The sequence below is a fragment of the Corythoichthys intestinalis genome, chromosome 1 (assembly GCF_030265065.1).
Source record: "Corythoichthys intestinalis isolate RoL2023-P3 chromosome 1, ASM3026506v1, whole genome shotgun sequence".
In the NCBI taxonomy this organism is placed as follows: domain Eukaryota; kingdom Metazoa; phylum Chordata; class Actinopteri; order Syngnathiformes; family Syngnathidae; genus Corythoichthys; species Corythoichthys intestinalis.
The window spans coordinates 75,072,932-75,340,735 of NC_080395.1; the positions used below are offsets into that span (position 1 = coordinate 75,072,932).

A 267,804-nucleotide genomic window follows, 5' to 3' on the forward strand; every position below is an offset into this window, starting at 1 on the left:
GGCTAAGTTAGGTGTTTCGGTAGCAGCTTTGGTTTTGAAAATATTTGAATTTGAAGTTTTTGAAAATAGGCCCCCTACGAATCAGCCCTGTTTCCCGTGTCATGTCAATAGGTTATGAAGTCTGTGGTTGAAACTAATTCACTTCTTTGTTTTGACGTGAAGAAAAAGCACAGAGGAATGAATTCTTATGTTCTGGTGGCCTGAAACGAATATACGTCAGCGGTCGCCATATTAGTGCGCCTAGTCCAGTACTTTTCAAATAGTGGGGCGCGCCCCCCTGGGGGGGCGCAGAGTAATTCCAGGGGTGGCGCGTGTGACTTTGGGGAACATGCTTTTTTTTTTTTTTTTTTTGCCATACTAGAATAAAGTGTACTTGCACATCCACTCAGTGGGTGGCAGTGGCACTCTCATTTTCAAAGTGCGCGCAGTATTTTTGAAGTAAGCAAGAGCCCACGGAAAAGACTCATGAAGAGCTGGAGACTGAGAGCTGTGCGCCGTTTTCGAAAGCCGTTTTCCGGCCGGACTCCCGCAGCGACCCACTGTCTTCTCCGGTTCTCACGTGTCCGCCCGAGAAGTGCCATTTTCGGCTTGGGATCGTCACGACGACCGCCCTCACCTACGGTTCTCCCTCGGCCGCCGAGAATGCGCTTTTTTCGGGCCGTTTGCCTTTTGGCTTTGACATTTAATACAGTGGTAGACGAGGAAAGACCACTGTTTACTGTCTCTAAAAATGATTATAGCGGACAGCCGGAAGTCAAATCAATTAAGACGCCACTTAAAGACATTATCCAAATCTTTTTTAATGGTTTTTCCATAACAAAGCAACATATAATAAACAATATAGAACAACATAGAATAAACAAAAACAGACTATTAATGCTATCCAAAAACTGACATGGAAGCAGCAATCAGTGCACACACTCAAACAACATAGACAAACCATACACAAGTACATAGTCTGGGATATCAGATACAGCTACTTAATTTGATGGTTCCACTCCAAAGATTCAGGGGGAGCACAGGCTCTATGGGTAGGTAGGAAGAACTGGGCAGCACCCGAGAGTATTTCATGGGGGGCACATAAATTCAGCATTATTTTCAAAACAATAAATGGGAATCTGAATACCTTGGAATATAACGCAGAGGGGAAGGGGACTTATAGAATGAGTAAACAAATAAAGGGGAAGCAAGGCTGTTACACATTGGATGGTCGCTAAAGCTAGGTTTTAAATTCAGTCTGAAAAAAGGTTATAAATGGATGCCATGTTTTTTCATAGGTCTGGAGAGAGCCATTAGAAACATGTCTTAAGTGTTCCAATTTTAGGTTGGCCATAACGTCTTCAATCAAGCTCTTAAAATATGGAGGCTCAGTTTTTTTCCAATTAAATAAAATCATGTGCCTAGCGAGTAAAGTAATAAAAGCTATTGCCCTGACCTGGTGAAATGAAACTAACATATTTGATGGGACAATCCCAAACAACGCTGTTGTACAGTTTGGCGCAATATCCTTGTTGCATAAGGAGGACAGTGCATTGAAAATCTCTCTCCAGAATGCATAAAGCTTGGGACACAACCAAAACATATGGCTCAAATTAGCTGGGGTAAAGCCACATCTTGGACATGCTGGATCGGCACCTGTATACAGTTTTGAAATTTTACTTGGTGGCCAGTGTAACCTATGAAGAATCTTGAACTGGATTAAACCATGTCTTATACATATAGATGGTGAATGGATTGACCTAATAGCAGCTTGCCAGGTGTTATCAGTAAACTGCTCGCCCAACTCTTCCTCCCATTTGAGTTTCAAATGATTTAATGATGGAGATGCCGCACTCTGAATCCTGTCGTAAAGGGCTGAGACACTTAAAGACATTAGACCCCAATCTCATTGATAAGCCGCTTGGTTGTTTTTCAGCAAAAACGTGCCGAATATTGCCAACAATCATCCCGCTTTGTCAGTGTTATATCAGTAAACCAGTGAGCACTGTTAGCATGCTCAGTGCAATATAACCCCATATCATTGCAAACTGGAGGTGATACTGGGAGCAGCGAAAAAAAAAAAAAAAACTGTCCTTCTGTCCAAAAACACTTTTTTTCTTCTATTCAGTATTGTTTTTTCGGTCAAATTTTTTTGGCATATTGTCCTCATGAGTTAATGTTTTTAATAAATTTGAATTCGTTATTATTTACTGATTTTATTTTTCAGTATCAAATGGTCAAAAATGTACCTTGAGTGTATTTTTACAGTTTGGATGTGAGTTTTTTTTTTTTTTTTATTCAGGCAAATTGATGCGCGTCAAGTCTTTTCTATTACAAACGAAACAATGTTAGTAAAGTTATATTTTATAAGTTGATCTCTGTTATTTTCTCTAATAGAAAACAAGAATACAATGTGAGGCAGAGGCGTACTTATAATAGCAATACTATAGACAAATGATACTATTTACAGTGGCGGCAGAGTTTGGGGGGGGGGGGCGCGAAACATTTACGTCCTTTTGGGGGGGCGTAACACAAAATAATTGAGAAGCACTGACTTAGTAGAAACATCAAAAATTCCACTTCCTGAGAGTACTCAAGAAGAAGGAACTTGACACCAACCTGCTGGTGACCTAATGCCCTGAGAGCCTGCTGACGGATGCTGTGCTCCTGTGGCACTCAAACTACACAGAAGCAGACAGGAGAAGACTACACAGGGTGATTAAAAAAAACACACACACAAAAGGTCATCAGCTGCCTCTTCCTCCCTTGTCCACCATCTACAACTCGGTCCATAAGAAAGGCAAGGAGCATCATAAAAGACTACAGTACACACCCCAGCTTCCACCCCTTCAGCCTGTTGCCCTCTGACAGGAGCAATAGGGCCATAACAGCCAAAACAAGCAGACTCAGAGACAGTTTCTTTCCAAGAGCTCAACTCATTTGCAGTGTAATATCACTCCCATTGCACTGCTAATGCAACAACATTGTCAAATGCATCTCACTAATACAGTATGTTCTCAGACATCTGCATCAATCTGGGTACTGTCTGCAACATGTGCAGTTACATAATAGCTAGGGTGACCAAACGTCCCCTTTTGCCCGGACATGTCGACCTTTCACATCGTGTCCTTGTCATCCGGCCGGGTTTCATAAATTCATGAAAATGTCCGGTTTTTATGATTTTTCACAGGACCAATTTGAAAAGAATCCCTCCGGCCGCTGGGGGGCAGCGCTTGCCTGCGTTGACGTGGGTCCTACTAGCAGGTGCGGGAGAGGAGTACAGTTAACCCCTCGTATTAAGGGGCATTACAACCATCTACTGGGTTGACGGTTTGGCAAGAGAACAGGCTGTAACAGACTACAATAAGGAGTAGTTCTAAGAGAAGTTTATAGTGCTCCGTACACCTTTCTGTAAGTGTATCTCCTGTTAATGTTGCTCATGTGGCTTCTGTTTTATATTGGGTTATATGTGTACAAAGACCAGCAGTATGTTGTATTAGTCTTGTATTAATTGTTCTGTGTTCTTGTATTTGGTTGAATGTTAGTATTATTTTCTAAATAGGAGCGCCTGCCCAGTTGTTAAGAGCTTTTTATGATAAAACATATAATGGTGATCTGTAAAATGCTGTTTGGTGTCGCATCGTTGCGCTGCAGATGATTGTAAACTTTTATAGCAAAGTTTGATTTTGCCTCGTCTCCCGGTACTCGCTAATAGGGTAGCTATCAGTGAGCTAAGCCGCGCTAGGCATTATGTGAAACTAGGGTGACCAAACGTTCTCTTTTGCCCGGACAAGTCCTACTTTCACGTAGTGTCCTCGTGGTCCGGGCGGGTTTTATAAATTCATAAAAATGTCCAGTTTTTATGATTTTTTAAAATGATTTTTCATGGGACCAATTTGAAGAGAATCCCTCCGACCGCTGGGTGGCAGCAGTTGACATGGCTCCTACGAGAATGGAGGGAAGTAGTAGTTCTTGTTTTTGTTGGCAGTTTACCCCTATCATGAGGCATTAGCGCCATCTACTGGGTTGACGATTTGGCCACAATGCCTGAAGTTTTTTTTATTTTTATTTTTTAATGATAAATACGTATATAATGGCAACTGTTGACTTCTGTCGGAGCTTTGACTGTAAAATCCTGTTTGGTGTCGCATCGGCGCGCTGCCGATGATTGTAAACTTTTATAGCAAAGTTTGATTTTTGCCTCAGCTAGCTATCAGTAAGCTAAACCGCGCTAGGCATTATGGGAAACGTAGTTTTGAACTGCTACTTTTGGAAACATGCTGATTGAATAGTTTGTCAGTTTATTTTGTTTTTTGTTTGTGTGCAATCTAGAACATTGAATGAGAACATCAATTGAATGGGAATAACAATTTGTCAAGGACAATTGTCGTGATATAGTTGGCACATAGCCTACTGTGTGTATGTGTATTGACTGGACTACATTTCTATGGGTCTGCATTTTATATATATATATATATATATATATATATGGGCTGTCAAACGATTAAAATTTTTAATCGAGTTAATTACAGCTTAAAAATTAATTAATCGTAATTAATCGCAATTCAAACCATCTATAAAATATCCCATATTTTTCTGTAAATTATTGTTAGAATGGAAAGATAAGACAAGATGGATATATACATTCAACATACGGTACATAAGGACTGTATTTGTTTATTAAAACAATAAATCAACAAGATGGCATTAACATTATTAACATTCTGTTAAAGTGATCCATGGATAGACTTGTAGTTCTTAAAAGATGAATATTAGTACAAGTTATAGAAATGTTATATTAAAACGCCTCTTAATGTTTTCGTTTGAATAAAATTTGTAAAATTTTCAATCAAAAAATAAACTAGTAGCCCTATTCTGTCCTCAATGTGTGTGAGTACACAAATTGACAGATAGCGAACATAAGTTCCAAAAAGAAATCAGACGGTGTGGCAAAGTTGCATGGGCTTTACTTAAGTCATCTCTTTTTGACAGGAGCACGTTTCTTGTATTTTTGTAAAACTGAAAATAACAATAGCTTGCCAATAGCTTGCATAAATCACAAAATAATATAAAATGTACACACACGTGTCCATTTGAGCAGTAGCACTAGCCAATTAGCTCACAAGCATCTTACAATGTAACTGCATTTCACCATATATCTGAACAAATTCAAATACACATCATCAATAACTATCTAATGCTCATGAATATAAACAAAGGAGGAATATAACTCACAAGCGATATATGTATTAGACACAAACAGTGTGATGGGGCTATGAGAACTGCCACTGAATACTGGATGCGGACGTTAGCTGGTCTGAATAGCACTGTCTATTGGTGTGAGTTCGCGTCGACATATAATCACGTCAGAAAACCGCGCCGAAACCCAAATAATCAGCTGCACTGAATCGCCAGCAGAGGGCGACATTACGCCACATAACATATGCAAGTCACACCCAAGCGCCAGCAGAGGGCGGAAAAACTCCATAAAACACAATTAACAAGTTGGCCTTTCACTGTACTGACATTTAAATCTGTCTGAGCGGGCCTAGTGCGTTAATTGCGTCAAATATTTTAACGTGATTAATTTAAAAAATTAATTAACGCCCGTTAACGCGATAATTTTGACAGCCCTAATATATATATATATATATATATATATATATATATATATATATATATATATATATATATATATATATATAAAATGCAGACCCATATATATATATATTTTTTTTTTTCAAACTGCATTTTTCCATCCAGAGTGAGGGGGCACACTTTAAATATATTAAAGTGATATAGGCATCTTTGAGTGAACTTCGAGTAAAATTCAAGTATCTTGAGGCTGGGCTGAGGCTGGGCTGAGTGTCCTCTTTTTTAGAAATCAAAATATGGTCACCCTATGTGAAACGTAGTTTTGAACTGCTGTGTTTCGAAACATGCTGGTTGAATAGTTTGTCAGTTTATATTGGTTATTGTTTGCGTGCAATCTACAACATTGAATGAGAACAAAAACTGAGTGTGACTAACAATTTCTCAACGAAAATTGTCGTGATAGTAACCTAACCCTGTGTGTCTGTATTGACTGTACTATATTTCCACGGGTCTGCATGATTTATTTGGTAATTATTTCATTCGGGTTTTTTTTGTGTTTTTATTGTTTATGTGTTAGTAAGAATAAAGCCTGTTAAGTAAAAACTTATTTCCATATAGTATATAATATATACTATATGGCAATATTTTTTTTTAAATAAAACTTAATTTTTCTGTCCATACGACACACGCATTTCACCGACAGCCAATCAGACCAAAGAGTACTCAAATTTGCCCCAGTCAGCTTTATACAGCATTTATGAGAAACCGTATGTATGCAGAAGAGCCCCAAAGGGCCGAATAAATTAGATTGAAAAAAACAATCCGGGCACTTACAATGAAAATTGTTGTGCAAACCGAGTACAAATGCATCCGAGGTTTAACATTTTTATTTAAAAAAGGCTAAAGAATACAACTTTAGTGGTCTTTAAAACTAATCAAAATGGTTTCTTCCGAAACAAATTTTGGCTAAAGATTTGTCAACCCACCTAATACATTTTCCCCTGCCTCAGGTGAAGAATTTAGCGTAAGATTTTGAGCTGTGGAACGAATTCATTGAATTATTATGTATTCTCATGAGTCTGGTGACCAAACTTCCTCTTTGGCCGGACATGTCCACTTTTTACTTACTGTCCGTATCGTCTGGCCGAGTTTTATAAATTCATTAAAATTGGTTTTCATGATTTTTCAAGGGAGCAATTTGAAGACAATCCCTTTGGCCGCTGGGGAGCAGCACCTGCCTGCGTTGACGTGCCTCCTAGTAGTAGGGGGAGAAGAAATAGTTCAAAGAGACGTTTATGCTACCGCCAACCCCCAAGGGGCCACTATTCTTTTTCAATATGACTGGCATTACAAATATAACACAGGAGAAGAAATTGGGTAGAGCAAAAAGAGAGAGAGAAGCAGGTGTTGAAGTGCTGAGTGGGAGTGTCCCACGCTGGTCCTGTTTTATTAATAAAAAATCTCCACTGAAAAAGCCATCCCAACGCGTCCATGTATTTTATACACTTCGCCATCTACTCGAAGGAAGAGCCGGATCTGTAAGTTTATCTCCTATTAATGTCGACCATGTGCCTTCTGTTGTATATTAGGTTATACTGTATGTACGGTGGCAGAGAGTTGTCAGGCGAAATTCAAAGACCAAACACTTTGCAAATTAAAAAAAAAAAAAAAAAAAAAAGGACAAACCCCAATTGCAAACACTTTGCAAAAGAAAAAAGCACGAATGCAAACTGCCACAACACAATCCCCAATTCCTAAAGCACGACTGCAAATTGGCAAAAGCACGAACCCCAATACACAACACGACAGCAAATTGCTCGCGACACGACAGCAAATGGCTGGCAGAACGAATGCAAAAGGCTCGCAGAACAACAGCAAAAACCCGCAGCACAACAGCAAAATCCCACTTTATTGAAATTAAAATGGATGGAGCAATTAAATCGTCTTGGTGGATGCTGTCAATGCATGACCGAATTATATATTTCTTTGCCATCGTGCTTATAGATCAAGAAAAGTAGCCCACCCTCTCTTCGGTCATGGTGACATAAACTAACTTGGATATCCTATCAGGGCTCTTTTAATCGGCATTACTAACTGTTGGCATTACATTGAAAACATCTTGCATGAAAATTAAAAATAGATATACCTTTTGTAGAGGACCTGTCGCTTGCCACTTAAAAGTTCTTTTGCTGCAGGTTCTCCAATGTTGGTCTTCTGGCACCCCGAAGGGGGGAGGCATTTTGTGCTAGTCAGTATTTTGATCTGGTTGCAGTGCCATTTTTAGCCATTAATCCTTCTTTGTTCTACTTAAAAAATCAGACACTGTCAGCAGTTACTTATTACTTGAGTATTCTTTTAACCAAATAAATTCCTACTTGTAGACTACTTTAGTAAACTTTTTGGATGACTACTTTGAGTAACTAATCGAGTACATTATTTGCTACTGCATCCACCTTTGTTTAGCGGCACAATAACGTACCGCACGAATGCTATTTTTAGACCGTGACGTTGCCATTGTAACGCGGAAGTGGGACATTATACACACGCCCTCGCATATAATCCATTAAGTTTCTGCTTGTTTTCGCCGGTAATCTTTCAAAAATAAACATGCCGATCAAACACTGCTGATATGGAATTTGTAGAAACGACTCTAGACATTACAACATATGAAGCATCTTTTCTTCATACGTTTCCCGAAACCAAAAAATGTGAAGAATGGATAAACTTGCACGGATGTCCAAAAGACCAGTTTAACGCCAGCAAGATCAAGCCATGTAAGTTTCATATGCAGTAAACATTTTGTTGGGAGCATGGTCTTTCAGAGGACAAAGAGGTAAGCCATTTTGATTATTTTTTTCTTATTTTTTTTGCATGGCGTTTTGCCGTGCTGCTTCTGTCTGACAATGAATGACCTGGGAAAAAAATGGTATCTGACTGTCGCTGTTACCTTTTCTGTTGTAAAAATAACAACTTTAGTAAGAGAGAAATGTGTAACTAAATTATAGAATTAAGATATGTTATTAATATACAAATTGAAAGTGTTCGTCGGCTATCACCGAGTAGCATTTGTGATCGCCACATAAAAATAGCAATGTAAATTGCCCCCAAGAATGGTCAGAGACTTAAGACAACCAGAGGATATAATACTAGTATATAAGAAAGACAGGGCATATGGTGGTAAAGGATAGATTGTTGAAACAGGAGAATATCATTGTCAGTGGTGTAAGGCAATGCACACAAGAAAAAGGTGTGGATAAAAAAGCTCTGGATCAGGTCGCCGCTTTTTCCGTCTTTTCCAGCCCTCGACACTCAAGTTATCTCTTTAACTGAACATCTGCATTTTCTTCCACATCTTCATCAGTTAATTTGGCACCAAGGACATCTTTTTCAGACAGAATTGGTAGGTTAGCTCAGAAAACATCTCGTTCGTACACGATTTCCATTCATTTATTATTGGGGACAAACGAGAGGTTGACCCACCTAGCCACAAATGCTAACGTCATTAATGTTAATGAGCAAAAGTGACGCGTTGCTTGCGGTACGCCATTAGGCAGGCATGTGGGGGGAGAGAATGTTTTTTCATTTTTTTCCCCCAAAGTAAAATAAAAAATAAAAGTTTATATATAAATTATTATATTAATAAATGTTTTTATAACCACGTCAAATGTAATAATTATTCTAGGGCTGTCAAATGATTAAAATTTTTAATCGAGTTAATTACAGCTTAAAAATAAATCGTAATTAATCGCAATTAATCGCAATTCAAACCATCTATGAAATATGCCATATTTTTCTGTAAATTATTGTTGGAATGGAAAGATAAGACACAAGATGGACATATACATTCAACATACCGTACAGAAGGACTGTATTTGTTTATTATAACAATAAATCAACAAGATGGCATTAACATTATTAACATTCCGTTAAAGCGATCCATGGATAGAAAGACTTGTAGTTCTTAAAAGATAAATGTTAGTACAAGTTATAGAAATTTTATATTAAAACCCCTCTTAATGTTTTCGTTTTAATAAAATTTGTAAAATTTTCAATCAAAAAATAAACTAGTAGCCCGCCATTGTTGATGTCAATAATTACTTACAACAATGCTCATGGGTGCTGGAGCCTAAAAAATCAGTCGCACCCAAGCACCAGCAGAGGGTGGCAAAACTCCATAAAACACAATTAACAAGTGAGCGTTTCACTGTACCGTCATTTAAATGTGTCTGAGCGGGGCATCTGCGTTAATTGCGTCAAATATTTTAACGTGATCAATTTAAAAAATTAACGCCCGTTAACGCGATAATTTTGACAGCCCTAAATTATTCATTCATTCAAGTTTAAAACATGTTACTGACCCACCGAATTATTTTTACACAAGAATATAGTAGTAGGCAAATGCTGGGCTTTATGAAATGCTTCATACTCAGTCTACTCCCCCTAGGGCAGTACTTCTCAAATAGTGGGGCGCGCTCCCCCAGGGGGGCGCAGAGCGATACCAGTGTTGGCGCATGTGACCTCGGGGAACTTTTTTTTTTTTTTGGCCGTACTAGAATAAAGTGTACTTGCACACCCATTCAGTGGGTGGTAGTGGCGCTCTCATTTTCAAAGTGCGCGCAGTATTTTTGAAGTAAGCAAGAGCACACAGAAGAGAGATATGAAGAGCTGTGTGCCGTTTTCCGACCGGACTCACGCAGCAACTCGCTGTCTTCTCCGGTTCTCACGTGTCCTCCGGAGAAGTGCCATTTTCGGCTTGGGATCGTCACGACGACCTCCCTCACCTGCGGTTCTCCCTCGGCCGCCGAGAATGCGCTTTTTTCGGGCCGTTTGCCTTTCACATTTAATACAGTGGTAGATGAGGAAAGACCACTGTTTACTCTGTCTAAAAATGATTATAGCGAACAGCCGGAAGCCAAATCAATTAAGACACCACTTAAAGACATTAGACCGCAAACTCATTGATAAGCCGCTTGGTTGTTTTTCAGCGAAAACGTGCCAAATATTGCCAACGGTTGTCCCGCTTTGACATCATTATATAAGTAAACCAGTGAGCACTGTTAGCATGCTCATTGCAAAATAACCCCACAACATTGTAAACTGGAGGTGATACTGTGAGCAGCGAAAATAAACTTTCCTTCTGTCCAAAGACACTTTTTTTTTTTTTCCTTCCTTCTATTCAGTTTAGTTTTTTCGGTCAAATTTTTTGGCATATTGTCGTCATGACTTAATGATTCTAATCAATTTGAATTTGTTATTATTTACTGATTTTATTTTTCAGTATCAAATGGTCAAAATTGTACCTTGAGTGTATTTTTACAGTTTGGATGTGACTTTTTTTTTTAATTCAGGCAAATTGATGCACGTTAAGTCTTTTCGGTTACAAAAAAAAAACAATGTCGATAAAGTTATACTTTAGAAGTTGATCTCTGTTATTTTCTCTAATAGATAAAAGACAATATGAGGCAGAGGCATACTTATAATAGTAATATTATAGACAAATTATACTATTTACAGTGGCGGCAGAGTTTGGGGGGGGCGCGAAACATTTACATCTTCCTTGGGGGGGGCGTAACAGAAAATAATTGAGAAGCACTGCCTTAGGGGGACGGGTTTCGATAAGCATCTGCTTTTCCCGTCTTTCTTTGTCTGTCTTCGTCTTTCCTTCGGGTAAAATTCCACACTCTGAAACTGTCAATGATTTTGATGATGATGACAATGACAATAAATTCATTCATTCATTCACTCAAGTCCTCTCAAGCTGCTCACTCAAACGATGATTGGCTTTTTCTATGATTGAATTTTTTTTCCTTGATTGAAGTCATTTTTCTTTGAAAATATTTTTTGTTGTTTGTTTGAAGCAAATTATATTTTGATTGAATAATAGACACAAATATCCTAGCCAAAATGTGGCCCAAATGCATAACATTACTTCAATCAAAAATATATATTTCAAAGAAAAATAGTTTTCAAATGCGTTTTTGTCTCAAATTTATTTTTGCATTCAAACACATTTTTTTTGATTGAAGTGACTTTTTTTTAATGAAAATATATATTTTGATTGAAGCATTTTCTTTTTGATTGAATAATAAAGACGCAAATCTACCTCCATAGTTATTGAGAAAAATTAAGAAAGCTTTAAAAACAAAACCACCGGGGAGTCTTGATTTTTTTAATTTAAGATTTATATTTCATGATGTAGACATGGCTTATAAGGAAAGGAGGTTGAGGGATTTAAAAAAAAAAAAAAAAAAAAAAAAAGAAAGTTGGATGAAGCTGGCAAAGGCAGTGGATCACTCATCAGCTGGGTGAATAGCACAATTGGTAAGAATAACACAGTTTGCAAAGGTAGGTATAAAGTACAACAATTATAAGATATTTTGGACCCCCTACATGCACGGCCATTTCGTCGCTTTCGTTGCAATGGCTGGCAGTCATCGCTCCAAGTTGGTAAGCCTTTTTTACATTATATTTGTGTTGCACAATTGAGTGTAAAGTGCGCCATGTTTTATGGCCAAATTGACCACGTGTGTGTACGGCGTACTTCCGGGTTGTGCGCGCGCATCCGGGCCTGCCCCCATCTTTGTGTTTATTGCACCGTGTAATTCATATGTGTGTTGTTGATTATCGTGCAGTCAGTTTGCATTGTTTTACATTGCCACTGATATGCTGTTAATCCTAACCCGAAGTTCAGAATTTTTTACATTAGGCTTAAGTGCTTAACACTTAGCTTAAGTGTTAGTTAGTGTCAGTTTAATTAGTCGGTGGAGTTGATTTCAACAAATTCCATGCAGTTTGTGTGTTATTTGTTAAGTTTCAGGGCTCCGGAGTGGCTAAGCTAGCGCGAGTCAATGGTGGTTGAAATCAACTCCATCGACTAATTAAACCTCCGCTAACTCGAAGATTAAGATTAGTAGATTAGAAGATTATGTCAAACATTCTGATACCTCCACTTTAAATTCAATTATCGGTAAGTCGATTCCATGCGATGACATTTTTCTGTTGACATTCTTAAAGTGAGAAATATTGGTAAAAAGTAACTAATAAATTACTTTTAAACTAACTTAGTTACTTTGATAGCGAAGAATTCTGTAAAGTAAGTAGATTACTTTTTCATGTAATCTGTGACAACACTGTTGGTTAAACTGTGTGTGCTGGGTCGGTTGGAATAAACCCTGCACCTACAGCGGCTATAGCTGATCAGTTTGCCAACCCCTGGCCTACACTAGATCCAGTCAGTACCTTGACTTTTGGGTCAATGTATGGTACATCTTTTGGTAAGTGTTTTGAGGAGGTAATTAATTTGAGGTAATAGAGGACTTTGTCACGTTATCAGTTTATTTTTGATGCCGGTGTAGGTTCACTATCCCGATCCCCTCACTATCCATTCGCGGTCCCCTCACTATCCATTCGCGGGGCCTGCGCTTGACAGTGACGTCACGCTATTCTCGCTATATGATTGGCCGATGAGTCGAAATGCTCTCCCGTGAAATGCCTGTTTAAAAACGAAACATCGGTCATCATCACAACAACGCTTGTTGCACGAACTATTGTGTTCTTTCTTTGTATAACCATGGACGACTTTTATGAGGAAATTTTCCACTACTTAAAGACAGGAGAATACAGCAGCGGGACTCGCTCATCAAAATGTCCCAAGGCCCGAAAGGCCCACATTCGTGGGGCATCCAAAAAATACTCAATCAAAAGTAAGTTTAACCAACAGTAAGAATTTGAAGTCATTTTTTTTCCAAGACACGAGGCACCTGTGTTTTTGAGATGCATGTGTTAACACGGGCACTTTAAGTTAATGTTGTGTTTTCATGTTACATAGATGAGCGGTTGTTTTACAACCATCAAGGGTCACAGGAGAGCATTTCGACTCATCGGCCAATCATATAGCGAGAATAGCGTGACGTCACTGTCAAGCGCAGGCCCCGCGAATGGATAGTGAGGGGATCGGGATAGTGAACCTACACCGGTGTAACGGCAGTCATCATCTGGCAGGCTGTTATGCCAGAGGTTCAAAGCTACGCTACCCTTTTCCTAGCTGAGGATCGAATGCCTTAACAGATTCACCAAAGTTCATCAGCAGCACCCACTTTTGAGAGGAACGTACATCTGTACTGTGCAAGATGGCATGTTACATGAACAAAAAGTGTGGTGTATGATACTATTTTATACTACTTCAAGTTATTTAAACAATTCTGTAATCATAAAGGGTATTTTAAACCTTTCCTCAATTACATGCACAATAACAAAGTAGTACAAAAGTAATGTAACAAATTAAAACATACACAAATGTAAATTAAAAACAACATCCCATCTCACGGCACATTAAACGTCAATGTTAAAATGTTGAGGCGCTGGTACTAAATTAGGACAAAGGTTAAGTCTGTGGGAGAATTTACAACGATTACAAGTAAAATGACGAACAGTTTACACTACTTCATAATGATATTCAACAGTGAACTGGCTGTACTCTGAATTCTGCTACACAGTAACATTGTGATGACAAGTGGTACAGAAATAGGACTGATGGAAATTCAAAGGTCTTTGAGTGATTTAACAGCTTTGATCAGATTGCTATAGAACTCTGTCATGCTGGAAGGGAAAAAGGAGTCGACCACAGAGCGAGGAAGTAACCCACCGAGGTCTGTCTGGAAGAAAGTGAAGACCTGGGTTTTGTTGGGCTCTCTGCAAACAGAAAGACGGAACAGAGGGTCTCTGCAGATTTCAACAAACCAAATTTAAGACTTTTTAAACTATAATAAACAATTTATGACCCATTTCACATCAACACCGGAGAAAAGTACAAAAGACTTGAAGGAAAACTGGAGGCCTGGAATAACTTTCAGAGTATAGGAATTTATTTATCTAATTTCTCTGTTGTGAATGAATACATCCAATGGCCATTTACCCATAAATGCAAGTACTGTACGGTAATTCCGTTCTGTTTAAAGCTTTCTCCGCTGTCAACACATAACTGCGCGTGCACACACTGCAAATTTATAACGACTAAAACAGATTATTTTTCTTCAATGTAGTCAGATCATTTTCTCCATCTCGTTTTGAATGTTAAGGACTAGTTAACAGATTATGGTGTAAGATTATTCCACTTAGATGAAATAAACATTACTATTTGTTCTTATTAAACCCATACATCTAAGTCATTTGTCATTCATTCATTCATTCATTTTCCATGCCGCTTATTCCTCACGAGGGTCGCGGAGGTGCTGGAGCCTATCCCAGCTAACTTCGGGCAGTAGGCAGGGGACACCCTGAATTGGTTGCCAGCCAATCGCAGGGCACAAGGAGACACACAACATTTGTCATTTTTTACCCAAATCAAGAAAACAATGATTCAAATAATGTTTTGAAAAATATCTATTCTTGAATTAAGAACATTTCTGACACTTCAAAGCTTTTTATTTTTTAAGTCTTGTCAAGAGTCAAGAATCTGTATTGGACAAGGTCGCTGGAAATTTGGTTTCGGTGCTGTTCCAGTGAGATTTATAAAGATGACTGCCTGAAGACAACATCAAAATTCCCTTATGGAGAGTACTTATATAGCGCTTTATCTACATTGCTACAATGCCCAAAGTGCTTTACATTAGCACACATTTACACTTTTGCGCACACATTCACACACCAATGGTGTTGCTGCCAAGTGCCAACCCATTGGGGGCAAGTTAGGGTTCAGTGCCTTGCCCAAGGACACTTCGACAGCCAGGAATTGAACCGCTGACCCTACGGTCCCAGAACAACTCAAGCTACCAACTGTGCCGCGGCCGCCTTAGTCCTTGATGATATGCGGCTGCATGTCAGGCAAAGGCACTGGGGAGATGGCTGTGGTTAAATCTTCAATAAATGCACAAGTTTACATTGAAATTTTACAAAGCTTTCTCATCCTTTCAATTGAAAATATGTTTGTCATTTTCCAAGATGACAGCATCATGCCAAAGAGTTAAAACTGTTAAAGCATTCCTTGGAGAAAGACTCATCCAGTCAATGTCATGGCCTGCAAATAGTCCAGATCTCAACCCTATTGAAAACCTGTGGTGGAAATTGAAAAAAAAAAAAAGGTCCACAGCAAGGCTGCCAACTACAAGGATGATCTGGCAACTGCAATCAGAGACTTGGCACCAAATTGATAAAGAATACTCATCAAGGCCATGCCTCAGAGACTGCAAGCTGTTATAAAAGCCAGAGGTGGTGCTACTATATATTAGAGATGTGTTTTGATTGTTATTTCTTTGTTTGTTTCTCATGATTCAATATTTTTTTCCTCAGAATGGAGGGATTCTATATATATTTCCCTGCACTTCCTCTATAAAAGTAACATTTACTGACCACCACAATGTTTTTTATTCATTTCTTTTAGTTTTTCTGAATGCTGAAGAGTTGCACTTTGAACTAATACATTATTTTTTCAAGCTTTTTATCTGAGATTGTTTTACATCATAAAATGTCTGAGTAAGTGGTCGTCCAAGAATGGTGATTTCATACTTTTTGCTAGGGGTTGTATTGTGCATTTGAGCAATTACGGTACTGTATTTTCTGCACTATAATGCACATCTGATTATAAGGCACACCTTTAATGAATGGCCTTTTTAAAAGTTAAAGTCATTTATAGGTCGCACCACATAATGAGGCACAGTAGTAGTAGTAGTAGTAGTAGTAGTCGTAGTAGTAGTCGTCGTGGTTGGGGTTGTGCTATGCATCCACTAGATGGAGCTGTGCTACAGTCTACTGTCACGCCATGATTAACCAATATATAAAGCACTTCGGATTATAAAGCGCACAGTTGGCTTTTGAGAAAATTGAAGGCCATAATACGGTAGTTGATAAATAAAATAATAGTGTCTACCGTTGACTTTTCAAACTCAAAACTATTTTGTACAAACCTTTTTGTTTCTAGGATGTAACAATCCTTTAAATTACTTCACTAATATTTAGTTGTATGACCATAGATTTTCACAACTGCTTCACAGCCGAGACTCTACTGCACCTAATTGCAACTTGTTTGCCATGGAAAAATAAAAAATATACTGAAAACCTGTATTCATCTGGTTAGTCACATTGGACTACTATTTTTTATAAAAACTACTGCATGTCCTGTTAATTGTTCACCTAAAACAAGTGATTAAAGTCCCATTTAAAGGGCCTGTTTTTCCTCCACCTTCATTCATGGCTTTCCGATAGGAGTACCTGACAGTATGGACCTTTTCAAATTGAAAGTCATAAATGTTGTATTGACAGCAACAGAAGTGAGACATTCATTTAGCAATTGTTCTAGCCTCTAACACAGTGAGAAGATGCGCAACACCTCTCCACACATTTCATGGTAAACAAGAGTGCAAGAGGAACAAAACAAGCACAACAAGTGGTTCAGGGTGCCGCAACTGACTCAACATCACAGATTCAGACCAGAAGTCATTTGAAAATCATTAATATTTTTTATATGTCGCGTATTGAAATGTAATTTATGTTAGAAAATGTTCGGGAAGAATGAGTATTTTTTTTCCCTCAAAGCAATTTGGTGCCCCCTCATTAGATAGCACCCTAGGTAACTGCCTAGCTAGCCTATGCTGAGTGCCAGCACTAACGTGTGCACACATTGTGTACATACGTATTAGGGCTGTCAAACGATAACATTTTTTAATTGAGTTAATTACAGCTTAAAAATTAATCGTAATTAATCGCAATTCAAACCATCTATGAAATATGCCATATTTTTCTGTAAATTATTGTTGGAATGAAAAGACACAAGATAGATATATACATTCAACATACGGTACATAAGTACTGTATTTGTTTATTATAACGATAAATCAACAAGAGGCCATAAACATTATGAACATTCTCTCAAAGCGATCCATGGATAGAAAAACTTGTAGTTCTTAAAAGATATATGTTAGTACAAGTTATATGAATTTTGTATTAAAACCCATCTCAATGTTTTCGTTTTATTAGAATTTGTCTAATTTTCAATAAAAAAAATAAACTACTAGCTCGCCATTGTTGATGTCATTACACCATGCTCACTCCCCAAACCCATAAAATCATTTGGACCCAAGCGCCAGCAGAGGGCGCCAAACAACAAAAAAAAGTAACAAGTAACAAGCGGACATTACACTGCTGTCATTTTAATCTGAGCGGGGCATGTGCATTAACTGCGTCAAATATTTTAAAGTGATTAATTTAAAAAATTAATTACCGCCCGTTAACGCGACAATTTTGACAGCCCTAATATATATATTAAGGGAGTAACAGTACAGTTTCTTTGTGTAGATTATATTTACTCCGTCTTCTCCACTATTACGTGGACCAACACTGTAGGACAGTATAACCCAGAAACATCAACCGTGCGAAAACATGGCTGCCGCGAGAACGCAGTGAAACGCGGGCGTGTAAGTCAATCAGCCAATGCACACCAGTCGCAGTGCAGCTGCGTGTTAGACGCGTTGCAGAAGCGGCTCAACACGACGCACGCGAAATGAACGGCAGAGTTTATTATTTGAAGCGAGATGCGACCCTCCTGCGTCAATACTACTACCGGTAGCTAGGATCGGGCAGACCGGAAGTCATTCGTGTAAAAATACGGTGGATCCGGTCGATTTTCAAACTAATATGCAATCGTAACCCATTTTTTGAGTCCATCAGATCTCTTGAGTGGTAGATCGGGGCACAGTTGACTTGTCTTTGTTGATTCACTGCTGTCTTCTCTGCTATAATAATAACCAACACGGGCCCGTGTTCAATACAAAACCCTTCTACCACAACAAAACAAGTAGGAACTAATATTCACATAGGAACTAAAGTTATACAACATAAAATATACAATATAAATGAATACTACTTCACATTTGTAAAATATAAACACATAATAACATAAATAATAGTCCATTTAAATAAAATTAATTGAAATGAGCTAAAACACCTGTAATTAAATAATAAGAATAATACAGAGATCCTGCTTACACAATTAAATTTATTAATTTCTGTGTGGCGCTTTAACGTGAGAAAATCCACCAATAAAGCTTTTGAAAACCGTTCATTAAAAAAAAAAAAAAAAAAAAAAAAAAATTGATTCATTGAGGCGTTTCATTTGTAAAATACATGTTAAAATCTTTGTCATTGGGATTGCTTTTCTCTTTAGCACAGAACTTCTTTTTTCGTCTTTCTTTCAGAAAGAAAGCTGACCAATACGCAGGGTCTGAAAGGCAAACTGTTGTTGGATTATCTTTAAATACTAGCTTTGTATAGGATAATGTTCCTATTGTTGAAAGCACAAAGGTGTGTAATAAACAACTAGCGTTTTCTTACTGTACCGAAAATGAACCAAACCTCAAAACCGAGGTATGTACCGAACTGAGATTTTTGTGTACCGTTACACCCCTAAAATACAAATGTGTATATACTGGGTGCCATAAAATGATACCGCAACGTTAAAAATGACTAGTTCGTACTAAATGCACTCACCCTGCTATGGGGACACAGATGCAGCCACAAGGATGGTTGAATCCCCTCACGTAACCAGACTGAATAGGGCAGCCCTGATGAATCACGTTAGTAGCTGGTTGGTAAGACACAGAACATATATACGGTAAGTGCTTGGACTTTATTGCAATGATATAGTGAACAACTGACTGAAATATTTCTGCATACCAATGCTAAAGGTGCTACCAACAGTTAGGGTGCTGATGCGTGTGTTCATTCCAACCATATGCTTGCACTGCCGTTGGCCACGTTGACCATTATGTATCAGGATTTAGATTTTTTTTATGAACATAACAAGTATATTACGTGTACTGTTGGAAATAGGAATAAACGTGGTGGTCATCACATGCCGAGGGCTAATCACCAGTTATTTCAAGCACTCGATTTCAGTTGTGTGTAGTACTGCAATGATTAATCGATTAACCCGAGTATCCAATTAGAAATAAAGATTCAAATTCAATTTTGCTGCTTCTAGTATTCGTTTAATTAAAGTGGTGTTGTAATGGTTTGTTTTGAAAATGTTTGCATTTAGTTTTATTGATTTGGGTGGATACATGGCCCTCTAGTCTACCTCATTTCATACGGCTGAATCAATCTGCTCCCTGTTAAGACCAACTTAAGCTAGTTTTTTTTTTTTTTTTTTAGCTATTTCTTTTAATTAATTGTAATTTAGTTTATAGGTATAGTTAGCCATTTTTTGTGGGAATATGTGTCTGAACCATCTGTTAAGAGCATAGTAAAAAATGTTAGCATTTTATAGCATTTAAGCTAGTGGACTTTTGCTATGTAAGTTAACCAACTGTTCTTTTGTTGTACATAGATCCTTATTTTTATTTATTTATTTTTTTAATACCATTTGAGGCTCAGCTCAGGTATTTAAATTTTGTATGTTCCTTATCCGATTAATCGATTATTGGAACTACATAGTTCATCACTTAATCGACTACTAAAATAATCGATAGCTGCAGCCCTAGTTGTTTGTGACGAGTGTCGCAAAATTAGGTATTAGGTTCTGGGGTAAAAGGTCCATGTAACATTCGGCCATTTATTTATTTTTTTCTTTTAATTTTAGATAAACAACAACAGAAAACGAGCATATGCCTTCTCTTTGTTTAATAAGGCATCAGTAAAAAAAAAGGGGGGGAATACATAGTCTGTTTTCTGTATGACTCTTAGTTGAAAAAGAAAATGCTGAAGTTCCGTTATGAGTTAATTCCACACAAGTTGGGAGATTCGTCCGTTGTCGTTTTTCCCTTGTATGCTTTGCCTGATCTTATTTGTCCTGGAAGTAGCTTCTGAAAAAGAGAGATTTTGTAAGGGCTCCAAAAACATAGGAAAGAAGAAGCATCTATTTTGATTTTGGGGGGAATTTGCTCCATGCAAAATGCAATGCAAAAACATTGTAACTGGGTTTAAAAAAAAAAAAAAAAAAAAAAAAAAGGCTTATGTGGAGTTATGAATGGAAAATAAACAATTTATAGACTGCATGTTGAATTTTCTTGGCTTGTAAGATAATAAAATTGGTCCATCTCAAACATTTAATTGGGGTCAATTCATAACACAATGTTATCAGAATCTTGTATACAAATTGGGGTCAATTCATAACTCTAATATGACTCTAACGTGATGAAAGGATTGCCAATTTACGTCTGACGAGAGACGACATGAAAATGTGCCATCGTACCACGTTCACATTGCGTGACATTTGATAGTTGTGCACGTAGGTTTTTTTTTGGTGCTGTCAGCCTGCTTTCCAGCCATCATCCACATGCTTTGCCCCATCCAACAAAATGATGGTCATTTAGTTAGCCTTCTTTTTTTTTCATGTCTCAAAAATAAACATATATTGGTATGTATGAACTTTTGTTGTTTAATTTTGCTTGTAGAAAGTTGGTATTTTTTATCCGTTTAAAATACTGTAAGGACAAACAACAAATGTTTACTATCGTATCGATTTCACGCTGTATCGAACCGTATCGTTCTTAAACTGTATCGAATCGCTCTGCCTTAAAAATGTATCGTTTTTTAATCGAATCGTAACCTGTGTACCTAGATACATATCGAATCGGCTTAATGCCAGATTCCCAACCCTATTGAAGAATGGTGAAAAAAAGTGTTTCGCAAACTTTTCTATTTAGCATTAGCACATGAGCTGTGTTTGTAATAGGAATAACGGTGTTGACTGTATATATTAAAGTTGCACCAATACCGATACCAGTATCGGCAGGGGGCGCCGATCCGGCCCGAATTGGTGGTATCTGTATCGACGAGTACCAACATTTAGGGCGCCGACACCATCTACTGGCATCACTTGAACGCAAATATACTGTCCTCCCAATGTGAGCTAACTTCCCAAATCATTACATCTGTATGTGTTTTTCTCCACACTGCCAAACGAAAATTACACCTTTGTCTTCAATATTACGGATGTACACTACAACGCATATCCGCGACGTTTCGCTGCTCATCAAACATGGCATTCATAAACGATTAGCATGCATAAGCTAACGCTTGCTATTGCAGCGCTGATGGGATCAGAAAGATTAAGACCGTGGGAGACTAAGCAAACTCATGGTTTCATGATGAACAGCGAGTGGCAAATTAAGAGCGCCGTACTTCAAACTCGTCCTGTTTATGAAAGTCGATTGTCATATGTTGTGCAGTAATGAGCAGAAGTGACTTCTGTGGCCAGAAAACACTCAAGCGGCGCAGCACGCACACTAGATATCATCAAATAGCAACCTAGATGTCCAATGTTATATCCCATGCTAACTCTCGCGCGCGCACACTAGATATCATCAAATAGCATCCTAGATGTGCACCATTAGATCCCATGCCATTAGCTGCGTGAGCCCAGAGCGACGCGTAGTCCATATAAAAGCCGCCGACGACGACATTGATGAAATAGAAACCGCCATGACTGAATGGAAGTTAAGCAGGCCAAATCAATCCATACCAGTGACTATAGATAATGCTGCAAATACTGTTAATTCAGTACATGTTACAGATGGACCCGGACCACAAATAGGATGTTTTACTTATATGGTAAATATAGCTGCTAAGAGAGCTGCAGCAATCAACAGTGTGCCCCACTTTACAAACAGTAAAGATTGTTCTCGGCACTTATATACAAAATTTCTTCAGATCAGTAAGAAGTAAGCACATAAATATTATGCACTAAAATGCTTGTTTATATGATGGCACTGTTATTTTTGCTTGTTAGCAAATAATAAAAAAAATAATAATAACAGTTATATTTTCTGTTTCAGAGCATTAAATGTATTGAATTGTATCGAAAATCGTACCGAACCATGACTTAACTGTATCATTGCATCCCTTATACAGTACGTACATACCAAAAAAAAAAAAAAACATATATATATGTTTTTTTTTTTTGTTTTTTTTTTTTGCTAACAGAGTGGTATCGGAATGGTATCGGTATCGGCCGATACTCCACAGCCAGGTAGCTGTATCGGTATCGGGCCCAAAAAATGGTATCGGTGCAACACCAGTATATATATATATATATATATATATATATATATATATTTATTTATTTTATTTATTTATTTATTTATTTATTTATTTTTTATTTTTTTTAATCAAAGTAGCCTATTACGTGTCTGTGTATTGTAGTTTTGCACTTTGGATAACGACCCTTCACATTTCGTGCAGGCTGTTTTTTTTTTTTTTTGCTTGGGGAGAAGGGTTACACAGTGCAATTCAATTTGGACTTGTTCTGAGTGGGCCAGGAGTTTGATATTACTTTTATGATGTTTTACAGTTTTCAGGGCTTGGCCCATTTTAATTTCCAAGCATGTTATGTAGGTATGTTTCCTTAACTTCTTTATAAATTGTAAGCTACATATGATATACATATGATATATACCTCCCTGCACAGCAGGAATATTATTTTACTGCATTCATTGTGTAAATCTCACCAAATAAAGCTAGTGTTGTGGAAAATAAGTGCTTACTTGACTGTCAATGTTCATTCGAAATTGTTGGAAACCTTTATTTTTTATTTTTTTACTAAAACTTTGTGTATCAGTCAACCAATACTAGTCTAAAATGTTTTCAGTTTTCAAAACTAGACTAAAACTTGTTTGAATATTCTTTGACTAAAACTATACTAAAACTAACACATTTTTAAATGACTAAAATATGACTAAGAATAATAAGCATTTTCGTCCAAAAGACTAAGACTACAATTAAAATGGCTGCCAAAAGCAACACCGTGCCCCACTATACCATATATCCACTTTTATCTTTATTTATCATGTTGAATGCCACAGGGAGCTGTATCCTTCCTATCCCAGGAAAGCAAAGCAAAACTCTCAGTGCTGCCCCTAGTTCATGCCAAAAGGTTTTTGTTTTTAAATACAAAACACATTTGAATGGTTGTTATTTCGCACCGTTTGATGAAATTGTGCCATCTTCATATTGTCGAACTAAAACGACATCCACAAAGTCTCGAGGAGCTATGATACCCAAAGCTGCTGAGGGCGTGACTGTTCGGCAGATTGAGATGTCCTAAAGAAGAATTGGAGACATGTCATTTGATAAAAGACCTGCTTTGGAACAAAAGTTTGCATTACTTCATGCATCACAGTTCACACACGTCAATCTGTACTGAACAAGACTATAAGGTACATCAAAATGAGTCCCATTGATTCATTTTACAAATTTTGTCATAAACACCACAATCTCAGCCTTACAATGACACATCAAACATTTTGCTATGGCGATGAATCTCCTAGAAATTGTATTGGATTTCAAAAATTTGAAAGAAAACAAAAAACATCTTTGGATTTTTTTTTTTTTAACAACAACTCTATTTGTCCTAAGCAACCAGCATATGACTGAAGCTGGACAAACACCCTTTTTGGCAAACTACAAATGCACTGAGGAACTATGAATCATACGTTTCAGCCATTAAATAATGACAAATCTATTTCGTTTCACTTTTTGACAAATTCCCAAATATTGTCATTGACCACCCTCAACAACCAGAGGTGTTGGTTATTGTCTCAACCTAAAGTGTGTTTTTAAGCCCCATTCATTTCTAATGGCAAAAACATTGAAATGTCAACATTATAAAACGAATCTTGCACTATTTTTTTTTTTTAAATCGGGTTTCCTCCAAGTAATTCAGAGATCAAAAAATAAGAAAATCAAGGTGTATACAAGTAGTTTTTACCAATAACGGAAGCCTCCACAAAAATTGTACAAACACATCCCCATATATTTCCAATGGTCGTATTCATTCCCAATGAAAAAATAAAGACCTGATATCAAGAGGATGTGTCATGGAAAAAAAGTCCTAAGATCAAGAAGAAGTGATCCAGAAATCCCAAACCCCAAAATCAACAAAACATGATCCAAAATGAACAGGAACATAATAGCCACAGAAAAAATACTTTTAAAATGTTTTTTATGTAAATACACACCTCATTAATCTGCTCCAAAAGTTCAAACTTTTTCACATTATTGTCCCACTTGACTCTGAGTCCTTTTGGTACAGGTTTCAGACATTCCCATACCTTTTCCAGGCTGCCATTTATAACACCATCCCCTTTGTAACTGCAGAGGAAGTCAAATCACAAAACACAGATTAGGGCAGGAGACACTTCATACTGTATACTGTAAAATATTGGTAAAATGTCAGCTGTATTTACCATATTTTCACGACTACAAGGCACACTTAAAAGTCTTTATTAAATTTTACCTTAACTTAAAATTTCTCCAAAAATCTCCCCTGATGATGTGGAGTGCCTTAGCTATGTGTGCACAGAGTTAAAAAATCTGTATACAACCCCTAGCAAAAAGTATGGAATTACTAGTCTCGGACGAGCACTCACTCAGACATTTTATTATGTAGAACAAACTCAGATAAAAAGCTTGAAAAAATAAGGAATTAGTTCAGAAGTGCAACTCTTTAGCATTCAGAAGCACGAAAAGAAATGAATAAAAAACATTGTGGTGGTCAGTAAATGTTACTTTTATAGAGCAAGTGCAGGGAAATATAGAATCACTCCATTCAGAGGAAAAAAATGGAATAAGGAGAAACAAACAAAGAAATAACAATCAAAACACATCTGTAGTATTTGGTAGCACCACCTCTGGCTTTTATGACAGCTTGCAGTCTCTGAGGCATGGACTTGATGAGTATTCTTCATCAATTTGGTGCCAACTATTTTTGATTGCAGTTGCCAGTTCATCCTTGCAGGGCGGAGCATTGCTGTGGACCATTTTTTTTCCCAATTTCCACCACAGGTTTACAATAGGGTTGAGATCTGGGCTATTTGCAGGCCATGACAATGACTGGATGAATCTTTCTCCAAGAAATGCTTTAACAGTTTTAACTCTTTGGCATGATGCTGTCATCTTGGAAAATGACAAACATATCTAAAATTTTAATGTAAACTTGTGCATTTATTGAAGATTTCACCACAGCCATCTCCCCAGTGCCTCTGCCTGACATGCAGCCTCATATCATCAAGGACTCAGGAAATTTTTATGTTTTCTTCAGGCAGTCATCTTTGTAAATCTCACTGGAACGGCACCAAACAAAAGTTCCTGCATCATCACCGTGTCCAATGCAGATTCTTTAATCATCACTGAAAATAACCTTTCAGTGATGAGTCATTCATTGTCCATGATTGCCTCTCTTTAGCCCTTTGCTGTCTTGTTCTTTTCTGTTGAAGTGTCAATGATGGTTTCCTTTTAGCTTTCCTGTATGAAAATCCCATTATCTTTTGGCGATTTTGCACAGTTCTGTCACATATTTTGACTCCAGCTTCCTCCCATTTCTTCTTCATTTGTCTAGTTGTGCATCTTCTGTTTTCAAGACATATGGCCTTTAGTTGTTTGTCATGACGTTTGGATGTCTTCCTCGGTCTACCAGTACGCTAAACTTTAACAACCTTGCCATGCTGTTTCTACTTGGTCCAGATTTTTGATACAGCTGACTATGAACAGCCCACATCTTTGGCAACCATACGTGTCGCATTACCTTCTTCAAGAAGTTTGATAATCCTCTCCTTGGTCTCTAGAGACATCTCTTTGGTTGGAGCCATGATTCTTTTGAATCCACTTGGTCCAGCAGCCCTCCAAGGTGTGATAACTGCACATTTTTTAACTGCGGACTAACGAGCAGATCTAATCTGAGGCAGGGCCCCAATTAAGGAAAGGAAATTGACTGGGTGTGTCTGTATTTTCTACTCAAAATGGAGATTCCATATTTTTTCTTCAGAATGGCGTAATTCTATTTCCCTGCACTTACTCTATAAAAGTAACATTTACTGACTGTTTACTTACTGACTACATTTACTGTTTTTTTTATTCATTTCTTTTAGTGTTTCTGATTGCTAAAGAGTTGCACTTTTGAACTAATTCATTATTTTTGCAAGCTTTTTATCTGAGTTTGTTCTACATAATAAAATGTCTGAGTGAGTGCTTGTCCGAGACTGGTGATTCCATACTTTTTGCTAAGGGTTGTAGATGTCACTGTGTGACTTCGATGAGCTGTCTGGCTGAACTGTTCATTTCGGATGCAGAAGATGAGGCAATGTTTCACCTACATATCACACGTCACAGGGCCACGCTGCCGTACTTCACAGTCACTCCAACTATGTAAGGTAGTGATTTAAATACACAACAAGGTGCCAATGGCGAGTTTTACATGAGTAAGACATCAAGCCAATGACTGAATTTTGTCTCTCAACTGACGCCGTAGCGCCTTGTTTTTTTTCTTTTAGACTGGGTCTATTGTGATTCACGCTCATTTGAGTGTTGTCTTCACAAGACTCCTGAAAATGGCTCCCAGCATCATAGTTTGTGTATAGACCCCAATCACGTGACGTCACAACTCCGCCCCCCTGACTGGTGCCGCCATATTGTCCGTCAGCTCATCATGTTTACATATTACCGCTACGTACATTCCTCCTATTACTGCGTGTTTTTCTGCTTGTCTAAGGAATTACCGCCTAGTAAACGAACCCAAAAACCTTCCTGACAATCGTTAACATTGATTAATCAAAATGGTGAAGGCATGTGTGGCGGTTGGTTGCAGTAACAGAGAAGAGAAACGGTCAGTTTAGTAGTTGCTGTGTGCCCATTGTTAAAAGGGCAAATCTCGAAAGCAGCACGGTTTGTTTATCTCGGTCCATGATGCGTTTCTGTCGACAGCTGTTCGACAGCGGCGAAAACATCAATATGATGCCAACACGATCGCAGACATCATCAGACGGAGACTACGAAGCTCGTCGCCACGGTCGCGCAGAAAGAAGGTGAGTGCAACAACAGACGTTGCGCCGAAAAATAGCCGCCCTGCATGAAATGTCCGCCCTGATGGGAGCGCCCACACGGAAACGACTTTCTTGTACCGGCAATATGTATTATTTTACTCTGCTTGAACTAATAAATGTCATACCTGTGTGATTGTCATTGGGATATGGTCGTGAAAACCTGTAGACCAATTCATTTCTGTTCCAAGATGGTTATGTGGCCCAGTCCATGATTTGTTACTAAAATACAGTACTAATATTTTTTGTAATTTAATTATTTAAAACTGATCTTACAGTCGTAAATCCATTACTGTAACGCGTCCATGAAAACATTTGATGTTTTCACGTCAATAAAGCGTTATAAATAAGCGCTCCCGTCAGAAGGAACATTTCACGCAGGGCAACCATTTTTCGGCACACACCGGCCCGTTGTCGATCCAAGTTTCATTTTAAAATCGTGACAACGGTGACGCTCAGCTGACCAAATGTCGGTTTATATTCGGGCCGGTGCCGATTTTGGGTACCCGACTCCTCATCGTGACATAAACTGGAGTATGATTGGAAATTTTGTGGTCTCAGGACGAGCTCTGACGCACGGGACGGGACCGGACGGGAGGAAACATCGGTTTGGGCATCAAATATGGATCTGGCAACTGGATCGACCGAAGCTTTTCCAAAAAACGTTTTTTATGCAATTCATCCAATGAGTTTACAGCGTCTGAAAGCACCGGGGCTTCCATAATTTGCAAGTGAATCCACCTTTAGAAACTACGATCAATGACAATACAGACACACAATGACGGACAATATGGCGGCACAATACAGCGATCACGTGATTGTGTGACGTTGGTGATTGGGGTCTATAGTGACTAAATATTGCCATTCAGTGTATTTTTTGAGCTAACAGAGTAGCTAAAATGTTTAAATATACAGCATATTCCAAAATGTTTGACCCCATTTCGTTGGCTAATAATTTTGACAATTTTCGTTGGAATTACCTCAAATTTTCACAGCTTGTGTAGAAACGTTTCAAGTTTTTGAGTTTACGTTTGGCATTTCTGTTTTTCAGGTTAAGAAATGCCGTTCATGTAAAAAGAAAAGGCATTTTCACAAGGCATTTTGCAGGCGGTGCTCATATTGAACATTTATGAAAATCTGTCAAAGAACTATCAAATATCTGTACTTTTCTTTGTAAATTTAACCAATAAAACTTATGACCTTCAACATAAAGTGCATTTAGTTTCATTAAGATCCATCAATTAGTTTCCGAGATATGGGCATTTAGAATGGGGTCAACCATTTTGGAACACCCTGTAGTTTGACCAATGTCTGAGTAAGTTTTATGTGTATTTTGCGTATCTATTTTGATTGTGAATGCCAGTTCTCTTTGCATTGTTGTGTTAATTGTGTGAGATAAGGGCCTCAGTAATACAGAATAAAGCACTGTTCTCCTTGGTGACATTTTTTGAGAGATATGAGTATTAGTTTTGTAGTATTTTCACCATATGATACTTCTGTGTGTTGTGAAAGAGTTGCCGAAGCTTACCGTAATTTCCCGAATATAACGCGCACTTTTTTTCCCCCAAAATCAACTTGTAAACTCATGGTGCGCATTATAAACGGGTACATGGATAGAGACAGAAATATATATGTATTACATATATATATAAACCGATCTTTTTTCATTGACACGGCCACGTTGTGTTGAAGAAACGTATGCGGCGACCCGTTGCCGACCATTACGGTACGTGACGTCACCATTTTGTTTCGGTAATACTTCACTCTAATCGGCCGAATGATTTCGTCTGTGTTAAATTCTGCTTTTTTCACTCTTCATAAAGCACAGAATTTAGTTTCTTGAACTCATTTGAGTCGACGTTTATTGCAGCTCCACAATTCGGACCATAACAAATCTAAACTATAAACTAACCTATACCTAAACTATATCGGTCCCTCGGGAAACTCAAACCCAACTAACAATAGTTCAGTAGTCTTACCGTATCAATCCATGGAAGAAACATTCATTCATCATGAGGAAACGAGCAAGTTATACAGCAGCCTTTAAAAGAAAAGTCACATCTGTTTTGTTTTCTCCTAGATTCTGGTAAGTTGGAGAAGTTGTCAAATCATATTATTACCGTAAATATTGTCAGTTTACGGTAATGTTTTGAACTACCAATGTGCTATGCTTGTGCTGTGTTTCACCAGTCAGTAAAATGACATCTCTGTATCTGTACACGAGCTCTGTTTTCTTGTATTCTTCTATTTATTGGTGCTAAAATTAGGGTGCGCGTTATAAACGGGTACAATTATTTTCCCCAGATTTTACAAGTAAATTTGGGGTGCGCATTATACACGGGTGCGCCTTATATTCGGGAAATTACGGTATTCCACTAAACGGCGACATCCCAGCGACGAATCTGAATGCCTGTGTCCACTCTCCTTTCTCTCTCCCACTGTGGAATAAAGAAACTACAGCGTCAGTCAAGGGAAAAAAACGCACTCGTTGGCTTGATCCCTAATTAACGTAAAACTCGCCATTGACACCTTGTGGCGTATTTAAATCACTACCTTACATAATTAAAGAGTGACACGGTTTTTTAAAAAATGTTTTTTAAGAGTGAGAGGTGGAATATTAGCAGCGTGGCCCTGTGACGTCAACAACAATGGCGACCTATTAGGTAAAATAATTTTACAAATTGTATAAAAACGAAAACATCAAGAGGGGTTTCAATCTCAAATTATAATAACTTGCACTAACAATTATCTTTTGACAACTACAAGTCTTTCTATCCGTAGATCCCTTTAAAAACACTCTCAACAAATATATAACGCCACCACTGTCATTATTTAAAATTGAAATTAAGTCACCTGATTTTAAAACCACTCCATCTACATGTGCATTTATGTCAGTACAATATGATGTGATTCTTCTGAGCAACGGGTCATTTTAGATCGTAGGTTACAGTTCTCATTATTCAAACTAACTAATTGATAGATTAATTGATTACTTAAATAACCTATTGCTGCAGCACTCATATTGAATTTCTCAGTTTTTACTCGCGACTGCCACCTCTGGTCTAAATGTTACTGCAGTCTGCCGCGGGGAGTGGTGTAGACATGCACAGGAGTGCGCTCAACTAGTGTGTTCCCCCCGAACACTCTATTGAAGGAAAAAGGGCTTTTTGGGGCAGTCTCAGGGCTCTGTGCACTCATGAGGGCATTGTTGGCGCATGCATGGAGTAGAAAAGTATTTTGAATTAACACTATAAATTCCATATAGTACCCTAAAGCTTTACAAATGGCTTTTTAACCCTTTTCAAAGTTACAGCTGTCACTTTTTTTGTAATTGCAAAAAGAAAAAAAAAATGATAGTGGCACTGTACAACGTTAGTGTTGTCTATTGTTATAATCCATTAACATAATGAGGCTGAGGTATCTCACACATTCCCAGGGAATTCAGATGAAGGTCGCCATGACACAACCACGTCATTCTGTGGAGGACAAGAAAAACATTTAATATGATAAAAAAACTGATACGATGTACGACACAAGGCCTACGATGACGATTATCTCACGATATGGCGATACAACAATTATTGAGACAGGAAATCCTTCTACGATGTTGTACAATACAACTAATAACCAGAAATACAAGCTCTTTTCAATCTTCTGCTGTGAACTGAAAAGGGTTTATCACTAGAAGACATCCAATCCATTTGAAGTGGGAGTGTGGCATCAGATGAACGCCATCCCTTCCACTTCAAATGGATTTGTTGTCTCTGACTGTCAATGACAGACAATTACTTCATTAAGGGTCATTTCTGGTCATTTCCTTCTCATTTTTAGTCACAATATTATTATTATAATTATTATTATATTATTATTATATTATATATTATATTCAGGGGTGCACATAAGTGGTCCGCATGCGCGCATGCGTACTGGACGTAGACAAATGCGTTGGCCCTCAACAGCTTCAATACGCTTTTGCGTACCGATGGCTGACCACTGTATTTGCGGCGGACACGAGAAAATCTATTCTCAAAATGTCAAAGAGGTAGGTCCCACTGAATAATTATTTCCGTGTTCCCCCACACCCGTCAAAAGACAGACAGACGACCAGTGTTGTTAATAACGGCGTTAGAATATAACGGCGTTACTAACGGCGTTATTTTTTTCAGTAATGAGTAATCTATTAATTGCTTTTCTTATCTTGGCAACGCCGTTACCGTTACTGAGGCGGGAAAGGCGTGCGTTACTATGCTACTAAGTTGGTTGAATAAAAAAAGTCTGAGAGAAACAGACTCACGGAGACGAGACAGCAGAGCAGGAGTGGGGAAGACGCCGTTGCAACCGCGATGCTAGGTGGCTCCAATAATACCTGACTGTAGCCATAGCCGACAAACTACGCCCACATGACACGGTAGATATCATATTATAGAACTAGATGCAATTGACAGACACAGCTGCATTGGCAACATGTTTTAATGACTACATGCGTTAGTAAACAGCCGCCATCTTAAAGCAGTAGACCTCTCAGGAAGGCTCTGATGTAGAGATCCTTCATAGCGATCCTAAGTAACTTTTTTTTTTTTTTTTTTTTTTTAATCTAAAATGCTCCTAAATCGACAAAATCTTAACTTAAATCTATCTTTAAATGATGAAACAGTTTTAAAACTTACACATGTTTAAAGTAGACTGAAGGGAACTAATGAAATAACGGGAGCAATTTTACCAACTTTAACGGTTGATTCACAACTTTAAATGACTTCCACACATAGCAAAGGTTACTATCTAGTTATCGCAATACCCTTGTGTCTAGTTAAGTGGAGGGTAAAGAATTGGGCTAGGGCCAATTGTCCCCCAAACCCTTTAAACAAACTAAACCTGTTTTTGTTTTGTTTTTTTTGAGAAAAAAAAAGAAAATTACCACTAGTTACTTTTCCAAGTAACTAATTACTCTAACATTCAGGTAAATGAGTTACTAACGCAATTACTTTTTGGGAGAAGTACTTTGTAACTGTAATTAATTACTTTTTTAAAGTAAAATTAACAACACTGCAGACGACAGAGACGTCACCAGAGCTACCAAAAAAAAAAGGACTTTTGCTGAAAAGTGGCTGCAGGAGGTACCATGGCTAGAAGCAAATGATGATCTCATGGAAATGTGGTGCTAAACTTGCCGTGAGAATCTCAATGTCGCTGATAAGAGCAGCGCATTTTATGTAGGGTCAAAGAATTTCAGCCATCCAAACTTTGAAAATCACGAAAAAAACAGTGAGCATGATGGCAATTAAGCAAACTATCGATGCCAGACAGGACCCTACTCGCCCTATGGACAAGTGGCGGAATAAAATTAATAAAGAACAGCGCCATGCACTGACAAACGTGTTTTTGCTCGCATTTCACAAAGCTAAACATGCACGTTCAATGAGCTCTTAAGAGGTGGACATCCCACTTTTACAATGGCTTGGAGTTAATGTGGGAGGCAAAAAAAAAATATGCGTACCCCTGTATATGTCTTTACATTTCACTTCAGAGTAATGGCAATTTTGTTGTGCCAGTTGATGTTAATCAAGTGTTAATTGTTAATAAAATTAATTTAAGGTAATTGGCTCCAAGTAAAGCTTGTCATAATTTTATCGCATCAGGCGGGTCGGCTCTCAAGCTCAATGAGGACCAAGTCGCATCTCCAGGTCCTCCTCTGAGAACCTGGGCAAAAAAGTTATGTGCACCCCTGATTATATTATTATATATTATTATTATTATTATTATTATATTATTCGCGGTCTTTTTTCCGTCGGAATGACTAAAAGTTGCTGTGTGGCGGGTTGTCACACATGGAAGAGTTTGGAGCCGCATTTGAAGTTCTTCATTCTTCCACGTGAGAAGAAAAGGAGAAACATATGGCTGAGAGCAATTAATCGAGGAACAGTTAAAAAAAAAGACGGTTCCGTGGACTATTTTCGCCTGTGGGAACCTAAATCCAAGCGCATTTACGTTTGCAGCCGACATTTTATTACTAGTGAGTAAATTTTAATTTTTGCCCCAATTAGCTGCTAGGTTTCAATAGACTAGGCAGTGGTTATTATTACCGTAACCGGCAACTCGCAAAGCGTTATTTTTCTTTTGCCATGAACAGCTCTGATTAGTCAATCGGTATATTATTGGCCTGGTGGGAATTGGTTATTTTGCCGTGACCTGCTCATGGCTAAATAACGCTTGGAGGTGAATTACCGGTTACGGCAGAAATAATCACTTCGTATATACTACCAATTTTCTCAGTTCCACACAGTACATTCATTTATTTCACGTAAATTATAAAGGTCAACTTACTGGGTGACTTTATGAGGTAGTTGTAGATGTTTCCGAACTCCACTGCAGGCCATTCCTTTGTTTATCCAGCTATCAGCTGCTACTTTGTATCGGCAGCTTTGTAAGCCAATAAACGCTAATCTTAAATTGCATCGCCTCCTCGCGTCTGTCGGCAGTGACTCGTGATAATGGTAAGCCACGTTTAAGACGTTTTTAGGAAAAAAGACGCAAAACACACCTGAAATATATGAATTTCAGACGTTTGTCTATGGAATGTTTAGCTGTGCGTTACCCCTTCACAAAATGGCGACATGTTGCTAAGCGAGGTGACGTCATCGTGACATCACGCCGACTTCCTCCATTGTTCAAGTCATACAAGCCATTATAAATGTTCATACTTGAATTCTCATTGTTTACAAGAAGTTTTTATATACTTAATGTTTAGACTGCATGTACAATTGTTAAATTGAAAGTTGGTAATTAAATCAACGAGAAACGGTTAATTCGTATTTCAAGCATTGATTCAGATTTTCAAATTATATAACAGTCCGCTTGGGCGAATTTATTGTCATTTATCATTATCGAGGTAAATCTGCTCAATTTACTGTGATATATACTTAAGACCATAGCGCCCAGCCCTATTTCAAACATATGTTTAACAAAACATACAGAGGATGAATTAATGCATTATTATACTACATGAAACTGACTTTAATAAAAATGGGCCATCTATCACATGATGAGACCTGCACTTTGGCCAGAACAGGACCCAATGGGTTATAAAGGGAGAAAATGTTTATGATTTTCTTTTTATGTGTGTGGTATTTTAGGTTGGTTCCACATTCGCAAGACTCCAGCAAAAGTTTGGAACCCACACAGTTGATAGATTTGCCCCCTCATTACAATGTAATTAAAATGTGAAGTTGCGTTATGAAATCATGTTACAGACGAAATCAGACAATCAAAAAGTTCAAGTACCACATTTTCTTGTAGTAAAAAAAGAGAAGTTTCCATTTTTATGGGCTTTTTAATATTCAATTTCGTTGTCATTTTCTGTAGTTCAATAATAAACAATATTAAGAGAGATGTCGGTGGATGTAAAGATTCATTTTAGCATCATAAACTTACCGATTTTTTGCAGACTTTCCAACCAGATTCGTCGTTCCTGTAGCTCCGCAAACATTCAGCCACCAAATTGGCTTTATGTTCATAATCCATGCTAGTTTAAACAAGTGAGGACGGTATATCATAATGCAGTAGTTTACCTTAATGCATTAACTTGCTATCTTTCATGACGAGCATTCTTTGTTGTCTGAATATAAAAATGTATATAACACTCCTCGATGTATTTTTGTGTATTGTGATTCCCTCAAAATCTGTTCAGTCGAGTACGTTTGACCAGTCACAAGCTAGCGTTAGCCACAATGAATGAAATGAGCTGTGCATCATTGACCTAGCATGTTGCTCATAAAATGAGACAGGAGTAAGCAACGACCACAAATTTCAATTCAGGCAACATCTGTCAGCTACTGAGACAATTAAACCGAGGGAAAAAGATCGCCGAACGCCACGTAAAAACACCCATGTCCACATCACGACCGTGTAATAAAACTTGAGTGTGAAATACGTGACAACCGACAGAGAAAGAAAATACTTCTTCCGGGGAACATTTTTCAAAATAAGTTCACAAAAAATGGTACTCAATATGCTGTACATACTAATACAATCACATACGTTCTCAGAAAAAAAGGTAATTTATTGCTGACACTGCGTTTCGGGGTTATGAACATGTTTAGGGTGACCATATTTTGATTTCTAAAAAAGAGGACACTCAGCCCAGCCTCAGCCCGGCCTCAAGATACTTGAATTTTACTCGAAGTTCACTCAAAGATGCCTATATCACTTTAATATATTTAAAGTGTGCCCCCTCACTCTGGATGGGAAAATGCAGCTTGAAAAAAAAATAAATAATGACTTTAAAAAAAAAAAAAAAAAATATATATATATATATATATATATATATATATATATATATATATATATATATATATATATATATATATGTGTGTGTGTATGTATGTATGTATGTATGTATGTATGTATATATATATATATATGTATGTATATATGTATTTATATATATATATATATATATATATAATGCAGACCCATAGAAATATAGTACAGTCAATACACATACACACAGTAGGCTATGCGCCAACTAAACATTTTTATAAATTACTATCACGACAATTGTCCTTGACAAATTGTTATTCCCATTCAATTGTTCTCATTCAATGTTCTAGATTGCACACAAACAAAAACCGAAATAAACTGACAAACTATTCAATCAGCATGTTTCCAAACGTAGCAGTTCAAAACTACGTTTCCCATAATGCCTAGCGTGGTTTAGCTTACTGATAGCTAGCTGAGGCAAAAATCAAACTTTGCTATAAAAGTTTACAATCATCGGCAGCGCGCCGATGCGACACCAAACGGGATTTTACAGTCAAAGCTCCGACAGAAGTCAACAGTTGCCATTATATACGTATTTATCATTAAAAAAAAAAAAAAAACTTCAGGCATTGTGGCCAAATCATCAACCCAGTAGATGGCGGTAATGCCTCATGATAGGGGTAAACTGCCAACAAAAACAAGAAGAACTACTACTTCCCTCCATTCTCGTAGGAGCCATGTCAACTGCTGCCACCCAGCGGTCGGAGGGATTCTCTTCAAACTGGTCCCGCGAAAATTTTTTATGAATTTATAAAACCCGCCCGGACCACGAGGACACTACGTGAAAGTAGGACTTGTCCGGGCAAAAGAGGACGTTTGGTCACCCTAAACATGTTGTGCCCCCCCTGCCTCGACAGTCAAACTCCACCTATGTATACTACTCATTTATGTACACTGCATAAGCGCCCAGTTGTGGTAGGCATACTGAAAACTGACTTTTGGAAATCGTATATGAACCTACTGTCATTATACCTACACAACAATATTATAAGTGGAGGAGAACAATAGATAAAAGAATAGGTAAAAGAATAAATATTAAGATTTTATTTGTTTCATAAATGCACTCTGTTAAAGAAGTAAACCCTAATCCAGATTTGATGATTGTGTTTTTAAGTCATATAACAAACACGTGAAAATATTGAGCAAAAGTTCATTTAAAAAGATTTGCGCATTTGAATCCTGTACTCTTGATGACAGTGCGGGAGAGAGAAGCTCCACGTCAAAGACACACAGGCAGAGGCGGGTCAAGTGGACTGGCAAGCCAGGCAGTCGCTTGTGGCCATGGCCAATTAGGCTCGAGCGTATGACGTGGCACTCGCGAGGTTTCCGCCGCTATCGCCATTTTGGAAGCGGGAAACATAAACAGTGAGGCATTTCAACACAGGTCGCTCTTTAAAAATGGTTAGAAATTATTGTGCGGTAAAGAATTACAACAACCGATCGAATAGAAAGGAGAATGTACAGCTCGACGGAACACCATTGAGTTTCTTTCAGATCCCTACATGGAGAAAAGGCGAGGGAAAGATCATATCTGAACTTACCAAACGTTGAAGAATGGCATGGGTGGCCTCGATCAGAAGGAAGGGCATAACGTTTGATTCTCCAGTTACACACAGAGTTTGCTCTATGCACTTCCACTCCGGTAAGTTAATTTCGTTTGTTTACGCAAATTGTAGTTGAATTGTATTTGCCGTTAAGTTTAAATGTCCCGTGATGCAGACGTGCTTCCGAAATGGCTGCGTTGTCGCAAATCTCGCATGATCCCGTGCTGCTGTGACGTAAACGCTCGAGCCTAATAGCGTACCACACGCTACACGTCACTTCCACTCATTAATATTCATGACGTTAGCAACTGTTGCTTGGGGCGGTCAAACTTGTGTTTGTCCCTGATACTAGATGCATGTAAATCAGACATGTCCAAAGTCCGGCCCGGGGGTCAAATTTCATCCGGCCCCCAGCCTCTGTCATAAAATCAATAACGCCTGGACAGACTTAAAAAAATTGTCAGCAGTATTGCTACCAGCATATGAAGTAGCTTACACACTAAATGCTGCTCCTCATTTACCACCTAAAAGGCAGCAGCCCTCCAAGCAACATTACCCCGTGTGACCCTTTACTTCCAATTTTCTAAAATGGCGACAATGTACAAAAAAAAGAAAGTTGACTGCGATGGCCGACGCTTCAAGGATAGGTGGAAATTGGACTATTTCTTCACTAAAATACGCAACTGTGTCTGCCTCATTTGCAAAGAGACAGTCACTGTTTTTAAAGAGTTCAATGTGAGGCGATATTACCGAACAAGACACGTTGACATGTACGACAAGATTACAGGGAAGATACACAGCGAGAAATTGAAGTAACTTGAAGCTAGTTTAATTTCACAGCAGCAGTATTTTTCAAGAGCCCGGGAGTCGAAAGACAACGCCACGAAGGCTAGTTGTGAGATTGTTGAAATTATTAATTAAAAAAAATAATGAAGCAAATGTGACACACAGAATGGCTTGCAAAAATTTGCTTAAATACAGTGGGGAGAACAAGTATTTGATACACTGCCGATTTTGCTGGTTTTCCCACTTGCAAAGCATGTGGAGGTCTGTAATTTGTATCATAAGTTTTCTTCAACTGTGAGGGGCGGAATCTAATACAAAAACCCAGAAAATCACGTTGTATGATTTTTAAATAATAAATTTGTATTTAATTGCATGAAATAAGTATTTGATACATCACAAAAATCGAACTTAATAGTTAATATAGAAACCTTTGTTTGCTTTTGCAGATACCAAAACGTTTTCTGTAGTCCTTGACAAGGTTTGCACACACTGCAGCAGAGATTTTGGCCCACTCCTCCATGCAGATCTTCTCCAGAGCCTTCAGGTTTCGGGGCTGCTGCCGGGCAACACGGACCTTCGGCTCCCTCCATAGATTTTCTATCGGGTTCAGATCTGGTGACTGGCTAGGCCACACCGGGACCTTAAGATGCTTCTTACGGAGCCACTCTTTAGTTGCCTTGGCTGTGTGCTTTGAGTCGTTGTCATGCTGGAAGACCCAGCCACGACCCATCTTCAGGGCTCTCACTGAGGTTGTCAGCCAAGATCTAGCGATACATAGCTCCATCCATCCTCCCCTCAACACGGTGCAGTCGTCCTGTACCCTTGGCAGAGAAGCAGCCCCAAAAAATAATGTTTCCTCCTCCATGTTTCACAGTTGGGATGGTGTTCTTGGGGTTGTACTCATCCTTTTTTTTCCTCCAAACACGACGAGCCAAGTTTAGACCAAAAAGTTCCATTTTGGTCTCATCCGACCACATGACCTTCTCCCATTGCTCCTCTGGATCATCCAGATGGTCAGTGGCAAACTTCAGATGTGTCTGGACGTGCACTGGCTTCAGCAGCGGGACCTTGCGTGTGCTGTTGGATTTTAATCCATGACGGCGTAATATGTTTCTGATGGTTTTCTTCGAGACTGTGGTTCCAGCTCTCTTCAGGTCATTGACCAGGTCCTGCCGTGTAGTTCTGAGCTGATCCCTCACCTTCCTCATGATCAGTGATGCCCCACGAGGTGAGTTCTTGCATGGAGCCCCAGAACGAGGCAGATTGACCGTCAACTTGAACTTCTTCCATTTTCTAATAATCGCTCCAACAGTTGTTACCTTCTCACGAAGCTGCTTGCTTATTTTCCTGTAGCCCATCCCAGCCTTGTGCAGGTCTATTATTTTATCCCTGATGTCCTTACACAGCTCTTTGGTCTTGGCCATTGTAGAGAGGTTGGAGTTTGTTTGTTTGAGCATGTGAACAGGTGTCTTTTATACAGGTAACAAGTTCAAACAGGTGCAGTTACTTCCGGTAATGAGTGGAGAAGAGGAGGGGTTCTTAAAAAAGAACTAAGAGCCGAAATATTTACTAGTTGGTAATCTATCAAATACTTATTTCATGCAGTTAAATACAAATTTATTATTTAAAAATTATACAATGTGATTTTCTGGATTTTTGTATTAGATTCTGTCCCTTACAGTTGAAGAGAACTTATGATACAAATTACAGACCTCTACATGGCTTGCAAGTGGGAAAACCAGCAAAATCGGCAGTGTATCAAATATCAAATACTTGTTCTCCCCACTGTATATTGTTCTACGTAAAGGATGTCAGCCAAGGTCGGCCCCCACATTTTTACCACACCAAATCTGGCCCCCTTTGCAAAAAGTTTGGACACCCCTGATGTAAATAGTGTACGAACAAGATTTTTACTGAGTTAAACCTACCAATTCTGTCTGAAAATGATGTCCCTGGTGCCAAATTCACTGGTAAAGATGTGGAAGAACATACAAATGTTCAGTTTAAAAGATGGCTTGAGTGTCGAGGGCTGAAAAAGAGCCGACCTGATCCACACTTTTGTCCTTACACCACTGACAATGACGTGTTCCTGTTTCAACAAGCTATACTTTACCACCATATGCCCTGTATTTCTTATATAATATATCCTCTGGTTATCTTACGTCTCTGAACGTTCTTGGGGGCAATTTACGTTGCTATTTTTGTGTAGCGATCGCAAATGCTACTCAGTGACAGACAACGATCACTATTAATGTTTTCATTAATAACAAATCTTAATTCTGTAATTTATTTACACTCCCCCCTTACTAAAGTTGTTTTTTTACAACAGAAAAGGTGACAACAGTGGCAGTCAGATACCATTTAAATTTTTTTCCAGGTCATTCAGTGTCAGACAGAAGCAGCACGGCAAAAAGCGACGCTAAAAAATAAGCAAAAATATCAAAATGGCTTACCTCTTCGTCCTCTGTAGGACCATGGCCCCCAACAAAATGTTTACTATATATGAAATGTGAATTGCTTCACCTTGCTGGCCTTAAACTGGTCTTTTGGACATCCGCGCAAGTTGATCCATTCTTCACATTTTTTCCTCCGAGGTTTGGTTTCGGGAAACGTATGAAGAAAACATCCTTCATATGTCGTAATGTCTAGAATCGTTTCTACAAGTCCAATAGCAGCAGTGTTTGATCAGCATGTTCTTTAGAACAAGATTACCGGAGAACAAGCAGTAATATAATGGATTGGATCACGGTCTAAAAATAGCAGTCGTGCGGTACGCTATTAAAGGGTCCCTGAGGGCTGCCAAAATGTACACCACAGACACGACAAGAATTGTCCATTTGAAATGACAATGCAAAGGCAACCTTCCCCCCTTGTGGGGCTCTACCCAATCTGCCGTAGCAAACTTCACTTGACACTCTCATTGGACCTGCGCGTTCCAGTAGAAGTCAAAGTATGTCTTTGTAATTGTGTAAGTTTATTTTATTTGACGTTACTTTTTTACAATGTGTAAATCGCGTAATTTTTTTCAGTAGTGAGTAATCTAATTAATTACTTTTCCCATCTTTGCAACGCCGTTACCATTACCGAGGATATGAAGGGGTGCGTTACTACAATACATAAACATTTAGCATGGTGAGCATCATCTTAAACACACAGGCAACTTTTTCTTACATACAGTACATAGCGTCCAGGTGGGTACAATTCATTGAAAATAATGTACTGTTTTCCTGTTGAGTGTACATTATCATCAACAAGTTGGCGTTGTCCTTGTAGATGCTACAATATAATAGAGCTGAAACGATTACTCGAATAATTCGAGTAACTCGATTTTAAAAATTGACCGAGAAATTTTCTCCGCCTTGAGGAATCGTTTAATTTTGTTAGTTCTAAGCATGACGCTTTGCCCGGAGTACTTTTAATGCGGCACAGAGCGCGAATGAGTAGTTGGATGAAACGTTTATGCTGTTGCATTGTATTATTCCTGCTCTACACATATTTCTATAAGTTTACTTTCTTTTAATGTCAGCTATGTGTCTCTTGTTGTATTTTGGTTTATACACATATAGAGAAATGTATTTTATTAGTCTTGTCATTACTTGTTGTTCTGTTTTATTTTATTTAGTCAAGTTAGTATGCTGTGGCTAAGTACTGTAGTTTTGTTTTGTTTTCTCAGCCCTCTTCGTGTTCCCGCCGAGAGATCGCTATCTTCAGCTTGGGCTCGTGCAGCCTCGCACTCCGACGTCAGCTGGTTTGTCCACCAAGAATGTGCCATTTTCGGGGACGAGCACTGCCTGCCTGCCAGGGCCACAGCAGTCGAACGACGAGCCGAAACTTGCTTGTTGCCAGCGGCTGGCCGATCGGTAAAGACAATCATCCTTGCGGCTGTGTGTGACATAAGTTTTGTGTGATTATTTGTGTTTGAAAGGTGAGGAAGAGACTTGGAAGAGCCACTCAGTTCGGGTTAGCATGTAGCCTAGCCCTCACGCTGCTCTTTTATTTACTCTTTCTTCCGTCTACAAGTCCCCGCTGGGAAATGACAAGAGTCGGACTAACGCCGGTGGCATAAAATACCGTTCAGGAGGTTTAAGAAGTCGGCAGTTTTTACGATTATGCAGTAATTTAGCCCTGAATAAATGCATTTTTTTGTATTTCATATTCCATTTAGCACAAGACTGTTATTTGTCATGACCATAAAATTTATTTAGCAATTGGGGTAATATACTTAGATCATAGAATATTCTGTGGGAATATTGGAGTAGAGAGGAAAAACAATAATGACATTTTACAGTATGCTCGAGTCATCAGCTTCGTGTTTGTTGTCGTTCTGAATCTTCCTCCTCCTCCAAATATGACCCAAACATATACAGTGGGGCAAATAAGTATTTAGTCTACCCCTAATTGTGCAAGTTCTCCCACTTGAAAATATTAGAGAGACCTGTAATTGTCAACATGGGTAAACCTCAACCATGAGAGACAGAATGTGGGAAAAAAAAACAGAAAATCACATTGTTTGATTTTTAAAGAATTCATTTGCAAATCATGGTGGAAAATAAGTATTTGGTCAATACCAAAAGTTCATCTCAATACTTTGTTATGTACCCTTTGTTGGCAATAACAGAGGCCAAACGTTTTCTGTAACTCTTCACAAGCTTTTCACCCACTGTTGCTGGTATTTTGGCCCATTCCTCCATGCCAATCTCCTCTAGAGCAGTGATGTTTTGGGGCTGTCGTTGGGCAACACGGACTTTCAACTCCCTCCTCACCCTGTTGCGTCAAAATGATAACAAGAACGGTGAGCAAAAATCCCAGAACCACAGGGGGGACCTAGTGAATGACCTACAGAGAGCTGGGACCACAGTAACAAAGGCTACTATCAGTAACACAATGCACCGTCAGGGACTCAAATCCTGCACTGCCAGACGTATCCCCCTGCCCGTTTGGGGTTCGCTAGAGAGCATTTGGATGATCCAGAAGAGGACTTGGAGAATGTGTTATGGTCAGATGAAAACAAAATAGATTTTTTTGGTAGAAATACAGGTTCTCGTCTTTGGAGGAAAAAGAATACTGAATTGCACCATACCCACTGTGAAGCATGGGGGTGGAAACATTATGCTTTGGGGCTGTTTTTCTGCAAAGGGACCAGGACGACTGATCTGTGTAAAGCAAAGAATGAATGGGGCCATGTATCGAGAGATTTTGATTAAAAATCTCCTTCCATCAGCAAGGGCATTGAAGATGAGACGTGGCTGGGTCTTTCAGCATTACAATGATCCCAAACACACAGCCGTGGCAACAAAGGAGTGGCTTCGTAAGAAGCATTTTAAGGTCCTGGAGTGTCCTAGCCAGTCTCCAGATTTCAACCCCATAGAAAATCTGTGGAGGGAGTTGAAAGTCCATGTTGCCCAACGACAGCCCAAAACATCATTGCTCTAGAGGCGATCTGCATGGAGGAATGGGCCAAAATACCGGCAACAGTGTGTGAAAACCTTGTGAAGACTTACATAAAATGTTTGGCCTCCGTTATTGCCAACAAAGGGTACATAACAAAGTATTGAGATGAACTTTTGGTATTGACCAAATACTTAATTTCCTGTTTCCTGATTTTCTGTTTTTTTTTTCCATATTCTGTCTCTCATGGTTGAGGTTTACCCATGTTGACAATTACGGGCCTCTCTAATATTTTCAAGTGGGAGAACTTGCACAATTAGTAGTTGACTAAATACTTATTTGCCCCACTGTATGGCTGCATAGGCTTCCTCTGGATCCACAATATCACTTGAAAGATCCACACTTGCTGAAAAATGCTTTCTCCTCTATTGGGCTGAATAATAAATCCTCTGAAATCGCTACTCCGCCCACGTCATCATCCAGATGGAGGCACCAGAGCGCTATAATGACAGGAGGAGCTAAACGGCAGATTAAAAGACTCATTTATCATCATCTGCACATCGCCAAATTGTTATGACTCCAAATGTCTGTCATTTTTAGCTTTAATTGCAGCACTCGGGTGGGACCCCGATAGCCAGCAGTCAGGCCGGCAGGTGAGGTTTCCCGTATTGAGTCAAAACAGCACGCTCTCGGATCGTAGAGGCGCGCCCCTCGGATCAAGCCAAATTTACCTCCATATGCCATTGCGTAATAGAAACCAATAAGTCAAAGGCAAGGATTCCGGGATAGTTCATATGACTCAATGAAAAACAGCAGTCGAGACTCGTTGACTCTATCGTGCAACCGGTCGGAATACGAAATTGAAAGTGTGTCCATAGACTTCATAATGGTATTGACGGGGCGCGGGGCCATTAATAGGGGGCCTGAATGAATGCATGGTACGAAAAATATAATAATTACCTTGAACCCTCGAACAAATCACTCCTGAGACAATCCTTCCTGTTTGCATGCGGTACAGCTTTCGTACTTTTATCCTAAATCTGGCGTTAGAACGCAGTGTGTGTTGCTGCGACCGACTGCGAATAACTGAGGCGGATTGTGGGATGGGCTTGATGGCGTTGCACAATGGCTGGCCGAATTGATCTGTCAATACAATTATGAAGTCCATACCTATCAAGTTGTATGGTTTCGGCATAATTTGTACAAGTTAGCTCTGATTTTTAAATGTGTATGCCGTACATTCAAAATCTGTATGTTTTTCGTGCATTACGTTTTTTTTTTCTCCGTTCGGATTTTGTCACCGTTTCGGCAACGAGACAATTTGCGTTACTATGCATTACTACGTTGGTTCAATGACACGAGAAAAGTCGAATGACACGAGAAAAGTCAGAGACACGGAGGAAGAAGAGTGTGTGTTGTGACGCTGTAGCAAACGTGATGCTAGGCTAGGTGGCTCCAATATTTCCTGACTGTAGCCGACAGCCTACAATCTACGCCTAGATATCACATGCATATAGAACTACATGCGAAATGACAGACTCGGCGGTGTTCGTAAACAGCCGCCGTTTTAAAGCAGTAGATTTCTCAGAAAGGCTCTGTCGTAGTGAAGTAACATTTTATCTAAAATACTCCCTAAATCGGCAAAATCTTGGCTTGAATCTATCTTTAAATGATGAAACAGTTTTAAAACTTTCACATGTCGAAAGTAGACAGAAGTGAACTAATGCAAAAACGGGAGCAATTTTAACAACTTTAACAGTTGATTCACAACATTAAATGATTTCCAAACATAGCAAAGTTTACTGTTTTTATTTTTTATTTTTGGGAAAAAATTCAACAACAACAACAACAACAACAACAAAAAAACATGAAAGTTAACAGCAGTTACTTTGCCAAGTAACTAAATACTCTTACATTCAGGTAACTGAGTTACTACCTCAATTACTTTTTTGGAGAAGTAATTTGTAACTGTAATTAATTCCTTTTTAAAAGTAAGCTTAACAACACTGGTGATAAAGATGACGTCTGCAGAATGAAAAGTGACTAGAATTAGCAAAAGAAATGGTCCCTGACTCAAAGATTGCATCGGTAAGTTAATTTTATCAATTGACATTTTTAATTTATAATTGGATACACTAACGAACTACCTTCTAGTCAAACTGAATTGCGAGCTGAAGTGCAGCCATCAAAAGACATGATTGAAATTGCTAAATACAATTGTGACAAATGTCACTGTTAAATTTAAGTAATCATGATGTAACTGAAGATATTGATTGTTCTTTGATTGCACCAGGGTATATGTTACAGTATTACCAATAAATTCATATTTTGTTAAATATTGAGTTTATTTTTGTTTCTTATTGCACGCTATATACAACGTTGTAAGATTAGTCACCAATTTGTAAGGACATACGTTACTATTTGTAAGATTGCCAACGGCCTCGGGTTGACAGGTATGGAAGTCTATCGTGTGTCAGAGGACGAAGTGAGTGAGATTTTAATTTTATTTTTTAGAGTCCAAACCTGAGGCAGAAATTCAGCATGACACGGTACGAGTGAGAAGGAGAGCAACGGCAGGGGGAGGGAGCCTCTCGACTCAACACACCAGCATGGAAAGCGGTTGAAAAACTAATAATTTATCATCTGAAAATATTAAAACTGGGATTTTTTTTTTTTTTACTCCCACATTTTGGGCGACACCGGAGCCAACAACATAAAAATACAACGTACATAAAACCTTGTTGTTTCATTCCAATGTCATTGATAGCAAAGCAGTCTCTTACCGGCATGCCAACTCTGTGTGCTCAAATCCCCTCAGCTCACTACTTGGTTGGACGGTAAAAAATAGAGGTTCAGCATGGCGGCTGTTGTAAACAAACCGGATTCAACATTTCATGGGCCGAATCAATTGCATTCATTGCCAATGGGGAAGGATTTTCTGAATGTTTGCTCTGTAGCAAGAAGTTGTCAAATCACAAAAGGAGTAATGTGCAAAGACATTTGCAGGGAAGGCATACTACTTTTGAAGCCGAGTACCCAGTAAGTGTGATTGCATTACTTCTGGAGAAATTGGAGGAGTGCAAAAATAGATTTAAAAAGTGGATTGTATCTCCAAACTCCACTACTGCTGCAAGTTTTGTTGCAACCCGGGATGCATAAAGCGTGTAAAACCGTTCAGATGGTGACTGGTAAATAAAGAAGTCATTCATCAACATATCAGAACACCTATTTGCAGACTTCAAAAACAAAACCGAGATAATACAGAAAATCAAATACATACAGTGTATTTGATACACTGCCAATGGGAAAACCCATTGGCAGTGTATCAAATACTTGTTCTCCCCACTGTACCTCTCGCACTAAGACAGTGAAGGAAAGGCCATAAAATGGCAGGCAACTTCACCAATTAGCAAATCAAGGACATTAATTCAGGGGCATCATACTCCGTGATGAGTCGCGTGATGTGATCGATATTGAACACCCAACGCTTTTATACAGGTACGTGAACTCCGATTATATACTTTACCTTTGAAAAGGGTGCTGTTTTATTTTTTTATAAATGCAGGCTGTGTGTTTGTTGCACTATGTTTGTTGCCCAGATAAGGGGGACGTTATGCACATTCTATGTTGTTGGTTTTTTTCTCGAATCTTCAAAATACAAATGACATCAAAATCCGGATTTTTTTTAATTGCATTTCTTTAATTTTATCAGAGCAATTAAATATAATTCATTAATATTGTAATGACGTTAAACTTGAGGCATTACCGGACAACAACAAGTAGTCACGTGGTGTGTCATTCTCTATAGAATGCTCTGCAAGGAAAATAAACATTTAATCATGAAGGCTCATTATGTACTGTATTTATAGCCAACTTAGTCATTGTGATAGTAGGCTAATATAGATACATACACCATGTGTTGCCTTCATTATAATGCTTGTATAAGGCTTTTAATTTTTTTGCGGCCCTTCTGGTGTGAGAACCCTATTAGATATGCAAAGGATTATTGTTTTTTTTTTTTTTCATTGCAAATGAAAACGGCCAATTCGGAGGCCTGAACATGCACGAAAACCCACCAAAATTTCCACATACATGCGGCTTGGCGTAAATTTCAATAATTTGCCAACGTTGTGAAAAAAATGTAACAAAATGTCTCAGTGGCGCCCCCTTGAATTTTTCAAAAAGGCCTCTCTTATTAGGTTTTTTCACCATAGAGCTACAAAATCTGGTGAGTCCATACCTTGTGCAAAACAACCCCAAAAAGTCTCTTGCACCCATGTTCGAAACCCAACAGGAAATTGGGTATTTTGGATTCGATGTGAAATTTATATTGGGTTAAAGGGTGCACTTCTGAGACATTGGCCCATAAGGAGTAAGTCTGATCCTCCTCAAAATTGGTAAGACAGTTCATGAGACATATGCGAGCTTAAGTTTTCAAAAATGGTGAGTTTTCATTCATGTGTCTGACCTGGGCTGGGTGCCAACGTCAGCCCCAAGCTGTGTTCGTGCTGTTAGCTCCATGTGTTAATAAAGAAAGTTGTCAGCACGTCGTGTGTTCAATACCTTTGTCAACAAAAAGCTCAAAACAAGACAATACGCACGGTCCGTTTAAGAGACTGTGAGAGCTGTGAGTAGTAGGAAGTGAGGGGGAGACGGGCGAGAAGCAAAAGTTCGCGGTCGAATGTGACGGCAGTTATTTTGTTTATTGTTTTCTTATTGTTGCCACAATAAAGTTGAGGAAGCCATCAACGACTCCTCTCCTTCTTTCCCCCCAACGTTTTTATATTATTACTATTATTTTCCATGCACGAGAGGTGCCGGATCTGCCCAAATAAGTCCCGGAACACAGGGAGGCCAAAAGGAAGAGGTGCCGAATCTTGTTCCAGCAAGATCCATCTCAAATTAACCCTAACCCAAAAATGTTTAAAATCAGCAATGTGAAGAAAACTGAAAAATTTCTGTTATTTTTTTCCACTTTAACTCTGTGCAGACAGAAGTTAGTTTCTACAGAATACCAACACTAATTCAGCGAAACATTTAGCTTTTATTGTCATTACAGATTGTTACATTACAAGAAAGCATTGCTAATATTAGAAGACCGCATTAGCAAAAAATAAAACCATGTATCAATTGCTTCATGTAATATATTTGCTCATTTCCTCATTTTCAAATTTCAGTAATATACAGACAATCATACGTTGGAGCAAACCAGATCATTTGACTCAAGGGAATTTAAATCTATGGTTTGCTTAAACCTCTTTTTGGGTAGTTTCACTTGCCTTGTATCAGACTTGAGATAACGCTCCTTGTTGTGGATGACCTGAATATATTGGTCTGTACCACTGTTCTGCTGATCACTACTTGAGGCCAGGGAGGTAGAGTCGGATTCAGTCAGAGGGGGCTCTAAGTTTGGTCCTGAATTTGATTTTACGTGGGCTTCTGTGTGCCTGATCCTGGTCGGGGACTGACCTTGTCTTGCTGGAGAATTTGCATAGCGCCTGGTTCGGACCAGTCGAGGCTCTGCTCCTCTTAAACTGTCCTGAGACCGGGAGTGTGAATTCAAACCGCTCCATCCGAGGTCACCTTCTTCATCGTCATCTTCATCCTGATCTCTGTACCACCCTCTACCTCCGTGTCTCTCTTTAGTAACGGACACGTGGCTCTCTACTCGATCGCCGATGTAGAACTGCGCCGGCCGATGGAGGTCAGAGAGAGAACAGGGTCGATGAGCCGTCTCTAACATCAGCCTTCTTCGCCGTTTTCCCTCGTTTTCCTCCTCCTCTTCGTTGAGATTCTGTTGGGACAGGTGTGATCTGTGCGGGTGCTGTTGGTGGTGTGGTGTACGAGTGGTAAGGCGTTTGATGTTGCATGGGTAGAGCTCCAAAATCTCTGATGGCTCTTCCATTAAATAATGACACGGGATACGAGTGGCAGAGCGAAGCAGCTTCTTCCTAGGTTCATGTTCATTGACAATCACGTAGCGGGTTGCGTGACCACGGCGACCCCCGTAGCTCTTTGCAGAAATGATCCCAGCTGGCTCAACAGGATGTATAGCGTGTACAGACTTCCTGTACAGGGGGTCAGAGTGAATGTTGTCAGAATTTCCAGCCGGGTGGTTGTATGCCTTCTTGTAGTAAGACTTAGAACGGCAGGAACCACTTGGGCCTCCTAGAAATGATGTATGCCTGGTATGAGGAAGGACAACACATAAGAATCAGTCATATATAATTTTCTTTGTTGCTATTATTAAGGTTGCCACTTTTCAGAAAACGAAATAAAGGACGCCCCCCTCCCGCCCAAAGCCGTAAAGGCAACGAAAAAAAAGGGACATCCCCAAACTCCGAAAATGCATAGAAATGTATCTATTTATATATGGCGGAAAAAAACAGACAAGGCTGAAAAAGCAGTTTCTGCTCTTGCACCCCTCTATAAAATAAACTGCTGTATTTTAAGCCAAAAGAACTGTTGTGTTTGATAGAACAATATGCCTATATGCTGCCAGAGCAGATTCATGGCGCATTAAGTCCCCGAACTATTTTTAATTTGTCCGTTTTACCCAGGAAACCCCTGTTTACAGATGGCGCGCAACCACTTTTGTCTCAACCTAGCCATAAAAAGAAGGTAAATAATCGTATTCATTATTCGAAATGTCCGTCATTTTGATCTTAGAATCTTTAATTGACGTCTAATATTTACTTAAAAAAAAAAAAGTCTTTAGAAGTTTTTCACTTGCATATACCTTTTAAACAAATTACGTCATGAAAAAATTAGCGTCTGTAAAAAAGTCACGGCTATCTACCTCATAACTATCACTTAACTGTATTTTTTTCGTTAAGGTCGCATTTTCCCCAATATTTTAGATGATAAATAATTGATCCAAAGGAAAAAAAAAACAAAAAAAAAGTTTAAAAGGGTAAATATATGAAAATGAAAATCTCGACCACTCCTTGATGTCTGTGATTTCTGCATCGCGACCCTTGTTATATTACCATGTTTCACACATAAAATCCCCCCAAAATCCAGCTGTGGCCATTCACAGCTGTATCTTAACACTCGGTGATACATGCTACATGGAGTTTTTGGATCAAAAAGAGGTATGTACGCGATTATATCTTGTTAAAATCATGGCCTCTTTAATTATGCTCTTGCGTGCTCTCACCTCCAGTTAGGGATTTGCTGTTTAATTATTTTTTTTTTCAAATATGCCCTCCTGTTTAAAAATTTTCTTCTCCAGAAAATTGAGATTTTAAGCTTTCCAATGATGTATCACATATGCATATCAGACAATTTTGAAATTTGGCCTAATTGGGGTTCTCGGATTCAGGAGGAGCAGTGTGGTTTTCGTCCCGGCCGTGGAACAGTGGACCAGCTCTACACCCTCAGCAGGGTCCTCGAGGGTGCATGGGAGTTCACCCAACCAGTCTACATGTGTTTTGTGGATTTGGAGAAGGCGTTCGACCGTGTGCCTAGGGGAATCCTGTGGAGGGTGCTCCGGGAGTACGGGGTACCGAGCCCCTTGGTAAAGGCTGTTCGGTCCCTGTACGACCGGTGTCAGAGTCTGGTCCGCATTGCCGGCAGTAAGTCGAATTCGTTCCCAGTGAGGGTTGGACTCCGCCAAGGCTGCCCTTTGTCACCGATTTTGTTCATAACTTTTATGGACAGAATTTCTAGGCGCAGCCGAAGCGTTGAGGGGGTCCGGTTTGGTGACCTCAGCATTGAATCTCTGCTTTTTGCAGATGATTTAGTGCTGTTGGCTTCATCAAGCCGTGACCTCCAACTCTCACTGGAGCGGTTCGCAGCTGAGTGTGAAGCGGTTGGGATGAAGATCAGCACCTCCAAATCCGAGACCATGGTCCTCAGTCGGAAAAGGGTGGAGTGCCCTCTCCGGGTCGGGGATGAGATCCTGCCCCAAGTGGAGGAGTTCAAGTATCTTGGGGTCTTGTTCACGAGTGACGGTAGGAGGGAGCGGGAGATCGACAGGCGAATCGGTGCGGCGTCTGCAGTAATGCGGACGCTGCACCGGTCCGTAGTGGTGAAGAAGGAGCTGAGCCGAAAGGCAAAGCTCTCGATTTACCAGTCGATCTACGTTCCTACCCTCACCTATGGTCACGAGCTTTGGGTCGTGACCGAAAGAACAAGATCCCGGATACAAGCGGCCGAAATGAGTTTCCTCCGCAGGGTGTCCGGGCTCTCCCTTAGAGATAGGGTGAGAAGCTCGGTCATCCGGGAGGGACTCGGCGTCGAGCCGCTACTCCTCCGCGTAGAGAGGAGCCAGCTGAGGTGGCTCGGGCATCTGGTTCGGATGCCTCCCGGACGCCTCCCTGGAGAGGTGTTCCGGGCATGTCCCACCGGCGGGAGGCCCCGGGGACGACCCAGGACACGCTGGAGAGACTATGTCTCTCGGCTGGCCTGGGAACGCCTTGGGATCCCGCCGGAGGAGCTGGTTGAAGTGGCTGGGGAGAGGGAAGTCTGGGCTTCCCTGTTAAAGCTGCTGCCCCCGCGACCCGACCCCGGAACAAGCGGAAGATAATGGATGGATGGATGGGGTTCTCAGAGCGGAACTTCAAGTCACCTGAGTGTTTTCCGCCATATATATCTTTTTAATTTTAAAAGAGAGTTAGGGTTAGCAAAGCAACCCCAAAACATCTCTGGTCAGATGAGAAAAAAGTATATCTTTTTGGGAATAGGCATCAACATAGCGTTTTCACGGAAAAAAATGAGGCCTTCAAAGAAAAGAACACGGCCCCCACAACCAAACATAGCGGCGGTTCCCTGATTTTTTGGGGTTGCTTTGCTGCACTGGACTGCTTGACCGTGTGCATGGCATTATGGAAGTCTGAAGACTACAAACAAATTTTGCAGCATAATGTAGGGCCTAGTGTGAGAAAGCTGGGTCTCCCTCAGAGGTCATGAGTCTTCCAGCAGGACAATGACCCAAAACACACTTCAAAAAGCACTAGAAAATGGTTTGAGAGAAAGAACTGGAGACTTCTAAAGTGGCCAGCAATCAGTCCAGACCTGAATCCTATAGAACACCTGTGTAGAGATCTGAAAATGGCAGTTTGGAGAAGGCACCCTTCAAATCTCAGAGACCTGGAGCAGTTGGCCAAAGAAGAATGGCCTGAAATTCCACCAGAGCATTGTAAGAAACTCATTGATGGATACCGGAAGCGGTTGTTCGCAGTTATTTTATCAAAAGGCTGTGCTACCTAGTACTAGGCTGTTGTATTGCTGTTGTGTTGCTGTATTGGCTGGTGCCAATACTTTTGTCTGGCACATTTTTGGAGTTCTGCGTAAAATGATAATGATTTCATTTTTCTTTTCATTATCTTTTGTGTTTTTTCATATCAAGCAGAATAAATGACTACCAAAGCATTTGTAATTGCAATCATTTTCTGGGAGAAATTGAGCATTATATGACAGAATTGCAGGGGTGCCAATACTTTTGGCCAGCAGTGTAATTATCAATGTTTCAGAAAGCTCTGGAGAACTCAAGTTTTTTGGGGGGCTAAAAGCTAAATTGGTGGATTTCCCAGAGTTAAAATTGGTTCAAATTCATTTTGATTGGCTTTTTACCACAATATCTATCTCTCTGACACCTGTTAGGTACATGGTCCAGCCTTTGTTTGGGGAGTGCAGCAGGACTTCTGGACGATCCGGCCACAGCTCTGTTTAGCTCTCCCTGAGATGCAGATTGAGCAATTGTACGAATGCTGTTATTTCGATGCCCGGGAGTAGGGAAATTTGTTACGCTGCCGTTCCGTTGTGGGGAGGGAGTTTGGATGGAGGGATCTTGGCTGGTGATGTCAGTCTCCTGCTCGTCTGGCTTTTGATTCCCATCTTCCTCTCCGGGTGCCTGAAGCCTTGCTAAGAAAGAGTTGAAACAATAATGTCAAATAATGAGAGTGTGCCAAATACAGTACATATTCGTAGGCGCAAAATTCTATAAGTAACCCTGTTGCACACCTGCAGCCATCTGGAAGACTTTCTTTTTATCATCAGTGCGCTCCTGAAAGGATTGAAAAGATAAATTATCTCATTCAAACATTTACTTAAGGAGCAATATGTAAGATCGGTGGCCTAAAATGGTACTGCAACCACGATAAAATTACTGAAGCACACAACATCCCTTTTCTTCCCCTTTAGGCTGCCAAATAAGTGTTCTGCAATGGAGAAATAAAGCTGCATTATCAGAGCGATTTTGCATTTCAGTCATAAAATAGAAATGTAATTTCGGGAGAAATTGTGCCGTTAACTTGACTGTGCTGGTTGGTATACTTGTAGTACAAGTACACGCAAGTACACGTTCTTGTAGTGCAAGTACATGCAAGTACACATACTTGCAGTACAATTACACGCAAGTACACACTCGTACACTCAAGTAAACATACTTGTAGTACTGGCACAGTGGTATGAAAAAACATCAGAACCTTTTGGAATTTCTCACATTTCTGCATAAAATCAATATCATGATTACCATCAATACCATCAAATGTGATCTTATTGTTTGTCAAAATCACAACAAACAGTGCTTCTACTAAAACCACCCAAACATTTATAGGTTTAACGAGGATAGTATGCAAACAATGACAGAAGGGGGAAAAATAAGTAAGTGAACCATCAAATTTAATATTTGGTGGCCCCCCTTTGGGGGCAATAACTTGAACCAGACACTTCCTGTAGCTGCAGATCAGTTCGGCACATCGATCAGGACTAATCTCGGCCCATTCTTCTCTACAAAACTGCTGTAGTTCAGTCAGATTCCTGGGATGTCTGGTATGAATCGCTGTATTTAGATCATGCCACAGCATCACGCAAGGGTTCAAGTCTGGACTTTGACTTGGCCACTCCAGAACGTGTATTTTGTTCTTCTGAAACCATTTTGAAGTTGATTTACTTCTGTGTTTTGGATCATTGCCTTGTTGCAACATCCATCCTCTTTTTAGCTTCAACTGTCTGACAGACGGCCTCAGGTTTTCTGCAAAACATCCTATGTAGCAATACAGCCCCAAATCATGATGCTCCTTCCACCATGCTTCATGGTGGGGATGAAGTGTTGATGTTTGTGAGCTGTTCCATTTTTCCTCCACACATGACTTTGTGTGTTACTCCCAAACAATTCAACTTTGGTGTCATCAGTCTTCCTCAGTGTTTTGGATCATTGTCTTGTTGCAGCATCCATCCTCTTATTAGCTTCAACTGTCTGATAGACAGACATAGGTTTTCCTGCAAAACATCCTGATAAACTTTTGAATTCATTCTTCCATTATTGATTATGATTGCAAGTTGTCCAGGCCCTGAGGCACCAAAACGGCCCCAAATCAGTTGCTTCCTCCGTGGAGTTCTCCCATGAACACTATTCCTGGCCATAGTTATACATATACAGTGGGGCAAGTAAGTATTTAGTCAACCACTAATTGTGCAAGTTCTCCCACTTGAAAATATTAGAGAGGCTTGTAATTGTCAACATGGAAAAAAAAAACATAAAATCACATTGTTTGATTTTTAAAGAATTTATTTGCAAATCATGGTGGACAATAAGTATTTGGTCAATACCAAAAGTTCATCTCAAAACTTTGTTATGTACCCTTTGTTGGCAATAACGGAGGCCAAACGTTTTCTGTAACTCTTCACAAGCTTTTCACACACTGTTGCTGGTATTTTGGCCCATTCCTCCATGCAGATCTCCTCTAGAGCTGTAGTGGCTGTCGTTGGGCAACACGGACTTTCAACTATAGACCAAATACTTATTTACCACCATGATTTGCAAATAAATTCTTTAAAAATCAAACAATGTGATTTTCTGTTTTTTTTTCCCACATTCTGTCTCTCATGGTTGAGGTTAACCCACGTTGACAATTACAGGCCTCTCTAATACTTTCAAGTGGGAAAACTTGCACAATTAGTGGTTGACTTAATACTTATTTGCCCCACTGAGGTTGATGTGTGCACAGGGATATTGGACTGTGCCAGTGATTTCTGTAAGTGTAAAACAGACAATCTAGGGTTTTTTTTTTTTCATCTTTGGTGGATGGTCACTCATTGGAAGGGAAGCAACAGAGCCAAACTGTCCATTTGTAGACAACTTTTCTGACTGTCGATTGTTGAACATCCAGACTTTTAGAGATGGTTTTCCAAGCTTTAAACAAATCAACAATCCTTGATCGCAGGTCTTCAGACGACTCTTTTGACCGAGCTTTGATGCACATCTGACGATGCTTCTCATCAAGACAATTCTTACCAGGTGTGTGCTTTATAGTGGGCAGGGCAGCTTTAAACCACTCATCAGTGATTGGGCAAACACCTGACTTAAATTGTTTGGTAAAATTGGTTTTAATTGCTCTTTAAGTCTCCTTAGGCAAAGGTTTCACTTAATTATTTTCTGGCTTCTGTCATTGTTTGCATGCTGTCCTCATTAAAATATGAAAACCTATAAATGATTGGGAGGTTTTATTTAAAGCAGACACTGTTTTTAAATCTGTCTGATTTTGACAAAGATCAGATCACATTTGATGGTGATTTTATGCAGAAATGTGAGGAATTCCAAAAGGGTCAGATACTTTTTCATATCATTGTACATAGTGCAGTACTGTGTATTCGTATTGTATATAGAATACATTGCAAAGTATTTAACTTATATTATTGTATTTTGGGGCACTGTATATTTATTTATGTAAATCTGCTTTAGCATTCACACAAGTACCGTGACCACAACAGATCGGCTTTTGCGCTTTGACAATATACTGTATTGCGCAACAGTTACACACCTAAATTAAATGGGTCACCCAATCAGGAGGCAAGCCCAAAAGTAAACAGCAAAAGGTGTGTACCAAGGCCATATATTAAGAGGGTTACGACACTCTTTGATCTCGCCGCGAGTGGTCACGTTGTTCATGTAGGGCGTGAGTTGTTCCAAGCATAAGAAGCGCTGCAGTAGTTTTCCATGGAATTGACAGCGGTAATTGCAACAATTATGGAAAAACTTGATAAAATCACGTATCTAAGAACTTGTTTGATTATGTCATTGCACTTTGACATACATGTAAATGCTACCGTAGTTTATCATTTGAAGTGGTAAGGCGACAACTGAAAACTCTATAAGCTGTTACGCAGAAGGGAACTTTCCCATGTTATGGAGTAAAGGTATCATGTTTCTGTTAACATGAGCACGGGAAATCGACTTTTACGTTGAAATATAAGATGATTTAGGTTTTGCTTTTTTCACAACTAGAATACTGTTTTTCCAGAGAATGTCTAGATTTCCTTAATTCACCTACCTGTGGTAGTATATTAAAGATGACACCATGTATAACATATATTGTTCCCAAGTTTTTCTTTTTTTCTTTTTTTTTAAGTTTGTTTTTGTTGCATTGACATATAAAAACACTTTTGTTTCCCAAAAAGTTTGGGTTTGAGGTCATGACTTTTAAATTCTATTTTCCACGTTATTTTACTGTTGGACTTCCTAGTGCTTACATATATGTGTGTGTACATTTTTATTTTATAGACTTAGTTTGACCTGAAACACAAGGAAATGACATTTAACAAATATTTCCTGCATAACTTAACTAAGTTTTGAATATGACCTCTAATTTTAGCAAAACCAAACCTGTACCTCTTTACAGGCATTTTTCATTTTGGACCCAAGCAACACGAAATGATTACAAGACAGGACCAACATTTTATGAGTTTCCTCAACATGGTGTAATGTATAACAATAACAACTTATTACCATTTGATAAAGAAAATCACATTTTTTTATTGAACAATTGGTGAAATTGGTGTCATGGTTCATTGTTTACACCTAACATTTTATACATCAGTTGCCTGTGATGGTTACTTGTGCAGCATGGTTTCCCCAAGGACCAAGAGCAGCAGAAAAAATGGATGGCAATGGTCAGTCGTCAAAAGATGAAATAAAAGGCTTTTTTTGTATGTTTGTTGCTATTTAAAAATGGGCTTAGTGCCCACAGCCAGCAGTCACCATCAGCAGCATGACATTAAATTAGTTTTTTTATTATAAATTTGTGTCTATTATTTGTTGACATCAATTTTTAATCTATACACATCTCTTAAATATAATAATTTTAAACATTTTGGTGTAAAGAATACAGGTGGCGGAAAACACAGACACGGCTGAAAAAGCAGTTTCTGCTCTTGCACTCCTTTTAAAAAGAAACTGCTGTATTTTAAGACAAAACAACTGTTGTGCTTGACAGAACAATATGTCTATATGCTACCATAGCAGATTCGTGGCGCATGAAGCCCACAAACTATTTTCAATTTGTCCGTTTCACCATGAAAACCCCCGTTTACAGACGTCGCGCAACCGCTTTTGTTTCAACCCAGCCATAAAACGAAAGTAATTAATCATATTTATTGTTCAAAATGTCTGTCATTTTTAGCTTAGAATCATTAATTGATGTCTAATATTTCGTTTAAAAAAAAAAAGATTTAAAAAAATTATTCACTCACATATTTTCAACTTTTAAACAAATTATGTCACAATGAAAAAAATGGCATCTGTAAAAAAGTCACAGATATCTACCTCATAACTATCGCTTATTTGTATTTTTTTTGTTAATGTCGCATTTTCTCCGATATGTTAGATGATAAATAATCGAGCCAAACAAAAAAAAAAAAAGAAAAATAACGTTAAAAAGGGTAAATATATGAAAAAGAATATCTCGACCACTCCTTGAGGTCTGCGATTTCCTTATCAGCACCCTTGTTATTTTACCATGTTTCACCCATAAAATCCCCCCAAAATCCAGCTGTGGCCATTCACAGCTGTGCCTTGACACTCAATGATACATGCTACATGGAATTTTTGGATCAAAACAAGGCGAGTAGGTTATAACATCTTGTTAAAGTCATGGCGTCTGTAATTCTGCTCTCGCGTGCTCTCGCCTCCAGATTGGGTTTTATTGTTTAAAAAAAAATTTTTTTTTCAAAATGCCCTCCTGCTCAAAATTTTTATTCCCCCCAAAAATTGAGATTTTAAGCTTTCCAATGATGTATCACACATGCATATCAGACAATTTTGAAAGTTGGCGAAACTGGGGGTCTCAGAGCGGAACTTCAAGTCACCCGTGTGTTTTCCGCCAGGTGTCATGCATTGACTTGGTACTCTTTCATGAGGGGCATACCTTAGTTCAAAGCTTACAAAATCGAGCTAATAAGCACATGAAAGCCGGTCATCTACCAATGCTCCCAAATACAGATGAGTGTGTATGTCACAAAGGGCCTCTGAAAGAGTTGACAATTTAAAAGAGGTAGTGACTTAATTAATTTATCCATGGCGACACATTCCGAGTTTGCAAACTCAGCTTAAAAAGTAGGAGAAAATCGCTTGTCAACCAAGATAAAATATATGTATAATTACATCACGCACGTACAAATAAAGCTTAACATATACTGTACGCCTCAGATAGAATACAGACTGTTGAAAATACAAAAGGGATCGTTTTTTTTTCATCAGCATACCTCCGAATATACAGTACTTTACAGCCAGCAATTCATATGACTGCGGTCCGCCCTCGTCGAAGCCATGTTTGGAACTACCCGAGGCTCCATAACCCGGAAGTAAAATCGTATAATGGAACCCTATGGGAGTGTCGTAACCCTCTTAATATATGGCCCTGGTGTGTACTATTGATTTAAAAAAAATATGATCAACTTTATGCTGCATATTGTCGATCACTTTGGCTTGTTAACGACTCACTGTCTGAAGTTGCATCATCAGCTGGTTGTTGGTGAATTTTAAAGATCTGGCAATGGCCTGGAGATAGTATATCAGCATGCTAAAATACAAAAAGGAGATGAAAATGATGGTACTGTTTCAGTATTTGTGCATTTGGGGGGTGTCGTGGTGTGTTTGGTCTTACAACAAAAGTAGTAGTGCTGGTAACACTACAACAGGGCTGGTGACATAACTCATCACTTTACTGAACCACTGGGGAAAGTCGCTGGCCACTGTTTCAGATATTATGTCATAGATTTTTTCTTGACCACTGTAACAAATGATCACAAAGTGAAAACATGGTGTCAGACACATAAGGCACATGTTGTATGAACAGAAATGTGTGTTATGAATTCAATCTATGTGATTAATGACTAGGGAAGGAATACTGTTTGTGAATGTCAATGTCAATGAAAACGTTATGTCTCACCTAAATGGTCCACAGTGCTGTGATGGTCGGTATCTTACAATGGCAAATATGGTGGGTAGCATACACAGAAAGAGCATAAAAAGCAGCATGGCCAAGTAGAAATTATTTGATCTGCAACAAACAGAAGGGAAAAAACTGAAGGTCATTATAAGTGTCCTAAAGGTGGTCCAACAAAAATATTTGATTATATTCTTCTTTGTGTTTTTGTAGTCTTTTTTTTTTTTTTTTTGTTTTTTAATTTTTATTTTGTCAGTGATCTACTGCCCATGCTTATCTGGGATTGACTCCAGCACCCCCCGCAACCCTCTCGGAAAAAGAATGAATAAAAGTATTTTAGGTTTTTTTTGTTTGTTTCTTTCTTTAATTTACATACAGTGGCATGAAAAAGTACCTGAACCATTTGGAATTTCTCACATTTCTAAATGAAATCACCATCAAATGTGATCTGATCTTTGTCAAAATCACACTGATGAAAATACATTGTCTGCTTTCACTAAAACCACCCAAACATAGGTTTTCATATTCTAATAAGGATAGCATGCAAACAATGACAGAAGGGGGAAAAATAAGTAAGTGAGCCTTCTGCCTAAGGAGACTTAAAGAGCAATTGAAACCAATTTTTACCAAACATTTTAAGTCAGGTGTGTTCCCAATCGCTGATGAGTGGTTTAAAGCTGCCCTACCCACTATAAAACACGCAACTGGTAAAAATGTCTTAATGACAAGCATTGTCTGTTGTGCATCATGGCTCGGTCAAAAGAGCTGTCAGAAGACTAGCGATCAAGGATTGTTGATTTGTATAAAGCTGGGAAACCATCTTTAAAAGTCTGGATGTTCATCAATCGACAGTCAGACAACTTGTCTACAAATGGAGAAAGTTTGACACTGTTGCTTCTCTCCCAAGGAGTGGCCATCCACCAAAGATGACGCCAAGAGTTCAGCGCAGGGTGGGTTCCATTCTCCCCTCGATGAACTCGTCTAAGTATCCTTGAGCAAGATACTGAACCCTGCATCACCAGTAGGTAGATGAGGAATGTAGTGTAAAGCGCCTTAAAAGGTGGAAAAGCGCTATACAAGTATAACAGCATTTACCATTTAGCTCACCTTGAAGATCTGCTAACAAAAAACGGTATACACTCTTGCTTCGTTGTCATTGAGACACACTTGGTGCAAGGTCCAAGATTAGTCTTGATCGATGTGCCAGACTGATCTGCAGCTACAGGAACCGTCTGGTTGAAGTTATTGCTGCTAAAAGGGGGGGGGGGGGGGGGGGGGCACAAAATATTTAAATGTAATGGTTCACTTACTTATTTGTCATTGTTTGCATACTATACTAATGAAAATATGAAAACCTATAAACTTTTGGGTGGTTTTTGTTAAAGCAGACAGTTTTTTCATCTGTGTGATTTTGACAAAGATCATATCACATTTGATGGTGATTTTATGCAGAAATGTGAAAAATTCCAAAAGGTTCAGATACTTTTTCATACCTCCATATAATATGCACATACAGTCTCTAAAAAACTTCTACAAATGATTATTATTCAGGTTAAAAGGGACAGAAAACAGCAATTTGTGCATTCTGGCGTTAATAATCTGTTATGAACTTGGGGACACAAAAAATGTCATGTTTCTGACAAAAAATGTAAATAATAGCCAGTATTTCCAGGAATTGACATATTATTTTACGGAAATTTTTGTCAATGCTGGTATTATTGAATGCAAGTCATTATGTCCCAGTCTTCCTTGTGACATATACCCATTGTCTCATGCCCTTGTTCTAGTCCATCAGTGTTTATGTTTATGGGTATAACTAACGTCAAGCAATGGCCGTACTTTTTAGTGTCATTTTTTTGTGTTCGAACATCATTTTCTTCATTATAAGAGGTCTAAGAAATTTTCGAACTGCATACTTACTATAAATACTTTGAGCTACGGTCTTCATGGGAAGGTCACTTACTATATACTGGGAATGGGCAGTCCATTTAAATGTGTTGTTTAAAAATAGTGCACAACATAACTGAATGCACCCTTTTTGGAAAGTACAGTAAGTTGTTATTTAACATCTCAATAAACAAACAGTTATTACAATTACAATATAACAGCTTTATACTATCATCCCTTGTAAAACAAACAAAAATTTCAGCACACATTCCGTATTAAAGTACGTATGACACCAAAAAGCATGTTTATTTCATATTTCACACAGTGTTTTATGCTCCTAAATGAAATGGACCGCTTGGATGTGTGTGGAAGCGATCGTTTTATACATTCAATTTTTGAATTCCGCGGCATGAAAATGAGTTACTTCCGGCTCCAGTATCGGGTTTAGGACGAATGTGAATGTGACGTCACCCGGGTCAACATCTCACAATACAGCAATGCTTTATTGCATACAGATGGACTGCGGATTCAGCTGATTTTACAGATTAATTTGTTTATTTTTTGTATCACGCCAGCCAAACGGCTGCAGAAAATTGTTGCTGCACCAGGGAGAGGCGTGTGAGCCTTTTTGGGGGTTTCAAAAGGTTCCCATTCACCGGTGGATAATGGCCAAAACTAGCCCTACTACTGTGGGACCATTGGACTTACGAGGAAGTGAGTAAACATTGTGTTTTTTATTATGTCAAACACTGACTGAAAAAAACTGAATAAATGCATTTTTTATATTTCATATTCCATTTAGTACAAGACTGTTATTTGTCATGACCATACCATTTATTTAGCAATTGGGGAAAAATACTTCGATAAAAAGAATATCCTGTCAAAATATTGGAGTAGCGAGATTGAAAGAATGGCATCTTGCGGCTCAATTCGTCACATTTTCGTTGTTATGAATATTTCCCCCTCAATGGGCTGAAGTCTAAATCAGATGAAACCATTCTCCTGCCGATGTCATCCTGTTGGGGACGCTAGAACCTTATAATGGTAGGCGTGGCTAAACCAGAGATAAAAAGACTCATTTTTAGTCATCTGCAAATTTGTCAATTTGTTGTATATACTAGTCGAATCGTCTCAAAATATGATTCTAATTCACATAGTAATGCTATTTAAGACTTTTTTTTTTAATCCTGTCGTACGCACTTTAAGCTAACGAGGGGTCGCGCTTTGTCTCAACAACCTCTGCTGGAACTGCATTCTTTAACAAGCAGCATCTAACAAGTCAGTTTGAGCCGAAAGAAGTGTTCATCGGGCCAATAGGAAGAATTTAAATTTTAATGGCTAGCTGCATGACATCATGGCTAGATGTTTGTGGAATGGCAAAACATTAGTGCTTATTATCCCAGTTAGGTTAAAAATAGAGGCTCTGGCTATGACTGGCGGGATTGTTGTGAATGTTATGAATTTTTATATAACTGATGGAAAACCTAATCTAAGTGTTAATACTGTATGTGATAATTCCGTTGTTAAAGATGGAGGAGCATGTATGAAAAACAGAGGGCAAAAAAGAAGTCATGTTTCACTCACCTGTGTGCCTTCATAGGTTTGGTTGTCACTTTAGTCTTTGTCCAAGTCTCTGTGTTGTGTTACTCTTAGTTCGCCATTTCTTTCTGTTACTTAGCCATGTTAGCATGTAATGTTGTTAATTTTACTTATGAAACTAATTAGTTACAGTTACAAATTATTTTCCCAAAAAGTAATTGAGTTAGTAACTCAGTTACCTCATTGTAGGAGTAATTAGTTACTCAGCTAAGTAACTGCCGTTACTTTTCATGTTCTACACGTTATTACATGATACATTCTACAAAATCTTTCACATCAACATTCTATAACATCTTTCACATCAAATAAGCTTGTATTAACTGATTGAATGGAACTGATTTTTTTCATTCCCACCCAAAAAACATTGGTCGCACTTTTTTTTTTTTTTTTTTAAATTTCACCTATGTATAAGAGTGTAGTGGTATACACACTTCAACTTGCAAATGCTGTGAAAACAATACCTTTTTGTTTTTTTCTGTTGTACTGAACCATGATTTGTGTGTATCGTCACACCCCTAATATATGTAGATACATACCGTAATTCTCGGACTATAAGCCGCTGCTTTTGTCTTTCATTTTTAATCTTGTAGGTAATAGTCCAGTGCGGCTTATTTGTTGATTTATTTGGGTTAATAGATAACGCATGCCTCCTAGGATACGTTGGAGCGCTACAGATGTAAATAAAATTCAAAATTCATGATCTGTTCAAATCATTTATTCAGTCACCGTTCCAGTTGTTTCATTAATTGCTAGTTATGGTAATTGGTAACATTTTATTTGATAGCGGCGTCATAAGACTGTCATGAGACCGTCATAATTTTGACAAGACACTATCATGGGTGTTACTCAAGGCTTATGACAGATGTCGTTGAGTGTCATTGTTGTCAGTGATAATGCAGACTCAACAAGAAAACATTACATTATTATTTTCAAAAATAATTGTACCTACCTGGAAGCTACGAACTGTATGCAAAAAAGAGTTGCCTGAGAGTTTAAAGCGATCCACGGATAAAAAGACATTTAGTTCTTAAAAGATAAATGTTAGTACGAGTAATAATAATTTGATATTAAAATCCCTCGTAATGTTTTCGTTTTAATACATTTTGTAAAGTTTTAAATCAAAAAATAAACTAGTAGCTCACCATTGTGTTGACGTTGCAGGGCGGTGACGTCTCAGGGCCACACTGCCGTACTTCACAGTCACTCTATGTAAGGTAGTGATTTAAATACCCCACAAGGTGTCAGTGGCGAGTTTTACATTAATAAGACATCAAGCCAATGAGTGTGTTAGGTCCCTCGACTGACGCCGCAGCTCTGTGTGTTTTTCTTTTAAGACTAGGTCAATTGTGATTCACGTTCATTTGAGTGTGGTCTTCACAAGACTCCTGAAAATGGCTCCCAGCATCATAGTTTGTGTAATGTGACTAAATCTTGCCATCCAGTGTATTTGTTGAGCTAAAGGAGTTGCTTAAATCTTTAAATATAGTTTGATCAAAGTCTGAGTAAGTTTTATGTGTATTTTGTGCATCTATTTTGATGGTGAATGCCAGTTCTCTTTGCATTATTGTGTTAACTTGTGAGAATAGGGTCTCAGTAATACAGATTGAAGCACTTTTCTTCTTACTGACATTTTTTGAGAGATATGGGTATTTTCACAATAAGATACTTATGTGTGTAGTGAAAGAAGCTTATGCCAAAAAACAGCGCGGTCCGAGCTACGAATCTGAATGCCTGTGTTCACTCTCTTTTCTCTCTCCCACTGTGGATTAAAGAAACTACAGCGTCAGTCAAGGGAAAAAACACACTCATTGGCTTGATGCCTAATTAATGTCGCCATTGACACCTTGTGGCGTATTTAAATCACGACCTTACATAATTAAAGAGGAACACGTTTTTTTTTTTTTTTTTTAAAAGAGTGACAGGTGGAATTCTGGCAGCGTGGCCCTGTGACGTCACCGCCTTGCGACGTCAACAACAATGGCGACCTACTAGTTAAAATAATCTTACAAATTGTATAAAAACGGAAACATGAAGAGGGGTTTCAATATCAAATTATAATAACTTGCACTCACATTTATCTTTTAAGAACTACAAGTCTTTCTATTCGTGGATCCCTTTAAGATGATGCTAGTCACGCTAACTGCTAATTAGGATGCCAATTCAATGCTAACGCTCCGAGCCACCTAGGATCACGTTTGCAACAGCGTCACCAACCCTTTCACCTCCTCCTCCCTCCCAGGCAGTTGTGACAAAATCAGACAATTCGTTGTAACGCCGCTAACGTGCCCCTTCACATCCTCAGTAACGGTAACAGTGTTGCAAAGATGGGAAAAGTAATTAATTCAATTCTTCACTACTGAAAAAAATAACGCCAATAGTAACACTGTTATACTCTAACGCCGTAATTAACAACACTGTTAGCGTGCTAGCTGTGTTTTTCCTGTTAAGCCGGCCTGTATTTCTTTTAAAGCCGAAATTTTTTTTTTTGCCATCATGTACGTAATTTTCGCTACTGTGCCGAAACACCGAATTTTAAGGCTCCCCTACCTAAGAAAATTCCACTTTAATAAAGTGCATATGACACCAAAAAGCATGTTTATTTCATATTTCACGCATTTTTTTATGCTCCTGAATGAAATGGACCGCTTGGAGGTGTGTGGAAGCAATCGTTTTATATATTTAATTTTTGAATCCCACGCCATGAAAATGAGTTGCGTCCGCCTCCAGTATCGGGTTTAGGACGAATGTGAATGTGACGTCACCCGGGTCAGCATCTCACAATACTGCATTGCTTTATAGCTTGCAGATGGACTGCGGATTCAGCTGATTTTGCAGATTAATTCGCTTTTTTTTGCATCACGCCAGCCAAACGGCTGCTGAAAATTGCACCAGTAAGAGGCGTGTGAGCCCTTTTTGGGTTTCAAAAGGTTCCCGTTCACCGCGGATATTGGCCCTATTACTGTGGGACCATTGGACTTACGAGGAAGTGAGTAAACATCGTATTTTGTATTTTGTCAAATACTGGGATAATGGCACACGTTTTAATACGGAGTTGGCTTGCATTTTGTGGCTGATTGTGCACCGAGAATGCCACTCAGCCGACGACCGGCGGCTTGTTTTCACAACCCCCTCTATACTCGGCCTATTGCCCTCTCTGTGTGCCTGGTGCTCTGTCCAATTTTTTAACCCCATTAGAAATTGCAACTTTGTGTTAAAAATGGTTGCGAATACAGTGATTACAAAGTAAACAGTACAAACTTTCTTTAAATAAAGGACTATTTACTTATATTTGATCATGGACAGACATGTAGAAGCGCTCTCCTCAGACACATTCTGCCATGTTAGCTGCACAACAACTGCACGCTGCTCTCTGTTTATTTTGTCGCTGTGTAGTAAAGCATTATTTTTCATCATATACGTGTTAACCATGTGGCAGCTACGCGTTCCTCAGACGTCATCCAGTTTGTACGGCGGTACTCTCCAGCTGCTTCCCCGGCAAGCTCTCCTGTCCGTAGTAGCAGGGGAACGAGCTGTAACTTGCTCACCACCGGGCGGTTTGCCGATCGACAAAGACAATCGACAACCCCGCCGCCCTGTGATATCCTCCAGTATAGTTTTGTGTGATTTTTCGCTTCAAAAAGCCATGTCGTACTGAATGAAAGCAATTTTTATTATTTCATATTCCATTTGGTCATGACAAACAACAAGACTGTTGTTTGTCATGACCATACCCTTTATTTAGCAATTGGGGAAAAATACTTGGATAAAAAGAATGTCCTGTAAAAATATTGGAGTAGAGAGACTGAAACAATGAGATTTTGCGGCTCTCTTCGTCGCATTTTCCTCGTTCTGAATAATTCCGGCTTAATGTGCTGAATTTTAAATCAGATGAAACCATTCGCCTGCCGACGTCATCCACCTGTTGGGGACGCTAGAACCCTATAATGGTAGGCGTGTCTGAACAGGGGATTAAAAAAACTCATTTCTCGTCATCTGTGCTTTGCCAAATTGTTGTACCGTATTGGCCCGAATATAAGACGATGTTTTTTGCATTGAAATAAGACTGAAAAAGTGGGGGTCGTCCTATATTCAGTGTCTAGACATTATACCCATTTACCACACTAGAGTCTTGATTCAGCTCAAGCTGTGTGCAGACGCACTCCTCCGAGCTCCCAAGAGCAACTTATCTCAAACGATAAGCGCTCAGGGCCAACTCAGGGCCAGCAAGCTTGACTCCCAGTATGGCTCCAAAGAATTTGAAATCTGGAGACTTGGATGAAATAAAATCCTCCATACAGAAATTGGAGGTCTCCTTGACTGGCTTGATTCAAAACCAGAATCAAGAAATCGTCAGAGAGCTCCAGTTAATGCGCGCTGAAAACGAGAAACTCAAGCAGGCCGTCGAGGAGAGAGATGTTCGCATCAAAAGGCTGGAAATTTTGGCTGACGATCTCGACCAGTGCCGACGCGCAAATGAGCTCATCATTTCGGGATTACAACTGACGCTAGTGTTGTATCGGTCGCGAACGATTCGTTCTTTTTGAACGAATTGTTTGGGTGAACGAGACCGAACTAATCACCATCTGCACTGATTCGTTCTATGAAGTTGGGGCTTGTTAGCTGCGTGGGAGGGCGTTGAGCAAGCGGCAGCGTCTTCTGACATCGCACACGACCAATCAGACGCCAGCCTCATTGTGGGCAGGGGAGGGAGCGGAAACAGAATCAGGGCGTCTGTCACTCACTTATACGTGTGGCCAATAAGCAGCCAGCGTGCAGGCAGGGGGGCAAGACTGAGTTGTGTCACTTCCTGTTCAGTGACTCGGTCCTGCGGTTCCTGACCTAGCTTTCTGCTAACTTGACTTTCCAGTAATGCGGTGAACGAGTCAAAAAATGAAAGGAAATGACTTTGTCACATATTTGTTAATGTGGAGCCTATCATATGCTGCTCAAACAGACAAAAACACCACACAAACCTAGCGAGCATCGTTTAGTGTACTACTTTTCTCAACAGACTCGGGACTACCTATGACGACATACTATCAAATTTACAGTAGTTTAAAACACGGGTAGCTACGAGGCAAGCAAAAGCTGAGCTGCGGTCGCGTGACGGCAGTGAAGGGGGCAGAGAACTGTCACTATATAGAGGCTTCATGGCAGCGATATTTACCTCATATGTGCACAGAAAAAAAAGAATATTTAGTATGATCACCATAATACTGATTTGCAATGAAACTGTATATACATGTCAATTTTTTCTGAGTGTTTTATTTTTTTCGTGTCAGAGCGTGGCGGGTGTTGGAAACAGAAAGGCGACATCGTAAAGAGCAAACAATTATTTCTCGTCAGCATTTGACGATCTGAGATGAGAGGACGACAGGGGAAATGACCGGATTATTTTATTTGTTAATACCAGTGCAAAAATTCAATACGATCATCTTAATACTGATTTGCAATTAAACTGACGAATATCAAAATGTAGTATTTTCATTTCAGAGCAGCACATTTGACAACTAGCTATTTACACTTTAGTTTTAACAATAGTGACCAAAATAATAGTAATGAGCATAAAAACAAAAATACAACAGAGCGAGAGGTAAATATGATGTGTTGGTCGTTCCATATTTAGAAATTAAACTTTCAATTTATTTTTATTTTCGTGACAGCAAGCATGCCGCGTTGGCTGGTAGCAGCAGCATGGTATATGTGATCAAGATCATGCTAAAGAAAGTCCGTGTGCCCCCGACCCCAAACCCCCCCCCCAATCAAAGGAAAATGTTTAACCGTGTCCTAAATCGAAATGCAAGCACGAGCCATGACTTTGATCCCATAGAAATTGGACAGACGACGCGGAAGTTCTCCCTCGCTTTTGCAGCAGCGGGAGGGAGACGAGGCTGTGAAAGGAGAATGATATCGCCCGTCACTCATTTCTGAAACTACGACGAGCGATCAATGAGGAGCCTGTGTGCAAGAGAGGGAGGGACCAAGCAATGTCACTTCCCGTTCAGTTATACTGCGAAGCGGTCTTTGGTGATTCGTTCGGCAACGTCACTTCCTGTTCACTAAATGAACGATTCATTTGGGCGGGGAGGGAGATGAGGGGGGCGAATGATTCGTTGAACGATTTGTTTGTGAGTCTTTTTACTGAACGAACTGAAATGGATTCGTTTCCTCAAGTGAATGACAGATCCCGTCACTAACTGACGCCTAGCTCAGGTGATACAGTGGCGCAACTGGCAATTGCTAAGCTGAAAGAGTATGGAATAAACATGGAACCACTGGACATCCGTCGCTGCTTTCCTCTCCCATCTGGGGGAAGAGGACTGGCGACGGTGCTCATTAGGCTGGCAGACCACAAGACCAAGACTGCCCTGCTTAACCAGCGCCACCACCTGAAAGTTGTCGAAGATTTTTTTGAATGACAACTTGACTCGCCGAAATGCCGAAACTGCAAGAAAAGCACGGCAACTCAAGAAAGCTGGGAAAATAGCCAACACCTGGGTCTCGGATTGCAGGATCCTTATCAAGATGCAAGATATGAAGATTAAAGCTACTAGGAGTCTTGACGAGCTGACCCCACTTGAAAATTAATGATGACATCTGAAACCACACTTCGATTAAAACTGGATGAACAGATTGAAGAGTGCCATGATGACCCAAATGAGTAACTTGATCTGGACCACAACTTCTACAATAGCTGGATAACTGTAAATACTACACAGCGGAGCAGTATAACAACTCTGTGGATGTGGACGGTAAGCTAAAACTTATCAACGGCAGGAGTCCCTACAAGAATTTTGAACACATTAAGGATTATCTACTAAAGATAACAAAGGCTCTGACTTTAATTTGTACGGATATAACATGGCACAAATGGGGGCGTTGCAATTATGATTGACAATCTCCTGGAATGTATTACAATTGAGCTCATTATCCCCAATTGTAAAAACATAATTATCTGCTGTATCAACCGAGGTCCTGATTCAAATGTCCAGCTTACTGAGTATATGGAAAAGATACTGTTTAAAACGAATAATAAGCATGTCTTTTGTTGTGGAGACATTAATCTTGGGATAAAATATGTACAACATGTTGTTTGATTTTCCTCATACATTCTTGTCTGATGAAACTGTTACAGTGATCTTTGTTTGCGCCAATTGTTGCCACCATGTACACCTTAGGAATGTACCCTTTAAAGAGACTTATAAGAAAAGCATTTTGAGTCGCTACTCACACCAGCTGTGATAACACATAATCACTTTTGCCACACACATAGCCACAACAAAATGTTCCCACAGCAAATAGATGCTAGAATGTCAGGGACATGACAAAGCCATAACCTTGTACGCCCTGAAATTCAGACCACTAATCTTGTGCAAGAGACTGCTGTGTCAACAACCGCAATCGAGCTGCTTGACTGGACGCTGAGTTATTGTAAACCCAGATTGTTGATTGTGTTATTGTACAGTTTGTGGCCATGTGATTTATGTAACTGTACCATGTCTGATTGTGCATCTTTAGCTGTATGGGGGGACGGGAAACTGATAAGCAATGCTTCCTCCCGTCTGCCTTTGTCTTCTTCTTCGGTTCCTTCCTTCGGGCAAATCATATCACATTTTGTAATTGTCAATGATTGTCAGTGATACCGATGATGATGACAATAAACATTTCATTCATTCATTCATTCATAGATGGCGCCAGATATCATTAAAGCGATGTTCTGTCATGGCAGATCTCAGCTGCTCTCAAGTTTAACCAGTTTGCATTATTTTATTGCAATCTTTTTCCTTATTCAGATTTGTTTCAAGACTACTGTTACAGTTCGACTTCACTTTGATGGTTAATGCAGTTATTGCAATTTAGTTGTTTTATCACAATAAATTGGTTTATTTACATTTCAAAAACCAGAAGCCATTCATTTACGAATGTGATTGCACTTTAGTTTACATATTTAAATGTTCAGATATTAAGATTTGAATGAGTCAAAATAACATGATTTTTCTCTCAAATATATTGTTATAATCATTTGTTTCAGATTTAATGTAATTATTTTCTGTATAAAAATTAATTTGGTGATCAAAAAGTATTTTTTCAAACTTGAGTCTTGAAAAAGAGGGGGTCGTCTTATAATCTGGGCCATCTCAAAATATGATTCTAATTCACATAATAATGCTAATTAATACTATTTTATCCTGTCGTATGCACTTTAACCACTGCCTTTACCCCCCAACTTGACAAATTGGCATACATTTTTAAATTCACGATCCTCGTCATCAGTAAAATGTGAGTCTTATTTCACATTTTAGGAGCAGCCATTCCAGAGACAAAATATTTGTGGGTAAATTAGAAAATCAATTTTCCATAATGGAAGCAGGCGCCAGGCTAGTAGACAGATTTTTGTTTGTTTGTTTGTTTTTAAAGAAACTATTGATGATGCTCTAAAATATGTCTCTTATTATAAAAGCAAATATCTGACCTGGATGCTTTGAAGACCTGTTGATGGGGAACATTACAAGTGAGAACAGCCCAGCTCCTGAGATACATCAGACCAATCAGCTTCAACACATTAAAGGCAGGAAGACAAGGGGAGAAAAAAGCTCCCATCCTGCAAGAAAGAAAGAGTTATTTATACTGGGTGACATCAGCAACAGACATTCGTTATCTTCATTGTTGTGAGGTGACAGTTCTGAAATTACATGACACAATCTGATGGGCCCAGGGCACAAAGGTGGAATTGAGACATAGAGGGCTTTTGCAGCAAGGTCATGGATACTGAGCAGCACTGGACAGACTGTTAACTTTGAAATGGGTCCTCCGTTGCAGGCAAGCTAGCATTAGAGTTTACCAATGTTTTGACTTACCAGATCATCCCTTGGTTATAAATCAAGTGCAGGACATTCTCTGCTATTTTGAATTCCCCGTATTCAGGCTGAAAATACAGAAGTATAAAAATCAGGTTTTAACGAAATCTTGACTGTTTCCAACAACAAACATGTAGCTAAATATTAAGGGTATGACTATGATTAGTTAATGAGTTGGGGGGAGGGGGGGTGCTGCTGCATTGTAATCTGCGGTTTGCATACCAAACAGAATCTTTGAATGTCCGGGGAAAGGCGGCGGACATTGAGGCTACATCTACACAAGGACGGTTAATGGCCTTAAATGTGTAGTTGGTTAGACTGTACAGCATTTCTGCTACACTAATGTACAGTGGTATGAAAAAGTATCTGAACCTTTTGGAATTTCTCACATTTTTGCATAAAATAGCCATTAAATGTGATCTGATCTTTGTCAAAATCATATAGATGAAAATACAGTGCCTGCTTTAACTAAAACCACCCAAACATTTATAGGTTCACATATTTTAATGAGGATAGCGTGCAAATAATGACAGAAGGGGAAAAATATTTACGTGAACCCTCTGCCTAAGGAGACTTAAAGAGCAATTGAAACCAATTTTTACTAGGGCTGTCAAACGATTAAAATTTTTAATCGAGTTAATTACAGCTTAAAAATTAATTAATCGTAATTAATCGCAATTAATCGCAATTCAAACCATCTATAAAATATGCCATATTTTTCTGTAAATTATTGTTGGAATGGAAAGATAAGACAAGATGGATATATACATTCAACATACGGTACATAAGGACTGTATTTGTTTATTATAACAATAAATCAACAAGATGGCATTACCATTATTAACATTCTGTTAAAGTGATCCATGGATAGAAAGACTTGTAGTTCTTAAAAGATGAATATTAGTACAAGTTATAGAAATGTTATATTAAAACGCCTCTTAATGTTTTCGTTTTAATAAAATTTGTAAAATTTTCAATCAAAAAATAAACTAGTATCCCTAGTCTGTCCTCAGTGTGTGTGAATACACAAATTGACAGATAGCGAACATAAGTTCCAAAAAGAAATCAGACGGTGTGGCAAAGTTGCATGGGCTTTACTGAAGTCATCTCTTTTTGACAGGAGCACGTTTCTTGTATTTTTGTAAAACTGAAAATAACAAGGCAATGTGTCAATAACTTAAATAACTTGTCATAAATCACAAAATAACATAAAATGTACACACACGTGTCCATTGGAGCAGCAGCACCAGCCAATTAGCTCACAAGCATCTAACAATGTAACTGCATTTCACCATATATGTGAACAAATTCAAATACACATCATCAATAACTATCTAATGCTCATGAATATAAACAAAGGAGGAATATAACTCACAAGCGATGCATGTATTAGACACAAACAGTGTGATGGGGCTATGAGAACTGGATTGATGAGAACTCCACTGAATACTGGATGCGGACGTTAGCTGGTCTGAATAGCACTGTCTATTAGTGTGAGTTCGCGTCGACATATAATCACGTCAGAAAAGCGCGCCGAAACCCTAATAATCAGCTGCACTGAATCGCCAGCAGAGGGCGACATTACGCCACATAACATATGCAAGTCACACCCAAGCGCCAGCAGAGGGCGGAAAAACTCCATAAAACACAATTAACAAGTTGGCCTTTCACTGTACTGACATTTAAATATGTCTGAGTGGGCCTAGTGCGTTAATTGCGTCAAATATTTTAACGTGATTAATTTAAAAAATTAATTAACGCCCGTTAACGCGATAATTTTGACAGCCCTAATTTTTACCAAACATTTTAGGCCTGGTGTGCGCCCAATCACTGATGAGTGGTTTAAAGCTGCTCTGCCCACTATAAAACACACACCTGGTAAGAAATGTCTTGATGAGAAGCATTGTCTGGTGTGCATCATGGCTCGGTCAAAAAAGCTGTCTGAAGACCTGCGATCAAGGATTGTTTATTTGTATAAAGCTGGGAAATGATACAAACCCATCTCTAAAAGCCTGGATGTTCGTCACTCAACAGTCAGACAAGTGGTCTAAAAATGGAGAGAGTTTGGCTTTGTTGCTTCTCTTCCAAGGAGTGGCAATCCACCAAAGTTGACGCCAAGATTTCAACGCAGAATACTCAGAGAGGTAAAAATAAACAACCCTAGGGTGTCTGCTAAAGACATAAAGAAATCACTGGCACAGTCCAATATCTCTGTGCAAACATTAACTATATGTTAAACTGGCCAAGAATGGTGTTCATGGGAAACCTCCATGGAGGAAGCCTTTCCTGTCTAAAAAAAACATTGTTGCTCATTTAATGTTCACAAAAAGGCACTTGGACACTCCAAGTTTTGGCAAAATATTTTGTGGACTGATGACACCAAAGTTAAATTGTTTGGGAGTAACACACAACGTCATGTGTGGAGGAAAAATGGAACAGCTCACAAACATCAACACTTCATCCCCACCATGAAGCATGGTGGAAGGAGCATCATGATTTGGGGCTGTATTGCTACATAGGATGTTTTGCAGAAAACCTGAGGCCGTCTGTCAGACAGTTGAAGCTAGAGGATGGATGCTGCAACAAGGCAATGATCCAAAACACAGAAGTAAATCAACTTCAGAATGATTTTAGAAGAACAAAATACACATTCTGGAGTGGCAAAGTCAAAGTCCAGACTTGAACCCCATTGAGATGCTGTGGCATGACCTAAAGACAGCGATTCATGCCAGACATCCCAGGAATCTGACTGAACTACAGCAGTTTTGTAGAGAAAAATGGGCCAAGATTAGTGCTGATCGATGTGCCAGACAGATCTGCAGCTAAAGGAAACGTCTGGTTGAGGGTATTGCTGCCAAAGGGGGGCCACAAAATATTAAATATGATGGTTCAGTTAATTATTTTCCTCCTTCTGTCATTGTTTACATACTATCCTCATTGAAATATGAAAACCTGTAAATGTTTGGGTGGTTTTTAGTGAAAGCCAACAGTTTTTTCATCTGTGTGATTTTGACAAAGATCGGCTCACATTTGATGGTGATTTTATGCAGAAATGTGAGAAATTCCAAAAGGTTGAGATACTTTTTCATACTACTGTACCTCTTTTCCATATAAGTTCTTGCACGGAGTAGGTAGCCATGTCATACTACCTGCTGCTTAAACAGATGTCTCCGTATAACAATCGGATGCAAAGGAAGTGACCACATGGAGTGTGCCATCACCATTTTTACATTATAAACAACGGAGGCGAATGATCAAGATGTGGCATTCCTATTCCTTTTCTTTTCCACAGCCATTGTTTACAATTCATCCTCTGGAGTCTAGAAGAGTGGTGGGTAACCTATGTCTTACAAGCCATATCTGACTCTTTCGATGTGTGCATCTGGCTCTCCGCCAACCCGTAATTTAAATGTGCAACCGGTCAGCTCGCTTGACCTGAATCAGCTGTGATGAGCTCATGGTGCATTCACATATTTTTCTAGAACCTTCAAACATACGTAGCAATAATATGCTTCAATTCAGTGTTCATTGTTGGTCTTCCTGTTGCGGATTTGCACGGACATGAGCATTATTACAGAGCTTGTCTCATGCGTTTCAGGTCAGCCAGCAGCGGGGTCGGAGTACAGTGATCTCTCGCTACTTCGCACTTCAAACGTCAATGTGTACCCTCAGTCCATCGCAGATTTTTTTCATTTAAAAAAAATAAAATACAGATGAGCTCTCCCAAGCCGATCGAGTAGTCTCACTCTCGCTCCCTCCCTCCCTCTCTCTGCTCTCTGTTGGTCAGGCAGTGAGTGCACTGGAGTTGTTTATTAAAGTTAGCGATGATTGACAGACATTTAATGTTTGAACTTGCCAGAGAAACAGACTTTAAACCACCACCTGCGCCAATCATTGTTTTACTTGTTAAAGAGTTGCTGTGGCAACTCATTGTGTGTAATTGAGCAGCTTGAGGGGATTTGAGTGGACTCACTTAATGAAGCATTTAATAAAGCCAAGCATTTTTCTGCTTTATTGTTGTTTAAAAATAATTCGGTGGGTCAAAAACATGTTTAAAACTTATCATAATTATTACATTTGAAGTGCTTAAAAACCATTTATTAAAATATATATAATGCATAAAAGATTTTTATTTAATTTTACTTTGGGGAAAAAAGTGAAAAAACATGTATACAGTATATATACACTACCGTTCAAAAGTTTGGGGACCCCAAACTTTTGAACCGTCGTCTAAAAAGTATAGTAATTTAGAAATTTCCTGCCGGTGAGTCATGAGCTTTCGGCTCAGAGATAAACCACGCGGATGATGACGTAAGACATGAGGCTGCTCCTTCCTGCACATGCGTAGTCTGCGCAAATGCAGGTGTACCTTGCAGACGCGGGGTGGGGGTTTAAACGCACCTTAAACCAGGGGTCCCCAACCTTTTTTGCACCACGGACCGGTGTGATTTGGGTCTTTATTTTCACGGACCGGTGTTTTGACAAATTTTTCAACCAATCAAAAACTGCAACTATGCGGTTCTGCGCATGGGCGTAACATTAAAAATGGCCAGGAATGCAGCGATTCCAAAGTAAACACTACAAACTTTCTTTAAAGAAAGGAATATTAACTTACATTTGATCGTGGATGGACATGTCGAAAGTTCTACTCAGACCCATCCTGCCATGTTAGCTGCACACCGCTCTCTCGCCGTTAACGCCTTCGCCTTGTTGTTAAGCATTAATTAAGAAGCCCGCTTCACAAAGATGCGATGTTGGAAATTGTAGCAAGGTTTTCAGTGTTCTCGTAGCGCTGTCAGGATATTCCGGAATGACTTTAATGTACGTTTAAGGTTGCTGTCATTTCCGATCTCTACAAGCTGATCCTCCCGTTGCACAGACATGCTCGAATCACTTGGTTTATTCACAAACGGGTCACGAATCCACTCCTTCGCAGTTCGTGGGTCTTCGAGGTTGTAGGCTCATCTTCTGACTCGTCAGGTGCCCTCTTTCGCCGTAAAAAATCGCTCTAAAGACATCTGTTTTTCAGTCATTTTCGCTCGTATGGAGAACCAAATGTGCCCGCTGCCTAATCATACGTTATTATGGAGGACAAGTGCACATGGATATATCATATATACAAAACAAGATGTACTGCTTGCAGTCCAATCAATGGATTTCTATGATGACATTCTAATCTATAGTGTAGTATTATATCTAGAGTAGACAGGGATATTGATGTGTTAAGCAGGGGCACAGGCCGAAGTTAATTCGGCCAGAATGCGGTCGTCAATAAAATATTATTTCTGTGCGGCCTGGTAGCAAATGCGCCACGGAACGGTACCGGTTTGTGGCCCAGCGGATGGGGACCTCTGCCTTAAACGTAGTGCGGACAGGTATAAAATAACCTGCAAAATAACTTGGAGAAAGTTATCCCTCCTAGTGTACACTTAGGTAAGAATCATCTATGATTCGGGTCTCTTGCCCGGGTGGCTGTATGGAACTGGGGCCATAAGGTTGTTGGTGTCTGTCGTGGTGGTAATTTCCGAACCCGTTGGTGGACACTAGCGGTAAGGGATAATGTCAAGCTGAAAAAGAAGTCTTATCAGGCTTTTTACCAGTGGGATACCAGGTGCATGTGACGGCCCCTGGCCGTTTAATGGTTAACTTCTGAGACTCTTCCAGTCAGCTGATCGCCGCCTCCACCAGCTGGCTGTTTCCCCTCCCACTGTGACGACAGCTGATCGACGCATGACGGACCGACGACGTCACCACCGCTGATTGGCCACGGAAGGAGGCGCCAAGCTTCATAAACCTGCCGCTGTCAACGTTCTAGGAGGTCGCAATTTGGCAGCATTCTGTCGCGTTCCTCCCCGCTAGCTATTTGCTCGCCATTCACGCTCGTTTGCACTTTGATCGCTAGTTTGATACACTCCCGCTTTTTCGGTGAGATCTTTTGTGTTTATTCGTTATTGGATCGTTTTTGTTCACCACTGTAAATAAGAGCACTGAAGCAAGTAAGGGTAAGTCGCCATTTCTGTTCAACCCGTTTTCTCCTGTTTTGTATAGAGTAGGCAGTTAGGTTAGACGCTGTCTTTTCTTTGTTCCTTTTACATGACCAGGGTTTAGTTAGCGGGTGGGGTTTAAGTGTAGTTCCTTCTGTTTGTTGTTTTGGCCTGGGCTTACCCTGAAGTCACGCTTCCTCGGCATTTTGTACATATTCATTGCGAGTTTGATTATTGTGTAAATAAATTTGTGTCCACTTGTACAGTTGTGTGGCTTGTTTTATGTTACGCCTTTCGCGAGCCATCTTTGGCACGTAACATAAAATTGGGGGCTCGTCCGGGAGTCGGACCCGGGACCTCTCGCAGTGATTGTACCCGTGCTCTTTTGGCCGTGGTGTTTTGTGTTCTTTTCGTTTGGGTCATTTTTGGATCCCTCGTATTGTGCGTTACCCGTGCTCTTTTGGCCGTGGTGTTTTGTGTTCGCTTTTTGTTTATTTTTTGACCTCGCAGTGTGCGATACCCGTGCTCGTTTGGCCGTGGTATTTTTTTTTTTTTTTTCGCTGCTTCCCGGTTGTGTAAGTCAGCTTCCACAGTATTATGTCCGCCACCTTCGACATGGACGAGTTTGCGCGTTTTCCGTCCATCGAGAAATTAGATCGTTGCAGTAAAGCCGACCTACTGTTGGTTGCAAACCTATTTGACGTTCCGGTACCATTAAACGCGCGCAAGAAAGAAATAAAGGCCTGTTTGTCGGAGCGTCTAGTGCACATGGGTGTGGCTACGCCTGTTGAGGGGGACGTGGGCGCGGCAGCTGCCGGCTCACGATCCCAAGCGGGCGCGGATGACTCCGCCGCAGCCCCGCCGCCAGCCGCCGATCCGGCGGCGTTACTCCAGGCAGGGGTGGACGGGGGAGACTTACAGCTGGCCCTTCAACTTCGTGAGGTGGAGCTCCAGATGAAGACCAGGGAGGGTGAGCTTATGCACCTACGCATCAGGGCCTTGGAGCTGGAGCGGACCCCATCCACATCCACCCCCTTAGCCCCGCATGCACCCATGATGCAGCCGAACCCAGTTGACGCAAGTAAGTTCATTGCTTTGGTTCCGACGTTTCGCGAGAGTGAGGTCGACTCGTATTTTAACGCCTTTGAGCGCATCGCCTCAGCTCTCGCTTGGCCGAAACATTTGTGGAGCATTTTGCTCCAATGTAAATTGGTAGGAAAGGCGCAGGAGGTGTGTTCGTGTCTCTCCATGGACGAAAGCATGGACTATGACACTGTGAAAGCTGCGATATTAAAGGCATATGAGCTTGTCCCTGAAGCATACCACCAGAAATTTCGGGAGTGTAAAAAGACGCCTACTCAAACGTTTGTAGAATTCGCTCGTGAGAAGGCTGTACTGTTAGATCATTGGTGTATGGCGAGCAAAGTTTGCACATTTGAGCAGCTGTGCGAATTAGTCCTTCTTGAGGAATTCAAATCGTGTCTGTCCGAAAATGTTGTTATGTATTTAAATGAACAAAAGGTAGATTCCGTGTCGAAGGCTGCCGTTATGGCAGATGAGTTCGTGTTAACGCATAGGGGTGTGTGGTCTGCTGATCGCCACGATAGAGTCTCTGTTAACTCCACTTTAAAAAGACAAAAAGTGCTGCCTAGTGGGTCGTCGCGGCCTAGTTCGTTGTCTCATTTTAATGGGGAGTGTTTTTACTGTCACTTAAGGGGTCATAGAATTGCTGCCTGCCCTGTCCTCAAAAGGAAAGAGCAACGGCGGACCCCTAGTCCGCCCAAAACCATGGGTTGTGTCCAACAAACCTCTGCACCATCCAAGCTAGCAGCAGAGGGGGTTAATATTGATAAGATTAGGGATTCGTATAGGCCATTCACTTTTGAAGGCCAAGTATCACTAATAGCTGATGGCAGTAACTCTGTGCAAGTAAAAATTCTGCGTGACACTGGTGCAAGCCAGTCCTTCGTCTTAGCCTCTGTGTTACCTTTTTCGGCTGTCTCGTCGTGTAAAACAGACACATTAGTTTTGGGAGTTGGAATGATTCCATTTCGGGCATCGTTACATAAACTATATTTGAATTGCCCGCTAGTCGTCGGCCCTGTAAAGGTCGCCGTGCGTAAGCAGTTACCTATTGACGGGGTTCAGTTAATTCTAGGAAACGATCTAGTGGGAGAAAAAGTTTTCCCACCTTCGAAAATTAGTGGTGGGGACCGTGCTAAGTTAATAAAGGCTCGGCATTGTAACCTAAATCAAATTTTGTGTTTGAAAGCTCCTGCCTTGCCGAAGCCCGATGGTTTGCTAACCAAATCAGTAAATAGATTAGTTTTGGGGCCTCGAAAACATGCTAACGCCAATGTGTGCGCCCAATTGGCTAAAAGAAGACCCTATCGTGATTGGCCCTCCGAAATTTGCAAGTGTACTTGGGGTCGAACCTGCTACCGCTGACTATTTCAGTTATGAAGGGGTATAGGTTTGTTTTTAAGGTGGGTGGTGTGACGGCCCCTGGCCGTTTAATGGTTAACTTCTGAGACTCTTCCAGTCAGCTGATCGCCGCCTCCACCAGCTGGCTGTTTCCCCTCCCACTGTGACGACAGCTGAGCGACGCAGGACGGACCGACGACGTCACCACCGCTGATTGGCCACGGAAGGAGGCGCCAAGCTTCATAAACCTGCCGCTGTCAACGTTCTAGGAGGTCGCAATTTGGCAGCATTCTGTCGCGTTCCTCCCCGCTAGCTATTTGCTCGCCATTCACGCTCGTTTGCACTTTGATCGCTAGTTTGATACACTCCCGCTTTTTCGGTGAGATCTTTTGTGTTTATTCGTTATTGGATCGTTTTTGTTCACCACTGTAAATAAGAGCACTGAAGCAAGTAAGGGTAAGTCGCCATTTCTGTTCAACCCGTTTTCTCCTGTTTTGTATAGAGTAGGCAGTTAGGTTAGACGCTGTCTTTTCTTTGTTCCTTTTACATGACCAGGGTTTAGTTAGCGGGTGGGGTTTAAGTGTAGTTCCTTCTGTTTGTTGTTTTGGCCTGGGCTTACCCTGAAGTCACGCTTCCTCGGCATTTTGTACATATTCATTGCGAGTTTGATTATTGTGTAAATAAATTTGTGTCCACTTGTACAGTTGTGTGGCTTGTTTTATGTTACGCCTTTCGCGAGCCATCTTTGGCACGTAACATGCAGCTGATGGGGACAAACTGACTACTCTCTCTGGTGGTTACTGAGGCAAAAAACACGGGATGGGAGGAGCTCAGTGAGGCCACGGAGAATGACTTCCAGATGGCTTCGAAGAAATTCTGGTCCATCCAGCATCTCGGGAGTGGAGAGCAGTGCACCATCAACACTGGTTATAGTGCATATGGGGCCCTGCTGACATTGATTCGGAATGTTGTGAGTCGGTGAACAGAATACATCGAAGACTTCAACTCCACCAACACACCTTTTTATAAGGAAGCAGAGCCTGGTACCTCTGAGGGGGGTCCTCCTGTCACTGGGGTTGAAGTCACTAAGGTGGTTCAAAAGCTCCCTGCTGGCAAGGCCCCAGGGGTGGATAAGATCCTCTTGGACTTTCTGAAGGCACTGGGCATTGTGGAGCTGTCTTGGTTGACACGGCTCTGCAACATTGCGACAAATTTTGAGGACAGTGCCTCTGGATTGGCAGAGCAGGGTGGGAGTCCACTGGAGGATATGTCCCATCTATAGGGGATTATACTCCTCAGCTCCCTTGGAAAGGGCTATTTAGGGGTACTGAAGAGGAGAGTCCATCAAGAAGTTGAATCTTGGACTCAGGAGGAGCAATCTGGTTTTTGTCCCAACAGTGGAACAGTGGTTCAGTTCTATACTTTCACCAGGGTTTTGAAGGGGGCATGTGATTTCACCCAACCAGTCAAAATGTGTTTTGTGGATTGCAAGAAGGCTTAGACTGTGTCCCCTCCTGTTATGGGCAATTCGGTCTCTGTACGACCCTGTATCAGAATTTGGTCTGTATAGCCGGCAGTAAATTGGATTCGTTTACAGTGGCAGTTGAATTTATTATTTAATTTACATCGTGTTCGATTCATAATGTATAAGAATTGAAGAAGGGAAATAGAATGATTATTTATGGCAATATGCAAAGAGATTCAGCAGAGATTTCACAAATGCATATGAAAATATTGGGCTTCAGGAGAAATTTTTAAACATTAGAACATGCATTTTTGCACTTTCAGGCTAACCCATTCAACAAGCAAAACCTTACACATATGTAAAAAAAAAAAATCTGTCCATTATTAATAAAAACATAAAATAACCACATAGTGTAAATCATTTTCTACTTACAAACTTGCTTTCCAAATCCCAGCAACAGCAGTCACTGAGGTAGCGAACAACCAAACCTCTGATGAAATCAATGAGCAGAATGCTGGCCACGGTAAAGATCATATCAATGATGGAAAGCTTCAGCATCTCCTGGATTTACAGCATATTATTTGAACATGAAATTAGAAATATTAGTAGCTAGACACATAACAAATGACAAACTCTTAACCACTATGTCATGTGAATAAAAAAATTAGGAGTTAATTTACAACTAAATCTTGATTTATAACTAAATCTAAGTCTTTTAAAGCAAACATTTATCTTCTATTATCATCATCATGTCCCAAGAGTTAGCTTCTGTAGCCGGGGGTCGGATCGCCAAGGCCCCCACCTTTGGCTGCTGCCCAAATCGCTACGCACCTGACCCCTTTGGCCGTTCCCACAGGTGGTGAGCCCATGGGAAGGCGGACCCACGTTGCCTTTTCGGGTTGTGCCTGGCTGGACCCCATGGGAAAAGGCCCGGCCACCAGACGCTCGCCTTCGTGCCCCACCCCAGGCCTGGCTCCAGAGGGGGGCCCCGGTAACCCACGTCCGGGCAAGGGAAACTTGAATCCTGTAGTATTTTTCATCATAAGGGGTCTTGTGAGCCATTCTTTGTCTCACCCCTCACCTAGGACCTGTTTGCCATGGCTGACCCTGCCAGGGGCTTAAAGCCCCCAGACAACATAGCTCCAAGGATCATTGGGACACGCAAACCCCTCCACCACAATAAGGTGATGACTCAAGGAGGGGAATGGAATGTCACCTCTCTGGCGGGGAAGGAGCCCGAGCTGGTATAGCTGATATAGTTGGACTCTCCTCCACACGCAGTTTGGGTTCTGGTACCAGTCCTCTTGAGAGGGGTTGGACCCTCTTCCACTCTGGAGTTGCCCCTGGTGAGAGGCGCCGAGCAGGTGTGGGCATACTTATTGCCCCCCGGCTTGGTGCCTGTACGCTGGGGTTTACCCCAGTAGACGAGAGGGTAGCCTCCCTCCGCCTTCGGGTGGGGGGACGGGTCCTGACTGTTGTTTGTGCTTATGCACCAAACGGCAGTTCAGAGTACCCACCTTTTTTGGAGTCCTTGGAGGATGTGCTGGAGAGCGCCCCCTCTGGGGACTCCCTCGTTCTGGTGGGGGACTTCAACGCTCATGTGGGTAATGACAGTGAAACCTGGAGGGGCGTGACTGGGAGGAATGGCCCCCCCGATCAGAACCCGAGCGGTGTTCTGATGTCTGGACGTCTGTGCTCGTCATGTATTGTCCATAACGAACACCATGTTCAAACATAAGGGTGTCCATATGTGCACTTGGCACCAGGACACCCTATGCCGCAGTTCGATGATCGACTTTGTAATCGTGTCAGACCGGGGTAGTGGTCCCCCTTTTTAAGAAGGGGGACCGGAGGGTGTGTTCCAATTATAGAGGGATCACACTCCTCAGCCTCCCCGGTAAAGTCTATTCAGGGGTGCTGGAGAGGAGGGTCCGTCAGGAAGTCGAATCTCGGATTCAGGAGGAGCAGTGTGGTTTTCGTCCCGGCCGTGGAACAGTGGACCAGCTCTACACCCTTGGCAGGATCTCCGAGGGGGCATGGGAGTTCGCTCAACCAGTCTACGTGTGTTTTGTGGATTTGGAGAAGGCGTTTGACTGTGTGCCTAGGGGAGTCCTGTGGAGGGTGCTCCAGGAGTATGGGGTACCAAGCCCCTTGGTAAGGGCTGTTCCGTCCCTGTACGACCGGTGTCAGGGTTTGGTCCGCATGTCCGGCAGTAAGTCGAATTCGTTCCCAGTGAGGGTTGGACTCCGCCAAGGCTGCCCTTTGTCACCGATTCAGTTCATAATTTTTATGGACAGATTTTCTAGGCGCAGCCAAAGCATGAGGGTGTCCGGTTTGGTGGCCTCAGCATTGCATCTCTGCTTTTTGGAGATGATGTGGTGCTGTTGGCTTCATCAAGCCGTGACCTCCGACTCTCACTGGGGCGGTTCGCAGCCGAGTGTGAAGCGGTTGGGATGAAGATCAGCGCCTCCAAATCCGAGACCAAGGTCCTCAGGTGGAAAAGGGTGGCATAACCTCTCCAGGTCAGGGATGAGATCCTGCCCCAAGTGGAGGAGTTCAAGTATCTTGGGGTCTTGTTCACGAGTGAGGGTAGGAGGGAGCGGGAGATTGACAGGCGGATCGCACAGCGTCTGCAGTGATGGCGACTCTGCACCGGTCCGTTGTGGTGAAGAAGGAGCTGAGCAAAAAGGCAAAGCTCTCGATTTACCGGTCGATCTACATTCCTACCCTCACCTATGGTCACAAGCTGTGGGTCGTGACCGAAAGAACAAGATCCTGGATACAAGCGGCTGAAATGAGTTTCCTCCGCAGGGTGTCCGGGCTCTCCCTTAGAGATAGGGTGAGAAGCCTGGTCATCCGGGAGGGGCTTGGTGTCGAGCCGCTACTCCTCCGCGTTGGGAGGAGCCAGTTGAGGTGGCTCGGGCATCTGGTTCGGATGCCTCCTGGACGCCTCCCTGGAGAGGTGTTCCGGGCATGTCCCACTGGCGGGAGGCCCCGGGGACGACCCAGGACACGCTGGAGAGACTATGTCACTCGGCTGGCCTGGGAACGCATTGGAATCCCGCCAGAGGAGCTGGCTGAAGTGGCTGGGGAGAGGGAAGTCTGGGCTTCCCTGCTAAAGCTGCTGCCCCCGCGACCCGACCCCGGACTAAGTGGAAGATAATGGATGGATGGATATCATCATCATCATCGATGCATCGACTATAGTAGAGAGTTGAACATAGGCACATCCTGTCTGAAAGGACCTAATCATTCTCTAGGGGAGGGATAGATTACATTGATTGAATTTTATCCGTACAGTAAACAACATTGGCTAAGAAGGCATAATAATTTTCTCATCAAGCGGACTTGTTTGCCAAAGTGCCTTTTTGTTTGTAACTTATTAACCGTTTTGTTTTGATAGGCTCCAAAGCTGTATTATTTAGCCGGACTGTATATTTTAAAAGGCCTAACAGCTGTTCAAATTTTCAGACATTTTATTTTTAGCACTTTACAGGATCAGTATACAGGAAGTCCTCGGGTTCTGATGTCCTCGAACTACAACAGTTAGATTTCACCACGTCCATGCCATTTAGTCCCCAGCACTATAGTCTGTGCTTAGTGCTTTTTCTGTGTTTGTGCACCGGGAGTATTGCCTTTTCACCCTTCTTTTTTCAAATTATGGCCCCAAAGAAGAAAGATGTGTCTTTTGGTTTCAGCCCAAAAAAAATAGCAATTACCAAGCCAAAAGTGCCTGTGACACAAAAAAGCATGTTTATTTCATATTACACGTGGTATTGTATGCTCCTGAATGAAATGGACCGCTTGGATGTGTGTGGAAGCGATCGATATATTTATTAAATTTTTTTTAATCCCGCGCCATGAATATGAGTGACTTCCGGCTCCAGTCTCGGCTATAGATGTCCCAATCGATCGGCATCCCGATCGATCGGGTCCGATCACGTTATTTTCAAAGTATCGGAATCCGCAAAAAAATATCGGACATGCCTTTTTTTAATATATATATATATTTTTTAATTAAATCGTTTTCTAAATGTATTTAACGTTACAGACATAATAAGGTACACTCATCCAGAGTCTTTAGTTTAGGCTTAAGGTAGGGTTATCAAATTTATCCCGATAATGGCGGTAATTAATTTTTTAAATAAAGTATCACGTTAAAATATCTAATGCAATTAATACATTCGCTGCACGACCCACTCATGCATTGTTGCGCTCAATCTGTAATGGCGCCGTTTTATCTATATAGAGAGCTAAAAGGCAGCGTAAAATGAGTAGAGTGAATTTTGGCAGCCTTAGGGGCCTTTTTTTAATTGGCTAAAGCCTTACAATCCCTCTCCCTACGATTAGAAAGTATAGTGGGAAGCAATGTGGGGAAGCAAGGTAGCAATTGATCTTTTTCTTAACACCCTATGTTATTTCCCAACGCAAAGAAGATATATCAATTGGTAGCACTACGCACAGTCATGGTTGCTAAAGGCGTGTTACATCCACCCATCATGCATTTGGGCATGGCTACAGTATCATTTACTGAAAGCTCAACAAATACACTAGGTGGCAATATTTAGTCACAATATACAAAGTCACAAGTCTTTCTATCTTTGGATCCCTCTCACAGAAAGAATGTTAATAAAGTAAATGCCATCTTGAGGATTTATTGTCATAATAAACAAATACAGTACTTATGTGAATGCATATATTCGTCCGAGTTTTATTCATTTTTTTCTTAATTCATTGCCAAAATGTATATGATCGGGAAAAATTATTAGGAATGATTGGAATTGAATCGCAAGCAAAAAAAAAAGCAATCGGATCGGGAAATATCGGGATCAGCAGATAATCAAACTAAAACGATTGGGATCGGATCGGGAGCAAAAAACCATGATCGGAACAACCCTAGTCTCGGGTTGAGGAAGAAGGCGAATGTGACATCAGCGGTAGAGATTATCTTCAAGAGACAACCATTACCATATAGCATCCGGAGGGACTGCCTGTTCATCTGATTTTCAACCATTAACATATAGCATGCAGAGGGACTGCCTGTTCATTTGATTTTGTGGATTAATTTGTTTATTTTTTGCATCACTCCAGTCTAATGTGCTGCAGGCTTTTGTTGCTACACTAGGAAGAGCGGTGTGAGTCTTTTTGCATTTCCAAAAGATCCTTGTTCACTGCGATGGTCGAAACAAGTTTGACAACCGAGGAACCATTGGACAGACAAGGACGTGAGTAAGCTTCGTGTTTTCTATTATGTCAAATACTGGGATCATGGCAAACGTTTTAATAAGTAGGTGCCTTGCATTTTTTGGGTGATAATACTACTCCTGTTTTTTTTTTGTATTTTCAGTGTTTTCCCTCCTCTCCCCGGCGACGAGCACTGCCTTCCCGCCGGGGCGCAACAGAATGACGAGCAGTAACTTGCTCGCCGCCGTGTATGACATGAGTTGGGTTTTTTTGTGTCATTTTTCGTTTTCGAAAGGCGAGAAAAAGAGTTTAGAAGCTGCTTGGTTCGGGTTAGCATGTCGGCTAGCTGTCACGCCTCCTATTTTGTTCACGCTCTTTCCTCCGTCTCCAAAGCCGGGGCAGGACAATGCAAAAGCCTGACCAACTCCGGTGGCATAAAATACCGTTCAGGAGATGCAAGAAGTCGACAGTTTTGACCATTATGCAGTAATTTAGCCCTGTCGTACTGAATTTGTACTGTTTTTCATATCCCATTTAGCACAAGACTGTTATTTGTCATGACCATACCATAGCAATTGTGGAAAAGTACTGAGATAAAAAGAATATCCTATAAAAATATTGGAGTAGAGAGAATGAAACAATGACATTTTGCTGTTATCTGTCGCAATTTCCTCATTCTGAATCTTCCCCCACAGTGGGCTGAATTTTAAATCAGCTGAAATCGTGACCCTGGCGACGTCATCCTCCAGCCGGGGACGTTCGAGCGCTATGATGCCAGGCGGGGCTACGCGACCGATTGAAAGACTAATTTCTCGTCATCTGCGATCTGCTAAATTGTTGTATATAGTTGAATCGTCTCAAAATATGATTTTAATTCACATAATATTGCTATTTAAGACTCTTATTAACCTGTCACAGGCACCTTAACATCATAAAAAGAACGGGAAAAAAGAGATGTCGACGAACATTGGTAAATACTTATCTAACATTCAGACCACATTGCTTGTACCTATATAAAAGCAGTTTTGTGATGACACAAACCTTGCATCACAAACAGTCAACATCCACGAAACCTCTATTACACGCAACGTAAAAATAAAGACAAACAAATCGGGTTGCGTGTGTGCTTCAGGTTGTAATGTTGATGTGTTGAGATTTATGTTTTCTGAGCTGTTCCTAAACGCACCGCGTGTCTGGCTGGATGAGAGAGGGTGGGCTGGCCGGAGCGAGAAGGATGTTCACAGTTGTCGTGTTCCGTGTTTTCAGTTGCAAATAAATAATAGAAAACCCTTACTCTCCATCCACGTGCCAGCCGTAATGGTAAGTATGGCATCATGTTTTTTAATTTTATTTTAATGTATTAATAAAAAAAAAAAAAAAAAAAACGTATACAAAGATTTTTGATGTAAGGTTTGACTTTAACAGTGAAATCCGACTTATGACCGGAACTCGGTCTTAACCCGAGGACTCCCTTTATTAGGAATTTTCAACATGCAGTACAGTATTTACTGTAACAAACAGTCACAATCATAACCTGCCCAACGTAGGTTTCCCAGCACTGGTCCTGCTGAGAGCGTGTGTTCTTTTCAAACTGAGCTGTCTGGTTGGAAAAGGTCTCAGAGCTTCCCCTGCTTCGGTTGGTCACGTCCATTACCGTGGCGATGGTGGCTACGGTACTGTTGCGATTCGAGATCTCTGACATCAGCGTAGAAAGACTCAATGCACCAGGTTGTGCTATAGTTGCCAAATAGGAGTTGGTGTCAGACCAGTTTGCTGGATTCACTGGAATCTGAGAAAAATCCAGATGCAGATTTTATCAGCTCAGCCTGTCTGTTTTTTAGTCATCTTTTTGAAAGTGTTATTGTATTTTCTTACCCTTGCATGAAAAAAAAAAAAAAAAAAAAAAAAACATCACTCGTATGAAAACAACCACGAAAAAGTGACTGAATCCGTTCTATTGCACTGATTCTATTGAAGGTATAAGGATGTTTAAACTTATTCCAAGTGGTGTATGGCAAAAGGCAAGCTAGAAACTCGGCTGGCTTGTACCATTCACAGGCAGATTCTCACCCTCATCAAGCGAGACCTCAACTCACCAGGGTTCATGGAAGCAAAGGAATTTAGGGCACGTTGAGGGGGAATGAAATGAAGAAAAAAAAAACTCTGTTTTCTTGGGACACTGCCAGTCATGGGAAATCATTATTATCACCTTTTACACCTTGGTTGCATAGAGGTCAGCCAAGTGAATAACCACACCATATTGTCTGATAAACTAATACATTTGATCTAAAATAGAATTTAGTGTCAGTGTTCACAAAAACAAAATGAATTGTTGAGGTAAAAATCTATTAATATTCTTTGAATGCTGCAAAAACAGCCAGGGCGGGATTTACAATATTAGTAGTAGAAGGTACAGTGTATCACAAAACTGAGTACACCCCTCGCATTTCTGCAGATATTTAAGTTGATCTTTTCATAGGAAAAATCGTACATCCCTAAATGTCCAAATTGAGTACTGCTTGTCATTTTCCCTCCAAAATGTGCTGTGACCCGTTACATGAGTGCTGTCAGCATTGCTGCAGAGATTGAAGAAGTGGGGGGTCAGCCTGTTGTGCATGGCTGTCACCCCAGGAGGAAGCCTCTTCTAAAGACAGTACACAAGCAAGCCCGCCCGTCTCATCAGACCATGGGACATGGTTCCAGTAATCCATGTGCTATGTGGACATGTCTTCAGCAAACTGTTTGCGGGCTTTCTTGAGTAACGTCTTCAGAAGAGGGAGGGAAAATGACAAGCAGTACTCAATTTGGACATTTAGGGATGTACGTTTTATCAAAGGGGTGTAATCACTTTTGTTGCCAGGGGTTTAGATATTAACTCATTTGCTCCTACAAACGTATAAATACGTTTTATTTTTAATTGTTTCAGTGTCCCACAGACGATTTTTTTTTTTTCAAAAGAGACATCTCTGGGCCCTGATTCAATTTAGCTCCAAAGCACAAAGGTGAAAATCCATTTTTCAGCAATAAAACTGGTCACTGGAGGTCAGTAGCGCATTTGGCAAGACCCGCAACCCTATTCAACGGCAACGAACGGCCAAGCAGCAAAGCCGGGGCGCCAGCGGAAGACGACTGAATGGATGCCAGGTGGCGGACGACCGAGCAGAACAACCGGTAGGACGCCCGGATTCCAGGCGCTGGACGACCGAGCAGAATGACCGGGACCACTAGATGCCTTGGAGTCCGTGCTGCTCGCTAGCAAAGCCCGCAGAGACTAGAAAAAATTCATCTTTTGAGACAGACGGCGATGAGGGAAAAGTTTAACCAGCTGTTGCGGCCACAATAGGGTCATGTTTCAGTTAGTCATGTGTAAATAAACTGTTACTTTGCTATCAAAAGCTCTATTTGTCTTGCTGTTTCTGTTATTTTGTAAAAGGAAAACATTATTCAGATGTTTGGGATGAACGAAAGCAAAAAATAGCTGTGTTAAAGTCAGTTATGTTTAAAATGTATGCTTTCACAAAAAGCTCAATTTCTCAGTTTTTTTCATCCGAAATTGGAAAATTGCTCGCAGTAAGCTATTTTCTAATGCTGATTTCTGAAGAATGGAAAAAGATATGAACTTACTTTTTTTTCTGCTGAAAGAAGAAAGTCTAATCTTTCTTTTGGTGGGTTCCATGTTTATATAGCGATAGAACAGAATTTTCTGTGGGCCTTGCAAAATCACTCAAAATCCAGTAAAATGGCCAGGAGCGATGGGCCTTGCTCCGGTGAAAATGGCTGGGAGTGAATGAGTTAATGGCTATATTTTGTGTTATTTTGAGGGGAAAATAAATTAACTCCATTATATAAGCTGCACACAGTCTACTTTTTATTGTGTCAAAGTGTCATTTTGTCAGTGTTGTCCCATGAAAAGATATACTTAAATATCTGCAGAAATGCGAGGGGTGCACTCACTTTTGTGATACACTGTATATATAGGGTGTTCCTAAATGGTTGACCCCATTGTAAATCCCCATAACTCAGAAATTACTTGATCGATCTTAATGAAACTAAATACACTTTATGTTGAAGGTAATACGTTTTATTGGTTAAAATTACATAGAAAAGTACAAATATTTGTTGGTTCTATGACAGATTTTTATAAATGTTCAATATGAGCGCCACCTGTGACTCTGCACACGTCGAGTCGATATTCAAGCTCGTGTCAAACTCGAAACTCAAACTTGATATTTTAGGTGCCAAGTCATAATTTGTTTTGTAGTGCCTTCTTTGCAAAATTTGTGAAAAAGGCACTCTGCACTGTCTTCGGTAACCGAGTACTCATACTCTAACATGCAAAATGCCTTTTCTTTTGAAGTGAACGGCATTTCTTAACCTGAAAAGATAGAAATGCCAAACGTTACACACAAAAACTTGAAACGTTTCTACATAAGCTGTGAAAATTTGGGCCATTCCAACGAAAATTGTCAAAATTATGGGCCTACAAAATGGGGCCAAAATATATTAATATAATATTAATATATTACAAATCCTGAGAGACGTTTAGAGCTGTTCCACTTCATCAAATGTCAAAATTGACAGATATTTTATAGAAGGCTGGAGTCATCATCCTTTCCGTTGCAGAGAAGCCAGTTAAAAGCCTCGGAAAAACTTTGACTGTAGCCTCAAAGACTCTTGTCTGACATCCAGAGAATCAGCAAAGAACTCGTGGTCTGGCTCAGCCGGGTTAACAAAACTGGCCTTCTAGGCATGTTTAAGACCTGGACTTACCAGCATTCCATCCAGCCCCGGACCTGTGGCATAATAAAGTCTAAGTCTTTAACAGTAAAGATTATGGAAAGGAAGATCAGCTGCTTTCTGTGAAGATGACTTGGCCTACCAAGCAGCCTTAGCAATTATAGCTCTCTATGCTACCAGTAACATCTTGAAGCTCCCAATAAGTCATCTAACTGAAGAGTTCGTGGTGTCCAGAATACGGGAAGCTCTGCAGTACAAAGAATCCAGAGATCCAAAGATGGCAGCAGCTTGCATCCAGGTGCAAACAGTCAGGAACCAGAGTTTTGGCAATGCCCTGGAGGGGCCGAGTCTCGGTTGAGGCAGAAAGCTCTGGTAGGGTTCATAGCAACAGGACGTGCAGGCATTGACAACACGGAGTTCACTAGAACACCTCCTCAGTAGCTGCCCAGAAGCCCTTGAGGATGGGCACTCCTGCTGCCGTCACGACAAGGTGCTGCTTATGTTGGTCTTTACAGGGAGCAGCTGGATTCAGCCAAGTGAAATGAAAATCATATTCATTCTTGCCACTAGAGGGCATTGTATCCACTCAAATCAATACAACTAAATGCAAACACTTTCAAAACAAACCATCACAACGCCACATTATTGAAACGAATACTTGAAGCAGCAAAATTTAATATGAATCTTTTTTTCTAATCGAATTACTCAAGTTAATCAATTAATTGTTGCACCACTATTTCAAAATTCTTCTCATTTTGACAGCGTGTTTTATAAACGGGTGAAAATTTGAGACCACGCTGCCCATCTGTTGTATTCCCCCATACCAAGTGCGAGTCTACCTTCAACTGAGCAAACCAGTTCCTCCTCCCATCAGATCGAAGTTGAAGGGACCTTTCTCGCACACACCATATAATTGTTTGCATTACTCTAACACACGTAATATAATCAATCAGGCAATAGTATCATTTCTCATATTTACTGTAGGACTGTTTGTATTACTCTAACACACCTAATATAAAATAAATAGCACTCACACCATAGTTTAATGAAAAGAAGCAGATTAGAGGGCATAAAAGATACTCAACGCCATCTTATCACAGAAGCCCAACACGTCATGAGCAAGACTGACGCACCAACTCTTGCAATCAGTTCTCCCGGGCACTCCAGGACAAAGAGCAGGGCGCCCTGTCCTAAAACAAGTAGTATCAGAGAACACCCTCGCCCAACCAGGATAACAAGTTGATAGCACGGGCGCCTTGGACGTCAAGACTGCGTCTGTCGCCGTGGCAACCACGTCCCAGCCACGAAGGATGACGCACGAACTTCACCGCCCCAACCTGGCACAGAGGGATGATCCCAAGACGACACCCAGCCATGCCTTCGGCCCAACCCACTCCACCGCAGCTTTCAAAAAGAACTGAACATTTAGATAATCCGGCCGCTGCTGGGGAACATTTCTTTGGCCGTTTTTTTGCCGACCCTGGATCCAGCATTGTCCCTCCATTTTTTCCTTGTTTTTTGACCATTGTCGACGAATAAATTCTCAACCTGTTTTCAGTGAGCCTTTTTCAAACTTTTGGAACATGGAGTCAGTACAAAGGGTTAACATCGGAGTGAACGCGCGGAATTTTCGCCCCTCCGGCCGACTTGCAGGAGGTGTGCCAGCGGAACACCCATTTTGTTAGGCTGTCGCTGTCTCCGCGACTTGGCCGGGGGGTCGAATTCCTTCAAGGTCTAGCAGTTAAAAGAAAAGGATTAAGCCTGTATACTGGGATCAAACCAGTCCAAAACCTGGTTCAAAAAGCCACTTGGCCTAGATTTAATCAGCATACGAAAACAGGGCTCTGTGTTTCCTTACCTTCGCCAAACCCCTTAGACGTACTCACCGAACCCCTGGGGTTCGATCGAATCCAGGTTAAGAACCACTGCACTACGCACTGTTCTGTTGTACTTGACAGTATTTATTATCTTTTAATTTTGAGTGCTACAAGCTCATATGTCCTTTTAAAAAGGAGGTTTTTTAAATTTCTATTTGAATAATATTTCAGTAAAATGTTACACATTCTTGTCTATTTGCCACGGTTAACATCGAGGTTTTGGGACACTTTTGACCTCGCTGTGAGTTTGTAAGGCTGTGACTTCTGATTAAACAAACTAGAATCCAATCAAAATGTTTCCTCTTCTTCTCAAATTAGAATAGATAAGAGTATCGATAAAGAATCAAATTGTTAAGCAATATCGATAATGGAATGGGAATTGTAAAAATCCTATCAATTTCCATCCCTACTTGTAGTCCTTCTTTTTTTTATTTTTATTTCTTTGTTTGGACTTTTCTTGACTGGATGCTGAAGAAGCTGGCAACTGAAGTCATGTGAATGAGAAAATTCATAGTATGACATCGCGGGGCGATGCCTAACTTGTCAAATTGACGACATTCCACCACACCTGACGCGTGTCACAAGGCCACCTGTCACCTTTCACGTGCGATTACATTGACTTTGTATAGGCACCCGTCGTGAGACGATATTGCGGCGGATGTGAATGTAGCATTAGTACAATATCCTTTTCCACACTAGTTTCAGCCCAGTTTAAAACAGCCTTAAGAATGGAAAAAAAAAACAGTCAAAGTTGTGTTAAAAATGTGTTGTAAATATTGCATATGGTTTATATACTTACTGCGGAGCTCATACTGTTGACCTTATCTAGGAGGGCAATTATCAGACTGTAGAGATTCCCAAGATATAAGACAAGCACTCTGTGAACACACACTCATACACTTAATTGGCAGTAGGACAAGAGACCAATATTGTTGCAGACTTCTCAATAGAAATACCTTGCCAGTTGGAAACGCAGGGATGTTCTTGGATGGTACATCTCCAACTGAGCTACGAGCTCAAAGGCAGATGGAGCAATCATGGTGATGAGAGAAACCACAACACTCACCTCGGTGAAGGGAAAGAGAATGGGAACAGCTAGTTCAATTCCTTTGTTTTTTTTTTGTTGTATACTGAAGACATTTAATTCTCAGATGTAAAAAAAAAAGATAAAAAATAAAAATAAAAAATAAAAAAAAGAATATGACAGAAAAGTTCAGTTGATTTTCCCCTCATCTCTCAGCTTCAAAATGATTTTGTCCCATAGAGAGCTCTCCGCTCTTCATGTTTGTTACTATAAAAAACAGTTATTACAAATGAAATCAAAAACGAAAAACAGGAACTATTTAATGTCTCTGCAATCGATCTATAATGCAAGACCTGGGGAAATAGAAACACCCACCCATCAGTCACATGTTCTAATACTTTTCCTCACTTGAAAAGTGGGTCAATTATTGAAATTGGAGACCATAAACTGAGTGTTTGCACAAAAATCTGAATATAATCTGGCATTATATAATTAGACTGTTAAACTGCAAATCCAATTCCCAGCATTCATTCATTCATTCATTCATTCATTCATTCATTCATTCATTCATTCATTCATTCACTCTGTCTCTCTGTCTATCTTTTCATTCATTCATTCACTCACTCTCACTCTCTGTCTCTCTCTCTATCCATCCATCCACCCACCCACCAACCCATCCATCCATCCATCCATCCATCCATCCATCCATCCATCCATCTAGAGCGATGAGGTAAATTTGTAATGTTCAATTCTCATTACCCAATGTAAAATTTGCAATAAACGTCAACTGGAAATGACGGTCAATAAAAGGAATGTTTTCCCAGAAGAAATTATATTGTCTAATTGTATGAAAAATATAAATTTTCTGCTGTTTGATGAGGAGAAAAGGGTTAATTAAAGTCAATATATCAGGGGGGTAAGCAAAATTGCAGTGAGCAGCCATTTTTAAACGCAAACACAAATCTTTAATCATCTTCTAATGATCAAACATCACATTCATGTCTTACGTTTAGAGTGAAAAATAGGGGTGTGAGAAAATATCGAATTGGATACTTTGTATCCTAAAAGGTAACCAATATGCTCCTGCCAAGAACTAAAAAAACAGTGAGGAGCAGAACTATTTACACCTCTTGTGATTTTGCAAGTTCATCCACTTAGAAAATAGGTAGAGGTATGACATTTCAATCATTGATGCATTTCCACATATAGAGACATAATCTAAAAAAAAAAAATCCGGAACTCACATTGTATGATTTTTCATTTATTTGTGTGTTAATGGGGTTCATAAGTATTTGTACCTTTGAGAAAATCAGTGCTAATATTTAGTTCTGAAGCCTCTGTTTGTAATTCCAAAGCCTTATTAACCATTGGGGTTAGAAATAACTTTATCCACACTCGAGGTATTTTGACCATGTAATGTCCACGCCTTTGCGGTATTATACCTTTGTCATTTCCGATTTTTTGTTTTTTTACTTCCAATGACTCAAAATGTTCAGGGGGACCTTAGCTACGCGTACATATATGCATTTTTTTTTTTTTTTAATGCCCTGTATGGACAGTAACAGCTGTGCTATGATAGTAGCAAAGCTAACTATGCAGTATATATACAGTGGGGAGAACAAGTATTTGATACACTGCCAATGGGTTTTCCCATTGGCAGTGTATCAAATACTTGTTCTTCCCACTGTATATAAACAAATTGATTGGAATATTCCATATGGCATAATTAGACCACTGAATAAGTCAATAAGTCATAACAACATAATTTTTTTGAAGGTCCCTATTTTTTGATAATGGCAATTCTATATAATAAGTTACACTAGCAGTATTTTGACCATTGTATGTCCACGCCTTTGCGGTGTTATAACTTTGTCATTTCTGATTTTTAAATTTTTTTTTTTACTTCCAATGACTCAAAATGTTCAGGGGGACCTTAGCTATGCGTACATATATGGTTTATGTATATATGAATATATATATATATATATATATATATATATATATATATATATATATATATATACAGTGCCTTGCAAAAGTATTCGGCCCCCTTGAACCTTGCAACCTTTCGCCACATTTCAGGCTTCAAACATAAAGATATAAAATTTTAATTTTTTGTCAAGAATCAACAACAAGTGGGACACAATCGTGAAGTGGAACAAAATTTATTGGATAATTTAAACTTTTTTAACAAATACAAAACTGAAAAGTGGGGCGTGCAATATTATTCGGCCCCCTTGCGTTAATACTTTGTAGCGCCACCTTTTGCTCCAATTACAGCTGCAAGTCGCTTGGGGTATGTTTCTATCAGTTTTGCACATCGAGAGACTGACATTCTTGCCCATTCTTCCTTGCAAAACAGCTCGAGCTCAGTGAGGTTGGATGGAGAGTGTTTGTGAACAGCAGTCCTCAGCTCTTTTCACAGATTCTCGATTGGATTCAGGTCTGGACTTTGACTTGGCCATTCTAACACCTGGATACGTTTATTTTTTAACCATACCATTGTAGATTTGGCTTTATGTTTTGGATCATTGTCCTGTTGGAAGATAAATCTCCGTCCCAGTCTCAGGTCTTGTGCAGATACCAACAGGTTTTCTTCCAGAATGTTCCTGTATTTGGCTGCATCCATCTTCCCGTCAATTTTAACCATCATCCCTGTCCCTGCTGAAGAAAAGCAGGCCCAAACCATGATGCTGCCACCACCATGTATGACAGTGGGGATGGTGTGTTCAGGGTGATGAGCTGTGTTGCTTTTACGCCAAACATATCGTTTTGCATTGTGGCCAAAAAGTTCAATTTTGGTTTCATCTGACCAGAGCACATTCTTCCACATGTTTGGTGTGTCTCCCAGGTGGCTTGTGGCAAACTTTAAACGAGACTTTTTATGGATATCTTTGAGAAATGGTTTTCTTCTTGCCACTCTTCCATAAAGGCCAGATTTGTGCAGTGTACGACTGATTGTTGTCCTATGGACAGACTCTCCCACCTCAGCTGTAGATCTCTGCTGTTATGTTACAATATGGATCCAAACACAGACTTTGAAATTAGAAGTATTTATTACAAAAACGAGAACAAAGGGAGCACGCCAAAATAACGCGAGTAAGAAAATACAACTGAGAGAGCACGCTAAGTAACGCGGGTAAGAAAATACAACTGAGAGAGCACGCTAGAAAACGCGGGTCAGAAAATACAACTGAGAGAGCACGCCAAAATGGCGTGAATATAACAGCACAAAATTACAATTACAAAATCCCAATAAAACACAAAAGTAAATGAGATCAAACCAGAACACGATCGAAGAATGTCGGGAAGCACCAAGGGTGACGATGAGCACACAGCGGTAAGCAAAGCAGGTAACAAGCAAATGCAATAGTCCGACACTCGCAGACGGTGACAGGAGTCCTTAAATAATGAGCGCTCCAAATGTGCCACAGGTGTGCAGCACAGCCCCGCCCATCCAGCTGCATAATGTGCTGGAAAGGAAAGAAAAGAACTGAGAAGGCACATAAACATGACATCTGCAGTTCATCCAGAGTGATCATGGGCCTCTTGGCTGCATCTCTGATCAGTTTTCTCCTTGTTTGAGAAGAAAGTTTGGAAGGACGGCCGGGTCTTGGTAGATTTGCAGTGGTCTGATGCTCCTTCCATTTCAATATGATGGCTTGCACAGTGCTCCTTGAGATGTTTAAAGCTTGGGAAATCTTTTTGTATCCAAATCCGGCTTTAAACTTCTCCACAGCAGTATCTCGGACCTGCCTGGTGTGTTCCTTGGTTTTCATAATGCTCTCTGCACTTTAAACAGAACCCTGAGACTATCACAGAGCAGGTGCATTTATACGGAGACTTGATTACACACATTTGGATTCTATTTATCATCATCGGTCATTTAGGACAACATTGGATCATTCAGAGATCCTCCCTGAACTTCTGGAGTGAGTTTGCTGCACTGAAAGTAAAGGGGCCGAATAATATTGCACGCCCCACTTTTTAGTTTTTTATTTGTTAAAAAAGTTTAAATTATCCAATAAATGTTGTTCCACTTCACGATTGTGTCCCACTTGTTATTGATTCTTGACAAAAAAATTAAATTTCATATCTTTATGTTTGAAGCCTGAAATGTGGTGAAAGGTTGCAAGATTCAAGGGGGCCGAATACTTTTGCAAGGCACTGTATATATATATATATATACATATACATATATACACTCACCGGCCACTTTATTAGGTACACCTGTTGAACTGCTCATTAACACTTAATTTCTAATCAGCCAATCACATGGCGGCAACTCAGTGCATTTAGGCATGTAGACATGGTTTAAGACAATCTCCTGCAGTTCAAACCGAGCATCAGTATAGGGAAGAAAGGTGATTTGAGTGACTTTGAACGTGGCATGGTTGTTGGTGCCAGAAGGGTTGGTCTGAGTATTTCAGAAACTGCTGATCTACTGGGATTTTCACGCACAACGACCTCTAGGGTTTACAGAGAATGGTCCGAAAAAGAAAAAATATCCAGTAAGCGGCAGTTCTGTGGGCGGAAATGCCTTGTTGATGCCAGAGGTCAGAGGAGAATGGCCAGACTGGTTCGAGCTGATAGAAAGGCAACAGTGACTCAAATTACCACCCGTTACAACCAAGGTAGGCAGAAGAGCATCTCTGAACGCACAGTACATCGAACTTTGAGGCAGATAGGCTACAGCGGCAGAAGACCACGCCGGGTGCCACTCCTTTTAGCTAAGAACAGGAAACTGAGGCTAGAATTTGCACAAGATTCTCGAAATTGGACAATAGAAGATTGGAAAAACGTTGCCTGGTCTGATGAGTCTCGATTTCTGCTGCGACATTCGGATGGTAGGGTCAGAATTTGGCGTCAACAACATGAAAGCATGGCTCCATCCTGCTTTGTATCAACGGTTCAGGCTGGTGGTGGTGGTGTAATGGTGTGGGGAATATTTTCTTGGCACTCTTTGGGCCCCTTGGTCCCAAGTGAGCATCGTTTGAACGCCACAGCCTACCTGAGTATTGTTGCAGACCATGTCCATCCCTTTATGACCACAATGTACCCAACTTCTGATGGCTACTTTCAGCAGGATAATGTGCCATGTCATAAAGTTGGAATCATCTCAGACTGGTTTCTTGAACATGACAACGAGTTCACTGTAGTCAAAAGGCCTCCACAGTAACCAGATCTCAATCCAATAGAGCATCTTTGGGATGTGGTGGAACGGGAGATTCACATCATGGATGTGCAGCCGACAAATCTGCACCAACTGTGTGATGCCATCATGTCAATATGGACCAAACTCTCTGAGGAATGCTTCCAGCACCTTGTTGAATCTATGCCACTAAGAATTGAGGCAGTTCTGAAGGCAAAAGTGGGTCCAACCCGTTACTAGCATGGTGTACCTAATAAAGTGGCCGGTGAGTGTATATATATATATATATATATATATATATATATATATATTATGGACAGTAACAGCTGTAATAATAGCAATGCTAACTATGCTGTATATATACCGTATTGGCCCGAATATAAAACAGTGTTTTTTGCATTGAAATAAGACTGAAAAAGTGGGAGTCATCTTATATTCGAGGTCTAGACCTTATACCCATTCACAACGTTAGATGGCGGCAGATATCATTGAAGCGAATGCTGAACTTGAGGAGTAATGTTCTGTCATGACAGATCTCAGCTACTCTCAAGTTTAACCAGTTTACATTATTTAATGCAATGTTTTTCCTGATTCAGATTTGTTTCAAGACTACAGTTACAGTTAGACCTCACTTTGATGGTTAATGCAGTCATTGCAATTATGTTGTTTTATCACAATAGATTGGTTTATTTACATTTCAAAAACCAGAAGCCATTCATTTACAAATGTGATCACACTTTAGTTTACTTATTTAAATTTTCAGATATTAAGATTTGAATGAGGCAAAATAACATGCTTTTTCTCTCAAATACATTGTTATAATAATTTGTTTCAGATGTACTGTAATTATTTTCTGTATAAAAATTAATTTGGTGTTCAAAAAGTCTTTTTTAAAACTAGAATCTTGAAAAAGAAGGGGTCGTCTTATAAATAGGGCCGTCTTATATTCAGGCCAACACGGTATATTAAAAAAATTAAAATTGAAATATTTCATAAGGCATAATTAGAGCATTGAATAAGTCAATAACTAAAAACAGCACAATTTTTTTGAAGGTCCCTAATTTTTGATAATGGCAATTTTATATAAAAAGTTACACTAGCAGTATTTTGACCATTTAAATAAAATCAACAAGAACTGACCCAGAAATGACCCAAAATAAACAGGAAAAGACTGAAAATCAACAGCAAATGACCTGAAATGGCCCAAAATTAAACTCAATGGTTGCCACTGACCGCCTTAGACGTCCAATCCATTTGAAGTTCACTTCAAATGAATTAGACTTCTACTAGTGATAAACTCAATTCAATTGACAGCAAAAGGATGAAAAGAGCCTGTTTTTCTGTTTATTGCTTGTGTAGTAAAATATTGCAGAATTTTTCCTGACCCAAGTATAGTTAATTTTTATATAGCGATATTATGAGTTAATCGTTATCGTGAGCCTTGTATCGCAAATCACATTGTATTAGATATACCCAGAGGTTCCCACACCTAGTGACAACAGGTTAAGATTAATGTCTGTTGATGCGGGAATAAGATTAAATTAGATTTCACTGTCATGCCTTATCATTTAGCTCAGTGGTAGGTCTCCACTTTCACTGATTACTACATTGTATGTTGGATAATCTAATAATAATAATGTCTGCTCTTCCCTTCTGTACCTCATTCTTTTCCCACAGCGTCAGCTCCGGTTTCTCCTGCTCCAATTTTTGTGAACGGTCCACGACAAAGTAGATGATATAGATGCTGCCAGCTAGAGACATCAGCACTAGGATATTGGCTAATAAGCGCAGGCTAATCAGAACAGCCCTGAAGAATTACACAGAAAGACATGGTATTGTAAATCATTTCAAGAAGGCTTCATTTGGTAAAATTGAGCTCTAATTACTTTTGAGATACATGTGCATGCATAATGTTATTGTACTGTATGCATAAGTAGTTTTATAATTAATGTTTCAAAATAAAGTACAGCATATCCTGATCACATATTTGTGCACCCAAGTCATAAAAGTAATAAAAAGTCATCAAAACACTCAGGTGACTTGAAGTTCCGCTCTGAGACCCCCAATTTGTCCAACTTTCAAAATTGTCCGATATGCATGTGTGATACATCATTGGAAAGCTTAAAATCTCGACAGTGCGAAAATGCGACAGTAACAAAAAAATACAATTAAGCGATAATTATGAGGTAGATATCCGTGACTTTTTTACTGACACCATTTTTTTCATTGTGACGTAATTTGTTTAAAAGTTTAAAATATGCGAGTGAATAATTTATTAAAGTCAAAATATTACACATCAATTACTGATTCAAAGCTAAAAATGACAGACATTTTGAATAATAAATATAATTAATTACCTTCGTTTTATGGCTGGGTTGAAACAAAAATGTTTGTGCGACGTCTGTAAATGGGGGTTTCCAGGGTAAAATGGTCAAAATAAAAATAGTTCAGGGGCTTAATGCGCATGAATCTGCTATGGCAGCATATAGACATATTGTTCTGTCAAACACAACAGTTGTTTTGGCTTAAAATACAGCAGTTTCTTTTAAAGAGGAGTGCAAGAGCAGAAACTGTTTTTTCAGTCTTGTCTGTGTTTTCCGCCATATATATTTTTTGACAAAACTATCCTTGCATGTTATCTATAAAAAAGGGCTAGTGCAGAAGTGACTTAAACTAAGTGAAGAAATATACGGTACATACAGTGGTATGTGAAAGTTTGGGCACCCCTGATAATTTTTTAAAATTTTCCATTGTAAATCACTGATTGTTTGGAACAAACATTTCAATTAAATATATCATATAGCAGATGAACAGATTAATATTTGAGGATTGGAATTAAGTTAATAAGATAAACAGAAAATGCATAATAATTATTTAAACTAAAATAGGCCGGTGCATAAATTTGGGCACCCCTACAGAAAAACAATCAATATTTAGTAGAAGCCTCCTTTTGCTGAAATAACACCCTCTAAACGCTTCCTAAAGCTTTCAATGAGGGTCTGTATTTGGTTAAAAAGTTATTTTTTTTTACCAGTCTTTAGCAATTCACCTCCAGCTCAGTCAGGTTTGATAGCTGCCGAACATGAAGAGCCCGTTTCAAAGCAGACCACAGATTTTCAATAATATTCAGGTCTGGGGACTGAGATGGCCATTCTAGAGCGTAGCGCTTGTTTCTCTGCATGAATGCCTTAGTAGATTTAGAACAGTGTTTAGGGTCATTGTCTTGTCAAACTATTTAGCTTCTGCGCAACTTACACTTTGTCACTGACTCTGGAAGATTGTTTGCAAGAATCTCTTGATTGGCCGTGCTTGCGCTGGACACATAACCCCATAACATGATGGGACCACCGCCAAATTTCAGGGTGAGTAGCTAGTGTTTGTCTTGGAAGGCTGTGTTCTCCATATGCTATGCAAACTGCCATGCACTTTGTTTTATCAGCCCACAGAACCTTATTCCAAAAGCAGGCTGGTTTTTCCAAATGTGCTTTCCCATGTGCTCTCCCATATTTCCACTCTTCAGATAAGATGCAAAGAGGAGAACAATTTGCAATTTGCCGCCTAAAATACACTTTCTCACAATAGGCTTGTGAGAAATGTACTTGTACTTGTAGGTCAAGGTTAAGTCACCATTATCAAACAAATTTTGAGTTCCAAAAATTAGTACTAAAGATTTTCTAATCAATACAAACACAACGGTGCCCAAATTTATGCACCGCGCTATTTTTGTTTGAATAATTATTAGACTCTTTCTGTTTATCCTATAAAATTCATTTCACTTGTCAAATATTACTGTGTTAATCTACTATATGATATATTTTATTGACATATTTGTTCCCCCAAAAAATCAAAGATTTACTATCATGGGTGGCCAATCTTTTGCATACCACTGTATAAACTGTTGGGGAACTTGAGCAGCACAAAGATTGCAAACAAATTAGAGTTGAATATAGTGCCTGACATGAGTAAGTTTATATTTTAAAAAATAAATAAATAAATAAATAAAGGTGTTCATCCAATGCGATAAATTGAGCTATCTTGGCTGTGATCTTCTTAGCTTTTTCGTTGTTCATTTTCTCTTTGTACTGCAAAATTTATGACAGTATTTATATTGTTTGTTCTGTCCCATTTGGCCCTTATACAGATAGTCCATCGAAAACTGGATACATTATCGTTTTAATTTATGGCTTGCTCCCTGCTCTTTGCTCGTCAGGCGTGCACTGGAGTTGCTTATTAAAGTTAACACTGATTGAGCGCTGCATGTGTGAATCATCATTTAACTCTTTCCAATGCTAAATGTGACTAAATACATTGAACACACACACAAAAAAAACATTTTTTTGTTTTGTTTTTTTGGGGGGTGGGGTTACGCTACTTTGCGGTCCTTTACTTAGTGTGGCGGGTTCTGGGTTCAGGTACTGGCAAGTTTTCTTCCTGCTTGTTTTTACTTTCGCTGTTTTGTCTGTGTTGTAGTAGTGACCTTGCCTAGGATAAAAATCACATGTATCGATTTTTCTTGATTTTTTTTTCTTGCTTTGCACTCCTTTAATTTTTTTTTTTTAATCTTTTACATGCCAAATGTTTTCCACCTCGTTCTAACGTGCTGAAAATGACATGATCGTGTGATTAGTTTGGGGAAATCGCTACTCAAAATATAGAAGAATGGGCAAAGTGAACTAACTATTCAAGAAGGATTAAAGGGCAGTGCTATGAAATTACGACAGAAATTGACTTTAAAATGCTAGTAGAGCATATTTTTGACACAAATCCATCAAAAATGTGACAGAAAAGGCTTTTTAAAATGAAATAAGATACTAATTAGTCTTCCTTTCTCAGATGCCTTGGCCCGCCCAACAAAAGATGAATGAGGTCACACCAGAATGAGCTGCAAATTTTTGTAGTCTGATAGCATGCTAGCTGTCTATTCTTTTGATGACATGTGACCATTCTGTCAACATGTACTAGTTAGCGTAGCGCTAGAAAGCTAGACATGATCATGATTCTGGTTGTGATGCCACTGCTGATGCGGTTTTGGGTGGAATAACTAACAAAACGATAAAAACCATCCATATTTAATTGCCAAATCAGTTTTCTACATGCAGTTATTTTCATTTTTTGACGTGGTCACCATTTCATAGCACCATTGAACATAAAAAACGTAAACCTTAATTGATGACACAAGATGCAAAACCAGGATACCTACAGACTTGTATCTTTCTTCTTTTCCTGTTCTTCAACAATGGCTTCCTATAAGGAAAACACCGACTATGAATGTTTAAGAATAAAGGCAAAATGGAGTGTAATTTAATGAAATTAGATAAATTAAGTCCTAAAATATCTGTCAAATCATAGTGACCATTTTGCATCATTATTTCCTGAATATTAAAAGCAATTAGGGAATAGTCTGACCCTGATGTTGTTGACAATGGCCGCTCCTTTGCTCTCTGCAGCTTCTGGATTTCCAATCAAGTAATCCCAAGCACAAAACACTCTCCAGCAGAATGTGAAGTTCTCGTCCGAGGCACTGGCTAGACTTAGTCGTGAATTCTTGGCCATTCTGAATAAACACGATGACAGTTAAAAGAATCAAAAACGGGCAATAAAAAATCTTGTACATAAGATGTTGTATATCTCCTTCGCATTAGCATCAGGCTAGAAAATATAGTCAATCTGATTTGTTGATTGTCAGTGATACAACTGTAGCTGGAGTAAAATATAAAGAACAAGCTGTTGAGACACTTCTACACAGTTAGTCCGTAAATTTCATCTGGCCACTACTTTCCTTCGCTCCTTCCCTCAGGTTGTCACTATTGAGCTATCTGTACACTGAAACAGGCAACATTCTAACAGCTTTTTTCCTCTGGCTATTAACTTTTTAATCAGTTTACTTATGAGTTCATAATGGCGCTTTGCCGAAACGGTTGACAATTTTTACACGTTTGTGTTCTGGCTGTACTGTCGTTTATTCCTGTAACCCCGTTATTTATGTTGACATTACCCTGCTTACAGGTAGCTGGGATAGGCTCTAACAACCCGCGCAGCTCTCGTGAAGATTAAGTGGAAAGGGAAATGAATGAATAGATGTACATACAATGCAGATGAATAAGTATTTTAACACCCTGCTATTTTGCAAGTGCTCCCACTTAGAAATCATGGAGGGGCCTGAATTTTTTATCGTGGGTGCATGTCCACTGTGAGAGAGATAATCTAAAAAGAAAAATCCAGAAATCACAAAGTATGGTTTTGTAACAATTACTGTAATTTGTGTGATACAGCTGCAAATAAGTATTTGAACACCTGAGAAAACGAATGTAAACATTTGATACAGTAACCTTTGTTTGCAATTACAGAGGTCAAACGTTTACTGTCGTTTTCCACCAGGTTTGCACACATTGCAGGAAGGATGTTGGCCCACTCCTCCACACAGATCTTCTCTAGATCAGTCAAGTTTGATTTTGAGCTCCCTCCAAAGGTTTTCTATTAGGTTTAGGTCTGGAGACTGGCCAAGCCATGCTATAAGCTTGATATGCTTCTTATGGAGCCACTCCTTGGTTTTCCTGGCTGTGTGCTTTGGGTCACTGTCATGTTGGAAGGCCCAGCCATGACCCATCTTCAATGCTCTGACTAAGGGAAGGAGGCTGTTCCCCAAAATCTCACAATACAGGGCCCCAGTCATCCTCTCTTTAATAAATTGCACTCGTCCTGTCCTATGTGCAGAAAAAAAACAAAGCATGATGCTACCATGCTTCAAAGTAGGGATGGTGTATCATTCTTCTTCCCCCAAACACAGTTCGTGGAATTATTACCAAAAAGTCCTATTTTACTCACGTCTGACCACAAAACTTGCTCCCATGACTCATCTGCATCATCCTAATGGTCATAGGCAAACTTAAGACAGGCCTTGACATGTGCCGGTTTAAGCAGGGGAACCTTAAGCGCTATGCATAATTTCAAACCATGACATCTTATTGTATTACCAACAGTAACGTTTGGAAACAATGGTCCCAGCTCTTTTCAGGTCAACTCCTGTCATGTAGTTCTGGGCTGATTCCTCACATTTTCTATGATTATTGAGACCCCACAAGGTGATATCTCAAATGGGGCTCCACTCCGATTAAGATTGACTGTTGTGTTTAGCTTCTTCCATATTCTAATGATTGCTCCAACAGAGGACCTTTTTTCACCAAGCTGCTTTGCACTTGCTCTGTCTCTGGTGTTTTTGGACAGCTCTTTGGTCTTGGCCCTGTTACAAGTTTGAGTCTTACTGATTGTGTGGGGTGGACAGGTGTCTCTATGAGGCTATCAACCTCAAACAGGTGGATCTGATTCAGGATAATACATGGAGTTGAAGTGGACTTTTAATAGCCGGACTAACAGCTTTTTCAGGGTCCGAATTCTAGCTGATACACAGGCTTTTACATACTTATTTGCAGCTGTATCACATAAATAAATTGATATAAAAAAAACATGCATTGTGATTTCTGGATTTTTCTTTATAAATTATCTCTCACAGTGGAAATGCACCTATGATGAAAATTTCAGACTCCTACATGATTTCTAAGTGCAAAATAGCAGGGTGTTCAAATACTTATTTTCTTCACTGTACATAGTTTACATACCAGTGTTGTTTTTATTAACGATGATGCTACTGAAAATATTTCGTTGACAAAGTTTTTTCATGATGAAAATGGGCTAAAAGCCCCTCTTTGAGACTGCAACAAAATGAGAAGATCACCAGTTTTTCTCTAACGAGACGAAATTCAGACATACGCTGAACTCCGGTTAAATCCCAGGATTTAAATGGATAGCCCTTATGTCTGAGAGCAAGACTGACACGGACATTAATTATATAATTATATTATTCATTTAATTATATTATAATTATAAAATTATATTAACATTAACATTATACTAGGACGGGTTGCGTCCTAGTATAATGTTCCTGCACAGAGAGCCCCGAGTCACCAACATGGGACAAATCTGAAAGTGTCCAACCTGGAGAATTCCCAGTACATTTCCCAACGTCTAAAGGCCATTACATGTGTCATCTTTCACAGGTATTTAACGTGATATAAATCTAAAAGTGGCTAAAGTTTCTGTCATAATGGGTGATATTTGCTTGTTGTACATGTAGAGTGGTATAAAAAAGTACCTGAACCTTTTGGAATTCCTAAAATTTCCTTATAAAATCACCATCAAATGTGATCTGATCTTTGTCAAAATCACATAGATATAAAAACAGTGTATGCTTTAATTAAAACCACCCAAACACTTATAGGTTTTCATATTGTAGGCAACCAATGACAGAAGGGGGAAAATATGTAAGTGAACCATCACATTTAATATTTTGTGCCCCCCCCACCCCCCCATCCCTTTGGCAGCAATACCTTCAACCAGAAGCTTCCTGTAGCTGCAGATCAGTCTGGCACATCGATCAGGACAAATCTTGGCCCATTCTTTTCTACAAAACTGCTGTAGTTCAGTCAGATTCCTGGGATCTCTGGCATGAATCACTGACCCTAGGTAATGCCAAAACATCTCAATGGGGTTCAAGTCTGGACTTTGACTTTGCCACACCGGAAGGTGTATTTTGTTCTTCTGGGACCATTCTCCGTTGCAATTTGTTGTTGTGTCATCCTAGATTTAACAATAACCTTGCTTGACTCTTGATATGACTGCTTCAACATGTTAATTTCTTGCCTTCTAAATTCTTCAAAAGAGCTGTGCTCTTCAAAATAATGGAGTTTCAAATTTTCACTTTTTCTCAGCGCAACTGTCTTTAAACATATTAAGCACATAGGTTTGGTACTTTCAGTTGTTAAAATGGACGCATATTTGTCACTCCATTCCTCATTGAAACGGCGATTTTCGTTCTCCACATTTCTTCTCTTGGTCAACTTTGAGCATGCCATTTGTTAGATTCGGTTTTGATATTTGACTAAAAATGAAACAGAATTTAGCGATAGAATAGTAGCACATAGCGACAGATCGGCGAATCATACAAATAAGACATAGGTTTAAAAAAAAGTTTGGGTTTATTTATTTTATTTTTTATTTTTTTTCTTGAAACGTGCCATTTGGTCTGGGTCCGCAGAGAGGTGTGCCGTGGTCCTGCCGGGGACCGCGGTCCGCTAATTGAGGAGACTCCGGTCCTATAGGAACCACAATACCCCCGTCCTCCACAAACTGCACTGGCTTCCTATTTCATACAGGATACAGTTCAAAATCATCCTTTTCACTTACAAAGCACTCAATAACTTGGCCCCTCTCTATCTCACAGACCTTCTCTGTCCCCACACCCCCTCCCGTCACCTCCGCTCTTTAAATGGAAACATCCTCGTTCTGCCCCAACAAAGAACACACCGAACTTGGGTGGACAGAGCCTTCTCCGTTGCTGCCCCCTCCCTTTGGAACTCACTCCCTAAACCCATCCGTACCTGTTCAGACCTTCCCAAATTAAAAAAAACTGTTAAAAACTCACCTTTTTAAACTAGCTTTTAACTTATAATTATTTTCTTTATTGTTTTGTTCTGTTCACGTTGTTTGTTGTTTCAACTGTAAAGCATCTTTGAGCATTGGTAAAAGTGCTCAACAAATAAAATGTATTATTATTATACAATTATAAAGCATTTGCATTCCAAGGAATATGAAAATTACTTTCTCAACAGGATGATGAAACTGTAGGCGAAGACAGCCATCCCAACCAAAAAGTAAGCAAGGGGCAACCGGTATCCTGCGCTGCCAATTTTCCTCACCCTCCCGTAATAGCCGTAAAATAACACGGAGTATTGCAAGTAACCCTGTGGGGAATGAAAATACAAACACAAAGAACATTTGACAGTAACATTTTCTTGTATTCTAATAGCAGAGGTGGGTTTAGTGGCCAAAAAAATTTCCTCAAGTAAGAGTAGCATTACTTCAAAATAATATTACACAAGCAAAAGTAGTCATCACAAATGTTTACTCAAGTACAAGTAAAAAACTATTCAATGACAAGAATACTCAAGTAATTAGGTTTTTTTTTACACAATGGTGTATTTTTTTCAGCACGTCATCTACAGTGCCTTGCAAAAGTTTTCGGCCCCCTTGAATCTTGCAACCTTTCGCCACATTTCAGGCTTCAAACATAAAGATATGAAATTTAATTTTTTTGTCAAGAATCAACAACAAGTGGGACACAATCGTGAAGTGGAACAACATTTATTGGATGATTGAAACTTTTTTAACAAATAAAAAACTGAAAAGTGGGGCGTGCAATATTATTCGGCCCCTTTACTTTCAGTGCAGCAAACTCACTCCAGAAGTTCAGTGAGGATCTCTGAATGATCCAATGTTGTCCTAAATGACCGATGATGATAAATAGAATCCAAATGTGTGTAATCAAGTCTCCGTATAAATGCACCTGCTCTGTGATAGTCTCAGGGTTCTGTTTAAAGTGCAGAGAGCATTATGAAAACCAAGCAACACACCAGGCAGGTCCGAGATACTGTTGTGGAGAAGTTTAAAGCCGGATTTGGATACAAAAAGATTTCCCAAGCTTTAAACATCTCAAGGAGCACGGTGCAAGCCATCATATTGAAATGGAAGGAGCATCAGACCACTGCAAATCTACCAAGACCCGGCCGTCCTTCCAAACTTTCTTCTCAAACAAGGAGAAAACTGATCAGAGATGCAGCCAAGAGGCCCATGATCACTCTGGATGAACTGCAGAGATCTACAGCTGAGGTGGGAGAGTCTGTCCATAGGACAACAATCAGTCGTACACTGCACAAATCTGGCCTTTATGGAAGAGGGGCAAGAAGAAAGCCATTTCTCAAAGATATCCATAAAAAGTCTCGTTTAAAGTTTGCCACAAGCCACCTGGGAGACACACCAAACATGTGGAAGAAGGTGCTCTGGTCAGATGAAACCAAAATTGAACTTTTTGGCCACAAAGCAAAACGATATGTTTGGCGTAAAAGCAACACAGCTCATCACCCTGAACACACCATCCCCACTGTCAAACATGGTGGTGGCAGCATCATGGTTTGGGCCTGCTTTTCTTCAGCAGGGACAGGGAAGATGGTTAAAATTGACGGGAAGATGGATGCAGCCAAATACAGGAACATTCTGGAAGAAAACCTGTTGGTATCTGCACAAGACCTGAGACTGGGACGGAGATTTATCTTCCAACAGGACAATGATCCAAAACATAAAGCCAAATCTACAATGGTATGGTTCAAAAATAAACGTATCCAGGTGTTAGAATGGCCAAGTCAAAGTCCAGACCTGAATCCAATCGAGAATCTGTGGAAAGAGCTGAAGACTGCTGTTCACAAACACTGTCCATCCAACCTCACTGAGCTCGAGCTGTTTTGCAAGGAAGAATGTGCAAAACTGATAAAAACATACCCCAAGCGACTTGCAGCTGTAATTGGAGCAAAAGGTGGCGCTACAAAGTATTAACGCAAGGGGGCTGAATAATATTGCACGCCCCACTTTTCAGTTTTTTATTTGTTAAAAAAGTTTAAATTATCCAATAAATTTTGTTCCACTTCACGATTGTGTCCCACTTGTTGTTGATTCTTGACAAAAAATTAAAATTTTATATCTTTATGTTTGAAGCCTGAAATGTGGCGAAAGGTTGCAAGGTTCAAGGGGGCCGAATACTTTTGCAAGGCACTGTATTTTGGACTGTTATTATTACTTTTATTATATTGTACTGTAACCTATTACATGACCCTATGAGGCCAAAAAAATACACAAAAACTCATCAAATTCCAACTAGAAATTTACACATCAAACGTCCAAAGAGCATGAGTGCCCTCAAGTGCAGAAAAAAATTTCCTACTATGAAATTTAAAATATAACATCTTTGATATTCCGCAGTCTATCGGTGCCAAATAAGGACCTGGGAGACAGGTTGAAATCCGTGCTATCGATGTACGTTTAAGGCAGCACTGAATAGTGTGAAATACAGTGGTACGTCGATATACGATCGCATCAAAACGTAAAATTGGACTCGTCATTTGTCTCGACATATGTACCATTTATGAAAGTTCCATTTATGAGAGTGTTGCAAGATGGACGCAATGCGGAATTTTGTGAGAGAAGTCAACATGGGTCCCAAGGTTAGTGCAGGTGGTGAAAAAAGAAAAAGGTGACGCTTACCGTTGAAATTAAGCTGGAAAAGCTAAAACTGGTTAACTGGCTTGACAAAATGGCCGGAATATGTCTACGATCTTGACGGTCCTCCTCCTACTTCTGTTCGCCAGTCTTTATAAGTTAAGGTGACAATTATTATTGTGGTAACATCATCTAAGAAATCGCCAGCTTTGTCAGGTTTTTAATCATTTATTTCAGAACTTGTGCAACACAACATGGCCATTATCCGCCGTAGACGACGCCAACAACAACATGAAAAGAATAAGTAAAAACTCTACTGCACCTCTCTCACTCTCTCGTCAGTCACACCGTGCGTTCAGTAATAGCAAAACGCAACAGCCACATTACAACCCATTTTTTTACATTATAATTATTATTATAATTTATATTATTATTATGATTTATGTTTATCATTTATTTGTTTTGCTTTGAGTAATTGCGATTTGGTATTGTTCCAGCAGTATTTATTAAGGATTTAGCATTGGTTTTTGGGCTGTTGAATGAATTAATCAAATTATAATGTATTCTTATTGAAAAATCCTGGTCAAAATAGGACCATTTCTTCTTTCAAACCAAGTCCTGGAACGAATTAAAGTCGTATGTAGAGGTACCACTGAAGTTTTTTTTTTTTTTTTTTTTTTTTTTTCCAGCGCTTTAAAAACGTCATGTAATTGAACAGGCTGGTGTCATCATTAGATTTCCGACTGAAAGCTTGTGCGTTGTCATGTGACTGTATTGTTACATCTGATTGGTATAATGGAGTATCTGATTATTGTTGCAACGTCTCCTTGGTGAAATTGTTAGAGCATCTGTGCTGGCAAAATAATTCTAATCCAATTTGTAAATTATAGAGGAAAAATGTAACAACTTTAGTGTAGACCAAAGTAGCGCAGTAATGTTTCTTCTTTACAAATCTACTCCATAAAAAAAAGCTAAACTACTCTTAGAAGTACTTTTTTCTCTCAAAAAGTTACTCAAGTAAATTATGCAATAGAATCAAGGTGACGCGCTACTACCCACCTCTGACTAATAGAATTTAAGGGCGAGTTAAATTATCCTTGCTGTATGGTTGTACTAAATAACGCTTTACTAACACAGCATTCTGTCTGTATTAACATGGTTTAAAGATATTGATTGAACAGAAAGTCTTGCCCCAAGGGACCAGATGGTGTCCAGGTCTTGAGCAGAAGGCAAGTGCTCCTTGGGAATAGTTTTACTCCTCGTTGTTCCAAAAGGGGCTCCGGCAAGCAGCTAGCACAAGACAAATAACAGTATATCCAAACAATTACACAGATAATTCAGCAAAAAATGAAGTGTTTCTTTCCCGCGAGACAGATGCATGAATGTACAATGCAAAATTTATCATAGGACGAACTATGGTGTAAAACCGGTTAATCTAGGTTTATTCAGCAATATTACTTCTGGAAATTTGGGATGAACAGTTGCATCAATTCTTACTACAATGCATTGTGCACAATATGCGTCAACAATTTATTTATCCATAAATATGAATTTATCCATTTCCTTAACTCTTTCATTCATCTACCAAGCTGACAACAATAACCACCTTGAATATTTAATGCAACACCTAGCAAAAAGTATGGAATCACTAGTCTCACACGAGCACTCACTCAGACATTTTATCACGTAGAACAAACTCAGATAAAACCCTTGAAAAAATAATGAATTAGTTCAAAAGTGCAACTCTTTAGCATTCAGAAACACTAAAAGAAATTAATAAAAAACATTGTGGTGGTCAGTAAATATTACTTTAATAGACCAAGTGCAAGGAAATATATATGGAATCACTCCATTCTGAGAAAAAAATATAGAATCATGAGAAACAAACAAAGAAATAACAATCAAAACACGTCTCTGTCAGGGCCTCTGCTCCTCCTTCCTGAGCACTGGCCCACCTCTGGCAGGTGTGTGTGTTTTTATTCTGATTACAGAGTGGACGTCAGACGGGTGGAGCGGCCACAGGTGATGGCGATGATAATCAGCCCTCTTTAAAAGCAGTGGACGCCGCCACCTCGTCGCCCGATCAACGCGTCTGTTTGCTAAGTCAGTTGTATCTCGCATTCTTCACTTATTGCTCTGATCACCGGCTCACGACATTTTTTGCTCTCGTCCCAGGTCCTGTTTTTTGCGCGCCCCTTGTCGGATTTCATGCCTGCCTCCTTCCCGAGCTTTATCACCTCACGCCCACTCCACGACCCTGATCATCGACTTCCACTGTTTTTGTGTTGGACACAATAAAGCATTTTGGTTCATTGCCACACCGTGCCTGTGTCTGCATAAAGATCCCCTCCATTCCGGGAATCCTAACAATCTCTAGTATTTAGTAGCACCACCTCTGGCTTTTATGAAAGCTTGCAGTCTCTGAGGCATGGACTTGATGAGTATTCTTCATCACTTTGGTACCAACTCTCTTTCATTGCAGTTGCCAGATCATCCTTGCAGGTCGGAGTTTTGCTGTGGACCATTTTTTTCAATTTCCACGACAGGTTTTCAATAGGGTTGAGATCTGGGCTATTTGCAGGCCATAACAGTGACTGGATGAGTCTTTCTCCAAGGAATGCTTTAACAGTTTTAGCTCTGTGGCATCATGCATTGTCATCTTGGAAAATGAGAAAAGATTTAACCTGCACAGCCATCTCCCCAGTGCCTTTGCCTGACCATATCATCAAGGACTGAGAAAATTTTGATGTTTTCTTCTTCTAAATCTCACTAGGAAATGCACCAAACAAAAGTTCCAACATCATCACCTTGTCCAATGCAGATTCCTGATTCTTGACAAGGTGACGCTGCTAAATCTCACTGGAAATGCACCAAACAAAAGTTCCAACACCATCACCTTGTCCAATGCAGATTCCTGACTGTTGACAAGGTGATGATGCTGGAACTTTTTTTTGGTGCTGTTCCAGTGAGATTTACAAAGATGAGTGCCTGAAGAAAACATCAAAATTCCCTCTGTCCTTGATGATATGGGGCTGCATGTCAGGCAAAGGCACTGGGGAGATGGCTGCACAGGTTAAATCTTCAAAAAATGCTGAAGTTTACATTGAAATTTTAGACACCTTTCTTATCCCTTCAATTAAAAATATGTTTGGCATTTTGGCATCATAATTCGCAATATTTCCGTAAAATAAATGCTAATCGCACGTTTTTTTTTTTTTTTTTTTGCTTTTGACCAGGAATCGAGACTTTTCAATGTCCGTATCTATAAAGAATTCAGGGATTTAAACATTTATTCACAAGAATTTTCAACAGAAAAAGCCCTTTGTTTACATATGGCGGCTGCAAATTTGCTTACTGACTAGCAACATAGTTCGCAATATTTACGTAAATTAAATGCTAACTACGTTTTTTTTTTGTTTTTTTTTGCTTTTAACCAAAAATCGAGACTGTTTTACAGTACATCCGTATATATAAAGAATTCAGGAATCTAAGCATTTATTCACAAGAATTTTGTTTGAATCGTGTTTCCACTTGGTCAGCTTTGACGGAGATAGTCGCCCTATGAATTGGCCCCGTGTCCCATCAATACATTATGAAGTCTATGGCCTGCAGTGGCTGGGTCGTTGGAGTCACAAAGCTTGTCGACTTGGCAACCGTATCTAAGCAGGCTGGAGCTTTTGCAAAAAGTCAATTCACTCGATTGATAAAAAAATATATATGTCGCAAATTCATCGAGTACTGCAGCAATATGAACGTATTTATTTAAACACAAGCAGCGCGGTAGCATACATGCATTTTCAATGTATAGATCTAGTAACATACTTTTGAGTTGGAAAACTCTAACACCGAAGACTCTGGAGTTTTGGGAGTTTTTCCTTGCCGACATGGAGGGTCTAAGGATGGGGGAAACCCAGGACTTGAATTGATTTATTCATCTTTGTTGCTTCATTTGCTGTTTCTGATTGTGTATCATATTGCCTCTGCAAAGCCCTTTGAGACAATGTTGTTGTGATCTAGGGCTATACAAATAAAATTGAATTGAATTGAATTAACATAAGTGTCATCCATGTCTACGTCTACACTAAAATGTGTGTCGCTCGCCACTACAGTCGCATCGCACCCAGTTTGTTGGCTTTCAGCTCAACAGGGATGACTTTCGCATTTCGCCGTCCCCTCCCTTGTGTTTTGCCCCTTAGTTTCACTACAGGCAAGTTATTTGGTTAATGTTATTCAATACAGTCGAGGCTTGTTATCAAAAAGCAACTAGCTGTAGTTAGTGTAACCACTGCTAGGTGTGATGGACACAGAACCAGACACATTGACAGAAAGGCAAATTCAGTCTATTTAATTTTTATAAAACATAATAATAGGCCACCATTTGAAATATCTCAGAAACCTCTCCTTGGCTGCATTCTTTACAAAAAAAAGGAATGGAAATCACAAACTGACAGAGCATTTCGTAAAGGTTGATGTTGAATGATACGATTCAGTGGTGAGCTTTGTCAAGGATCTAGGCACAGAGCACATTCTGTCCCAGCCAACAGAGCAGCAAAACGGTGGCCCTTAGCAACCACAGAGAAGATAACTCATGTAAGGTAATCGCTTGTGTTTCTGTGTTAGTGATAATAATTTACACTGCCCTTCCTTAGTGTTTGTCATCGGCAGAGAGGTTTCTAATTCGTAAGACTAAATTTAAATCCACAAACACCAGGATAGTACTGCAAATAGATGAAAAATTATAGGACGCCCACAACAACAACAACAACTGCAGTGCAATTACGTCATGAGTCGTGGTTGTTGTTATATATTTACTTACAACATACTTGATGTGTCTGCTTTTGTGTTGTAGACCTACATTCACCAAACCTTACGTTTGAAGGCTGTGGCATCATGTACTCATTTAATTTTTGGTGTTTAATAGCGATAAGCTGTAGACAACACATGTCCATGTGATCATTGGTAATGTTAATGTGATATTTGTTAGCCATAGTCTTTTCTGATTGATGACAAACAACTAAAGGCCATATGTCTTGAAAACAGAATGTGTACAACAAGACAAATGAAGAAGAAATGGGAGGAAGCTGGAGTCAAGGTATGTGACAGAACTGTGCAAAATCGCCTAAAGGAAATGGGATTTTCATACAGGAAAGCTAAAAGGAAACCATCATTGACACTTAAACAGAAAAGAACAAGACTGCAATGGGCTAAGGAGAGGCAATCATGTATTATGAATGACTGGATGAAGGTTATTTTTCCAGTGATTAGTCAAAAATCTGCATTGGACAAGGTGATGATGCTGGAACTTTTGTTTGGTGCCGTTCCATTGTGATTTACAAAGATGACTACCTGAAGAAAACATCAAAATTCCCTCAGTCCTTGATGATATGGGCTGCATGTCAGGCAAAGGCACTGGGGAGATGGCTGTGCAGGTTAAATCTTTTCTCATTTTCCAAGATAACAATGCATCATGCCACAGAGCTAAAACTGTTAAAGCATTCCTTGGAGAAAGACTCATCCAGTCAATGTCATGGCCTGCAAATAGCCCAAATATCAACCCTATTGAAAACCTGTGGTGAATATTGAAAAAAATGGTCCACAGCAAGGCTCCGACTTGCAAGAATGATCTGGCAACTGCAATCAAAGAGAGTTGGCACAGAATTGATGAAGAATACTCATCAAGTTGGGGGGGGTCACAGTTCGGTGTGGGTTCAGTACCACAGGAAAAACAAAAAGGCGTTTTTTTCACAGAATTTAAAATTTACAGTTTGTTAACCGTTACACTCTTATAAAGGTGAAATTAAAAATATTAAATGTAAAAAGTGTGACTGATGTGTTTGTTTTATTTTGAATGAAAAAATCTGTTCGATACAATCAGTTAATATAAACATCTTTAATGTGAAAGATGTTACAGAATGTATAATACTGTGTATAACCTGAAAAGTAATGTCAGTTACTTTGCTGAGTATCTAATTACTCTTACAATGAGCTATGTAACTGTAATTAATTTGTAACTTAAATTACTTTTTAAAGTAATATTAACAACACTGGCCGTTTGTACAAACTAGAAGTCACAGTGGCAAATATTATTTGACTTGGGCTTGTTCAAATACTTGGATTCATCGGTTTCTAATGGTCCCACATGCATCTATGAACATTGTTGTGGCATGATATACATAGTTTTAGCTCTACTGTAATAGAAATTGTATTATTTTAGTTGTTAGAAAAACGTATTGTAAAAATACTGTGAAAATAATATTGTCACGCACTGTTGTTAAGTGTAATCATGATGTCCTTAAACATTAAACACAGCAATCAAAACATGCATTAAAAATGATATATAACACACAATACTAACCTCCGGTAACACAATAAACGCTCCAGTCATAATGGTGAGAACAATGTTGATCCCAAATAACCAGCGAAGGAATATGAAGTAGGAAGCCACACCTGATCCAAAATGACCTCAAAATTGAGGGAAAGAAAATACATCAAAATTTATGCAGCGAACATCAACATTTATGTCATGAGATAAAGTAGCCAATGGTAGAAAAACAAATAGCTTTCACATATACTGTAGGTCAAAATTCATGTGTGTGTAAATCTACAATGTATTTTAAATAGCAGTAGGAGTGAACATACTTTCAATTTTCTTAATCCTCACTTCCCATGGAATAAACACAACAACAATGTTATAAAGCACTCGGGATAATTTCTTCAGCATCTGCAGAATGAGAAAAACATGGTTGGAGAAACAGCTGCCTCCCTTCAAACCTTTAATTATACATTATCTACATGTTTATTAAGGGAAAATGCAAACACTGTAAGAAAAAAAACATGGAATACAAAAAAAGAACATGAAGTTTTATCTTGCAGCACACAATTTTTATTTCTGTGCATTTGGATGTCTAACGCTGAAAATGACTAGATGGGCTCGTTCATTTCATGACATCCGATCTCTTGCCAAAACAGTAAACTACTCTGTAATTGCTCACCCCCTATGACCACCTCAAGCGAAAATCAGGGAAATACATATTGGCTACCTTATTTAAATAGGGCAATTAGGGTTATAAATAGGGTATTGAGACCAAAAGTCCCAGTTACCTGACACTGTAAATGCTAATATACAACTTAACATGATAAGTGTGCCAAACTCATTTTTAATCAACCTGTTGTGAACACAATTTTTTAATAAAGTAATAATTTGGGGCTGGAAAACGTGCGTTACTTGATGTATCTCAGTTAGGTCAAATTAACAAAAATTATTTTTAAGTTTGTGCCTGTGTTTTTGGGTGTTCTTTTAGACACGTGTAGATCTACCTTGTCAATTTCACGCTTTTCTGACACCAAAACATTCCCGCACACGCCCACGGTGAACCGTGCAGTCAACCAGAGCCCTCTTCAGCACCTTCACTTACTTCACTTACTTCACATCGATTTGGTAAGTAAATATTTTACTCTTTCATTAACTGTTTTATTGCAAGTGTAAAATATTGTAGCGGCTGTTACTTATCTGTTCCACCGAAAGGGATGATGGGTAGTTGTGGCAACCACAACTGAGAGTCAGTGGTGGATGAAGTACTCACTTTTTTTAATTTTTTTATTTTTTTTTACTTACGTAGAACAACGGATTCAGGTGTAAAAAATTAAGTACAAGTATCTGAGAAAAAAAATTACTCAAATAAAAGTATTTGCTTTACAAATAAAAAATTAAAGTATTTTTTCCTGATGCAAAAATGTAATATACCTATATATTAGATACAGTGCTGGCCAAAAGTATTGGCACCCCTGCAATTCTGTCACGTAACGCTCAATTTCTCCCAGAAAATGATTGCAATTACAAATGCTTTGGTAGTCATTTATTTTGCTTGCAATGAAAAAACACAAAAGGGAATGAAATAAAAAATTTAAAAATCCTTTTACACCAAACTCCAAAAACGGGCCGGACAAAAGTATTGGCAAATCATGTGCCATTAACAGCACCTGTCTCTTACTTGTGGCACATTACAGGTGGTGGCAATACCTAAATCACACTTGCACAAGGGCGTAGGTTTGGTCTCAACAATGGTAGGGACACTATAACAGTGTAACCTCCATGTACACTTTTTGCTGGGGACGGGACATTAATAGGACGAAACAGATTGGGTGAACAGGGGGTCAGGGCTAAATTTCTCACAAAAATGCTGATGTGTTTCCAGAGGTGGGTAGTAACCTGTTACATTTACTCAGTTACATTTAGTTGAGTAACTTTTTGAGAAACATGTACTTCTTAAGCCATACTTTTTACTTTTGAGGAGATTTGTGAAGAAGAAACGCTAGTCTTACTATGCTACTTTGAGCGACAATAGTCTTTACGTTTTTCCTCTTTATTCTACATGTGTACATACGCGGAGAGGGAGGGCCATGCCCCCCCCCAGTGAACGGAAAGTGTCATTGCATGTAATTGACTTTCCTATATATGAATTTAAAATTAAGACTTTGCCGTTAAAATGTTGTCTCTAAAAGTTGTAAAGCAATAAAACAACCAAAATAAATTAAATGAACAAAAAAAATGTATATATATATATATATATATATATATATATATATATATATATATAAAATCCAAGGGTGTAACGGTACATGTAATAGTATTGGACCGTTTCAGTACGTGGTAGTCGATTCGGAACGGACGCGTACCGAACGAGTTTCTGACGTAATATAACCCTTACTTTTCGAGGCTGTGAGTCGATCGGGTTACAGTGTCTTTGTGTTGATTATATTTACTCCGTCTTCTCTACTATAATGAGGACCAACACGGTAGGACAGTCCAGAAACGTCAACGGTGCGACAACGTGGCCGCCACGAGAACGCAGTGAAACGCGGGCGTTAGAGTCAATAAGCCAATGCACATCAGTCGCAGTGCAGCCCCGTGTTAGATGTGTCCCAGATGCGGCTCAACGCGACGCACGCGAAAAGAACGGCAGAGTTTATTATTTGACGCGAGACGCGGCCCTCCTGCGTCAATACTTCTAGCTAGGATCGGGCCGGAAGTCACTCGTGTAATAATACGGTGGATCCGGTCGATATTCAAACTAATATGAAATCGTAACCTACTTTTTGAGTCCATCAGATCAAAAAGTGGTAGATCGGGGGACAGTTGACTTGTCTTTGTTCATTTGCTGCTGTCTTCTCTGCTATAATAATAACCAACACGGCCCCGTGTTCAATACAAAACACTCCTACCACAACATAACAAGTAGGAACTAATATTCACATAGGAACTAAAGATATACAACATAAAATATACAATATAAATGAATACTACATCACATTTGTAAAATATAAACACATAATAAAATAAATAATAGCCCATTTAAATAAAATAAATTGAAATGAGCTAAAAAACCTGTAATTAAATAATAAGAATAATACACACATCCTGCTTACACAATTAAATTTATTAATTTCTGAGTGGCGCTTTAACTTGAGAAAATCCACCAATAAAGCTTTTGAAAACTGTTCATAAGAAAAAAAATGTTTCATTGAGGCATTTCATTTGTAAACTACACGTTAAAATGTTTGTCATTGGGATTGCTTTTCTCTTTAGCACAGGACTTCTTTTTTCTTCTTTCTTTCAGAAAGAAAGCTGACCAATAAAAATTGTTGTTGCATTATCTTTAAATACCCGCTACTTTTTGAGCAGAATTCTAGCTTTGTATAGGCTAATGTTCCTATTGTTGAAAGCACAAAAGTGTGTAATAAACAACTAGCACATTTATATTTTGCTTTTTTTTTTTTTTTAAACTTCTTTTTACTGTACCGAAAATGAACTGAGCCGAGATTTTTGTGTACCATTACACCCCTAATATAATTGGTCAAAATTATTTTTAGAACAGATCATGTGACTAGCACCTTAGACGGTCATTTGCTTTGCTTAGCCAACACCACCTGAGGACAGGAGAGGCAAGATGGTTAATCGTAATTTTTATCAAACCTAAGCTTTCAAACGCAACAAGAACTACTGAGCAAGAACCAAGGATTGAAGATGTGGCCCATGAAATGCCTGAGAGCACCGCCAGCATGGTGAGCTGATGGTTGTATTTACGAGCATGGGCTATGCTACTAACCGAGCATTTATGTAAGTTAATTTTATTGCTGACACTGCATTTCGGGGTCATCAAAGTGTTTTGCCACCCCCTCCACAAAATTAACTACTCCTATACATATGTAGAATATATATATACACACGTGGCTCCTCCCGTTTTGTGCTTGCCATGGAACGCTCTTCACACTGTGCTGACACTAGTGTGAAAATACCTTATTAGTACAAAACACATATAGGAGGACACTCTCGAAGTAGCTTCCTACTCAAGTTTTGCAGGTTATCAAGTTCACAGTTTATTGTTATGTTAACTCTGATGTAGGTCAGACTTTCAGTAGCAAAATTAGTGGTAAAACATTGACATCTTTTTGCATTACTCACAGTGGCTGCTGCTGCTGCTGGCCAAAAAAAAAACCCTCTAAAAGCCTTTCTCTTCGAAGGGGGCGGAGGACGTGGCATGTTGACATGTATTTCTGTGTTTGTGTGTGTGTTGGTGGGGGGGGGCAGGGGGGGGGTGCAGTCAATAGCCAATCAAACGTGTGTTTGAGGGGAAAAAAAGGGACCAGCACATTCAGCAAGTGAAAAGGGATAATATCAGTCTGAACTTAATGAGAATCATTCACTTAATAATGGTAAAATCAATTCTATCCTTATAACATATGGGATGACAATCTATATTACCTATATAAATCATTATATAATGCAAATAAGGTTGCTTAAAAGTTGATAGGGACAATTTGAGCATTTTGAAAAGTTGATAGTGTTATGTCCCTACCGTCCCTATGCAAACCTACGCCCTTGCATTTGCAGCCAGTTAAAATGGATTAAAGTTGACTCAACCTTTGTCCTGTGTCCTTGTGTGTACCACATTGAGCATGGAGAAAAGAAAGAAGACCAAAGAACTGTCTGAGGCCTTGAGAAGCAAAATTGTTAGGAAGCATGGGCAATCTCAGGGCTACAAGTCCATCTCCAAAGACCTGAATGTTCCTGTTTCAACCATGCGCAGTGTCATCAATAAGTGTAAAGCCCATGGCACTGTGGCTAATCTCCCTAGATGTGGACGGAAAAGAAAAATTGATGAGAGATTTTAACGAAAGATTGTGTGGATGGTGGCTAAAGAACCTCGACTAACATTCAAACAAGTTCAAGCTGTCCTGCAGTCCAAGGCTACAACAGTGTCGACCAGTACTATCCGTCAGCGTCTGAATGAATGACTCTATGGCAGGATACCCATGAAGACCATACTTCTGACCCAGAGACATAAAAAAGCCAGGCTAGAGTTTGCCAAAACTTACCCAAGAAGGGCAAAAACGTTTTGGAAGAATGTTCTCTGGTCAGATGACAAAAATGTTTTTGGGAAAAAGCATCAACATAGGGTTTACAGGGGGAAAAAAAGAGGCCTTCAAAGAAAAGAACACGGTCCCCACAGTCAAACATGGCTGAGGTTCCCTGATGTTTTGGTGTTGCTTTGCTGCCTCTGGCACTGGACCGCTTGACCATGTGCATGGCATTATGAAGTCTGAAGACTACCAACAAATTTTGCAGCATAATGTAGGGCTCAATATGAGAAAGCTGGGTCCCCCTCAGAGGTCATGGGCACTGGAGACTTCTAAAGTGGCCAACAATGAGTTCAGACCTGAATCCCATAGAGATCTAAAAATGGCAGATTGGAGAATATCTTGTTCACCTGCCTAATCTTGTTTTGACTCGTGTTGCTGCCTCTAGTGCTCAGTTACGGTATAGATGCACAGGGCTTATCGATTGCGCCAGAGGCATGAAATTCACGATGAGAAAAAAGAAAACAAACAAAAGTAACGTGTAACGCAGGCGACAATTTGAAAAGTAGCGAAGTAAAAAGTACGGGTACCTGCTGTAAAATGTAGTGAAGTAAAGTAAAAAGTACCACTTCATATTTGTTCTCAAGTAAAGTACAGATACACAAAATGTACTTAATTAAAGTCACAAAGAACTTTTACATCGTTGAATTCCACCACTTGAAGAGAGCTCTGGTTATACTATCTAACAAGGTTCACTAAATCCGGACCTCGGAGCCACTTTTCCTGTTGTGTTTTCCATGTCTCCCTCCTCCAACACACCTGAATCAAATAATCAGGATCATTATCAGGCTTCTGGAGAGGTTGCTGATGACATAATCATTTGATTCAGGTGTGTTAGGGGAGAGAGACTTAGAAAACACGTCAGGATAGATGGCATCGAGGTCCAGATTTGAAGAACCCTGCTATATAAAGTTATTCTACTGATTGTTCATTTCACACCAAGCATTAACTTTCAGCAGCGTGTTAAGAGCCAATGTCTCTTGTGTCTTAAATGCATTGTTGAGCATTTTAAAATAGTTTAATTCCCCTGAGTTAACACATTGAATCTGGGGATAGGATCATTACTATTTCAAAATATGTTATTAATTAACTTAGCATGTGCCATTTATATTGTAGAATTATTTCTGGTAAAAAAAAACAAATAAAAATAAATAAATAAATAAATAAAAAATAAAAAAAAACATTGAAGTTCACCTGTATATGATGAATGAGCAGTATCACTTCAATACTGGAAGCTCACAATAAATACGTTTTTTTTTTCTTTTTCTCACTCTACCTACCACTCATTTTACTTTATTTCTATTTTCCAATGTTAATATCTAGTTGTCTAGTCTCTTCATCACTAGTCACCCGGTGTCCCCTTGCCCCCCTCCCCTCTGGGGAGGGTCTATTTTTCAGCTGCAGCCTCCTGACTGTCCGGACACCTGGCTGGATGGACCTCTTCATTGCTACCCCCGTCTCATCTGTCTAGATGGACCTCTTCTTGTTCCTTTACTCCACTGCATCTTTACGGACTGTAACTTCGCCTGCTAATTCCCATTAGCGGTCCTGGGGCTTCCTGTCTATCCGTCCTGGGAGTGGATCTCTTCTGACTGTGGTACTCCCCAAGGTTTCTCATTTTCTCCTAAAGACTCTGGAGTTTTTGGAGTTTTTCCTTGCCGACATGGAAGGTCTAAGGATGGGGGATACCCAGGACTTGATTTATTTATTCATCTCTGTTGCTTCATTTGCTGTTTCTGATTGTGTATCATATTGCCTCTGCAAAGCCCTTTGAGGCAACGTTGTTGTGATCCAGGGCTATATAAAAAATAATTGAATTGAATTGAATTGATTCTATGAATATATATATATATATATATATATATATATATATATATATATATATATATATATATATATATATATATATATATATATATATATATATATATACAGTGCCTTGCAAAAGTATTCGGCCCCCTTGAATCTTGCAACCTTTCGCCACATTTCAGGCTTCAAACATAAAGATATGAAATTTAATTTTTTTGTCAAGAATCAACAACAAGTGGGACACAATCTTGAAGTGGAACAACATTTATTGGATAATTTAAACTTTTTTAACAAATAAAAAACTGAAAAGTGGGGCGTGCAATATTATTCGGCCCCCTTGCGTTAATACTTTGTAGCGCCACCTTTTGCTCCAATTACAGCTGCAAGTCGCTTGGGGTATGTTTCTATCAGTTTTGCACATTGAGAGACTGACATTCTTGCCCATTCTTCCTTGCAAAACAGCTCGAGCTCAGTGAGGTTGGATGGAGAGTGTTTGTGAACAGAAGTCTTCAGCTCTTTCCACAGATTCTCGTTTGGATTCAGGTCTGGACTTTGACTTGGCCATTCTAACAACTGGATACGTTTATTTTTGAACCATTCCATTGTAGATTTGGCTTTATGTTTTGGATCATTGTCCTGTTGGAAGATAAATCTCTGTCCCAGTCTCAGGTCTTGTGCAGATACCAACAGGTTTTCTTCCAGAATGTTCCTGTATTTGGCTGCATCCATCTTCCCGTCAATTTTAACCATCTTCCCTGTCCCTGCTGAAGAAAAGCAGGCCCAAACCATGATGCTGCCACCACCATGTTTGACAGTGGGGATGGTGTGTTCAGGGTGATGAGCTGTGTTGCTTTTACGCCAAACATATCGTTTTGCATTGTGGCCAAAAAGTTCAATTTTGGTTTCATCTGACCAGAGCACCTTCTTCCACATGTTTGGTGTGTCTCCCAGGTGGCTTGTGGCAAACTTTAAACGAGACTTTTTATGGATATCTTTGAGAAATGGCTTTCTTATTGCCACTCTTCCATAAAGGCCAGATTTGTGCAGTGTACGACTGATTGTTGTCCTATGGACAGACTCTCCCACCTCAGCTGTAGATCTCTGCAGTTCATCCAGAGTGATCATGGGCCTCTTGGCTGCATCTCTGATCAGTTTTCTCCTTGTTTGAGAAGAAATCTTGGAAGGACGGCCGGGTCTTGGTAGATTTGCAGTGGTCTGATGCTCCTTCCATTTCAATATGATGGCTTGCACAGTGCTCCTTGAGATGTTTAAAGCTTGGGAAATATTTTTGTATCCAAATCCGGCTTTAAACTTTTCCACAATAGTATCTCGGACCTGCCTGGTGTGTTCCTTGGTTTTCATAATGCTCTCTGCACTTTAAACAGAACCCTGAGACTATCACAGAGCAGGTGCATTTATACGGAGACTTGATTACACACAGGTGGATTCTATTTATCATCATCGGTCATTTAGGACAACATTGGATCATTCAGAGATCCTCACTGAACTTCTGGAGTGAGTTTGCTGCACTGAAAGTAAAGGGGCCGAATAATATTGCACGCCCCACTTTTCAGTTTTTTATTTGTTATTTGTTTAAATTATCCAATAAATGTTGTTCCACTTCACAAAAAAATTAAATTTCATATCTTTATGTTTGAAGCCTGAAATGTGGCGAAAGGTTGCAAGATTCAAGGGGGCCGAATACTTTTGCAAGGCACTGTATATATATATATATATATATATATATATATAACTGCTTTTTCAGCCTTGTCTGTGTTTTCCGCCATATATATATATATATATTCATAATAAAATAGCATTAAAATCTGACATTTTAAGCAGTTACTCACAACGTTACTTATTACTTGAGTATTCTTTTCAACGAATTCTTTTTTACTTGTACTTGAGTACATTTTTGGATGACTACTTTTACTTTTGTCATATTATTTAGAAGTAATGCTACTCTTACTTGAGTAAAATTTACACACCTACCCACCTGAAGATTGCTTTGACCATGTGAAAAATGAAGTTAAAGAGTGACACTGTGAAGTATGGCAGCGTGGCCATGTGACGTCACCGGCGTGCGACGTCAACAACAATGGCGAGCTCCTAGTTGAAATAATTTTACTTTTTTTTTTTTTTTAAACAAAGACATTAAGAGGGGTTTTAATATTAATTTATTATAACTCATACTAACATTTATCTTTTAAAGAACTACATGTCTTTCTTTCAGTGGCACCCTTTAAAGTCCTTCTATGAATTGCTGCAAGGTGCATTTTGGACAGGTTTCACAAAAATTATGTAAGTCTGATGGATAATTGAGGCAAGTCCTATAAACTGGTGTCAAAGCAAGTCACCAAAGATCAACACGGGGGATTAAGTGCAAAGAGCTCACCCTGGGGCAGTTTTTTGTTGAACCATATGAAAAGATATTAAATGACTCACATGAACAATGCTAAATTCTAGACAGCCGTGTGACTTAAAATACAATTGTGAAACACATAAATTATACACATGACTACATCATGTGAAAATTAGGATTGAAGGTAAACTCAGATGCAGTGTTACGTTTTCAATCAACTAGAGTCCAAACAGCAAATGAACTATGCATAATCAGACTGCTCACTAAAAGACAATTTATTTTAATGGATCCTGTGCAGCCTTAACACTGTAATTATGCGGTCCTGTTACAATTGGTCATAAATTCACAGTGACTGCATTGCAAAACATAGCTTGCTCATGCACAACTTTATCTGAGTAAAACAGAAACAGTTTGTGTCGATCTAGATATTCTGAAACCTATGCAAAGGTCATCATTTTTCAAGAATTATTGCACAGAGCAGTGGAGTGGAAATGATTGGAAAACACCCTGTCTCAGCAAATGTTATGCTGCTGTGCAAGGCATATATTTACTTAAGAAGGTCTTCCCATACGCATTTAGATTAACCTGATGGTAAATTATGAAATATCAAAGACAACATAAAAATTATATATATATTATATATATATATATATATATATATATATATATATATATATATATATATATATATATATATATATATATATATATATATATATATATATATATATATATATATATAATATATATAATTTATATATATATTATTATATCGAAATGGTAATATATCGCGGTACATTGTAATCCAAAAGTTTATCGAAATGCTCCAGCCAAGAATCGTTAGATCGTTTTAAAAAGGGAAACAACAGGTGGCTACTAAAATCTTCCGCTAGAGTAGTGTCTGTGTTGGCCTTTTGGCTGCCAATGACGTTGCCAGATGTCCAATTCATTTTGACTGGGAGGGGGCAAATGAACGTTCCAGAGCAGTCACAGCCAGTCTTCTCGGTTTTGGGGCATTTACAGGTCACTTCCTGTTTATTTTAGGGCATTTACAAGTCACTTCCTGTTGATTTTGAATTATTGGTTGTACATTATTTGGGGACATTCCTGGGACATTTCTTGTTTAGTAATGTAAAATCAACAAGTAGTGATCCACAAATGCCCCAAAAGCAACACAAAGAGACAAGTGGGGTGGGGGCAGCAGGCACCACACACATTGCACACTCAACGGGGGAGGTGGGGGGGCTTCGGTGAGTGGAGCTCCGTGTGATGTGCGGCTGGAAAGAACTTCCATCTTGGGGTCCCACTACCCTCAGGCGGGCTCTCCTATTTCAGTGCATACACTGCACTACCCTCCCAGACAATCCCATCACGTCGGAGGGGTGTCGGTGGCTCTGGTCCCACGGCGGCTTCTCGGCACTTTCATGCTTCTGCCTTCAACTCTCTTTTCTACCCGGGTATCCTCCTTGGGCTGAGGTGCGAGTCAGTGGCTGAGTGTCAAGGGGTCGGCGGGGTGTCGCCAACTCCGGGTAGGGACCCTGTCCTGCCCCCTGCTGGGCCGAGGGGGTCCCGCGGTGTGCCGTTCAGTTGCGGTGTCGCAACAGAGATGGTGGGCCGGGTGGGCGGGCGGTGGTGGGGTGCGTCCCCTCATCCCTTTCCTGAAGGCTGGTTAATGGCGGCGTGGATGGTCTGGGGGACCACCCTGGATCCCAGCTCACTCCCTCTGATCGACTGGGGAGGGGCCGTAGCCCTGCGGCAGCCCCCTGCACTGCATTTCCACTTGTGACACGTCTGATGGGATTCAGGCAAGACACGCTCGGGTGGAGAAGCTGTCGGTGCCGGGATTGGCAATCAGGCAGCATAGGATGTCAAAATATCGACACTTACACTGCTGGCCAAAAGTATTGCCATCCCTGCAATTCTGTCAGATAATGCTCAATTTCTCCCAGAAAAAGATTGCAATTGCAAATGCTTTGGTAGTAATATCTTCATTTATTTTGCTTTCAATGAAAAAACAAAAAGAGAATGGGGAAAAAAATTAAATCATTTTACAAAAAACTCCAAAAATGGGCCAGACAAAAGTACTGGCACCCTTTGAAAAATCAAATCTTCCCTAATTTGTGTAATTAACAGCACCTGTTACTTACCTGTGGCACATAACAGGTGGTGGCAATAACCAAATCACACATGCAGCCAGTTAAAATGGATTAAAGTTGACTCAACCTTTGCCCTGTGTCCTGGTCTGTACCACATTGAGAAAAGAAAGAAGACCAAAGAACTGTCTGAGGACTTGAGAAGATAAATTGTAAGGAAGCATGGGCAATCTCAAGGCTACAAGTCCATCTCTAAAGACCTGAATGTTGTCCTGTGTCTACCATGCGCAGTGCCATCAATGAGTGTAAAGCCCATGGCATTGTGGCTAATCTCCCTAGATGTGGACGGAAAGGAAAAAATTGACGAGAGATTTCAACCTCGACTAACATCCAAACAAGTTCAAGCTGTCCTGCAGTCTGAGGGTACAACAGTGTCAACCCGTACTATCCGTCGGCGTCTGAATGAAAAGGGACTCAATGGCAGGATACCCAGGAAGACCCCACTTCTGACCAAGATATATACAAAAGCCTGGTTGGAGTTTGCCAAAACATTCTTCCAAAAAGGTTTTGGAAGAATGTTCTCTGGTCAGACGAGACAAAAGTAGGTTTTGGGAAAAGGCATCAACATAGAGTTTACAGGGGGGGAAAAAACGAGGCCTTTAAAGGAAAGAACACGGTCCCCACAGTCAAACGTGGCGGAGGTCCCCTGATGTTTTGGGGTTGCTTTGCTACCTCTGGCACTGGACTGCTTGACCGTGTGCATGGCATTATGAAGTCTGATGACTACCAACAAATTTTGCAGCATATTGTAGGGCTCAGTATGAGAAAGCTGGGTCTCCCTCAGAGGCCATGGGGTCTTCCAGCAGGACAATGACCCAAAACACACTTCAAAAAGCACTAGAAAATGGCAGCAGTGAGTCCAGACCTGAATCCCACAGAACACCTGTGGAGAGATCTGAAAATGGCAGTTTGGAGAAGGCACCCTTCAGATTGCATTGTAAGAAACTCATTGATGGATCCCGGAAGCGGTTGTTCGCAATTATTTTGTCCAAAGGTTGTGCTACAAAGTATTAGGCTGAGGGTGCCAATACTTTTGTCCGGCCCATTTTTGGAGTTTTGTGTAAAATGATAATGATTTTAGAAAAATTCATTCTCTTTTGTGTTTTTTCATTACAAGCAAAATAAATGACTACCAGAGCATTTCTAATTGCAATCATTTTCTGGGAGAAATTGAGGATTATCTGACAGAAATGCAGGGCTGCCAATACTTTTGGCCAGCAGTTTATTAGCGATTTGCATAACACTGTGTTCTACACCTCACATTGCTGATTTGTGTACGCTCCACCACACCTCATCACTTCTCTTTCTGAGTCTCCCTTCCTCATTTTTCTCCTTGGTCATCAGGCACCCCACATGGTGTCAACCAGATATACAATGAGCTAATGATAGCACTGCTGTATTCAGAGTTAGTGAAGGTGTTGAATGTATTCCTTGATGTGGTTTTTTTCTTCTCGTCTATCTCTCTTCTTTTCTATTTTCCTTTCTGTCCTCCAATAACCCCTTCCTGCTTGCTGCATAATGAATTAAAAACAATGAATAATCACAATGGGAGTATCATGTGATACATTAAAACTGTTCTGACCAATATGACACTCGGATTCCCATTCTTGATGTCAAGGACAGGTTAAAAAAAAAAGAAAGTGACCAAAAATAATCAGGAAATGACTTAAAATGACCCAAAATAAACTGCCATTGAATGTTATTGAAGTCAAATCCATTTGAAGTGGGAGGGGTGGCAGCCAATGAAGGAACGTTCATTCACTGACCTCCAACTTCAAACGGATTGGACCTCTACTAGTTAGAAACCTATATGAATTCACAGCAGAAGGATGAAAAGAGCTTGTTTTTCTGCTTTATTAGCTGTATTGTCGAATATCGTAGAATCATTTCTTGACCTCAATAATGGTTGCATCGCCATATCCTGAGATAATGGTTTTCGTGAGCCTTGTTTCACAAATTGTATTGTATCGTAAGGTACCCAGAGGTTCCCACCCATTGACTACTATGGAGCCCAATGGTAGTAACACTGCATCTGAGTCATTTTTAGCGATATTTTGTGTTGTGCAACTCAGGATTATCTGGTTGTCTTCTTGACACAAAACATAAAGGCCGGAATTACTGAAAACAAAATATGACATGGCTTATATATTACAATGACAATAATAATAACAGTGTATACATACATCAGCGCCTGCTGTTTGATAGCCTCTGGTTCTTGTTAGGCGTCCCTCATACTTGAGTACTATCTCCCTGGCATTTCTGCAAATGGAACACAATAGTCATCAAGCATTTTGAAACTCAAAGGCAGATTTAGCAGATGGCACAGGTTGCCAAAGCGTAAAAAACGCTGCATCTTTATTTTTGGAAAATATTATGGCTTACTTCACCGATATGGTAATTTGGCATTCCGCTCTATGCCAAGCTAGGTTTCGGACCTAGCGAGGGTCTGTAGTTGAAGTTAGACCTGACCGTGTGAAAATTTACTGGCACAAAGTAGTGCTTGGCTATATATGGTGGAGCTTCATTCTTCCAATATTTAGTTAAAACTCAATGTGGAAAAACGATGATGGAATTTACTTTGCATTCTACCGACAGTTTTCGTTGCTCCACGAGCCTTCTTTGCTAGCGCTTATCTTATAAAATCAGGTCACATTTATTTTAGGGATGCTTTGGTAAGCAAAGCTCTGCTTTTTTCAGCACAACGCCCAGCCTGATTGCTTTGACCCATTCTCTCCAACTTCGAAACATTCCCAAAATTCAAACGATGAAGGCTTGCTTTTGATTTAGCCCCACACGTTTACAGTTGCAGCAAAACACGGGTTTTTAACAATAACAACCACATTCATTTTTGATGGCAAAAACACTGAAATGTTCACATTTCAAAAGGTAATTCGTCGTACATTTTTTCAATCCAATACACATAATTGCACGTTAAAAGAAATTGACTATGTATATTAGTGCTGTCAAATTTATCGCGTTAACGTGTGGTAATTTGGTAACCCTAACTCTCACCTAACCCATTTTTTAAATTAATCACGTTAAAATATTTGACGTATTTAACGCATGCGCGGAATGACCCACTCATGCATTGCCTCAAACAGATTACAATGATGTGGTTTTTTTGCATATTGAGAGCTAAGAGGCAGAGAAATGCGAGTGGACACAGGCGTTCATTGGACCACGCCGGCATAAGCTTCGGCAACTCCTTCTCAACAAACATAAGTATCATTTAGTGAAAGCACAACAAAAATAATATTCCTATCCCTCAAAAAAAATAATGTTCACAAAAAGAAGTAGCTCCACAAAATACACATAAAACATACTCAGACTTTGGTCAAACTCTATTCAAACATTTCGTTTAGCTCAACAGATACACTGGATGGCAATATTTAGTCACAATATACAAACAATCAGAGGTCTCGTACGTTGTGAAGCCAGCACTCAAATGACCATGAAGTACCAGTAAACAGGGAACTACGGCGTCAGTCGAGGGACAAAAGAAACACACTCATTGGCTTGATTTCTAAGTAATTTAAAACTCGCCATTGACACTTTGTGGTGTATTTCAATCACTACCTTAGTAGTTAAAGACACTGTGGAAGAACGGCAGGGAACCCATGCGACGTCACTGCTCGACGACGTCAACAATGGCGAGCTACTTGTTAATTTTTTGATTGAAAATTTAACAAATTTTATTAAAACGAAAACTTTAAGAGGGGTTTTTTAAAGTTCTAACTTTTACTAGCATTTATCTTTTAAGAACTACAAGTCTTTCTATCCGTGGATCCCTTTAACAGAAAGAATGTTAATAATATTAATGCCATCTTGTGGATTTATTGTTATAATAAACAAATACAGTACTTATGTACAGCACGTAGAATGTATATATCCGTTTTGTGTCTTATCTTTTCATTCCAAAAATAATTTACAGAAAAATATGGCATATTTTAGATATTTTTACATACATATATATATATAAGAAAAATAGAATAAAAAATATAAAATTTTGAACAGGAGGGCATTTAAAAAAATTTTTTTTTTTTTTTTTTTAAACAGCAAAACCCTATCTGGAGGTGAGCGCACGCAAGAGCAGAATTACAGACGCCATGACTTTAACGAGATATTATCACGTACTTACCTTGTTTCGATCCAAAAACTCCATGTCGCATGTATCACTGAGTGTCAAGACACAGCTGTGAATGGCCACAGCTGGATATTTTTGGGGATATTATGGGTGAAACATGGTAATATAACAAGGGTCGCGATCCAGAAATCGCAGACATCAAGGAGTGGTTGAGATGTTCTTTTTCATATATTTATCCTTTTAAACCTTTTTTTTCCAAGTTTTCTTTGTTTGCATTGATTCTTTATCATCTAACATATCAGGAAAAATGCGACAGAAACAAACAAAAAATTAATTAAGCGATAGTTATGAGGTAAACATCCGGGACTTTTTTACACACGCCATCTTTTTCATTGTGACGTAATTTAGTTTAAAAATTTACAATATTCGAGTGAATAATTTTTTTAAGTCTTTTTTTTTTTTTTTTTTAAGCGAAATATTAGACATCAATTAATGATTATAAGCTAAAAATGACAGACATTTTGAATTATAAATATATTTCCAGTAATTACCTTCGTTTTATGGCTGGGTTGAAACAAAAGCGGTTGCGTGGCGTCTGTAAACGAGGGTTTTCAGGGTAAAACGGGCAAATTAAAAATAGTTCGGGGGCTTAATGCCCCATGAATCTGCTACGGCAGCATATAGACATATTGTTCAATGAAATACAACAGTTGTTTTGGCTTAAAATACAGCAGTTTCTTTTCAAGAGGAGTGCAAGAGCAGAAACTGCTTTTTCAGTCTTGTAGGTGTTTTCCGCCATATAGTATATATATATATATATATATATATATATATATATATATATATATATATATATATATATATATATATATATATATATATATATATATGTATATATATATATATATATATATATATATATATATGTATATATATATATATGACCATATATATGTATGATACAGTGCCTTGCAAAAGTATTCGGCCCCCTTGAACCTTGCAACCTGTCGCCACATTTCAGGCTTCAAACATAAAGATATCAAATTTTAATTTTTTGTCAAGAATCAACAACAAGTGGGACACAATCGTGAAGTGGAACAACATTTATTGGATAATTTAAACTTTTTTAACAAATAAAAAACTGAAAAGTGGGGCGTGCAATATTATTCGGCCCCCTTGCGTTAATACTTTGTAGCGCCACCTTTTGCTCCAGTTACAGCTGCAAGTCGCTTGGGGTATGTTTCTATCAGTTTTGCACATTGAGAGACTGACATTCTTGCCCATTCTTCCTTGCAAAACAGCTCGAGCTCAGTGAGGTTGGATGGAGAGTGTTTGTGAACAGCAGTCTTGAGCGCTTTCCACAGATTCTCGATTGGATTCAGGTCTGGACTTTGACTTGGCCATTCTAACACCTGGATACGTTTATTTTTGAACCATTCCATTGTAGATTTGGCTTTATGTTTTGGATCATTGTCCTGTTGGAAGATAAATCTCCGTCCCAGTCTCAGGTCTTGTGCAGATACCAACAGGTTTTCTTCCAGAATGTTCCTGTATTTGGCTGCATCCATCTTCCCGTCAATTTTAACCATCTTCCCTGTCCCTGCTGAAGAAAAGCAGGCCCAAACCATGATGCTGCCACCACCATGTTTGACAGTGGGGATGGTGTGTTCAGGGTGATGAGCTGTGTTGCTTTTACGCCAAACATATCGTTTTGCATTGTGGCCAAAAAGTTCAATTTTGGTTTCATCTGACCAGAGCACCTTCTTCCACATGTTTGGTGTGTCTCCCAGGTGGCTTGTGGCAAACTTTAAACAAAACTTTTTATGGATATCTTTGAGAAATGGCTTTCTTCTTGCCACTCTTCCATAAAGGCCAGATTTGTGCAGTGTACGACTGATTGTTGTCCTATGGACAGACTCTCCCACCTCAGCTGTAGATCTCTGCAGTTCATCCAGAGTGTTGAGATAATTATCGGGGTTTGATTTATTAAATGTTTGCCTGATTGGTTGATTGAATATTTGCTTATGCTCATATATACCATAAATAATACATACTGCCATATTCTTCTTACTTCTAATTACTTTATCTAATTACTAATTACTGTAAATAATATATTGCCATATTATTCATATTATTCATATATAACCAGATTGTAGTATAATGCTTAAGTGTTACAAAGTGTAGAAAGAGGGTCGGAGTGGCTTCATGGCCGCGCCGTTGCATAACTAGACCTTCCAGGCATCCTAGCACCTGGGGTTTTGGACTTTCGCCTAGCCCCTCGAGGACGATTTTCCATCCGAGGACATCTTCCAGGGCCACAGCGGTGCGCAACTGGAAGTGTTTGGACTATTCTGCTGATTGTTTAACGTTGCATAACTAAAAGTGTCTGCATTATTTTGACTGCTTATATATTATTTTGACTGTTTATATGATTGTTTTGATTGTTTACATAAGCTCTTGCTCCACACACGTGTATCACTTAAGTTCCACCTACATGCACACACATAGCCAATAAAAAACCACATGGGTGTCGCTAGCTTGCTTTCCCCTCCCTCAGTGCGACGCCCATTTTGTTCAGGGAAAACCCCTAAATAAAATACCAAGGAGGGTTTTTTTTTCCTTTAGATCAATCTTGGTGGCTACTGAGTCACATGTTTGACCTCCTTGGCCATGAAAACTGAGTGTCTTCTCTCCTTATTTTTGGGCAATTTTACAATGTCTACCTAAGGATCTAATTTTGAACTTGACATTTTTTTGGTCAATCGAGCCGGATTGCGACATACCTGACGTTTCCGGAAGCGGAGAGGATATCCATTCAAAGCGTGCACGTACTCGGTTTGCGAGGGGACTGGCCTCAACTCCGCTTCTGGAGGCGAAGGGTTGAAGCAAAACCGAAAGGATTGAAGACATCTCACGGTAGGATCAGCCAAATTGGATGATTGTATGGCTGTAACAATTTTTGCGGCTGGTAAATTTTAAGGGCGACGGTGTCCTGTACGTACTTAAACTCCGTGAAAAGTAGACGCACCTAGAAAGGAGGCGATACAATATTTCGCGTCCTTTTTGGGTGCACGTTCCGTGTCTGCTTTGAGTGGACGCACCCAGAAGGGGTGCGATACGAGATTTCGCATCTTTTCTGGGTGCACGTTCCGTCCGGCCAGATTTGTGCAGTGTACGACTGATTGTTGTCCTATGGACAGACTCTCCCACCTCAGCTGTAGATCTCTGCAGTTCATCCAGAGTGATCATGGGCCTCTTGGCTGCATCTCTGATCAGTTTTCTCCTTGTTTGAGAAGAAAGTTTGGAAGGACGGCCGGGTCTTGGTAGATTTGCAGTGGTCTGATGCTCCTTCCATTTCAATATGATGGCTTGCACAGTGCTCCTTGAGATGTTTAAAGCTTGGGAAATCTTTTTGTATCCAAATCCGGCTTTAAACTTCTCCACAACAGTATCTCGGACCTGCCTGGTGTGTTCCTTGGTTTTCATAATGCTCTCTGCACTTTAAACAGAACCCTGAGACTATGACAGAGCAGGTGCATTTATACGGAGACTTGATTACACACAGGTGGATTCTATTTATCATCATCAGTCATTTAGGACAACACTGGATCATTCAGAGATCCTCACTGAATTTCTGGAGTGAGTTTGCTGCACTGAAAGTAAAGGGGCCGAATAATATTGCACGCCCCACTTTTCAGTTTTTTATTTGTTAAAAAAGTTTAAATTATCCAATAAATGTTGTTCCACTTCACGATTGTGTCCCACTTGTTGTTGATTCTTGACAAAAAAATTAAATTTCATATCTTTATGTTTGAAGCCTGAAATGTGGCGAAAGGTTGCAAGATTCAAGGGGGCCGAATACTTTTGCAAGGCACTGTATATATATATATATATACACATACATATATTCCATATATATCATTCAACAGAAACAGCAGGTATGGGCGTAGGCGTTTTTGGATACTATATGCAATATATTATGGTCAAAAAACAGTCGGACAACTACCGGTATGCAAAATAGTGCAAAACAGTGAAAATATAACACAAAAATTGTCTGGTGGACGTTGTATGGTTGTATTGTTTTTGCATCTTCTATTTTCTCAGCCTTAAAATGGCATTCATGCTATCAAGTGTCTCTAACACACACATGCATCCAATACCTATGAATTGAATTCATTCCAGGACCTGTTTTGTAATTCTAAATGGTCCTATGTCTAGGGGGATTTTCTCATAAGAATACATTATACGGTAATTCAATTAATTCGTTTCACAGCCCAAACAAACCAAACTAAATCCTTGATGAATACTTCTGGTACAATTACAATAGCAATTACACATAGCAAAACAGATAAAGTATAAATACAAGTCAGAATAATAATAATATAACAATAATAATGTAACAAATCGGGTTCTAATGTGGCGGTTGTGTTTTGCATGCTGTTCCTCAACCCACCGTGTGATTGACGACGAAATAATAGAGGTGCTGAGGAGTGGGACGTTTTTACTTTGTATTTTCATATTGTTGTTGTGGTCAGCTACGGCGGACAGTAGCTGTGTTGTGTTGCAAAAGCTCTGTAATAAATGATTAAAAATCTGAACGAAGCGGGCGACTTCCTTACCAATGTTACAATAATGATAGCTTCCACCTGAAGCAATAAAGAATGGTGAATGGAGGTCCGAGGAGTACCGTTGAGATCGTAGCCGTATTTTGGTCGTATTGTCAAGCCAATTCACTGACGCGCAAACCAAACTCATATTTTCTATCAATGCAGGCTCCTGACTATAAGCTTTTAGTAGCTTCTTAAGGAGACCTGGCTCACACATAATCTTGGCTCAGCACTGATCTGATGTACACTTTGTAAATATTAATGTGTGTGTGAATAAATTGAATTGAAATTTCCATCTCAATTTCAATGGTAAGCATCACCTTTTCCCTTTTTTTCACCACCTACACTAACCTTCTTGGGACCCAGGTCGATTTCTCTCGCCTAAAAATCCGCCGTGCCTCCTTCTTGTGGGAAAACAATGAAATTGCGTCGCTATCATAAATCGTCGTATTATGAGCATGTCGTCATATGTCGAAACAAATGACGAGTCAAATTTTAAGTCGGATGTCGAAAGGATCGTATGTCAATGCGATCGTATGTCAAGGTACCACTGTATTTATTTATATGAAGATTATTACTCGTCCAAAGCACATGATACAGTGTAGAGTAATCCTCTTCATCAAGTTGTTAAAATGAATTAACATTCAGTTTACAGATCATCTGCAAATTGATTTACTTTTGTTGTGTCTGAAAATTGATAAATGTGAATTATTTGCCCTCTAAACATACACAGTAATTAAGTGATTTATCAAAGCTTAAAACACAAGTGGTAACAGTTCAATGCTACATTTCACTAAGTGTGGGCAGCAAGCTGAATAGCATAGAGCACGAAGAGAAGGACTTTCATAAGATAGAATGCTGCTCAGATGTGCTGAGTATGTGCCAGTGATAGGGGTTTTATATGGGCAGTTTGTTATTACGGCAGAGGTTTATTACCCCCATCAAGTATGGGAGGCAATTCTGAATTTTTACAACCCCTTTAATCTCACTCTGAATGTGTGGGATCACTTCCACTGCAATAATAGCTCATATATTATTCCACAAGTTGCAGATTCGAGCCCCATTTTCAGTGTTTTTAAATACGTTTCCTTTAAAATGTTCTTTAAACGCTAACCTACAGCCTTTGTCTTTTGCTAAGTAATCCTGTGGGAAATAATATTTGCAGAGATATATAAATATATATATATATATATATAGATGGATGTACAGGGTCCGCCGCTAACTATACAGTATAATTTCCATTGCATGCAATTTTGTTGATACTTATTTGATTTTTCTCTTTTATGTTATTTGAAGGATGAAATCTTATATTTTAATTACTTATTTCAGATATACCATTATATTAATGATGTCCAGCTGATTAACCCTTTAACACCGAACGTGTCGGCAGCGACGCGTTTACGCATATCGTCTTTGAAGCTTCGTTACGCTGTAATTACATCACCCATGTGCTGCTGGTTGGTCTCGTTTGAAAGTGCGGAAGTTGATGTCCACACCAGTTTTTATTTGAAGTCAATCGGCCAAGAAAAACGGGAGATAATGTCATTTGAGTTTTATAGTTTTATTGCACTCATAAATATGCATTAAAACGCTGCATGGACCATGTATCCATCTCCATATTGTCATCATTTCTTGTCCTTTTTCAAAAGCGAAAGCAGCACAAAGGACTACTTATCCCAAGAGTCGTTGTGATGTCAGGAAGGACGAACCGAATGTGATCATTTTTAATAAATTTCCGAGCGAGGCGCCAACTATTGAAAGGGAGGCATGCGAAGCAAGCAGCGGCCGGTGTCGTGCCGAAAAATGCACAACACCGGTTGGTTTGAGCGAGCGACTTTGAAACGTGCAGAATGAATCTAAAACTACATTTAGCACAAGCTAATGCATTATTTCATTAACTCAAGGAAAAAGATGAGTCGTATTTGTCGTTGTTTTCCTCTGATGAATCGGCGTCTCGGCGAGTAGAAATGATAGTAGAGCGCAAACGGCGAAAGAGTAGGCTGTGTGACGTTGTGTGTGACGCAGCTCCGTGACCTGTTCAAGAAGAAGCTTTGAGTGCGCAAAAAAAAACTTTATTGGGTCGCATGCCTGAAAAATCCAAGAAATTGAACTACTTGTCAATATTTTTTAAAATACTTTTTTTCAATGTTATATATATTTTTTCTTCACTATAATCTTTTCAATTTTTATGTAGATGTGTGTACGAGAAGCTTGATTGCATGTACGTGTATACTTTTGATAAGGTGATGGGTACAATACCTAACTTCACAAAGAGATATCTTCCAAACCCTTTTTGTGTTAGATGATATATATACATTCTTTTCTCACTATTTTGCAGACTATATAGCCTGTTTTGACCATAGTATGTGTAAAGGCCAAAAACGCCTATGACCATACCTGCTGTTTGTGTTGAATTGTCAAACATAAAACTATTCAATCTTATTTTTTTCTATTGAATGTTTATCCTAACAAGTTGAATAAATATTATCAAGCTTCAAAACGGTTGGTCGAGCATGTTTGGTTGTCAATGGGACGTCAACATTACAAATTTTGAAAAAAGATTTTGGGATTTTTTTGTCTTTTTGGGTCCAAAATGTGGATTATAATTGGTCAGTGAAGAAAACAACAGTTTAGACATGAAGTTCAAGGTGTCCTGAAAAAAGGGACCCAATTTGGCCATTGTAAACAATTTTTCTTTGAAATATAGAGGCAACATCAAATGCATGCAAATTTGGCCAAAATAGGCTTAGGTGTTAAAGGGTTAACATAGACCAAATGATTGCGGTTTTGAAAAAGTTCTGGAAAGCCGAGAGTGTGACATTCATCCAGCCCAAATTTTGAAGGCAAAAGCAATGAGGGAAGTGCATTGAGCTCCATGGAGAGCAAACAGAGCTTTAATAAACATGACATTTTATGTTGCAACAAAGAAATGATTTCAGCTTTCAAATGACATATTAATGAGAGAAAATTATTAAATAAAAAAATACAAGCAAGAGAAAAATATAGTTACCTATTTTCTACTCTTCATATACTATGTATATACAGTATATGGCGGAAAACACAGACAAGACTGAAAAAGCAGTTTCGGCTCTTGCACTCCTCTTTAAAAGAAACTGCTGTATTTTAAGCCAAAACAACTGTTGTGTTTGATAGAACAATATGTATATACAGTATATGTGTATATATATATGTGTGTGTGTGTGTATATATATATATATATATATATATATATATATATATATATACACATACATACATATATATACACATACATACATATATATATATATATATATATATATATATATATATATATATATATATATATATATATATATATATATATACACATATATATTAGGGCTGTCAAATGATTAAAATTTTTAATCGAGTTAATTACAGCTAAAAAATTAATTAATCGTAATTAATCGCAATTAAAGTTTGTACAAGTTATAGAAATTTTATTTTAAAACCCCTCTACATGTTTTCGTTTTAATAAAATTTGTTAAATTTTCAATCAAAAAATAAACTAGTAGCCCGCCATTGCTGATGTCAATAATTACACAATGCTCATGGGTGCTGAAGCCTATAAAATCAGTCGCACCCAAGCGCCAGTATGCATTTGGGCAGTTAAGAACAGTTAAGTCACTACAATATCATTTAGTGAAAGCGCAACAAAAACAATATTCCTATCTCTCAAAAAAAATGATGTTCACAAAAAGAAAAGCGCTCAGTGCAAAGAGAAATGGCATTCCCAATTTAAAATAGCTATGCAAAACAATACTCACTTTGGTCAAACTCTATTCAAACATTTCGTTTAGCTCAACAAATACTCTAGATGGCAATATTTAGTCACAATATATAAACTATCAAAATTACTATAACTTGTACTCACATTTATCGTTTAAGAATTACAAGTCTTTCTATCCGTAGAAAGACTTGATTTATTGTTATAATGAACAAATACAGTACTTATGTACAGTATGTTGAATGTATACATCTGTCTTATCTTTCATTCCAACAATAATTTACAGAAAAATATGGCATATTTTAGAGATGGTTCTAATTGAGATTAATTGCGATTAATTAATTTTTAAGCTGTGATTAATGTATATATATATATATATACAGTGGGGAGAACAAGTATTTGATACACTGTCAATGGGAAAACCCATTGGCAGTGTATCAAATACTTGTGTGTGTGTGTATGTATATATATATATATATTTTAATTATATACATATATATATATATATATATATATATATATATATATATATATATATATATATATATATATATATATATATATATATATATATATATATATACATATATATATATATATAGGTTTTTTTTTTTGTTTTTTTTTTGACCGAGCCATGATGCACATCAGACAATGCTTCTCACCAAGACATTTCTTAGCAGGTGTGTGTTTTATAGTTGGCAGGGCAGCTTTAAACCACTCATCAGTGATTGGGCACACACCTGACTTAAAATGTTTGCTAACAATGTTTGGTAACAATTGGGTTTCAATTGCTCTTTAATCCTCCATAGGTAAAGGGTTCATTTACTTATTTTTCCCCCTTCTGTCATTTTTTGCATGCTATCCTCATTGAAATATGAAAAGCTAAAAATGAGTGGTTTTAGTTAAAGCAGGCACTGTATTTTCATCTGTGTGATTTTGACAAAGAGCAGATCACATTTGATGTTGATTTCATGCAAAAATGTGCGAAATTCCCAAAGGTTCAGATGCTTTTTCTTACCACTATACATCTGTCAAAATCCTCAAAAACAGCTTTCTTTTTAAATGTCCAGCATAGAATGAGTTAAATAACCTTTACTAAAATAAACATCGTCAAGAAATACAGTAGATAAATAAATAAAAACAACATCAAACTTTTACTTCAAGACTTTGAGCTTGCGTCTCATTGGCCAGGGTCTTGTCCGAATATTGGCAATGATCTCTTTCTGGTACTGAATGTTCTGGAACATCTCCTCTGGGTCATCACTGTCCACCCTTTCATCCACTTTGTCTTCTTCATTAGAGGACCTGCAGAGTAAGATTAAATGATTTATTTATGTATTTAGTTTGATTGAGTGGCGTTACCCCCAGAACTTAGTCTTGTTAATGCAATTTCGATACAGTTCTTAGCAGGCAGGGACATTTTCCGATGGCCTGAGGTCTAAAATGACCTGGCCGCGTCGTTTAAAAACAAAATCTTCTAAATGAAATGAAGTTCTTCTTCCTAAAGCTTTCAAATGCCTTTAAATTTTTTACTCAATGTAGATATGTAAATATGCAAGATATTGTGAGCTAATATTTAGTATACTGTTAAAATTTGTGTGAAGATTTACCTGGCTCAAAATATGTCAATAAATCCTTACTTTTAGAAGTCATGGAATGATTGCGAATTAGAGAATACAAGTGCCCGCATCACATACTGTATAAAGCATGAACCATTGGGTTGGGTGTGGTGTGCGTGACCTGGATGGTTGAAATGCTCCCGACATGAAATCAGTCTGGCCCTTGTTTTTAGATGAAGCTTGACTACCAAACAGAAAGCAGTGTCTATATCATTCAGTGCCCTAGACGTCCATTCCCTTAAGTAACTGGGATGTGCTGGCACTGAATTATCACTGCCAACCAGGGGCGTTACTAGTCCTAATATACTGGGGCACAGCCAAGTTTCTGTAAAAAAGTGACTTTTGCTCTTTGTTTTGATATGGGGACCGCCACATTAGCTTACGGACTAGCAGCACATTCAATGTATTTACGTAAAATAAGTGCTAACTGCCCGTTTATTTTTGCTTTTAACCAAGATTCTGTAAAGGCTTCCGCTCCTCTCTCCTGAGGCCTGACCCAACTGGGGCTGGTGTACATGTTTTTAGCTCATTACAGGTTGGACGGGTGGAGCGGCAACAGCTGAGAGCAGTTAACATCAGCCAGCTTTTTCTTTTTTGTGAGTAAAAAAGATGGCGGCCTAAGACCCACCATTGACTTCAGAGGCCTGAACGAGATCACCATTAAAAACAAATACCCTCTTCCTCTTATGGATTCCGCTTTCACCCCCACCCCCCCCCCCCCCCCACGGGGCTACCATCTTTACTAAGCTAGACCTCCTTAACGCCTACCGCCTCGTCCGTATTAAGGAGGGTAACGAGTGGAACACGGCCTTTAACACGCCCCTGGGCCATTACGAGTATCTAGTGATGCCCTTTGGGCTCACTAACACCCCTGTGGTCTTTCAGAATGTGGTTAATGATGTCCTGGGCGATATGATTAACAGGTTCGTGGTGGTATATTTGGATGACATCCTGGTGTTCTCTAGCACGCCATCAGAACATGAGAGCCATATCCGTCAAGTGCTTCAGAGGCTCCTAGAGAACCGGCTGTACGTAAAAGCGGAGAAGTGTAAGTTCCATGTTCCGGAGACGGCTTTTCTTGAATACATCGTGGAAAAGGGGAAGCTACGCATGGACCCAGCAAAAGTAACGGCAGTGCTGGACTGGCCTCGCCCCTCCAACAGGAAGGAACTACAGCGCTTTCTCGGATTTGCCAACTTTTACCGAAGGTTCACTCGCAATTACAGCCGGATAGCAACACCCCTCACCGCCCTCACGTCCATCATCAAACCCTTCCTCTGGTCCAACGCCGCGGACGCCGCCTTCAGTGACCTTAAGAGCCATTTCACCTCTGCTCCGGTGCTGGTCCAGCCCATCGCTACAGTTCATTGTGGAGGTTGACGCCTCAGAAACGGGCATGGGCGAGGTGCTCTCCCAACGCCAGCCCACCGATGGCAAGGTCCACCAGTGTGCGTTTTTCCTCCCACAGGCTCTCACCCACGGAACAGAATTACAGCAAAGGGGTCCGAAAACTCCTTGCGGTCAAACTGGCTCTGGAAGAATGGCAAATCAATAAACAATTGCTCATCTCAACACTGTGTGTCCACTCTGGGATCCCCTCTTGCTCTCGCACCCTTAACAAGATTCGAGACGTTTTGCGTTCAAAGCTGTCACGTCATGGGGGAGTTGTGTCGTGACGTTTCCTGTTTTATTTTGAGGGCTTCACCCTCCTCGTGTCTGGACACTTGCCCTTCCTCTTGTCACTTAATCACCTATTGTTTCCACATGTTCCGCATTACCTCGTGTATATATTTTGCCTTAATTTCCCTTGCCTTGTGCAGAAGTGTCTTTCTTCTCAGGTCAGTCACGTCAGCTGCTCGCCATAGCTATCATAGTTATCCTGTATATTATCCTCCATTTGGAGCACTTTGTGTTTGAACCGTTTGATCCTAGTTATCTTGACTTTTTCCACCATTTGCAGTGTTTTATGTTTTTGCCTTTCCTCCCTTTTGGAGTGCTTTGTGTTTGAACTTTGGATCCTAGTCATCCTGACTCATTCCTCCGTTGGAACGCTTTATGTTTGTACGTTTCCTCATCCCCGCATGCCAGCGGAAGAACTTTTTTTTGCCTGTACTCCGCAACTGTGTCCGTCTCGTCACCACTGCCTGACAATATCTATAAAGAATTCAGGGATTCAAGCATTTATTCACAAGAATTTTCATTGTAAAAAGCTCTTTGTCTGTGTTTCTACTCGGTCAGCTTTGACGAAGATAGGCCCCTTATTAATGGGCCCCGCGCCCTGTCAATATATTATGAAGTCTATGCCTTGCCGCCGTAAAAAAAAAAAAAAAAAACCTTTCTAATATCCATTTGTTAGAGTACTGCTGTTTGAGTCAAATAGAAAAAAAAAGACATCTTGTTACAGATTACAGGGTCTGCAGTAAAAAAAAAAAAGTGCTTGTAAAACAGCTGGATATTACGATGAGCACACAAACAAAATTGGTTATATCCCAAAGATAGGCACTAAATTCATACAGATTGATTCTATTCATTTTGGTCATATAAACAAACAGCATCAGTATTGATACAGCTCAAATACCACATATCATATTAACCCAATATTAGACAAAGCTTTTGAGTGAGAGCCTCTCTCTCAAATCGCATTTAATTGTCATTGTATTTATAGCCGGTTAGCTATAAGACGGCAGCCAATCTGCTACTTCACTTTGCGACCAGAATAGTTTACCGCAGTTAAGTTCCTGAAACATAAAGTTGAAACATTTCAATTCACAATTCATGGTAATAGGCAATCAAACAAACATCAACACTGAGGTAAAAACGAGCAACAAGGATGGGCAGTTTATCTGGAATTAACCTGTAAAACAGGTGGGAATATGTCATATACACTGTCGACTGTATGATTGGAGTATGGCACTCGCACCGTAATATTAACGCTGCATTCATGTGTTGTTGGAGTCATCGAAAAAAATTCTATATTCTATATTACATGGTGTCCATAAAAAGCGCTAAACAGTCACTCAGCTTGTGATGTATCGTTGGAGCATTAAAATAGGCTGCCCTTCCTTGTAGCAACCAATCCCACATCATGACTTTACGACACATAAGAAAGATTGTCCAACTTAGGAACTTATCTCCCGATGCACATGAACGCAGCATATCTCTCGAAAGTTCTTCGCGAAATATCAACTCATATGCCTATCACAGCCAAAGTTTCGTTCATAGATGACCATATTAAGGAGCCATGTGCAGATTGTGTATACGGAGTGAATAGAGTAATATGACCATATTAAATAGGAGCATTCTGTGAATTATGCTATGTAAATTTAAAACTAAAAAGTATTTTTTTCTGCAGATCAATACTGGGGCACATGCCCCAGCGAAGTATGTCTGGCGACGCCCATGCTGCCAACCTACCTATCTGAAATGGATTGGACGTATATTGCCATCAATATCAGCCCATTAGTTACAATAATTGTTAACAAATATTAGCAAGGAATTAAAAAAGAAAGTCTACTGCTCCTGTTGAACAAATGACTTCACTTTTTATGAACTACCATTAATTACAGATAATAGATGGAGTCGTGCACAGGATTATGTAGATACTGCACTATACCTAAGCAAGTTTAAACAACAATCTGACCCTCTTTGTAAATACAAATGTATTATCAGAGGTGGGCAGAGTAGCCAAATATTTTACTCAAGTAAGAGTAGTGTTACTTCAAAATAATACTACTCAAGCAAAAGTCATCATCCACAAAAATTACTCAAATTCGAGTAAAAAGGTATATGGTGAAAGTAACTGCTTCCAGTGTCAGATTATTTTTTTTTTAAACAATGGTATATTTCTTTACTCAGCACAACTTAATGTAAATGAACTATTATTATAATGTACTATAATTTATTACATGACCATATTAAGCCCAGAAATAAATTTTAAAAAAATCGAATTCTGATTAGAATAATCCACAGAAATGAAACATCAACCGTTCAAAGACCATGAGTTCCCTCTCATGGTGAAAGCATATTTCCTACCATGAAATTAAAATGATAATATACCCAGTTTTCCATGGACTATCTGTATAGAGGACAAATTGGAACAGAATGATATATATAAATGCATCTTTAAATAAATACTTCAATGTGTCATTAATTAATTAAAGTTGAAATAAAATAAATACAAGTGCCATGAATTTTGTCATTATTTCATTAAAATATTAGCCCATTTAATGTACAAAAAACCCATAATTATTTCACTATTTAATTGTAATTATTTCATGGATATGTGTTGTAGCACTTCATGAATTTATTTTATCTGTCAAACTCACCCATCAAAGTCAGTGGGCGGCACTAATACCTGATTGGTTACCCAGCATTTCAAGCCAAGACGGGTCCATTTTAAATGAACGATCGACAGAGAGCCAGTGAACATATTCTGACACACTAGGTGACACTTCAACTACTCGGGTTAAACAAGTGGACGACGAGTGACAGTTTTGCTCATAAATTCATCAAGTGCTGCGACGAAGAGCCGAAATGACACCAACAACTTCAATTACCTCCATTGCTTTGCACACTACATGTTGTTGGTCAGCAGGTCCGGCTTCCACCTCATCAGCAAGGTCTGAAATATCTCCACCCAATTCCCAAGAAAGTTCCATAGGTTTCATGGTTTGAAAAGACTCCCATCACCTACAGGTCTGTGCCTTAGGTTACTGCCTCCTCCACAAGTATGTTCATGAGATATCCAACCACAAAGCATTAACTCTTGATGCAGTATGGCTGTCTGCTCACAATCATCTCTACACAGGGGTGAAAGTGAGCCGGGAACAAATGTATCTACAAGAAGAAACAATCTAATAATGTCAGTTTAACATTCTCAAGTCCAATTGTCCATTCAATTGGCTGGCATACTGACATTTGATCAGCATGGATAGTTAGCTCTGATTGGTTCACATGTTTCTGGGACAACCAAAAGAGAACAAGCTTGTTGAATGATTGCAATTAAAAAAGGGCAAAGCAACAGAAAATTGATCAGATATTTAAGGGAAAGGAAAGAATTGAAGAGGCTTTAATTTTTTTTAATTTTTTTTTTTGCTCTCATTGGGAGTTTCACAACATCTTCTACATTATTCCCATAATGCCTGACCCCAAAAATAATGAACAGAAAATTCATATATATATATATATATTTTTTTTAATTCTAAATAGGGCTGTCAAAATTATCGCGTTAACGGGCGTTAATTAATTTTTTAAATTAATCACGTTAAAATATTTGACGCAATTAACGCACCCGCTGGCATATTGCCTCAAACATTACAATGAGGCCGTTTATGGACATTAAGAGTGAAGAGAATGCCACCTGCCGCTTGGGGGCAGCGCCGTTCCATACTCATGTTATGTCTTCTTAACGTGGGAGAATTAGTAGTTGTGAGACGTTTATGCTGTATTCACAATGCAATGCAAATTGCTATTTGTGCTCCACACATATTTCGGTAAGTTTTCTTTCTTTTAGTGGCAATTAAGTGTCTCTTGTTTTATTTTGGGTAGGATATGTACAGATACAGTGGTGAGAACAAGTATTTGATACACTGCCAAAACCCATTGGCAGTGTATCAAATACTTGTTCTCCACACTGTATATGTTATACAGTAAAGGCGAGTGGACACAGGCGCGCCATTTATTGGCATAAGCTTCTCCTTCACAACAAACATAAGTATCGTTTAGTGAAAGCACAACAAAAATAATATTCCTATCGCTCAAAAAAAAATAATGTTCTCAATAAGAAAAGCACTTCAGTCTATAGTAATGAGGCCCTATTCTGACACACAGTGTCAATGCTAAATAAACTGGCATTCCATATCAATTTAGCTATGCAAAATACACGTAAAACTTTTCACTCTATTTTTATTCTTCTTATTATTATATTAACTGTACTTTTGATTGACAATTTTACAAATTTTATTAAAACGAAAACATGAAGAGGGGTTTTAATATAAAATTACTATAACTTGTAACTATAACATTTATCATTTAAGAACTACAAGTCTTTCTATCTGTGGATCACTTAAACAGAAAGAATGTTAATAATAATAATAATAATAATAATACATTTTATTTCTAGAGCGCTTTTCAGATACACAAAGACGCTTCACAAGAGGCATGGAATTACAGTACGATAAAAAGGTATTAAAAGGATTAAAAACTTAAAAGCACAATAAAAAGAGGTAAAAAAATATGACAGCTAGGGGTTATGGTGGGTAAGATAGAGTGAACAGGTGTGTTTTCAGTCGAGATTTGAAAAGTGATAGAGTAGATATGTTGCGGAGATCAGGGGGTAGGGAGTTCCAGAGCTGGGGGGCGCAATGACTAAAAGCTCTGGAACCAAAGGTGGAGAGGCGGACACGGGGGACGGAGAGGGGGGGAAAAGTGGTAGGGCGAAGTGAACGGGTTGGATTGTTTGGATGGAGAAGTTCGGAAAGGTAGGGAGCGGCCAAGGCATGGAGTATTTTGAAGGTGATGATGAGGATTTTGTAATTGATTCTTTGTTTGACGGGAAGCCAGTGAAGTTGACGGAGGATGGGGGTAATATGGTGTGTTGCGGGGGTTCGTGTGATGAGGCGTGCTGCTGAGTTCTGGAGGAGCTGCAGTTTCTGGAGGGACTTATTAGGGAGACCGAAGAGCAGTGAGTTACAATAATCGAGCCGGGTGGTTATTAGATTACAGACCAGGGTGGAAGCGGTATGGCGGGTGAGAGAAGGGAGGAGGTGAGAAATGTTGCGAAAGTGGAGATAGGCTGATCTGGTGATGCTGTTGATATGTGACCGGAAGGAAAGTGTGCTGTCGAGGATGACACCCAGACTCTTAACCTGAGATGAAGGAGAGATCGGTAAATTGTTGATTGTAATAGAGAACTTATGGACATTAGAGAGCGTTGCGGTGGTACCAACCAAGAGGACTTCTGTTTTGGAGCTGTTAAGTAAGAGGAAGTTGGAGGAGAACCAGGAGTTAATGTCATCTAAGCAGAGGGTGAGGGAGGAAGGTGGGAGGGAGGCGGTTGGTTTTGAGGATATGTAGAGCTGGGTGTCATCCGCGTAACAGTGAAAGTGAATGTTGTGTTTGCGGAAAATGGAACCGAGGGGTAGAATGTAGATGATGAAGAGAAGCGGCCCCAGGACCGAGCCCTGGGGCATGCCAGAGGAGACAGGGAGGGAACTGGATTGATGGGGGCCAAGTTTGACGAATTGTGTGCGGTTGGACAGGTAGGAAGTGAACCAGGAAAGGGGTGTGTGGGTGATACCAATGGAGGAGAGTCGGTCGAGAAGGATTGTATGGGAAATTGTGTCGAAGGCGGCAGTGAGGTCGAGGAAGACGAGAATTGATAATAAACCGGAGTTGGATGCTGTGAGGAGGTCGTTTGTAATTCTAAGTAGGGCTGTTTCGGTGCTATGGAGGGGGCGGAAACCGGATTGAAAGTGCTCGTAAATGTCATTGGTAATTAGGTGGTTATGAAGTTGGGATGCAACAGTTTTTTTCAATAATTTTGGAAATGAAAGGTAGGTTGGATATTGGGCGGAGGTTATTGAAATTGGTGGGATCCAGGTTAGGTTTCTTTAGAATGGGTGTGATGGAAGCAGTTTTGAGGGATGGAGGGACTACACCGGATGTAAGTGAAGAGTGAATGATGGTGGTGATGAGGGGGAATATTGAGGGAAGACAAGTTTTTATGAGGGCAGTGGGAAGAGGATCAAGGTGACAGGTAGTGGATTTGGTGATGATGTCAGAGATAGCCGGGATTGAAGGAAGGATAAATGAAGAGAGGGTGCTAATGAGGGGAACATGAAAGGGAACAGGGTCAGTCCCAGAAACTGCAGCTCCGGAGTGGGTCAGGGATTGGTGAATGTCAGTGATTTTCGTGGAGAAGAATGTCAGGATGGCTTCACAAAAATTAGCAGAAAATATGTGACGAGGGAGTGGATCGGGAGGCTTAGTGAGTTTGGCTAGAAGTGAGTACAGGCCTTTAGAGTTGTGTTGATTAGCTGAGATGAGACTGGAATAGTAAGTTGATTTGGCTGCATTGATTTGGTCCTTGTATAAACAGTACATTTCTTTGTGTATTGATAGTCCAGTTTTCTTGTACAGGCGTTCGAGCTGACGGTTTCGTGACTTAAACAGGCGGAGAGCAGGGGTGAACCAGGGCGCGGATTGGGTGAAAGAAACAGAACGGGTTTTTAGGGGGGCGTGGTAGTTCAGGAGTGAGTGGAGATGGGTATTGTAGTGGGACACTAAATCGGCAGGAGAAATGGTGGAGTTTGTGGGAGGGAGGTTGTCAATGTCACAAGAGAGTGCTTGGGTGTTAATGGTCTCGGTCTTGCGAAATGAAATTGATCTGGGGAGGATAATTTTTGAATAGGGGATCTTGAGACTGAAAGTAACTAGGGAGTGGTCAGAGTATAGTAATGGGTGGGGTGTGCAGTCAGAAGGGGTGGAGCCAGAGCAGCAAACCAAGTCCAAAATGTGTCCTTTGTTGTGAGTGGGAAAGTTGATGCATTGTGTTAAACCGAGGCTGTCAAGGCAAGAGATGAAATCTTTTGTGAAGGGATTATTTTGATTGTCAAGATGAATGTTGAAGTCGCCAAGGATGATAATAGTTTGACAGAGGGAAAAAAGATGGATGACCAGTTGTGAAAAATCAAGTAGAAAATCTTTGTTAGGTTTAGGCGGCCGGTATATAGTGGTAATTGTTGTGGGAGAACGACCAGGCAAAGAGTGAGGCGGAGTATTCAAAAGATGTGAGAATGGGGCTATCAGGTACAGGTAGCAACCTCCAGTTATCACGGTAGATGGATGCAATACCGCCACCACGACCAAAGTTACGTGGTTGACACGTGAAGGTGAATCCAGGTGGAGTAGACTGATTCAGTGGGGTGAAATCCTTGGGCTGCTGCCATGTTTCGGTTGGACAGAGAATATCCAGTTTATGGTCACTTATGAGGTCATGAATAAGATGGTCTTTATTTGAGAGAGAGCGAATGTTGAGCAAGCCGAATTTAATACTGGTATCAGTGTGCTTATGAGGAAGGATCGGAGGCATTAATTTAATATGGGATAGGTTGTTGATGTTTGCTCTTTTGCGGGTAGGATGGGCACGCGTGGGTCATACACTAATAATGGTTGGAATTGGAAAAACAATAGTGTGGGAGTGTAATGGCGAAAAGTTCCAGGTGGGGGAGCTAGGGCCAGTGGTATGCTGTGACGGTGCAGCGAAAGAGAGAGAGGGAGAATGCGAAGGCAATGGGGTCGGAAAGGGAGGGGCAGGGGCAGCAGCGCATTGAGAGGAGAGAGGAGGAGAGCGAGTGGGAGAAAAGCCGCAAAAATGGGTGGGGCAGTGGAGCGCACAGTTGGCCAATTGTCATGCATGGTCGGGATGGGATTTCTGATTAGCGGTCTGAACAAAGTAGTGAAAGTTAGCTGCGAGCACGCTGGTGCCCAGCGTACTCAAATGTAGGCCATCGGGAAGATAAAAAGAAGGGCGGTATTGAAATGTATTATAATTGTCAATAAAAATAAAGTCATAAAAAGTGCAAGCGGCTAGCAGCCATGAGTGCAGCTGTAAAAGACTGTTAAAACGCTGCACGCCGAGTCCAAGAGTGGGGATAGGTCCGCTAATATAGATAGATTTACCGCAGTTTTTAAGGTTATTGAACAGCTCGATAAAGTCATGCCGGAGCGAATCGAACGCGCCCCGAGCTGTGTCGTTGCTTCCGACGTGTAGGATGAGGCGACTGATGGATTGAGGGAGACTACAAATTAAATTTGGTATGACGTCGTTGATTTTTGCGATCTTTGCGCCGGGGTAGCAGTAAGTCGTGGAGTTTAGAAAACGGGTATGTTTGATAAGAGAGTCTCCAATGATAGCAGTGGTTGGCGGAAAAAGTGTGCGGGGTCGAGAGGGAAGCGAGCGCTGTTTCTCTAGGTGGGGTAGCCATCGTGGGGGCGAGGGGCGAGGAGATGTCGCGTCAGAGGACGTTATCAACTGAGTGTTGTGAGGGTTTGGAGGTTGGTAAGTAATGTTGGAAGTAGGAATTTCAGTGCGGCGTGGAGAACGGCAGATTGGAGTAATGGAAAGCGGGGGGAAATCGACGGAGCTGAGGATGTCGAATCTATTTTTTAGTTCAATCGTGGGTGCAGGTCGGTTTGGTTGGACTGGGGACCGAGATTTTTGGGAAGGGGTAGAACTTTTTGTGGTTTTATGGTTTGGGTTGCGGATAAGTGTGGGCTTCTTGGTCGCTCGTTTTGGCCTGGCCCCACGCACTAGCCAAAAGTCGTCGTCTGGGGGGTCGAGCGGAGCCGGGTGAGGCAAAGGTAGCCGAGAAGCAGTTGAGACGGATGGAGCAGTCAGGGGTTTAGGAGAAATGCAGGGCTGCTGGATCGGAGCTGGGGGGGAGGTGGGATGGATGGCGGAGATCACCGGGCCGGAGACGACGTATTGTTTTGCGGTCGCTGGTGGGGTTACATGGATGGTGGAGCTGACAGTAGAAAGGCGAGGCAGTGGGATCGTGGAGTTTAGGTCGACAGAAGATCCGGGGGGACCAGGGCCGAACGCGATCACCGAATCAAGGCGATCCTCTTCTTTCCTGATCCAGTGAAGATCGGAGATACGGCGTTCGAGTTCGGCGATCATCTTGGATTTCAGAAGACAGTTGCTGCAATCGGGAGGCGAGGTAAGCGGACCCATTGGAGAGATGAGATCTGAGGAGAGGGGAAAAACAGGCTCCGGCAGAAACGACGTAGAGGATGACGCAGAGTGACGTAAGCTAGCAGTGTGGTTGCTAGCTAAGTGGGAAGGGGCAAAACTTACGCGCGAGGACCCCAAACAAGGGGTCCGCGGCGCCGAGAGGGTGAACGTCGCTGGGGCTAACTCGGGTCGACAGGAGACAGCACTTACCGGCGCGGGCCCACAAAAGATGGACCCGATGAGATTGGAAAGGCGTCAGGAGGATTGATGCTAGCAGCCGGGTGGGCTAGCCGGGCAAGCTAGCAGCTTGGCTTAGCCGCAAGGGCTAGGGTTTGGATGAGTGTTTTTGGGCACAAAGGAGAAAACCACTTTGCCAGTTTAATGTTAAAAGTAGATTACGTCGGTAATGTATCACAGGTAGATGGGGATTTGGTTCGTGGGAGGGCGACTGGATAGAAATAAATAAAGTCAGGCGGGAGCAGCACGCAGCCAGATTTTCTAATAATGCCATTTGTGGATTTATTGTTACAATAAACAAATACAGTACTGATGTACAGTATGTTGTATGTATATATCCGTCATGTGTCTTATCTTTCCATTCCAACAATAATTTACATAAAAATATAGCATATTTTAGAGATGGTTTGAATTGCGATTAATTGCGATTAATTAATTTTTAAGCTGTAATTAACTCGATTAAAAATTTTAATCGTTTGACAGCCCTAATTTTAAAGCATTATGTGGTCCTTCATATAATAGAATAAAAAAATTTAACAATCTTTTAAAATTAATTTGTGTATATGTTCTCAAATGTGTCTCATGAAGGATACATTAATCATTACACACAGTTCTTATGATAAAACAAATATAACTAAAGTGAGATTGAACACAATAGGGTTTTATTTAAACATTTTTTTACTACAATGAGGTCCAGAAATGCTTGTCTGTTGAATGTAGTTAATGTGCATTGAAGAGAATAGTATCGTTTCTTGTATTTCTCTTACTGTAACACACTTAATATAATCCACCAGGGAATAGTATCTTTTCTCGTATTTACTGTTTGACTGTTTGTATTACTCTAACACACCCAATATATAATAAATAGTGCGTCATGCAACTGACTAAGTAAGATTGACGCTGTTGGACTTAATTTTGTTCATTTACCTATGTTAGGCAACTTATTTATTTTCTTATAATATAAAAAAGTCAATATTGTGTTATAATATTAATGTGTTATCTTCAAAATACTGTATATTCCATTTAACTGTGCATAATGTAAGTCATTTGTACTTATTTTTGTTCATGTATGTTACATTTTTTTTTTTTTTTTTTTAAATAAGATCTAAGTCAATGTTTACATTATCTACAATTTTAGTGTACTACGCATCATATGTTCTTAAGTACCACATTTTTCGGACTATAAGTCGCAGTTTTTTTCATAGTTTGGCTGGGGGTACGACTTATATTCAGGAGCGACTTATGTGTGAAATTATTAACACATTATGATATCATTTTACATGTTATTTTGGTGTTTTGGAGAGACACTGATGTTTTGGTAAACTTGTTTGCACATTCTTTATGCTATAGTTATTTGAATAACTCTTAATACAGTAGCTACGTTCGCATTCTGCCTTTGGCAATGTGTGTTCAATTGTATTATAGACTTTTTTATATTGAAATGCATGCTTTTAGTTTGTTTAGTTGTTCACGCCCACATGGGGGCGCACTCGCACTTGTTTACGCGAAGAAGAGCACTAACACGCCAGAAGAAGACAGACAGCTACGCAGCGTCTCTGAGCGAGTGGGCGAGAGAGAGAGTGAGAGACACGGCTGCGAACCTATGTTCATTGTTTATGCTTGTAAAATATCTCTACAGAGGCAATGCCTGTGTGTATCATCTTTTCTGTTGTTGTTGCGCGTCACCGGCGATTGGACACTTAGAACCAGTTGTGTGGTTGTTTGAACGATGTGCTAATGCTAGCGAACGCATGCTAACCGTTTGTGTCATTGCTGTAATAGCACCTAATTATCATTTATTTACGTTGATGCGAACCTGTTTGGTATCGAGGACGAAATTGATTCAGCAAATTATGCGGACGTCCAGCATCGTCATTTGGGAGTTTAGCTCGCTGTATAGCCAGGACCGAGCCATAGCGTCCTGGTGAGGACAGTATAGTCGCATTTCGTTGTTCATGCATCATGTAACATCATACTGTACACTTATTCAGCATGTTGTTCTCTATTTTATTTTTATATTAAATTGCCTTTCAAGATGACATGTCTCTCCTATGTGTTGGATTTTATCATGTAAATTTCCCCCAAAAACGCGACTTATACTCTGGTGCGACTTATGTATGTTTTTTTCCTCGTTGTTGGGCATTTTATGGCTGGTGCGACTTATACTCAGGTGCGACTTATAGGCCGCAAAATACGGTAGTTAAAATTGAAGTTTTGCATTTAGATGTGAAGAAATGAGGGAAAATAAAAATGAGATGAATGTTGTGGTTCCTGTATGGTGTTTTTGTTAACTGTTATTTTGCACATTATTGAAAAAAAAACAAAAAACAATTTCTAATGATAATTAGTTTCTCATGTATGCCTTGTTTCAGTAAACGTAACGCCCAATGCATGTATAAAACCAATTGTGTTTTATTGTGTATTATAAGTCTAACTGCCAAAAGCAGCTTTCTTTGCATTTTTGTGGTTTTAGGAGGTCTGCCCCCCACCCCAAAAAAATAAAAATAAATAAATAATATGGCTGTGGTCTTTATGTCAGGGAGTTCTGGCAAGAAATTCTAGTCACTTTCACCCCTGTCTGTACATCCAATTCTGCAAAACCTATAAGCTGTTATTGTTACAACAATGTTCATACCACAGACTTTATACCAAAGGCATAGGTTTGCATATGGATGGTAGGGACATAACACTACCAACTTTTCGGTATGCTCAAATTGTCCCCACCAACTTAAAAGCACCCTTACTTGCATTATATAATGCCTTCAGTTAAATAGGTAGATTGTCTTCCCATATGCTTTGAGGACAGAATTGACCCTACCATTATTAACTAAAGTATTTTAATTATGTTCAGACTTAGATTTATAATTATTATCATTTATTTACAGTGGGGCAAATAAGTATTTAGTCAACCACGAATTGTGCAAGTTCTCCCACTTGAAAATATTAGGGAGGCCTGTAATTGTCAACACCGGTAAACCTCACCCATGAGAGACACAATGTGGGGAAAAAAAACAGAAAACCACATTGTCTGATTTTTAAAGAATTTATTTTCAAATAATGGTGGAAAATAAGTATTTGGTCAATACCAAAAGTTCATCTCAATACTTTGTTATGTACCCTTTGTTGGCAATAACGGAGGCCAAATGTTTTCTGTAACTCTTCACAAGCTTTTCACACACTGTTGCTGGTATTTTGGCCCATTCCTCCTTGCAGATCTCCTCTAGAGAAGCTGTTTTGGGGCTGTCGTTGGGCAACACCGACTTTCAACTCCCTCCACAGATTTTCTATGGGGTTGAGATCTGGAGACTGGCTAGGGCACTCCAGGACCTTGAAATGCTTCTTACGAAGCCACTCCTTTGTTGCCCTGGCTGTGTGTTTGGGATCATTGTCATGCTGAAAGACCCAGCCACATCTCATCTTCAATACCCTTGCTGATGAAAGGAGATTTTCACTCAAAATCTCTCGATACATGGCCCCATTCATTCTTTGCTTTACACAGATCAGTCGTCCTGGTCCCTTTGCAGAAAAACAGCCCCAAAGCATGATATTTCCACCCCCATGCTTCACAGTGGGTAAGGTATTCTTCGGATGCAATTCAGTATTCTTTCTCCTCCAAACACGAGAACCTGTGTTTCTACCAAAAGGTTCAATTTTGGTTTCATCTGACCATAACACATTCTCCCACTCCTCTTCTGGATCATCCAAATGCTCTCTAGCGAACCGCAGACGGGCCTGGACGTGTACTGGCTTCAGCAGGGGGACACGTCTGGCAGTGCAGGATTCGATTCCCTGGCGGCGCATTGCGTTACTGATAGTAGCCTTTGTTACTGTAGTCCCAGCTCTCTGTAGGTCATTTACTAGGTCCCCCTGTGTGGTTCTGGGATTTTTGCTCACTGTTCTTGTTATCATTTTGACGCCACGGGGTGAGATCTTGCATGGAGCCCCAGATCGAGGGAGATTATCAGTGGTCTTGTATGTCTTCCATTTTCTAATAATTGCTCCCACAGTTGATTTCTTTACAGCAAGCGTTTTACCTTTTGCAGAGTCATTGTTTCCAGCCTGGTGTAGGTCTACAATTTTGTCTCTGGTAAGGATGGGAATCGAAATCCGATTCCAATTCCGAACCGGTTCCTAGTGTTTTGAGGCCTCGACATCACAATGAAAAAGCCTTAACGATCCCTTTAACGATTCCTAAAGGCGCATATTGCATCGTGACTGTGTTGTTGTCCAGACGCATCAAACTAACATGGGGCCAAGAACCACCCACTCCAAAGTCTGGCAACACTTCACCAGGAAAGAGGGTGAAAATGAAAGGTTACGATGGTTTAGCACGAGCATTGCAGCCGCAAACATAACAATGACAGCACGTAGGTTCAAACGCTCGAAAGTGTGTCTTCACTTCACGAGGAAAAAATACAACAAAACGACTTGCAATCATTGCAAGGTGGAGATAACTGCATCGGGAGGGAAGGTGGAGATAACTGCATTGGGAGGGAATAGACTGCACTGTCGTCACTGAGACGCTAAGGCTTAGTCCTGGCTATACAGCTAGCTAAACTCCGAAACGACGATACAGAAGACGTTGGTATAATTTGCTGACTTTATTCAACCATCACTTGAAGAGTGAAACTAAAAATAGAAATGAAACAAATCAATTTCGTCCCCAATAACAAACAGGTTTGCATCAACGTAAATCAGCGATGATTAGCTGCTAATACAGTAATAACAAAATGGTTAGCATGCATTCGCTAGCATTAGCACATCGTTCAAACCACTACACAACTGGATTTAAGTGTCCAATCGCGAGTGGAAACACACAACAACAACACAAAAGATGATACATACAGGCGTTGCCTCTGTAGATATTTTACAAACATTAACAAAGAACGTAGGGTCGTAGCAGCCTTTCCCTCTCTCACTAACTCGCTAACTCGCTTGGATGCGGCATTTCTTCTTCTTCGCGTGTAAGTGCGCTCTTCTTCACGTGAGCGCATTCTTCTTCGCGTGAGGAAGCGCAAGGGCGCCCCCACTTGAGCGTGACAGCACCATAAAAACTAAAAGGCATGCATTTCAATATACTGGTAAATAATACACTTTAACAGGGGTCCCCAAACTACGGCCTGCGGGCCGGATACGGCCCGTCCCGACATTTGGTCCGGCCCCCTGAACAATACCAGAGAGCATTTTGAAATTTTTTTTTTTTTCCTCTCAATAGTGTTATTTATTTTCTGGCCTTTTTCTGTGAAGAATTCAGAGAGGGTAATTTGGGTATTATCTATTTGATTAATAGTGTTATAATTATTTATTATTATTAAATTATTATTTTTATTTTATCTACTTTTGTTCCGTGAAGAATCCAGAAAGGGTTATTTGATTGTCGCATTCTGAAAAGCAATAATTGTTTACATTTAGGCACTCCTGCAATCGTCACCCTTTCTCTGTTACAAACTGACCCCAGCCCCTCATCAGAGAAGGGAAAAGTTATGCGGCCCTCACTGAAAAAGTTTGGGGACCCCTGCAAGTTTAAAACATATTGCTAACGGCAGACCAACGACCTATATGCCAATATATACCAATATTATTTATTTCTATTAGAAAAATGTTTCAGTAAAATGTTACACATTCTTGTGCATTTGCCACTTATTGCCACAGTTAATATTGAGGCTTTGGGCTTCTTATGACCTCATTGTGAGTTTGTAAGGTTGTGACTTCTGATTAAACAAACTCGACGCCAATCAAAACGTTTGTTCTTCTTTTTCCCCAAATTAGAATTGATAAGAGCATTAATAAAGAATCGAATCGTTAAGCAATATCGATAATGGAATCGGAATCGTAAAAATCCTATCAATTCCCATCCCTAGTCTCTGGTGTCCTTCGACAGATCTTTGGTCTTGGCCATAGTGGAGTTTGGGGTGTGACTGACTGAGAGGTTGTGGACAGGTGTCTTATATATCGATAATGGGTTAAAACAGTTGCCATTAATACAGGTAACGAGTGGAGCCTCGTTAGACCTCGTTAGAAGAAGTTAGACCTCCTCGACAGCCAGAAATCTTGCTTGTTTGTGGGTGACCAAATACTTATTTTCCACTTTAATTTGCAAAGAAATTCTTTAAAAATCAAACAATGTGATTTTCTTTTTTTTTTTCACATTCTGTCTCTCATGGTTGAGGTTTACCCATGCTGACAATTGCAGGCCTCTCTAATCTTTTCAAGTAGGAGAACTTGCACAATTGGTGGTTGACTAAATACTTATTTGCCCCACTGTATAATGTGCCAGTCCATTTTTTCCCCCTCAAAGGCACGTTGGATTGGCTGATGACTAGACTGCGCAACCCTCACCCCACACACACGCACACAACCCTGACAAAAATACATGTCAACATGCTGCCTCCGTGAGAGCATGAGAGAGCATAATTAAAGACGCCATGATTTTAACTAGATATTATCTAGTTACTTTGTTCCAATCCAAAAACTCCGTGAAACATGGATTATCAAGTGTCAAGACATAGCTGTGAATGGCCACAGCAGACTTTTTGGGGATTTTATGGGTGAACATGATAATATAACAAGGGTCACAATGCCGAAATCACAGACATCAAGGAGTAACCTTTTTAAAATATTTACCCATTTACACGTTTTATTTTTCTTCAATTTTTCTTTGTTTGGATTGATTATTTATCATCTAAAATATCCGTGAAAATGCGACAGAACAAAAAAAAAAAAAAAAATCAATTAAGCGATAGCTAGAGGTAGATATCCGTGACCTATTTACAGACACCTTTTTTTTTTTATTGTGACGTAATTTCTTTAAAAGTTTAAAATATGCGACTAAATAATTTTATAAAGTCATTTTTTTGTTTGTTTTTTAACTAAATAATGTTTCTAAGCCAAAAATGATGGATATATCGAATAATAAATATAATTACTTATCTTCTTTTTATGGCTGGGTTGAAACAAAAGCAGTTGTGTCTGTAAACAGGGGTCTCCAGGGTAAAACGGACAAATTAACAATAATTCAAGGGTTTAATGCGCCATGAAACTGCTATGGCAGCATATAGACATATTGTTCTATCAAACACAACAGTTCTTTTGGCTTCAAATACAGCAGTTTGTTTTAAAGAGGGGTGCGAGAGTAGAAACTGCTTTTTAAGCCTTTTCTGTGTTTTCTGCCAATATACTGCAAATTAAATTTCTTTTATATGAAGCAAAGGGAAGTTCCCCCATTTTGAAAAATGGCTTTCTCCCATGTAAATAACAATTTGACTTTTTTCCTTTTTATGTAGGAACCTCATCAGCATATTTGAGAGCAATGTACCCCTGACCCCCGTTCACCCAATCTGCTTGGTCTTATTAATGTCCCATCCGCAGCAAAATGTCTACATGCAGTTTGTGAGGTTAAAGCGTCCCTCCCAACGTTGAGACCAAAACTACGCCCTTGCATAATACCACAAACTTGACTTACTGTATTTTACACAAGAAAAGGGACAAATTAAGCATGAAACAGCCACCCAAAAGCATTGTTAAAGGGTGCAAAGCGGTAAGTGCCCCAGTTTACCCTTTTGTGACAAACGCAAACAATGACATAATGATATTTGGGAGCCTATTACAAGTGTGTGTGTTGGGGGGTGGGATCGGATTGTATTTATAAAAACTAAATGTTTTTGTACATGCATCTATGCCAATGGCAAGTAGTAAAAGACAGAATGAATAAATGTTCTTTCGTTAGATGAAAAAAAGTACAAATTTGCCTCTTCTATCAACATTTTATGACATTTTTTTAAGTGGTGAGTCATGAGATGAGAAATTTAATTCCGACATAAAAATTGTAAGCAGTATTTTGTTTGAGTGATTTTTACTTTCATAAATTAATGAACATAAATTTGTAAAATGATATGTACCCATTTTTATTCATATTATACTCATTTTAAAAGGCCAGTAAAACTGACAAACATAATTGCTATCCTTTTGAAACCATTATTTCAATGTTTTTATCGTTTATGAAAGACTTAATAATCGAACTAAATATGACTTTTTTCCCGTCATCTTTTTAAATAGTTTGATATTCATGTAATATTTATTTATGTATATACCCTCTATTTTCAGTTATTGAATATTATCATCTGTGTCTTTTCATTTCGAGATATAGAGCACAGAATGTAGTTGATTACAATAACAACAAAGACAGGGATCATGAATATCATAGAGGTTATAAAATCACTGCATGACCACTTGTAGTTTAGAACGCACCCCTTGTTGGTCTTAGTGGATACATTTTGTGGACTTATCTGCAGAGAATAATTATTGTTGCTGTTCACTCACCCCTGGTCATGATCCTGGAAGGCTGAATAAATCCTCCTGGAATTCTTCCTGACACCCTTGTGTCTTTTGGCTGCAGACAGAGATCGGCTACTTCCGACCAAAGATTCTGAAACTGTACTCATGTTATCTCCTCTCAGTATGACTGTGTGGAAGGAACTGATCTGTGTAGCCACCAAAGCATCCCTGCCTCAGCAGATGAATTGAATGCACTTAAACATCAGGCCAATCAGTGACGTTCTGTACACTTAAAGGGCCAGTAACTGTGCCTTAGGTTGTGTGGATTTTTTTATTTATTTATATATTTATTTATTTTTGTCCCTTATAATTGTGTTTTCAGTCACAGTCATGGAAGTGTACATTATGAAAGAGGAATTTTGTTGCCAATTGAGTAGTAGGGGTGTGTTACATTTTCAATTGAATAGATCTTTTTAAAGTACATGAATTTTGTAAGTCTTTTAGCAAGTCTTTCTTTAAATCATCCAATGGGTGGCACAGCTATATCAGACCCTCAAAAAATCCAAGTGTCCACTTCATATTCTTAAAACGCTCTAAATACTCTAGTACAGAGGTCCCTGACATTTTTTGCACCATGGACCGGTGTGATGTGGGCCTCTTTTGCCCTTCACAATACACTGAATCATTTGGAAGCCTGACCTTAATTGTTTCGTTGAGACGGGTTTGTCCCATGTACAGTGTTGGCCGAAAGTATTGGCACCCCTGCAATTCTGTCAGATACTGCTCAATTTCTCCCAGAAAATAATAGCAAATACAAATGCTTTGGTAGTAATATCTTCATTTATTTTGCTTGCAATGAAAAAACACAAACGTGAATGAAAAAAAAAAATTCAATCATTATCATTTTACACAGGAAGACCCAACTTCTGACCCAGAGACATAAAAAAACCAGGCTGTAGTTTGCCAAAACTTACCTGAGAAAGCCAAAAACATTTGGAAGAATGTTCTCTGGTCGGATGAGAAAAAAGAAGAGCTTTTTTGGAAAAGGTATCAACATGGAGTTTAAAGGAAATAAAATGAGGCCTTCAAAAAAACAACAACACGGTCCCCACAGTCAAACATGGCGGAGGTTCCCTGATGTTTTGGGGTTGCTTTGCTACCTCTAGCACTGGACTGCTTGACCGTGTGCATGGCATTATGAAGTCTGAAGACTACCAACAAATTTTGCAGCATAATGTAGGGGCCCAGTGTGAGAAAGCTGGGTCTCCTTCAGAGGTCATGGGTCTTACAGCAGGACAATGACCCAAAACACACTTCAAAAAGCACTAGAACATGGTTTGAGAGAAAGTACTGGAGACTTCTAAAGTGGCCAGCAATGAGTCCAGACCTGAATCCCATAGAACACCTGTGGAGAGGTCAAAAAATGGCAGTTTTGAGAAGGCACCCTTCAAATCTCAGAGATCTGGAGCAGTTGGCCAAAGAAGAATGGTCAAAAATTCCAGGAGAACATTGTAAGAATCTCATTGATGGATACCGGAAGCAGTTGTTCGCAGTTATTTTGTCTAAAGGCTACCAAGTATTAGGCTCAGGGGTGAAAGTGGGCCAGAACGGTCAGGAACGCAGTATAAGATTCAGGGCCAGAACGCAGTTCCGGTATACAATTCAGGGCCGGAATGCTGTTCCGGTACACGGTGATTGGATTATGAAAATACGACTGCAACTGTCAAAACGCTATGTAAAAAAAAAAAAAAATAAGCTAAGCTGCCACACTTGCATTTCATCTCCAAGAAGAAAACAATCTACCAACATCAGATTTACATACACAAGTGTTAACAACAAGCATAATAAAGTGCTTGTATAGCGTAAACCGTTTCCACCAATATTCATTATTGTTTTTATTCCACGGAGGGCAAGGAGGTTTCCCCAGCTGCTGCAGTTATCCGAGTCTGACGATGATGAGTCACGTCAATGTGCGAATGCACGCAGCAAAGCAAAACGCCTGGACTCATTTATCCAATCAATTGGCTGACATACTGACATGTGATCAGCAGAGATAGCTCCGATTGGTTCAAATGTGCATGTTTGCTGGAACAGCATAAAAAAAAAAAATTTTTTTAAGTTGAATTGATGCGACAAAAAAAGGGCAATGAAAGAGTTGAGGAGGCTTATTTATCATATTTTGTTTTATTTGATCTAAAGGGCAGGTTCAGAGCATCTTGGCTTTCAATGTGCACTTTGGACTTTTATGTGTTCATTTATGTTAGGCTACTTATTCATTTCCTAATGATTTAAAAAAGTCAATGTTTGCGCGATCTTCAAAATATATTCCATTTCACTCTGCATTATCTAAGTCATTTGTACTTATTTTTCTGAGTGTATGTTACCAAGATTTTTATTCTTAAAAAAAATGTAAATGTTTAAACTAACTTTAATTTTAATATACATCCTATGTTCTTAAGTAGTTAAAATTGAGATTTGGCATTTAGTATGTGAGGAAATGAGGGAAAATAAAAATTAGGAGATGGAGGTTGGGGTTATTGCTCTTTTTGTTAACTTTTATTTTGCAAATCATTGAAAAAATACAATCATTAATGAAAATCAGTGTTTGTATGTGTTATATAAATAACTGTGCTAAAACAGTTTTCTTTGCATTTCATTAGTTTAAGAGGCTTGAGCCCCCCCCCCAAAAAAAAGAAAGAAAAAAATGAATAAAATTTCTGGCTCCGTGGCGACCTTCACGTCAGGGAGTTCCGGCAAGAAATTCTAGCCACTTTCACCCCTGATTAGGCTGAGGGTGCCAATACTTTTGTCCAGCCCATTTTTTGAGTTTTGTGTAAAATGATAATTATTTAATTTTTTTTCATTCTCTTTTGTGTTTTTTCATTGCAAGCAAAATAAATGAAGATATTACTGCCAAAGCATTTGTAATTGCAATCATTTTCTGGAAGAAATTGAGCAATATCTGACAATTGCAGGGGTGCCAATACTTTTGGCCAGCAGTCTATATATCTATATATGAACACTTACACAGGCGAACTGGCATACGGGGATACCGGAGATGTCCCCGGTGGGCAGAATTGCAGAGGTGCCAATACTTTTGGTCAGCACTGTAACCTATTACATGACCATATTAGGCCAAAAATCTACACAAAAAAGAGCAGCAGTGCCCTCTAGTGGTGTAAAAGAATTTCCTACCATGAAATTAAAATGATCATATCTCCGGTTTTCCGTGGTCCATTGCTGCCAAATAAAATTGGGAGAGAAGTAAAAATTCATGCTTTCGAATAATTTTGACGGCAGAGCTTTATGTCAAATGTGATTGAATAGACCGAACTGAGAGCTTGCGTTTGGTCATGTGACTGTATTGTTATGTCTGATTGGCATGATGGATTCATGTGATTAATGTTGCGACGTAGCATTGGTGAAACAGGTAGAGCCACTGTGACAAAAATAAAGTCAAATCTAAAATGTACAATAAAGAGAAAAAAATCTAAGGACTCCACGCACTTAAGTAAAAGTAAAAAGTATGGCATGGCAAAACTACACTTAGAATAATTTTTTCCTCAAAAAGTTACCAAAGTAAATGTAGCAGGGTAAAAGTTACTCATTTTCTACCAACCTCTGGTTGTGACCACTCCCACATCGAGTGGCAGAGCCTTCCCTTTCACCTGCTCTCATATGCAGAATTACCAACATGGATCAATTGGTTTGAGCACAGTGACTATGCCACACAGCATGCAGGACTGATCACAATCAAGAGGATAGAGCTCTAAATGTAACTGGTTTAAAGTTTTTTTTTTTGGAGTGTACAATATTTTTGTGTCTTTCTTTGCTAGTCTTGAACTCATTTTTTGGCATTTTTCTTTTTTTCCCAAGGTGGCATTTCCATTATTGTCTTAACAAAACGCTGAGGCTGTTGGATTGTGCTGATGCGTAGGAGTGTGTCCAACAGTGCAAAGCAAATGATCTTACACTGATTGGTATTTATTTCATGGGCGGGGCGGTTTCTTAAAAATCCAATAGACGTAAAAGATGAGGTCAGAGGGTGACTCTGACTTTTTTTTAACAGTTCATTTGACTAATTAATTATTACCGTTTTACACAAATACGAGAAAAAGTTCGTTTGTTTGTTTTTGTTTTTGTTTTTTAATGCAAACTACGCTTTGAAGTCTCCATGGTTGAATTATGGTGGATAATTTCAATTGCAAAAGAGGAAGTCAAATCTACAAAGAGGGTGCATGTTTGAACCAACGTGGTACACACACAGTAAGTGTGTTAAGATTGACAGAGAATATAGACAATGCCAGTTTTAAACATCTGTAAATTTATTTATGAATCCGATAAAAGTATTTTACAAAAAATATGCATTTTTTTCTATTCAGACTGAAATTAATTGTGTGAGTCCATGACATTTAAAAGTGAATGGGAAAAAAAAAAAAACATGTGGCAGTTTTTAAATGAACTGTGCCTTACTTTACCGTAGTGCAGTTTCAGCCCTCAGCATAGACGAGCTAGGCGTTTGCCCAGGGCATCATCTAGTAGAGAAGGCTCCAAATTGCTTTAGAGAGGGAAAAAAAGTAGGGTGGGTGCTCAGGCCTATGCCAACCAGAGCCACGTAGAAAGAGAGTTGCGACACTCCCATCCATTTTATGATTTTACTTCCGGGTAAAGGAGCCTCGAATAGTTCCAAACATCACTTCAACGAGGGCCGACCCCATTCATTTGAATAGCTGGCTGTCAAGTATATTCAGAGGTAAGAAAAAAACGACCTCTTTTGAATTTTTAACTGTCTGTATTTTATCAGAGGTGCTTTATAATGTACATGTTGAGCTTTTTTGTATGTGCATGCCGTAAATATATATCTTTTTTTTTTTCAATCTTGGTTCAAAAGCGGTTTTCTCCTACTTTTTAAGCTGACTGCTAACTGGGAAGGCATCGCCAGGGATAAATTGATTCAGTCACTACGTCTTTTAAATTGTCAACTCTTTCAGAGGCGTTTTGTGACCAGTAAACTTATCTGTATTTTTTGGTAGACGACTGGCTTTCATGTGCTTGTTAGCTCGATTCTGTCCAGAGTGTCGCAATTCTCTACATAGCTCTGATCCCAGCTAACTAAAGGCAGTAGGCAGGGTACAGTCTGAATTGGTTTCCAGGCAATCGCAGGGCAGAAAGTGTGACATAACCATTAAAGGGGAAGTTCAGATTTTTTGAAATCAGGCTTATTCTTCGAGTTAGGGGGGGTTAAATGGTCAGTGGAGTTGATTTCAAAATATTCCGTATCGTTTGTTAGTCTTCTATTATTCTTCAGGGCTCCGGAGTGATTATGCTAATGCAAGTCAATATGGCCAATTAGCATGCTAATAAAAAACGATATTCACAGATCTAACATTGTCAAATAAATTCAAAACGCAGCTCGATGTTCAAAAACCCCCTGCAGCCAAAACAATGTCTCACCAAACTGCCGTAATTCATTTAATTCTGCGGGACTATTTTTCCATATGCGTAATGGCACCACAACAGAGGAGTGCTATGGCCACTCGTCTTCACCTCGGTCTGCTATGCAGAGTGTTCACGGAAGGATGTCAACATGGTGAAATGTGCTTTTAGAAGCTGTGGAAACATACAGAAGAAATGGACAAAGGAAAGTTTCCACTGCTTGCCTGTGATGAACGAGGAACTATATAAAAAGGGGTTACTCTGCTGGATATGACATATACACACCGGTGGGAAAAGTACTGCTTTGGAGTATTTGCAGTGCGCATTTTCATCGGTATCATCTCCTGATACCGCTGTGCCTTCGACTGTCCAAACGTCTTCAAGAGCTTCTGATAAACAGGTAAAAAATATATTTTCATATATGAAAGTATATCGCATGCACACCTCAATATCGCAGCTCGCGTTAGTGGGGCTTGTAACTAACACCATGCATATTTATGGTTCGCGTTTTTAAATTGGAAACAATGGCCAATGTTCTGGCCAATATCTCACGAAGTGCATTTTTCCTTCCTGCTATTATTTTAAAAGCCGTTTGACAGGAAGGAAGTACTGCGGCGGCCATTTTTGTAGTATTTTCGTCAGTCCGTCGCTTGGTGAGCGCTAGTTGTGTTGTTTGCACTTTCGAAGGCATCGTCTTTTCACACTGATTCATTTTTGGATGCGACAGTGCAGCACAACAAAGCACCTGGAGCTCGGACTCTACCATCCGACAGTGGAGTTGTGTTCACTAGCACACACAAGGGGAACAGTACAGTCAACTTCCAGATCACCATCCCGAATGCAGTAAATCATTCCACTTGGGGTTGGATTCCGTTTACGAATGGTTCGTAGGTTATGTGCGTGAGCAACTGCCGTTTTTTGCACAACCCCACACACAGACACGTACTCTGACGCTTCCTCATTGGGACTAGTAGTCGGTAGTATGTAAATAAGTAATATGTCAATCATACGATATTTTTTTATCCTTCACTATTTGCCCCAGACACCTCACGCAATCAGTTATTGAAGGGTTATTTATAGTAAGGATTGTGAGTGAACTGGGGGATATTGGAATACTTTATCACTTTCATGAAAAATTGAGAAGAAAACTTTAGAGCGTACGCTGAGTGATAACTGTTACGTTTCTATGTCCTTAGATAAGTGACACCTACCTAGCTTGTAATAAATAAAGGAATAAACTAAGAAGTAATCTCCGGGTTGGTCTTCAGGAAAGCATTGAACAATGCTCCTAAATACGAATTACCAAATCAATAAATTCTAAAACTTTTTTGCTGAGCATGACAATCCTGGATAAGTTTTTTAGATATTAGGGTTTACCTTATTCCGTGGTGCGATTGTGTCTACAACACAGGCATATTATCATGACAAATCTAACAAGCGACTTTTTACTGTGATCTCTAGGCGACCTGGAGAGGCTGAAGGTACACCCAGAAGAGGCTCCACTTTGTTTTCAACTCCATGAAGGCAAGGGCGCCAGCATGGGAGGAATGCTGATGGTAGGCTCTATCAACATTTGTCCCATTAACAATTGCACTCTACCCTTCTTATGTGTACATATTTCAATCAAATTTACTCTATTAGGGACTTTGAGATACAGCTTGGAGTTTCCAAAGCAAACAAAAAGATGGGTTGCCTGGAGGAGTTACGAGCCAACAACGCAGACAGTCTGACAGAATTTGGTGGCGCATGTCCTGGAAAGACAGCAGGATTCATCAGTGAAGTTTGCCGATCCAGACTTTTATTTCAAGCCTCCAACTACAATTCCCCAAAGCATCGCAGGCATCAAAAGGCCTGATAAAGAAAAAGTCATTTTACATGTCAGTAGATTTAAAAAATAAGTAGGCTGACATTTTCCTTTTTTTTTAATAGATATTTTTGAATGTACTATAATTAAAAAAAAAAAAAAAACACATATTGTCTTATTTGTGAAATGTGAAGGTTTAAAAGATCAAAGGTTTCTGGGTATGTAGGAGTTGTATTTAGAACAATTGCAGAGCATCTTCAGTTTCTCTAAAACCATTGTAGTTTACATTGACAGAAGTGCACTTGTCACGGATACAGGAGACGACACACGATGGAAGAACACGTCGCTGGCCTCTTCCCAGATGTTTGCCTTTCAACGCCCACTCAAGAACAACCCTATATGCCACCAATCGGAGTTGCCTAAAACAAGAAAACCATAATACAGGGTGATTAAAAAAAGAAAGTGCCAAAATCATCATGTGATAGATCAAAAAATTATATATATTATTTAAAAAAAGTTACAGAACTCAAGCTTGGACACATGTTCAATATTCCCAACAAATAAGCAGCACTCTACTATATGCAGCAGGATTCAAAATGAGGGGGGGAAAGTAGCGGCTTATAGTCTGCAAATTACGTAACTTCAAGTTTTTAAATAAAGTGCTCTAAGGTGACAATCACCGGCAATTGAAATACATGAAGTAATACTTGAAGTTATGTTCAACACATTTGCCTATGTCAGTTTTATAATGTTTTTAATTTTTGACATATTGCGTGATGATTTAGGCACATTCTTGTAAATAATTGCCATACTGCTACAGCTTTTTATATTGACATGCTTTTACTCTCACAATGCATTACTGTTGAGATGATATAGCTGCTTTCCTGAAGTAGAACTAAGCTTAGAGTATACGAATATTCGCCCAGCGACAAAATAAAGCATGCAGGAATCCAATTACCTCATTGATAGCTGCCCGTTTTTTTCCAGTTGGTCTTATCTATGAAGAAAAAAGTTGCAAGAACACCTTTGTTGAGAAGTGGTAAAAAGTCTTGGTGTTCACTTGCAACCATTTGTTGAGTTCTGAAAACTGTTCAGCTCCAATTCTTCCCTGCATTTTGGGGGCAGGAAGTCGCTTCGTTGCCACAAAAAAAAAAAAAAAAAAAAGCGGTGAAAAGACCAATGTGATATCCCTCCGCGCAGCCAGCTTGTTCTCTTCTCTGCAAGGCAACTGAATTACTAATGTTGCTGTTCTTACTGCAGTTATTGACATGCAATGGTAAGTTTTAACAACTTTATCCTGAAAACATAGCCAACACTATTGATTGCATGCGTCATCAGTGATTCTCCTACGTGCATATGTTGTTTTCTTGAGCATGCTAATTGGCCATATTGATTTGCATTAGCATAGCCACTCCGGAGCCCTGAAGAATAATAGAAGACTAACAAACGATACGGAATATTTTGAAATCAACTCCACTGACTATTTAACCCCCCCCTAACTCGAACAATAAGCCTGATGTAAAAAAAAATCTGAACTTCCCCTTTAAAGCACACACTCGGGACAATTTGGATTGTTCAAAGAGCCTAAAATGCATGTTGTAAGGATGTTGGAGGAAACCGGTGTACCCGGGGAAAACCCACGCAACTATCGGGACAACTCCACACAGAATACAATACAACAGGGTTCACCAAATCCAGATTTCGATGCCAAATATCCTGTCGTGTTATCCATGTCTCTCTCCCCTAACAAATATGAATCAAATGAGTATGTCATCAGCAAGCTCTCCAGGAGCTTGATAATGTTCCTGATTATTTAATTCAAGGCTGTTGGAGGAGGAAGACATGGAAAACATGACAGGAAAAGTGGCTCCGAGGTCCAGATTTGGTGAACCCTGCAATACAGTATACAATGTAATTCTATATATTTTGTGTGGAATACTTGGTGCGGGTTAGACGCACTCATCTCTATTATATACTGTATTTGTAATTCATGCAGCATAAATTAATTTAATATTATATACATTTTTTTCCCCAATTTGTATACAGTTCCTAATTTGTCTCATCATCTCTTCACAGGCAGCTGATAAAGTTTCCCTACTCATTTTATTTCTCACATGTGTTTCATGTGCCTTTGTTCTAATGATGTTTTTATAATGAGGGACAGAAGGATTATTGGGCTACAATGAGACAGTGGAGGCTGGACAGATGTCCTTTATTTAATTGTTGACTGGATGATTGAGCTCAGTGGAGCACTTACTGACGCTGAGGACGGGAATGATGTAAAACTTCCAATTAAATGCTGCCTATGTGAATAGGGGGATGCAACAGAGGATTCTACTACAGTATTACTGTATATGGAAAAGCTTTAATAATGACAACAATTTTGGAGACGTTTGAGGCCACTGTGTATGGAAACAGTTTGCGACTTACTGTACTGCATGTTTTATGCTGCCTTTATGTGGTGTTGTAATTATGGTAAATACCACCTGTCGATTTGAAAATTGCACATGAACGCCCCCACGAAGTCATATTTTCTCCTGGAGAACTGGGATTTTATTAGTGTCAGAGATGGATGACCTTTCAAAACGGCAGCGAACGGACGAGAAGTTGTGGATTGTAAGAAAGTTTTTTAAGATATATCATCAATGTGCGCATTTTTTTGACGCTAGCATAATAACACGGTGTACACATTTTAAATTTTTTTTTTTTTTTTTTTAACCAAGTGTTTGCCAAAATGTACAGTTACAAACAAAAACTTAGTGTTTGCAGTTTTATGCATTCTCTTCTTGTTCTAGTAGATGAACTAATATGTCTAAATAGGTTTTACCCACGCACCAAAACAAAATGAAGTGTTTTTTTTTTTTTTTTTGCTAAGACAACAAAGTCACATGAACAGCACATACTCGCAATTATCATCTTTCCCAGACCATATGACGGTAGCATTAGTACGCGAACAAAGTCGTATTATTGCATACGGGTAATGTAGCTGAATTAGCTGCTGCGTACTTTATGTAAGTCACCTTACCTTAAGTGGGAGCTACGATGTAATATAAATCCTTTTTTTTTTTAAATTATTATTATAATTTGATGGAGATGAGCCACAATATAAGTTCTTTATTTACGAAATAAATTCGCAAATATAAATTTCCGAGGGGCACACAACTGTTTCAATTAACTATTACTAAAACTATTAACTACACATGTTAGCTTATTTTAGCAGGGGGCAACAATGAAGTAGTAGTATAAATCCGTTTATTGATTAAAATTTGATGGAAATGAGCCAAAAGAATAAGAGTTTCCCTATGTGTGAAACCTATTGTAAAACAGCCTCACAAGATACTCTCAGTAATTTTTATATTAACAGCGTCGTCGCTACAAAAAGTGCGTTATTGGTAATTTGGCTACATTAGCCATACTTAATAAGACTACTTTGCTCATGTACTAATAGTACGACTTTGGGCCCCAATACGCCGTTGTAATCACTGCAGCTACAACCAGAGGTGGGTAGTAAACGCTTTACATTTACAGTGGTATGAAAAAGTACCCGAACCTTTTGGAATTTCTCACATTTCTGCATAAAATCACCATCAAATGTGATCTGATCTTTGTCAAAATCACACAGATGAAAAAACTGTCTACTTCAACTAAAGCCACCCAACCATTTATGGGTTTTCATATTTTAATAAGGATAGTATGCAAACAATAGCAGAAGGGGGAAAACAAGTAAGTGAACCATCACATTTCATATTTTGTGCTTCAACCAGACACTTCCTGTAGCTGCAGATCAGTCTGGCACATCGATCGGGACTAATCTTGGCCCATTCTTTTCTACAAAACTGCTGTAGTGGGATTTCTGGCATATATCGCTGTCTTTAGGTCATGCCACAGCATCTCAATGGGGTTCAAGTCTGGACTTTCACTTGGCCACTCCAGAACGTGTATATTGTTCTTCTGAAACCATTCTGAAGTTGATTTACTTCTGTGTTTGGATCATTGTCTTGTTGCAGCATCCATCCTCTTTATAGCTTCAACTGTCTGACAGAAGGCCTCAGGTTTTCCTGAAAAACATCCTGATAAACTTTTGAATTCATTCTTCCATTAATGATTGCAAGTTGTCCAGGCATTGAGGCAGCAAAGCAGCCCCAAATCATGATGCTCCCTCCACAATGCATCACAGTGGGGATGAGGTGTTGAAGTTGGTGAGCTGTTCCATTTTTCCTCCACACATGACGTGTGTTACTCCCAAACAATTCAACTTTGGTTTCATCAGTCCATATAATATTTTGCCAAAACTTCTGTGGAGTGTCCAAGTGTCTTTTTGCGAACATTAAACGAGCAACAATGTTTTTTTAGACAGTTGTGGCTTCCTCCATGGAGTCCTCCCATGAACACCATTCTTGGCCATAGTTTTACAAATAGTTGATGTTTGCACAGAGATATTGTGTCACGGATTTCCGCATATCTTTAGCAGACACTCTAGGGTTCTTTTATACCTCTATGAGTATTCTGAGCTGAACTCTTGTTGTCATCTTTGGTGAATGGCCACTCCTTGGGAGAGAAGCAACAGTGCCAAACTCTCTCCATTTGTAGACAACTTCTCTGACTGTCGAGTGAGTAACATGCAGACTTTTATCCAAAGCATCCAGGTTTTGTATCCTTTCCTAGCTTTATACAAATCAACAATCCTTGATCGCAGGTCTTCAGACAGCTCTTTTGAGTGAGCCATGATGCACATCAGACAATGCTTCTCATCAAAATATTTCTTACCAGGTGTGAATTTTATAGTGTCCCTAACCACTTATCAGTGATTGGGCACACACCTGACTTAAAATGTTGGTAAAACTTGGTTTCACTTGCTCTTTAAGTCTCCTTAGGCAGAGGGTTCACTTATTTTCCCCCTTGTGTCATTGTTTGCATGCTATCCTCATTGAAATATGAAAATCTATAAATGTTTGGTTAGCACAATGGTTTTACTTAAAGCAGGCATTGTATTTTCACCTGTGTGATTTTGACAAAGATCAGATCATATTTGATGGTGATTTTATGCAGAAATGTGAAAAATTCCAAAAGATTCAGATACTTTTCATACCACTGTACTTCTTAATGTATTTCTTAGAGTAGTTTTTACTTTTACTTGAATAGATTTGTGAAGAAGAAATACTACTCTTACTCCGCTACTTTGGGCTACACTGGAGTACATTTTTCCTTTCTATTCTACATAATGACATTATTTTTTTGCCAGCGATGCCGACAGTCGTGCTGCCTGTTTCACCAATGATCTCAACAATCAAACAACTCCATTATACCATTCAGCGGTAACAATGTTTTTTATCCACTAGAGGGCACTCATGCTCTTTGCACAGGTAATGGGACATAGTGTTCTGGTCTGAATTTGATTATTTTTGTCCTATGTATTAGGCAAAATATAGTTATTTTACTACATATGGCAGCTCAGCAACTCAGCAGGGACCCCAACCATCGGGCCGAGGACCGGTACCAGTCCGTAGCACATTTGCTACAGGGCCGCAGAGAAATAATAAATCATTTGTTAACGACCACAGTCTGGCCTGTGTCTCATAACTAATCTGAGTGTAGATTAACGTACGTCGTCCTCTAGTGGTTGGCCACCACTACTGGGGTGTTTGCTTACCTATAACAGCCCAGCGTCAGTCAATGTAAACAGTAACGTTAGCTGCTAGTTCCAGGAGAGGCCCCTGTTAAAAAAGTTGATTCAGCATATGGTGGGTTACATTTACCCTGCACTTAATGTTCATTTTTTTTAAGTCTAGAATGTTCATTTTTTTTAGGTCGCGAGTAGGTCTTTATTGTCATTGTCAACAACGGAACATTGTGAACAACGGAATTGGACGTGGCACTCCAGTATAAATATATGTATTTAAAGGGAACCACAAATAAAAAGACATGCAGTTCTTAAAACATAAATGTTAGTATGAGTAATATTAATTTGATATTAACCCTTGAGAGCCGAAGGACGCGCCGGCGCGTCCTCAGCGCACGTCGTCTTTGAAGCGCCCTCACGTTTTAATTACGTCATCCACATGCCGTTGGTTGGCCTCGTTTTAAAGTGCGGAAGTTGCGGTTTACTCTCGTTATTATTTGAAGTCAATCGACCAACTAAAACGTGAGATATTGTCATTTAAGTTTTATAGTTTTATTGTCCACTCAAAAAAACATTAAAACGCTGCATGGATCATTTGTTTATGTCTATATTTCCATCATTTCTTGTCCTTTTTCAAAACAGAAGCTCCATGAAAAAAACGCAAATCAAACGAACCCTTTCGAAGTCACAGTGGAAGCACAAAATGCGTTTTTTTTATAATATAACTGCCGTGCGAGGTTCCACCGAACGAGAAGGAGGAGTGTTCTGAAGCAGCGAGGTGGCGAGCGACGGCCGTTTGGATGAGCGAGCGATTTTGTGTGACTTTGAGAATGAACGGAAAACTAAATTTAGCGCAAGCAAATGTGCTTTTTGATCAACTTGAGGAAGAGGATGGTCCAAATTCGTCATCATCGTCTTCTTCGGAAGAGTCCTCGAGTGAAGATAGTGACGGATTTGAACACGTGGGTGACGCCATCGACGAGCAGAGGTAAGCCAACTCACTTTTTTTTTTTTTTTATGGTAAATGGTAAATGATGTGCTGAAAAACTTTTGAAAGTTTCTTTTGATATTTCAAGACAAAGTTAAGTTTGATGCAATATAAGTGTGTGTTTATGTATATAATAATAAAATGTGCATATCAGATCAAAGTCGTACGTGCACTGTGTGTATCCCAGGCAGGAATTTATAATTTGTGGTGTTCTTCTTTCTATATGAAGATTAGGGATGTAGCACATATTCAGCTATGGTATTCTTTCTATTGTCATACATATAGATTTCCATTATTATTTATTGCTGTATATATTTTTATTTTATACTTTATTATTTTCATAAATACTGACTTTTTTTTTCATGTACATTTATAGTGACAATGAAAAATCTACATTCACTGCCCGAATGGAAAGAGGACGAGGGAGAAGGGGTCATCACGGTAGAGCGATGAGATGTCAGCGGAGGAGAGGCTGGAGAAGTCAGCGCGGCAGAAGCCGATCACCACTGGCTCAGCCTGCACCTGTGCCATGGAGCACAGAACAAGACCCAGACACTGCCCCACAGTGCAGCCGGTTCACACCCCGGAGACCACCAGGACCTCAGGTGAATCGTGACCATGCATACACCCCAAAAGAACTTTTTGACCTGTTCTTCACCTCATCGACAATGATGAATATGTGCAAACACACAAACCAGTATGGCAGAGTCCGAAAAGAGATTGGGAAAAAGTTTGTGTGGACAGACACTACAGTGGAGGAGCTTGAAAAATTTATTGGACTCCTCTTGTACATGCCTTTGGTTTCACTTCCAATTGTGCAAGATCATTGGAAGGCAAGGAATTGCAGGACGAAACTGCTTTTTGGAGTGGCATGCCTGAAAAAAATTTTACTTGTTTATTGTAAATATTTTTGAAAATACTTATTTTCCCAATGTTATATAAATATTTTTCCCCCCACAATCAGTCTTCTCAATTTGTGTATATAAATGTGTGTTCAAGAAGCTTGATTGTGTGTACATAGTTTTCATCAGGTGATGGGCCGCAATACCTAAACTCATAAAGAGATGGCCTCTAAACACTTTTTGTGTTAGATGGTATATTTTTTTCACTGTTCTTCACTGTTTGGTCTGCTGTATATAACCTGTTTTGACTAGAGCATGTATCAAGGCAAAAAACGCCTATGGCTATACCTGTTGTTTATGTTCAACTGTCAAATATAAGACTATTTATTCTAATTTTTTTTGGTTGAATGTTCATCCTAACATGTTGAATAAATATTACAAAGTTTCAAAACGGTTCGTTATGCATGTTTGGTTGTCAATTGGACATCAATATTAAAAATTTTGACAAAACGATTTTGGAATTTTTGGTCTTTTTGGGCCCAAAATGATGATTTATAATTGGTCAGTGAAGGAAACAACAGTTTGGACATGAAATTCAAGGTGTCACAAAAAAAGGGACCAAACCAGGCCATCGTAAACATTCTTTCTTTGAAATATAAAGGCAACTTCAAAGGCATGCAAAATCAGACAAAATAGGCCCAGACCTTAAAGGGTTAAAACCCCTTTTAATGTTTTCGTTTTAATAAACTTTGTAAAATTTTAAATAAAAAAATAAACTAGTACCTCGCCATTGTTGTTGACAGCGCAGCTCGGTGATGTCCCGGCCACGCTGCCGTACTTCACAGTCACTCTAACTATGTAAGGTAGTGATTTAAATACACCACAAGGTGTCAATGGCAAGTTTTACATTAATAAGACATCAAGCCAATGAGTGTGTTTTGTCCCTTGACTGATGCCGTAGTTCCCTGTTTTTTTTTTTTGTTCAGACTGGGTCTATTATGATTTACGTTCATTTGAGTGTTGTCTTCACAAGACTCCTGAAAATGGCTCCCTGCATCATAGTTTGTGTATTGTGACTAAATATTGCCATCCAGTGTATCTTTTGAGCTAAAGGAGTTGCTAAAATGTTTAAATATAGTTTGACCAAAGTCTGAATAAGTTTTATGCGTATTTTGCGCATCTATTTTGATTGTGAATGCCATTTGTCTTTGCATTGTTATGTTAACTGTGCGAGAATAGGGCCTCAGTAATACAGATTGAAGCACTTTTCTTCTTGGTGACATGTTTTGACAGATATGAGTATTAGTGTTGTAGTTATTTCACTATATGATACTTACAGTATGTGTATTGTGAAAGAGTTGCCAAAGCTTATGCCAATAAACGGCGCGGTCCGAGCTGCGAATCTGAATCCCTGTGGCCACTCTCCGTTCTCTTTCCCACTGTGGGTTAAAGAAACTACAGCATCAGTCAAGGGAAAAAACGCACTCATTGGCTTGATCCCTAATTAATGTAAAACTCGCCATTGAAACATTGTGGCGTATTTAAATCACTACCTTGCATAATTAAAGAGTGACGTTTTTTCTTTTATTTTTTATTTTTTTATTCTTTTTTAAGAGTGAAAGGTGGAATTCTGGCAGCGTGACGTCACCACCCTGCGACGTCAACAACAATGGTGACCTACTGGTTAAAATAATTTTACAAATTGTATAAAAACAAAAACATCAAGAGGGGTTTCAATATCAAATTATAATAACTTGTACTGACATTTATCTTTTAAGAACTACAAGTCTTTCTATATGTGGGTCCCTTTAATAAAATAGAATAAAACATTGCTTTTAAGCATAAGAAAATTAAAACCAATCACCTTAGAAAATAAAACCGCAAGAGCGTTGCCTCTTCCAGAGTGGCCGCTAGACAAGATCATAACTATTCACATTTGCCGTCACTCCTTTTTGCCCGCCTTCAAGCTACAAACATTGCAAAACATTTGAAACAGGAAATATACCAAAATATAAGGCAAAATATGGCAAATTACAAAATAAAATACATTCGGTAGACAGAAAAATTAGGCTTTGGTTATTTACACCCCCACCAAAATTATGCATACTAGTTACATCAAACAAATTAATAATTTTCAACAATGAAATAACTGTATTTCAGTTAGCTTTTGAACATTCCAAGACAAGAATTAGCTTTTGTACACAACGCTCTACAATAGAAGGCTTACTAGTGCACTGCCCTTTGTAATTCAGTCTTTTATCACCAAAGGATATTCCATCCTTGCCGTTGAAAGTTTCAAGGACTCTGGCAAGTTTCCATTAACCTCTGGGTAACTATTCATCAATGTCCTCAACTTCCAGGTTCCTCCTAGGTGTGTGCCAAACGCTGCCTGGCAATAATGTTATGCAGATACTCGCGTCTCCACCTGATCCAGAACTGCTCAGCCAAAACTGCATGCGATGCCATGTCTTTGTTCTGTAGAAGTCCTCCTTTTGGAAAGAGCCGGGTGGTGGCTCTAGGTTAACCAAAACACGTTGCGAGCTCTCTCACCTTGGTATTATTGTTTCTGGAAGGCGGTCATCCCAATTAAATAAATAGAAAAATATATGCTCAAGAGCTATGTGCATTTTCTGCCACACATTGCAGTCCGTGAAAAAAAAGCCCATATCACCCTGGTTCGTAGGGATGGGAATTGATACGATTTTTATGATTCCAATTCCATTATCGATATTGCTTCACGATTCCATTCTTTATCGATTCTCTTATTGATTCTAATTTGGACTAATGGACTGTATGAGGTTCTGGGTTCAATATGTTTTATGGTTCATTCGCCTCGGGGTGTCGGTTAAAACCCAAGGAGCGGGGAATGGAGTTGGTCTCTGGCACTTTTAATCCCACTTGGCAACAGGCACACCTATATACGGGCAATGGCACTTGATATGAGAATCACTCAATGAGTATATGAGAGCATGCGTGGAAAGATGTTGACGTAGTATATTTGTATGTGTGTGGAAGAAGACTGGAATGTGTGGGTATATGTGTGCTTCTGAAAGGAAAGAAAATGACATCATATTAGTGCTGATGCAATAAACAATGCAAATTGACTGTAAAGCAGTCAATAACACACATACATGACTCGCACAGTATAATGAACACAAAGCCGTGCAGTCATCTTGGCCATAAAAGTGGCGAAAACTAAGCACTTTACACTCATATGGATGTACAACATCATCTTAAGATGCTAAACTAACACATTCCATCTTAACACAAATGTGCAACATGAATATAACGTAAACAACGCTCTCCTCGACGCAGCGAGGACGAGCGGGAGACACAGTGAGGGCGAGCGGGAGCAACCAGCCGAAGAAACAGTAAAAACAAGAAACGGTCGCGCTGAAAACAGCTCTAACTTATCATAAGAACTTTATGACATCAAGAGGAAAGACTTCGCACTCTGTTCGAAATGCGCACCTTACCCCTATTCTTGGTCCCAGAATATGCAGCGCTTGTGACGAAGGACAATAACAGGTAATAACAACAGACAATAACAAGAAACTGACTGGTTGCCGTGGCAACGAACGCATGCACAGGAACCCCTTTTAACAGGAGTATTAAAATTGCAAATAAAATCATTTAGGATCATTTTAGATGCATATATGTTATATTTTTCATATTGAGTATTCAACGAGGAATACGATAGACCCATTAATGGACTTTTTTTGGGAAAAATCACCATTTCTTTAAGTAGTCTCATGAATAATGACATAGCCTGTGAAACTCAATGCAAAATCACTCGGCAACGACTCTCCAGATAATACTTAAGGAGTGATCCTTCTTTGACTAATCATGTAGTCTTGCTTGCTGAATCGAATGTGAGTAACATGCGTGATTTACGTGACATAAATCGTGCTGGTTGGGATCGATAAGAGAATTGTTAGATAAACTGTCAAACGATTCCATGGAATTGAAACACATGGAACCTGTTCTCTATAGGAACCGGTTCTCGATTCCCATCCATACTAGTCCGTGGTGCAAAAAAGGTTCATGATCACTGGGCACAATACAGTACAATAATAACATATAGATGAAATTGTGCTGAGAAAAAAATATACCATAATTTTTAACATATCAGACATTGTAAGCAGTTACTCCCAATGTTACTCATCACTTGAATATTATTTTCAATGATTACTTTTTTACTTGTACTTGAGTAAACTTTTGGATGACTACTTTTACTTGAGTAATATTATTTAGAAGTAATGCTACTCTTAATTGAGTAAAACCTCTGGTTACAACCTGCATAGAAAACAATGACTACGGATACAAATAGAGCGAGACAGAGCAGGAAGACCGCTGGGTCAGCCATAAGACACGCCTTGGGAGGAACTGGGTGGACTATGGAAAATAACCTCAGCACATAATTTATTATTTCATTATAACTTTAATATTGCATAAAGTTGCGTTAACCTTCAGCTTTTTCCCCTTGTAATATTGCGTAAAATCACTTTATTCTTGTAGTATTACACAATGTAATATAACAGCGATAATCTTTTTTTTTTTTTTTCTGCACGTTACGTAAACATTCTGATACACTTAAAATAGAAGAATATTTAATTATTGTAAAAAGTCAAAAGTTGCGATTTTTTAAGTCACAGACTTATGCACATTTTAAGCAGGTGTCACAAATCTCTAAAAAAGATTGGGTTTTGGATTAAAAAAATAATAATAAAAAAAAGGAAGATTGACTGACTTTAATGCTGTAAATATAGAACAGTAAAACAATAGCAAGCACATTGAGGTTATGGTTCTAAAAACAGAAACACATTAACCCCTGTATAATTTTATCATGCATCACTTCAGTGAATCAATAATTTACCAAAGCACTCAGTAGAGAAACAAAATATCGCCATTTGACCATTATTATAGATTTTTTTTTAAGTACTGCCCAAAATATACAGTGAGGAGCAGAAGTATTTGCGCCCTTGTGATTTTCTAAGTTCATCCACTTAGAAAATAGATAGAGGTCTGAAATTTCAATCATAGATCCATTTCATTTTTTTTAACCTGTCCTGTTCAGCTGCTTGACACAGAGAAAAATAAGTTTTTACAACTTTTTTTTTTTTTTAACATGTTTACATCGTATCTAGTATATTCACAGTACAAGAACCTAAATAATCAGGATTCCATTCCCTCGTTTTTTTCGATACTTGGTGATTAAGTAATATGATTTTTATTCCCGTACTATTAATTCGACATTAATTCTTGTAGGAATAGTTCGACTTTTTTCTCGTACCATTACTACGAGAATAAAAGTCTCATTATCACGTTGGGCTAATGTAGCTGTAGCTATGTACTTTACCTAGCGCGTTGCCGCCGCCGTTAAAACCAACAATATTGAATTTTAAGGCATCTTGTGTTACATAATCTGTTTTACAAATAAGGAATTCCTAATATTTTTCCTTACCTACATCAAATTATGATCATTAGAAGGATTTACAATTTTGTCAGATAGTGCTCAATTTCTCCCGGGAAATGATTGCAATTAGAAATGCTTTGGTCGTAATATCTTCATTTATTGTGCTTGCAATGAAAAAACAAAAAACAGAATGGTAAAAAAAAATTAAATCATTATCATTTTTACATAAAACTCATGTGATGCTTCTCTAATTTGTGTAATTAACAGCACCTGTTACTTACCTGTGGCACACAGTGGTGGTGGCGGCAATAACTAAATCACACTTGCAGCCAGTTAAAATGGATTGAATTTGACTCTACCTCTGTCCTATATCCTTGTGTGTACCACATTGAGCATGGAGAAAAGAAAGAAGACCAAAACAACTGTCAGAGGACTTAAGAAGCAAAATTGTGAGGGAGCATGTGCAATTCGAGGCTACAAGTCCATCTCCAAAGACCTGAATGTTCCTGTCTGTACCGTGCGCAGAGTCCTCAATAAGTGTAAAGCACATGGCACGGCTAACCTACCTAGATGTGGACGGAAAAGATCAATTGATGAGAGATTTCAACGAAAGATTGTGCGGACGGTGGATAAAGACCCTCGACTAACATCCAAAGAAGTTCAAGCTGTCCTGCAGTCCAAGGGTACAACAGTGTCAACCCGTACCATCCATCGGCATCTGAATGAAAAGGGACTCTATGGTAGGATACCCAGGAAGACCCCACTTCAGACCCAGAGACATACAGTGGGGAGAACAAGTATTTGATACACTGCCAATGGGTTTTCCCATTGTTTTTAAAGAAAAGAACATGGTCCCCACTGTCAAACATGATCCCTGGTGTTTTGGCATTGCTTTGCTGCCTCTGGCACTGGACTGCTTGACCATTTATGAATGCTTGATCATTATGAAGTCTGAACACTACCAACAAATTTTGCATCATAATGTAGGGCCGAGTGTGAAAAAGCTGGGTCTCCCTCAGAGGTCATGAGTCATCCAACAGGACAATGGCCCAAAACACACTTCAAAAAGCACTAGAAAATGGTTTGAGAGAAAGCACTGGAGACTTCTAAAGTGGCCAGCAATGAGTCCAGACCCGAATCCCCTAGAACACCTGTGGAAGAATCTGAAAATGGCAGTTTGGAGAAGGCACCCTTCATATCTCAGAGACCTGGAACAGTTGGCCAAAGAAGAATGGTCTAAAATTCCAGCAGAGCATTGTAAGAAACTCATTGATGGAAACCGGAAGCGGTTGTTCACAGTTATTTTGTCTAAAGGTTGTGCAAAGTATTTGTAATTGCAATCATTTTCTGGGAGAAATCGAGCATCATCTGAAAGAATTGCAGTGGTGACGATACTTTTGGCCAGCAGTGTATACTAAGGGCCCAAATACACCAGATGCATCATCGTTCCAGTTCCGGTCTGGCTCCAGTAAAAAACCCGTTCCTATTATTTCCTATTGTTCAACGTATACTGACCGCGTCAGAGCTCTGGATTGACTGCGGACCATCTCTGGCATGCCGCAATATGGTATAGGCTATTTTTGTATATTTGTCGGACACACATCCGACAAAATGGGCGGAGCCTGGCCTAACGTCAACAGCTCAGTTGCTTTTTCACGGTTCAAACACCAGCGGACATGGACGAAGAACGTTTCATCGCGGAGGTGGAAAGTCACAAAGTGATTTACGATGCAGCAGATCGTTATTATAAGGACAGCATTAAAAAGAAAGCTGCAAGGTGTCCTATTTTATGTGTTTTTCTGGCAATGATATCCAACACACGACGTGCTGACAACTTTGTTTTTATCAACACACGGCGCTAACAATTCCTCAGCCATAGCAGAAGCTATGAGGATGGACATCGATTTTTATGCAAGTTATGTAATTTAAAAGACAAATTACATACAGAATGGTCGGGTGTCACAAACGAACACAACAAAACATTGCAGGCTGATGGGGTAGGCTACAGAATAGACGGACAAAAAGAGCGAAAAATGCAGCGTATCTGAAAGTGGTTCCGCTGCAGAAATTCTCGTGCCCGGCACACAGAGAGTCGAGGGGAAAAGTACGAAAGAGAATAGAGAGACACCTACAAGTTTCGACCTGGTGGTCTAATCAAGACGTCTCTCTTTTCTCTTTCCTACATTTTACTTGACATTTTGTAGAAAAACCAACAGTGTGCTCTGGGCACAGGAAACTGCAGTGATGAGACACCAATTCCAAGTCCAAGTCTAAGCAATCTTTTTGTTTTAAGTTTGTGTAGTATATAAATTGCTATCCATTTTATGAATATTACAGATTATATAACAGTTGTTTATAACAGCTCTGTGAGATGTTATTGCCATGAATTTTAAATGTGCACATATAAGCCCACCGACACAAACAAAGGCATAATAGGCTCCAAACCGACCGACACACACACACAGGGAGCCCCGATCTCAACAGGATGTAGTCTGGAGTGAAACATGACCCAGGAGAACAATTTCAGAGAGAATCACACTTGATAATGATAATGATAAATTCGGGGGGAAAAATGATCAGTTAAATCAAGTCCACCTCTCTCTCTCTGCTGATGAGTACAGACTCCGTGTGTTTGTCGTTTTTTAAAATGCCACATTATCGCGTGCGATCACACGAGAGCTCACGAGGGGACGGAGTTGGCGGACTGCAGCTGTGCGCAGCCGGTATTATTTGCCTGTTTTTGACGTACTGCGTGGCACACAGTCAACACAGAGCCGGACCGGACCCGGAACGATGATGCATCTGGTGTATTTGGGCCCTAATGCCTCCCGGCTAAGGTACATGTACATGAAGTGCATACAGATACATTACCCCTACGTAATAATATGACTTTTTTTCTCAGCAATAGTACGACTTTAATCTTGTAGTCATTTTTTTTCTCCTTTCTTTCTTTGGACCTAATACTCTGTCGTAGACCAAGGAACATTGCATCACGTCTGTTTTCTCTGTTAATGAGCACAGCAGAACCAACTACTGGGCAGGCTCTCAGAGAAAACATCACAGGGAGCACAGTACCGTAGAATTCTGTGCAAAGAGTCAGTCAATTTCCACACACACTAATTGGTCCCGTGAAAAAGAATGAAAACCGGACATTTTCGGTTGCCAACGGGCTTACACTCACAAAGGATTCACACGATTACTCGTTTATTGATCACAGAGCCGATTTGTGTACACTCCACCCCTCCCAATCATTTAACTTATAGACTCCCCCACCCCCCTCCCCTTCTTTACCTGGTCAACAGGCCCCGCACATGGTGTCAACCGGAAATATATCTAGCTAACGATAGCACAAACATATTCATAGTTAGTGTAGGCGTTCAATGCATTTATTGTTGTTTGTGCTTCTTCTGTCTCTCTCTCCTTCTTTTCTTCTGTTCCCCCGTAGCCCCTTCCTGTTTGCTGTTTTCTCCTGATAAACGAGGTGTATTGAATGAACACAATGGGAGTATGTCATACTCTCAATGTGAAACATTAAAACTGTTCAGACCATCCGGACAATTAGACTTCCATTCTCCGTGTCAAACAGCTGAACAGGACAGGTTTAAAAGAAAAAAAAAAGTAAACCGGACATTTTCATGAATTCATAAAACCCTGCCAGACGCCCCAGACAGAATGTAAAAAGTGGACATGTCTGTGCAAAAGAGGACTACTTGAGAGGGCACAATTCGACCGTGATAAGGGAGTATGTCAAACTCCCTCTTTTTCTCATGTCAAAGTATTGGAACAGGATAGGTTTTATATATTATATATATATATATATATATATATATATATATATATATATATAGGCTACAAGATAAGCAGCGCCAGGAGCCAGAAGGAGCCTCCATGGAAACGAAGGCTAGAGGCAAAAAGCGGAACAACACGGAGAGAAGTTAGCCTCCTAACAGAGCTGAGTAAAGGTGTGAAACCTAAGAAACAACTGCCCAAGAAATACAGCAAGCTGTCCACAGGTGAGGCACTGGAGACTGCTAAGCAAAGGCTCACAGCCCTAGCTAGCCGCCTAAAGAGGTACACAGAAGAAGTAGAGACCAGGAGAATAAACACTATGTTCTCCAATAATCCAGCTAAGGTCTACTCTCAGTGGCAGGGTACCAAGACCACAGCAGACCCACCCAGGGCTGAGACTGAACGATACTGGAAGAGTATCTGGGAAAAAGAGGCGTCTCACAACACTAATGCACAATGGCTGGCAGACCTGCAGTCAGAACATCGCAACATCCCACAACAAGACCCAGTAGTCATCACAACAGCAGACATCCAGACAAGACTGTCCAAAATGAAGAACTGGACAGCTCAGGGCCCGACAAGATTCATGACTACTGGTTTAAGAAGCTAACTGCACTCCATGAACGCCTAGCAGCACAAATGAACCAGCTGCTGAAGTCGGGGACCCACCCAGAGTGGCTAACCCAAGGTCGGACAGTCCTCATCATCAAGGACCGCCAGAAGGGAACAGTACCATCCAACTACCGGCCAATCACCTGCCTCAGCACCACATGGAAGCTCCTATCAGGCATCATTGCGGCTAAAATGAGCAGGCACATGGAGCAATACGTGCACAGGGCACAGAAAGAGATTGGCAATAACACCAGGGGAGCCAAGCACCAACTACTGGTGGAAAGGGCAGTCGCCAGAGACTGCAAGGCCAGGAGCACCAACCTGTGCACTTCCTGGATCGACTACAAGAAAGCCTATGACTCAATGCCACACACATGGATACTGGAATGCTTGAAGCTGTATAACATCAACAGGACAATAAGGACCTTCCTCCAGAACTCAATGGGGCTGTGGAAGACAACTCTAGAAGCCAACTCAAAGCCAGTTGCACATGTGAGCATCAAATGCGGTATCTACCAAGGAGATGCTCTGTCACTCCTGCTGTTCTGCATAGGCCTGAACCCCCTCAGCCGGATCATCACCAAGAGTGGTTTCAGGTACCGGTTCTGAAGTGGAATAACCATCAGTCACCTCCTCTACATGGATGATATCAAGCTGTATGCCAAGAACAAGCGTGACATCGACTCACCTCACGAGAATATACAGCAATGACATCGGGATGTTATTCGGACTAGAAAAGTGTGGGCGAATGGTATCCAGAAGAATGAAGGTGATCTCAACTGAAGGGGCTGAACTACCTGAAGGCAACATAACTGATGTGCAGGACAGCTACAAATACCTGGGGATCCTACAGGCAAATGGGAACCATGAGAAAGCAATTAGGAGGTCTGCCACAACCAAATATTTACAGAGGGTGAGGCAGGTCCTCAAGAGTCAGCTGAATGGGAAGAATAAGATCCAGGCCATTAACAGCTATGCCCTACCAGTAATCAGATACCCTGCTGGCATCGTATCCTGGCCACTGGCCAGGCACAGGCTACCGACATCAAGACAAGGAAGCTCCTTACAATGCACGGAGGGTTTCACCCTAAGTCCAGCATCCTGAGGCTCTATGCAAAGCAGAAAGAGGGAGGCTGAGGACTAGTGAGCATCAGAGCCACTATCCAGGAGGAAACTACATCCCTCCAAGAGTACATCATGAAGCTGGCCCCCAGTGATGATCTGCTCGGTGAATGCCTCAAGCAACAGAAACCCAGTCAGGAGGAGGACCCTGAGGAGATATCATGGAAGGACAAGCCCCTGCATGGTATGTACAACCGACAAATTGAGGGGGTAGCTGACATGGGAAAAACATAACAGTGGCTGGAAAAGGCCGGACTGAAAGACAGCACGGAGGCACTGATCATAGCAGCACAAGAACAGGCCCTAAACACAAGATCGATAGAGGCTGGGGTCTATCATACCAGACAGGACCCCAGGTGCAGGCTATGCAAAGAGGCCCCTGAGACAGTCCAGCACATCACAGCAGGGTGTAAGATGCTGGCAGGCAAGGCACACATAGAACGACATAACCAGGTAGCAGGCCTAGTGTACAGGAACATCTGTGCTGAGTACGGACTGGAGACACCTCCACAGGTGGTCAAGAACAACCGAGCCAAGATCCTGTGGGACTTCCAGATCCAGACAGACAAACTGATGATGGCCAACCAGCCGGACATAGTGGTGGTGGATAAACATCAGAAGACAGCAGTAGTGATAGATGTAGCAATTCCGAGCGATCGCAACATCAGGAAAAAAGAACACGAAAAGCTGGAGAACTATCAAGGGTTGAAGGAAGAGTTAGAGAAAATGTGGGGAGTGAAGGCAACAGTGGTGCCAGTAGTGATTGGGACACTAGGGGCAGTAACCCCCAAGCTGGGTGCATGGCTCCAACAAATACCAGGAACAACGTCCGACATCTCCGTTCATAAGAGCGCGTTGCGCCCACACGACAGGCGGATGCGCTGACCACCAAGCCATAAGCTTGGCTGGCAGCGCTCCCACTTGAAGGCATCGGGAGGGAGGTTTCCAAGCACCACACACGATGGACCTGTGTGTACCCATTACATATATTTGGTGGAAAACACTCAGGTGGCTTGAAGTTCCGCTCTGAGACCCTCGATTGGGCCGAATTTTAGAATTGTCCTATATGCATGTGTAATACATAATTGGAAAGCGTAAAATCTCTATTTTCTGGGGGAAGAAACATTTTGAGCAAGAGGGCATTTAAAAAAAAACATTTTAAACCCCTAAACCTTAACTCGAGGTGAGAGCATTAGACAGCATAATTACAGACATCATGATTTTAACGAGATATTATCGCGTACTCACCTTATTTCAAACCAGTTTTGGGGGATTTTATGAGTGGAACACGGTAATATAACAAGGGTTGCGATGCAGAAATTGCAGACATCAAGGAGTGGTAAAATTTTCTTTTTTAAATAGTTACCCTTTTAAAGTTTTTTTTTTTTCTTCTTTGTTTGGATCTTTGTTATTTATCATGTAAAATATGAGGTAAAATGCGACAGTAACAAAAAAAAAAAAAAATACAGTTATGCGATAGTTATGAGGTAGATATCCGTGACTTATTTACAGACACTATTTTTGTCATTATAACGTCATTTGTTTAAAAGTTTAAAATATGTGAGTGAAAAATTTTTCAGTTTTTTTCAACTAAATATTAGACATCAATTGATGATTCTAAGCCAAGCTAAAAATGATAGATATTTCAAATAATAAATATAATTCCCTATTTTTATGGCTGGGTTGAAACAAAAGCAGTTGCACGGCGTCTGTTTTCCTTTTTCTTTTTCTTCTTTTTTTCAGCATAGAACCTGAGGTCCACCTTGTTTCATCATATAGTTGTTGTCTGAGTAAGTATGTATTTGGATTAACTCTGTGCCTATAAATAAAATGAAAACAAAGCTGTGTTTTCTAGTGTACTGTTCATCAATGTATGATTAGCCAGTGTCATATCCACCTATGGCCAGGCTTGTATTTGCAGTGCTTTGACTCTCTCTAGTGGTGCTTTAGTGTATTTTGTTATATTCCTGCTTGTTCCGATACAGACTAAAATAAAAAACTATGGGTTCATTCTTTGGGAAAAAATATTACTTCAAAAAGAAGTAAATAATTTTCTCAATAAGGTTGTTGGTTTTTTGTTATTTTTTTTCTAACATTTAAAAAAATCTGGCATGGAACAAGTAAAGGTTTCTTAAAATAAGACATCTATTTGAGATTACAAACAAACTCTTGGAACTAGCTATATTTTACTAGTTTTAGGAACTCCTCAGTCTTATAACAAGCATGTAATGTTAAAAATGAGTAATACAGAATTGTTATGAGACTCACAATGAGTTTGTGATTATTATTATTTTACATACTTCAACATTCTGATGTTGATTCCAGACCTCTTTACTCAGACAAAGCTCACTACTTACGACGCATTGTCAGAATGACTCACAAGATTTTCTGATCATCAATGTAATTAATTATTTTAATTATCTTTTTTTTCCCACGGGAATGAGCAATGTCTCTTCTTTCTCTGCGGTGTCCATTTTGTGCTGAGGGATTGAGCTCCACTGATGAACGATTTCTCATGCTGTGACTCCCGTGACAAAAAGAACGCCACGAGGTATCAAGGTTGCAGCATTTGAGAGAGGTGTTGGATGGACCAGGCTATATAAAGTCATCAGCCTCAGTGGAGGAGTATTTTAAGATGCTCCAGTTTTCAAAATGGAATGGGGCAGTTATATAAGGAATAACAGTTAACTTGAAAAGAATTTGTACATACAGACTTAATTGAAGGAGCCATTGGCAGTTTCGCTGTTATGGCCATGTATACTTTGGCTTGCATGGCTTATTCCAGAAGATGATGAACAATTTGTCCCCCAAAAAATCTCTATATATTTTAAATTTAAACAGATTGTTCTGAATGACTGAATCAAATACACACAGGCACCAATGTTGTTAACGCTTCACAAATGGCGGAAAACACTCCGGTGACTTGAAGTTCCACTCTGAGACCCCCAATTTGGCCAAATTTCAAAATTGTCCTACACTGCTGGCCAAAAGTATTGGTACCCCTGCAATTCTGTCAGATAATGTTCAATTTCTCCCAGAAAATGATTGCAATTACAAATGCGTTGGTACTATATAATATCTTCATTTATTGTGCTTGCAATGAAAAAAAACACAAAAGAGAATGAAAAAAAAAAAAAATAATCATTATCATTTTACACAAAACTAAAAAAATGGGCCGGACAAAAGTATTGGGACCCTCAGCCTATTACTTGGTAGCACAACTTTTAGATTTCTCCCAGAAAATGATTGCAATTACAAATACTTTGCACAACCTTTAGACAAAATAACTCTAACAACCGCTTCCGGTATCCATCAATGAGTTTCTTACAATGCTCTGCTGGAACTTTAGACCACTCTTCTTTGGCCAACTGTTCCAGGTCTCTGAGATTTGAATGGTGCCTTCTCCAAACTGCCATTTTCAGATCTCTCCACAGGTATTTTATGAGATTCAGGGCTGGACTCATTGCTGGCCACTTTAGATGTCTCCAGTGCTTTCTCTCAAACCATTTTCTAGTGCTTTTTGAAGTGTGTTTTGGGTCATAGTCCTGCTGGAAGACCCATGACCTCTGAGGGAGAACCAGCTTTCTCACACTGTGCCCTACATTATGCTGTAAAATTTGTTTGGTAGTCATCAGACTTCATAATGCCATGCACACGGTCAAGCAGTCCAGTGCCAGAGGCAGCTAAACAACCCCAAAACAACAGGGAACGGCCGCCATGTACACTTATTGATGACACTGTGCACGGTAGAACAGTAGGAACATTCAGGTCTTTGGAGATGGACTTTAGATTGCCCATGCTTCCTCACAATTTTGCTTCTCAAGTCCCCAGACAGTTCTTCTTTCTTTTCTCCACGCTCAATGTGGTACACACCAGGACACAGGACAGAGGTTGAGTCAACTTTAATCCATTTTAACTGGCTGCAAGTGTGATTTAGTTATTGCCACCACCTGTTATGTGCCACGGGTAAGTAACAGGTGCTGTTAATTACACAAATTAGAAAAGCGTCACATGATTTTTCAAAGGGTGCCAATACTTTTGTCCGGCCCATTTTTGGAGTTTTGTGTAAAAAGATAATGATCAATTTATTATTATAAATATTCTTGTAAGTTAATTTTATTGCTGACACTGCGTTTCAGGGTCATCAACAAGTTGTGCCCTCCCACCCCCCACCTCAAAAGTCAAACTCCGCCTATGCATTTACAGGTCATTTCTTGTCACTGCTTATTTATTCCCGGGTCACTTTCTGTTCTGTAACCCAGAATCAACAGGAAGTGACCCTAAAATGCCCCAAAATCAACATGAAGTGACTGAAAATCAACAGGTAATACCTGAAATGGGCCAAAATGACCTGGCATTGGCTGGCACTAGAAGAGGGAGGGTTTGAAGAGGGAGAGGTTCATTCTCTGCCACCCTCCCACTTCAAATGGATTGGACGACTACTAGTGATAAAATTACAGCAGAAGGATAAAGATAGCTTGTTTTTCTGTTTATTAGTCGTTTTGTAGAATATCCTAGAAGGATTTCCTGACTAATGTACCAATAATCATTGTATCGCCATATCATGAGATCGTTATTGTGAGCTTTGTATCGAAAATCGTATCGTATCTCGAGGTACCAAGAGGTTCAGAATGTTAGTCCATGTCTACCAAAATGTACCTAAGTGAATAGAAGTGCAATTATTGAGTAGATTTGGTTTACATGTAACTAGCTTTTGTATGAGTATCAAGTGTTACTTCCCTTCCCCCGTAGCTCAAGCGCAGCATCTTGTCATGTCCTGTTGGAAATACTGACGCTTAACCACATAATCTGCAACATAGTAACTCTAACCTCTAATGACAGGTTTAAAATGGAAACATTCAGCGGAGGCCAGCAGAAACTGCCCCTATAAACCGTATTATTAGGAGGCAATCTTACAGCAAAAAGCTGACAAGTGCTTTTACCCAAGTGCAACACATTCTCCTTCTTTCAGCCAAAGAGTCTCAAAACAAACAAATAACATAAGCAGGGAGTGTAAATTAGGTTGCTATGTTTCAAGGGTTGGTCTCAATATTGGTAGGGACGATATAACAGCATAAGCTGCATGCAGGATAGATCTTTGTTATGATTCTTCTTGTAAAAAAATAAGATGTAAAAAAAAAAAAAAAAAAAAAAAATCTTATTTGTCATTAAGTGATAAACTTTTGCCGTGGCACTCTGTCCGACTCCTATTTAGCCTACCACCATCTCAGTTTCAAAAATTCAGAGGGGAAACACTGCCATTTAAATCCCGGGAATAATCAATAAAGCCAGAAAATTTGATCGAATCAAAGTTGTAAAGGTCTTACAGACAACAATTTTGACACGATTCAAACTGGCGATTCATCAAACACTCATAAATCTGGAAGAACTGCCACACCTCACATGTAAGATTTTTTTATTTGAAACACTTTGGGGGAAAAAAAGAAAAACCTGAAGTAGCACCATTATTTAACATTTATAACTTTAAATTCCATAAAAATAAAAACTCTTGAAACATTTTTAAAAAAAATCTTTTGTCAGGAAATATAAAATTAGTATTTGACAACGAGGTTCCAGGCCCTTTATCATAAAATAAATTTGTTCTTAAAATTAAGTACATGTATGCTCAAATAACTACAAATACATACAGAAGTGGTAAACAAATGTATCAAAATAGAAATAGTAAAACTATAGTGGTGCAACAGAACACTGCAATTCCCACCAAAATCTAATTAAAAAATTTCAAAAGGATAAAAGGTTTCCTTGAGTTCACCTTGCCAAAATTTGTACATGTCAATATTTCATACACATATACAGTAAAATATGCCTTATATCTCAGTACTAAATACAAAATATGATACGTGAAGAAGAATTTTTTTTTTTTTTTTTTTTTTTTTTTCTAAATGGCTGAACTTCTTATCATTTCATCCCAACGGAATACTGTCAAGTGACATACAAGGTTTGGGGTCTTGGTTCTTCCCCACACATGAATATGAATATAAAATGATATTGTAATTGATGCCATTTGGCAATTCTAAAATATAAACAAGCTTTAAACTCAGCTACAAAAGGTTCGCCGAACTCAAAATATTTGTAAACATCTTAGCAATAAGAAATATACTTTTTCAAGTCAAAAAAGGATAAAATACTTGAATCTGCAGTCATTTAAAATATAAAGAAAATTTATTTTATATACATACATGTGTAGGATATTCCTGCAAGCATCTTAATATGTCGGTTGTTCTGTTGTTGTTCTGTTCTATCGATAGGCTCTATTACATTCCTTAGGGCATTTCCTTAGGGGAGAAAATATATACTATACATAAATGTGTAGGGTACTTCGGCAATCAGGAACTACAGTGTATTCATGGCCATAAACCTTTTTTGTTCCCGAGCAACCATAAACTGTTTTATTACATTCCATTAGGAAACCTGAATGGCTCAGCCTGCAAAACAGCATGAAGTCTGACCCAGATGTCTGCCTCTTGACTCCAATGTGTCTAGTCACATAAATATTAGTTATAATTGATTAACAGCTATTGATTATAATTCTTTGAAATTTCTTACATGCACCTAGACACACAAATATTAGTACTGTCTTGAATCCAACATACAATAAAGAGCTTGCTCCTTTTCATAACGCAGCCTCTAAAATACAGGTAGTACTCGGGTTACTAACGACTTCCGTTCCTACACTGGAAACGTAGCCCAAATTTCCGCATAAATCGGAATTAACCCATTAAGTAACCCAAAATAACGATCCGAAAAGTCCAAAAGTATTGTATTTTGTTTAACAATGGAGGATACAATGCCCTCTGGTGGCAGCGTTGGGCCTGGCTGGACTGTCACTTTGTATGATTTAGCAGACTCAGGTGGAGAGACAGCGAGAACCAAAAGTGGTATTTGGATTTTGCCATGTGGCATTTTTTTTTTCCCCATGTTGCAAAATTGATTTTGCCATGTGGCAATTTTTGCCTTGTGGCAAAATGTATTTTGCCATGTGGCAAAATGTATTTTGACATGTGGGACTTTTTATTGGTATGTGTCTAAATTGATTCTGCCATGTGGCTTTTTTTTTTTTTTTTGCCCTGTGGTATTTTTTTGCCATGTGGCAAAATTGATTTGCCATGTGGCATTTTTTCTTTGCCAAGTGACATTTTTTTGCCATGTGGCATTTTTATTTTGCTATGTGGCAAAATTGATTTTGTTTTTTGCCATGGGGCATATTTTTTTGGGTATGTGGCCTTTTTTGGGGAATATGGGATTTTTGCAGGCCATGAACGTCCATGCCATTGACGGCTATGCATGTCCAAATTTTCCATTCAATTTAAATGGCAGAAAAAAACGTGTGGCTGAGATTTTTGACCATACACTTACCATGACAGCGCATTGACATTCAATTGGCACCCAAGTCAGGCTGTGCCATTGACGGCTGTGCACGTCCAAATGTTCCATTCATTGTGAATGGCAGAAAAACATGTGGTTGTGATTTTTGACCATACACTTTAAATTAAAGCACATCCATTTTTCCACATACCAAAAAATAAAATGCCACAAGGCAAAATACATTTTGCCACAAGGTAAAAAATGTGCCACATTGCAAAATCCATTTTGCCAGATGGCAAATACCACTTTTTCGTTCTCTGCCCTGCTGCTTAGAAGTCTGACACTGATAAAGGATAGCTGCGCACTGTTTTGACCCACATACAGTTTGCGGGGTTACGTGTGAGCAATTTGCTATGAGAATTGTAAATACGTTAGAATTCATAGCATTTAAGGTAGTAAACTTTCTTTGGACAAATTAAGATTATCTAATCTACTAATTTTACATATTTATCAGACTAAATAGACTTAAAATGTGTGTCGTTTTGAACATAAGAGTACATACGTATGTTACAGCTTTACAAATTGTCAAAAGTAAAGGAAGTAACAAGCTTCTAAAAGCACAATTGTCATCTTTGCTGTCAGTCAAGATGAAAAACTTCACGTTTAGTGAGGCCAGAACACGTCATATTATTAAAGTAAAATAAAAGGAATATACTGTGAGTTACAACAAGGTACTGTTTATGCGACAAAAAAAAAGAAAAGAAAAAGACACTGGCGACAAAATGGCGGACGAGACTCCGGCGTCGTAAAGTCGAAATGGCTTAAGTCAAGTATGTTGTAACCTGGGGACTATCTTTACATGAATGTTATCCTAAAGTAGGTACACATTTCTAACTGATAAAGATTGATTCAATTGACCTTTCTCAGCCTCCGCCCATCGACCAATCATTCACCAAAAAAAACTCTCAGATGCCACATTGTCTATTTGATTGGTTTGGTGGTTTTGAGATCGCCAACTGCCAAAAAACTTTAAGGAAGAAGACGAAAAGGCTTAACAAGTTGCAGAAATCCAAAATAGCGATACGCCTATTTCAGTGATCCCCAACCACCGGGCTGGGGACTGGTACCGGTCCATGGCGAATTTGTTACCGGGCCACAAAGAAATAATTTGTTAACGACCGCAATCTGGCCTGTGCCTCGCAACTAATCAGAGTAGAGATTTGCGTACGTCGCTCTCTAATGGTTGACCACCATTACCGGTGTGTTTTCACTACTATAGCAGTCCAGCGTCAGTCAATGTAAACAGTAATGTTATTGCGGACAGTGACGTCTTTGGACACCTTTTTCTACGGGGAAAAAGGCCACCTGCTGGGCCAGAGGAGGAGCCTACAACCAAGCCCATTCTACATAAAATGTGGTTAAAAGCTAACAAAAAAGGCAACAAAGGTGACTGCACTGACAGCATCATACCTCTTGGCGAACAGTATTGCTAAAGCCAAAAAACCTTTTTGGAGAAGAACTCATTATGTAGCAACCAAGGTTATTTCCTGATCTCCCATCACACCTAGATTCAGTGGCGCTTCTAGGATTTCTCTGAAGCAAGGGCCAATAAGGGTCCATGTGTGTCGATGCCAGTTTTAGGTGAGGCCGCTGTTAAAAATGGTTCATACAGCATATGGTGAGTTATGTTTTCCCAGCACTTCATGTTTGTTTTTAGCCCTGTAGTGTTTCTTTATATTTACTGCAATTTTCTGCCACATATTGCCGGTCCGTGGAAAAAAAGCCCACATTGTACCATTCCGTGGTGCAAAAAAGGTTGGGGACCACTGGCCTATGGGATATCTCCAAAAGAAACAAGCATTCAGACATGTTCTCTTAAAGATTAAGCTAACACCAGATGCTAACTAGTGAGCTTTGCAGCCTAAAATGCTTTAATAGAGACAAGATCATTCATAAAAATGGAAATTAAATTTGCATTTAATGTTATCGGATACTACAACCCCGAGCAAAAAGTATGGAATCACCAGTCTTGGACGAGCACTCACTCAGAAATTTTATCATGTAGAACAAACTCAGATAAAAAGCTTGAAAAAAATGAATTAGTTCAAATGTACAACGCTTTAACATTCAGAAACACTAAAAGAAATGAATAAAAACATTATGGTGGTCAGTAAATGTTACTTTTATGGTGCAAGTGCAAGGGAAATGTATATGGAATCACTCCATTCTGTGGGGAAAAAAATATGGAATCTTGAGAAACGAACAAAGAAATAACCAAAACACATCTATAGTATTTAGTAGCACCACCTCTGGCTTTTATGACAGCTCAGTCTCTGAGGCATGTACTTGATGAGTATTCTTCATCAATTTGGGGCCAACTCTCTTTGATTGCAGATGCCAGATCATTCTTGCAGGTCAGAGCCTTGCTGTGGACCATTTTTTTCAATTTCTATCACAGGTTTTCAATAGGGTTGAGATCTGGGCTATTTGCAGGCCATGCCATTGACTGGATGAGTCTTTCTCCAAGGAATGCTTTAACAGTTTTAGCTCTGTAGCATGATGCATTGTCACCTTGGAAAATGACAAACAGATTTTCAATTGAAGGGATGAGAAAGCTATCTAAAATTTCAATGTAAACTTGTGCATTTATCGAAGATTTAACCACAGCAGTCTTCCCAGTGCCTTTGGCAGCTCCATATCATCAAGGACTGAGGAAATTTTGATGTTTTCTTCAGGCAGTCTTCTTTGTAATTCTCAGTGGAACAGCACTAAACAAAAGTTCTAGCATCATCACATTGTCCAATACAGATTCTTGACTCTTGACAAGGTGATGATGCTAATCAAGTCCATGCCTCAGAGACTGCAAGCTGTCATAGAAGACAGAGGTGGTGCTACTAAATACTAGAGATGTGTTTTGTTATTTCTTTGTTAGTTTCTTATGATTCCATACTATTTTCCTCAGAACTGAGTGATTACATATGTATTTCCCTGCACTTGCTCTATAAAAGTAACATTTACTGACCACCACAACGTTTTTTATTCATTTCTTTTAGCGTTTCTGAATGCTAAAGAGTTGCACTTTTGAACTAATTCATTATTTTTTCAAGCTTTTTATCTGAGTTTGCTCTAAATAATAAAATGTCTGAGTGAGTGCTCGTCCGAGACTGGTGATTCCATACAGCTATTAGTATAGCTGTTTAATTAGCCAGTTGGTAAACTTCATGCCTTCGTTCGCAGTCCGTTCTATGTTTAAACTTTTTTACTCGCGACTGCCACTTCGGGCCTAAAGCGTAACTTTAGCTTGTGTTAAACTCATGCATGTCACGCATGCTTGTACAAGCATGAATATCAAGCAATGAGTGTTTGGCCCACCTAATTAGCACCAAAAATGTAAAAACACATGAGTAGCAAGTACTGAGTGGGTTAGAAAAGTGTCTTTGCCAAGTGGAGACTAGGCTGAGCCCAGTGAAACGGCGCTGCTGCCGCGGGGATGGGCACGGGCATGTAACATTTTGTGAACGGACATCATCCCAACCCTTTGCTTTGCTGTAAGTGTTCATCCTGTGTGCTTTTGCCTCGATTGTTTGCTACAATTTTTAAAATTTTCAGTACAACCCTCCACTGGATATTTTACAATGATCCCTCACTTATTGTTGTTAATTGGGACCAGAACTGACAGCATAAAGTGAAAAACTGCGAAGTAGTGTCACCCCACATTTTGTGTGTGTGTGTATATCATATCAATAAGTCTATATTAAACCCTGTAAATGCATTTTATAATTAGAACATTAAAGAATAATTTGCAACATGTAAATGATCTAAAAACATTTATAAAACAATGTATAAATTATACATATTGTACATTCATTCTCTAACGGCCAATCATCTTGCGAGATTAATGAGTCATGAGGGGGGGATGCTGGCCAGTGAAGCAGAGAGGTGGATTTTGAGTAGTGCACGCACTCCCTGCCTTCTGCTAGCGCACTGGCAACTTTCGCACCATATTTTCTCAATTTTTAATTTTTGATGAATAATTTTAAATAGATCTGCGATGCACAGTGGACGCCAGAGTTGAGCCATGACGTTATGAGGGATCACTGTATTACCTTTTGCCTGAATCGGGAGGCTGCTGCACTGGTATTGCTCCCAAAAAAATCCCTTGAAAGCAGCGGTGTAGGTTTGGCCTCAACATTGGTAGGGAGGATGTAACAGCATAACCTGCATGTGCCCTTTTTGTTGGGGGTATGACATTAATAAAACCAAACAGATTATGAACGGGTGACGTGCACGTCCCTTTTTAAAAAAAAAAAAAAAAAAAAAAGTGGGGACACTAGGGGACACTAGTTGCACCTTGTACGAGCACGAACATAAAGCAACCAGTGTTTGGCCCACCAAATCAGCAACAAGTTGCTACCAAAATCTTCCACCATAAAAATGTCTCAGTTAACTCAATGGCTGCTATTGACAGCGCTCGACACCCAATCCATTAAGACCGGGAAGGGCGAATTAACGTTCATTTGTTCGAAGAGCATTCACAGTAATTTTCTGGGCATTTACAGGTCACTTTCTGTTCATTTTAGGGCATTTACAGGTCACTTCCTGTTGAGTTGGGAGTCACTGCCGATTAATTCCTGGGTCACTGCCTGTTCTGTAACCCAAAATCAACATGAAGTGACCCTGAAATGCCCCAAAATCAACAGGTAATGACCTGAAATGGGCCAAAACGACCTAGACGTGGGAAGGGCCCGTTCGAAGTGGGAGGGGTTTATTCACTGCGACCTTCCCAGCTCAAATGGATTGGACGTCTACTAGTTGTAAACTTACAGCAGAAGGATTAAGATACAGTGGTATGAAAAAGTATCCGAACCTTTTGGAATTTCTGTCATTTCTGCATGATCTGATCTTTGTCGAAATCACAGATGAAAAAACAGTGTCTGCTTCAACTAAAACCACCCAAACATTTTTAGGTTTTCATATTTTAATGAAGATGTATGAAAACAGTAACAGAAGGGGGAAAATAAGTAAGTGAACCCTCTGCCCAAGAAGACTTAACGATCAATTGAAACCATTTTTTACCAAACATTTTAAGTCAGGTGTGTGCCCAATCACTGATTTAAGTTTAAGTTTAAAGCTGCCCTGCCTATTATAAAACACACACCTGGCTAATGGCTCGGTCAAAATAGCTGTCTGAAGACCTGCCATCAAGGATTGTTGATTTGTATAAAGCTGGGAAAGGTTACAACACCATCTCTAAATGTCTGGGTGAGTCAGAGAAGTTGTCTACAAATGGAGAGAGTTTGGCACTGTTGCTTCTCTCCCAAGGAGTGGCCGTCCACCAAAGATGACGCCAAGAGTTCAGCGCAGATTACTCAGAGTGGTAACAGAGAACCCTAGAGTGTCTGCTAAAGACTTACAGAAATCCCTGGCACAGTCCAATATCTATGTGCACACATCAACTACAGTGAATCACAAAAGGGAGTACACCCGTCACATTTCTGCAGATATTTAAAGTATATCTTTTCATGGGACCACACTGACAAAATGAAACTTTGACACAATGAAAAGTAGTCAGTGTGCAGCTTATATAATAGAGTTCATTTATTTTCCCCTCAAAATAACTCAAAATATAACCATTAATATCTAAACCCCTGGCAACAAAAGTGAGAACACACCTATGAAAAAATGCACATCCCTAAATGTCCAAATTGAGCATTGCTTATCATTTTTCCTCCAAAATGCCATGTGACTCGTTACAGGAGAGAATGAAGAGGTGGGGAGTCAGTCTGTTAGTGCTCAGACCATACGCCGTATTCTACATCAAATTGGTCTGCAAGGCTGTCACCCCAGGAGGAAGCCTCTTCTAAAGACGGTACACAAGAAAGCCCGCAAACAGTTTGCTGAAGACTTGTCAACAAATCACATGGATTACTGGAACCAAATCCTATGGTCTGATGAGGGGAGGACTCCACGGAGGAAGCCACTGCTGTCTAAAAAAACATTGTTGCTCGTTTAATGTTCTCAAAAAGGCATTACACACTCCACAGAGGTTTTGGCAAAATATTACGTGGACTAATGAAACCAAAGTTGAATTGTTTGGGAGTAACACACAACATCACATGTGGAGGAAAAATGGAACAGCTCACCATCACCAACATCAACACCTCATGTCCACTGTGAAGCATGGTGGAGGGAGTATCATGATTTGGGGCTGCTTTGGTGCCTCCTGGGCTGGACAAATTGCAATCATTAATGGAAAAATGAGTTCAAAGGTTTATCAGGATGTTTTGCAGCAAAGCCTGAGTCCGTCTGCTAAAAAGAGGACGGATGCTGCAACAAGACAATGATCCAAAGCACAGAAGTAAATCAACTTCAGAATGGTTTCAGAAGAACAAAATACACGTTCTGGAGTGGTAAGTCAAAGTCCAGACTTGAACCCCATTGAGATGCTGTAGCATGACCTAAAGACAACGATTCATGCCAGATATCCCAGGAATCTGACCTTCAGCAGTTTTGTAGAGAAGAATGGGCCAAGATTAGTCCTGATCGATGTGCCAGACTGATCTGCAGCTACAGAAAATGTCTGGTTGAAGTTATTGCTGCCAAAAAGGGGGGGGGGGGGGGCACAAAATATTAAATGTGATGGTTAACTTATTTTTAGCCCTTATGTCATTGTTTGCATACTATCTTCATTTAAATATGAAAACCTATGTTTGGGTGGTTTTAGTTAAAGCAGACACTGTTTTTTCATCTGTATGATTTTGACAACGATCAGATCACATCTGATGGTGATTTTATGCAGACGTGAGAAATTCCAAAAGGTTCAAAAACTTTTTCATACCACTGCAGCTTGTTTTTCTGTCTATTAGTTGCTTCTTTAAGAAGGATTTCCTGACCAATGTATTGATAATCGTTGTATCACCATATCGTGAGATCATCGTTATCGTGAGCTTTGTATCGCAACTCGAATCATATCGTGAGGTACCAAAGGGTTCCCACCCCAACTATGCAAACCTACGTCCTTGCTTAAAATACTCCCCTGTACGTCTGGAGTCACGAAGCATGTCGGCCTAGCAACCGTAACTAAGCAGGGGCGGAGCTTTTTTCGAAAGGTCAATTAAAGCGCTTGTTGCCTGTTTAACAAGCCTCATTAAATAGTTTATGTACATTCTTATGAAAATATACGTATAGCCTGAGTAACGCTGCTTTGGCAGACAGGGCATTTGGGCTCGCTTCGCTCACAGATACGATTGGCACAATCCATACAGAAGAGGTTGTGCCCACAGGGCACCAACGCTGCAATGACTTCGCTTTCAAAGCACACAGAACAGTCTCGGCTGCCTTTACGGCTCGTGGATGAGGAAGAGGAGGATGACGAAGAGGAGTCGAACGGAACACAAGGAAGGTGAGAGTTGGTCAGAGAAACGACAGTTTTGACATAGCCGGAGAAACTGAGCAGGTCTTCACTTCGGGCTAACAGGTACTCCTTGGTACCATTGTGGGGAGGCGATGAAATTCTGGGCTGGGATCCGCCGTCTTTGTTCATATTTCTCTGATTCGCCCTCACCCCACTGGAGTTGGCAGGTGAAAAAGAAACGGGTTGATTTTCGCACTGCGACCAGAAAATCCCAAGTTGGGCTGGCGTTGGTTCCAGCACTGGCGGGGAATCAAATGTCAGATCATTGCAGTCAGGAGACATTGCCTCATTTGCATAAACAAAAAATTGTGCATTTGTGTTGACGTTGATATTGTTTTTATTGTAGTTATTATTATTGTAGTTGGTTGTGTAACTTATTGCAGGGCTTGGAGGGCTGTTGTCCGCCATGCGGCAAGGGTTAGTGCCAAAGTAAGAGTCAGTGGAGGCGCTTCCTAGCGAAGAGGAGGAGTCATTGCGGTACTTAGAAAAGGGTTTGCGAACAGAGGTGGGGGTCGTCCTGACGCTGGGCTTGGACCACTTAGCGGGATGCCCGTTCAGATCAAACCCCACGTCTGTTCCATTAGCATGGAAGTCGTTGACATCCTGGACCTCGATAAGACCCCCTGTTCTCACGGCGATATGAGCTTCAATCTCCTCGCGGGCTCGGTCCACATTTTCCGGCATCCCCGTCACCTCAAACACAGGCTCCTTATCGCGACTGGGAGTTACAATGTAAGTATGGGTCTGCTGCTGGATGCGTTTGATCGTAGCGCCCTTCGGGCCCATGACAAGACCGACGACGCGGTAAGGGACTCGCACCTGGATGGTGGTCTGTCCAGGTAGGTTGGGGGGGCCGGGGATCTGAGTGCCGCTCCCGTTTGAACTGGCGTTTTTGTTTCTGGAAGCTCGGATCATTGAGAAATGCTCTGCCGCTGAGATGATCTCTCTCCTGGCCATCGCCACATCCTCCCTTCTGCCCGTCACGACGAAAACTGGCTCCTCACCTCGGACTGGAGTCTTGATGTAGGTGTTGGTCTTTGCTCGCAGGGCTTTAATCTTACAACCTGAGCAAGGAAGCAAAATACTATGTAAGACATGGCAAGTTCCAAAAACGACATCAGGTTAAACCGATTGTTTCATCAACAATGAATCAACCATCAAATGAATTGAAATTTGATCTGAGGACCAACCGTGTCAATAAAAATAAGACAGTCAAAACATCTGCTTTTAAATGGGAACGCAGTAGTTCTGCAATGATTAATCGATTAACTTGAGTATTCGATGAAAAAAAAATATTCGAATTAAATTTTATTGCTTCAAGTATTCGTTTAATTAAAGTGGTGTTGTAATGGTTTATTTAGAAAGTGTTTACATTTAGTTTTATTGATTAGGGTGGATAGACTGCCCTCTGGTCTGCCTCATTTCACATGGCTGAATCAAACTGCTCCCTGTTAAGACCAACGTAATCTACGTTTCTGTTTGGGCTAATGTTATTTAATGCATTTGTAATGTAGTTTATAGGTATGTTTAGCCGTTTTTTGTCGGAATATGTGTCTGAACCATTTCTGAAGAGCATTGTAAAAAAAAACGTTAGCATTTTTTGCATTTAAGCTAGCGGACTTTGTTCTTTTGTTGTACATAGGTCCTCATATACATATTTCTTTTTATAGCGTTTGAGGCTCATCCCAGGTAGTTTAAATTTTCATGTTTCTTATCCATTACTAGATTATTCGAACTAACTAGTTCATCGATTGATCGACTACTAAAATAATCGATAGCTGCATCCCTAGAACACAGCAATCAACATTTCTGAGAAACATCACTTTTTTTTTCCACTGTGAATTTAAAATAACATGTTTTCAAATAAAGGAATTAGGGCTGTCAAACGATTAAAATTTTTAATCGAGTTAATTACAGCTTAAAAATTAATTAATCGTAATTAATCGCAATTAATCGCAATTCAAACCATCTATAAAATATGCCATATTTTTCTGTAAATTATATATATATTCTGTAAAATAAATTGTTGGAATGGAAAGATAAGACACAAGATGAATATATACATTCAACATACTGTACATAAGGACTGTAGTGGGCATTTCACTCTACTGTCATTTAAATATGTCTATGCTGTCCTCACTCCGAAGCGTCTACTTTTTCCAAAGCTAGACAGCTAGTGAACGATGCCTTAATAATTAGACTTCTTCCTTTTTCATCTGATTTATTAATTAAATGGCCTCAAACCATTGTCCTCTTTAGAGAGTCGTCAAAACTACAAAATAAAAGTACACAAGCATTGCATTAGCAACAACGTTAGCTTAGCACGCTATACAGGTTCACTAAACATAAACAAAAAGCGTCTCATACAAAAAATATAACATTTCGCTTACTAACATGATATGTACATTCTTTACAACAACCATACTTACGGACAAATCTTGTCCAAGGATCATATAAGCACAACATTATCAGCCCGAGACGTCGTGCAGCCATAATGAACTAGCAAGAAAACAATAAACCATGTCGCAAAGCGACCACAAGAGTTCGCTGTTGGACAGCACAAAAAGCCTTGCTGTAAAACTTACCAAAAGGCAGAATACTTTCTGAGCGGGACATGTGCGTTAATTGCGTCAAATATTTTAACGTGATTAATTTAAAAAATTAATTACCGCGCGTTAACGCGATAATTTTGACAGCCCTAAAAGGAATTAAAACTTTCATTCATTGATTAATTTAAATGACAATTTAATCGACTATTCAAATACAGTGGTATGAAAAAGTATCTGAAGCTTTTGGAATTTCTCACATTTCTGCAAAAAATCACCATCAAATGTGATCTGATCTTTGTCAAAATCATACAGATGAAAAAAAAACAGTCTCTGCTTCAACTAAAACCCCCCAAACATTTATAAGTTTGCATATTTTAAAGAGGATAGAATGCAAACAATGACAGAAGGGGGAAAAATAAGTAGGTGAACTATCACATTTAATATTTTGTGCCCCCCCTCTGGCAGCAATAACTTCAACCAGACCCTTCCTGTAGCTGCAGATCAGTCTGGCACATCCATCAGGACTAATCTTGGCTCATTCTTCTCTACAAAACTGCTGTAGTTCAGTCAGATTCCTGGGATGCCTGGCATGTCTCTGGCATGTCACTGTCTTTAGGTCATGCCACAGCATCTCAATGGGGTTCAAGTCTGGACTTTGACTTGGCCCCTCCAGAACGTGTATTTTGTTCTTCTGAAACCATTCTGAAGTTGATTTACTTCTGTGTTTTGGATCATTGTCTTGTAGCAGCATTCATCCTCTTTTTAGCTTCAACTGTCTGACATACAGCCTCCGGTTTTCCTGCAAAACATCCTTATAAACTTGAACTGGGTGAATTCATTCTTCTATTATTGATTGCAAGTTGTTCAAGCCCTGGTGTAGCAAAACGGCCCTAAATCATGATGCTCCCTCGTCCAAGATTCACGGTGGGGATGAGGTGTTGATGTTGGTGAGATGTTCCATTTTTCCTCCACCCATGACGTTGTGTCTTACTCCCAGACAATTCAACTTTGGTTTCATCAGTCCACAAAATACTTTGCCAAAACGTCTGTGGACTGTCCAAGTGCCTTTTTGCGAACGTTAAACGAGCAACAATGTTATTTTTTAGACAGCAGTGGCTTCCTCTGTGGAGTCCTCCCATGAACACCATTCCTGGCCATAGATTTACATATACTTTAGTTGATGTGTGCACAGAGATATTGGACTGTGCCAGTGATTTCTGTAAGTCTTTAGCAGGCACTCTTGGTTTCTTTTTTTTTTTTTTTACCTCTCTGAGTATTATGCGCTGAACTCTTGACATCATCTTTGGTGGACGGCCACTCCTTGGGAGCGAAGCAACAGTGCCAAACTCTCTCCATTTGTAGACAACTTCTCTGACTGTTGATTGATAAAAATCCAGACTTTTAGAGACGGTTTTGTATCCTTTCCCAGCTTTATACAAATCAACAATCCTTGATCGCAGGTCTTCAGACAGCTCTTTTGACTGAGCTATTAAGCACATCAGACAATGCTTCTCTTCAAGACAATTCTCACAAGGTGTGTGTTTTATAGTGGGCAGGGCAGCTTTAAACCACTCATCAGTGATTGAGCGCACACCAGACCCAAATTGTTTGGTAAAAAAATGGTTTCAATTGCTCTTTAAGTCTCCTTAGGCAGACGGTTCACTTACTTGAGCCCCCCCCCCCCCCCCCTTCTGTCATTGCTTGCATTCTATCCTCATTAAAATATGAAATCCTATAAATGTTTGGGTGGTTTTAGTTAAAGCAGACACTGTTTTTACATCTGTGTGATTTTAACAAAGTTCAGGTCACATTTGATGGTGATTTTAATGCAGAAACGTGACAAATTCCAAAAGTTTCAGATACTTTTTCATACCAATGTAACTGTTGCATCCCGGGTTTAAACGCTTTTCTAAAACAATATATTGTTATAATATATTGTTAGTAACCTCAATCCTTCTCCAACTCCACAAAAAAAAACAAAAAAAAACATCCTCATCGGACAGTCCTATTTGGTCAAAAATGACATAACAACGTTTCCAGATGGTCAGGAATTGGCCGTGGTAAATTATGACATACGTAAAGGTCATACATTGTAGTAGTCTAAGCATGGGCGTTGCCAGACGTATCTCACTGGGGCACGTGCCTCAGTATTGATCTGCAGTTCCCAAGTATACATTTCACCGAAAAAACAAAAAAACTTTGGAGTTTTAAGTCTACATAGCAAAATCTACAGAATGCTAGGTGCACAATATATCGTTTGAACATCGCCATCGCAATGTGCGATTTTTTTTTTAATAACGTAAACTTTTGGTTTTCTTCATAAAAGCAGTAATTGTGAAGAGACATGGCTTCCTGGATCCCTTTAATATACACCAATCTTCATCATTGACAAAAAAAACCCTTAGCCTGGATTAAATGGTATTACATGAATACTTGGGATGTCCCGATCGCATATTTTTGCACCCGAGTCAACTGATTTTGAGAATCTGAAGAGACTGAAAAGAAAGTTTTGATGCTTTTGACGCTTACCCTGCCAATAACAGCCTCTCAGTTACACAATTAATTACCGTAATTTTCGCACGAAAAGGTGCACCTGACTATAAGCCGCCACCTACCAAATTTGACACGAAAACGGCATTTGTTCATAAATAAGCCGCACTGGACTACAAGCCGCAGCTGTCCTCACTGTATTATGGGATATTTACACCAAAGGATATTAACCGGTAACACTTTATTTGACAGCAGCATCATACGACTGCCTAAGACTAAATGAACCACCATGAAGCTTTGAATCAGTGTCATCTGGATGACACTGAATGCATTCAGTAAATCCCATGATAGTGTCATGTTATAAATATGACTGCCTTATGACGCCACTGTCAAATAAAGTGTTACCAAATACCATAACAAGCAATTAATGAAACAACTGGGACAGTAACTGATAAATAATTAGCACAGAACATGAATTTTGATTGTTATTTACATCTGTAGCGCTGTAATGCATACTAGGAGGCATGTGTTGCCTATCAAATAAATCAACAAATAAGCCGCATTGGACTATAAGCCGCAGGATTCAAAATGAAGGAAATCGCTGGTGTCGTGGGCGGGTGGGGGGGCCGCGCGGGTGCCGGTCCGGGGCCGCGGCCCTTCCCCGGCCGGCCGGGGTGGGGTGGGGTGGAGTTGGGGTGGGGGCCGGGGGGTGCATGCGGCAGCCATGGTTCCCTCCCAGGTCCGCCCGGCCGGAGCCGCGTCTCCCTGTACCGGGTGCCGGGGAGGTGCCCTCTGGTGTCATGCCGCGCGCCCCTCCTGGCCCGGGGGTGGGTTGTGGGGGGCGCGCTTCCGTCCCCTTGGTCTGCTTCCGGCCCTGTCCGCCTCCCTGGGCCGCGGCGGCCGCTGCTGCCCCCCGGCCGGCGGGGTCGTTGGCGGGGCCTCTTGGGGCCCGCGGGGCCTTGGGTGAGGCTTGCTGTCCCTTGCCGGTGGGGTGGACGTCCCCTGGTCGCCGGCGCTTGGTGTGGCGCCTGCTCGGAGTGCGGGGTGGGTGCTCGGTGGGTGGGGGGGGGGGGGGGGGGCGGTCGCGGAGGCGCCGTGGGTGGTCTGGGGCGGAGATTTATCGGGGCCCTGACGCCTCTTCTGCCCTGCGGCCGGTGGTTCTGGTGGACGGGGCCACGCCTGCGGGAGCCTGCCTCTTAACTCACGCACTTCTCACTTCGGCACTGTAAATATTTTTCACCTTGGCACTTACATGCTCATACATTTTTCCGGGGAGAGTTGGGACGGGGCTTTACAGTCCCGGCCCGGCTCCCCCCTGTTTTTAATGCACCACACACCAAGGTTGTGGGATGGTTGGGACCTGTTGGGGGTGGGGGTACCTCACGGCTGCCTCCTCACCACAGGCCCCGCCATCTCTGCACCTTTTTTAAATGCACCACACATCATACTCCACAGGAGAGCTCTGGCAAAGGGCGGTGGGACGGGCGGCTGGGCAGAAGCTCCATGCTGCGGTCCCACTGCCCCAAGCCAAGCTCTCCTATTTTAATGCATACATTGCACTACCCTCCCCTCACACCCCCATCACGGTGCTGGGTGATGGCTGCCAGTCGGGAACCTGGCAGCCACAGTAATAGGGTGGTAGGTGGGTCCCACACTTTTTTATATGGTGTGGCTCCTGGGGTGTGGCCTCCCCTCTGCCTCGGCTGCCGGCCGCGGGAGTAGGTAGGGGGGTCGGGTCTCCGATCTTGCATCGCCCCGTGGCAGTTCCTGGGCGTTCTCCTGCCTCCGCCTTCCCCTCTCTTCTCTGGCTGGGCAACCGCCCTGCGCTCCGTCGCGGGTCGCTGGCTGGGCGCCGGTGTATCAGCGGGGTGTCGCCTGCACCGGCGGGGGACCCTGCCTTGCCTGGGGCTTGGTGGGCCGCTGGGGGTCCCGTGGCGTGCCGTGCCGTTTGGGGGGCTGCGGCTGTGGCTCGTGGCCCGGGTGGGCGGGCGGGGGTGGGTGTAGGCGTGGGGTTGGTGATGCGTCCCCTCCTGCCATCCCTGAAGGCCGGTTGATGGGTGCGCGGGTGGCCTGGGGGACCACCCTGGGTCCCGGGGGGGGGACGATGGCTCCTTTGCTGGGCTGCGGGAGGAGGGATGGGCTGCGCATGGCCCCCCGCCCCTGCGCCCGCCCTCCCTCCCTCCCCGGGCTGGCTGGGTGGGGGCCGTGGCCCTGGGTTGGCGCCCGCGCGGCTTCTCCGCCCGTCTGCGTGGCTGTCGCGCGCCCGGTGGGGCCTGCGTGCTGCTGGATGTGGTAGGGCATTCTCGGGTCGGGGGTCCCGGTGCCGGGATTGGCGATGCGGCGGCGAGATTCACACGATTACTGGGTTCTAGATCACAGAACTGATTTGTGTACACTCTACCCCTTTCAATCACTTAGCTTATAGGCTTATAGACACCCCCACCCCCATTCTCCTCTTTCACTGGCCAATAGGCCCCCACATGGTGTAAACCGGAAATACATCTCGCTGACGATAGCACCAGCATATTAGTAACTAGTTTAGATGTTCAATGTATTTCTAGTTGTTGTTTGTGTATGTGTTTCTTTTCCTTCTGCTCTTGTATTTCTTTTCTTCTGTCCCCCCATAATCCCTTCCTGTTCGCTGCTTTGTCATAATAAAAAGGTATTTTGAATGATCACAATGGGAGTATGTCAGACTCTCAATGTGAAACATTAAAACTGTTCAGAATCTGGGCACTTAGACTTCCATTCTCTGTGTCAAACAGCTGAACAGCACAGGTTTAAAAGAAAAAGAAAAAAAAAGAAAAAAAAAAAAAAAAAATGAAGGAAAAAAGAAGCAGCTTATAGTCCGAAAATTACGGTACTTGCCACGGTACACTTCAGACTGTGTACCAACCTTAACGATGATTAACACATTTGTGCCTTCAATCCTAGCAATACTGAAGATTGTCTGACCAGATCAAAGTTACAAACATGTCAATCATCGTTAACTTTAAGTACCAAATGCCAACCGCACTGGTGACCAAGAAAAACAGTTTGCTCACACTGCTTTTCAGCATTAGAGGTTGTATGAGCATTAAGTAGAAAAACAAATATTTTTTATTTAATTAAATCCTTTCCACCTGATTCCGATCCTCTGAAAAATGGTTGGATTGGCCTTGTTTCCGATCACGTGATCGGATCAGGAGATCTCTAATGAATACAATGTGGTCATAGTTAGTCAACAACGTTTTCCCAAACAGAGCTATTCATGTCTGGTGAAAATTCTTTTAGTTTTAATCTCGCAACATATACTGTATAGACCCCTTTCACATGACGTCACAACCACGCCTCGGCGCCATATTGTCCGTCAGCTCGTCATGTTTATGCATTACCGCTACGTAAATTCCTCCTATTATGGCGTGTTCTTCTGCTCGTTAACATTAATAATCAAAATGGTGAGGGCGTGTGTGGCGGTTGGTTGCAGTAACAAAGATAGACGGAGAGACTTGAAGTCCTACCGTATTCCGAGAGACCCGGAGAGGAGAGCGAGATGGACTGCTGCAATTCGACGAGAAAACTGGGCACCAAACGATCACCACAGACTATGTAGTAGACATTTTATACCTGGTAAGATGCATTTAACATATATTTAGACGGTTTGGGGCTGACAACCGCAATTAAGCATAACATACAGTTTCAAATTCAAGATGTTTATTTCTTCCACCATCATTATTTTTTGAATAATATTTAGCTGGTACCAAGTGAAAGAAGCTGGCTTCGTCTACGGATCATCAGTTAAACAGGGGTGTCCAAACTTTTTGCAAAAGGGGCCAGATTTTGTGTGGTAAAAATGTGGGGGGCTACCATCGCTGATTTACGTAGAACAATATACCCTGTATTTAAACAATTTTTAGCAAGCCCTTCTGTGTGTCACATTTGCTTTATTATTATTTTTCTAAATTCATAATTTCAACAATCTCGCCTTTGTGGCGTTCTCTTTCGACACTCGGGCTCTTGCGAAATACTGCTGCTGTGAAATTAAACTAGCTTCAAGTTGCTTTCATTTCTCGCTGCGTGTCTTCCTTGTAATGTTGTCGTACATGTCAGCGTTTCTTGTTTGGTAATATCGCGTCACATCGAACTCTTTGAAAACAGCGACTGTCTCTTTGCAAATGAGGCAAACAATTGAAGAAATAGTCCAATATCCACCTATCCTTGAAACGTCGGCCATCGTAGTCAACTTTTTTTTTTTTATTGATTGTCGCCATTTTAGAAAATTGAAAGTAAAGGGTCACACGGGGTAATGTTGCTTAGAGTGCTGCTCTTAAAGTTTTTCAAAGTTTCATGAGAATAGGCCGAGTTTCTGTGGACAAGATAGTTGAAGATATCAGGGTAGCAGATGTCAAGCAGAGACGGCGAAGACAGCGGGTCGAAAAATATCAATTTAGGCATCAAATATGGATCTGGCGAATGGATACACTGAAGCTTTTCCACATAACGCCTTTTATGCAACGCATCCAATGAGTTTACAGCGTCTGAAAGCACCTGGGCTTCCATGAATTGCACTATAAATTGCACGACAAATTGAAACCATTGAGAATACAGATAAACAATGACGGACAATATGGTGATATACAGCGACACGTCATTGTGTGACGCTGGTGAGTGGGGTCTACATCGCAATGTACTGCAAACCCCTCAAAAATCGCAATGTCAGTTTTTTCCAATATCATTCAGCCCTACAGCCCTAAGTTTTTTTTTACTTCTTCCTACTCCTTTCGAGTCTTATGTTTTGTTTGTATTCTTGTATGTCCATAATGTGATGTATGTTTTCGAAATAAATTCAATCAGTCAATCAATCAATACAGAATACGCCTATTTAATATGGTCGTATTGCTCTATTCACTCCATATACACAATCTGCGCATGTCTCCTTAATATGGTTATTTCTGTACGTAACTTTGGCTAGGATAGGCAGTAGAGGTAAGATCTTTAGCACGAATCCGCACCCTTCTGCGGGTCGGGCCCAAAATGTCAATTATTTACTGTACGTTAGGGTCGGGTCGGACCGGACTTCTCTCTCGCCAACTTTTTTTTTTTAAATAAATATTTATATATGTATACTAAGACAATATATGGATGTTGTTAAGATAATCATGGGTTTATTAAATATTTCCTATTGCTAATGAATGCCCACAATATAATGAATGCTTACATAAATTCAGTTATTGGTGATTAATTGCTATAATCGAATGCTTTATGATTAATTGCAATAAGGAGATATTATTGTGTTTGATAACTTTACTTTAAAAATGTTTGAATTATGATGAAAACTGCCTTGTCATTCAGACTGGTTTAAACCGGCCTGGGTTCCACAGGTCAACTTCCAGGACAAGCCACAGACATTAAGAAATTAGACTGTCTGGCACATTTAAGAAATCATATTTGTTGTTGCATTTTATCTAGACGCCATTGCTTCATGAAATGTATTAGCACACATGTATATAATTCCACCTACATGCACACACATAGCCAAACAAGTCCAAGGGTATGTCGACAGCTTGCTTCCCCTTCCCTTTTAGGGTGACACCCATCTGTCATCCCATAAAATATGCCATATTTTTCTGTAAATTATAGTTGGAATGGAAAGATAATACACAAGACGGATATATACATTCAACATAAGTACTGTATTTGTTTATTATAACAATAAATAAGATGGCATTAACATTATTGACATTCACTTAAAGCGATCCATGAATAGAAAGACTTGTAGTTCTTAAAAGATAAATGTTAGTACAAGTTATAGAAATTTTATATTAAAACCCCTCTTAATATTTTCGTTTTATTAAAATTTTAAAAATTTTCAATCAAAAAATAAACTAGTAGCTCGCCATTGTTGATGTCAATAATTACACCATGCTCACTCATGGTACTAACCCATAAAATCAGTTTGACCCAAACGCCAGCAGAGGACGCCAAACACCAAAAATCAAGTAACAAGCGGACATTACACGATACTGTCATTTTAGTCTGTTTGAGCGGGGTATGTGCGTTAATTGCGTCAAATATTTTAACATGATTAATTTAAAAAATGAATTACCGCCCGTTAACGCGATAATTTTGACAGCCCTACTAATATTACAAATGTCTACTTGAGGATTGTTTTTTTAACTTGACAGATGTTAAACTAAGGAATACTTGTTATAAAATAAATAATTTGGATGAAACAGAGAAGGCGCTGTGCATACCTGCGCTTGTGAAAGCCGTGGCCCCGCCCTCTTTTTAATTTTCCCCTCCCGCCCTGGCGCCCTTCGCGAGTCCGCATTCTGGTATTTTCTTTTCGATATGGAGCAGCAAGAAGTAAAAAACAAACTAAAGAAGGGGGAATTGGAAAGGCAAACATGCACCAGAAGGAGTGGGGTATGGAGAGGCTTCAAATTGATTGTTGAAGATACAGAAACTTGGGTCAGCTTCACTAAATGTAAACGAATGTGGCGCTTTGCTCTCACACGAGAAATATATTTAAAAACTTTTCCAGCGTTATTTCATTGTGTAAATGCATTTATATTGATCATAAAAAATATCTAGGGCGAAAACACAGACAAGACTGAAAAAGCAGTTTCTGCTCTTGCACCCCTCTTTAAAATAAACTGCTGTATTTAAAGCCAAAAGAACTGTTGTGTTTGATACAGGGGTCGCGTTAACCGAATATTTTCCGTCGTTGACCGATTTTTTTAAATGGTGACGGAAAAAACTGAAGTCCATCTGTCATTTTGACAGGTTGCAATTCACACCCCAGACCACAGGGTGGCGAGTGAGCATATTAATTAGCTATTGTCTCTCTTGATGCATGACGTCGTTGGCCTTAGTCTGAAAAATGTCAAGGCAACTGAGTGTCCGAAGTTTCTTCAAAAAGCCCCAAAACGACGATGGTGTTGATAAAAGAGGTGAAAAAACAGGGACTGCACAAGCGGGCACGGAATTCAAGTCCATGAGCACCAGGAGGAATGTGTGAGACTGCGTTCACTGCCGTTCAGGCCACAGCAGGTGAACTGTTAATTTCATTGTTCCATATGTAGCCTACCTACTGGGGCCACAGTCAGCAGTTTTTGTCACTGCGGAGTAAAAGTTACATATTCATCTGCTTGATGTGTGATGGCACAGTGTGGATTCTCTGTTAAGCTTGTTCGGACAGAATATTAATTTAAAATGAATGAAAACTAAATACTATTGAATATGTTGAAGCGGTATGCAATGTTAAGAGTCTTGTTAGCTAGAATTGCTGTGTCCAGCCACTGTAGCTTTGCTGCTCTCTGTGAACTCTCTATTCAAGCCGGAACGTGCGCGGCTCTTAAGTGTCTCTGTCACGTGACTGTGTCGTAGCCAGTAACGCGCTCGGCCAAATGGACACACAAGTACGGAAGGTGAATTATGCCAAACAAAGGGTCACCACAATGTCATTATCATCATTTTGAAAATTTAAGTGACGGGTAAAAATAGATTATGACCGGATTTTTATGACCCTGTCAGTCAAAATGACAGACAACGAAAAAGTCTAGCGCAAACTCTGGTTTGATAGAACAATAAGTCTATATGCTGCCATAGCAGATTCATGGCGCATTAAGCCTCCAAACTATTTTTAATATGTCCGTTTTACCCTGAAAACCCCGTCTTACCCTGAAAACCCCCGTTTACGGACGTCGCGCAAGCTTTTGTTTCAACACAGCCATAGAAAGAAGTAAATATATTATTCAAAATGTCTGTCATTTTTAGCTTAGAATCATTAATCGGTGTCTAATATTTTGGTTTAAAAAAAAAAAAAAAAGACTTTGAAAAATTATTCACTCGCATATTTTAAACTTTTAAACAAATGACGTCACAATGAAAAAAATGGTGTCAGTAAATAAGTCACAGTTATCTACCTCATAACTATGGCTTAATTTTATTTTTTATGTTACTGTCACATTTTCCTCGATATGGTAGATGATAAATAATCGAGCCAAACAACGAAAAATTGAAAAAAAAAAAAAAAAAAAAGCTCAAAAGGGTAGATATGAGAAAAAGAACATCTTGACCACTCCTTCATGTCTGCGATTTCTGCATCGCAACCCTTGTTATGTTACCATGTTTCACCCATACAATTCCCCAAAAAACAGACAGTGGCCATTCACATCTGTGTCTTGACACTCGATGATACATGCTACATGGAGTTTTTGGATCGAAACAAGGTAAGTACGCGATAATATTTCCTTAAAATCATAGCATCTTTAATTCTGCTCTGTCATGCTCTCACCTCCAAATAAGGTTTCGCTGTTTTAAAAAAAAGTTTTTTTGTGTTTTTTTAAATGCCCTCGTTTTCAAAAAAAATTCTTCCCCCAGATAAATGAGATTTTAAGCTTTCCAATGATGTATCACACATGCATATCGGACAATTTTGAAAGTTGGCCAAATTGGGGGTCTCAGAGCGGAACTTCAAGTCACCTGAGTGTTTGCCGCCGTAGACTATTTGAACATTAAGTAAACTTTTTTTTTTTCTGCCAACTTGAAGAAATTGAAACAAATGTCAAATACACTATCCGCTTGATAGAACAGACACACAAATATAAAAGATATAAATGTTTATTGTTTAACTGGAAGAGTTTGTTACAAAAGACAGGCTTGAATTTGTTACCAATATGCACAAGCATCGTCATAAATGTGATCACACAAAACGCAACCAGTCCCGACTCCCTTTTTCCAAGCAGTGCTCTGTCCAGGTCTGACAGACGCATCGCATCCACGCATTTCCTCCTTTTCCTGAGTCCTTACAAATAAAACATAAAATTTCAGGTTCTTTCGGGCTCGGGCCTGCAAATTAAGTTAATTGAACTTCCCGGGCTGGATCGGGCTTTAATACCCGCGGGTCAGGTCGGGTCGGGCTGGATTTTTTAGGCCCGAACTTACCTTTAATAGGCATATGAGTTGAAACTTCCACGAAGCACCTTCGGGACATATGCTGCGTTCATGTGTATCGGGAGATCTATGTTCCCAAGTTCGAAAATCGTTCTAATGTGTTGGAAAGTCGCTCTGATGTGTTGTACAGTCGTAATGTGGGATAAAAACACAGTTGCTACAAATAAGAGTAGCCTATTTTAATGCTCCAATGACACATCACAAGTTGAGTGACAGATTCATTTCTTCGATTATTCCAAAAACACGTGTATTGAGCATCAATATTACGGTGCGTGTGCAAGGGCGTAGCTTTGGTCTCAAAAGTGGTAGGGACGAAAAATGGTAAATTGTAAATGGTGTTATACTTGTATAGCGTTTTTCCACCTTTCAAGGTGCTAAAAGCGCTTTACACTACATTGCCATCTACCTACTGGTGACGAACAGCATAACCTGCATGTACACTTTTTGCTAGGGACGGGAAATTAATAAGACCAAACAGATTGCATGAACGGGGGTCAGGGCTACATTTCTCACTAATATGAACCTAATTCATTGATAGGCTAAATGATTAATGCAAAATAAATTTGTATGTCATGTACCAATGTACCAGCATATTGCATCACACTCATGCTTCACAAAGCTTCCATCGCAAAGACTGTGTACTCTTTAATATGTCACAAAGAACAACTGAGAACAGTATATAAGGCACGAAAACATAGCATTCAGTGTCAGGTCGTCAGCGATTCAGCATACGTTTGCATGCCAACTAGCCATTACCACTTGACCTGATTGTTTTCTTTGCCTGTCATCATCAATAAAATCCTGTGTCTGCGATACGCAACTGGTTCCTCCGTCTCGTACCTGACATTGTATTGACTCATACTAACTTTCACATTGCAAATTATCTGATAATTTTTTTCTCAACCCTCCCCAACCGTTGTTGCTCAGTGTCAGTGAGTCAGCTGTGCTACACTATGGCTGGAGGAGGTGAAACGCTTGAACTTTTTTTCCCCATCGAAGAAAACAAATTCGCTGGTATGGTAATACTTCGGCTACAGAAAGGTTACAAACGGCTGTGGCTTAGAGGAGGAGAGCCAACCGACATGAAAAACATGTGCGAGGAGGAAATACCTCCAATATGATTTCGTATTTATACAAAATTAAAGGTTTGTAAACACTGTCATGAACGTTTCCCACCAACTACAAGAATTAACTCCAGCGTGTTCAGTGTGTCTAACGGTGGTCATTTTTTATTTATTTATTTATTTATTTATTTTTAATCTCTGGCAACTGTCTGTGTTGAGAAACGGTGTGTGTATAATGTAAACATGATATGAGTCATATACACATGCTTTTTACGGAGTATAATTATTTTTGTTCTGATGGTAAAAATGTTGAGCTGTGGCTGTGGGTTTAGGCTCACCTAAAGGACTTTATTTTGTTTTGGGGTTTTTTTTAGAATATTTCAGTTATTATTTATTTAAGTTAACATTATACTTATGTTCCATTATGCTACGATGTTTTGAAAAATAAAAATCCTGTTCAATTTATTTATTTATTTATTTTAACCCAGATATCTCAAAGTAACACATTTTAGACTCGCTTTAATTACAATACCGTGAAATCATGATATTTTGGCTTAAGGTTATCATACTGTCAGAATATCATACCAACACATGCCTAAGATTGATACAAGTTACAAATAGCCCTGAGAGAAGTTAATAAATATTTAAAAATCATTGATAAGTTAAGACATCCATATAATTTCTTTACCCTGCCTCTTAAAAGAATCGGAATCAAGAATCATTTGGAACCTAAATCAAAACGTGGAATCGGAATCGTTCAATTTCAAACGATGCCCAACCCTATTCAAGAGCTTTGTCTAATATCGTGTTAACATGATATGTGGTATTTGAACTGTGTATCAATACTGATGCGATTGATTGCTACTTGTTTATGACCAAAATGAATAGAATCAATCTGTATGAATTAATCTGCTATTTTGGAGATATAACCTGTAACAGTTTTGTGTGTGTGCTCATCATCATTTCCAGCTGTGTTACAAGCATTTTGTTTGTTACTGCAATCTTTCTAATCTATAACAAGATGTATTATTTTTATTTCTATTTGACTCAAACAGCATTACTCTTGCAAATTGATATCACAAAGTTATTTGCTCGCAGCAAGTATAAATCCGCAAGGATGAATGAGGGCGGAAAGTTAGGACAGGGATGTATCACCATTTCTGTCCATACAAAGTAGAGCAGCAGAGTGCAGGAAGAGGTGAAGGAGAGATGGAAGTTGATAAGCTTGAGCAGAGGTGAATTGACAATCGACAAGGGATGTCCCAATTTGTATTTTGAATACTTATGGCAGGAAAAAAAACAAAAACAAAAAACATCACTTTTTCTTTTCCAGAAATATGTATTTTGGTTTGATTATATGTCGTTTAAAATGCTATTTCTGACTTTTTATGATAGATAAGTGCTAAAAGATTTTTTTTTGATCGCTCACCAATGCCCCGCTGTACCCCAGTATTGTATTAGGTCTAGTGACGCCTCTGCCCACCTCTGATTAGTGATTATACATTATTATTATTATTCTTGCAAATCACCACTGAAGGGGGTTGCACATAAAATGTCGCCTCGGGCGCCACATTGGGTAGGGCCGGCCGGCCGGCTTTCAGACACTCACCTTGTCTCCCCACAATCTCGGCCACATGCTCGGAGCTGGGCACAGGAACGCACTCAGTCATATTGACACTCCTTTTCCTGGGTTCATCGCTGTCGTCGCACAGCGGATTGTCGTCGGCAGTCAAACCAAGCAGAGACAGCTGGTCTAGAGCAATCTGTAGGGCTCTTTGGTCGTCCAGCGCATCTCCCTGCACGCTGCAGTCGGCTAACAGTGAGCTGGGCATTTTGGGGGCCAAAGAAAGGAGTGATCAAGAAGAGGAGGAGAGGAAAAGAGGAGGGGAGAGGCACCGGAGCCGGTTTTCAACAGACAACTGGACAGTGGAAAGAAACCAGTGCGGCAGAGGAGGTGAAAAAAAGGAGCTACGAAAACATCTGCCCACGTATCTTGCCAAATAGTCAAAAAGTCCCGAAGCGATCCCAGCAGATGCGCCAAAACCATCACCACCAGGACGAGAAATGTAATAATCCTTTCTAGCGAGCTTCCTCGTCCTGAGGTTCTCTGTTGCTTTTGTCTCGAAGTGCTCTTGCCACCAGAGTCGTGTAAATGACGTCATCGGCTGGGCAGGGAGGGTGCAGCGCGCTGAGGTTTTTGTCGAGCTGCAAACTTCATTGGTTGTTGTGGCTTTGAGTGGGCGGTGTTTCTTCAATTTTGACGTTCATTCGTCTCATTTTGATTGATTGTTATTGCTATGTGTTCGTGTTTTTTTTTTATACAGAAAAAGCCACAAAATGTTAGAAAAATAAATAATAAATTGAGTCCCCATCTTAAATGTTAAAGAGATTTTTTTTTCTTTTTTCAAATATGCCTAGGTGATTTTACTCGGATTACATTTGTTTCACAAAGGAAGTGTATTTTTTTTTACTTTTGAAAAGTATAAGTACAGCATACAAAGTACACTGTACTTGTGTAGGCCTACCTCCATAAGGAAGTATAGTGATCCCTCGCCACTTCACAGCTCAACTTCCGTGCCCTCAGTGCATTGTGGATTTGAGTATCTTGTTATTAGAATAAAAGAGTTCTAAAATCATATTTGTGTACACTTTATTTACAACTACATATGTATGTATGTACACTGCTGGCCAAAAGTATTGACACTCCTGCAATTCTGTCAGATAATGCTCAGTTTCTCCCAGAAAGAAGATTGCAATTACAAATGCTTTGGTAGTAATACCTTCATTTATTTTGCTTGCAAATGCAATGAAAAAACACAAAAGAGGATGGGGGGGGAAATGAATATTTATCTTTTTACTAGGGCTGTCAAATGATTAAAATTTTTAATCGAGTTAATTACAGCTTAAAAATTAATTAATCGTAATTATTCGCAATTCAAACCATCTATAAAATATGCCATATTTTTCTGTAAATTATATATATATTCTGTAAAATAATTTGTTGGAATGGAAAGATAAGACACAAAATGGATATATACATTCAACATAAGGACTGTAGTGGGCATTTCACTCTACTGTCATTTAAATCTGTCTATGCTGTCCTCACTCTGAAGCGTCTACTTCTTCCAAAGCTAGACAGCTAGTGAACGACGCCTTAATAATCAGACTTCTTCCTTTTTCATCTGATTTATTAATAAAATGGCCTCAAACCACTGTCCTCTTTAGACCGTAGTGAAACTACAAAAAAAAGTACACAAGCATTGCATTAGCAACAACATTAGCTTAGCACGCTATACAGGTTCACTAAACATAAACAAAAAGCGTCTCATACAAAAAATATAATATTTCGCTTACTAACATAATATGTACATTCTTTACAACAACCATACTTACGGACAAATCTTGTCCAAGGATCATATAAGCACAACATTACAACGTAGGCGTCAGCCCGAGACGTCGTGCAGCCATATTGAACTGGCAAGAAAGCAATAAACCATGTCGCAAAGCGACCACAAGAGTTCGCTGTTAGACAGCACAAAATCCTTGCTGTAAAACTTACCAAAAGGCAGAATACTGTCTGAGCGGGACATGTGCGTTAATTGCGTCAAATATTTTAGCGTGATTAATTTAAAAAATTAATTACCGCGCGTTAACGCGATAATTTTGACAGCCCTACTTTTTACACAAAACTACAAAAATGGGAACCCTTTGAAAAATAATGTGATGCTTCTCTAATTTGTGTAAGTAGCAGCACCTGTTACTTACCTATGGCACATAACAGGTGGTGGCAATAACTGAATCACACTTGCAGCCAGTTAAAATGGATTGAAGATGACTCAACCTCTGTCCTGTGTCCTTGTGTGTACCACATTGAGCATGGAGAGAAGAAAGAACACCAAAGAACTACCTGAGGATTTGTGAAGCCAGATTGTGAGGAAGCATGGGCAATCTCAAGGCTAAAAGTCCATCTTCAAAGATCTGAATGTTAGTGTGTCTACCGTGCTCAGCGTCATCAATAAGTGTAAAATTAATGGCACTGTGGCTAACCTCCCTAGACGTTGATGGAAAAGAAAAATTGACAAGAGATTTCAACAAAAGATTGTGCGGATAATGGATAAAGATCCTCGACTAACATCCAAACAAGTTCAAACTGTCCTGCAGTCCGAGGGTACAACAGTGTCAACCCGTATCCGGCGACATCTGAATGAAAAGGTGGTAGGTGTGGTAGGATACCGAGGAAAACCCCACTTCTGACCCAGAGACATAAAAAAGCCAGGCTGGAGTTTGCCAAAACTTACCTCAGAAAGCCAAAAATGTTTTGGAACAATGTTCTCTGGTCAGATTAGACAAATGTAGAGCTTTTTGGGGAAAAGGCATCATTTACAGGAAAAAAACAAGACCTTCAAAGAAAAGAATACAGCGCGGCAGAGGCACTTCAATGTTTTGGGGTTGCTTAGCTACCTCTGGCACTGGACCGCTTGACTGTGTGCTTGGCATTATGAAGTCTGAAGCCTACCAACAAATTTTGCAGCATAATGCAGGACCCAGCTGGGTGTCCATCAGAGGTCATGGGTCTTCCAGCAGGACAATGACCCAAAACACACTTCAAAAAGCACTAGAAAATGGTTTGAGAGAAAGTTTTGTGTAAAATGAAAATAATTTAATTTTTTTTCATTCACTTTTGTGTTTTTTCATTGCAAGCAAAATAAATGAAAATATTACTACCAAAGCATTTGTAATTGCAATCATTTTCTGGGAGAAATTAAGCGTTATCTGACAGAATTGCAGGGGTGCCAATACCTTTGGCCAGCAGTCTATGTATGTACACTTACACACGCGAAATGGCATACGGGGATACCGGAGATTTCCCCGGTGGGCTGAATAAAGTCGCCTGATCTTAAAATCGCTCCATCTACATCTGCGTTACGCGCGCTGGCATGTCAGTACAATACTTAGCGATTCTCCTGAGCAACGGGTCGTTTTAATAGATGGTAGGTTAGAGTTCTCATTTTTGTGGCACTGTAAATCCACAAATCTGAATAGGTACTGGCTAAGGTTGATGAATATTAGTAGTAGACTACTGTGACTACTCCCATACTCAAAACTATGCATTTTTACTGTACCAATATTTAGAAAAATGAATTTAAAAGTCCTACACGCATGCTTTGATGAGGTTACCGTTCTCATTTTTATGGTACTGCAAATCCACAGTTCTGAATACATTCTGGACAAGGATGGTGAATATTAGAAGTGGACCTCTCTGACTACTACCAGACTCAAAACTATGCATTTTTACTGTACCAATATGTAGAAAAGTTGAATTCCAATTTAGCAGTCCAAGCATTGCAGTCATTCAAAGGAGCAATATGTGAGATTTGAACATAAATTATTCATTGAATGGCCCTAATTTTTCAATAAACATTAAAGAAACATGTTTTGGGGGAAATATTTCAACAAGGCTCTTCATGGTCACGCAGGGATTTTCCCATTTTAAAAGTTGATTGTCACCACGTAAAAGCGCTCTGTAGGCTTCGTAAACTAAGGTTGCAAAACTAAGACAAGGGTAATCATATACTTTGGGCACTTGTAGTCTGTTTATTTATACTACAAGAATGTGTACTTCACTGTACTCAATTATTGTTACTTTTAGAACAAGTACATGTTTTTGCGTGTACATAAACCAAAAGCATGATTACTTGCGTGTACTTAGTAGGTGTACTTATGTTTTCTTACACTTCAATTACGTGGACTTGCATGTACTTTCACTACAAGTGAGTGCACTAGTACTATAAGTACTCAGACTACAAATATGTGTATTTGTACTCTGTGTACCTGCACAACTACAAGTGAGTGCACTAGTACTATAAGTACTTGAACTACAAGTAGATGTACTTGCATGTACTTATACTACATGTGAGTGCACTATAAGTACTCGTACTACAAGTATGTGTACCTGTACTTTTAGTCCAACTACAAGTGAGTGCACTAGTACTAATAATAAGTACCATAAGTACTAATGCTAGTACAAGTACATGTACTAGTACTACAAGTACCTGTACTTGTAGTACGAGTACGTGCACTACAAGTATGTGTACTTGCACTACAAGTACATGTACTTGCAATACAAGTACATGCACTTGTACTTCAATTATGGGTACTTGTGTGTAATTGTACTACAAGTACATGTACCTCCATGTACTTGTTCTATAGATACATGTGTACTTGTATGTACTTGTACTACAAGTACATGTACTTGTGGTAAAAGTACATGTACTTGTACTTCAAGTATGTGTACTTGTGTGTACTTGTACTACAAGTACATGTACCTCCATGTACTTGTTCTATAGGTACGTGTACTTGCATGTACTTTTACTACAAGTGAGTGCACCTGTACTATAAGGACTCGTACTGACTACAAGTACGTATACTTGTACTCTGTATACTTGTACTTTTATGATAAGTATGTGTACTTGTATATAATTGTACTACATACAGTAGTACTATGTATGTATGTGTATGTGTATGTGTACTTGTACAACAGGTATGTGAACTTGTGTGTACTTGTACTACAAGTACATGTACTTGTGTGTACTTGTATACAGGTACGTGTACTTGCATGTGCTTTTACTACAAGTGAATGGACTTGTGTGTACTCGTATTACAAGTACATGTAATTCCGTGTATTTGAACTACAGGTATGTGTACTTATGTGCACTTGTACTACAAGTACATATGTGTACTTACTTTTACTTACACTACACGTACGTGTACTTGCATCTACTTTTGCTGCAAGTGTGTGCACTTGTACCATAGGTACTTGTATTACAAGTACATGTACTTGTTCTCTGTTTACCTGTACAGAGGTAAACAGAGTACAAGTACAAGTATGCGTACTTCTATATACTTGTACTACATACACGTGTACTTGTACATGTACTTCCATGTACAGTACTTTTACTCCAGGTGTGTGTACTTGTATGCACTTTTCTGGCAGCCCAAAGGAGAAGGGAATGTTGTTTGCTTCAATATTTGGATACTGATAGACATATTGTTATGTTAGTGTTTTTCAGGGTTTTACTTTTTTTTGGTTTCACCGTTGGATGCAAACCTTCTATTTTACAAATAATGTATTATCTCACAGTTCTGAGATCAAGGGTTCAGTCCAAGGGCATAGGTTTGCATAGGGACGGTAGGGACAAAACACTACCAACTTTTTATGAGGCTCAAATTGTCCCCACCAACTTTTAAGAAACCTTATTTGCATTAGATAATGTGTTCAGTTATATAGGTCATTTAGATTGTCTTCCCATTTGTTGTAACGATAGAATTCACCCTACCATTATTAAGTGAATTATTTTCATTACTTTCAGACTTACATTTACCCCTTTTTCACTCGCTGAATGTGCCATTCCATGTTTTTATCCTTAAACGCACGTTTGATTGGCTGATGACTTGACCCTTCCCCTCTCCTCCTCCACACATACACATGCAACTCTCACAGCACAGAATTACGTTACATGGGAGGGGTATTAGTTTTTTCGGCCAGCAGCCCGCTGTAAGTAATGTAAACGTAATTGTTGTGAAACGCACCACTAACTTTGCTACTGAAAGTCCGATCTGAATCACAGTTTAGCATTACCATTTCATTAAACTGTGTGAACTTGCTAATGGAGTAGGAAGCTGCTTAGAAGAAGTGTCCTTCTGTATGTGTTTTCTACTATGTTAACTTAATTAAACAGTGAGAAATATAGTAAACTCAGCTGTAAGAAATTTAGTGTTCCAAGGTTTACCCCCTTCTCCCCATTTTTAATTTTCATTTTGCTTATGTGGTCTTAAAGCAGCCCAAAGGAGCTTTCATTTATTTTTCGAGACAAGAAGGAGTGTTTTTCCTGAAAGAAGGCTCCATTTTTATTTATTTTTGCTATTCCCGACTAAGATGTTTATTTTTTATTTTATTTTATTTTATTTTATTTATGTGTTTATTTATTTTTGCATTCCTGGATATTTCTTGTGTATGTTAATATAATTTGTGTTCAAATAATGCAATTTAAATTTCCTAATAAAATCCAGACATTTATCCTGGAAGTTTTCAAAATGTTTCTTTAGCAGCTTTTGAAAACAAAGGTTTGAATCAAACGGTGTATCACCTGAACCAATACATATGCACTGCAAAAACTCACCTCCTTAAAAGTGAAGGGGGAAAAAAATCCCTTGTTTTCAGTGTAAATCTACGAGAAATAAGTGAAACGATCTGATAGTGGTTCCATTAAATTTTACTCCGATTTCTTATAATATAAAATAGCTATCTGAAAATAAGCTTAACAGACTTATTTTAAGTAAAAAATGTTGTATATTTAATCTTATAACAAAAAAACAAAAACAAAAAAAAAACAGAAATTCAAATTCAATAATACAACTAGCTAATGATAGCACCAACATATTCATAGTTAGTGTTGGCGTTCAATGTAGTAGTCTCACGCTTTCTTTTTTTGTTCCCCTCCTGTTCACTGCTTTCTCCTAATAAACGAGGTACGTTGAATTATCACAATTCTCCATCAGATCTCCATTCTCTGTGACAAGCAGCTGAACAGAAAAGGTTAAAGAAAAAAGAAAGAAATGTTCTTAATTCAAGAATAGATATTGTTCAAAACATTATTTGAAAGCACATTTTTCTTTATTTAGGTGAAAAATAACCGACTTTTAGATGTACAGGTATATGCTTAATAAGAACAAATGGCAATATTTACAAAAAGTAAGTGGAACAATCCGACACATTAATATGTTAACAGATTAAGACGTTATACTGTAAATTTTCAGTGTGGAAGTTTGTATAGGTCAGTGGTTCCTAACCTGGGTTCAATCAACCCCCAGGATTTTGGTGAGTAAGTCTAAGGGGTTCAGCGAAGCTAAAGAAACTCAGAGCCCTGTTTTTGTTCGTTGATTAAATTTAGGCAAAGTGGCTTTTTAGATCAGGTTTTGGACTGTTTTGCTCCCAGTTTACAGGCTTCATTTATTTAACTGCTAGTGCTCGATCTGATGGGAGGAGGAACTGGTTTGCCCAGTGGAAGGTTGACTCGCACTTGGTATGAAGGAATACAACAGAACAATGGGCAGCGGGGTCACAAATGTTGACCTGTTTATGCAACATGCTGTCAAAATGAGAAGAATTTTGAACAGGAATTTGCTAAATTATTAGCTTGCTAGCCCATATACTATATATCACTTTTGATACTTAATTCCAAATGGTTCAATGAATCCACGTGTGAAACTTGTGGGGTTAGGTACCTTCAGCAAGGTTAAGAACCGCTGGTATAGGTCAATAAAGATTTATTTTGCATCAATCATCAAGCCTATCAATTAATTAGGATCTTATTGGAATGAAACGTAGCCCTGACTGCTGTTCACCCAATCTGTTTAGTTTTATTTATGTCCCGTCCCCAGCAGGTTATGATTAAAGTTATATTGACCCTACCAACATTGAGACCAAACCTACGCGCTTGGTTTAGTCCAAATCCATTGTCCCATCCTGTGTGGAGTTTGCCTGGTCTCCTGTGTGGGTTTTCTCCTGGTACTCTGATTTCCTCCCACATCCCAAAAACATGCACAGTAGGCTGATGGAACACTCCAAAATTGTTCCTCGGTATGAGTGTGGTGTGCCCTGTGATTGGCTGGCAACCAGTTCAGGATGTATTCCGTCTCCTGCGCTTAGTTAGCTGGGATAAGCTCCAGCACCCCCGCAACGCTCTCGATGATGAGTGGTACAGAAGATGAATGAATGAATATATTATCATATGGTAGAAGTTTTCAATGATTTTAACGTTACATGCAGTTTTTACATTCTAAGGCTTTGTTTTGAAGTGATCTGATTCATGTGGTTTTTTGTGTGTGTTTTTTTTACCCCAGCATTCGGCTATGAGAACAATGTTTTACTTATTCTATAGGGAAAAAAAACATTCAGTTGTTTAGATCAGGGTTCTCCAACCCAGTCCTCAAGGCACACTGTGGGTCCTGGTTTTTGTTCCAGCCGATCCAGCAGAGGCAGTTGAGCCAATGAGGCTTCTGCTAAAACAAGCCACACCTGACTGCAATCAAGTGATTGCACTTGTAAAACACCAGATTGGGGAAAAAGTGTTGTCATCTTGTTTGGTAGGAATGAAATCCTGCACCCACAGTGTGCCTTTGTGGAATAGGTTGGGGACCCCTGGTTTAGATGGTAATACAGTTAGTTCATGTCTTGTGCGTTTTATTTTGGGACTGGAAGCAATAAATCTAATGATGCAGGTGATTGTCCTGAGGTCTTTGCACACAGACCGAGAAGAGAAAAAGGATAGTGAAGGTTGGGGGGCTGTCAGAGGCCATTGGAACAACACAAAAGGGATTGCAAGCCGACTTAAAGCCGTTGCGACTAGAAGCACTTTGCTTTGTCACCTCTTTTCTAAAGTACAATACTAATGGTAATGAGGAATTATTGAGGAAGTGGAGGAGGTGAGCTGATAGGGTCCTCTCGTTAATATTTGAGCTACCCCTCAAATGCTTCTGTATTCCAAGCTTGTAACCACTCATCAAAGGCTATGTCCTACTTGGATGTATGTAAGTGCGTAAAAGTCCAGTATATTTTTTACGCCAATGTTGTCCACGCTTACCTATCATGTTAGTTATCTGTCAGTATAGAAAAAGTAAAGTGCGGGAAGATAATCAGGGTACAATTGTGCTTGCTAAAAACCCAGTAAGCAGGCAAAGATGTAACCACGTCAATATCAAGTATCATTTCATTAGGCAACATGTAAATAGTGGAAGAATCATTTTGGAATAATGCCCTACTGAAAACATGGTAGCGGACGTGTTAATAAACCAGCAACAAAGTTGAAGCTGAAGAAATTCTACCAAAAGTTATTTGGAATTTAGATGTACAGTTCACAAAGTCTATTCGATTTGTCTGAAAAATTTGTGTTTCACAAAATTGAATTAATTGCGAGTGGGGTTGTTGAGCATTACTTTACGTTACTCAAAATTTTACGGTAGCATATGATTGTATGTGTGTTCAATACGCCTTGTGAAGACATACTCCTCCCCAACAGTGAGAGCTGTGTGGAGCGCGCCGATACGAGCATGTTTTTGTAAATTGTGAATGTTTAAATAAATACGGCAGTTTTGGGTGAACGTCAAGACACGCAGTCCTGATTATTTCAACCACGCAAGACGAGAAGCCGCCACCAATGCGTGTAAACCTCTTTACAGTTTAGTAATAGCCAAAGACGGCACACACGCATGTTGGATTTAAGCTTGGATTTACTTACGATTAAATTTAACTACGAAAGCTGTACCGCATACAAACAGGAAGTAATGTCTCAGGAGTGATTTGTTTGAGGATTCAAGGTAAATATTATATTTTTCGTACCATGCATACTTGATTGAATCATTTATTTGCAGGAATTTTCTTCATTTCTACATGGAGGCGGCTAATTTTCGTAAATGACTAGCCTCATAATTTAATTTTAACTGAGAATCGAGACTGTTTTACATCCATATCTGTTAAGAAATCAGGGATTTAAGCATTTATTCACAAAAATTTTCGCCAGAAAAGTTGTTTACGTCAGGCGGCGGCCATCCTCATTCGCTAACAGTATACAGTGTATAATGATAATAAAGGGATATTCTATTCTATAATTAGATGTGAACAGGAGTGAAAGTGGTTAGAATTTCTTGCCGGAACTCCCCGACGTGAAAGTCGCCAGGAGCCAGAATGTTTGTTTATTTATTTATTTATTTATTGGGGGGGGGGGGGTTGAAGAGTGCGCAAACATTGACTTTTTTAATCATAAGGAAATGAATAAGTAGCCTAAGATACAAAATACTGAATACTGTACAAATAAAGGTCCAAAGTGCACATTGACAGCTAAAATGTTCTGAACCTCGACATCAGAGTAAATAAAACTAAATATGATATATAAGCCACCTTAACTCTTTCCTTGCTCTTAAAGATTTGATCCATTTTCTGTTGCATTGCCCCCTTTTTTTTCTTTTTTTTTTTTTTTTTTTTGGCTGTTTCAGATAACATGCACATTTGAACCAATCAGAGCTAACTATCTCTGGTGATCACATGTCACTATGTCAGCCAATTGAACGGATAAAGGAGTCCAGGCGTTTTGCTTTGCTACGTGCATACGCACATTGACGTGACTTGTCATCGTCAGACTCAGATAACTGCAGCAGCTGGGGGAACCTCCATGCCGTCTGTGGAATAAAATAAATAAACAATATCGGTGGAATATAAATATCGGTGGAAACTGATTACCCTACAAAAGAACTTTATTATGGTTGTTGTTAACACTTGTGCATGTAAATCTGATGCTGGTAGATTGTTTTCTTCTTGGAGATGAAATGCATGTGTGGCAGCTTTGTATTTTTTTTATTTTTTTTTTTTAATAGCATTTTGACAGTTGCCGTCATATTTTCGGAATCAAAGCACCATATAACCTATCGGAACAGCGTTCCGACCCTGAATCTTATACCGGAACTGTGTTCCGGCCCTGAATCTTCTACCGGAACTGCGTTCCTGACCGTTCCCGCCCACTTTCACCCCTGGTTGTGAACGTATATAGAATTCATTCATTATTATTTACATATTGTTTATGATTAATTCTGCATGTTTTCCTCAAGTATTAAGTTTCTGATGTTAAAATGAGTGGTTTATTAGCTGTTGAAAACTCTCAGCAAATTAAAAAAAAAAAAAGTTTCTATTTTGGTAAAAAAAAAAAAAATGCTAAATATTGCTATTGATCCTGAAAATATAGGTGATTATCCCTGCATTTGGTGGTTTTTGTGCATCTAGTGTAAAATCTGAGACTTTTATAGCCATTTTAAGTTGTGCCATACTTATATAAAAAATAATTAATCGGGATTTTATAAGGGAACGAGTTTGAATTTTTTTTTAAAGCCGCTGCTCATGGAGACTTACATATGGCTAAGGTAGGTGCCTGTTTTAGTTTTAGGTCAGTAGCAGCTTTGGTTTTGTAGATATTTGAATTTGAAGTTTTCGAAAATAGGTCCCCTACGAATCGGCCCTGTTTCCTATGTCATGTCAATAGGTTATAAAGTGTATGACCAGTGTTGTTAGTTTTACTTTAAAAAAGTAATTAATTACAGTTACAAATTACTTCTCCCCAAAAGTAATTGCGTTAGTAACTCAGTTACCTGAATTTAAGAGTAATTAGTTACTTGGCAAAGTAACTAGTGATAATTTTCATGTTTTGTTTTTTTTTCTCAAAAAAAAAAAAAAAGGTCACACAATGTGAAGTTTAAAGGGTTTTTGGGACAACTGGCCCTAGCCCAATTCTTTACCCTCCACTTAACTAGACACAAGGGTATTGCGATAACTAGATAGTAACCTTTGCTATGTGTGGAAGTAATTTAAAGTTGTGAATCAACCGTTAAAGTTGTTAAAATTGCTCCCGCTATTGCATTAGTTCCCTTCTGTCTACTTTCAACATGTGTAAGTTTTAAAACTGTTTCATCATTTAAAGATAGATTTAAGTCAAGATTTTGCCGATTTAGGACCATTTTAGATATTTTTTTTTTTTTTTTTAAATAGGTTCGCTAGGAAGGATCTCTACAACAGAGCCTTCCTGAGAGGTCTACTGCTTTAAGATGGCGGCTGTTTACTAACGCATGTAGTCCTTAAACATGTTGCCAATGCAGCCGTGTCTAACATTTGCATCTAGTTCTATAATATGTGATATCTACCGTATCATGTGGGCGTAGTTTGTAGGCTACAGTCAGGTATTAATGGAGCCACCTAGCATCGCATTTGCAACGGCGTCTTCTCCACTCCTGCTCTGCTCTCCCGTCTCCGTGAGTCCGTCTCTCTGACTTTTTTTATTCAACCGACTTAGTAACGCATAGTAACGCACGCCTTTCCCGCCTCAGTAACGGTAACGGCGTTGCCAAGATGAGAAAAGTAATTAATTAGATTACTCACTACTGAAAAAAATAACGCCGTTAGTAACACCGTTATATTGTAACGCCGTTATTAACAACACTGTCTATGACTTAACAAATTAACTTCAAATCAAATCAGATTAAAATTCAAAGCAATAATAAGAGAAAATATCATTGGCCCAATCTGAAAATACAGTTAAAGAAGCATACTAAGAAAAAAACACTGTTCCTACTGTGAAACATAGAGATTTGTTTTTTGAGGCTGCTTTGCTGCATCTGCCACAGAAATTCTTAAATATGCGAAATGTACAGTGCAATGTTGTTTTTGGCAGCCCTTTTAATGTTCATTTTAATCTTCGTCTTTTGGGCGAAATACTTCTTAGTCTCAGTTATATTTTAGTCATTTCAAAATGTGCTAGTCTTCATCTATGTAGTTTCCAATCGACGAATATTCAAAATATTCTCATCGGTAAAAATTCAAAGGTTTTTTTTAAAAAGGTTTCCAAATATTTCAAATGAACATTGACAGACAAGCACCAACTGTAGCATCTACAACGACAACGCTAACTTCGTGATGTTTTTCCAATGATTTTATTTGCTACCATAAAAACGGGACACGACTACTGTAAGTTGTAGCTGACGCCAACAAAACGAAAATAACACAATAACAGTTCAAGAGGACGCTCACTAAACTAAAGTAATTGCTAATGCAAGTGCTATGTGAATGCTACAAATTACATTTAGTGTGTGATGATCACTGAGCACAGACAGGCGAAATCAACACTGCATATTCTCTGTTGCCAAGTTAAAAAAAAAAAATCTTGCCATGTGTTTCAAAACATGCAAACCTGGAGCACAGCCTGGCTCGTAGTGAATGAGTTAACCACGAGTCGTCGGGATGGAGTGCAGGACACCCAAACACTGACAAACTACACGTATGATAAGAAAATGTCACACATTGTAAACATATAACAGAAACAATTTTGCTTTTTTGTCTCGTCAGACAAAAACTGGCCTTCGTCTCGTTATATTGGAGTCTTACTAGAGATGTTTTTAGCTCATTATTGTCTCATCATCGACAAAATATTTCCGTTATCCTCATCGTTGACACAAACAAAAATGGTACCATGAAATCTCAAGATTATAAAGGCATTTTTAACAGATATGTGCTGGCTAGTGTCAGAATGCTTGGTTATAGTCGCAGGTCGCGGGTCTTCCGAAAGGATAAGGACAGCCAAAATCAAATAAGCGAGGTTGCAGTTGAAACATGTCATCTGGATTGCATTTACACTGCTGGCCAAAAGTATTGGCACCCCTGCAATTCTGTCAGGTAATGCTCAATTTCTCACAGAAAATGATTGCATTGACAAATGCTTTGGTAGTAATACCTTCATTGACTGAGTTTGCAAGGCCCACAAAAAATTCTGTTCTATTGCTATATAAACATGGAACCCACCAAAAGAAAGATTAGACTCTCTTCTTTCAGCAGGAAATTTTTTTTAGTTCGTATCGTTTTTTTATTCTTTAGAAATCAGCATTGGAAAATAGCTTAGTTTGAGCAATTTTCAAATTTCTGATGAAAAAACAGAGAAATTGAGTTTTTTGTGAAAGCATACATTTTAAACCTAAATTTGACTTTAACACAGCTATTTTTTGCTTTAGTTACATCCCAAACATCTGAATAATGTTTTCCTTTTACATAATAACATAAACAAGACAAATAGAGCTTTTGATAGCAAAGTAGCTATCTATTTACACATAACTAACTGAGAGATTACCCCAGCTGTCGCGGCTACAACAGCCAGGGTAAACTTTTCTCTCATCGCTGCCTGTCTCTGCTCGACGAATAGCACGGACTCAACGGCATCGTCCGCTGCACTGGTGGTCCCGGTCTTTCTGCTCGGCCGTCCAACGCCTGGCATCCCGAGCGTTCTCCCGGTTGTTCTGCTCGGTCGTCCGCTGCCTGGCATCCTGGACGTCCATTCGGTCATCTTCCGCCACCGGCCCGGCCGTGAGGCCCGGCCGTTCATTCCGTTGAATCGGGTTGCGGGTCTTACCAAATGCGCTACTGCCCTCCAGTGGCCAGTTTTGTTGCTTTAAAATGGAATTTCAGCGTTTTGCTTTGGAGCTAAGTTGAATCAGAAACCAGAGATGTCTCTTGTGAAAAAAAAACGTAAAAGACGTATAAATACGTCTTTGGGACACTGAAACAATTAAAAATAGAACGTTTTTGGGAGCAAATGAGTTAACAGCACCTGTTACTTACCTGTGGCACATAACGGGTGGTGGCAATGACTAAATCACACTTGCGGCCAGTTAAAATGGATTAAAGTTGACTCAACTTCTGTCGTGTGTCCTTGTGTGTACCCCAGTGAGTATGGAGAAAAGAAAAAAGACCAAAGAACTGTCTGAGGACTCGAGAAGCAATATTGTGAGGAAGCACTGGCAATCTCAAGACTACAAGTCCATTTCCAAATACCTGAATGTTCCTGTATTTACCCTGAGCAGTGTCATCAATAAGCGTAAAGCCCATGGGACTGTGCTAACCTCCCTAGATGTGGTTGGAAAAGAAAAATTGACGAGCGATTTCAGCGAAAGATTGTGCGGATGGTGGATAAAGAACCTCGACGAACATCCAAACAAGTTCAAGCTGTCCTGCAGTCCGAGGGTACAACAGTGTCAACCGTCTGCGTCTGAATGAAAAGGGACTCTATGGTATGATATCGAGGAAGACCCCACTTATGACCCAGATACATTTCAAAAAGCCAAGCTGGAGTTTGCCAAAACTTACCTGAGAAAGCCAAAAACGTTTTGGAAGAATGTTCTCTGGTCCGATGAGACAGAAGTTGAGCGTTTTGGGAAAAGGCATCAACATAGAGTTTACGGGGAAAAAAAACAGGCCTTCAAAGAAAAGAACACGGTCACCACAGTCAAACATGGCGGAGGTTCCCTGATGTTTTGGGTTTGCTTACTGTCTCTGGCACTAGACTGCTTGACCGTGTGCATGGCATTGTAAAGTCTGAAGACTACCAACAAATTTTGCAGCATAATGTAGGGCCCAGTGTGAGAAAGCTGGGTCTCCCTCAGAGGTCATGGTTCTTCCAACAGGACAATGACCCAAAATACACTTCAAAAAGCACTAGAACATGGTTTGAGGGAAAGCATTGGAGACTTCTAAAGTGGCCAGCAAAGAATCTAGACCTGAATCCCATAGAACACCTGTGGAGAGATCTGAAAATGGCAGTTTGGAGAAGGCACCCTTCAAATCTGAGAGACTTGGAGCAGTTGGCCAAGGAAGAATGGTTTAAAATTCCAGATGAGCATTGTAAGAAACTCATTGATGGATACCGGCTGCGGTTGTTCGCAGTCATTTTGTCTAAAGGTTGTGCTACCAAGTATTAGGCTGAGGATGCCAATACTTTTGTCCGGCACATTATTGGAGTTTTGTGTAAAATGACAATGATTTAATTTTTTTTTTCATTCTCTTTTGTGTTTTTTCTATGCAAAAAAAATAAATGAAGATATTACTACCTAAGCATTTGTAATTGCACTCATTTTCTGGTAGAAATTGACATCAGACAGAATTGCAGGGGTGCAAGTACTTTTGGCTAGCAGTTGTATATATTGTTTCATTTATTGTAATAATTCTGTTGAACAAAAATTCCAAAGAAATGGTTGATTTTGATGAATTTTTAATGAAGTGATTTTTTAAAATGTGTTACTTTTATACGTAATTTCATTGACAATTGTGGGTGTCCCTGTCATTAACATAGAGAACGATGTTGTTTGGTAGAGAGTCGCCATACAGTACATAGGAAAATAGTTGTTGTTATGCTACACTAAAAGGTGAACTATTGGCTTGAGCTGGGTCTTCATGACAAAGGTGTTTGCTGCAAAATGCAATCTGACCCTTTTTCAGGGTCTCAACAAGGGTAATATTTTCTGATGTATTTCATCTAGAATGTTTTCCCTTTAATATGAAATCAGTTAATTTGTCAATCTCGTCATAGTATTGGAGTAGTATTGTATTGGAGAATTTGATCACTTGATCACGACATCCGAGAGGTTTGCTCTAATATAGTGGATACATTTCAACGGTTCCATTTTAGAGTTGGGATTACTGTAGCGTTTATTGACGCACTCTCTCCTTTTCTCCCACCCCATATTTTTTCATTGTCTTGCAGCCCTATCTACTCACTTATGTTCTCCTCCCATATTTCACACCACTCTCTATTCCACCCACCCCTTCCCCACACTGACACAGTGAACTGAAGTGGCACTGCTTTCCTGCACTTTAATTGGCTGCCTGCCAGACGCTGGCTGAGATGACACAGAAAGCACGGCAGCTCACCATCCCCCCCTTTCCTCTTCTCTCCTCTTCATCCTCCTCCATCAAGAGCACATGATCTATACTCTAGTCTTTTTATTCTCTCAATGATTGACCATAGTATAATATGAAAACCTCACATTCTAAATACTGGATAAACTGATTTGAACAATCAATTTATTGCTGAAGGTTGAATAATGGCTATAATCGTGTATTACGGACATTACAAGAGAGTGAGCTCTGTATCATCCTTCTACAACCCCTAGCAAAAAGTATGGAATCACCAGTCTCGGACGAGCACTCACTCAGACATTTTATCATGTAGAACAAACTCAGATAAAAAGCTTTTAAAAAATAATGAATTAGTTTAAAAGTGCAACTCTTTAGCATTCAGAAAAAACTAAAAGAAACGTATAAAAAAACATTGTGGTGGTCAGTAAATGTTACCTTTATAGAGCAAGTGCAGGGAAATATATATGGAATCACTCCATTATGAGGAAAAAAACATGGAATCATGAGAAACAAACAAAAAACAATCAAAACACATCTCTAGTATTTAGTAGTAGTATTTATGACAGCGGCTTTTATGGCATGCCTCTCGGAGGCACGGACTTGATAAGTAATTTTTGATCAATTTGGTGCCAATTCTCTTTGATTGCAGTTGCCAGATCATCCGTGCAGATCAGAGCCTTGCTGTGGACCATTTTTTCCCAATTTCCACCACAGGTTTTCAATAGGCTTGAGCTCTGGGCTATTTGCAGGCCATTGCATTGACTGGATGAGTCTTTCTCCAAGGAATGCTTTAACAGTTTTAGCTCTGTGGCATGATGCATTGTCATCTTGAAAAATGACAAACATATTTTCAATTGAAGGGATAAGAAAGCTGTCTAAAATTTCAATGTAAACTTGTGCATTTATTGAAGATTTAACCACAGCCACCTCCCAGTGCCTTTGCCTGACATGCAGCCCCATATCATCAAGGACTGAAGGAAATTTGATGTTTTATTCAGGCAGTCATCTTTGTAAATCTCACTGGAACAGCACTAAACAAAAGCTCCAGCATCATCACCTTGTCAAGGCTCAAGAATCTGCATTGGACAAGGTGATGATGCTGGAACTATTGTTCATCAGCACTAATATGATGTAATTTTCTTTCCTTTCAGAACAACACATATACACACACGACAGTCTTCTTCCACAAATATACAAATACATCAACATGTTTTCACGCATGCTCTCATCTGCTCATTGAGTGATTGTCATATCCAGTGCCATTCCTTGTATATAGTTGTGCCTTTTGCCAAGTTGGATTAAAAGTGCCAAAGACCAACTCCACTCTCCGCTCCTTTTGTTCTCACCGACACCCCGAGGCGAATGAACCATAAAACATATTGAACCCAGAATATAATACAGTCCATGAGTCCAAATTAGAATCGATAAGAGAATCGATAAAGAATTGAATCCTTAAGCAATATCGATTATGAAATCGGAACGTAAAAATCGTATCAATTCCCATCCATAAAAGCGATGCTAATTTTTTTCAAAGTGCATATATGGCGCTATTTTATATAATAATTACCTTGAATCCTCGACCAAATCACTCTTGAGACCCTCCTGCCTGCTTGAAGTCAATACAGTGGAATGTTCAGGAGGGAAGTAGTTCTAAGCGGTGTTCTCACTGCCCTCTCAGACGGGCTCTCCTATTTTAATGTATACACTGCACTACCCTCCCCACAAAATCCCATCACAGTGCTGTGTAGTGGCAGCAAGTCAGCAAACCATGCAGCCACAGTAATACGGCTTGCCGGCTGGGTGTCATCGAGTCGGCAGGTTGTCGCCCCCTCTGGCTGGGGATCCAGTCCTGCCCCAGGCCTGGTGGGCTGCAGGGGTCCTGCGGTGTGCTGCGTCGGTTGGGGGGGTTGCAGCGGTGGCTGTGGGTCCGGGTGTTGGTGGGAGCAGGCGTGGGGAGCGGTGGTGTGTTTATCCCTTTATCCTTTCCTTGAGGGCCGGTTAATGGCGGCGCCACTGCTGATATGTCAGAAAACATTCAGGAAGTGTTGTATGTGTACCCCCCTGAGTGTTTTTTTTTTTTTTTCCCAAAGCAATTTTGCATCATCTCCTATAGGGGTCGCAATAGGCAACTGCCTGGTTTGCCTATGCTGAGGGCAGGTGTGGGTGCATGATCCGCTCGGGAGGGCTGCGCCTACTGATGACGTCACAACAACGCTCTTGAAGCATTCGGGAAATGTGGGAAGTGGGACTTTTCCAATGTAGGACCAGGAAAATTATAATTGGAACGCCACTTGAACTGGGAGATCCCAGTCGCAAAGTTGAGGGGAAAAAAGTAATCTGACATCAGTCGACAAAATGGTGCTCAAGACAACGTATTGATGACACAATAATGAAGGTAAATCAAGTTTGAGACACCATGCATTTTCTCTCATACGGTAAATTAGCCTAATGAATTTATATTTTTATATTGCCTTTCAGCAAGGATGTAACTAAAGAAGGCAGTTACAGTGATTTATCTCAACTGTAATTTTACCCCCACTTTTCGACGGCTTATGAAAAGGCAGTTTTGCTGGAGGTCAAAATGTCAAAGACCAAGAGGCCAAAATAAAAAACAACTAAGTGTCGCTATCAACCATCTTTGTTGTTTACATTCGCTTAGAAAGCTTTGAGGTCGCAACTGGGACCATCAGAGTAGGATAAGTCCCACTTCCCACCTTCCTCAATGCATTAAAAGTGTTCGGGTTGGTTTTTCTATTGTGTCAACAATGGACGATTTATATAAACAAATGTTTCATTATTTAAAGGAAGGAACATACAACAGTACTGATATCAAAAGCATGCTAGCAAGCAAAATAAATAAATAAAATAAGAAACCATAAGACATTAAAAGGATTGAGTTTGACGCAGGGTTAAAAGCCAGGGAATAAAACTGACTTTTTTTGAAAAAACTGTTTTAGAGATGGACAGTGATGGGCCCTTGATATTTAATGTCTGAGATACAGGTGCGCACACACATTTGTTCTTCTTTTAACTTTCACATTTAATTGTTAATAATCATCCCTGTGTGTAATATCATCAATCGCTTTTTTAAACTGGCACTTTTAAGCAAACGCGTTACTACGACTCTCAAGAACAACTGTCACACTTTGAACAGGCATTTTACAGGAGCGCACAGCTCTGGGCGTGCATGCAGACTCTTCAGTCAATCATATCATGGGGATAACCGAAAGTCACTTTCAAGCGCAGGCGCCCTGAGCAGATTGTGCACCCCGAGCGGATCGTGCACCTACACTGGCACTAGTCTAAGCAGCTGAACAGGACAGGTAAAAAAAAGGGGAAAATGTTCTTGCCCATTTGATGGTATTACAAAATGGCAGCACGCCAAGCGCGTAGGTTTGCATAGGGACGGTAGGGACGAAACACTACCAACTTTTCAGGAGGCTCAAATTGTCCCCACCAACTTTTAAGCAACCTTATTTGTATTCGTACCTTATCATATAATGTGTTCAGTTATATCTTTTAGTTATATCATTTAGATTGTCTTCCTATATGTTGTAACATTAGAATTGACCCTACCATTATTAAGTGAATTATTTTCAATATTTTCAGACTTACATTTACCCCCTTATCAATTGCTGAATGAGCCAGTCCATGTTATTTTCCTGAAACGCACGTTTGATTGGCTGATTACTTGACCCCCCATGCACACTCTCGCTGTACAGAATTACGTTACATGTCCACATGCCGCCTCCTGCGCTCGCTTCGAATAGGATGGAAATTACAAGGTTTTTTTTCAGCCAGCAGCCACTGTAAGTAAAGTGAACAGTCATTGTTGTGAATGTGAGAAACGGTGGGAACCACTAACTTTGCTTCTGAAGCTCCGACCTGCATCACAGTTTAGCATTACCATTACATTTAACTGTGAACTTGCTAACTTGAGTAGGAAGCTGCTTCAGGAGAAGTGTCCGCCTGTGTTTTCTAATATGTTGACGTTAATTAAAACTGTGAGAAATATAGTAAACTCTGCTCAGCTGTAAGAAATGGAGTGAACCAAGGTTTACACCCTTCTTGCCAGTTTTCATTTTTATTTTGCTTATGTGGTCTTACAGCAGCCCAAAGGAGCTTTCATTTCTTTGTTGAGTTTGACTGTGCTTGTGGACAGAAGTAGTGTTTTTCCTGAAGGAAGGGTGTGACGGAGTAGCCCCGTCAGATCCCGGGGAGACTCGGCGTCCGCAATATAATGCGTGAGACACGGTGGACTCGGCGTTATCAATAGTATTCATTTTGACACAATATTACTCATTTTGACTCACACACACGTGCGCACGTACATTCACAGCGTACCTGTTGAATCTTTAGGCATCGCGGGGGTCTGGGGTGCACACTAGACTGCCGCCACAACATCGTTATGCCGTACTCACTCTTAACAAACATTTCCAAAGGTAGTCACCCTCCATTCACGTGCTGAACTGTCAAAACAGAGCGCGCATTCACTTCCTGGTTTTATGACGTCGCGAGCGGGCCGTCAGCGAGTGACGTCACAATACGGCTTGAGTTTTTGGCCATCGTAAATTTATTTTTCTTTCCAAATGTTTTTTCGGTATGGTAGTACCAGTATTTTGTTTATTGTATTTTTCATTAATTTATAGTGAAGCTAATATTACATAAACTGGAGTTATTGAACAGAAAACTAAACTTTTGGAGTTAATTGGCTGGAGGGGAGGGGCCAGGAGGAATATAAAGAGCGACCTACCTTTCCTACCTGAGTCACTTGGAGTCACGCAGTGGTGCAGAGCAGGTAATAGACCTTTTTATTTTATTTGTCATGCAAGTAATGTTTTTGTAAATATGGTGAATGTATCTTTTTTAAATAATCACTTTTTCACTTTGTCACAGAACACTGCTGTTAATTTGTTGGGAACGTCGTTAATAAAACACTTAAAAAAACATCATTCTGCTTCGGTTGCCATTTTTGGGAGCAAGAGCCCCGCCACAAAGGCTCCATTTGTATTAATTTTTGTTATTCCCTGACTAAGACTTTTATTTATTTTTTTTTTTAGATTTAATTCATTTAGACAGACAATTTTGAGCGGTATTAAGAAAAATGTTTTTCTTTTTTTTTTTTTGCATTCTTGAATAGTGAAGAGATGAGTAACAATTTTGTATTTCTTCGTATGTTAATACTAGTGCTGTCAAATGTATTGCGTTAATGGGTGGTGATTAATTTTATAAATTAATCACGTTAAAATATTTGACGCATTTAACGCATGCGCTGAATGACCCGCTCATGCATTACCTCAAACAGATTACAATGACGCCATTTTTTGCACACTTAGAGCTAAAAGGCAAAGAAAGACGAGTGGGCACAGGCGTTCATTGGACCGTGCAGTTTATTGGCAACTTCTTCACAACAAACAAAAGTATCATTCAATGAAAGCACAACAAAAATAATATTCCTATCTCTCAAAAAAAAAAAAAAATGTTCACAAAAAGAAAAGCGCTTCAATCTGTATTAAAGAGGCCCTATTCTCACACAGTTAAACAATGCAAAGAGAACTGGCATTCCCAATCAAAATAGCTATGCAAATTCCACATAAAACTTACTCAGACTTTGGTCAAACTCTGTTCAAACATTTTGCTTACCTCAACAAATACACTGGATGGCAATAATTAGTCACAATATGCAAACTATCAGAGGTCTTGTACGTTATGAAGCCAGCACTCAAATGAACGTGAATCACAATAGACCCAGTCTAAAAAAAAAAAAAAAAAAAAAACAGGGAGCTACAGCGTCAGTCAAGGGACAAAACACACACATTGGCTTGATTTCTAAGTACTGTAATTTAAAATTCGCCATTGACACCTCTGGTGTATTTCAATCACTACCTTACGTAGTTAAAGACACTGTGGACGAACGGCTCGGCTACGTCAACAATTGCGAGCTACTAGTTTATTTTTTGATTGAAAATTTTACAAATTTTAGATAAAACGAAAACAATAACAGGGGTTTTAATATAAAATTACTATAACTTGTACTAACATTTATCTTTTATGAACTACAAGTCTTTCTATCCGTGGAGCGTGGATCCCTTTAACAGAAAATGTGTTAATAATGTTAATGCCATCTTGTGGACTTATTGTTATAATAAACAAATACAGCCCCAAATCCTCGCACTCCAAGATGCCACCACGCCGCCGACTCCAGGATAAGGCCCCATCCAGCCCCAAATCCTCACACTCCAAGACGCCACCACGCCGCCGACTCCAGGATAAGGCCCCATCCAGCACCAAATCCTCACACTCCAAGACGCCACCACTCCGCCGACTCAGTCAGGCTAAGGCCTCATCAAGGCCTAAATCCCCACAGTCCCGGAAGCCACCCCGCCGACGACTTAGTTTGGATGGAATAATGAGTTAACCTGATTGGGACTCCATGGATCTAGATAGCAAGGTTAACCAGTCTCTTGATCTCCTCAAGTTCATGTCTTCGCTTCCACCCTGTACCTGTCACACCTGACAGGTGCCAGGGGAAGATGGCAACAAACCAACCAGCCTCCCCTGGAATTCTCTCGGGGCAAAGCCAAAGCACTACAACTCTGGAACTACACGGTATTATCCTTCTATGGAGGAAGCCATGTTTGCGACACCAATATGATGTGCACCGGGTCCAGGCTGTGATAACATTACAAAGACTGTTCTGTCCCAGCAAAAGCCGGGGGGCCTTATGGAGTATAGTATGTATGCTCAACAATCCCAGTGGTGATAAACAACAAAAAAAGGGCTAGACTGGTGAGAAATAAAAAACGTTCAATCAACTCTGCCAACCTGTTAAGCATAGTATCTCCAATTGGCTCTGCTAAATATTAGAACTTTAGCTGGCAAATCTTTCTTAATTCATGATTTTATCAGCAAACATAACCTTGACATGTTGTTCCTAACAGAAACTTGGTTAGATCAAGATAAGAGTTCGACAATTCTGATTGAGGCAACCCCCACAAACTTCAATTTCTTTAGTGCGCCAAGAACCCATAAGAAAGGAGGTGGGGTTGCCAGTCTGATCAGGGACAGTTTTCAATGCACGAATATTTCATGTGGTCAGTTTGATTCCTTTGAGTATATTGTCATTCAGCTAAAAAGCCCTTCCAGAGCTGCCTTGGTAACAATTTACAGACCACCGAAGTATAACACAATGTTTTTTGATGTGCTTACCAAAATACTGTCTTCCGTCTGCATGGACTTTGATTGTGTTGTTTTAGTGAGTGACTTTAACATTCATGTTGATAATCCTGAAGAAGGATGTGCTAGAGAGCTTTTAAATATTTTGGATACATTTGGTTTATCTCAGCATTTCACGGTTCCAACACATAACAGAGGGCACATACTGGACTTAATAATATCCAAAGGTTTTAACATCTCTGAGGTCACAGTGAATGATGTTGCTCTGTCTGATCACTACTGCATTATGTTTAAAATGAACACCCCTGTCCATCCTCTGAAAAGGGAAACAGAGGTGATTAGGAAGCGTTACATAAGTGATAACACATGTGCGTTATTCACACAGGCCTATGCCTCATCATTAACCCCTACAATAGCTCCAGTGGAAGAACTTGTAAATAGTTTCAGTTCCAGTGTGATGACTGTAATGGACACTATTGCCCCGATTAAGACAAAAACTTTGTCAAGAAAGAAGAGGTCACCCTGGAGAAATGCCATACTAGCTATAAAACAAAAAGCAAGTTTGTAGACGAGCAGAACGCAGATGGCGAAAAAACAAACTCCTAGTTTTTTATGATATCTACAAAGAGAGTCTTCGCAAGTACAACCAGGAACTGAAAAATGCTAGACAATCATATTTTTCAGAGATTATTAGTAGAAACACCAACAATACTCGCACACTATTTTCTGTTGTTGACAAACTGACAAACCCACAAGCATCAATACCTCAGGAATTGGCATCTGAGGTGTCCTGTAATAATTTCGCAGCATTCTTTACACACAAAGTACTAAAGATTAGACAGACTGTGTGCAACTCCGGTTTAACAAATGTTACACTAAACGCCTCCCAAAATGTCCCCCATGTCAATCTTAGACAGTTTAGCCTCGTGGACTATGCCACTTTAACAGAAATTGTGTCGAAATTAAAGCCCACAACATGCTGCCTTGACATCCTTCCTTCAAACTTTTTCAAAACTGTTTTTCATTGCATAGCCCCAGACATACTTCAGATTATAAATACTTCCCTCCAAACAGGAGAGTTTCCTCAGACTTTAAAAACTGCAGTAATAAAACCTCTCCTAAAAAAAACCTAATCTGGATGCCTCAACCATTAGTAATTACAGGCCAATATCAAATCTGACATTCCTGGGGAAAATTATCGAAAGGGTTGAGTTTGAACAGATCCAGACTTTTATGATGCAAAACAATCTTTTTAACTCATTTCAGTCTGGATTTCGGCCACAACACAGCACCGAGACTGTGCTTATCAAAGTCCTAAATGATATTCGTCGGAATACCGATGCAGGCAAATCATCTGTTCTGCTACTATTGGATCCCAGCACTGCATTTGACACGGTTGATCACAACATACTTCTCAGCAGATTGGAACAGTGGGTAGGGCTTACTGACACTATTCTTCAGTGGTTCACATCCTATTTACATGATAGGGATTTCTTTGTGTCAATTGGAAACTATCAGTCAGAACGAACCAAATTCACGTGTGGAGTCCCTCAAGGGTCAATTCTTGGACCACTCTTATTTAACATCTATATGCTTCCGTTAGCTCAGATAATGGAACAGTATGACATCTCCTATCACGCCTATGCAGATGACACACAACTGTACATTTCTGTGTCCCCACATGATTATAGTCCCTTAGTCTCCCTGAGTAAATGCATTCATCAAATCAATGAATGGATGTGCCAGAATTTTCTCCAGTTAAATGTGGAGAAGACAGAGGTGATCATTTTTGGGCCAAAAAAGGAAAGGTTAAAGATAAGCAGCCAACTTAGCACAATGTCACTTACAGCTACAAATCAAGTCAGAAACCTTGGCGTAATTATTGACTCAGACCTAAAATTTGATAGCCATCTAAAGTCCGTCACTAAATCCGCTTATTACCACCTAAAAAATATAACCAGAATTAAGGGGCTTCTGACTCAACAAGACATGGAAAAACTTATGCATGCATTCATTTTCAGCAGATTGGACTACTGCAACGGTATATTTACAGGTCTTGATAAAAAATCAGTCAGGAAGCTGCAGCTAGTACAGAATGCTGCAGCCAGAGTCCTCACAAATACAAGGAAGCTGGACCACATCACACCGGTTTTGAAATCGCTACACTGGCTTCCAGTGAGTCAAAGGATAGACTATAAAATACTACTGCTCGTCTACAAAACACTTAATAGCCTTGGACCAAAATACATGCTTGACTTGTTAGATTCCTATGAGACATCTAGACCTCTAAGGTCGTCTGGAACGGGTCTTCTGCATGTTCCAAGAACAAGAACCAAGCAGGGTGAGGCAGCATTTAGTTATTATGCTCCTCACCTCTGGAACAAGTTACCCGAACGTCTGAAGTATGCTCAAACTGTTAGCTCCTTTAAATCAGGGCTAAAAACGCTTTTGTTTAGCACTGCATATCCATAACTGTCTATATATTTCAATCTACCTGCCTTCTATTCCTCTTGTGCTTATCTCCATTGCTGATTTCAATGATTATTATTAGTAGTAGTTTTTGCTTTATTTTTATTTTTATTTATTTATTTTTATTCTGTGATTAAATGCGATCTTTTGTCTTGGTTTTTACGTTGTGTTGATTTAAATGTGATTTTTATGGTCTTCATGTGATGTAAAGCACTTTGAATTGCCTTGTGTTGAATTGTGCTATATAAATAAATTTGCCTTGCCTTGCCTACTTATGTACAGTATGTTGAATGTATATACCCGTCTTATCTTTTCATTCCAACAATAATTTACAGAAAAATATGGCATATTTTAGAGATGGGTTGAATTCCGATTAATTACGATTAATTATTTTTTAAGCTGTAATTAACGCGATTAAAAATTTTAATTGTTTGACAGCCCTAGTTAATACACAAATTTGCGTTCAAATATTGCGATTTAAATTCGCTAATAAAATCCAGACATTTATTCTGAAAGTTTTCAGAATGTTTCTTTAGTAGGTTTTGAAAACAAAGGTTTGAATCGAATAGTGTATCACCCAGGGGTCGCGTTAACCAAATATTTTCCGTCGTTGACCGATTTTTTAAAACGGTGACGGGAAAAAAACTGAAGTTCATCTGTCATTTTGACAGGCTGCAATTCACACCCCAGACCACAGGGTGGCGAGTGAGCATGTTAATTAGCTATTGTCTCTCTTGATGCATGACGTCGTTGGCCTTACTCGGAAAAATGTCTAGGCAACTGAGTGTCCAAAGTTTCTTCAAAAAGCCCCAAAACGACGATGGTGTTGATAAAAGAGGTGAAAAAACAGGACTGCACAAGCGGGCACGCAATTCAAGTCCATGCGCACCAGGAGGAAGGTGTAAGACTCCGTTCAGGCCACAGCAGATGAACTGTTAATTTCATTGTTCCATATGTAGCCTACCTACTGGGGCCACAGTCAGCTGTTTTTGTCACTGCGGAGAAAAAGTTACATATTCATCTGCTTGATGTGTGATGGCACTGTGTGAATTCTCTGTTAAGCTTGTTCGGACAGAATATTAATTTAAAATGAATGAAAACTAAATACTATTGAATATGTTGAAGCGGTATGCAATGTTAAGAGTCTTGTTAGCTCGAATTGCTGTGTCCAGCCGCTGTAGCTCTGCTGCTGTGAACTCTCTATTCAAGCCGGAACGCGCGCGGCTCTTAACTCATTCACTCCCAGCCATTTTCACCAGAGCAAGGCCCTTCGCTCCCTGCCGTTTTTTCCGGATTTTGCAAGGCCCACAGAAAATTCTGTTCCTTTGCTATATAAACATGGAACCCACCAAAAGAAAGATTAGACTCTCTTCTTTCAGCAGAAAAAAAAATAAGTTCATATCTTTTTCCATTCTTTAGAAATCAGCATTAGAAAATAACTTAGTTTGAGCAATTTTCCAATTTCTGATGAAAAAATGGAGAAAATGAGCTTTTTGTAAACGCATGCATTTCAAACATAAGTTTGACTTTAACACGGCTATTTTTTGCTTCAGTGATATCCCAAACATCTTAATAATGTTTTCCTTTTACAAAATAACATGAACAACCAGCCAAATGGAGCTTTTGATAGCAAAGAAGCAATTTATTCACACATGACTACTGAGAGATGACGGTTTGTCGCCGAGATGACGCTGTTGTCGCCACGTCAGCCGTGTAAACTTTTCCCTCATCGTTGTCAGTCTCACAAAGAGGGATTATTTTTGCGTTTCTGCGGGGTCTGCCTGGCGAGCCGCTTTACTGAGGGTCTTACTCGTTTTGCGTAGTCGTCCGCCTGGCCTTTCAGGCGTCCTCTCGTTGTTTTGTTCGGTCGGAGCGCCGCCTGGCATCGGGCCGCCAGCGCTCCGACCTTGCTCCCAGGTGTTGTGCCGAAAAATAGCCGCCCCGCGTGAAATTGTTAGGTTTTGTGTTTGTTTTCTCCTAGTGTGACTTGTCCCTGTGATTGCCCATTGATTTCACCTGATGTGCCTTCTCCTAGACTATCCTCCTGTGCTCACATGTTCCTTGTTGTCTCGTTACCCCTTGTCTGCTTGTGTGTATATAAGCTCCCATTTTCTGTTCACTCCTTGTTGCGTCATTGTCTATGTCTATGTCTATGTCTACGTCTACGTCAATTTCAAGTCCGGTCCAAGCCCTCGTGTACCAGTCCCTCCGATTTAAGTAAGTTTTGTTTGAATCTTGCCCTTTTGATCCTCAGTGCTTTCAGTTGTACTTTGTGTTTTTGTTAGATATCATTAAACGTTTTTTGAGTTCACCTGCCTTGCCGCTTTTGTTTCCCTGCAATTGGGTCCACACAACCTGCCTGCCTGCCCGCGTCCCTGACAGAAATGTCCCCCCTGACGGGAACGCTTATTTATAACGCTTTATTGAGCGTTTATTTGATTTGTTTGTTTATTTATTTTACTATTGAGCGCCCACACGTCACTCGTACAGCTTTTTCATAACAATCGATGGACATGGAAACGATTTTTTTGTACCGTGAATATATGTATTTTTTTTACTCTGCTTGAACTAATAAATGTCATACCTGTGTGATTGTCATTGAGATATGTTCGTGAAAACCTGTAGACTAATACATTTCTGTTCAAAGATGGTTATGTGGCCCAGTCCACGATTTGTTACTAAAATAAAGTACTAGTATTTTGTCTAATTTATTTAAAACTGATTTTACAGTCGTAAATCCATTACTGTAATGCGTCCATGAAAACATTTGATGTTTTCACCTCAATAAAGCGTAATACATATGCGTTCCCGTCAGGGGGGACATTTCACGCGGGGCGGCTATTTTTCGGCACAACACCTGCCGTTCACTGCTGTGTAATCGGGTTGCCTGGTCTTGCAAAGTGCGCTACTTCCCTCCAGTGGCCAGTTTTATTGCTTTAAAATGGGCTTGGAGTGTTGTTCTCTGTTTCTGAGATACAGTGGAAGGTATATATGCTTCTTATTTAAAAAAAAAACCGCAAAAGACGTATAAATACGTTTTTGGGACAGTGAAGCATTTAAAAATAGAACGTATTTATACGTTTCCGGGAACAAATGAGTTAAGTGTCTCTGACACGTGACTGTGTCGTAGCCGGTAACGCGCTCGGCCAAATGCCAACCAAAGGGTCACCACAATGTCATTATCATCATTTTAAAAATTTAAGTGACGGGTAAAAATAGATTATGACCGGATTTATATGACCCTGTCAGTCAAAATGACAGACAACGAAAAAGTCTAGCGCAACCTCTGGTATCACCTGAACCTATACATATGCACTGCAAAAACCCATCTCCTTAAAACTGAAAACAAGAAAAACTTAAATCCCTTGTTTTCAGTGTAAATCTTCTAGAAATAATTGAAATTATATGCCAGTGCTTCAAGTAAATTTTACTCAGATTTCTTAAAATAAGAGATTTGTTTTAAGCAAAAAGCTTCTATATTTAATCTTAAAAAACTTGTCATGTTCTTAATTCAAGCATAGATATTTTACTTTTAGATTTTTGGGCTTAATAAGAAACAAATGGTAATATTTCCTAAAAGTAATTGGAAGAATCAGACTCATTAATCTCTGAACTTGCCTTTTAAACTCAAAACAAGATGAAGAAAAGTATTCGACTAGATTTAAGAATAATTATCAGATTTAAACGTTATAATCTAAATTTGCAGTTAGGAAATTTAGTATAAATCAATACTGATGTATTTTGCAATTATTACTAATTATTATAATCATTTAGCCTATCAATTAGTTAGGTTCTTATTGGTGAGAAATGTAGCCCGGACCGCCGTTCACCCAGTCTGTTTTGGCCTTATTAATGTCCCGTCCCCAGCAAAAAGTGTACATGCAGATTGTGCTGTTATATTGTCCCTACAGACCAAACCTACACCCTTGCAGCACGCTATTTGGTCAGAGGTGCGGTGATGTCATATAAAAATCTTCTTGGTTTTTCAGCAAGTAATCCAGAAATCTGGGAGTTGGACTGCACAACCAAGATTTACTACTTTTATTTTAATAATATATACATACATACATATTTTAATAATACATTTTTTTTCTAGTGCGCTTTTCAAGCCACACAAAGACGCTTCACAAGAGAGATGGTATCACAGTACGAACAAAACAACCACTTAAAAAAATGAATAAAACAAGCATAGGCAAATGAAATGGACACATCTTCTATGAGAACATTTTCAGAACATCCAAAATGTTCAACTGGGATATCTTTGCCAGAGAACAAGAGCGATTTCAAATTATGTCAGCTCCAGGATGCTTTGTGTAACGAGGTGAAAGGGGATTTAATGCACTGTAGATGCTCTTGTGAGCACTACCTGTTCCAATTTCCTCTCTCTCGCTCTCTGTGAGTGTGTCATGTTTATGTGTGTTAGTGCTTCGAAAGTTAGGAAGGTGGGTGGAAGCGTAGGAGCCAATTCAACAGAGAAAGAAAGCAAGTGCTTGGGGTTGCAATACGTCGCTTCAGAAGTGGTTCATAATTCTGTATTCATTTTCAGGAAAATGGAAGAAAAAATATAAAGAGCTTGATATTTATAGCTCCTTAATAGGTCACAATATTAAAGAGACTTCATCGTAACGCAAGGCAAATATATTTGTATCGCATAATTCAACACAGCATAAGTGCTTTAGATCACATGAAAATCCCAAAACACTAATCAAAACGATACATAAAAGTCGCATCAAATCATCAAGAGTTAAAAACAAAAAAAAAAACAAAGCGGAAGTAGAACCGAAAAATGCAAATTATTTGAGCTGCAGCTATCGAATATTTTAGTAATCGATTACTCTATCAACGAGTTAGTTCGAATATTCGAGTCATCGAATTAGGAACATTTAATGCATTGCAGAATAAATTTTAGGAGATGTTAAACAAAGGCCCGCTAAGATTGCACTTTCAAAAGAGCATTAAATCGTTACCATTAATCAGTGGGACATCTTACTGTAAATGTAAATGATAGGGAGGAAACTGACATTTTTTTCTCGTTCTTCATCTCATTCACTAAAAAACCTAAAAAAACTACCCACTGAAACATAATGTTATCAGAAAGAATGAAAGGAGCAGAAAACAACTAGTCTTATTATATCTGCCCCCTCCCAAGAAATATTTACGCCAGAAAATCATCTAAAACTAAAAAGTAAAAAACAAACTGACTGCAAGCCAACATGGCCAGTCACCTCGCCTTTTGAGTTGATAAAAGCAGAAGTGAAATAATGCCATACACGCGGGCAAAAGTAAAAGGAATAAAAATTTTGGAAAATCATGACATAACATAACCGCACCATTTTCTTGTCTTAGTAATATCGAAATGATATTAAAATAAATCAAAATCCATGTTTAATCCCACAAAACAATGTCTATCAAAGCCAATTCGCTGTTATAAAGTCCAAAGTAAACAAAAAACAAACAAAATAAAGCAAAAGTCAATTTCATAAAAGTGAAAAAAATACAAAAGCTATCAGCTAAACAAAACTCAAAAAGGAAAAAAAGAAAAAAAAAAAAACGGACTAAAAAAGTTGCAATCCTACACTGTAAATTTGGAAGTCATAATGACTAATGAGCATTATGAAAGACAAATAACCCATATCTAAATCCCATGTTAGTTGCATCAAAGAAGGTTTCGTTTCGCAATTAAACATTTAGCCTCACTATCCGAGTTTGATCCAAAAATTACAATTTAGCATTATTTAACATTTTCAAGTCCCTAACAATCTGAAATAAATTACGTACTGTTCGCCATATAAAAATTTACTCATAATAATAATTTCATGTAATTAACTCCAAGGCTTCCTTTGAATTTTCTGCTATATTTCAGTGCAAAACATGCCATACAATGAAATATTAATTGTCACTGTCATCTTTAAAATAATTCACTGCTTAGCCTTCTATTTCCTCTTATCCCCTTCAGTCAACGTTCTGTTTCCTTCCTACGGCACCAAAACAACCTGACTTCTCTACACAAAATAACCTCATTACAGTCGCCAACAATATTTTGCTGAACTTAGTTTCATTTTCGACAATACAACTTTCTCAACCTTTCAACGCCACAGAACTTACAATTATGCGCTCACAACAAACAGAGCCCACTGATTCACAACTAACTCGGCTCCTGACTTAATACAAATTTATCTGAATCCATTTTAGCAACAAATTTAAACAGAAGTTATGCAAAAATAAATATCGCCTGGTATGACTAACAGTACAAATGCAAGTGACCGCGTTTTAGAAATTGGTTACAATCTGACTCCATTTTTACAGCATGTATATTTGTGTTCGTAAGTACATTGTCAGTCACATTGCAATTGGAGTTGATGCTCCGTACGTGCAATCGCGGCTCTAATCTAAACCCGGACCAATAGTAAATTGAGACGTTCGTCATACCTCAGGAAGCCAATTACCTGGCATTCTGCCAGTCACCTAGTCTTCGTCTTAGTCTTCGTCTTAGTCAATCGTTTCGTATTTTCGGCAGAAATGACACCGAAAAATAGCAAGCACTTACAGATCAGAAAAACAGAGTGAAAAACTTAACAACAGTCAAACAGGCTGGACAGGCATTCAAGCATGCAGTAAACGAGCAGGGAGGTAAGTTCAGAAGATATGAAAAACATTCCCCAATGAAAGGGATTAAAAAATGAAAAGTTCACAAAAAATCAGTTCCACACACACCCCTCCTTGACCGCAGCAAACACTGGGCTCAATGAGGAAGCCAAAACAGCCAGGGAGGCAACCCAGGCAAAAGAGGACGAGAAGCCGCTTACACACCCAGCTAGAGCAACGACACCCAACTGGTGTCACAATACATGCACGTGGAGAAGGGTGAACGGAACGAGAAGTGTGCCGATAGGAGGCAGAAGACGATCCAGAAACCAGTGCCCAGAAATGAGTCAGGCGAAGGGTGAACGTCTCCCAGCGAAACAGGAGCAAAAAGTGTAAAGTTAACCATAAATCAGCTCCACCATATGCAAGGAAAGGAAGACAGAGATACACCCCCCATTGACCTCAGCGGGATGCTATAAAATGCTACCTTTTTTTTTTTTTTTTTAACAATCCTCTTAACAAATCGTTCACATATTCCCACAAAAACTGCTTAACATACCTATAAATTACAAATGCGTAAAAAAACTGAGCTCAATCAATAACTTACCTTATGTTGGTCTTAACAGGGAGCAGCTGAATTCGTTTTCATATTCACTGTTGCCATTAGAGGGCAGTGTATCCACCCATTGATATTACAAAATGCAAACACTCTCAAAACAAACCATCCCAATGCCACTCTAATTAAACGAATCCTGGAAGCAACAAATTTTGAGTCATAGCTATTTACTAATTGCATTAAAGTTAATTGATTAATAATTGCTGCGCTAGAAATTATATAAGTTGAGAACTGCAATTTGAACTAGTTTAAATGAAGAAGAAAATGAACTGATAGTAGAAAATGAACATTCCCAACACTGGTTGTTGAAGAGTAAGTCTGTGTTGTTATATGTATTTTATAAGTATTATGGTGTTATACTTGTATAGCGCTTTCCCACCTATTCAAGGTGCTCAAAGCGCTTTACACTACATCGCCATCTACCTACTGGTGACGAAGCACCAGGAGCAATGTGGGGTTCAGTATCCTGCTCAAGGATACTTAGGAGAGTTCATCAGGGCAGAGAATCGAAACCAAAACCTCTGGGATGGGGACAACTACTCTACCACTGAGCCACGCCATCCCCATTATATTATCGTATACTAAGTACAGTGGTACCTCTACATACGAAGTTAATCCATTCCAGGACCTTGTTTGTAAGTCGAAATGGTCGTATGTCGAGCAGGATTTTCCCATAGGAATACATTATAGTTCCATTAATTCGTTCCACAGCCCAAAAACCTTCACTAAATCCTTAAAAAATACTGCTGGTACTATTACAAATGGCAATTACACATAGCAAAACAAATAAATTATAAATCAAAATCGGAATAATAATAATAATAATAATTCCTGTATTAATGTAACGAATCGGGTTGTAATGTAGCGGACGTTTTTTGCTGACCCTGAACGCACCGCGGGGCTGACGTGCCAGAGACAGACCGGTGAGCTTGAGTTTCACTTTCACTTTGAATGTTTTCTTTAGAACACCGTCAATTGCGGCAGACAGAAGGTGTTTTTGTTTTGAATAAGTTGTGAAATAAATGATAAAAACGTGGCGAAGTTGGCGATTTCTCTGGAGATGTTACCACAATAAGAATTGTCAGCTTAACTTATAAAGACTGGCGAACAATGGTCGGAGGAGGACCGTGGAGAGTATCATTTAGAAGGTAAGCGTCAACTTTTTCCTTGTTTCACCACCTGTACCAACCTTTTCTGAAACCAGTGTTGATTTGTCACACAAGAAAATCCGCCGTGCATTCGTCTGCGGTGCTGCCATTGTCGTCGTATTTCGAGCATGTCGTCGGATGTAGAAACAAATGGCGAGTCAAATTTTACGTCGGATGTCGAAAAGTTCGTGTGTCGAAGCGATCGTATGTACAGGTACCACTGTACAGTGCTTGTGAACAGGTAAATGATTTATTCATAATATACCGAATTCCATAATCACTAGATTGAAATAAATTAGCCAAATAAAAGGAAGGAAAAGATCGTCAAATATTTTTTATTATTTATTTATTTAAAGTAATTACTACAGTGCTTGGTTCGGCGAAGACCCACTCACATGGTGTGTGTGTGTGTGTGTGGGGGGGGGGGGGGGGGGGGTTGGATTATTTTGACAATTAGGTGCGTTCAAAGTCCCCTCAACAATATTTTCGCAAATGGTTACTCCAAACATAATAGATTTGGCACAGCACAAAAATATAAAACATTTGGTGAAAAGGGAGCACACAGAGATCACGAAAACAAATGATCATTTTGAACATTTGAACTTTTTACTCTCGTGTCACTCGAATCTCTCATTTCCCACACTCTTATGTTATCTTCCGTTAGCGACAGTACCTCAGCCAATGAGATGAGTGGGAGCTCGTATTGTCATTGTTCCGTCAGCTCATTGGTCAAAAAGCAGGATAGGCGAGGGAATGCGTTTTACTGCATATTCTTGTAAAGCACCATTCCAGTAATCGTTTGTAAGACAAATAAGACACTATTTTTTAGTATGAAGATAATAAGGCACAAAGCGCTTCCCTTGAAAGCTTAATAAGGGACGCATACTTTTGTTTCTGAATTCCAGACGATTCCATTTTTCAAGGGACAGCTTGCAACCCTATGGTCTTTGCTAACCGTGCGGTAATCCTGGTACCAACAATCGCATTTACCTGAATGTTCCTAGTTGCACCAAGTCATGCGTGAACCCACTCTGACATGAGTTAGTCAAGAGGAAAAATGAAACCGCTTTGCGGGGGTGGAAGCTCCCAGGGGGCCCCAACGCCGCCTCTGCTTACTGAGGGGGGCGCGTGGGCGGCATGTCTTAACACCAGCAGATCTGGCAGATGGGCCTTCGCCAGCCCCCCCGAGACCCAGAGCATTCCCACAAACCATCCACGCCCCCACTAACAAGCCCTCAGGATAGACCCGGCGGCATGGGCATCATTAGGGGGCCGGGCCCGCCCAGAGAGAGTCCTGTGCTCGCCCTAGCTCGATTAGACAGTACTGTGTAGTTTTGTTGTTGTTGTTTTTTTAAACAAAAACACACACACACACGGAGAGGATGAACCCTCTATTCATCCTATCTTGATCTGTCGTCATTCAATTCAACCAATCTGAGCAGTAAATGAAGGCAATTTGTAGCCAACCACACACCTGTCAAGTTGTACGGTTTCGGCGTAATTTGTACAAGTGAGCACTGATTTTTATATGTGTACGCCGTACGTTCAAAATCTGTACGTTTTACGTGCATTTCGTTTTTTTTTTTCCCGTTCGGATTCACCGTTTTGGCAACGAGACATTGTGCGTTACTATGCGTTACTACGTTGGTTGAATGACGTGAGAAAAGGCAGAGACACTGAGAGCGAAGTGTTTGTTGTGACGCTGTTGCAAACGCGATGCTAGGCTAGGTGGCTCCAATATTTCCTGACTGTAGCAAACAGCCTACAATCTACGCCAAGATATCTCATACATATAGTAGTACTACATGCGAAATGACAGACTCGGTGGCGTTGGTAAACAGCCGCCATTTTAGAGCAGTACCCTTCTCAGAAAGGCTCTGTTGTAGTGAACCTTCCTTGCGAACCGAAGTAACTTTTTATCTAAAATACTCCTAAATCGGCAAAATCTTGACTTAAATCTATCTTTAAATGATGAAAGTTTTAAAACGATTCTCTGGCCTGATGAACTCGCCTAAGTATCTTTGAGCAAGATACTGAACCCCACATTGCTCCTGGTGCTGCGTCACCAGTAGGTGGATGGCGATGTAGTGTAAAGAGCTTTGAGCGCCTTGAAAGGTGGAAAAGCGCTATACAAGTATAACACCATTTACCATTTGCAGAACGAAAACTGACAAAAGCGGAGATTTTATTCTGCCAATTTGTTGCCGAACACAATTTGCCTGCAACTATTGCTTATGCAACTATTGGGCCAAGAAAAGGAAAGGTTAAAGATAAGCAGCCAACTTAGCACAATGTCACTTACAGCTACAAATCAAGTCAGAAACCTTGGCGTAATTATTGACTCAGACCTATAATTTGATAGCCATCTAAAGTCCGTCACTAAATCCGCTTATTACCACCTAAAAAATATAACCAGAATTAAGGGGCTTCTGACTCAACAAGACATGGAAAAACTTATGCATGCATTCGTTTTCAGCAGATTGGACTACTGCAACGGTATATTTACAGGTCTTGATAAAAAATCAGTCAGGAAGCTGCAGCTAGTACAGAATGCTGCAGCCAGAGTCCTCACAAATACAAGGAAGCTGGACCACATTACACCGGTTTTGAAATCGCTACACTGGCTTCCAGTGAGTCAAAGGATAGACTATAAAATACTACTGCTCGTCTACAAAACACTTAATGGCCTTGGACCAAAATACATGCTTGACTTGTTAGATTCCTATGAGACATCTAGACCCCTAAGGTCGTCTGGAACGGGTCTTCTGCATGTTCCAAGAACAAGAACCATGCAGGGTGAGGCAGCATTTAGTTATTATGCTCCTCACCTCTGAAACAAGTTACCCGAACGTCTGAAGTATGCTCAAACTGTTAGCTCCTTTAAATCAGGGCTAAAAACGCTTTTGTTTAGCACTGCATATCCATAACTGTCTATATATTTCAATCTACCTGCCTTCTATTCCTCTTGTGCTTATCTCCATTGCTGATTTCAATGATTATTATTAGTAGTAGTTTTTGCTTTATTTCTATTTTTGTTTTATTTTTATTTATTTATTTTCATTCTGTGATTAAATGTGATCTTTTGTCTTGGTTTTTACGTTGTGTTGATTTAAATGTGATTTTTATGGTCTTCATGTGATGTAAAGCAGTTTGAATTGCCTTGTGTTGAATTGTGCTACATAAATAAATTTGCCTTGCCTTATCGCTTCTCAGAATTAGCAAAAGAAATGTTCCCTGACTCAAAGATTGCATCGGTGAGTTAATTTTTATCAATTGACCTTTCTAATTTACAGTATAATTGGACACACTGACGAACTACCTTCAAGTCAAACTGAATTGTGAGCTGAAGTGAAGCCATCAAAAGACATGATAGAAATTGCCAAAAGTGCTACATACAATTATAACAAAAGTCACTTTTGATTTTAGTAGTCATGATATAGCTGTGGATATTGTTCTTTGATTGCTCCAGGTTATATGTTATAAGTAAAGATGCACCGATACCGATACTAGTATCGGCAGGGGGCGCCGATTAGGCCCGACATGGTGGTATCTGGTATCGGCGAGTACCAACAAAGACTGCGCCGATACCATTTACCGTTCCATTATTATACCATTTGACTGCAGCCTTGTTTTTCCTCCTGGCACTCACTCCACTCTGTCTCTGTGTTGTGTGATGACACGTGAACACCAAGCAGCTATCGCTATTGGCCTGCTCCAGACCAATGAGAGCGGGCCAATAGCCACTCCTGACCAATGACAAGGCCGCTTTTTCATATGGACGAAAAACAAAACAGGAAAAATGGTGGCGGTCGGGAAATATTTCAAAATAGAAATCCCCTCATTTAAAATCAATGGCTGCATGCAAGATTTGCGGCCTGAAAGTTTCGAGATGTGGAGTTAAATAGGCCAGTTTCAATACCTCAAACCTGATAAAACATTTGAAGATGAAACGTGAACGAACACAACGAGTTTGAGCCTGCAAGAGCAGGACTGCTATCCAGAGGAAGGCCGCTGGACCGGAGCAACAGTCTCTGGTCAGTTCACTACGTCTACTTTACTTTTATTGTCTTTTACTGAAAAAAATGGCGCAGTAATTTGGGAACTCTTTCCAAAGTACGGTTACCACCTTTCAGAAATAGAAATAAGGGACTCCCCTCTCCCGAAAAAAAAGGAGGTCCCTCTCCCGAAAAAAAAGGAGGCTAATAGAGACTTATAATTGTTAGCGTCCGCAAATGCGGAAACAAGGTTGGACCTTGAAGCAGACAACAAGCGGGGGATACGTACAAGGGTTTAATGATTGCAAACAAAAAATAACACGCGATCGCGGGATAGTAGGAATAACAAAAGGAGTCCGTGACAACTGGTCGACGGAGCTCAATACTAAGAACTCGAAGGTTAACTAAGACAATAGGCAGCGAGCCAAAAAGCCAAAATAAAAACACTCAAATACCTGCACAGGGTAGAGGTTACAAACGAGAGCAGCACACTAACAGAAAAAACCCAATTCAGGGGAGTAAATGTAGCTAGACTATAGTGCAAGATGACAAATGGCGATCAGCAAGGTAAATATCTCGGCTAGCCTGGTACACCAGACTCAACGCTGTTCCAGCTATTGAGTCTGGCCAGCATTCCCACGGAAACAATTTCCAGGGCGGAGCAAGCCACAGCAAACAGACAGCGGAGTGGACCAATCAGCGACGGGCAGACGTGACGTTAGTAAAATGGCGACCGCAGGACGATGGACTTGCGCGCGGAAGTAAACATACGAAGAGAGCGGAGTTTATTCGACATGGCTAGCGCGAGACAGACTGTTGTCAATGACTCGTGTCGATGTGTTTTTGGTCATTTAAAACTGATTTTACCGTGGATTGGAATATATTCTCGGCTCTGCCGTTCACCATCTGTGCTGCTGAAGAGACGACTTTCGACGCGCAAGAGTGACGTTGCTCGTGAAGAACACGTCACGCAAATAAACGAATCTGATTTGTCGATTGATTTTGTATCTGCTCGAAAAGGCCGTTAATGGGATGGTTCCCAGACTATTTCTCTCAGTGTTTGAAAAATACAGGGAGAATAGTCTGGCAGAGCCAGGCTATATCTCGGCAGCCTTCTCTGAGATCACCCGTGCTTAAATGCTACGTTGATGAGCCTGCATTGGATCCAGGTGCGATGTCAGGAACGCCCCCACTACCAGCCCAGCAACAAAACACAATCTAACCAGCAGCAGAATGTGACAATAATTTCATGAAAGTTGCACTGTTTGGCCTTTGAGAGATTTAAAAAAGATTATTCAGTTCAGAGTTTATTAGTGTGAATTTATTTTTACTTTCTTACTGCTGGGCTAGTATTATACGTTTTATTAATTTCACAAATGTAGCACTATTTTGGCCTTTAAGAGCCAAAGGTTTATTCAACTATTGTCTACTAGGGTTTAGTAGATTATTCACTTCGTACAATTCTTTTTCCTATTTTGCAAAGGTAAGCAACAGCCTGACAAAGCCTTGATAGCAATGATTTCACATCCAATTATGTAGCTCTTTGGGAAAAAAAAATATATATATACACTCACCGGCCACTTTATTAGGTACACCTGTCCAACTGCTCGTTAACATTTAATTTCTAATCAGCCTATCACATGGCAGCAACTCAGTGCATTTAGGCATGTAGACATGGTTTAAGACAATCTCCTGCAGTTCAAACCGAGCATCAGTATGGGGAAGAAAGGTTATTTGAGTGACTTTGAACTTGGTGTGGTTGTTGGTGCCAGAAGGGCTGGTCTGAATATTTCAAAAACTGCTGATCTACTTGGATTGTCACGCACAACCATCTCTAGGGTTTACAGAGAATCAGAAAAATAAAAAATATCCAGTGAGCGGCAGTTCTGTGGGCAGAAATGCCTTGTTGATGCCAGAGGTCAGAGGAGAATGGCCAGACTGGTTCGAGCTGATAGAAAGGCAACAGTGACTCTAATAACCACCGTTACAACCAAGGTAGGCGGAAGAGCATCTCTGAATGCACAGTACGTCGACCTTTGAGGCAGATGGGCTACAGCAGCAGAAAACCACGCCGGGTGCCACTCCTTTCAGCTAAGAACAGGAAACTAAGGCTACAATTTGTACAAGCTCATCGAAATTGGACAATAGAAGATTGGAAAACATCGCCTGGTCCGATGAGTCTCGATTTCTGCTGCGACATTCGGATGGTAGGGTCAGAATTTGGCGTCAACTACATGAAAGCATGGATCCATTCTGCCTTGTATCAATGGTTCAGGCTGGTGGTGGTGTAATGGTGTGGGGAATATTTTCTTGGCACTCTTTGGGCCCCTTGGTACCAATTGACGCCACAGCCTACCTGAGTGTTGTTGCTGACCATGTCCATCCCTTTATGACCACAATGTACCCAACTTCTGATTGCTACTTTCAGCAAGATAATGCACCATGTCATAAAGCTGGAAACATCTCAGACTGGTTTCTTGAACATGACAATGAATTCACTGTACTCAAATGGCCTCCACAGTCACCAGATCTCAATCCAATAGAGCATCTTTGGGATGTGGTGGAATGGGAGATTCGCATCATGGATGGGCAGCCGACAAATCTGCACCAACTGTGTGATGCCATCATGTCAATATGGACCAAACTCTCTTGCTTCCAGCGCCTTGTTGAATCTATGCCACGAAGAATTGAGGCAGTTCTGAAGGCAAAAGGGGGTCCAACCCGTTATTAGCATGGTGTACCTAATAAAGTGGCCGGTGAGTGTATATATATGTGTGTGTGTGTGTGTATATATATACCTGAGGTTGCGCTAGACATTTTCGTTGTCTGTCATTTTGACTGACAGGGTCATAAAAATCCGGTCATAGTCTATTTTTACCCGTCACTTAAATTTTTTAAATGATAATGATGACATATTCAATAGTATTTAGTTTTCATTCATTTTTAATTAACATTGTAACACTTGCTTGGCGGCGAAAAATTAGACACGGAATTCGTGGTATTTTTCTCCCTTTTTACTCTGCTTACCAACAACTCCGCCCCCAAAGAAAAAGAGGCAACGATATAGACCCCAATCACCAACGTGATGATAATTGTGGTTGTCAGCCCAAAATCTTCTAAATATATATTAAATCCATCTTACCAGATATAAAAAGACTACTACATAGTCTGTGGTGATCGTTTGGTGTCCTGACTTCTTGTTGAATTACAGCAGTCCATCTCGCTCTCATCTTCACCATTTTGATTATTAATATTAACGAGCAGAAAAACACGCCGTAATAGGAGGCATGTACGTAGCGGTAATGTGTAAATATGACGAGCTGACACACAATATGGCGGCTCCGGTCGGGGGGGGCGGAGTTGTGACGTCATGTGATTGGGTGATTGGATGACGCGCTGGCACACCGGGTGCACCAATAAGAACCTCGCATTGATGTGTCAATCACGGTGCCGCCACCAGACCCCGGTGACGCTACAATATTCTGACAGAAGAGCCAATGACGTCATGCATTAAGAGAGACAATAGCTAATATGCTGACTCGCCACCCTGTGGTCTGGGGTGTGAATTGCAACCTGTCAAAATGACGGACGGATATCAGTTTTTTCCGTCACCGTTTTAAAAAACCGGTCAACGACGGAAAATATCCGGTTAACGCGACCCCTGATATATACATATATATATATATATATATATATATAAAAACAGGGTGGTATCGGTATGGTATCGGTATCGGCCGATACTGCACAGCCAGGTATTGGTATCGGGGCTAAAAATGGTATCGGTGCAACACTAGTTATAATATTACCAATAAATTGATATTATTTTAAAAATTAAGTTTTATTTTTGTTTCACATTGCACGCTATATACAACGTTGTAAGATTAGTCACCAATTTGTAAGGGCATACGTCACTATTTGTAAGATTGCCAACGGCCTCGGGTTAACAGGTATGCAATCACAGATAAGGGGGGACGGGCCGAGTAGCCGGCCATTGGGTACTGCGATTGGATAGGGATTGCTTCGGTTACAGAAAAGGTGATTGAGCAGCTCCTCCGTTGCTAATTCAAATTGGAACGGACATCTGTGTTTTTTGTGCTCTTTAGCTGTTGTAGTTACCATTTCAAGCATGACTGTTGATTTCACTGCTCATCTTGACATCAGTGCTAATGTTTATCAGTGCATGTTATGTTTACGCTGAAGCACTTTTTTTGAATGAATGCCCATAGAACTGCACCATTGTTTTTGGTTTGTCTTGTAGATTTTACTATGAACTACCACTTGTGACTTCAGTGACAGAAAATATTTCAGTGCACTGATGTCATAATGTACAGGTAATAACGCCACTGTTCAGGCTAAATTTACGTTGAAGAAATGTAGTTGGAAACCTTTTACTCATTTATTTTTTTGACTAATCTCTTGAATTCTACATTTGAAAAGATTTTGAGTAATGATCGACTAAAACTAGACGAAGACGAACAGCTTTAAATGACTAAAACATGACTGGCTCATTTATATATATATAAAAAAAAAAATTAATAATAATAATAATAAAATCAATTAATCAAATGAATTGTTTTAGGAAATTTCTACTTATATTAGTTATTTTATAGACACAATTTGTATGAAACACACTGGGGATATAAATTCCATAAATTACTTCTGGTAAAAGGTTGTTATTTAATTTATGGGCCTGTACCTTTGAATTCATAAGAGACAGCAATTTATATATTAAAAAAATATATACATATTTTATATATTTTAAGTATTTGTCAAACTGCCTAAAATACAGCTCAGAGCGGGGACACAAATGGCACTCTATAAAAAATGACCAGATTAGAAGTACTGTAAATATGATGCATTTTCGTCCAAAAGACTAAAAGGGGTGCCAAAAACAACACTGTAACGTAGTAAATGTAATGCCAAGGGCGTAGGTTTTGTCTCAACATTGGTAACAACACAAGCTGCATGTACACTATTTGCTGAGGACAGGACATTAGTAAGACCAAACAGATTACTGAACAGGGATGAGGGCTACATTTTCTCACTTATATTAACCTAATAAATTGGTAGGCTAAATGATCAATGCAAAATCTTTATTGACTTACGCTGCTGGCCAAAAGTATTGGCACCCCTGCAATTCTGTCAGATAGCGCTCAATTTCTCCCAGAAAATGATTGCAATTACAAATGCTTTGGTATAATATTTTCATTTATTTTTACTTGCAATAAAAAAAGAATGAAAAAAAAAATCATCATTTGACACAAAACTCCAAAAATGGGCCAGACAAAAGTATTGGCCCCCTTTGGAGAATCATGTGATGCTTCTCTAATTTGTGTAATCAACAGCACCTGTTACTTACCTGTGGCACATAACAGGTGGTGGCAATAACTAAATCACACTTGCAGCTAGTTAAAATGGATTAAAGTTGACTCAACCTCTGTCAAAGAAGACCAAAGAACTGTCTGAGGACTTGAGAAGCAAAATTGTGAGGAGGCATGGGCAATCTCAAGGCTACAAGTCCATCTCCAAAGACCTGAATGTTCCTGTGTCTGCCGTGCGCAGTGTCATCAATAATTGTGAAGCCCATGCAGAGGTTGCGCTAGATTTTTTCGTTGTCTGTCATTTTGACTGACAGGGTCATAAAAATCCGGTCATAATCTATTTTTACCCGTCACTTAAATTTTTAAAATGATGATAATGACATTGTGGTGACCCTTTGTTTGGCATAATTCACCTTCCGTACTTGTGTGTCCATTTGGCCGAGCGCGATACGACAGTCACGTGACAGAGACACTTAAGAGCCGCGCGCGGTCCCCTCACTATCCACCCGCTTTCGCTATATGATTGGCCGAAGAGTCGAAATGCTCTCCCGTGAAATGCCTGTTTAAAAATGTTCCCGTTGTTACTTCTTGCGTTCGCTTATAAGTGCCCATTTAAAAAGGAAAAGCGATGGATGATACTACACACAGAGCGTATTATTAACAAATGTTAAAGTTGTATAATCATATAGCGAGAATAAGGAACGTCACTGACAAGCGCAGGCCCCCGCGAGTGGATAGTGAGGGGAATAGGATAGTGCGCCTACAGCTAACAAGACTCTTAACATTGCATACCGCTTCAACATATTCAATAGTATTTAGTTTTCATTCATTTTAAATTAATATTCTGTCCGAACAAGCTTAACAGAGAATCCACACCGTGCCATCACACATCAAGCAGATGAATATGTAACTTTTTCTCCGCAGTGACAAAAACAGCTGACTGTGGCCACAGTATGTAGGTAGCCTACCATATGTAGCATATGGAGCAATGAAATTAACAGTTCACCTGCTGTGGCCTGAATGTCGTCTCACACTTTCCTCCTGGTGCGCATGGACTTGAATTGCGTGCCCGCTTGTGCAGTCCCTGTTTTTTCACCTCTTTTATCAACACCATCGTCGTTTTGGGGCTTTTTGAAGAAACTTCGGACACTCAGTTGCCTTGACATTTTTCCGAGTAAGGCCAACGACGTCATGCATCAAGAGAGACAATAGCTAATTAATATGCTCACTCGCCACCCTGTGGTCTGGGGTGTGAATTGCAACCGGTCAAAATGACGGATGCACTTCAGTTTTTTCCGTCACCGTTTTAAAAAATCGGTCAACGACGGAAAATATTCGGTTAACGCGACCCCTGAGCCCATGGCACTGTGGGTAATCTCCCACAAATGTGGTCAAAAAGAAAATTGTCGAGAGATTTCAAAGAAAGAATGTGCGGATGGTGAATAAAGAACCTCGACTAACATCCCAACAAGTTCAACCTGTGTCCTGCAGTCTGAGGGTACAACAGTGTCAACCCGTACTATCCGTTGGAGTCTAAATGAAAAGAAAGGGACTCATGGTAGGACACCCAGGAAGTACTCCCACTTCTGACCCAGAGATATAATAAGCCAGGCTGGAGTTTGCCAAAACTTGCCAGAGAAAGCCAAAAACGTTTTGGAAGAATGTTTTCTGGTCAGATGAGACAAAAGTAGAGCGTTTTGGGAAAAGGCATCAATATAGAATTTACAGGGGGGAAAAAAACGAGGCCTTCAAAGAAAAGAACACGTTCCCCACAGTCAAACATGGCGGATTATCTCTGATGTTTTGGGGTTGCTTTGTTGCCTCCAGCACTGGACTGCTTGACCGTGTGCTGGCATTATGAAGTCTGACGACTACCAACAAATTCGCCAAAGAAGAATGATCTAAAATTCATGCAGAGCATTGTAAGAATCTAACTGTTGGATACCGGAAGCGGTTGTTCGCAGTTATTTTGTCGAAAGGTTATGCGACAAAGTATTAGGCTAAGGGTGCCAATACTTTTGTCCGGCCCATTTTTTTAGTTTTGTGTAAAATGATAATGATTTTTTTTTTTCATTCTCTTTAGTTTTCTCTCATTGCAAGCAAAATAAATGAAGATATTACTACCGAAGCATTTGTAATAGAAAACATCTGGGAGAAAATTTCTGGGAGAGCATTATCTGACAGAATTGCAGGGGTGCCAATACTTTTGGCGAGCACTGTATATAACTGAACTCATTATATAATGCAAATAAGGTTGCTTAAAAGTTGGTGGGGACAATTTGAGAATCCTGACAAGTTGGTAGCGTAATGTGCAAACCGTCCCTATGAAAACCTACGGCCTTCTGTAATGCGCTACTACCCACCTCTGTGCCTAAGCCTTAGCTATCACATGTTCAACAATTGTGTTCAAAATCATGAGGTGGAATATTTGTGACAATTTTAGAACATTTATTGCAATGTAGCTGTAGTACAGCGTGAGCAGAAAAATGACAAGTGAACACAGCCGTCTCACAATTGATTGGTTGTGGGATCTAAGTATGGAGTTTGGCTACCTGAATGAAACAACGAGAACATGCAATCTTCCTGCCACATTGTACAAATATGCATGTTGAGATAATTAAAGACAATTTGTCCATAGAAACATTGTCTAAGATTGATTTGCAACTAGCCTAAGGTAATAAATAACCTAAATAATAAAGACAGAGGTTAGAATTTATTTCCACTGTTGATGGGCGATAACTTTACAACATAACATGAGCTTTTTCGAGGCATTTTTTAATAGACACCAGTGAACCATGTCTCAGGCAGTCACCTAATAATGCCACTTTTATGGTTTGTGCTCGCCCTCATCTTCACACGACTTCTTGTATTCTCCAGGAGATTCTTTTTCGGCAAAATATTTGCAGTAATCCAAATCGACTGTCGCGTCGGTGTCACCGTCTTGACATACATCAATGCAATCCATATAACTGCAACCGATGCTTTCAGTTTCAGAGTTGCAGTCAGACTCGCTGTCGAGAAACTCATCCCACCATCTCATTTTAGTGTTGTCGACCTCTTTGGCTTTATCGTCCTCGCTGCAGGAGCTTCCGGTTAGATCCACCAATGGGACTTCAACATTGTCCTCCTCGTGAACGACGTTGTTGTTAGCGTTGTTGATGGGCTGGATTGACGGTTGTTGCAAAAGCTGCCTTCTGCCACTAAAAGTATCCACTAATCCAACATCCACCAGAAATTCAATGGGCTCCAAAATAGCATTCAGAACTGGATTGACTGGTGGAGCGTCTCCATTTATAATTAACCTTGGGTATAGGTTCAACTGTGGACCTGGAATGTAACATTGTACTTAGTCCTGATATGCCTACTTCCTATTTTGAGAGGAAATGAAATAGAAAAAAAACAATACTTACCTTCAGGTGCACTGTTTCTTCTGTCGCCTCTTCCATCCATTTTACAACAAGAACAATTTAAAATGTTTAAAATACTTATTGGTTATATGAAGCAATAAAAAGGACAATGAATTCAGCAATACATGCTGAACACCGTTTCTGGGGTCAAGATCACATTATTTCTATTTTATATAAAAAAAAAAAAATGCTTAGCTTTCTGGAAAGACAAACATATGATTTGCTCTCATTAGAGACTGATCTGGGGCAAAAAAAAAACAACCTCACATAGTTGTATACCTGTATTTCCTTACATACGGAATTCCTTTTCATAGACCTCCACTATGTCATCACTTGTTATTTAATGATGTGACATTATAAAGCGCATGTTCTTTGATCTGTCTATGTTGTTGCAACGTCATCATTTTATGACATCTTTGTAAGTGAATGAATTAGCATCAACAGCTAAGAAAGGACATAAACATGTTTTATTCAACTTCTGT

The 267,804-nt window shown here is 39.7% G+C and overlaps 3 protein-coding genes across 3 annotated transcripts; all 3 read right to left on the reverse strand.

The window, feature by feature from the left end:
• Positions 1–13,476: 13,476 nt before the first annotated feature.
• Positions 13,477–35,306, reverse strand: stard5 (StAR related lipid transfer domain containing 5). The gene is made up of 6 exons (XM_057846532.1): positions 34,806–35,306; positions 30,804–30,853; positions 24,522–24,654; positions 23,487–23,604; positions 19,054–19,147; positions 13,477–14,265 (listed from the first exon to the last, which is right to left on the reverse strand). Exons 1-6 carry the CDS (start codon positions 34,893–34,895, stop codon positions 14,115–14,117), a joined length of 636 nt encoding a protein of 211 aa, XP_057702515.1. The 5' UTR covers positions 34,896–35,306; the 3' UTR covers positions 13,477–14,114.
• A 13,017-nt stretch (positions 35,307–48,323) lies between these two features.
• On the reverse strand, positions 48,324–163,111 carry LOC130918044 (transmembrane channel-like protein 3). Its single transcript, XM_057839916.1, has 22 exons — positions 162,965–163,111; positions 143,213–143,359; positions 131,799–131,874; positions 118,513–118,594; positions 118,229–118,335; positions 113,065–113,163; positions 109,426–109,568; positions 105,178–105,325; positions 104,972–105,015; positions 101,431–101,578; positions 94,552–94,661; positions 94,395–94,473; positions 88,516–88,770; positions 82,230–82,358; positions 71,925–71,992; positions 71,540–71,668; positions 59,584–59,694; positions 59,299–59,424; positions 59,136–59,214; positions 53,378–53,420; positions 53,011–53,278; positions 48,324–49,596 (listed from the first exon to the last, which is right to left on the reverse strand). The coding sequence occupies exons 1-22, from the start codon at positions 163,084–163,086 to the stop codon at positions 48,603–48,605; spliced, it is 3,507 nt and encodes a 1,168-aa protein (XP_057695899.1). The 5' UTR covers positions 163,087–163,111; the 3' UTR covers positions 48,324–48,602.
• A 35,882-nt stretch (positions 163,112–198,993) lies between these two features.
• mex3b (mex-3 RNA binding family member B) lies at positions 198,994–220,465 on the reverse strand. Its single transcript, XM_057839903.1, has 2 exons — positions 219,938–220,465; positions 198,994–204,352 (listed from the first exon to the last, which is right to left on the reverse strand). The coding sequence occupies exons 1-2, from the start codon at positions 220,158–220,160 to the stop codon at positions 203,043–203,045; spliced, it is 1,533 nt and encodes a 510-aa protein (XP_057695886.1). The 5' UTR covers positions 220,161–220,465; the 3' UTR covers positions 198,994–203,042.
• Positions 220,466–267,804: the final 47,339 nt, after the last annotated feature.

What these genes read in the sequence shown, in the direction of transcription:
- stard5 (XM_057846532.1), bottom strand. Translation starts at nt 34,895, where the DNA reads ATGGATTATGAACATAAAGCCAATTTGGTGGCTGAATGTTTGCGGAGC. An exon ending in TCTGAATTCCCTGGGAATGT is followed by an intron (nt 24,655 to 30,803) that starts GTGAGATACCTC and finishes CTTCCTCTGCAG; the next exon opens with TTACAAAGGGGATGGTGTTA. An exon ending in TGGCACAATTTCATCAAACG is followed by an intron (nt 19,148 to 23,486) that starts GTGCGAAATAAC and finishes CTTACCAACCAG; the next exon opens with CTACTAACGTGATTCATCAG.
- LOC130918044 (XM_057839916.1), bottom strand. Translation starts at nt 163,086, where the DNA reads ATGAGTACAGTTTCAGAATCTTTGGTCGGAAGTAGCCGATCTCTGTCT. An exon ending in GAGGATTAAGAAAATTGAAA is followed by an intron (nt 118,336 to 118,512) that starts GTATGTTCACTC and finishes CTCAATTTTGAG; the next exon opens with GTCATTTTGGATCAGGTGTG. An exon ending in CTGCGTTTCCAACTGGCAAG is followed by an intron (nt 94,474 to 94,551) that starts GTATTTCTATTG and finishes GTGTGTTCACAG; the next exon opens with AGTGCTTGTCTTATATCTTG.
- mex3b (XM_057839903.1), bottom strand. Translation starts at nt 220,160, where the DNA reads ATGCCCAGCTCACTGTTAGCCGACTGCAGCGTGCAGGGAGATGCGCTG. An exon ending in CGAGATTGTGGGGAGACAAG is followed by an intron (nt 204,353 to 219,937) that starts GTGAGTGTCTGA and finishes TTCCTTGCTCAG; the next exon opens with GTTGTAAGATTAAAGCCCTG.